The sequence below is a fragment of the Podarcis vaucheri genome (assembly GCF_965113315.1).
Source record: "Podarcis vaucheri genome assembly, chromosome: Z".
Taxonomy (NCBI): domain Eukaryota; kingdom Metazoa; phylum Chordata; class Lepidosauria; order Squamata; family Lacertidae; genus Podarcis; species Podarcis vaucheri.
This window is the reverse complement of record NC_138758.1, coordinates 18,694,614-18,946,447: the sequence shown is the minus strand read 5'-3', so window position 1 is coordinate 18,946,447 and position 251,834 is coordinate 18,694,614. Positions and strand designations below refer to the sequence as shown.

Genomic DNA, 251,834 nt, shown 5'->3' with positions numbered 1-251,834 from the left:
ACATTGCAGGGAAGGGAGGGAATAAAAATAGCCTTATAATGCAGGTTTCTTCTATACGTTTTGATTTTATAGCTTGTTAGCCTGGGCCATGAATAAAGTTAGAAATTGGGGACTTGGAGTTAAACCCCCCCCCCATGTGTGTATTATCCAGTTCTCTTGTCTCTGGAGAGTGTGCTATATTGATGTTACTGTCTGTATAATATCCCCAGTAAAGTGGCTGCACGAAGGTAGCAGGTAGCCGTGCTCTGTCTTGATCCATATTAGCTGTTTTGTAGTATTAGCACTGGAAAGGTCAACCAGCTTCAGGTTCCTTCCCCTTCATTAGTCAGATGGAGTTACATCCTGACTTCTGTGCACCAGTTTTTTCTGGGCAGTATTCAGGATGACACCTGTGAACTGTGTGTCACAGATGGCACCTTTGCTACATTTGCTGTGCTCCATCATAATAGCAAATATTTACTTTTTCAGGGTTCTCTTCAGTGTCATTCACTTAATTCGTGTGCTTGGGAGGTTTTTTGTGTGTGTTTTTTAAGTGCAAACACAAGACATGATAAAACAGAGCATAAAGGAAATGCCTTGCAGCTTCTGTGTTTGCTTACGTTACTCTAATTTTTAATATTTATTAAGCACCAACAAGGTTTTGATAAGGATGGGGCCAGCTTGCTCACTAGAGTAAAGTGGTTTGAGCATATAACACCACTCCTGGCTTGACTGCACTGACTGCCCATTAGTGTCCAGGCCCAATTCAAAGTGCTGGTAAATAAGGCAGAAGAACAAACTTATCAAACAAAAGAATGCAAACTCAGTGATTCAAAATATCGTAAATGGCTGCTAAGCACCAACCTTGTGCCAGCTGCCATACTCTCTCTGGGATGTGGCTTCTTCACCCAGCACAGTAGTGCACACAGGAAGCAAGATCTATAGTTCTCAGCTTACACTTCTTCACCCTCAAAGAAATAAGTCAATCACTTCTATGTTTTGTTTTGTTTTTTAAGGAGCTGAGGATGATGCACTAAGTCTGTCCTATAGCAACCCTGGGAGGTATGTTGGATTGGGAGACTAGGGCCAAAGTCATCCAAGGAGCTGTAAGCCAGAGTAGAAATCGACCAGGATCTCCCCCAGCCTCTTATAATACACTGCAAAATTGACCAAGGCCTATGCCTATACAGCTTGTATGCAGATAAATTCTGTTCAAATTTTAGTACAGTGGTGCCTCGCAAGACGAAAATAATTCGTTCCACGAGTCTTTTCATCTTGCGATGTTTTTCGTCTTGCGAAGCACGGTCCGTTGCAACTGCGCCTCTTCAAGCGGCTTTTAAAAAAAGCGCAAGACGTTTTCGTCTTGCGAAGCAAGCCCATAGGGAAATTCGTCTAGCGAAGCAACGCAAAGCCGAAAAACCCTTTCGTCTTGCAAGGCATTCGTCTTGTGGGGCACCACTGTATTGACATGCAGAGGAAGCGGTATGGGATTAGTGTGTGAAATCCTTGTTCTACATGCTTTCCTCATGTGTTTTGTATTTTGCATGAACGGGCTTAACCCGCGTCTCTGCTTCCCTTGATAGGAAAGGCAAGGGACTTCTTGGTACCTTTTTTTTAGTAGCCTACAATCACCTGTTTTTCACAAGGTTCCAGCTATGGGAACCCAAGCAATCAAGACATTATCAGTGTAAAAGCACGTTCCACATCATCAAATGTGATTCTTCACTTAATACAAAACATCTGAAATGGTATTTCTCGTAATTTCAAATTAATAGACCGATACCTAGTGCAAACTGAATACACTTTTTTCTCCTCCATCACAACTTTGATGACAAAGCTGTGGAGATAAAATTCATATCTATATTAAGGGTTCAGTTCCTTCAGCCCCTCTGTTTCCCAACTCCATTGTTGTTCCATAATGTACAAAAATGATCATAGAATCATAGAGTTGGAATAGACCACAAGGGCCATCGAGTCCAACCCTCTGCCAAGCAGGAAGAGCACTCCTCACATATGGTTGTCTTTTTTTTTTTAAAAAAAATAATATTTATTACTTTTCCAACAGTTTAAACAATACAAAAAAGAACAATACAATACAATACAAAAACACTACAAAACACTAACACATTAGACTAACAAAACAGAACAAAAAACACATCAAACAACATCAAATCAACATCAAACAATTTCGATATCTTTCACTTATTTCGACGACCTCCTCGCACCTCCCTTTTTGTGTTCCACTTCTGTTAATTGTTTCAGCAATTCCTTTCCATCTTCCTCTGTTTTCTATCCTATAATTATCTTAACACATTCTAACCTTATTTTTTCCTTTAATACTCTATTAATCTATTTATACTTGGTTCCTTATAACATTTCAACTAAAGCCATATAACTCCATTCCAACATTTTTCTAACATTCATTAATTTTACAGTATTTCTGTAAATAGTCTTTAAACTTTTTCCAGTCTTCTTCCACCGACTCTTCTCCCTGGTCTCGGATTCTGCCAGTCATTTCCGCCAATTCCATGTAGTCCATCAACTTCATCTGTCATTCTTCCCGGGTGGGTAAATCTTGTGTCTTCCAATACTTCGCAATAAGTATTCTTGCTGCTGTTGTTGCATACATAAAAAAAGTTCTATCCTTCTTTAGCACCATTTGGCCGACCATGCCCAGGAGAAAGGCCTCTGGTTTCTTCAGAAAGGTATATTTGAATATCTTTTTCATTTCGTTATAAATCATCTCCCAGAATGTCTTAATCCTTGGGCATGTCCACCAAAGGTGAAAGAATGTACCTTCAGTCTCATTACATTTCCAACATTTATTGTCGGGCAAATGGTAAATTTTTTCAAGCTTGACTGGTGTCATGTACCACCTATAAATCATTTTCATTAAATTTTCTCTTAGGGAATTACATGCCGTGAATTTCATGCCTGTGGTCCATAACTGTTCCCAGTCAGCCATCATTATGTTATGTCCAACATCTTGTGCCCATTTTGACATATGGTTGTCAAGCCTCTGCTTAAAGACCTCCAAAGAAGGAGACTCCACCACACTTCTTGACAGCAAATTCCACTGTCGAACAACTCTTACTGTCAGGAAGTTCTTCCTAATGTTTAGGTGGAATCTTCTTTCTTGTAATTTGGATCCATTGCTCCGTGTCCGCTTCTCTGGAGCAGCAGAAAACAACCTTTCTCCCTCCTCTATATGACATCCTTTTATATATTTGAACATGGCTATCATATCACCCCTTAACCTCCTCTTCTCCAGGCTAAACATGCCCAGCTCCCTTAGCTGTTCCTCATAAGGCATCATTTCCAGGCCTTTGACCATTTTGGTTGCCCTCCTCTGGACACGTTCCAGTTTGTCAGTGTCCTTCTTGAACTGTGGTGTCCAGAACTGGACACAGTACTCCAGGTGAGGTCTGACCAGAGCAGAATACAGTGGCACTATTACTTCCCTTGATCTAGATGCTATACTCCTATTGATGCAGCCCAGAATTGCATTGGCTTTTTTAGCTGCCGCGTCACACTGTTGGCTCATGTCAAGTTTGTGGTCAACCAAGACTCCTAGATCCTTTTCACATGTACTGCTCTCAAGCCAGGTGTCACCCATCTTGTATTTATGCTTCTCATTTTTTTTGCCCAAGTGCAATACTTTACATTTCTCCCTGTTAAAGTTCATCTTGTTTGTTTTGGCCCAGTTCTCTAATCTGTCAAGGTCGTTTTGAAGTGTGATCCTGTCCTCTGGGGTGTTAGCCACCCCTCCCAGGGGTGTCTCCTAAAAACATCAGTACATGGTCCCACTTTTCCTAGATGAAGTCAGGGTGCAACTGTAGCATTCACTGACAGTGGTTGGTGTATGGTGTCACAGCTAATCATTTGCCTTTTAAGTTCTTGTGAAAACCTATAAGACATTGTATCCTGCATATAAAACCAGCTGCATTTTCAATACAGTGGTACCTCGGATTACATACGCTTCAGGTTACATATGCTTCAGGTTACAGACTCTGCTAACCCAGAAATAGTACCTCAGGTTAAGAACTTTGCTTCAAGATGAGAACAGAAATCATGCTCCAGCGGTGCAGCAGCAGCAGGAGGCCCCATTAGCTAAAGTGGTCTTCAGGTTAAGAACAGTTTCAGGTTAAGAACGGACCTCCGGAACGAATTAAGTACTTAAGCCGAGGTACCACAGTAATACATTTTTGTGCCATTTGCATACTATGTTTCACATAAAACTTTTCTTGGATTTGCTCAGCGTAGAAGTAAGTTTGCTGGTCACTCGGGTTGTGATTTTTTTCATTCCTCATAATACTGACACAATGACTTTCTAGTATCCAAAGGTTTCTTAATAGTCTGTACTGATGAGACATTCAATACCTCTGGGTGTCTTTTCAAATAAAACGAAGAAGCCCAAAATGCTTGTGATCCATGTCATTCATCTATCTTCTAAGGGTGATACTCTTCCCCAGTGGCAGTACAAAGTGGGCAGCCACAAATTCACCAAATAGTAATTGTGGGGAGTAACTCAAATTGTCCCCACTCTGAATTGGAGAGACAGTTGAGCAGGAGTCCTGAGGATGACTCCTAGTTCTGTCCTGGGGCATCTCTTCTCTTCCTACCAGTGCAAGAAATCCACTCAGTACTGCAATAAGAAAGCAGCAAAGTATAGTTAGCTCTCACACATTGCAGTGTACATGTGGAGAACCTCCAGATGTTGTTGGCCTCCCAACTGGCTGTGCTGGCTGGGACTGATGAGAGTTGGTGTCTGACAACATCTGGAGGGCCCTAGCTTCTCCATCCCTGTTTTACTGCAAATGCAGGCTATGTTGGACATTTGCTTTTTGTAAAGTAAAAAGAATCTGAACAGATTGGGGGGTGGGTAATAGTAGCTCCGTATTAGGTAATATAATCTGTGCCTTTTATCAAGTTCCAGCTTCATATTTTTTATAATAATATTTATTAGTTTTCCAACAAATTGAACACAACATTAAAAAAGCTACAAAAGAAAAAACATACAATAATACAATACAATACAATACAAAAACCCCCCTGCAAAACACTAACATACAGCTAACAAAACACAACAAAAACCATTTAAAACACAGTCCAATTTCAATATCTTATCTTTCTTTCACTAATTTCCACGATCTCCTCACACCTCCCTTTTTGTATTCCACTTCTATTGATTGTTTCAGCAATTCCTTTCCATCTTCCTCTGTTTTCTATCCTGTAATTGTCTTAACACATTCTAACCTTATTTTTCCCTTTAATACTCTAATAATCTATTTATACTTAATTCCTTATAACATTTCTACTAAAGCCATATAACTTCATTCCAACATCTTTCTAACATTCTTTAATTTTACAGTATTTCTGTAAATAGTCTTTAAACTTTTTCCAGTCTTCTTCCATCGACTCTTCTCCCAGGTCTCGGATTCTGCCAGTTATCAAGTTCCAGCTTCAGCAGCTGGCATCTGCATTTAAAAAGGTCTCAGGTAGCAGAGCTCTTCCTAAGACCTTGGAGAGTAACTTCATAGACTACTAGTGGACCAACATTCTTAGGGCAAGGGAAGGAAAATGATCATCCCAAGGGCCATATTCCCTTCTGGCAACCTTCTGGGGGCCACATGGCAGTGGTGAGTGGGGCCAGAGGCAAAAGTGAACAAAGTAACATGTATAAAATTTACCTTTGTACAAATGCAGTAGGATAGTTTATACACAGACACCTGTATTCTCCATTCAGAAAAGCAATAGGTCTTACCTGAGTTCCAACCAGGCAAAAACACTCTGGATGTGAAGCAGAGACAGTGGGAAGGTAACTTGAGATGGGATGATGTTGCTTGGGGAGATAGGCCTGGAGCATGATATTCAGCCCCCAGGTCTCTTTTACCCAACCCCTGACTAAGGGTGAAGGGCTATACTTCAGCATTGGAGCATCTGCTTTGCATGAAGGTCTTGGGTTCAATCTCTGGAATATCTAGATAAGGCTGGGAGATACTCCTGTCTGAAATACTGCTGCCAATCAGTATAGACCATTGGTAGATTGGGACCTACTACAGTGTTGTGGTCTGATCTAAGGTGGGTCACAAGAGCAGTGCTACCGCATTCAAATATATGGTGGTAAATTAATAAATGGGTCCTCAGATACATGTTTGGATTACAGATGAGTCCTGTGTCTAAAAGGGTTGAAGGCTACTGCTGTGGACAAAATTAATCCAATGGTTTGACTAATATGCTCCTATGTTCTGTATCTAATTTTTATACATCACAGTTCCTTCTTTCCAAATGTACATTGCAATCCATTTTCACCTTTGAGCTGAATAAGAAAGCGGAGTTCCTTTCTGCTCTGACACCAAGAGCTGCTTTTTACACCAGCTTGGAAGCTTTTAAGCACTCCTTCAGTTCTCCTCTTGGCTATTAAAAGAATTAAGGGATGCAGTTCCAAGTCAAAATCGTTTAACTCTATAGAGCAAACTGCACAATGTCCTGGAGATCAATAACATAGCCACGCTCAATAAGTCAGTGCCATGGAACTGGAAGAGGAACAGCGATATAGCGGTTCAGTTGACCTTTCTTTACATAGTCTGTGGTGTTTTATTTGTTGGATTGGATCTAGACTTATTTATACTTGGGGCGGATTCAAATCAGTGGAAATAGGGTTACTTCTATCCTTCTTCTTGTTGTTATAGGCTGACAGTGTTTTTGCATGAATGCTCTCAAACACAGGTCTTGCTTACTACATTTCTAAGACACCTAAAGGCAAGTCTTAGATCACCACACTGTGCCTTCATCATGTGTTTGTGCCTCAGAAAAGCACCTTAGTTGCCCTTCTTTGATGCTGACACAGAGGGTTGTGGCTCTTGCCTCAGCTGCAGCAGGGATGACTATCCTGAGATTTGGAGGGAATGCTGAAATCTTGCCTAAAAGTCTGCAAAGTAGCTTGTGCCTTCTGGCATTCTGCCCCAAGAGCAGCTGATGGGGTCATCATGATTCGTTTATGATTGCAGAGGAAGCGATACACAACACCCAGAAACTTGATCCTTTGTCCTGGGTATTGAGGCCGGACTGTTCCCTCCTCAGTCCCATAGTCTCATGGCATCTGGCAGATATGATAAGGCCTGTAAATAGCTTTATCCCCCCGTACGAAACGTGCTACCAATGGTTCCTAACCAAGAAGGCTATGTTCTATCTCCATTGCCAGAGGCAGTGTTCCTCTGAATACCAGCTGCGTTGCTGGGAATTACAAGTGGGGTGAGTGCTGTTGTGGCTCAGGTCTTGCCTGTGAGCATCTCATAGGCATCTGGTTGGCCACTGCAAAAACAGGTTTTGGACGGGATGGTACTCTGGCCTGATCCAGTACAGTTGTTCTTCTGGTAATGGAGAATCTTAGAATTTTAGAGTTGGAAGGGATCCCGAGAGTCATCTAGTCTAACCCCCTGCAATGCAAGAATCTCAAATGAAACATCCACAACAGATGGCCATCCAACCTCTGCTTAAAAACCTCCAAGAAAGGAGGGACCACCACCTCCCAAGGGAGACTGTTCCACTGTCTAAGCAGCTCTTACTGTCAGAAAGTTCTTCCTGGTGTTGATTCAGAATCTCCTTTCTTCTAACTTGAAGCCATTGATTCGACTACCACCCTCCAGAGCAGGAGAAAACAAGCTTGCTCCATCTTCCATGTGACAGCCCTTGGGATGTTTGATACAGATATATTCCAATGGCATATGTTCACAGTCTCATAGGAATCTGCCTTAAACATAGTCAGACCACTGTCCATCTAGGTCAGTGTTGGCTACACTGAGTGGCAGCAGCTCTCCAGAGTTTCAGTCAGAGAACATTTCCAACCCAACCAGGAAGTGTCAGAAATTGAACCTTGGGACTTTCTGCATGCAAAGTAGATGCTATCCTACTCAACAATGGCCCTTAGGGTGTTTGTCACCTGCATCCCAAGATGCCTGGAACAGCAAATTCCCAGTACTGTCTGTTATCCCCTATCTATAAGCACATTTTCCCAGACACTGCCCCTGCAAGCAACAGCAGAGTGGAAATACAGTGTTGTTTGGAAGCATTGAAGCATAAGGCTTTCTATTTCATACCCAGCCTGTTTATAACGGAGGGAGGAAGTCTGAAATAAATCAACCACTTTGCTTTGACGCAAGTGGCAATTGGGGGAGATAAGATACATTAGTGAAGGCTGTCCACTCCTAACATGACCACACATCCTGAATGACACGTAGGACAAAGTGCAGGATATCTGAGAAAGGTGCTAAAGATGCACATCCTGGGCAAGAGGAGGTCTCTTGCTTTCTTTGTTTGCCTTTGCACCCTGCCTTTGCCTGCTGGCAGAAGGTCACCAAAAATTGACACAACCACATAATACATTTAAAGCACATGGCTCCCCGCCCCCTCCAAATATTGGGAGCTATTTTGTTAAGGGTGCTGAGGATTGTAGTTCTGTGGGGGGCAAACTACAGTTCTCAGGTTTCTTAAGGGGAAGCCACGATTGTGAAAGTACTGTACTATAAATGTGCTATAAATGTGTGGGTGTGACCTTAGATCAGTGTTTCCCACACTTGGGTCTCCAGCTGTTTTGGTGTGACAAATCCTTTCATCCCTAGCTAGCAGGACCAGTGGTCCGGGATGATGGGAATTGAAGTTCAAAAGCAACTAGAGACCCAAGTATCTATGGGCTGAGGACAGGCAATTTGAAATTAAAGGCTAGTACTGGCATCACTTTTTTGTAATTTTTTTAAAAATTAATTTTCACAGATAGTAAACAATAAAAGAAGGATACAAAAATCAAACCACAATCTAATATTTGAACTTCTAATAAGTAATCCTGCTATTTTGCAAGTCTTCTTTTGAGGTTATTTAAACTTCAAGGCTTCCTCCCACCCCCTTCTACTGGTTCTTTGCATCTTACATCATTCTCTGCATTTTGTTATCATTTTTATCCAATTGTTACTCCTTATCATTTTCTAGTTCCTTACTGCTTACAAGTGCTTAATCGAACCCTGTCAATGTACCAACTTGTTTACAATATTTCTGCAAATACACAATACTTTTCCCCCATTCTTTTTTAAACTTCTAATTGTCAGAGTCTCTGAGTTTTGCTGTCAGCTTTGCCATTTCTGCATATTCCATAAGTTTTATTTGTCATTCTTCTATTGTTGGCAACTGTTCTTCTTTCCATCTTTGGGCTAACAGGATCCGGGCTGCTGTTGTGGCGTACGTAAATACTTTCTTCTGTTCTTTGGGAATTTCTGTTCCTGTTACACCTAATAAAAAAGCTTCTGTTTTTCTTTTTTAAGTTAGCTTAAATATACTCTTCAATTCATTATATATCATTTCCCAGCGGCTTTTAATAACCTTACATTCCCATCACATACGACAGGATGTACCCTCTTTTTTTCTGCATTTCCAACACTTATTAGAACTTGTTTTATACAGCTTAGCAAGTTTTACCGGTGTTATATACCACCAATACATCCTTTTCGTATACTTCTCTTTAACTCTGCTACATCCAGTAAATTTGAGATCCACCTTCCAAAGTTTTCCCCAGTCATTCATTTGTACATTATGTCCCAGATCCTTTGTCCATTTTATCATTACACACTTAACCTCTTCATCTTTAGTTTCCCATTCCAACAACAAATTAAACATTTTTGACAGTAATTTTATATTATCCTCCACTGTTTCTCTTTGAAATCTTGATATGGTGCAACTAAATCCTTTCTTTTTATCATTTTTAAAAGTTTCATTTAGTTGAAAGTATTGTAACCAATCTGTTACTTTCTCCCAGATTTCCTCAAAATCTTTCAACTTTAATTGATTATCCACTTCTATCAACAGCTCTCTGTACATTGGCCATTTAGTCCTCATGTTAACCTTTTTTTACTGATATTACTTCTATGGGTGAGATCCACCATGGTGCCTTTTGTTCTAATAAATCCTTATATCTCTGCACTTTGGCTTTATTATACCATAAATACGCCTGCCAACCAAATCTATTGTCATGTCCTTCCAAATCTAAAAGATCTGTGTTTTCTAATTTAATCCAGTCCTGAATCCAACAGATATAGGATGATTCATAATATATCTTTAAATCTGGTAGGGAGAAATCTCCGCTATCTTTAAGATCTGTAAGAAGTTTATATTTTATTCTCAGTCTCTTCCCTTTCCAGATAAATCTCATAATATCTTTCTGCCATTTTTTGAAGCATCTCATATTGCTTATCACGAGGACCGACTGAAACAGAAATAACATTTTTGGCAATAAGTTCATTTTAATCACCGATATTCTTCCCAAAAGTGACAAATTCATCCGTCCCCAAATCTCTAAATTATTTTTTATTTCTTTCCATACCTTTTCATAGTTGTCTTTAAATACATTAATATTGTTAGCTGTTGACCATATTCCCAGATATTTAACCTTTTTGTAAATTTCTATTTCTAAGTCCTGTTGAATCTCTTTTTTATCTTTTCCTGATACATTTTTCACTATCAACTTAGTTTTATTTTTGTTCAACTTAAAGCCTGCCACCTGTCCAAATTCATGAATTTTCTTTAGGACTTTCAGAAGAGAATTTTTTGGATCCTCCACTGTTATTACAATATCCTCAGCATACGCCTTCAGTTTATATGCTTTATTTCCAACTGTTAAACCTCTGATAGTTTCATCTGCCCTAATATTTCTCACAAGGACCTCTAATGTCAAACAAACAAACAAACAAACAAACAAACAAACGTGACAAGGGACAGCCTTGTCTTGTCCCTTTCTGTATCTTACATTTCTCTGTTATCACATTGTTTACAATTAATCTGGCATTTTGTTCTGAATATATTGCTTCTATTCCTTTCCTAAATTTCTCTCCAAAATTCATTTCCTCAAGTTCTTTTTCCTCATCAATAAACATCAATGCTGCTTGCTTTTCATTTCTTACTTCCAGGTATTCTATTACATCAATAATATTCCTAATATTGTCCTTCAACTGTCTACCTGGAAGGAATCCTGCCTGGTCCTAGTGTACTATTTCTAATAGTATTGCTTTAATTCTGTTTACCGTTATATTTGCAAACAGTTTATAATCATTATTCAATAATGAAATTGGTCTATAATGTGTAACCAGTGTCAAGTCTGTCTCTTGTTTAGGCACTAAAGTTATGTAGGCCTCTTTCCACATTTCTGGTCCCTTCCCCTTTTCCAGAATTCCATTCATTACATTCAGTAATGGGTTAATTACCAGCTTCTGTAACTTCTTATAATATTTGGCCTAAGGATGTCCAGTCCTGGTGATTTCCCTATTTTAGCATTATTAATTGCTTCAGAGACCTCAGAGAAATTTACTGGTGCATTTAATGTAATTAATTTTCCTGTTTGAATTTTTGGTAATTTACTTTGTCTTATATAACTTTCAATTTCTTCTCTTTTCTCTTGTCCGATCCAATATAGGTCTGTAATCAATTGCCTTTTCCTTAATCTTTAATTTATTATCAGTGTTTTTAATGCCATCTTTGCTTAATTGCCATGCCAATAGCTTTCCTGGCTTATTGGCATATTCAATAAATATCAGTGTGTGCTTGCTTCTGCACTTTGCACTGTCTGCTCAACCTGTACATCTTCCAAAGCAACAGATTCCACAGAGACACTATAAATTGATTCTTACGCTCTCATCTCCAAAGTTAACTTGCCCAGTAAAAGTTGTCCTGGAGGTGGGGAGTGTGAAATTACATTTTTGCTAGCAGTCTCACACAATGCAAGAGTTTCTCCCAGAGAGAGCTGTAGCTACATGGGAGCTAGCTGGGATTTTTGCCCTGGGTGAAGCCTCCAGAGGGGCTCCATTGAGGCTGCCAGCCTCTGTGTGTGTGTGTGTGTGTGTGTGTGTGTGTGTGCGCGCGCGCGCATGCACGCACGCGCAAATATGCATGGGTGTGTGTCCCAAACTGGGTCTTTGACCCAGGTGAATAAAGCCTAGTTTTGCCCCTGCTTCTCCAGGTGAAAGGCACCATGTGTGTCAAAGAACACACCCAAGAAACAACAGGACCTTTTCTTACCAATCACTCCTCAAGCTGAGCTAGCGAGATGGCAGGCACTGAAACCACAACCCTGCTGGGAATAGGAGGACGGCTGTCAGCACGAAACAAGGGAAAGACCTTGCTTCGCATGCACAAGCACATTTGATAGATTTGAAGGCGCACTTCCTTCTGCCAATAGGCATAGACCAAGGGGTTGGCCAAAGAGTTGCACAAGCCCATCACCCAGAGGTACTTCTCTAGGAGGCGCTGCAGGGAACAGTGCTGACATGCAACCTGCACGATGCTCCCGACAAAGAAGGGTGACCAGGAGAGCACGAAACACCCCACTAGGATGGTGATGGTGCGCAAAGCCTTTGTGTCGCTGGAGGGCTGAGGGACTCGGCAGGCTGCCTCCAGTCCAATGTGTTCCCGTTCTCGAATCTGCTGGGCGTGGAGGGAGGCGATCTTCAGCAGGTGGCAGTGGAAGTAGATGAAAACAAAGAAAGCTGGGAAGAAAGCCACGCAGAGGAAAGTGAGCATGTAGGTGGGCTGGAAGACTCTGAAGAAGGTGCAGAGCCCTGTGTAGCCGTCCGCCTGGAAGCTGTGAGCCATCACAGGAAGGAAGCCAACCAAGCAGGCTAAGAGCCAGAGCCCTGTGATGCAAGCCCCAACAACTGGGCTCTGCATGATTTTAAAGTATTGGAAAGGGTGCTTAACAGCCAAGTACCTGTCAAAGGTGATCAGAATAACAGTGAAGATGGAGGCAGCTGAGGGGCAGGTGATGCAGGCCATTCTCAGGAGGCAGTGCTTTCGGGGCGTCTGGTACTCAGAGCCGGACAGCTCCTCTGTGATCAGACTTGTGATGGTAAATCCAACCAAGAAGTCAGCAACAGCCAGATTTAAAACAAAGCATAGCCCAAGGCAGCCCCCTTTTGAGATCAGCCGTACCAGTGCAACAACCACCAGAGCATTCATCACTAGGATGAGGGAGGCCAGGATCGCAAGTAATACCCCAAACCCAACATTTCCCATGGCAGTTTTTTTCTTTACCAGAAGAAAGGAGCTCTGCTGTCAGTACAAGCAACCCGAGCTGCTTCTTAGGGAAACCACCTTGCTTGCGGAACTTATTTGGAAAAAAATTCAAAACCAGGATATGATGCGTTGAATGAGTGTCTTGCTGTTTCCTGAGAGCCTAGCGCCTTCTGCCACCTTCAGCTCACTAGCCTTGCAAAGTTCATACTGGCAATACCTGTCCAGGTGCTAGGTCTAGTCCCTCCCCCAGTTTCCAGACAACCTGAGAGAGGAGAGGGGAAATGCTTCCTGCAACTTTGCTGTACAAGCAAAGGCCACATTCTCTATTTACCTCTGATAGTGTGTCTCTAGGTTCCACAGTACTCTCAAAATGGCATGCCTTTGTGATGAAGCCATCAGTTTGTGTTTGTACTGTATTGTATTCCTTACATTCCTAAGTTTTCTTGACAGAAAACTCTTTTTCTACTTGTACATTTCCTTGAGTAGCCATGCATGGTAAGCTAATCATGGCAATATCATACCACTTTAAACAGTTGTGACTTTTATTTTTTCCATTTCTGAAAATACTTGTAACAACCACTTTGTACCCCACACTAATAAACATTTCATGTACAGACAACGTAAATGATACAGTCAAACATTAAGCAGGTTTGTATAACGCTTGAAGCTGATTTGTATTAGTTAAGAGTCTTCTCATTTCTATTTGGTGGTGAGACAACTAAAATGTTGCAAAATATGAGAAGGAAGCCATTAACCTTAGAGTAAAAGTCCCCTGTGAATTTTGATGAGGACATTAGAATTTTACAGCAACTGTCGGGTGGGGGGCATGAAGATATTCCCCATTGACTTTCTTTCCACTTGGGACATCTTATAGGACCCACTAACCCCTTGCAGAAACAAAAGAATTCTAAAAGGAAATGGCCACATCTTCAAGGAAGCAGAAATGAAGTTATTTTGAGAGTCTGAAATCAAATAAGATTCTTGGAACTAACCCTATATAGGAAGCCAGAGATGGGTATTGGGGTTAAGTTAAAAAGAATAGGGAGAAAAACCGTGAGCATGTATTCTTGTTTAACTGTTTCCGACCACTTAGTTCAATAACATGACGGACTAGGCCTACTCCTGTCTGTATGGTACTCTCCAGATCATCTCTGAGAATGTTGTGGGATGGAGATGTTAACTGATGGACCCTAAATTTCTGCAGTATCTTTAGTTCTTTGTTGTTATTGGAACAACCTTCAGTGTGCTGTCTGTGAGGAAGAAAGAGTGGCAAGTTTTATATACCGTACTTTCTGAGGATCCTACTATTTAAGCAGGCTTTCCTTTGCTCTTTAAGATTCATGATGCTGCTGTTTTATTATTTATATTTAATTGAATGTTTTATCGATGGATTGTGTTTTTACTGATGTATTTATCTGCATTTTTGGTTACAACGTTTGGTTCTCAATAATTATATTGTTTCTATGCAGAGCACTTAGGGATTTTGTATATTAAGCGCTAACAGAAATATTTGTTAGGATAATAATAAATAAGTAAATAAATATTGCACGAACTTTTGAGTTCTCCAGAACTCTTCCGTGCTCCCTTAAGCAGCACTGAAATCATTTACAGTGGTGCCTCGCAAGACGAAATTAATTCGTTCCGCGAGTTTTTCCGTCTAGCGAATTTTTCGTCTTGCGAAGCACGGTGTCGGAAAAGTTTTGGAAAAGCTTCAAAAATCACCAAAGTCTTCAAAAACCTCAAAAAAGGCTACCACACCACGTTCTATGAGTTGCTCCTTGAAGTCAAGTCGCAACTGTATTAATGATGTTAAGAAAACGGAAACAAATTTGCAAGACGTTTTCGTCTTGCGAAGCAAGCCCATAGGGAAATTCGTCTTGCGAAGCAGCTCAAAAACCGCAAAACCCTTTCGTCTAGCAAGTTTTTTGTCTTGCGAGGCATTCGTCTTGCGGGGCACCACTGTATTGTGCTTCCTCCGTTGTTATGTACTGAGTTGAATAGGATCCAAAATGCAGCAGCCTGATTGGTCCTAGAACAATAGGATTCAGAATGCAGCAGTCTGATTGGTCCTAGAACAATGCAGCAGTATGATTGGTCTGCTGGAGCCACCCAATCAAGCTCTAGATGGAAGTGAATCCACAAGCTGATTGGCCTACAGGAGAATCCCGGAATTAGCCAATCACATGCAGCCCATTTTTTAAATAATATATATTGTTACGGTAAAATCTGGGTGCGGGGCTACTCTGCCACCCAGCTCGTCGGACTAGGTCCGCGGGTCCCTGCGGAAGAAAATGAGCTCAGCCGGAGACAGGAGCAAACTGCAGAAGATCCAAGTTTATTGCGCAACAGGTTCAAGACGAGATTGAACAGCGAGAAAGGGGTCACATGAACTTTTGAAATTTCCCTCCATGTCCCAGAATACAGTGCAAAATACATCCCAGATTACATCATGAATACATTAAGAAGAGGTTGGGTTACACAGATTTCATCATGAATACATTAAGAAGAGGTTGGGTCACACAGGATTAACATATGGAGGAGGGAGGGGGGAATATGCAGAGCTGGAGATATGCGCAGATAAGCACATCCTGAGTACCTGAGAGCCAGTGTGGTGTAGTGGTTAAGAGCGGTAGTCACGTAATCTGGGAAACCGGGTTCGTGTCTCCGCTCCTCCACATGCAGCTGCTGGGTGACCTTGGGCCAGTCACACTTCTGTGAAGTCTCTCAGCCCCACTCACCTCACAGAGTGTTTGTTGTGGGGGAGGAAGGGAAAGGAGAATGTTAGCCGCTTTGAGACTCCTGAAGGGGAGTGAAAGGCGGGATATCAAATCCAAACTCTTCTTCTTCTTCTTCTTCTTCTTCTTCTTCTTCTTCTTCTTCTTCTTCTTCTTACCTGATGAGAAGACAATGGTCCATGTATGCATGGTCTGCCACCTGGCCTTGCCCGGAGGAAAGGCTTGGCAGAGTGATTTGACAGGATTAGGGTATTGACACCTTGCTTGAGGGATTATGGAGGACAGGGGAGGTGTCATGGAGTCCTAGAGAAATTGAGCAAATTGGCACATTGATTTTCTATGAATTTTATAGATTTTAGTCCCTTTTGACATTGAAAATAAATGGATATATTGTAGCGAAGAAGGAGGTGAAGAAGACATGCCCCCCCTTCCGTATCAATATAAATAAAGCAGCTATTGTGGGGGAATTTCCATTCCTTCTCACCACTATGAGCTGAATAAAGAGCAGGAAATCCACTCTCGACTCCCGAGTATATTTCATCCATACTTTGGATGTCAGTATGAGAATAGCATTCCCATGAATGAAAATCAAAGATGCATTGCACACACTCCAAGCTTCCTTTACAGTGTTAACCGCATTGTTTATTTCAGAAACTTTATACACTGTTTGTTTGTTTAAAAAAAACCTCAAAGCGGTTTACAAAGCGATAAAACAATAAAACCGATTTTTTTAAAAATTGCAGCCGTACTTGAATTGAGTGCTGGGGATAAGGAGGGGTATATAAAGCTGAAGCAAAGATAGGCACAAACCTCGTCTGATCTGTGCCACTTTCTGCCCCATACTCACTCATGCACACATGCTACCAGAGCAGCCTTATCTCTTCTGAACCCTGCGGAGTCCCTGAGACTACATTACCCAGAAGCCTTCACAGCACGGTGAACTCGAGCAGCCAATCGGAGCAGGCGGAAGCGATCTCCCTCTTTAACCCCCCACACTTCCCCTTTTTAAAATCCGGCAAATCCCGCCCCCCGGTCCCCCCCCCACTCCAGCCTTCTGCGCGGCGCACACGAATCTACGGTTGCTCATCATGCTCTCGGGTATTCAAGCCACGCCCCTAGAGACCGCCAATCAACAAGACGGCGTGCAAGGCAGCTCGCAGGCGGGGTTTGCGAAGCGATCGCAACGGCGGGGCCCTCCTGGTGAAAGGATGTTTCGGGAATATCGGCGTCGGAGGACTGCGGGACCAGCAGGTGGGCGTTGCTGGGCAACGGGGCGGGGCAGGGCGCTGCTTCCTGTCCTGCCGGGATCGGATGGGAGGGTGGATGGAGCGGGGTTGCCTCACCACCGTTGTCATGGGAACCGGCAGCGGCCTGCGCTCTCGAAGAGGGCAGCTCCCCGGTTTTTGCTCATTGGCCCTATTTACCAGGTGCACCAGCCACGATCTGCTCCTCTCAATCGCTGCCCCCTGTTTGGACCCGATTTTGCCTTTTTAATCACCTGGGTGCGGTGGTGTAGTGGTTAGAGTTCTGAATCTAGAACCTCATCTCAGATCCCCGGACCCACTCATGAAGAGCCAGCCGCGCTTTCTTAGCCTAGCCCACCTCACAGGGTGGTTGTGAGTATGAATGATTTGGTTGGTTGGATCGATCCAGTTAAGCCCGCCTCTGAATAGACTAACGGAACTAAGTTAGCCCATGCCTCTTTATCTCAATGGGTCTTCTCTGTGTAGGGCTAAGGTTGGCTGTGACCTGCCATTCGCATCCTGCACCTTCAACATAAATAGTATTTTTCCTCAGGGTGGCTAGTAGAGAAGTGAGAAACAAAAAAAGTGAAATGTAATGATAATAATAAATATTTATAATAATTATAATTTATTATTTAAGCGAATCGTAATAACAATACAGTGATTTAAAGCAACAGCTAAATCAGCAACTGCTTATTCAGGCAGCGGGTGAAATCAAACTGCTCTAAGTAGAAAATGCTAACCTCAGCAGCTCTGTGAATATAGAAATAGAAATGGGTTTTTTGCCTGTAATGCTGGCATTAGCAGTTTTGTGAACATAATTATTTTTGCCTGCCCTCAAATAATAGAACAGTACAGTAATGAGATTTCCAGGTCATCTGTCTTTGGGAGGGCATTCAAAAGGCAAGGAACCGACACAGAAAAGACTTTCTTATAGAGCCATTTTTGCTACCTCGAGCTTCTTGAATAAGCTGTATATAAAGGTTTATAATAATTCCCAATGATTTGCCCAGAATTGTATTTGTATTGTGTAAGTATTTTATTTTTTTTGCAATATTAACAAACAAACAAAATGTATAATGCTGTTGTAAGTTTGGGGGTTAGTCTTCATGATGCCTGAGTACGTTCTAATTCCTGGGTTCCTGGATCCAGCAGGGGTTAAAATCTAATGGAGGATCCCATTGCTCAACTAACCAGGCAAGCTTATTGGTGAATTAATGGCTGTTTGTACTGTCTTTAGTATAACAAAGGAAATACCTGGCTAGTAGTCAGAAAGCCCCAAACCACAGAGTTGTGTGAGCTGAGAGTTGCACTCGATGCAGGCAGAAGCTTGATTTCTATTTGAATCCAAGGTTGTGACTATGGGAGAAGTAAGATTGGGGTGTTAATGCTGTGAGCCCCTCCATCTTAGGATCAGGTCGTGTATACAGGTAATTCTCATCCCACACTGCTTTAACTTGTGTGTTGCATCTTTGATGGGGGTAGGGAGAAAATATAAATGGAGAACAGGGAAAATCCACTATTCCCTGCTGTCTATTTATTTTTCCCCACTCTACCTATGCACCCAGCAGGTATTCCTTGCTTCCTGGGCTTTGGGAAGAAGGCACAAGGGCTCTGGGAGCATCTTACAACCCCCATGGCTCCTTCCCAAAGCCTGGCGCCTCTGTTATCCTGCTTTGAGAAGGCAGCTTGAGGGTTCTGGGATATTGCCAGAGCCTTAGTGCCACATACCCAAAGCTTGACACCTTGCTTACTCGGCTTTGGGGAAACAGCATGAGGGCTCTGGCAGCTTCATTTGCACCTCCTACACAAAGCCCAGTAACTGAGGCATCTGAATTACTGGCCTCTCAGAAGATTGAAGGAGTTCCAACAAACTTCTCAGAGCCCAGTAAGCAGCCCTCCAACTTGTGTGAGAAGCAGTTTCAGGGGTTCCTGGCAATTTTGTGTTCACAAGTGGACCCCTGACATCTAACCCTTGCATAAGATGCAAGTTTCCTGTATGTGCAAATAAACCGTATATCATAAATACACTAGACTCTGCTGTCCCTCTGAACATGTCGGATTGTTACTAGGTGGGTGATCTTTGCTGTCTATTTTGTTGTTTCTTCAGCTTGTAAACCACCATGTGTATAGTAATATAGAAAGGCGGTATGCAAATTAAAAGGAAAGGAAACCAAAACATGGGTAAGTTCTTGGAACCCCTGGAATCTTGCACTGCTCAGAGATTGGGATGGCATGCAACAATATGTTAATTAGATATATATGTTATGTTTTGGGGTACTCTGTATAAACCACATATTCAGTATTCTGCCCAGCATAAAAAGTGGGCAAAATCTTTTGTGTAACGTTCAGTGTGCTTGTTTATTTTTTAAATCAGAAAAAGAGGTGCTTATTTTCCAATAGGTGATTACTTGGTTACTCACCCCCCCCCCGCCATATTAATCTATGGAGACTTAACATGCATACCAAGGTTGTGTGTAGCCAAAAGCTGAAGTGAATGTTTATCGCACGTGAGCCTCTACATTAAATTGCTTCTCATGTAGAAATTTGATACCATAGTAACTGCCCTGTTGCCTTGTCCACACTGGTTTCTTTCATTGGCAGATGAAAGAAATGTCATGTGATAGCTTCCACAGTTGGAGGCAGCAATACTTCTGAAACTGCTTGCTGGTTTCCCACAGGCAACTGTTAAGCCCAGGATGCCAGACTAGATGGACCATTGGCCTGATCCAGCAGGTTCTTCTTATGTTCTTATGAGGCATTGCAGATCATCCTATGGAACAACAGACATTCTTTTCTGTGACTATAAGGGTTTCCCCCTCAGATTTATATATACCTGTGCCACTTATCAATAAAACATTTTTAGGATGATCTGAAACGGAATAATCAGACAGTCTATGATTTCATTGTGGATGAGGGTGCTGATCTGGTTTGTATTACTGAGACCTGGGCGGGCAGGCTGGGAGGAGTTGAATTGGCACAGCTGTGCCCACCTGGATACTTGGTGCAGCATAAGCACAAGCTGCAGGCATGGGGGGGGGGAATTGCTGTGGTCCACATGACTTCCATTTCCAGGAAACCACTCTGGCTTAGGGTGTGAGGGTGTGTGCACTTGGTGTCAGGCCAAGAAGACAGTAAACTAGGGTTTCTACTACAGTGGTACCTCGAGTTACATACGCTTCAGGGTTACATACGCTTCAGGTTACAGACTCCGCTAACCCAGAAATAGTGCTTCAGGTTAAGAACTTTGCTTCAGGATGAGAACAGAAATTGCGCGGCAGTGGCGCGGCAGCAGCAGGAGGCCCCATTAGCTAAAGTGGTGATTCAGGTTAAGAGCAGTTTCGGGTTAAGAACGGACCTCCGGAACGAATTAAGTACATAACCAGAGGTACCACTGTACTACAAAATGCACCCTACTGCCCAGTTGCTTCTCTGACCAAACTGGCAGGAGTCATCTTGGGTGTGTGGTTGTGGGATCCCAGAATGTTAGTTCTGGGTGATTTCAGCACTCATGCTGAGACTGCCTTTAGATTCAGTTCTCCTTGGTAACTGTAGGGCAGTCTTTAGTGGTCATCTGTCTGATACACAGGGCAGGACGTACCTAGCGAGGTATATATTGGTGTACTGCAGGGTCTCCAAAGTTGTTTAACATCTGCATTAAGTTATTGGCATTATTAGGAGATTTGGGCCAAGGTGTCATCAGTATGCTGAATATGCCCTGCTCTATTTCTCTATAATATATGAATCAGGAGAGGCTGTGAAAGCTCTATATTGGTGGCAAGCTGAATGAGGGCTAACCAGCTGTGCCTGAATCCTGGCAAAGACAGAGTTCCTGTGGATGTACGGTTCCTGAGTCCAGATAATTGGACAATTGCCTGCTTTGGATGGGGTTGTACTACTTCTGAAAGAGCAGGCTTGTAGTTTAGATCAATCTCTGTTGCTAGAGTCCCAGATGACCTCAGTGGCCAGGAGTGCCTTTTACCAGCTTCAGCTGGCAAGACAGCTAGGGTAGTTTCTGGACTGGGATAGGTTGATTACTGTTGGCAATGCACTGGTCACCTCCAGATTGGATTATTGCAATATACTCTATGTGGGGACTGCTCCAAAATGATGTGACTCAGCTGCTCACTGGGGCAAACTATTGTCATTGTTCTTAGGCCATTGGTGAAAGAATTGCACTGGCTGCCAGTTAGCTACTGGGCCAAGTTCAAAATCCTGGAACTGGGATAGAAAGCGTAAGGATTGTGTGACTCCTTATACAGTGGTACCTCAGGTTACATATGCTTCGGGTTACACACGCTTCAGGTTGCAGACTCTGCTAACCCTGAAATAGTTCTTCAGGTTAAGAACTTTGCTTCAGGATGAGAACAGAAATTGTGCTCCGGCGGTGCGGCGGCAGTAGGAGGCCCCATTAGTTAGTGGTGCTTCAGGTTAAGAACAGTTTTAGGTTAAGTACGGACCTCCGGAACGAATTAAGTACTTAACCCGAGGTAGCACTGTATACCCAACTGCTCACAGAATATGCCATCTTATCAGGAGGCCCATTTCATACTTTGTAGGAACTGGGCCTTGGGGGTTATGGCAGATTCCATTTGGATCTTTCTTCCACTGCAAATCAGACAGGTGCAATTTTTGTTGTCTTTTTGGCACCTAAGGGAAAACCTTAAAGCAATTTTTTTATGTGAAGATTTTTTTATCTTAGTCTATATGTGCATTGGACTTGATTTTATATACCGGTATATACCGTATTTTTCGTCCCATAGGACGCTCTGTCCCATAGGACGCACCTAGTTTTTTGGGGGGGAAATAAAGGAAAATTTTCCCCCTTTATTTCCCCCCCAAAAGCAGGTTGGGGAAACCGAACCAGGTCGAGGAACAGCGGGATGGTGGCGCTGCGCCTCCCTGCTGTCCCCCGAGCTTGTGGGGCTGGCCCATGTCTGCCCGGCGCAAGGGGCGCTCTGCATCAGGGCGCCCTGCCCGCCGGGTGGCAGGCTGCTATCCGCAGTGTGGGGAGCCTTGTGGGGAACTCCTGCAAGGCTCCCCACGCTGCGGATGTCTTCCTGAAGCCTGGAGAGCGAGAGGGGTGGGTGCGCACCGACCCCCCTCTCTTTCCATGCTTCAGCAAAAGCCTGCATTCGCCCCATAGGACGCACCCAGATTTCCCCTTCATTTTTGGAGGGGAAAAAGTGCGTCCTATAGGGCGAAAAATACGGTGTGTGTGTGTGTGTGTATATATATATATATATATGGGAAATAAATGCTACTTGACACACATACAATAATTCTGTTTGGTTTTTTTTATCTTGCATGGCCAAATAACAGGTAATGCGTGAATATCTTTTGTAGGAAGGACCCCTTGTAGCAGTTACCATAGAATTTCCTACCACCCAGAGTGTAGCTTTGCAGCAATATTTATTCTCTGGAATATTCGCCATAATATATGGATGTTTAGCCTTGTAAATAAGCCTACAAAAATTAACAGCCTGCTAAGAAAATAGTGGATGCGGGTGGCGCTGTGGGTAAAAGCCTCAGCGCCTAGGGCTTGCCAATCGAAAGGTCGGCGGTTCGAATCCCCGCGGCGGGGTGCGCTCCCGCTGCTCGGTCCCAGCGCCTGCCAATCTAGCAGTTCGAAAGCACCCCCGGGTGCAAGTAGATAAATAGGTACCGCTTACCAGCGGGAAGGTAAACGGCGTTCCGTGTGCTGCGCTGGCTCGCCAGATGCAGCTTTGTCACGCTGGCCACGTGACCCGGAAGTGTCTCTGGACAGCGCTGGCCCCCGGCCTCTTGAGTGAGATGGGCGCACAAACCCCAGAGTCTGTCAAGACTAGTCCGTTCGGGCAGGGGTACCTTTACCTTTACCTTTAAGAAAATAGTACTGGGACGTAGGTTGGTGGTTCGAATCCCTGTGACGGGATGAGCTCCTGTTGCTCAGTCCCTGCTCCTGCCCACCTAGCAGTTCGAAAGCACGTCAAAGTGCAAGTAGATAAATAGGTACTGCTCCAGCGGGAGGGTAAACGTCATTTCCGTGCACTGCTCTGGTTCGCCAGAAGCGGCTTAGTCATGCTGGCCACATGATCCAGAAGCTGTACGCCGGCTCCCTTGACCAAAAAAGCAAGATGAGCGCCACAACCCCAGAGTCATCCGCTACTGGACTTAATGGTCAGGGGTCCCTTTACCTTTACCTAAGATGGGGGTTGGCAACCTGCGGCTCCAGAGCCGCATGCGACTCTTTAAAGCCTTTGCTGTGGCTCCGGGGCGGTGGCGAGGGGAGGAGGCGAGGGGCGGAGGTGAGCAGCCTGCCGCCCGGCGGGCGGGGCGCCCTAAAGCAGAGCGCCCCCCTCGCCAGGCAGACATCCGCAGCGTGGGGAGCGTTGCCGGGCTTCCCGGCAAGGCTCCCCACGCTGCAGATAGCAGCCTGCTGCCCCGCAGGGGGGGCGCCCTGATGCAGAGCGCCCCTCGCGCGGGGCAGACATCGGCCAGCCCCACAAGCTCGGGGGACAGCAGGGAGGCGCAGCGCCGCCATCCCGCTGTTCCTCGACCTGGTTCGGTTTCCCCGACCTGCTTTTGGGGGGGAAATAAAGGGAAATTTTTTTCCCTTTATTTCCCCCCCAAAAAACTAGGTGCGTCCTATGGGATGGAGCGTCCTATGGGGCGAAAAATACGGTATTTTTATAATGACGAATGCCTCATTATTAATTATTATTTACATCAGGCACTGATTATGATTTATGGTACACTGGGGCCCTGATTAATTTTCTATGGCATTTTGGGGCATTGATTATTGGGCATAGCAAGTCGCGGTCGCGTGGAATTTGTGCTTTGTGACCGTTTGAAGTGGGGATTTTTTCTTGGGAGGCTGGGTGGCACGAAGAGAGGGATTATTTTTATAATGACGAGAATGACATTGGGCCCTCATTATTAATTATTATTTACATCAGGCACTGATTATGATTTATGGTTCACTGGGGCCCTGGTTAATTTTCTTTGGCATTTTGTGGCATTGATTATGCAGTCGCGGTCACGTGGAATTCCACGTGGAGTTAGTTGCCTGAAGCCCCTTTTTAGTTGCTTGAAGCCCCTTTTTAAACTTAAGCAGGTGAAAGTTTGGTGAATTGCTGCCAAGGAGTGTGGTGTAGTCTCCTTCTTTGGAGGTCTTTAATCAGACGCTTGACAACCATATGTCAGGAGTGCTCTGATGGTGTTTCCTGCTTGGCAGGGGGTTGGACTCGATGGCCTTGTGGTCTCTTCCACATATGTATGTGAGCAGGTCTTCTCCAACATGAACTGTATTAAAAACAAACACCGATCACGCCTCACAGATGACAGCTTGCAAGCCTGTGTGAAAATGAAGGTGACGTCTTACAGCCCTGATGTGCAGACACTGAGCACTGAGGTTCAGGAGCAAAAGTCCCATTAACCTGGTTACCTGGTTGTAAATTAAATATTTTAATTAGCTATTAATTTGTCCTTTTTTCTTGAGATTGACAGCTGACTGCACGATCCTGTATATATAGCATTAAGGCCAGAAACAATATATGCAGTGTTATATTTGTTTTAAATGTTGCAATGTTTTTGCGGCTCCCAGTTGTTGTTGTTTTTTCGGAAACGGGTCCAAGTGGCTCTTTTTGTCTTAAAGGTTGCAGACCCCTGACCTAAGAGAATAGTAGCCTGTGTCTCTATGCTGGTTGAAAATGAAGGGAAGGCTCCTCCTCCTCCACAGCCAGGTAGAAATGCAAGCTACTAGCTTCTTTGTAGGATAGTAAAAAAATGTGCCTTCTATCAACAGCATTGTGGGAGAAGGGGCAGAGTAACGCTTCCTTCCTCTGCCATCCTATTCACTCACCTTCATGGAACTCCTGATTACTTAGGGCTACTAGGCGAGTTTTTAAAATGCAAGGCTGTATGAATATCTGCTGATCTTGGTTCCTCCTCACCTCTTTTCTGTTTCAAAGTTATGGTTACAACATAAGCATGTTGGGAAGTTAAAAAGGTTGTTTTTTAGTGTGAATTCTTAAGAAGAAGTACTAGTTTCTCTTGAGGGTTAAGTTATGGCAAAGATAACCACTCACAGGGCAGCCAGCCAGCAAGATTGGGACTTGCCAATTGCATGCCGCTTCTCAGTGATCCTAGTACTGAAATCCTTTGCAGATTCACAGATGAGCATGTTGTTAATTACTTCGCCACCTGCTCTCTGGCCATCTCCCCATAATGTTCAGGATTTAGTCTCTTACAGAGTCACTGATTGGTAACTGATGGGGACAGATGCAGCAGTGGGCAGCAATTCATTTTAAAAAAAGAGTTCCATGCCTTTCCTCTTTAGCATCCCAGCGTTTCCAATTGCCTGCTGTGTAGCTTTATTGACGTTAAGCTCTCCTCTTGTTACGCTGGCTGCTGGCACTTGGTTTGTTTGCAGGGTCCAGCACAGCACATGCGTCACACACAGGCTGAACTGTGTTACTAGTTTGTGTTTATATGATGGTGCGGTAGTGTGGGTAGCAAGATAAAACACGCTGAGACTGAAGAGCACTCTTTGCGAAGCACCATCATGTTTTTTGTGCATTTCACAGGTACGGTTTGCATTCTGGTGTAATGAGATTCACCTCGGGATGTTTTCGACTCCAATATGTTTGCCATGAGCAGTCTTAGTTTGCGATGGGGAGGTGGAGAGTAAAGTCTACAGACACCAACAGTCAAGTGAGACTGGTGCTCTAGCCAGAGTGCCTGCAGCCAAGTATAACACTGAATCTGAGCTCCCGGATCTCTTGGATTATATGGATTCAGCAAGAGCACAGTTTAAATATGGAATAGCTGGAGTTAAATCCACAGTGTATCTGGTCAAACTGGTGCTCTTGATAGTCTTTTAATGCGGTTTCCCCGGCTTTTAGCCTTCCCAATCTGCCTTGGAGTCATCAAAGGCTCTCTGTTTGGGAGTGGAGGTTCAGAAGAGCTTTCAGGATTTTAATTTTTTTATCTCAATTTCCCCCCCTAGACTTTCATTTTCTAAATCTGTTTCTGTGCGGCTTGAAATGTGTTATGGGAGGATTTGGAATAATGTCTTTGAATATGTTTTTTATAATAAATGTTGAAACAGACAGTATTTAACCAGATGGGCAGCAGCTTCTTCATGTCTAGCTGTGGCTTGAAACAGAAGCAAGCCACTCCTAGGTGCAAGGGGACTGTAGGAAAATAGGTCATCTCTGAATCTCAAGTTTCAGTGTAATGGGAAAAATTAATAACATTTATATCCAAAACGTAATTGAGATTACCTCAAACCGGAAATCAAGCTCTGTTCTTTATGCAGATTGCTGCCACTGTTGATAGGTAAGCACTTTGTGACTGGTGAATATTAAAGATTAAAATTAGCTTATCTTGGCCAAAAGTATGAAAGCTGGTGTGCTGACTCCATTCTTTCCCCCTTTTTGCAGCTTCTTATACTTCCAAAGCATGCTTTATGAGTTTCATTGTGTAGTTATCATAGTCAGTCTCTTCTGTATGTTCAGCATGCATCTGACAAAGGAAGCCTGTGGCACAGCATTCCTGCGGTGTTTTTAGATTTTATAGGTCAAGGTGTCTCCCTGCTACATGAACATTTTGGAAGACAAAGTTGACTTAGCTAGTAGCCTTTACAATAGTCATCTTCATCGTACAGTGGTAGAGGTCAGTGAAGCAGGTCATTAGTAGCAGTAGGAGGTGCAGATAGAAGCAGTAGCATAATACGTTTATTTAGACCACTTGAAAGTTGCAGAAAGTGAGCTATCTGTCAGGTTTCACAGCTCTTGATCAGGCAAGATGTGTTGTTGTTGTTTTAAAAAAAGAGAAAAATGTTGCTGATAGAAGGCATGGTGAGAGCCAAATTCTACATGACTGGAATTGCAGAGTTTGCCTTTGAGTGCAGTTCCACCCCATCACCCACATAAATTGGAGTTGCGGAACCCCCCACCCCCAATTCAGATCCGATTTGCAATGGGGGACTTGGGTTAAAACCTACAACTATACTAGGCTTAAAGGCTACATTACACTAGAGTTCCAGTATGGTTCGGGTCTTTGGTGTTCACAGTTGGGGGGGTGTGCACCAGCATTTAAGGGCAGAACTATGTAGCTGAGGTCACAAATAGTTGGGCCCTTAAAATACTGTACTAATTAAGGAAGCTCTTAAGATTGTGCCAAGAGCAAAATATATTAAATTGCATCAAAGTATACTGGGAGGGAGAAACAACAATTGCTTCCTACTGAAAATGTTAAAGAACAACAGATATTTGAAACTGATTCTATTGCTGATCAGGGCACCTTTGTATTCTTTGAGGAATACCAAATTTATTGTCAAGCAATTATAGAAAAGGAGGAAGTCTACCTTTTACCACCTAATGCTGTCACTTTTTCTATGTGTGAAACAAAATGTCTCAAATAGAAGCCAGAGTGGAAAGTAATACAGTGTGGTTGTACATACTTGTCAGGGTTACTTCCAGATCCTAGCTCACAGAGGATCACGCTAGCCAGCGATCGTTAAATAAAAGTCTTTATTGAGTTACAGTCTCCATTCTCGAGCTGCTGCGTGCAACCCTACGTCTTATGCTTAGATCGGCGAAGCTCCGTCTGAGTCTCCGCCCCTTGCGCACCAACTTAATATCCTAGCCCTGCTCCACCTTTTCCGCCTGACAGTTCTCCTCTGGGTCCCTCTGCCCCCCTGGGTCTCTTCCTTCCGGGATTCTTCTGACGCTGACCCCCCTGACTCTCCTGTCTCCTTGCGCCGGGCTTTAGGACCTGGCTCCCTTTCCGGGCTGCCTACTGCGCCACCTTCCTGTGCATTTGAACTTGGCGCGCGCGCCCAACCTTCCACTTTCCGTCTAACCGTCACTTCGCTCCCCGATGAAGGTGTGGCCACTCCTGACTCGTGCCCTCCCTCCTGTTGCGAGCTGCCAGCGCTTGATCCCTGGCGCTCTTCCTCTTTCCTACTTTCTGGCGGTGACGCTGGTCCCGATTTCCAACTGCTCCCCTCTGAGTCCCCTCTGGCTCTATCTTCCTGGGGTGTCCCCCTAGTCTCCCCCCTTGCCCTGGCCACTGGTGCTCCTTTTTGTGAATCTTCTGATTCACTGGAAAGACTCGGAGATCTCGGGTCGTCGTCATCACTCATCCTTTCTTCTGCCTCCTCCCCCTCGCTCTCTGTTTCCTCCCTTGCCCTCGCCTCTGCTCCTGAACCCCTGACATCCATCCCCCCCTCGAAGCCCCCTCTTCCCCCCTCCCCTCCTTCCGGTGCGGGAGCTGGGTGCTGCAGTGTCAAGGGGACGAATGTCGGGTACAGTTCGCTTCCCGTGGCGGGCCTCCATCCGAAGTCTTCCGGTTCTTCCTCCCTGCTCTCGTCGACGACGGTCACCTCTGCTTCCATCTCTGTGCCGCCGTGCTCGAAACCCTGGTCGTCCCCGAAAACTTCCATGTCCGTCTCTCCCTCGCTTCCTTCTGGAGGCGTTGCTCGTCCTGGACCCTCCAGCCACTTTCTGCGCCACTGCTCCTCTGGTCGATCATCCCACCAATACGAGGGTTCTGAAGCAGATCCCGAGGGTGACCCCTCCGGGGAACGGGCGTCTCGTGTCGGTTCCTCATCCGAGTCGAACCCCCGGAACGTGCTGGCTGAAAGCGTGGGCGTGAAAAGCCAGTCGTCGAAAAAGTCCGCTGGCATTGGCCTATGGGGGAAGAGGGCATGAAACTCTTCCTTGAGCAGGGGTTCATCTAAAGCGTAGCCCGGCACCCAGCTGTTGGCACTGGCCGGGGTGCCCTCCTTAGCGAGAAGGTATTCTACCCCCTCTTCCCCCCATCTGGAGTCCAAAATCTCCGTGACTTCGTTGAGGCGCACCTCCTGTGCCACTCCCCGTTGCCTGGTTCCCTCTCGGAGCGGACTCGGCGCCGTTCCGGGTTCCTGAAACCTGTGCGGTGCCTTGTAGGGAGTGAGCACCGATCTGTGGAACACCGGATGCATTCTGGAACCCTCCGGAAGCGCCAGCCTGAAAGCCACCGGGTTGACCTGCTCTTCGACTTGGTAGGGCCCCAGTTGCTTATGCCCTAATTTCTTCTTGGCCAATGACCTGGCCGGCACTGCGTGGGCTGCTAACCAGACCCAGTCTCCCACATGGATCTCTTCGCCAACCCTTCTGTGTTTGTCTGCCTGCACCTTGTATGCGTGTTTGGCCAGCTCCAGGTGCCGCCGCAGCTGATCGTGGACCTCCTGCAACTCCGACGCGAACGCATCTGCTGTCTGCGGCTCCCCCTCCACCAGTCTTTCCAGTCCCGGGAAGGTTCTGGGGTGCCTCCCGTTGTTGGCGAAGAACGGCGTGACCCCCGTGGACACGTGCTTCGTGTTGTTGTAGGCGAACTCGGCGAGCGGCAGGTAATCCACCCACGTCGCCGGCTGTTGATTCGCATAGCATCTCAGGTACTGCTGCATGATGGCATTGACCCGCTCCGCTTGCCCGTTGGTCTGCGGGTGTCTCGCCGACGCCAGGTTGATCTTGACGTTCAGGAAGCCCATCAGCTTCTGCCAGAAATTCGAGATGAACTGCCGCCCGCGGTCGGACAGAATAGACCGTGGCAGCCCGTGAACCTTGAACACGTGGTCTATGAACAGTTTGGCGGTTTGTTCCGCCGTGGCCACCTTCGCACACGGGATGAAATGTGCCATCTTGGAGAACAAGTCCACCACCACCAGCACGGCCGTCTTGCCCCTCGAGCTGGGCAGATCCGTGACGAAGTCCAGGGCGACTCTCTCCCATGGCTCGACCGGAGTTTGCAGCGGTTCCAACAGTCCGGCCGGCGGTCTGTGCACTGGTTTGGCCCTCTGGCAGGTGTCGCACCTCGCCACGTAGTCCGCGACCTCCCCTCTCATTCCGGGCCACCAGAAATCCCTGGCGACTAATTCCACCGTCTTCTCCTTGCCAAAGTGCCCGGCAGTGGGCGCGTCGTGCAGCTGATGCAGTACCTTGGCGCGAAGTTCGTCTCCTGGCACGTAGATGGCCCCTTTGCGGATGAGCAATCCATCTCTCAGCTGGAACCCGTCGGTCGCTGCCGTGCCCCTTTGCATCTCTGCCATCTTTGCTTGCGCGAAGGAGTCATTCTGCAACGCTCGTCGCACCGCCTCCAGGTCCACTGTCGCCGCAGCGCACGCCCACACTGTTGGTGCGAAGATGTGCATGGCGGCCGCTGGCGTGGCGTCCTCCAGATACTGTGGCTTACGGGAGAGCGCGTCCGCCATGATGTTGGTGTCCCCCGGGACATACTCTATTCGGAAATCGAAGTTCGCAAAGAACTCAGCCCAACGTATCTGCCTCTGGTTCAGGAACTGTGCCGTGCGCCAGTGCTCCAGATTCTTGTGGTCCGTGCAGACCTGCACCGTGTGCTTGGCTCCAATCAGGAAGTGCCTCCATGCTTTGAACGCTGCATGAATAGCCAGCAACTCCCTGTCCCAGATGGTGTAGTTCTGTTCGGACTTGCTGAGCTTCCTGGAGTAAAACGCTCCTGGCCTCCAAACCCCCTGCGGGTCCTTCTGCAGCAGGACTGCTCCGACGGCCCTGTCCGAGGCGTCTGTTTCAACTCTCATCGGCCTGCTGGGGTCGACATGAAGTAGCTGTTCTTCCGACGCGAAAAGACGCTTGAGTGCCTGAAAGGACTGCTCCGCCTGTGCTGTCCAGATGAACTTCTTTTTCTTGGAACTGAGCGTGTCCGTGATGGCCGCTGTCTGCATAGCGAAGCCTTTGATGAACTTGCGATAGAAGTTCGCGAAGCCGACAAACCGTTGGACCTCCTTCCGGTTGCGTGGGCTTTTCCAATCCAACACCGCTCGAACCTTGGCGCTGTCCATGGCGAGCCCCTTGTCAGACAACTTGTAGCCCAGGAAATCCACCTCCGTCACGTCGAATTGGCACTTCTCCAGCTTGGCGTAAAGCCTATGTTGCTGTAGCCTGCTCAGCACTTCCCTGACGTGTCTGTCATGCTCCTGCTGCGATTCCGAAAAGATCAGGATGTCATCCAAGAAACAGACGCACGTTTTGTAGAGGAGCCCCGCCAGCACGTGATGCATGAAAGCTTGAAAAACGTGGGAGCCATTTTGCAATCCAAAAGGCATAACCCTATATTCGTAGGTGCCCAGGGGCGTGAACATGGCTGTCTTCCACTCATCTCCTTCCCGCATGCGAATGAGGTTGTACGCCCCTCGCAGGTCCAACTTGGTGAACACGCTGCCTTTGCGTACTTTTGCGAGGAGGTCGTCGATTCGGGGCATGGGGAAGTCCGATGGCTTGGTCACACTGTTCAAAATGCGGTAGTCCACTACGAGTCTTTTTTGGGGCGTGTCTCGCTTCTTCACAAAGAATACAGGACTGCCCCCCGCTGCCTGGGACTCTCGGATGAAACCGCGCTCCAAATTATGATCTATGAACTCTTTGAGTTCCTGCAGTTCGTCTTCAGACATGGAATACAGCTTCCCTTTGGGCAGCGCCGCCCCCGGCAGCAGGTCAATTTTGCAGTCATATGGTCTGTGGGGGGGTAGCTTGTCTGCCTCCTTCTCGCAGAAAACCTCCAAAAATTCTGCGTACTTGTGGGGAATCGCTTGCAGCGTGCCTAGCAACAGCTGTGACTCCTCTTGCTCCCCTTCCTGCTGGGGCATGATGCAGTGTTCAGCACAAAAGGAAGAGCCGAAGATCAGCTGCCTCTGGTACCAAGCCAGCGTCGGGCTGTGCTTGTCCAGCCAACTCATGCCCAATACAATAGGCGTGTCCGACAGTTGAGTGACGTTGAAGCTGATGATTTCCCTGTGATTTCCAAGCCGCAGCACCATAGGTGGCGTCTGCTTCACCACTTGCCCCCCTAACAGCTCCCTGCCATCCACCGTGACAACCTGCAGGGGCAGCGTGGCAGGCAGCAACTGTATAGCGTGCCGGTCGACAAAGTCCTGCCCTATGAAGTCTGCATTGCTTCCCGAGTCGACGGTGATTGGCACGTCCATGGTGATTCCATTGGGTAGCTGGAGCGATGCGGTGAGCCTCACTACTGGCTTGGGCGGGAGGGGGTCCATGGGCGGTAAAATCTCTGGGGACTGCTTCACTGACACGTCTGGCTGGGCCCCAGTGCCTCTTCCTCCAGCCAGACATCGTCGTTTCCCTGCTGTGGTTCTCTGTGCTGCGTTGCTGCAGTCACCATTGCTGAGGCTGCAGTGTGCTTGTGGAGCCTCCGGGGACACTCTTTCGCCATATGCCCTGGATCCTCGCAGATATAACACTTCCTGTTCCCTCTAGGAGGCTTCGCTTTCACTGCTGCCGGTGCTAGGGCTCTGGCTGCTGACTGAGCCCTTGCACTCCCAACCTCCATCGGTTCCACCCCTCCCCGTGTTGGAGGCGTGGATTGCGCACGCGCTGCTTCTCTGGGAAGGAAGGAGGAGCCCCTGGCTGGTTCGCGCCCGCTGCGCCCTTCGTCCCTGCTCCACGGACGTTCTTCCAGCCGCACCCCCACCGCCAGCGCCCTCTGAACGATCTCCTGCGTGGTCCGGGATCTCTCCCCCCTCGCAATCTCATCTTTAACCGAGTTGTGCAAGCCCTCCCAAAAAAGGTCTCTGACAGGAGCCGAATCTCTGTCCCATTCCAGGGCACTGACCAAAGCGAAAAAGCGGGCATGATACTGCCTTACGCTGGCCCTCCCTTGCCTTAGTCCATGCACCTCCTTTCGGGCAAGATCCACGTCAATGCTTGATAAAAAACAGCCATCCATCGCTTTAATAAAGGCGTCCGCATTTTGGAGCGCAGGATCCTTATCTCTCCACAAATTGCGCAGCCATGCTTTTGCGTCTCCATGCAAATGGGACATGATGAACCCCACTTTCTCTTGTTCATCTCTAAAGTCTTTGTGCAGTAGTTGCAGTGCACACATTACGTCTGCTCTAAAGTTGGGGTACTGTTGCAAATTCCCATCGAAGTGAGAGACCAGACCGCCTGTGCGTCTCCCCAACCCAATCCCCTCTGATTTGGGTGTCTGTTGCCCTTGCTTCGTAAGCATGTCCAACCTGACCTGGAGATCCCTGTAGGCGGCAGCTGCTTCCTCCTCTCTCTTCCTGGACGCCAGCGCCTCGGCATTCAGTCGTGAAACTGCTTCTCTGAGTTCCGTTATTTGCTGTTCGGCCGTCATATTGTCTGCCGTTCGTGAGCTCTCTTGTAGGCACCCGCTTTCTCTCCTCTCCGCGAGGCCGTGGATGCCCACAATTTGAAGAGACGGAGCTTACTGTCAGGGTTACTTCCAGATCCTAGCTCACAGAGGATCACACTAGCCAGCGATCGTTAAATAAAAGTCTTTATTGAGTTACAGTCTCCATTCTCGAGCTGCTGCGTGCAACCCTACGTCTTATGCTTAGATCGGCGAAGCTCCGTCTGAGTCTCCGCCCCTTGCGCACCAACTTAATATCCTAGCCCTGCTCCACCTTTTCCGCCTGACAGTTCTCCTCTGGGTCCCTCTGCCCCCCTGGGTCTCTTCCTTCCGGGATTCTTCTGACGCTGACCCCCCTGACTCTCCTGTCTCCTTGCGCCGGGCTTTAGGACCTGGCTCCCTTTCCGGGCTGCCTACTGCGCCACCTTCCTGTGCATTTGAACTTGGCGCGCGCGCCCAACCTTCCACTTTCCGTCTAACCGTCACTTCGCTCCCCGATGAAGGTGTGGCCACTCCTGACTCGTGTCCTCCCTCCTGTTGCGAGCTGCCAGCGCTTGATCCCTGGCGCTCTTCCTCTTTCCTACTTTCTGGCGGTGACGCTGGTCCCGATTTCCAACTGCTCCCCTCTGAGTCCCCTCTGGCTCTATCTTCCTGGGGTGTCCCCCTAGTCTCCCCCCTTGCCCTGGCCACTGGTGCTCCTTTTTGTGAATCTTCTGATTCACTGGAAAGACTCGGAGATCTCGGGTCGTCGTCATCACTCATCCTTTCTTCTGCCTCCTCCCCCTCGCTCTCTGTTTCCTCCCTTGCCCTCGCCTCTGCTCCTGAACCCCTGACAATACTGCTTTCCACTTCGGTCTCTGTTGACTTTGCTTTTAGTAGATACACAAGTTATAATCTCCAATTTCATTAATCTCCCTCCCCCCTTTTTATTTTACACCCTGCTTGATGGAGAATTCCATGAAACTCACAAGGTATCTATTTATTTTTCCTTTCACCTGGTCCGAAAAAGATCATATGCTGCTGTTCTAATTAATTTCTAAATCAAATGTGGCCAACTGCATTTTGGGGGTCTGTTTTAGCTTCCCTAAACAGGTTATCTATAACTAGATAAATATGGAATAATGTTTTTAAATGTTTTTAGACAATGTATGCATTTTGTTCCCTTTGTTTCCCCCCCCCCATATTTTTCCTTTGAAATATGTGGGACTACGGGTGGCACAGTGTGTAATTGTATTACTGTTGTAAGCCTTTAGATTTAGCTGAATTTGCAACTAAGAAGTTGGCAATTGTTTTTTGCAGACAAAAACTGCAAAACTGTTTTTTGCAGACAAACTGTAGCTTTTAAAACATGGGTAGGCAAACTAAGGGCCGCAGGCTGATCAGGCCCAATTGCCTTCTGGATCTGGCCCGCGAATGGTCTGGGAATCACCACATGGATCGCCAGCGCGCACGTTCTTTCCCTCTCTCTCACATGGTGGCGCCTCCTCCTCCTCCGCCCTCCTGGCTTCTTCTCCCTGCCCTGTCTAGAGGAGGAAGAGGGCTGGGTTTTGTTGGTGCCAGCAGCAGCAGCAGCAGCGCTCAAGCGGCCGCCATTTTAAGCAACCCCTCACCAGAGCCCTTTCGTGCGCCACTCATCATCCCCCCGCTACCACCGCCAGCCCCTGCCTCTCGCAAGACACAGGTAAGCAGCCACCGGGGCTCATGGTGCTCTTGCATCATCCCCCCACCCCCAAAAAATATAGTCTCCCCCCCACAAACTCTGAGGGACAGTGGACTGGCCCCCTGCTGAAAAAGTTTGCTGACTCCTGTTTTAAAACAGTGTGAGTGAGGAAGCTAGAGTAGCAGCATAGATATTTCCTGCCCTATTTATGATGTGGGCCATATTTAGCGGTTTGGCAAGTTATTCCTTATGAATTTGAGCTGTCACCATCCTAACAGCACAATTGAAATCAAGTGTCTCCTGGGCTGAGTGTGTTTGCAGTAGGTAGATCTTGGGTTGTGCCAGTGCAACCCCCTCATCTCTGGTGAGCAGTTTAGATGCAGTTTATTTTATTTTAATTTGCTTTCCAAATAACCAGTCACACTTTTTTGTCAATATGTTTTAAATAAATGGAGGCTGAAAATCCTATGCATGCTTACTTGGGAGCAGGTTGGAACATCAGAGAATTTTAGTGGAAGTGGAAATTGCCACTATTTCTATCCAAGGTCCAGAACAGAAATCAATCCAGCAAGTACAATCTTTATTGTCCTGCAAATTGCTTGTTTCAACCAATACATAGTATTTTTTAACATTGTTTATACATTTCTTTTATATTGAATTGATTGGTGTGGAAATAATTTTGTCATTGATTATGTAAGTTACGTGAAATAGCAGACCGTGAGTCAAACAGCGCAGTATTTTGTGGAAACTGAACTGCGACAGAATGGAAACTGCATTGATTGTGATGAAAACAAGGTGGAATGGAAACTGTAGCCTTAACACTTAGAGGAACAAGCCCCATTAAACTCAGTGAGACTTAATACCAAGTAAACATCCAGGGGAATAAGTGATGCAGCCCTGTTTTGAATTGAAACTTGCAAGACTGTTTTGCAGACTATGTACATCTTTATACCATAGAATTAAAGTGGTTTAATAGGCATTCTATGTAACTAAGGAACGCTGGGAGTTGTACTTCCTTAGGTGTTCGAGATCTCTAAGAGAGAGTACTTAACACCCTCATAAACTAGTTCCAGGAATTCTTTTGAGAAAAACCAGGACACTTGAGGTGGTATAAAATCAATGTAAGTTAGTGGTGTATCTATGTACAGTGGTGCCTCTGGTTCAGTGGCATAGCGTGGGTTGTCAGCACCCGGGGCAAGGCAAGTAATTTGCGCCCCCTAACCTGTGGATTTGCGCCCCCTAACCCGTGGATTTGCGCCCCCTAACCCTAACCCCCAGATGTTGCGCCTGGTGCGGCCGGCCCCCCCTGCACCCCCCACGCTACGCCACTGCTCTGGTTGCATACTTAATTCGTTCCGGAGGTCCGTTCTTAACCTGAAACTGTTCTTAACCTGAAGCACCACTTTAGCTAATGGGGCCGTCCTCTGCTGCTGCGCCGCCACCACGCGATTTCTGTTCTCTTCCTGAAGCAAAGTTCTTAACCCGAGGTACTATTTCTGGGTTAGCAGAGTCTGTAACCTGAAGCGTATGTAACCTGAAGTGTATGTAACCCGAGGTACCACTGTATAGGGTAAACTTTGTATTGATCAGCTGCATAAGCCCCTTGGTGCTATTTTCTTTGTGCATTTCTGCAGACCACACCCTTGGGCACATGGCAATAACAACATTGTAACCAAGCAGCTTGCGGATGGTATTCACAATTGCTGGTGCTTTCACAGTTCCTTTAAAATTAGCTGCAGTGTTTCAAGAATGCACTTGTGTCTTGGATTAGGGGTTCCAAGTCCTTCAGTCATATTCCAGGCGCTTTGCATTCTTTTCATTTGCTGCTTGGAAAGTGTGGACTACTAAATAATTTGGAACAGATGGTTCCCAAGGCTTCGGCTTTGCTGTGAACTCCTCCAACTACAAACGTATCCTTATGAGCCATGCCAGAGTTCCCAAAATCAGGTTATGGTGATTAAGGCGAACTGTACTGAATCTGGCTATTCTTTCATTTCACTTGCTATTTTGTCCTACGACAGTCACAGGCACGTGCTTCAATGTTTGGTTTTGGTTTGTTGATGTTGTAATAGCAGCCCAAAGATTCTCTGTCACCACATCAACTTGCAAGGGATTTCCTATTGCTGTTTTTGGATGCTTAATTAACTCTTTAATCCCTACCCCAACTGAAATTAAACTTTTGTGTGTGTAACTCAGATGAGCACACACTTATCCCCTCTTTTTAATAATATTTTAAATTAATTTTTAGCATACAATTTTTTTAAAGATATACCACACAAATTAATACATATGTCCTTGTTTGGACTTCCTTCAGCATCTCTGATAGCCTTCCGTCTTGATTATTTCTCCTGCAATTCTTAACTTAATATTGCCTTTACCTTTTCTAACAAATCATTTCTCCCTTTCCATTTTTACAATATTTCTTAAATTACTCCTCACAGAACTTCTTGTAGTCCTACAAACGTAATCTGATCATCACAAATACTTTTCAAATACTCAGTAAATTTAGTCCAGTCCTCGGTAAACCTCTGGTCCTGCCGGTCTCGGATCCTTCCTGTTAGCTTGTCTAATTCTGCGTAGTCCACTTATCCCCTCTTTAAACCCCACCTTCCTCACTTTATTTCCCGTGTTAAGTTATAGATCGTAAACTCTGCTGGGCCTGTCATTATCCTCTGCAAAGTGGCAGGCAGGTAGATGGTGCTATATAAATAATTAATTTACAAAAGGACCATATTGGGACCATCTCTGTAAGGGAGCTATAGGATTGGGCAGATTTGACTGTTTTGGTTCCCTGTCACTTTTGTATCTGTTCATTCATATGTCTGGTCTGGCCCATTTAAAAGCAGTGCTAGGGGAAGGAGGATCACTTTTCTGAATATATGTATCTCAAAGCAATGCAATTTAAAACATGTTTTGATAAAGTTTCTGCTTTAAAAATACCTTGCAAAATGTAAATATGTGCAAATCCCAAAGGATAGTTATATTCTGGTTTGCAGCTTTGAGAAGTACAGATCAAGTTAGTTCATAGCAAAGAAATAATAATTTTCTCAAACATCTCTAGAAAGGTGGCTGAAAAAGAGGATCTTTGTTTAGCTCCTCTTGCTCCTCATGGAGCTAGGCTGTGGGAAGTATTCTCAAGCTCTTAGAAGATTGCTTTGGCTTAGATATGTCTGTTTCAGCAGTGATATCATAAAAGCCCGTTTTTGTAAGGTCGCGAATTTAAGCCGCGCTTTAACTTTTCACGGTCGGAATTTGGGGGGAAAGTCAGGCTTATATTCAGGCCAGTACAGTAAATGAAATAAATGAAATAAAATTGAGAGGTGTTGTAACAGCATGTCTGTGTGCAATGAGTCTGCGTTTGGTAGGTTGCAAATTGTGTGGCCCTGGTGTATGCAGAACTGAAGTCTATACATTTTCTTTAAACATCTCCGTTCAGAGTTTTCCGACATGTCTGTCCCAGCATTCTGGCAAGAGAGAAGACTGTCACTATTGCAGCCTTGGTTCCAGGTGCAGGAAATGTAAATCTGACTATGTAGGGAATGCTCTAGCAGTAAATGTTTATCACTCTGAAGTGCCCCAAGACTCTCCAACCATCCCAGTGATGGCTGAGACTTGTTGCCGCTACTCTCACCAGGGCTTTGGGATTAGCATAGGGTTTAACACCTAGCATCATCAAATAAAGTTCTGTCCTCAAGAGGCAAGTCTGCTTGATACGCAACATGCCAGGATAATTCCTTCACAACAGCTCATTCCCTCTTTGCTACAAAAGGACCCTTTCACTTCTCCAGGTTCTTCTTATGTGATAAACCATATTGGTGAGAATTTAGTCAAGATATTCTGTTCAGTTAAGCTTTCCTCTTGCTTTTGAGGTGTTGCAATGCTAGACAGTCTTACCACTTGTATCCTGTATTTGTTGTCATAACCAATTGTGCTAGGTTCCAGGGTTAATTGCAAACAAATTTCTGAAGCTTGTCTCTCTCTCGTTTCCTCCCCTCCCCCCATTTACTAGTACCACAACACAAAGCTGGACTTCAGATTTCTATGGAAGGTATTCAGCACCAGCAGCATCAGTGGCCATCAATTATTAAGTTCCTGTTTGTTTGTTTGTTTGTTTGTTTGTTTTTAAAAATTTATTCATTTTTTAAACTACTAGTCCCTGTACAGCGGAGAATAATCTAAGTACTGTAAAAATAGTCATCCTTTTATCAAATGCCTTTCAAATTATAAAAATACCTGCAGCTCTTGCCCTCAATGGTATATAGAAATACTTGACTAAAAAGTAGCTAGAATGGCTTTTATTGTTATGGGACTACAGTGGTGCCTCGCAAGACGAAATTAATCCGTTCGTCTTGCGGTTTTTTCGTCTTGCGAAGCGCGGCTATTAGCGGCTTAGCGGCTATTAACGGCTTAGCGGCTTTAAGAAAAAGGAAACAAACTTGAAAGATGTTTCGTCTTGCGAAGCAAGCCCATAGGGAAATTCGTCTTGCGGAACGACTCAAAAAACGGAAAACTCTTTCGTCTTGCGCGTTTTTCGTCTTGCGAGGGATTCGTCTTGCGAGGTACCACTGTAGTTTAGATCCATAAAGAAATATGCAAATTGTCTGCTTCCCCTAAGCAGTTAGAAGAGGGTTGGCAGCTGTGTGGGGAGGGCCTGCATCCCCTTTGGACAGTGCTTGTTCCGTGGGCTGCCAATTGCCAACCTCTTTTCATAGCAGTGCATCAGTAGGTGAATAGTGCAGTGTTTTATTGCATTACTTCAGGCTTTTCTCTCTCAGAGACTGTGTTGTGAAAACATTTGGTTTGCACTTGAGTACTGAGGATTTGTTTGGAAATCTGCTCCACTTCCCAGTGGGGAGGAGTTGCGGTGGACCGCGTGGCCACCCACTCCCCACCGGGGGCAGGGGACTATGTCCCCCATTGCCTGGTGGATCCCGGCCACATCAGAGCCCAACCAGCCAATCCACTGGCCGTGGGGGCGTGGTCAGGGCCATTTAAACTGAGGAGCGAGCCAGAGGACTTCCTCTTTGGCTCGCTTCCTCAATCGCCCTCCCTCCCTCCCTATTTTGCAGGTTAGGCAATGGCCTTGCTATGGACTTCGGCTGGTCGCCTTGGTTGTCCGAGGGACCTGGTAGGAATTTTTTCACTTGGCAAATTGGCACTGGCCACTTGGTTTTCGCCTACCTTGTAGCAATCGTCAGGACTTTGTTAGGGTTGCGGTTAGGCATTGTTTGACCTTGTGTGGAGGAGGGGTGGTGTGGCCATCACCTGCCCCTCCATGCTTAAGGGTATTCCAAAGGAATCTGGGGGTGTTGATCTAGTCTGAAGCCCGGCTGGGGGCTAGGGCCTTGACATGACCCCGACGGGAACACCAGGTGGAGCTTGAGTTGGTTCGCATCAACAGGGCTCCCCCTACCGGTGGCTTACCCTAACTGGACTTCTGGCACAATGGGCAGGAGTCAGATATAGTCAGGTTCAATCAATGCCTAAGCCAATACCGCTCACATTCTGTAATTCAATAAAGTTGTGGCCAAAATTTGCCCAATAACATAAACCTAATATCTGTGTCCTTGTGTGAGTCATTTCCAATGAGGGGGTGGCTGTGGGGTCTCGACACGCAAATTAGAAGGGATCAAATGCTATTCTTAACAAATTCTTCCCTTTTCCGTCTCTCTCAGGACTAAACCACCTGCCCTTTGACCCTGGCAATAGCAAACCTCTGCCATTCAATAGCAGCCCTGCTGAAAATGGAGGCGAGGCAAGCCAGAAACGGAAGAGGATAAATTTGCCTACAGGTAGGCCATGTGTGCATGTGGTGTAGCAAGCTGTGTTTGTGCCTGGGGGATGTCTTAACTATGAATGGGGGAAAATTCCTTCCAGTAGCACCTTAAAGACCAACTAAGTTAGTTCTTGGTATGAGCTTTCGTGTGCATGCACACTTCTTCAGATACACACGAAAGCTCATACCAAGAACTAACTTAGTTGGTCTTTAAGGTGCTACTGGAAGGAATTTTTTTTTTATTTTGACTATGGCAGACCAACACGGCTACCTATCTACTACTATGAATGGGGGATACAAGAACACAACAGGACAGACCCAGAAGATGGTACTGGGAAAGTTCCAAGCTTAATCTGGATAAGACAGAGGCACTGCGGGTAGGAAACATGGTGCCCTGGACCATAGTGTGTGCCCAGAGTTTGAGGAGGTTGCACTGCACCTGAAGGACCAGGCACACAGTCTGAGGGATTCTCCTGGACTTGCTGTTTTCTAGGAAGTTGCTGATGGAACCTGTTCCCATAAATAACTGATACATAAGATGTTACTCTATCTGGAGAAAGTGGAGCTGACCACAGTAGTCCATGCCCTGATTGCATCCCAATTATGCTACTTTAACATGCTGTATGTGGGGCTGTCCTCAAACACTGTTCAAAAGTTTCAGCTGGTACAGAATGCATTCCCCAGTTGCTTGGGGGGGGGGGCAGATGACTAGAGCACATAACACCAATTCTACACTTCCCACTTTCAATACCAGTGAGTTTTCAGGCCCAGATATAGTGTTGGCGGTTACTTTTTAAAACCTAAATGGTTTGGGACCAGGATATCTGAAGGGCTACCTATATTTTACATGAACCTGCCCAACCCTGATATTGGCCATAGAAGTCCTGTTTGTAGGTCTGCCTTTAAGAGTCATCAGGTTGGAAGTGGGGGGAAACGGGGCCTTTTTACTGGTGGCCCCATCACTGTGGAACTTACTCCCCCAGGATGTTTGTCTTATACTCAGTCTGTTTGTATATAAGCAGGCCTTAAAACACACAATTGTTTTTTGCAGCTTTTAACTGAATAAGATTGTTGGTCTGTAATTTTAATGGTTGCTGTTTTTATCTACCGCATTGTGTTGGATGATTTAATTGGCTTTTAAAATCTAATGTTTTAAATTGTGTTTATAATTTTAGTTGTGGGGCTGCATGAGAGAACCTAAGCGAACGGAGGCTCACTTTTAGAATGGAAAAATGTCCTGTTATTCTAGCTCATTCCATGCCAGGGATCCTGAGTTCTGGGATTTCTGTTACTTGTCACTTGATAGCCAGAAGTCAGCGAGTCACAGCTGTGTACGTGCTTGAGTCAGGATGAATCTGAATTGGGGGTTTATGTTTGTTGGTCTGGTTGATATGCAGTAGCAAAAACAAAGTACTTCTTATCCTTCCTTAGAAGACACCCTCACTGCCATAAAAAATTGGAATGAAACATGGGCATTGCCATGATGATCCCAAAATATGTGAAACACAAGCTAAGGAAAAGTATATATTTAATTGAGCCAATGCAGGTTGATATAGAAATACGACTTGAATTTCACAAAATTTCACAAGCTAGGTAACTCCTTGTGTTGGATGAACAGCTCTGTGAAACTCAATAGCTTATATGTTCCTTTACCAATTTTCATTAGCCCAATATAGATACAGTTGCACACACCCCTAACTTCCAAGTGGTGTGAGATTCCAGGGGTTCCAGGCACTTACCCAGGGTTCATGTTTCCTTTTGGGAATGAGGCACAGCTGAGTCTTTAGGATATATGGTTTATTTACACATATGTACAACCTGAGCCTGCTATGCAGGGGTTCACACTATTAACACCCCGAATGGGCATTGTTTCTTCCATAGCTGCAGCACTGGATTCAAGCAGAGATCCATCATGGCTCTCGGTCACTCTGCTTGCTATTTTGCTTCTCGGACACATCACTGCTCACTCTCAACTCTAACTTTTGTCCTTCTCACTATCTGTGAGTGGAGGGAGGGGCTCATTTGCCATCTCCCACAGAGTCCTTAATCCCTCTTAATGGCTCATCACCCAGGCTATCAACTCACAGAAAGCTAGCTTGGATTGATTAGCTTTTAACATTTGCTGAATCCAGGGATTAGAGAGGCCTGGCACCCACAAACTCATAGCAATACCATTTAACCTGCATCAGTTGCATGCAAAAATGTGGGATTGTTCTTATTTTGGGGATTTGTGATATGGAACCTGCTGAAAATAGCAAAGCCATCCAAAAGGAAATTAGAGCCCCAGACTACACATCAGGGTTGATGATTGTGCTAAAATGATACTGCATGAAGCAGAAAACTTCCTTACTCTTGATGAGTGCCCACCCCAACAGAGCACTGGATGGGGAACCAGTGGCCCTCCAGATATTGTTGGATTCTAACTCTCATCTGCCACAGCCAGTATGGCCAGTGGCCAGGAAAGATAGGAGTTAATTGAATTACAAGTTCTTCAGGCAATTAAAGGAATGGGTCAGAGGATGTAAAGTACACCTGTTGCAGTGGAAATTGATCTGATGCGATGTGCAAGGGCCTGTTGGCTCATTCTAAGCATTCCATCCCCAGTGCTTTCCCTTCACTGTTGAGCTGGAATAGAGTAATCGCAGGTACAAGGGGAGGAGCTGAATAATTATTTCAGACAGAGAAGGACAGATGAACTGTCATTAGTATGCGAGATGAGATTCCCTAGAAGCAGTTTTTGCCAGTCAGTGTTTTTCCTATTGTCCTGCTCAAACTTCAAGATGGGCTGGGGAGGTCCTCCTGGTAATTCCATTACTTGTGTATTGCCCTGTTGTTTAGGGTTGCCATAAGACCGTAATTTCCCAGACATTCCCAGGATTCAGCCATTGGAAACAGTATCCAGGTGGAAATTGCTGAAATGTACGGGCATCAACAACTTTGGCCAAAACAACAGCTTTTGTGTCTGGATTTTCAGTTTTTGAAATATGGCAACCCTGCTGCTGTTACTTGCCTTGAGATGAAGGGCTTCGTGATGAAGGGTGGGATATAAGTAAAAGAATAAACAAATTTAAACTACTGGTACTCGGTATGAGATCTAAGATGGCATTGCGATGTACTAAGTTTTGTGTGTGACTTTGCTACTTGAAGCTGCTCTTATGCCAAATCTCTCCACTGTTTTTTAAGCTTGGGGCAGATGGGAGAGAATTTGAAAATGTATTCAGGAGTTTGACAGTGGGATTTGGCCTTTGGACATGCAGATAACACATGGACTTTGCCCTGGATTATGGCCTAGTGTTGTTTTTTTTAGGGGTTATACTCTGCCATCAGAGGATCATTCTGGGGCCCATGATAAGTGCTGGCTCAGATCTATTTTAAGACTTGTGCCTTTACAACTAGAGCTCTTATTTTGGAAAGAACAAGACGTTGGTACATGGGGGATGGGATGATACTCGGGAGGGGAGCACAGGCAAATGTGGTTTGCATCAAATAGTTTGTGCCTAAAGCGAGTATTTGTTGCATCCTACTCTCCCCTTAGAATTTATCCCATCATTTGCCAAGATATGCAGGGTATCATTTTATAGGGGAGATTTATTTGGTTTCTATCACTTTCTCTTCCAGTTTGGGGTAAGTAATGCTGATAATTTTTTTTAAAGTACATTTGTTAATATGTTTGTCAATCATAATCCTTTCTGCAGACAGCACCCCAAATCTGAGTCTAGAGTCTCCTCCAATGGATTTGGTCATGTCAGATCCAACAGCCTGGACCACTGCAATGAATAACTTGGGGATGGCACCAATGGGAATAACAGGAGATCCTCTTTTGCCTGGTAGGTTGTGCTCTTGGTTTGGTATCACCGCTGCAAGCACGCAATGCTTAATTTTTCCAGTGGAGTGTTAAGGGGAGTAAATGTTCAGAGAACACACAAGATCCATAGCCTAAAATGGGTGGGAAACCTCTGGCCTGTGTCTGATTAGGCCTGTTAGGCCTCCTTATTTAGCCAACAAGGCCATTTTCAGGGAAGCCATGCCCATCTGTCCTACATCTATTGGAAGTCATATATGATGTCAGTTATGGGGTAGGTCAAAACTTGGATTATCTGAAAGGGTGTTTGCAGGTTTCACTAATCAGGTGATTGGCAGCACCTGCAAAACACCCTGCAAAATAGCACTTTGAAAGGGTCTTTGCAAGACTAGACAATCAGCTGAGCGCTCTGTCTACTTGGCCCTTAGGAGTGGCTGCAATAATAAACAAAAAACAGCTCTGCAACTTTAAAGCAGAATCTGGCTGTGATTGGCCTGATGGGCCGACCCTCTTGTATGTTACCAAAAAACACCTCCACTCCATCTATGGGAGCCGTTAAGCACTTTTTAAAAAGTTTCCTTTAAAAAAAAAAGTAATTGACTGAATGAATGGATTTATGCATAAGCACTCATTCAGCACTTCTAAAATTAAAAGAAGGCAAGGCAGCCTGCAGTGGAAGAGGCAAAACAGATGCCTGAGCCAGCTTTCAGTGTGGTGGTGTGCATGGCTGTCATTTCAGTTACAAAACCAGGAGGAAGTGAGGCTAATCTCCCAGTGTTGGGATATACTGTGGGCTCTCTTTTTCTTCAATCCTGCCTGCCCGCATCTTTGTCCTCCCATGCATGAGAACTGGCTTTTGTGGGATAATGTGGGCTGCCAAATGGCTCTGCTTCTCCAGACTCATTGCTTTATGTATCTCTCTTGATTTTATTGATGGAAAAAATCTGCTTTCCTAGTGAGAATTATTGTGCAGTTGCAGCCGAAACACTCTAGCTTGATATCCTCTCTGTTTCAGACTTCGACCCTGCCCTTGGAATGATGACTGGGATCCCACCAATCAGTCCCTTGATGTCTGGCTTGGAAATAGTGCCACCACCAGTGATTAAGGAGATCATTCATTGCAAAAGTTGCACACTCTTCCCACCTAACTCAAGTAATCCTTGCCATAATTCTTGAAGTTGCACTGGGATCAATTGGGAAATATTGAAAGTAAAGAGGGACATCTAATGGTGTCCCTCTTTACATCTGGTGGATGTACAGATCATGGAGGGAAGAAGAAGCTCTTTTCCCAACAGGATATTTTTTATAGTTTGGCCAAGCCAGAATAGCTTTTAGATTGTAGAGATGGCCAGGACCACCTCAAAGGGGGTGCTGGGAGCCTCAAGCATCTTCGTGTCCTCAAAGAGTGAGGCCATCTCTGTACTACCCTGCTGTGCTGCTTGCTGATTCTGTCCACTTAATGAGAGGCAAAATGGAAAAGCAAACATTACTGATTAAAACAGCAGTCTAGAGGTGGTTGTGGGGGAATCAGTGGCAGGGAGAACCAGTGGCAGTCAAGGATCACAAGGGTTGGTGTCCAGTGACTTCTGGAGAGTTGCATGATACCCATCCCTGGTCTAGAATGCCACTTGATGAAGGGAAGGGAGGTAAGTGCGTAACTTCCCAGAACTCAGCTCTAGTCTGCTTGGCAATACATCTCTAACACTTTCTAGTTGAACCCTCTCTGTTTTAGAATATTTTCAAGGTCAGGGAGTAATTGGAAGAGGAAGCTATAGACATGAGGTTGCAAATCTTTTTTTTAAAAAATAAGATTTTCGACATCATGAAGGGCTGATTGTGCAGTATGCTGGGCTATAGATTGGAACATGAAAATGCATAGGACATTTTCCAAATGGAAGCCTAGTTTTGCACAGCTGTTGCTGCAGGCTGCTAAACAGCAAGCAGTAATAAAAAGAAAACCCAAGTAAATTTTATAGACCCTCATTTCCCCCTTTTTATAAAGCTGGTGGTATTGTGTCCAATAGTATAAGAGTGTTTGTATTTGGCTGTGCACTGTTCTTGCAGTTTATTTTTAGTATGAATCTAGCAGTGAGCTGTTGCCAAAAAGAGAGGATATTTTCTTCTTTGGGAAGCATGCTGTCCTTGGAAAGATATTGATTTTTGATATTTTAAGGCTGGCAGGATATAACTTTGCCTGGCAAGGTTGAAGGCTCATCCACACTTCCATTTGCCCTGCCACATTCCCCTGGGAAAACCTGCAGGGCAAAGGCAAAACCGCATGGGGCAAGTGGAACACCACTTAGATCTGTGCTTTCTAGGCACAGGACAAGTGCAAGTGTGGAAGAGGCCAGGGCTGGCCAAGCCTTCTGACACTTAAACACAAATGCGCAGCAGTTGTTGTCGGATTGTAGTTGAATACCAGATGTCTTTTGCTTGTGGCAAGATTATGTATCATATTTCTTGTTGTCCTTAGATCTCCCTCCTCCCACCACAAGGGAAAGACCTCCTGGATGCAAGACGGTATTTGTTGGAGGACTGCCGGAAAATGCAACAGAAGAGACTGTTGTGGAGATTTTTGAGCAGTGTGGAGAGATCTTAGCGCTTCGGAAGAGCAAAAAGCACTTCTGCCACATCCGTTTTTCTGAGGAATACATGGTGGACAAGGCTATTTATTTGTCTGGTAGATATTGTTTGTCTTTGCTTTTGACTCAGAGATAATTTCTTCTGTAGAGTTGCAAAAGCCACATGCAGTCATGTCTGTTGTGTCCCCTTTCATTTTCCCAGTTGTACAGTCATCTCTCAACAGTTTCAGTTATTTGGCTAAGGAATCTTTTAACTTCACTATAACATGCAATGGTGACACAGACCATTGTGAATAGCTTTCATAAATTTGTCTAATAAAAACAGAAAAATGCCCAATTCCAAAATTCCAACAAGCTAAAAAATGTCAGCATGAAACAACAGTAAGGAACTCTTGTGAGCTGCACAGCTCATGAAGAGAGGGAATAATTCTAGTGCAACAAGCAGTGAGTCTCTATGATTAATGATGATGATGATAGTTGTTGTTGTTGTTGTTGTTGTTTGTACCCTGCCCATCTGACTGGGTTTCCCCACCCACTTTTGGCAGCTTCCAGCATATACAGAAACATAATAAAACATTAAACATTCAGATGTCTCCTAAAGGTAAACCTTGTATACAGTAGTTACTTATCTCCTTGACATCTGATAGGAGAGCATTCCACAGGGTGGGCACCACTACCAAAAAAGGTCCTCTGCTTGGGCTCTGAGCTAGATCTCAGTGGCTGGGCTTAATGACAAGGGTGGAGGCGCTCCTTCAGGGCCTGAAATCTTTATAATACCTGCTGATTATTGAAAACTACCACCTTTTCAAACTATCCAGAACCAACATGGCTTCTTTGGAGAACTTTGGAGGTTAGCCTCCCTTCTGGAATAACATGTGTTGTCCAATCAGTGTCACTGTACCCTATGAGAACCACCCTCCAGAGTTGTAAGAGGGATCTGGCAAGGCTTCAGCAACTTAACAGAAACCGCAGCAACCTTTCACCTGATGCTCACCCTTCCCCTGTAGCTTACTTTGTGATGTTTACAACTTAGCAAATATTGCAGTTACAATTTCAAACAGAATTTACCTGAAGTGTTTTTGAGCTGTGTAGCTGGTCTGCACCATAGATGTGATACAATCATTGATAAATCAAACATATTGATATGTGTGGATGAGCATGCGTAGCAGTTGATGTTCATTTCTTTATCCAGTTTGAACATGGATGTTATTAAACCTGAGTTGTAGCTGTTCACATTTCCTCTGATAGGTGTCTCTGGAGACAAAGCAGGCAGACCCCCATGTTGCAGATGGGGGAAACAGAGGAACAGTCGTATAATAATAATAATAATAATAATAATAATAATAATTTTATTACTTATACCCTATCCATCTGGCCGGGTCTCCCCAGCCACTCTGGGTGGCTTCCAACAGGATATTAAAAACACAATAAAACATCAAACATTAAAAACTTCCCTATCACAGGGAAACTGCTGATGTTTGTTTCTGTAACTATCATTGCCAGGTTATCGCATCAGGCTGGGCTCCAGCACTGATAAAAAGGACACAGGGCGCCTGCACGTGGATTTTGCTCAAGCCCGGGATGATTTCTATGAGTGGGAATGCAAGCAGCGGATGCTTGCCCGGGAAGAGCGTCATCGCAGAAGGATGGCAGAAAAACAGTTCCACCCTCCCTCCCCACCTCCTGTTGTCCACTATTCGTATTATGAGTGCAGTATTGTTGCCGAGAAGCTAAAAGGTACATAGGGCTGTAGTATAATGTCCCAAACTGGCAGGCTGTTGGATGAGGATTGTGGCAGGTGGTTAGGAACATAGGAAGCTGTCCTGTACCCTATCAGATGAGTTATCTGTTTCTTACCCAGTACTGTATACTCTGACTGGCTGTGGTTCTCCAGGGTCTTGGAAGAAGAAGGCTCTTTCTCATCACTTCCTACCTGATCCTTTTAACCGGGGACTCTAAGGATTGCACCCAAGACATTTTGCATTCAAAGCAGATGCTCTTCCACTGAGATGTGATCCATCCCATGTAGATGTACAACAGATGAGTACATCGCAACTGTCTGTGGAGTTAATCTCATCCACCACAGCCTTTCAGAGTTTTGCCTTGCTTGGGTGGATCATTTCATGCAAATCTATGCAAAACAGTAGTATTAATTAGACTGTTGCTTGTTACCTGAACATCTCCAAGTGACTTAAAAGGTAAAGGGACCCCTGACCATTATGTCCAGTTGTGACCGACTCGGGGGTTGCGGCTCTCATCTCGCTTTATTGGCCGAGGGAGCCGGCGTTTGTCCACAGACAGCTTCTGGGTCATGTGGCCAGCATGACTAAGCCGCTTCTGGCGAACCAGAGCAGCGCACAGAAACGGCATTTACCTTCCTGCCGGAGTGGTACCTATTTATCTACTTGCACTTTGACGTGCTTTCAAACTGCTAGGTTGGCAGGAGCAGGGACCGAGCAACGGGAGCTCACCCCATCACGGGGTTTCGAACCGCCAACCTGATCAGCAAGTCCTAGGCTCTGTGGTTTAACCCACAGCGCCACCCACGTCCCCCAAGTGACTTAATTAATGTTTAATATATAAATGTAAATACATTATGCCATAAAAACATAACAAAACAACCCCTATAGCAGCCACAGGAAGCTTTGGCAGAGCACTAGTAACAAAACAATATCATTTTAGCCTATCAAACATCTTACTATGTTTTTGTGTTTTAAACTCTCACACAGGGAGCGATGATTTAAACAGTATTACTTGCAAAATTCACCAGTGCTTTGTACCTGAGCAGTGTTTCTCTCTTGGGTCAGATGATTCCAAGTTTTTGGAAGCGGTGCAGACACTGCTGGCCTGGATAGAGCGTGGGGAAGTGAACAGACGGACTGCAAACAACTTCTACTCAATGATCCAGTCGGTCAACAGCCACATCCGCCGGCTTACAAATGAGAAAGCAGGCCATGAAAAGGAAATGGAAGAAGCAAAGGAGAAGTTCAAGCTTGCACTCTCAGGAATTCTTGCTCAGTGTAAGTGTTTGGGGCTTGCAACCAGGATTTCAAAGTTTCACTTGATGGAAATGTACCATTTTTTGTTTTCTTTTTTTCCAGTTGAAGGTTGAACAAGAGAGAGAGATACAGATCCGGAACATACATTCCCTTTATTAGGAAACAGGTTTATTTCTTACAAATTTCTAAACCACCATGCTGCATTCGTACAAATGTCAGAGAAAACCAGCAAACATTTTAAAAAAGGAAAAACATAACAAACCATTTAACAGATAAAATGCTGGATATTAAAATTAATTTTAAATGAATGAAAGGTCACCAGGCTATTAATGCTCAGTGGAAACAAGAAAATCTTACAAAGCTTCTGGAAAACTATCAAAATCTTATTCTGATAGATTTCTGGGGGGGAAATGGTCCCCAGACACAACAAATAAAAAAGCCCACAAAACTCCTACTGTGCACATTTTCTTTGGTAAACTAATGGTACAGTCTGGAGAGCATTCTTGGGTGATTAATGGGATGGGACACAGGAAAGAACATGATAGTGAGCCTTAGTAGATGTCATGTACTTGCAGCATACATACTGCATCAGGAGACAGACCACCTATTTCTGCACCAGCTGAAGCTTCTGAATCTTCTTTGAAGTGTCTTCTTAATTTCTGTTCACACTCGGGATGTGCAGGTATTTTCTGCCTTAGTGATGTTCCTACCCGCAGGCTGCTCCTATGTTAACCACAGCCTTGTACCTTTGGTGGTTGCTGAGAGGCTTAGGCAACAAAGGTAGGTGTATAGCCAAATCCCTTATCTTCCTGTTCCTTTGAGGAGCTACAGATCATCTTACTAAATGGGAGATTTAAACCTTCAAGGTAATGTAATACTGCTTCATTTTTCCTTTTTTGCGTCACTTTAAACGTTATGTACAAAACATTTGATGCTCTTCTGAGCCCTGGGAGTGTTCTGCAGTTTTCATTGCCCTGTTATTAACCAAGATCCATTTCCAACCAGGAGATTCTGTTCCTATTGAATGTCCTGCAGAGCTTTCTCTCCTTCATTCTCTGGAACTGAGTAACTAGCCAACCAAGTCCCTGGCAGGCAGCAACTGCCTCACAGCTGGGGAAGCCGACACCTTAGCAGCCTCCTGGCCTTGATAGTCTGATTTTAAGGTCATCTTGTTATGTATCACAGCACAGTGTGACCATTCGTCTCCTGAGTGTACCAAGAGGATTCTGCAGTCCCTTACAGTTTGCTTAGTGTTTGTTTTGAATTGTTTTATTCTGTTAACCTTAAAAAAATATATTGGTCCCGGATTCCAGAAGGAGTTACAGTAAGTACAATTGGGGGGAACCTCAGACCTGAATCCTGCCATGTTGTCGGTATTGGTCAATTTTTAGCCAGGGTAAGAGCAATTCAGTAGCCTCTCCAGTGTTCAAGCCAATCACCTGTGGCTATGGGATGGATTTTTAGCTCCTTTCAGGGAAGATAATATTTCACAACTAAACCTTTTGGCTAGAAATTTGCAGGAATATGTTTTGGGAAAGGACCTGTATTACTTTACTGAATGTGGGGCAGCATATCATACTTCCCACACCACCAGCAGGGCCCTACTCTGGTGTTTAAAATAACATTCCATCCCGAGGAAAACTATGCATTGTAACTTCTCATATAAGCTGTGCAAATATGTACATGTGGTGATTTTTAAAAATAATCTAGTCATAAAACTGGTTCTCATGTAATGCTAAGCCAAATGCTCAGCACAAATGCATGAGTGTGAGGCTTTTCAGAGAGGATATCGCTGCTGCTACACACCTTCCCTGGTTCTGCTGCTTTACTGCTCTGAGCTAAGCCATGGTTTGGCTCAGTGTGTTGACTGAACTGAGGTTCAGCGCTGAGGGCCTTCTGGCGGTTCCCTCGCTGCGAGAAGTCAAGTTATAGGGAACCAGGCAGAGGGCCTTCTCGGTAGTGGCGCCCACCCTGTGGAACACCCTCCCATCAGATGTCAAGGAAATAAACAACTATCTGACTTTTAGAAGACATCTGAAAACAGCCCTGTTTAGGGAAGCTTTTAATGTTTAATAGATTATCATACTTTAATATTCTGTTGGAAGCCGCCCAGAGTGGGTGGGTATAAATAAATTATTGTTATTTTTATTATTATTATTATTATTAGTCTCTATCAAGACAAACCATAAGTTGTAAACCCAAGAACAGACCTTGCTGTTGTTTGTCTGGAGTGAGACAAGCTACAATCCTGGGTTCATCACATGCTGAGCTAAAATGATGGCTTAGCTCAGAGCAGTGCAGCAGCAGCAGAACAAGAGGAAAAGTAAAGTGGCTGTGATTTCCTCTCTGGGAGCCCATGCTAAACCATACAAGCAAACCAACCCATTGGGAATATTAAAGCTCCACTGGAAGTCACACTCCATTTCTTTTTGGCTTCTGAGATTTTTCCAAGTCTATCACTGTGGTAGTAAGGACTAGAAACGGAATTAAAAACCAAGGTAAGATTCAGTGTGCAGGATTTTGGGTCCAGTACTTATTTGCAGTTACAGATTTATGGAATACACCCAGAGCCCTATTTATGACACAGTGTTTGTGAAGTGGGGGGGGAAATTGTCTCTCTGTCTCTCTCTCTCTGGCCAAGCATCTATTTCTTTTTACATGAGTGCTTTTCTTCCTCTTGAGTTTTTTTAAGAAACTCCTTTTTTGAGTGTTTAGTGTCACCCTCCTCATCAAGACAGCTTACTCTGTTAACTTGGCTTCTGCCTGATTGGACATACAAACATATCTTGCCTGTTGTGCTGCTTTGATCTCCAAGTTCTGTGGCTCTGGCTTCTTCCTGAGCACCATCTTTCTCAGCTATGGTTCCACCCAGCAAAGCGTCATAAGAAAAAGATTCAGTGGACTACCTGCCTGATCCCGCTCTCTTACTCCTTTCTCTTGCCCTCTCTGGATGATATTGTGGCCTGATTTTGCCTGCTGATTTTGAAACTGAAGTCGAGCAGATAGTGGCCGTGTACCATTCTGCATCCAAACAAAAGGCTTGGGACCATTTCACGAAAGCGCAACGTAAGAACATCAGCGTATGGTGCAAGCAAGCTGAGGTTGGTACTTCCTTTTACTTTTTGTTAGCTCCTTTTGGCCTATAGGCTTGCTTATGAAAGGATGGATTTTTCCAACCTTGCTCTGGAAGGTAAGTAGCAACACAATGGAGCTAAGTTCATAGCAAAACACAGCACGAGGAAGTTCAGGAGAGGAAGAGAACAGCCATTGGTGAACACTATTAAGAAGAAGCTCAGAATTATAGTGGGATATGAATGAAGCTCTTTAGAAATAGTTGTACTTGCATTTTTGGGCAGCATTATGCCCATTACCTAAAGATAGTTGCTCTGCTCTCTTCAGTTCTGAGGGCAGCCCTGTATAGGGAAACTTTTTAATGTTTAACATTTTATTATGTTTTATATATGTTGAAAGCCACCCAGAGAGACTAGGGTGACCCATTCAGATGGGTGAGGTATAATAATAATAATTACTATTATACTAGGGTGGATTCAGGTGCTTTAAGACACACACATAGTCATATAAAAACTTAGGTAGCTAGAACCATGGCAAGGAGGTCATCATCTGTAGTCTCTAATCATCTGAATGTTAGCTGTTTGGGAACATGGAGTGGGGGTGTCTTGCTGGTGGGCCTTCAATCTAGGTGGGTCTTCAATCTGATCTGCCAGGGCTCTTCTTAGGTTAAATGGCTGGAAAGATGTGGCAGTGCTAGCATTAGCCATGAGGCTGTAACAAGACTACAAATCTCCCACGTGGGACAGACACTATGGAGACAAGAGCAGCTGCGCTGGGTTCAAGTTGCAGATGAGCTTGGGTTCATGTGAATAAGTATTCTTAGCTGTAATAGTTGAACAAAGGAGTATGGATTCTCTCCACACATTTGATGAAACCAGATGAACTACTGTCAGGTATGATTTAAAGAAGTTCTGCTATTGCAAGGATTTGACTCTTTGACCTATTCTGACTCTAAATTCTGGGCAACCATGCAGTCTGTCTGCTACTGAAGCCCACAGCAGAAATGGTGAATGTGCCAGGCATAATTTGAAGGAAGCTCCTAAGTGGTGGTGCAGTATAGAATTATGAGTATTCTATATGATTTAGAAAGGGCTGGGGATTGACAGGCTTGTTTAAGAAGATCCAAAGAAGCTTTAAAAATGTTCAGTCATGCATTCAGTTGTCAGGCATGCAGAACTGAGAACATAGGAAATGAAGACAGTCCAAGTTCTTCCCCAGAAACTTCTGGTGTTGGACTCAAACTCCTATCAGCACCAGCCAGCATGGCCAATGTTCAGAAATGATAGGAGTTTTCATCCAACAACAACTGGAGGGCCATAACTTTGCCATACTGCCTTACAGTAAGACATACTTGCAAATGATGTAAGGATTCACATGAAACCGTGGTATAGCTTAGTACTCAAACACGCCATAACTAACATTGATATAGAAGGGCAATTTTTAAGCAAAGGTGCCTTTATATCTGGCATTGTTCAAGAGTGGTGCCTGTGCTACTCTGTGTGATTTCATAGTTTGCTCATGATTATTCTGGATCGCAGTGATAAATAGTTGGGGTGAGAAGCAACTGGGCATGTGTTAAACTGGTTTAAAATACAAATATACAATGAGGTTCCTTGCAGTTTGTGGCAGCTTCAGGTAAGTAATTGTGATCTGGAACATATGGCAAGTATTCTGCACGATTTTATTGGTAGTTTCGTAACTGGAGTAGAATAACACAGGATATAAATAAATGAAATTTAGATCCTGTCCTGCTGTGCCTGCGGAGTAATTGGCACGCTTATTCCAAAACCATTTTCATTTATGTTTATTTATAAAAACGCTGCTATCCTGCCTCTCTGTCTTAACGAATCCCAGCAAAGCATAAAAAGCAACTATAAATGCAACAAAGAGAATTGGCCCAAACAGTAGTATTGCTTATGATCTTGCTGTCTGTCTGCCAAGTGCTCTGTTTTTGGGCCATGTTTTTGCAGAGTGGAAGGAAGCTGCCTTTGATGGGGCCAGTTTGGCCTCTGTCTGGAGAGCAATTCCACACCTTTGGTACTGTAAGATAAAACACCCTGTCATGCATAGTCCACCTACTTTTAGTGGTTGGGTAGGGACATATTAATAGAGAGTTCTTAAGGACCCATGTCTTGATGGCTTTGATTACCTGACATTAGCAAACCTTTCAGCACTTTCCAGTATTGATCTGTCTTCATCCCCCCCCCCAAAAAAAAAGGAGATAGTGTGAGATGGAAGCCATAATATGGAGTTTTGGGAACTTGGGAAGAATGCTGCCTACTTTTTATTTTATTAAAGATTTGTATTGTGTAACAAAAGTACATATAGTGTCTCTGTTTTCAATTCATAGGGTCCTTTTCACAGTTCAGTTACATTCAGTGTCGCGAAAAAGAAAGGGGTGAGGGGAGAAGGAAGGGGGGTATAATGATATTTCGTTCTACTGCATGGTATTTGTGCAAGTTTTTTTGTGTAAGCGTCACATAAGTAGGTCATTCATTCATTCCTTTATTTTTGTTGGTGCTTTTAATGTGGAAGGTTGCAGGTTCAGTCCCTGGTATCTCCAGTTGGAAGGATTGGGTAGCAGTAATGGGAAAGACCAGGGCATTCTGGCACCTCTGTAGTGTTGCTGTTCCCTGGCACAACTTTGCTGCCTCTAAAAAAGCTCAACAAGTTCCGGCGCCTCTTTTTCTAGGGGAAAAAAACCCTGGGAAAGCCTCTTCTCTGCCTGAGATTCTGAACAGCTGATGTTAGTCAGTGTAAGCAATACTAGGCTGGGTAACATAAATCTAGCATAAAAGTCCCCAATGCCCTCAAGGAGCAAATCATTCCATCTCTTTAACCATCACACTTTTGTCTGGTTGTTCATTTCTGTTTAGCTGCCATGTGGCTTTTCTGTGTATTCTGGAACTGCTATTCACTTACCCCCTTGCTACAATAGGACCCTCCATAGTTTGCATCTGTGGAAGGGGCTGGGAGTTGGTGGGATTTCTCTCCCTAATATCCAGGCAATAGCCAAAGGATAAGCCTCTTAGGTTTTCCCCACCATTTCCTTCAAAATAACCTTTTTTAAGACAGACTGCACTTCTACCTTAGAACCTGACTGTTGCTAAGATCTGGTGTCCCAGAAGCTCAAGAGTTGAACTGGGGTGGCTTTGGTTTACATCATTCCCCAGCCATGTGTATAAAGAATGAAATGATCATGAGGCTTGTTTGAGTAATTAAAATTACTCAATCCTCAATTACTTGAGGATTAAAAAATGGACAAACATAAAGCATTTTGTTCTCTGAACGTGCTGTGCAAGTTACAATATTTATCACCAAGGGAGAGTTGCTTTGAATTCCATGCTAATCTTCCCCACCCCAAAATTCTGTGAATGAATTTTATCAAATTGCACAAATTAGGAACTTGATAGGTCTAAGTGTCCAAAGCTTGCCATTACCAAACACAAAGTCGCTACACTTCTCCCCCTATTCCTTTTCTCCTGGTGCTTCCTGCAGGTTCTTAACTGTGAACCAGCATGCAGAGCAATCAGTAGCATTTCTTTTTTCTTTTATATATATAAAAAATGCTCTTTAAATCATAGGAAATCCGCAACATTCAGAATGATGAGCTGATGGGCATCCGACGAGAAGAGGAAATGGAAATGTCTGACGACGAGACCGAGCCATCAGATGCCAAGGAGATGGAAGAGTCAGGTATGACTGGCACTGTGCTGAAAGGAAGCCAGAGTATTCAAGTTCAGGGGTGAGCAGTATTCAAGCATGTGTGTTCTACTTACCTACCGTAGATTCCTGCGTATTAGGCGACTGGGCGTATAAGACGACCCCCCCAAATTGGCAGCTGCCAATTTGGGGGGTTGACTTATACGCCCAGTCTTATACACAGCAGCTTCGCTGGGCAGCAGCGGTGGGCGGTGGGCTCTGCGCTGGGAGGAAACTGCCTGGCAAAGCTGCTCAGCGATGCTAAGCCGGCTTTGCTGGGCAGCTTCCTGCTGGCGCAGAGCCCGCTACCCACTGCTGCTGCCCAGCGAAGCTGCCAAAGCTGCCACCACAGCAGCAGTGGGCGGTGGGCTCTGCTCCACGCCGAGAGGAAGCTGCCCAGTGAAGCCGGCTTAGCATCGCTGGGCAGCTTCGCCGGGCAGCTTCCTCCCGGTGTGGAGCCCGCCGCCCACTGCCGCTGCCCAGCGAACCCATACCCGGCGTATAAGACGACCCCCGACTTTTTTTTTGTATATATTTTTTATTAATTTTCCAATAAAAACAAATTTATAACACAATTAAACATTAGGAATTCATCACACGTCTTTTTTCTTTTAGACTTCCATCAACATGTCTGATAATTTTCCGTAGTTATTACATATCTTCACATTTCTTCATTTATATTGCACTATGTATATCTTATCTTACCATGTTATTTAAACAATATTTCTACCAAACCTTCTTACAGAGCTTCTTGGAAACTTACAAACGTTATATCATTATCACAAATATTTTTAATATATTCTGTAAATTAATTCCCATCCTCAGTGAATCTTTGGTCCCGTCGGTTGCAAATCCTCCCTGTTAATCTGTCCAGTTCTGCATAATCCATTAATTTCGTTCTCCATTCTTCAATCGTGGGCATTTCTTCTTGTTTCCATTTCTGGGCCACAAGAGTTCTAGCTGCTGTTACTGCATACAAAAATACTTTCTGATCCTTCCTTTTTATCTCACCACCTAAAATTCCTAATAGGAATGCTTCTGGTTTTTTAACAAATGTATATTTCAATATTTTCTTTATCTCATTATATATCATTTCCCAGAAGCGACGACCCCCGACTTTTTAGAGGATTTTCCGGGGTTAAAAAGTCGTTTTATACGCCAGAATCTACGGTATTATTTTTAATCAGGGCCCCAGGTTTTTCAAGCTAGAGTCAGTTACAAAACAGTAGCTGATTGGAAATGGCAGACCTAGTCGCAGTTATTTCCTGCACTGGGGATCTCATATTTCTAGATGACCTACCTATATACATTGTTTGAGTTCCTGCAGATCTGGATTCTCCCATAAAATCTGAAATTGTAGTTCCACAAAGAGCTATCTGAGGCACCACTTAATACAGGGGATGGGACCTGTAGAAAATGATTTGTTCCTGTGATGTATAGCCATTGCATTTGCTTACTGTCCCCTGCTGCAAAGCATGCATGGTATCATGCAAACTACAGATCAATCTGACGCAGTCCATACTACAGCTGTGTCATGGGTGCCTACAGAGCAAATTACCAAAACAGGTGAGACCAGACGCTGATGTGTTATAACACATGTATAACACAAGCATCTCCAATACATTTATTAAGTAATTAAGCATATATTTAGAAGGTGTTCTAGAAAATAAAAAACCAAATGGGGAACAATGAATGTCAAACTAATTCCAAGGACAATAGGTGTATCTACCTTCCCATTTTTTCTCTTCCCAACCCCCAGCTTTAATATCTCAAGCAGAAGCTCTGAAGGAAGAAAATGACAGCTTAAAATGTCAGCTTGATGCCTACAGGAATGAGGTGGATCTCTTAAAGCAAGAGCAGGGCAAAGTGGACAGAGATGAAGACATAAGCAAAGACCAGAAATTAAAGATTCTCCAGCAGGCTTTGCAAGGCATGCAGCAGGTAGGACTCTTTCCTGCAAAAGGAAACCACCTCCAATGAATATTTGTAGTAATTGCCTTGTGCCATAGAAGATCTCTCTTCCCCAACAGGGTGCCCTCCAGACATTTTGGATTCCAACTCCCATAATTCCTGACCACTGTCTATGATGGATGGTGCTGACAGGGTTGTAGTCCTAAACCTCTGGGGAAGGCTGTTCTACTGATGCCTTTTATTGGAGTGAAAATAAATGCCCTTGTGAAGCTTGCAACATGTCCACATGTCCAAATCTCTTTCCAAGGTTGCAACATGAGAATGATCCCTCACTAAGAAGTAGACTTGACTCCAGAGCACTACTGTTTAGGCTTTACAGTGCCAGAGCCTTCCCTGAATGCATTTCTGAAGTGTGATTTCTGTTGTAGTTGTAAAACTGCTTCTGTGCGGCTGGGGAAAGAGTTAATCAGTGTGGTTCCATGTGACTGGTAGAAGAATTAATGGATCTAATCACATGGACTAATGCGGGTCTTCTTCACAGAGTTGGCACCACGAAAGGGCACCTAAATTGTTTGTTCCAAGCAGCTGTTTCAGGAATATCTTTTATGCTCCTAAATGCTATGATAGTCAGAGAGACTACAAAGGCTCACTCATCCCCAGAAAGAACAACAGCAAGTGTTTTGGATAATAAAAAAGAGAGGTCCTCTAAAAATGAACAGCTCAGGTAGCTTTAACTTTTGTATGCAAAAGTTGTACCATGAGCAATTGGCCCTATATGTAAAATGGGCTGGAGGTTATATAATGTTTCTCAATGCCTTGAAGTTAGGTTCTGCCAGAAAAGGAGCTCCACTGGGAGAGAGGTTGGCATATAATAGGGGATAAGACAGTGGAAAAGTAGATAGAGCAGAGGACTTTATCTAAGAACAGCCCTGCTGGGTCAGACCAGGGGCCCATGTTTTCCAGCATCCTGTTCTCACAGTGGCCAACCAGGTGCCAATTTATTTAATGAATAAATAAATAAATCCTAGTTTGTCTAATATTAGTTTCGGTTTTGTTCGTACTTTACTCAGTGTTTGGGATTGGGTGGCTAAAAATACAGTAGATGAAACTATTCTCTTCCTCTTTCCAAGCATCTCCTGAAACTCCAAGATGAATGTGAAAGAAGAAATGCAGAACTGGAAAAAGTCAATGAAGAAAAGGCACAACTCGACAAATTGCTTGAAAGCCTAAATGAAAAGGTAAGATTTGCTCCCAGGTGCTGGTCTTGCTGGCTCTCCATCCTAACTTGGACACTCCCTTTGTAACTGGGAGCCCATATTTCTCTCTTACAGCCTAAATCCACCTCACAGGGTAGTTGTGAAGATAAAAAGAATGGAATAGGGAGAACCATGTATGTTGCCCACTATCCTTGGAGGAAGGGTGGGATAAAAATGTACATACATACATAAGGTAAAGGTAAAGGGACCCCTGACCATTAGGTCCAGTCGTGGCCAACTCTGGGGTTGCGGCACTTACCTTGTTTATTGGCCGAGGGAGCCGGCGTACAGCTTCTGGGCCATGTGGCCAGCATGACTAAGCCGCCTCTGGCGAACCAGAGCAGCGCACAGAAACGCCGTTTACCTTCCCGCTGGAGCGGTACCTATTTATCTACTTGCACGTTAACATGCTTTCGAACTGCTAGGTTGGCAGGAGCAGGGACCGAGCAACAGGAGCTCACCCCGTCACGGGGATTCGAACCGCCGACCTGATCGGCAAGTCCTAGGCTCTGTGGTTTAACCCACAGCGCCACCCACATCCCATACATACATACATACATAATTTAGGCCTTGCCAAAATAGTCTTGAATTATGTAGTAACCTATTTACTGGCATTGCTATGAACAGAGCAAAGGTGTATGAAGTTGGGTAACTTGCATCACATCTGTAGAGACTTTAAATCTTTTATATGTCAAAAGTCTTGTAGTCTCAAGCCAGTGTTGCATTTCATATTGCCTGCCTGTATGACTTTTCCCCACATAATGAGTTTTTATGATATTGCTGTTGTTTTTAATTACTAGACACTTATTTGGGGACTTGCAAAAAACTTGCTCATCTTAAAATAATAATATTGGGCTAGTGGCTGCACATGATTCCGTTCTTGATTGTTAACTCAGCCTTAGTTTGAAAAGGTGATGCTTATCACTGAGAGGGGAAAGTGCTGAGTGATTCAACTAACAAGAATAACATGCTACTGGGACTATGACTTTTTGTTTCTCCAACTGAATATAGCAAGAGCTGGCTGCTGGACCAGAATGGGGGAAAGACTCCAATGATCAAGATCACGCGAGTTTCGTAAGTTTCTTTCTGAATACTTTGACATAGTCTTATTTTTATATTTCCTTGTGAATTCAAGTTCAAATATGGCTGCTTTTTTATTAACCCAGTTCTACTATGCAGGGTAGCAGGCAGTATTTTCCTTTGCTTGCCACAAATCCTAGAATGAGCCTCAACCAACCTGTTGAGGTAATATAGATAATGGTGACAATGGTGACTTTGAGGCATAAAACCATTCTTTTGCCCCTTTCTATTTCCGCACTGGAACATGCCATCCCTATGACATGTGATGCTTAATTCTAGTCATGGTGATTACATGGTTTGTAACAGTTACTGTTCTCAAACTTTATGGAATTGCACTCTTTGTCTGATTTACTAGATCTTCCATGATGATGAAAATATTGCAACCTACTTTGGGTTAGATTTCTTTGGGCTAATTTAGTTTTAGCTGGCCCTCACCATTTTGTTCCCTGATGGATTATCCCCACTGTGTAAGCTTCCCACTTTCTTAAGATCCATAAATAGCAACACCCTAGAGGTCCTGGGCCTTAAGGAAGTTAGATTAGCTTCAACCAGAGCCAGGGCCTTTTCAACTCTGGCTCCGGCCTGGTGGAACGCTCTGCCTCATGAGACCAGGGCCCTGCGGGATCTGATTTCTTTCCACAGGGCCTGTAAGACAGAGTTGTTCCGCCTGGCCTTTGGCTTAGAATCAGTTTGATTCCCTCCCCCTCTTTCTTTTTCCTTTCTCCTCCTGTGAAGAGGCTGCATCCTAATGTTTTAATGTTGTATTTTAACCTTTTTAAAATTGTATTTTAATCAACTTGTTTTTATTATTTGTTGTTGGCCACCCTGAGCGGGGTATAAATATAAATTTATTATTATTATTATTATTATTATTATTATTATTATTATTATGATGATGAACTCTTGCTGTGTTAGACAGAGGTCTGCTCAATCTGTCATTTTTGTTTTCAAAGGCAGCCATCAGTTGCTTCCAGGGCAGGCTTCCTCATGCCCAGCCCTCCAGATGTTTTGAGACTACAGTTCCCATCATCCCTGACCACTGGTCCTGCTAGCTAGGGATCATGGGAGTTGTAGGCCAAAAACATCTGGAGGGCTGAGTTTGAGGAAGCCTGTTCTAGGGGCTTTCAAGCTAGGCAAGGAAGTGATGCTCTTCCCCAGCGCCTGGTATTCAGAGAGAGATACTGCCTCTGTGCATGGAAGTTCTGTTCAGCAATGCTAGCCACTGATAGACCTCTTCTCCATGCATTAGTCTAATCCCTTTTAAAAGCCATCTTGAGGCTAACTACCTGTGATGTAAAGGTTTTACCTTCAGTGCAAGATTTTTTCTTTCTTTTACAAACAGCCAGTGTGCCAGGGGAAGGGGGGAACCGGATCAAGCCCATAGTGGGGAGGGCAAGGTGCATTCCCCTGCTGCAGCCTAGATCCCCACACCTGCTGTTTCCATTTGCAGAGAGAAGCTCACATTTGTTGGCTGACAACAAATTTGGCTGACTCTGATTTGCAGTTGTGTGTTTTCCTGAAGAATATTACACTAATTGTGAGCATGCAAAATAAAAATAAAAATCCATTGTAGGTGAAGAAGTCAGTGCCCATTCAGGGGTGGGTGGGTGTGCATGCGTGCATTTGGGAATAATTTCTAATATGTTTTCTCCAGTCCTTTATCCTATACCCATTCTATAATATTTTTACTGTTTGTAAAGTATGCTTACTGTGCAACATGCAGGATGCAGCTGGTGCCTTAATTGATAGATTGCTAGGATACAAATCAGTGCTAGAAAGTAATTATCTGTAATTGCCTTTAGGCCAACGACTTTTCACCAGCTTGCTCAGTGTGCCAGGAAAAGGAGAGCACACTTGAGAGAGGACTCAACGGCAGCCCTATCAAATCAGAAAGGGAAGCTTTGCTAGTGGGTAAGGATCACATTGGCCACGGTATTGTTGAGGCCGGGATACATTCCACACAGAAACATAGGAGGCTGCTGGGCACCATTGGAACATTGGTCCATCTACCTAAGTATCAACTGGCAGCAACCTTTCGAGGTTTCAGGCTGGGACCTTGAACTTGGAACCTTTTGCTTCCAAAATATGCCAGCTCTATAAGCTCAGGTGTAAAGGATCATTATCTTTTGCAGTATGCACAACCTAAATTCATTATGCACTCCAAGCATCTTTATTGTACAACCAATTGGCCTTTCCCCATAAAAGTAAAAACTTTTCCAATGGGTGGGACGGATGATGCAGTCCTGAAGCAAACACAAGTTTATGTGTCAGTATTTTTTTTAATCAACAGGCAGACCTTCTCTTGGTTAATTCCCAAAACACACCAAGCTGTGAATAATTTTGCCAACCAGGCAAAATTGGTTCTGAGAGCTTATTAACAAAGGTGCATCTGCTCAGAAGTACTACTGGATTTGATCCACCCACCAGAAGTGCAGCCCAGCCTGATAACCATTAATGCAGCCTGGTCTGAGTCAGGCCCACATACATAACACCTGATGTTACAACAAATAAGTTGGAGCCCGCAGTGTGAATCTCTCTGCTCTAGAAGTGGAGAACCTGTGGATCTCCAGATGTTGTTGGACTACTGCTGATGGGAGCAGGAGGCTAAAAACATATGGAGGGTGACATTCTCCTTCACTAATGACCTGCTGCTTGGGCATTCCCACGACATTTTGAAAAGCCAAAAGGCAGCTTCTGCTCTTCCCCAAAGATACAGAAATGCTCACAGTAGAGACAAATGTGTTCACTGCAAGCGTCTGAGTCCCGGATGTAACTCTATTAATTTTGTTTCTCTAGGAATAATCTCAACCTTCTTGCACGTTCACCCTTTTGGAGCGAGCATTGAATACATCTGTTCCTACCTCCAGCGCCTTGATAGCAAGGTATGTGCCTGCACCTCTTGTCTGATGAGCAAAGTAAAGTTTGTGCCACTGGGGGACATCTTGTGACACAATTAAAAGCCTCCCTAGGCTCCACTGGGAGGAAAGGTGGGATATATAAATTTGATAAATAAAAGCCCAAGCTGTTGCCAGCCAAGGAGTCGTGCCATGGATTTTGGAGTCCCTGCAGATGATGATTATCATTTGATTTCTTGCTCACCTTTCACCTTGAGGTCCCAGGGCAGGCTGCAGCAATTTAAAAATTCAATATTAAATATTCAGTTAAAAGAAATTACAGCCAGAAGGTGGGTTCTAAAACATAAAGTATGTATCTAGTTTCAAAAGGTAAAGAAGTGTTTCTTCAGCATTTGATAAAAACTACTTAAGGTGCCAGAAGCTGCTCCATGGGCAGGGAATTCCACAGCTTAGGTGCTACCACTGAGAAGGCCCTGTTTTAGGCCCTCCACCCCAGATCTCTGAGGATGTAGGAACTACCAAGTGCCCCACCCCCCTCTGCCAGTCTTGATACCCAAGAGAATCTGTAGAGAAGGAGGCAATCTTTCAGTTATTTGGGCCTAAGCCATGTAAGGACTTCAAATACTAAATGTGAGCACCTTGAATTTGGTCTGGAAACAAACTGGCAACTAGTTCTGGGGTGTATGTGAATTCTTAATGGAACCGCAGCCAGTAAACTGGCTATTGCATTTTGGACCAATTCAATTTTGCAAGTCTTCCTTCAAAGACAGAACCACATAGAGCACATTGCAATAGGCAGGAGTCCGTTCTGGAAGTTACCAGAGCACATCTCTGTCCAAAAGGGAGCATGGCTCTAAATCAGCTGGAAATGGAAATAGGAACTCTCTACTCACCAAGGCCACCTGAAGCTCCAGTGACAATGCTGAAACCGGGATAACCCCTAGGGGAGGGCAACCCCATGCAGAACAGGCTGTCTTCCCTACCTCCCAGGCTTAATGCCACCCACGTGTAGCTGCAACATAAGCCATTACTTAGCACAGGGACAGGGAACCCGTGACCCTCCCGATAATGTTGGACTCCACCCCCCCCCATGATTTCCGACCATTGGCCATATTAACTGGCATTGTCTTTGGCAGACATTGATTATTATTATTATAATACTATTCAGGAATTATTTTCTTCTTTTTCAAATTTCCAGTTCAGCAACAAACTTTTAAATAAGTATAACTGGTTTGATAAAGAATGTATCAACCATAAGCAAGAACTTAGAACTTGTCTAAGATAAGCCTTTATCACTAACTCCTAAGGTCTCTGGAAGACCTATTTTGAAATGAAAAACGCTTTTAAGAACATGCTCCTGGAAAAAAAATACGTGTTTTCACAAGCCAAGTGGTTCAAAATTGTTACTGCATTAGAAATTAAAGATACCAAAACCTTTTGGTCACTCCTTTTAAGAAAAGCTACCACTGATTTCCCTAATATAAGTGATGAAGCTTGGATTACGCATTTCATCACTGTTTTTTATGACTCCCAAGTTTTTAAGATGGAAAATTTTAAATCTTCTTCGGCAATAACCACACAATTTCAAATTACTGTTGAGGAGATGAAAAGGATAATTCTTTCGTTTAAGCAAGGAAAATCCCCTCGTATGGAAGGCATCTCAGTAGACCTATTGAGATTAAATGTGGAATGGTGGGCCATTAATCTTGTCCCACTCTTTAACTCTATCAGTCACTTAGGCCTTGTACCTAAATTGTGGAATAACTCAATAGTGGTGCTGATTTTTTTAAAAAAGGTGATAGGAATTGCCAAGAGAATTACAGGCCTATTAGTTTGTTACTAATGGAAGAATGGATGCTTACAAAAGGTCTACCTGGTAAGGAACAAGCTGGTTTCAAGGCAGGACCTTCAACTCTTGACCAGTGTCTAGTGTTAAGTCATCTTGTGGACAAATATGTCTTGAGAAACAAACGAAGACTCTTTATGGCATTTGTAGATTTAAAAAGTGTCTTTGATTTGGTCAATCGTAATAAATTGTGGACCAATTGGAATACCTCGGTATTGATCCATACCTGCTTACACTCCAGTAACCAAATATATGTTAAAGTTTCAAAAGATGGTAGACTTGTAGGTCCAATTCTGAATAACTGAGGAGTTAGGCAAGGCTGCATCTTGGCCCCTACCCTATTTAATCTCTTTTTATCTGACCTCCCATTATTTCTTCAAAATGTAACCACTCATATTCCTTATTTAAACAATATCCCAGGTTTTTTATTACTATATGCAGATGATGCGATAATTATCTCACTTTCCTCTTTGGGTTTAAAACAAATATTTAAGTTTCTCAAACTTTTGCCCTCTTAATAACTTCAAAATTAACTATGATAAGACAAAAATTATGCAATTTACAAAGAGGGAACCCAAAAAAATGGATAATCAATGGACATCTAATACAAGAAGTGAAGCATTTCAATTATCTGGGAATTGTATTTAAAAATAACATGAATTGGAACACACATATCTGTGCTGCAATAGCTAAGGCTAAAGTGACAGCTCACCATATTAAATCTTTTGCAAATTCTGTAAAATATGAATCAATATGTTGTGAATTGGGAATACTTCCTTTATCAGTAAGAGTATAGTTGAGAACCTTGAAATATTGGACCTTCCTGCATCATAGAGCCCTATCGCCTAATTTTCTCCTTTACGACCTCTTAAGTAATAATGTAATTTACAATTTATCATTGGTTTGTAGGAGAAAATTGAACTCGATAGGGCTTAATCTACCTGACTTTGAAAATTCTGACCCCAAAGATATTTGGGAAATTATCAGGAAGAATCTTACAGAAAAAAGTGTTATCTCTCTTGTGGTTGCAAAGCACAGCACTTGCTCTCCTCTCTATTTAAATCTCCCTTTGTGTAGAGATTTTCAAAAGGGATATATGACAAATTTGAAGAAACATGAATTGTGCAGGCTGTTTATGTTAGCCAGATTTAATATCTGGAGGGCCGAGTTTGCCTATGCCTGTTCTAGCCAGTGAATTGCAAACCAAAGAGCAGGGGGGGGAAAGGTGGGAGGGGAGAGATAAACCCCTGGAAAGATCGGGGACTCTTTGATTCTCACTTATCTTTTAAACTGGTCTGTGCAGTTCATCAGTAGCAGGTGTGGTGTTTCTGGTTCCTGGAGTCAAGATCTCCCTAGAGAAACAGTGGACAGTGAGTGACCCAAGTTCATTAGCAGGATTGTGAGTCTGGCATATCTGTTCAGGATACCCTGAAATGTCATCTCACCCAAGGTGTTAAATGTTAACCCTTCATGGTGAACTGAGAGGATCGTCCATTTTTTTTTGTCTGGAACTGTTTTCAGTTACATGCTGTTTTTCTTTTCTAGATTTGTGCTAGTGAAGTGGAAGCCCTCATGATGCGACTCCAGCACACTTTCAAGCAGGAGATGAGTGGTGTTGGAGCAAGCCTTGAAAAAAGGTGGAAATTCTGTGGCTTTGATGGACTGAAAACAGCCACATGAACTTGAAGCTAATAGGACTTTGGACCATGGATTTTTTTTTCTGATTTCTATCATTGATAATAAAGAGAAAGATTGCAAGCAGAAATAGTTGCCATTTTGCAACAGAAATGGTTTGTTGGGTGAGTTTACAGCTGCCAGAGACACCTAACATTTCTGTTAGAAACTAACCATCTAATATTTCATTTCAGTGCTGTGATTACTCTGTTTCATGACTTTTATTTGGACAGAATCAGCCATTTTGGACCTATCTGTTCTCAAACGGTTATGAAAATTGTGGAAAGACCAAAGCAGTGCTTTTTTTCAGCTGGTTCCAGTTCTGGGGTTTCTCAAGACACTTGCGTTACCTCCATTGTTGGTGTGTATGCAGAGGTCTCCCAGTGGTGGCTATTGGGTGTGGTAGAGCAGAAGACTGGGAGGCCAAGGGTTGGTCAAGCCAAGTCCAACAACAGTTGGAGCCAACTAATTTTGTCCACATCCTCCTCCCTGCTGAGTTCTAAAAGGGCAACACTTAGACTAAGGGGAAGGAAGCTGACAGCCAGTGTCACCCTCTAGATGCAAGTAAGAAGGTAGGCAGGTGGTAGCTACTTGAGAGCAGGCTGGGCCTTGTGGGGCAGTTCTCGATTTGCCCTAATGGACCACCCTCCCCTGGGTGCTTACATTTGCTGCTTTGAGCACATTCCATGTGTTTAAACTTGGGAACGGTTGTCCTAGCAAAGGTTTGTAAGGGCCAGGCTAGATGACACATTGGTGGTCCATGATCAGACCAGCTGTCTCTTTAAATTTTATTTTAATAGCCATTGTGGAAGAAAGGAGATTGGAATGTGACTGCAGTGCTACAGTAGACGGGGGTGGTCTATTAAAAATTCATTCCATTGTGCTGCTTTCCTGATTGAAATCTTCCCTTTCTCCCCTGGAAGCTGCTATTTGTCATGGTGAGAAAATGACAGCTCCTGAGTGAGTGGAGGTTATATTGTTTGTTTATTAAATTCACATCCTACCCTTTCTCCCAAAGTTGCCCTGGGGCAGGGGCAAACATCAAGTGGCAAATGAATAAAATTTTCTTAAAAACAATTCCTATGCAGATTTAAAAACAACAACTAATTAAATACAAATTAAAGATGCCAATGCAGATTTAAAAAATAGCATGGAAGAAAAGTTCAGTCTCTTCTCTCTCCTGGCTCTGTGATCCCAGTTCAATTTTGACCCCCCCACAGTTGCTTTTAACAACTATTTAGAAGAAATGGGGGCGGGGTGTTTCTGATCACGGATCTCTGACTTTTCATCAAGCTGATTCTGCAACACTGAATTCTTTTGCAAAATTGCTAAGGGTTTTTAACATGAGTGGTGGCTCTCCTCCATGTGTGGTATCTTTGCTACAATCTGCTGGGTGCTATTATTATTGTTGCATGCCACCTCCAATCTCCAAGTGGTGCAAGATTCCAAGGGGTTCCAGGCACTTTACCCAGGGTTTGTGTTTCCTTTTGGAAATGAGGCACAGCGGAGACTGTGGTGTCTTTAGGCTATCGGGTTTATTTACAAATACATATAACCTAAGCCTATGGTGGACGGGTTTACAGCATCAACACCCCCCAAAATGTCTTGCTTCTTCCATAACTACAGTCTTGGATCTAAGACTGTTTAACCATGCTCTCTATGCATCTAGCTCACATTGCTTCTAACTTTTAAAACTCTGGCTTTATCTGTTGATGGAGGGGCCACACCCATTTTCTGTCTCGTTCTCTGTTCTGGTCTGATCACTTATCACCTTAGACAGTCGCAACAACACAGCAGACTAGTCTAACTTAATTAGCTTTTGACACTTTGCTGATTCCAGGGATTAAAAGTGTCTTAGCACCCCAAGATTGAATTATATTCTAACACTCACTGGATCCATGGATTTTAGAAGTCTAGCACCTAACTTAAAACACATGAGTCTGGCACCCAGTTTTAACACCCTAAGCATGAATTAAATTCTGCTACTACTGGACCCAGGAATTTAGGGGAGTCTGGCACCCACACACTTATAACATTTCTTTATTAAATTTCTATACCACCCTTCACCTGAAGATCACAGGGTGGTTTGCAGGTAGCCTGTACCATGGGTCAACCTATGTTTCCTGTGCCCTGATGATTAAAGTGTACACTGAGAAAGATGGCAGTTAGATTGGCCATAGAAACTCCTGCTAGGCCATGTGAAATTTATTTTCATATTTTACCATGTGTTTTCTGCATTAAGATTTTTCTGTTTAAAGTGACTACTGGAGTCCAACTGATACAACATAAAACAAGCTGTTTAAAATATTAAAATGATCACTGTTAAACAAGAAGCATTATCAGAAGTGGCAACAGTTCATTAACACTGTATGCACAGCAGTCAGTAAAAACACAAAATCCCTCTTCAAATAAATAAGCTGCTCTGCCAAAGGCAGGAAAGTATGGCAGGCACTAGAGACTGTATTAAAAAATGCCCCGTTCTGCATCCGATGGCAACAATGGCAAAGAGAAACAGGGCCTCTGATGGGGATCATATTTGTTCTGGCAACATTGGATGGCCGCTTATAGATTGCCAGAATATCTACATCACCATAAAAGCAAAACCAAGGACACGTGTGCATATGTTAATTTATATACATACATACAAATTCAAAAATGTAAAAATAAATTCATCTTAGTATTTGAGGAAGACAGTGACCAGGTAACCTGTACACCTGGTTGGTCTGCTGTCCAGATGCTGAAGGGCCCTGCTTTTTTCTCAGTTATTTATGTTTAAAGCGGACTTGAATGTACTGCCCTCTGTAATGTTAGATTACGCTAGGTGGAAGATTGTTTTTAAGGGTCCGGGTAACATAGTAAAGGTAAAGGGACCCCCTGACCATTAGGTCCAGTCGTGACCGACTCTGGGGTTGCGGCGCTCATCTCGCTTTACTGGCCGAGGGAGCCGGCATACAGCTTCCGGGTCAAGTGGCCAGCATGACTAAGCCGCTTCTGGTGAACCAGAGCAGTGCACGGAAACACCATTTACCTTCCCACTGGAGTGGTACCTATTTATCTACTTGCACTTTGACGTGCTTTCGAACTGCTAGGTTGGCAGGAGCTGGGACCAAACAACAGGAGCTCACCCCGTCACGGGGATTCGAACTGCCGACCTTCTGATCAGCAAGCCCTAGGCTCTGTGGTTTAACCCACAGCGCCACCCACGTCCCTGTCCAGGTAACATAGGCAAGCATATAATAACACAATCTTCCTTATCTGATATTTTGGTTTGGCATTGCCATTAGGCTGGGCAAGTATCCAGCACTCTAAAGTCTGAAACTCTTTGTGGCCAAACCAAAATATCAGATAATGAAGATTGTACCTAGTGGTGTCATGGGACTACTAGGTTCTTAAAATACTTTCTGATACTGAAACAGGGCTCAGAGCTGTAGCCCAATGGTAAAGGGTTGGAATTAAAGATGTGAAGGCCCAGGAAAATGGAACATAGAGAAGGGGAAAGTATTGGTTCTCTTCATAGTGGGAGGGATCAAGTCTTTCCACTGGATGAAAATGGAAGTTTAGGGAAACATACATAGTATTTTCTCTTTCCAAATTGCTGGGTTTGTTTAGTATTTTAAAATAATACTATGTAATACTATAGTCAAGTGGTTTTATCCAACTAACGTCTCACAATAGACGCATTCAAATTAATGGATCTAAGTTAGTCAAGTCCATAAATTTCAATGGATCTGCTCTTAGTAAGACTAAGACTGGAAGCAAGCAACCCAAGGTAAAGAGACAGTAACATGAGACCAGCTTATGACTCTGAGACTTAAACTTGAGATGCTCAAACTGGACCCCAAAATCTATGTCTTGGGGCGTCCTGAGGTGGTGGAGATGGAAGAAAGAGCAGTAACTCCTCCTTTATTTCCTACTTTAATGTTTTCAAAGTATTTTTGTCTCTCATCTGTGATCTTTGGACTTGTATTGAAACCCCCAGCTGAGCCCTAGGTGCACTTTCAATGCCAATCTGAAGAGTCCACTCAAGAGGTGAGTAAATATTGAAAATATTAGCACACAGTATTCGTACCCTACAATAATTACAGCAATGCAGCCTTATTTATCTGCCTCGGTGCACCACAGTGCATACCAATACGGTGTAAGTAAAGAATGTTGGGGAAGACCTGGTAGAGACCAGGGTTCAAATTCCCACTCTGAGAGAGCTCATTGGGGAACCAAGGGCCAGCCACCGTCTCTCAACCCAACTTTTTGTGGATATAACATGGGAGAAGAGGGAACCACGTATGCCACCTTCAGCTCTCTTGCATGTAGGCGACTGCGGGGGCTAGCAAAGGAGGACTGTCCACACGGTCTCCCGTTTGCCAGTAAACACGCTTCTCTGGGTTTATCGACAAGCCTGTGATCAGGGTTTTGCTGAAATGGTGAAACCCGACTTGACAGAACGTTAGCGATGCCGGGAAGGGGCTGCCTCGCAGAAATCCTCCGCGCGCCCCGCTCTGTCACTGCGCTTGACAGATGCTGTGAAGCCCCGCCCCGCAGGCATCTAATTAGTCCGCTTTCGCAAAGGGGAAGGGGCGCCCGGTCGGTTGAGTCGCGGGACATTACGTCAGAGGAGAGCGACGCCGCAGCACTTCAGAGAGGGCGGAAGAAGCCGTGGAGATGCCTCCGAAAGGGAAAAGCGGCGGCAAAGGGGGAAAGGGTAAGGGATGGGGGCCGCTGACTGGGGGTGGGGTGGGGTGAATGGGATGAATTCCAGCTGCAACCAGAGAACCCAGGAGTCCTAGTTTCCTTCTCCCCAGCCAGGTGCTGATAACAGGGACACCAGGAATCCTGATTTGTCTTCTCTGCCTTACTCTCCCAGAAGGGACAGTACAGCCTAAGAGTCTCTGCTTGCCCCCTCCCCCCTGCTCATCTTAAACCGGTCTGAAGCAAATTTAAGCACCAAGATGACGTGCAGAGATCTCCGAGACATGTGGGTTTCCACACGTGCCTGGGATGCCCTAATAGGTTTCCAGCCCCTTGACTCACAAAGAGACCGGTTTGTGGTACAGCATATCCCAGATCAAGGATATATAATCCTGTGGCCCTCTAGATGCTCCCAACTCCCATCGGCCCCAGTCAGCCAGCAGGGTCAGTAATGGTGTCCATTGTACCGCGTTTGGAGAGGCATGAGCCCTCCTCCCCAGCTGCAGATGGTACAGAACAGCGGTTCGGATGCACATAAGTCACGACAAAGTGAGGGGATACTTTTTATCAGGATCAACCAGTGTTACAAAACAAGGAGCAATTTTTCATATTCTCTCTGGTACAGTATGCTTCTTCAGGCAGAATGTCAAGTAAACCAGGAATGGGGAAAGAAAAAAGCTGTCATTGTGATTAAGTTCCCAGTGCTGTGATTGTGGGGTTTCTGTGCACTTTCACATCCTGCCTGGGTTCAAGCAGGGTGAGCAGCCTTTGCCTTATAGCAGCTTAAGTCTAGCTTGCTTCTGTGCATTGCTGTGAGACTGGCAACCTGGAGTTTGGCTGCACAGGGTACACACACAGCTGAGCAGAGTGTGGGCTTGGCGCTATGGAAGGAAGGAGTCATAGCGCACCCAGGGTGTCTCACCGTTGCCTCTGACCTTGTGTGTTATCATAGGTGGAGCATCCTCTGGCAGTGATGCTGCAGATAAGAAAGCCCAGGGCCCTAAAGGAGGTGGCAGCAGTGTGAAGGTGGGTGTTTTGTTTCATTTCACCTTGGATGGTGTCCCAGGGGTGCAATTTTAGACACAAAAGAGACAAGAATGTATGTACAGTGTAATTCAGCTAAAGCGGGGAGGGTGACTTGCTTCCTGATCTCTAGCCGCTCAACACAGCTAGCTTGACATCAGTCTACACAAGGAGGGTGGGGGTTCTGTGCCCCTCCAGATGTTGCTGGACTACTGCTGGCTGATGGGAGTTGGAGTTCAACACCTCTCCCCTACACTAATTACTCAATGCTATGGGATGCACAGCTATGTTTCTGAGCACAATTCAAAGTGTTGGTGTTGACCTTTAAAGCCCTAAACAGCCTCGGCCCAGTATACCTGAAGGAGCGTCTCCACCCCCATCGTTCTGCCCGGACGCTGAGATCCAGCACCGAGGGCCTTCTGGCGGTTCCCTCATTCCGAGAAGCAAAGCTACAGGGAACCAGGCAGAGGGCCTTCTTGGTAGTGGCACCCGCCCTGTGGAACGCCCTCCCATCAGATGTCAAAGAGAGAAACAACTACCTGATATTCAGAAGACATCTGAAGGCAGCCCTGTTCAGGGAAGTTTTTAATGTGTGACATCTTAGTGTAGTTTTGTCTTTGTGGAAGCACCCAAAGTGGCTGGGGAGACCCAGCCAGATGGGCGGGGTACAAATAATAAATTATTATTATAAATTATTATAGTGAGATGGGGTACTGTAAACCACATTAAATTACAGTCAAATGCCAGAGTTGTCGTTGGTTGCATTACCTCTTGAGGAATAATAATAATAATACATCATTCATAATAATTTATTATTTATATTCCACCCATCTGACTGGGTTGCCTCTTCAGCCAGAGTGGTGTATGCTTGTCTAATCTGTATTCTGCTTTTTTTTAGGTGAGGCATATTCTATGTGAGAAGCATAGCAGATGCCTGGAGGCATTGGAAAAACTCAAGGCTGGGGTGCGCTTCAGTGAAGTAGCCTCTCAGTACAGCGAGGACAAAGCCAGACAAGGGGTATGTGCCTCTTTCTGTTTTGTGCTGACAGACCACCTTGTTGCTGTGGTTGCCACCTTTCCTTTGTTGCCCTGAGGACTTGAGAGAAAGAGACAGCCAAGGTGCCATAGTCTTGCTTTTGCTACTTCACTGCCTGTTCTTCTGTACGATTTAGAAACACTGAGCTAACTGAGATCTAGATTTAAAAGACTAGAGTGAAGCTTAGCTGCAGCAGAAACACAGAGGCAGAGCCAAATGAAATCTGTGAGTACAGCACTTTGCAGAAGTAAAATGAGTTTTTAAAAAGACAGGTCTCTGGCCTCAAGAACTTTCAGTGGAAATCCTAACAGAAGAGGACACAGGAGGTGAGGAAGCTTGGAAAGGTGAGAGTGAAAGGGAACGAAGAACAAACTTGAGCAAAATGATGACGATATCTTAGCAACCTGACCTACAGGAAAAGCTAATTAGGCTTGTCAGGAGCATGTGCGGAAAGCAAGCAAGGTATAGCATATTGGAGAGGGAACTGAGGTCCAGCTGTAAGGGCTTGTGCCTTTTAGAGTAAGGAAGGGCAGAAGAGAGGTTGGATCTCCTGGTTGATCACAGGAGACTGGTGAGGGCTTCTCACTCTCACTTTGTTATAGCAGCCACTTCAGCAACTTCCCTCCTCCCTTTCTAAATTAGACTGTTAGAATCTCTGATGTGTAGTAACTCACATGTGGATTTATATGTGTACAAAAAGGTCAGCACAATGTGGGGGCTCATGGGGAACAATAGCCCCATCCCCACAGCTACCCTGGCTATGGTTGGTGGCCCTGAAGTTCTGCTAAGAACTAAACATACTGAAATCTGGCCAACAGCCCTGCTATAGGGCTTTAACAGTCTCCCGTTGTTCTTCTTTTCCAGGGAGATCTGGGCTGGATGAGCAGAGGCTCTATGGTGGGGCCCTTCCAAGATGCAGCCTTCGCCTTGCCTGTCAGCAGTATGGACAAGCCCGTGTACACAGACCCCCCTGTGAAAACAAAGTTTGGCTATCACATCATAATGGTTGAAGGGCGTAAATAAAAAAAAAATGTTTCTCTGTGATGCTAGGAATTTCTTCCCTTTCATTTAAACCCTTGGTATGGTTGCGTGAGAAATTGGAGGTTGATTTCCACACACCCTCCCTAGGTGTGTCAAGGCTGGTGTGTGTACACCATGGTGGGGTGAGAAACCGTGTGTGTATTGGGAATCAAAACTGAAACATTGAGGGTGGGTAGTGTAGAAAGGAGACATGCAAGGAAGGACATGATAGACCTTAATGAAATTATGCATGGTATAGAGAAAGTGCATCATTCCCTCCTTCTTGATTTAGCCTTTAGTTTGGCCTTTAGTTTAGACAGCTTTAAAATTCATGGCCAATAAGGTTGTAAGTGCAATTAGCCACTGAGGCTAGGCTCTGTATGTACCAGACATTTAAAGCACCCTCCTACCCCAAATAATCTAGGTAACTGCAGTTTGTGAAGTGCACTGGAAGTTGTAGCCCTGCAGTGGTTAAACTACAGTTCCCAGGATTCTTTGGGGGGATTCAAGTGCTTTAAATGTAGGGTGTGTATGTAGTCTTGATACAGTGGTGCCCCGCAAGACGAATGCTTCGCCAGACGGAAAACCCGCTAGACGAAAGGGTTTTCCGTTTTTCAATGCGCTTCGCAGGACGAATTTCCCTATGGGCTTGCTTCGCAAGACGAAAATGTCTTGCGAGTCTTGAGATTTTTTTCCGCTTCCCCCACTTTTTCTAAGCCGCTAAGCCTTTAATAGTCTTTTAGCAGCTAAGCCGCTAAGCCTTTAATAGCCGCTAAACCGCTAATAGCGCTAAGCCGCTAATAGGGTTGCTTCGCAAGACGAAAAAACCGCTAGACGAAGATATTCATGGAATGGATTAATTTCGTCTTGCGAGGCACCACTGTATTCAGTTCCTTCAGAATCAGAAGCAGCATGGCTCTGAATATCTCTGTTTGTGGGGAGCACCAGCAGGAGAGGGCTGTTACCTTCATGCCTTGCTTGTGGACTTCTGAAGAAACTTCTGACTGGTCACAATGGGAAAAAGGAGCTTGGCTAGATATGGACCATTAGTCTGATCCAGCAGGGCTCTTCTACGTGGTTTGTTCTTCCTGGGTAGGTGGCAGCAACAACAGTAATTCTTTAAAGCTGGCCCACGTGACTGGTAAAAAAGGGCTAGGTTTTATTTTTATTGTTTTGCAGCAAACATGACAAGCAGCCTTCAGGGCACCTCAGGAGGGGTCCCAGATGGGATAAATGGGGCGTAAGGGGCTAGCCCCCTGTAACTCTTTGAGGGTATTGAAGGGGAATGACCTGCAGTAATCCATTAATGATTCAATATCAAGTCCAAAATCTTTTAAGTTAGGGAGTAAAACCTAGGATCTCAAGCATGCAAAGAAAGCCTTCACTCTAGCACTGTGGGTGTCACTTACTTCCCCCCAAACCCCACCCTTCCAAAATGCTAAAGGCATGGTTTCCAGGCATGCAGTTTATATGGCTAAAATTGCTTAGCTTCAGCAACAAAACTGCATCATATGCCCTTAGACTAGGGTTGAGGAACCTTTTACAGCCCAAGGACCACATTCTCTTCTGGGGGCCAGATGTCAGTGGTAGGCAGGGCCAGAAGGAAATGTGGGTAGAATAATGGATTATAATTTTACCTTTGTTCAGTAGGCCAGTTACTGCACACAGGCAAGCCCCTTTCTATCCATGCTGGCTAGCAAAAAGAATGATCAGAGTTTATAGCCAGGCACAACACCCTATCTTTTCCTTTGTGTTGTTAGATTTAAACAAATGTCAAACATAACTTGAGAGTGCAGAGCAGAGCCAGGGAAGTGTTTGACACAGGTGTGCTGTGGTCTGGGAACAGTCCAGAGGGCTGGGGCATCATTTGGTCCCCAGGCTTGAGAAATCCCTCCCTGCTTTAGACCATTGTCCGAACTTTATTTTAGCGGCCACAACAACTCTTACAAGCCTTGCTATAAGAGCTCTTACAAACTAGGTTTCCATTCAGTTCCATTATCTCTCCACACTGACAATCGCCTCTCCTCTTCCTTCCAAACATAAAACCCAAAATGGGTTAATTACACCACAACGGCCAGGTTTATCTCCAGAGAGGGGTCCACTTTTCAGCATCTTTATTTGAAAGCTCATCCCATGTAGTTCTAAGAGATGCACCGTACTTCTAAGTAAGAGGTCTAAGTCTTGGGCAGTCTTAGATACATAGCCAAGGAAGGAAATACTTTATAGCTTACATGCTGAAACTGGATGTCCGGACTAGTTTTCCAAAACGCGAAGAAGTACATTGCAGGCATTTCCCCAGGGTTGTGCAAGGCTTCACATATATGCATGGTGGTGAACCCAGCACCTTCGTGAAGAACCTGGGAAGAAGGGCCAGGGCAGGCCTAATTAATAGATACAAATGGTTCTGTAGGACAAAAGCACATCAGTGTGCACCAACAGATCTCTGCAGGTGCCAGTTGCAAAAATTAGTTTCTCGGTTCAGGGTTGAATGCCTGAGTGTGCCTCTGTTATGCAGACATCTGAGAACCACAGGAACTGTCCTAAGTGATTCTCAAATTGAGGAAGGAGCTCTCCCTCCTTCTGATAGATAGATTCTGAATTTGTGGCTTATACACAGACAAGCAAAAACAATGCTTTTAAAACAGATTTGATGCTGCACATGCACTAAAGGAAGGCAAATACTTCCAGTTAGAACATACTAGAAATGTGCATTGCAAAAGATCATGTCCTTTTACAGTGGTTGCATATAGGAGTTCACCAATGGATAGGCCCCACAACCACTGCATTCTTGTAAAAATCGCTCAGTTGTGCTTGTCCAAGTGACCTTCCTGATCAGTTGTGTTTCATTGTTTTAGTGGGTTATAGAGAGAATCTTGGCGTCTGTAAAGTGTGTCTGTATAGTTTTGGTATGGAAAAATAACGACATATTAAAATTAAGTATATCTACGTATATGTATGTCCACAAAACACCCAAACTCCTGTGTGTAACTACAGGCAATGCAATAGGAACCCTTCTGTAAATAGCAAGTGCAATACAGTAGTACCTCGGGTTAAGTACTTAATTTGTTCCGGAGGTCTGTTCTTAACCTGAAACCGTTCTTAACCTGAAGCACCACTTTAGCGAATGGGGCCTCCTGCTGCCGCCGCACCACCGGAGCACGATTTCTGTTCTTATCCTGAAGCAAAGTTCTTAACCTGAAGCACTATTTCTGGGTTAGCGGAGTCTGTAACCTAAAGCGTATGTAACCTGAAGGGTATGTAACCCGAGGTATCACTGTATAACTCTGTCAAAATGGTAACAAAGTATCCAGATGTGCCTTTTTAAAGAGGGTGCTTTCACTTCACCTTGTTTTCTCAATGAATCCACCAATTTATTGATGAAATATCTCATTTACCAGTAAAACCTGAGCTGAAATGCTACGGATGGCAAGAAGTTGCTGGTAAAACATTTCCCAATAGACTGGCGATAAACTTCTTGCCACCTCTCTGTAAAACCAGTCTGGCAAGTATCTGTTAAAAGCAGACCTGTCAAAAGAGCATATTCTGTGTATGAATAAAGGCAGGGGTGACAATGGATTCAAGAACCAAGGCATTTGCCGTGCCTAAAGAATGGCCCAGGCTGGCCAGGAAAAGACAATCAGCAAGCAACATCAGGTATCTTGGCCAGACAAGACAGTCATTATACTATCAAATCCCTGTTTCAGGCCACCTCTTTCTGTGACGTTTGTATTATGATTTGGGATGGTTTGACTAAGGAGCTGGGCAATTTCTAAAGATTTTAAAAGTTGATACACACCTTTGTTCTGGGTCCCCTCAGCACCTAGCAAAGGGGTGGGGTGGGGACTCTGTTGCAACAGAAAAATAAAGATCTGCCTTGCTTTCCTTTAACTGGTTTCTGCCTCTACCCTTTCTTCTGTGGCCGACAACGGACTTAAGGGATATGAGCTCCCTTGGTGATACGTTGGGTTGTAAAAGCTAGCCTCCCTCCCCCCCCCCCATTTTAAATGCTACTTAGACTAATAGAGCTGGAAGGGATCCTGAGGCTCATCTAGACTAACTCTCTGCAATGAAGGAATCCCTATGGCAGATGGTTGGGCTGTACCTAGAAATCGGTGTGGGAAGGGAAGCCAGAAAGAAATGGCGAGGTATTGGAATAACACTTGTACTGTAGTTTAATAGTGAATTTTGGGACACAACGGAACAGTAAAAGATTTGGATTATTATAAAAAGATGCAGGAGGAAATGATTAACAATAGGACCCACAAAGGAGAGGAGGGAAGCCCAGGAGATTCTTTGGAATTTTGTTTCTATGTTGTATGTTGGGTATGTGACTGTAAAATTTCAATCTGAAAATCAAACCAAGAAAGAAAGGGAAAAAGAAAGAGGGGAAAAAGAAAAAGAAATGGCGATGTATAAATCAACAACAACAACGTGCGTTGCTAATAATAACTGTGCGACAAACAACGGCGATGTTGTTATTATCAATAGTAATAATAACGCAAATAGAAAAATCCGATGCTGCTATTCTAATCGCGGCAGGGTTGCACCAACGAAAGGGTTAATTCCCCTCCCCTCTCCGGTCTGCCGCGTGACCCAACCTGGGTCCTCCGTTCGTTCCTCTTTCTGCAAGATTCCCCCACCCACCAGGATTCCTAAGGAGCGGATTGGTGGATATTTCACGCTGGCCGCCGAAGAGCCCTTTGGTTGGCCGAGCGGCCAGAGCGAAGCGCTGCGATTGGCTGGATTGCCGTGTTCCTCGGTTCAGCTTGAACTCTGAGTTTTGCGGCGCGGCTGGTCCCAAAGTTCGGGAGCGGCGCTGCAAGAGGGAGTCGGGAATGGACCGGAGCTGTGGAATGGGGCTGCCGGTGCTGCTGCTGGTGCCGGTGCTGCTGCTGCTGGCGCTGTCCCGCCCGGCGGGCGCACTAGAAAACGGGTTGGCACGGACGCCGCCCATGGGCTGGCTGCACTGGGAGCGCTTCCTCTGCCAGGTCGACTGCGACGAAGAGCCCCGCCGATGCATCAGGTGAGCGCCTGGGATCTTGGGCCAAGAGGGCTGCCTGCTCGAACGTAGCGTTTTCATTCTTCAAAAACAAAAGCACGATCTCAGCTAGGTCATCCATCCATCTATCTATCCAATCTCTGTTAGAAAAAGGAAAACCTGCGAAGAGTCTGCCACCTCCCATTCTACTGTCAAACTTCCTCCTGAGGTTGAGTCAGAATCTCCTTTCTAGTAACTTGAAGCCTTTGGTTCAAGTCCTACCCTCCAGAGCAGTAGAAAACAAGCTCGCTCCACCCTCGACGTGACAGCCCTTCAGATACTTGAAGATGGCTATCATATCTTCTCTCAGTTGCCTCTTTTCCAGGCTAAATGTAACCAGTTTCCTCAGCCTTTCCTCATTAGGCTTGGTTTCCAGACCCTTGATCATACTGGGACCCTCCTCTGACCACATTCCTGCTTGTCAATGTCGTTGGACACAGTACTTCAGGTGTGGTCTGACCAAAGCAGGATAGAGTGATACTATGACTTCCCTTGATCTCTGGACACTGTATTTCTGTTGATGTAGCCTATAATAGCATTAGAATATTTTTATTTGGTTTTTTTGCTGCTGCATCAGGGTGCTCTTGGACCTTAGGACATCATTGCTTGCATTTGGGTTCACAATTTGTTAAATTATACCTTGTGGGTTCAGGCAACGTCATCTTATCACCTGCTACAAGTTTTTAAACTGGCTTAGCAGAGCTAGAAAGATTGTGCCACAAGTGGTGTGCTTGTATACATGCTGAGACTTGCATGAAAGCATCATAACTGTGCCATTTGCATTTAGTGGCCTTTCAAAGTGAATGCTTGTATAAACAAAGGTAAAATGCTTATATATACATACAGTGTCTCTCTCTCACACACACACACCCACACACCCACAGAGCACTTTATACCTGTGTGCACACACGAGAGAGAAAACTCTCTGTTAAATCCATCAGGTTCATGAAAGGTTTGCCAATATAAAGGTGTACCACATATATCTGTTGCCATTAATGTGGGCTAAGACTGTCCGTGGCTGGGGAACCTGTGGCCCCATGTAATATTGGACTACAACTTCCATCTTTCCTAGCCATTGTCCATGCTGGCCGTGAGTCCAACATGTGAAGGATTGCAGATTCCTCATCCCTGTTCATTTTAATGAAAGGTTGTCACCTTTCATTGCATGGTTCCTTTGCTTTTTAAGAGACACTTTAACCAGCAGATGAAGTTTTATCATCCATAGAGGATCTGGGGCAGGGGAAGGTTCCATCTGTTGACTTCCTGTTTGCAACTGTTAAAGGAACAAAAGCCTTTGACCTTGAAAAGCTTACAAGATAAGTCCAAGTGCATTAATTATGTGACACTTTGAAACTCCAAAATCAGAAAATGTGTCCACAATTGCCAGCGTGTAGTGGCAAACTCTGACTTATCTGCTATCAATAACTCACAATTTGCCAAGCGCAGTCAGAAACTGGCATATGCTGGTGTAGAAGTATTTAGCCAGGAGCCCCAAAAATACATTGAAACTCCTGTGTACTACAGCAAGCCTTGAAGCTGAGGGAGACAACTCTCTTTGCAGGAGAGGGAAAATATGTTGCATTTCTTCAGCATATGCATTACATTTCTGGGAGCCTGAGCAACAGACTGGCTTGGATTTTTGTAGCCCTGGTTTTACTGGCATGTCGAAAGCACGTCAAAGTGCAAGTAGCTAAATAGGTACCACTCTGGCAGGAAGGTAAACGGCGTTTCCGTGCGCTGCTCTGGTTCACCAGAAGCGGCTTAGTCATGCTGGCCACATGACCTGGAAGCTGTACACCGGCTCCCTCGGCCAATAAAGCGAGATGAGCACCGCAACCCCAGAGTCGTCCGCGACTGGACCTAATGGTCAGGGGTCCCTTTACCTTTATGATATTCTGGAACCATCTGGGACCTGGCCTGTGCTTGCAAACAGAATGGTAGAATGGTCTCTCTGTGTGTATCAGTTCAGATTGCAGATTGTTTCCTCACTAGATAAACAACAGCAAATTCTCTGTGAAGAGAAAAGTAGAACAGCAGAGCTGAACCTGGTGTCCTAAGTTTCATTTGTTTTGTTTGCAATTCTTTATGTAGGAGCACAGTCTGCAGTCTGAAGTTCATTGTGCCACCTCATTCTGCTAAATATGTCAACACAGGTTGAAGAAGCAAGCTGTGCAGTTTGCACATATCCTATGACTGGCCTGGCCGATATTGTAGTTTCCTCTTTAATAGTCTACGTAGCCTAAACATAAGCTGTTCCTCATTCCATGGAATATTCTGTGATTCAAACAGTTGGCTAAACTTTCCATGTATGTAAATCATCATGATTTATTTTTATATAGTGCCATGACTTGTACATGGACACTTTATAGAATAAGAGGTCCTCATCTCAAAGAACTTACAGTTTTGCCTGCTGGGAAGAGGAAACTTTGTGCAACAGATAATATGAGTAAAATGAGTAAAAACTTTTTCAGCTGGGGGACAACAGTAAGGGGCTGAGCCAATAACTTCACAGAGGTGATGAGTTTTGCAGGCAGTTAAAGGCTGTTGCTGCAAGGCTCAGAATGCATAGAAGTATTGTTTCATTAGCCACATAGGTGGGGCTGTAGGCACTTCTCAGTCATAATTATTGTAATTTGTTGTTTAGTCGTTTAGTCATGTCCGACTCTTCGTGACCCCATGGACCAGAGCACGCCAGGCACTCCTGTCTTCCACTGCCTCCCACAGTTTGGTCAGACTCATGTTTGTGGCTTCGAGAACACTGTCCAACCAAATTATTGTGGTTGGAGCAGGAACCGGCAAGCCACTCCAGTATCCCTGCCAAGAAAACTCCATGGACAAAGACAACAGGCATATAATTATTGTAATAGCAATATTTAAACATGAATGGTTGGGAGTCTGCAAACACTAAATACTATCTTGTATTAAATACCTTCCAGGTGTGGGTTTGTTTTTGGGCGGGGAGCAGGATTGCCAGTGGAAGCAGAAAATAGTTCTATTTTCAGTACAGACAAATATAAAATAGATGAAACCTAGGGTGATGACAGAGACCCTCTATTGCACAAGTTTCTGCAGAGCCTCTGCCAATCAGACAATGACATTGGGCTATATGACCTGGAGGAAGGCAACTTCTTATGACTTTCCTTTTTTGCCCTCTTCAGCGAGCAGCTGTTCATGCAGATGGCAGACCTTATGGTGTCAGATGGATGGAGGGACGTTGGGTACCAGTACTTGTGTATCGATGACTGCTGGATGGCTCCAACTCGTGATAAGCAAGGCAGGCTCCAACCAGATCCAAACCGTTTTCCTAGTGGGATTCGTAAACTAGCTGACTATGTAAGTGGGTTCTTGCTGACCTTTTCCCCAAAGCTTCTTCCACCTTGAGGTCAATGAGAACATATAAATGAGGAGCTGGAAAGGATGATGGGAATGGGAGGACTTCCTGTGCCTGCTCCCCTTTCACAGTGTGTCCCTAGCGCTGTATAACTGCAGGGCTGAACGTGACAAAGAAAAGCATTCCCCATCTCTAGATTTAACCATCCATAGGAATTGCTAAGAATTGACCTGAGCATGTCAATTTAGACCAGCATCCTCTTTCCAACAGCAGCCAGCCTGCTGCCCAATACATCACACGCAGAACATGAAGGCAGCAGCTCCCTGCAGTTGTTTGTCTCCAGATTCTGGTATTTAAAGACAGACAGCCCACTGGACATGGAGACTCTACTGTGCTCTCCTGGCTAGTGGTCATTGATAGGATAGCCCCTCCCATGTCCTGTCTCATTTTCTTGTGTCAACCCCTTTGGAGAGTAGCATCATACCTTCCATTGTTGAAAAACTAGTGCACCTTTTCTTAGCCTATTTTCTCCCCACCCCATTAACTAAAAGCAGGCCGAATTATTTTGATTTCTGCTTATAAAACATAATCTTTCCACTCCAGAAACCTTGCTGTGTTTCCCCCCTCAATTACCTGCAATCCAGGTCCACTCCAAGAGGCTGAAGCTGGGCATTTACGCAGATGTCGGGAACAAGACATGTGCTGGTTTTCCTGGCAGCCGCGATTACTACGATTTGGACGCTGACACCTTTGCTGGCTGGGGGGTGGACCTGCTGAAGTTTGATGGCTGTAACTTTGGCACCCTGGAACTGTTGGCAGAAGGTATGTCCCAGAGCAGTATTTGCCAGGAGGTCAGAGCGAACCTTTTAGCCTGCGTGGAATTTACTATTTACCTCGACCTTGGATAGGGTCACCCAGTTCACGTCCCTGGAAGCAGGAGAGAGGGCTTTAAGGAGGACTATGTGACTCGCTTCGTCCCCTCCCAAAACAGCTCACAGTAAATTTTCTGAACTGTCTATACTTGGAAGAAGCCACCAGCACCTTTGCCACTTTTACTCTCCCCTCTCTCTCCCCACCTAGCTCCTGATCCAAACGCTCTCTCCTGTTTCGGGCTTAAGGCACTGTTCAGGGTGCTTCATTTTAAGAAGATAATGACACACTTAAGAGCGTTCAGAGGAGGTGACCAGGATTTGGAGGGTGGGTGTCTGTAATTACTATGACAGGGATGAGGAACCTCAAGCCCTCCAGAGGTTACGAGACTCCCAAATCCTGTCAGCCCTAGGTAGCTAGGTCAAAGGTCATGGATGCTGGGAGTTGCGTGCAACGTCTGAAAGGCCAAAGATTCCCCGTCCTTGACCCAGAGCCAGAATTCAAGGAAATGAGCCTCATTGGCTTTAACTTACATTTTTCACTTCTTTATTGAAGACCTTTGAAAGAAAAAGTAAATGTAAAGGGACCCCTGGGTTGCGGTGCTCATTTTGCTTTACTGGCCAAGGGAGCTGGTGTACAGCTTCCGGGTCATGTGGCCAGCATGACTAAGCCCCTTCTGGTGAACCAGAGCAGCGCACGGAAACACCGTTTACCTTCCCGCCGGAGCAGTACCTATTGATCTACTTGCACTCTGATGTCCTTTCAAACTGCTAGGTTGGCAGGAGCAGGGACTGAGCAACGGGAGCTCACCCCATTGTGGGAATTCAAACTGCCAACCTTCTGATCAGCAAGCCCTAGGCTCTGTGGTTTAGACCACAGCGCCAGAAAGGCTTTGGTTATTTGGTTATTTGTTTTAATTCTTGGGGGGGGGTGTCTCTGCTCTTTGCCACCAGGTTATAAGAACATGTCTCATGCTTTGAACAAAACAGGCAGAGACATTGTGTTCTCGTGCGAGTGGCCGCTGTATGAGAGACCCTTTCGGAAGGTAAGGAGAGGCCGCTTTGCAACCTTGCTATTTCCCTGGGGCATATTGCTGGACTACAACACTCATCAGCTCTGACAGCTGGCCATGCTTGCAGGGCTGCTGAGGGCTGTAATAATAATTCAGCACCAGCTGGAGGGCCAAAGGTTTCCCACACCTGTCCTAGGGCAAGGGCTAGTAACCAAATGTTGATGGACTACAACTCCCATCACCCCTGACAATAAGTCATGCTGGGCTGGTTGAGGTCTGATGTGAGTTGGAATCCAGCAATGTCTGGAGGGTCTTCACAGGTTCCCCATTCCTACACAGTAACCTCTGCTTGTGATCTGCATATGAGTACATAAAACAATCAGGAAAGGTGACTGTCATTGACACACCAGTCATATTTGGTGTGCTGGGAACCTGTTTGGCTATGTAATAGTGAAACCCATTGATTGTGATGTTAGGCTGCACCTTGGGAAAAGCATCTTCCTGCATTGCAACAGGAATGACTATAATCCTCCACACCCAACTCACCAGATTAATTATCTGAAGAGATGGGAGGGTATGATAACACTTCCCTCCTTAGCTGATTTGCAGGGGTCAGCCAAGAGAAGGGGGGCTTTGTCCCGGTGTACATGTATGCTTGCTGTATGCAGGAGAGTGTGGGGTGACCACGCAAGCTGTCAGGTTCTTGGAGAGAATAAAGGTTCCCCACTCTTGCTGCAGCGGCTCCTCCTGTGTTATGTTTAGTCTCTTAGGGATATATAGATGGCAAGAAGTTATGGGGAAGGGCCGTGGCTCAGAGGTACAGCATCTGGTTTGCATGAAGAAGGTCCCAGGTTCAATCCCCAGCTTCTCCAGGGAAAGACACTCTGCCTGGAACCCTGGAAAGGCACTGCCAAGCAATGCAGACACTGCTGAGCAACATGGACCAGTGGTTTGACTTTGTGTAAGGCAGCTTCCTAGGGAAAGTTTCATGGGGCAAATGACTTCAGGAGAACTTGTAAAAAGAGAGGGAGCACCGTACCCTACCCGGGTCCTTCCCACACATTATTTAAAGCCAAGTTGAGTCAGTGCTGCAAAACCCTGTTTTGGGAACGGCCCTGCACAGTCTCTTGTAGAAGACCCAAATAGCCAGCCACGTCCCCTGCTGAAACAGTCCATTCCATTCTGATGCAGTGCTCAGTGGGACTGAAACATGACACATATCTTAAATAAAACAAATAAATCGTTGCCACCTCTTTTCTCTCTCTGCCTTTACTCCTCTGGCAGCCCAACTACACAGAGATCAGACAGTACTGCAATTACTGGAGGAATTATGCTGATGTCTATGATGCCTGGGGCAGCGTCAAGAACATCTTGGACTGGACTTCTTATAACCAGGACAGCATTGTGGATGCCGCTGGGCCAGGGGGCTGGAATGACCCGGATATGGTAAGAAAACCTTTTTCTGGGTCACTTATTCCAGATTCCACTCTGTTGCTCAAACATCCAAACCCTCACAGCCTTCCTGAGCCCAGGAGAGGGGCCTGTAGCTCACTGGGAGCGGAGAACCTGCCCACATTCAAACTCTAGCAATCCCAGATAGGGCTGGAAGAGGCTTCAGTCTGAAACCCTGGAGAACTGCTGCCAGTCATTGTGGGCTGGGGGAATGGTAGCTCAAAATGTACAGAGGATATCAGGCTGGGGTAGGGGGCTGTAGACCCGCCTTTAACCCAAATACGCATTTGGGGACCCAAATATTATTACTATTAATTCTGTTTTTGCCCTTATTATTTGTATGGCGGTGGCGTTGCAGTTGCAACCCACCTTATAGGTTTGTGGTGGGTCCTGACACACTAACTTGAAGACCAGTGGGTCTCAATTAGCTATGCACCATGGACCCCTTGTTTTTCAAAAGACAAGCCATGGGACCCCCTACTTTTCTGTTGCCCACCAATTGAGAAACCACTGCTGTAGAGAATATTGAACTCGATGAACCAGTTCTCTGATTTTGGCATAAAATAGCTTGTTGTATTCCAAAGTCATTGCTAAAGCACATCCAGTCCCCGCTGCTGAAGAGGGTGAGTCCCTTGCTCATCAGTCTGCCTTGAGTGTTCCCCAGGTGCCTGCCTTTTATTTATTCTCTCTCAATCTTCCTGCAAGCCCAGACATCTGCTTTGCATGGCTTTAGCTTCAGTTCTGGGTTGTATATTAATTTGCATGTTTTCTTCATGTTTATAAAATGACAGTAAGCTGCTTGTGTTCCTTTCAAACGCAAATACGTTTTTACATGTGGCCCACATGTAAACTCAGTGTGGTATACAGTGCACTTTATGGCCAAAGTGTCTCTGCACCATAAAATTTCTGCCTATTGGCTACAGCCATTTGGGATGCCCTCAGGCTATTTCAGCTATTAATTAAACAGGCATTAAAAATGGAATATGTGAGAAAATATCATGGCATCCCTGTGCAGGGCCTTCCTAAGAAAAATACAGAGCAGCAGAGTATAAAGAGTTTGATTCCTAATTCAGGCCCCAATCACAATATACATTTAAATCAGTATCATACCACTTTAAACAGTCATGGCTTCCCCAAAGAATTTTGGGTACTGTAGTTTGTTAAGGACTCTGGGAGTTCTTAGAATACCCTTATTCTCCTCATGGATCTATAACTTCTTATTTTTTTATATCATTTTTATTAAGTCTCCAACAATATTTAAAAACATTTATCCTTTTTTTTTTAGCATACAAATTTCTTCTTGACTTCCCACCCTTCCTTTCCTGATTTTTTTTTTTACTCTTTTTTATTAGCTGTTTATAGATCTATAACTTCTAAAATGGTCTAAGAGCTGGTCCTTCTTCTCAGGGACCCCTCGGAATGTCACTCTGTGAAAAGAGGGATTTCATAACAACTCCCGGCATCATACCAAACTACAGTTCCCAGCATTCTTCAGGGAAAACCATGGCTCTGTATTTATTATAGTGGTGCCATATTGCTTTAAAAATGTAAACTGCAGATGGAGCCACACATTTTAAGCGCACTGATATCAGGCTATAAAAGTTAGCCTAAGCTGTTCTGCTGGATTCACTTTTGGTGACAATCTCCACTTGAAAGGCTTGTTGGAAAAGGTCTTCGTTAGGAGTCAAGGAAACAGTAGAGATTGTGCCTCCCTTTGCAATGGGCGTTGCAAAGAGTAGGTGCTACCAAAACAGTGGTACCTCGGGTTAAGAACTAAATTCGTTCTGGAGGTCTGTTTTTAACCTGAAACATTCTTAACCTGAGGTACCACTTTAGCTAATGGGGCCTCCCGCTGCCGCCGCGCCACCCGCCGCGTGATTTCTGTTCTCATCCTGAGGTAAAGTTCTTAACCCACGGTACTACTTCCAAGCTAGTGGCGCCTGTAACCTGAAGTGTTTGTAACCCGAGGTACCACTGTAAAGGCCTTATTTCTACACTGTGTGGAGCAGACCTTCTGATGAGGTAGTATTTGCCAGAGACACTGAGTCAGGCTGTTTGCTCATCTAACCCAGAATTGTCTACACAGATGGGCAGCATCTCTTCAGGGCTTCAGGCAGACACAGGCTTTTCATAAAACCTTTCCTCTCGTAAACCTTTCCTCTCGTCTTCTTAACTCCGAATGCCTGGGATTGAACCTTTTCAGCGCAAAGAACATGCGCTCCCACTCTGTGGGAGTGGACGTATCTGGTGATAATTAAGGGCTGGATTTGGCCCAGGGGCCTCCAGCAGCTAATCACCAGCCTAGTTCCCTTCCTTAAGTGTAGCATCCCGATACCTAAGAGTTGTAACCCCCTTCAATATGGTAATTCTCCTCTACCACCCTCCTATGCCAGCTGGTGATTGGAAATTTTGGACTGAGCTGGGATCAGCAAGTAACTCAACTGGCACTCTGGGCCATCATGGCGGCTCCACTTCTCATGTCCAATGACCTGCGTCAGATTAGCCCACAAGCCAAGGCTCTTCTCCAAAACAAAGAAGTGATAGCCATCAACCAGGATCCACTGGGCAAGCAAGGATATCGAATTACCAAGGTAAGACTGCCATGGGGAAAAGGTGAGCGGAGCGGAGGAGGAGGAAAGTTTTGAAAGCCAAAACAAGGTGGGTTTAATAATAATAATAATAATAATAATAATAATAATAATAATAATAATTTATTTATACCCCACCCTTCCCAGTTCAGAAAACTAGGCTCAGGGCGGCTAACAACAAATTTTAAAACACTTAATTGATGCAACCAAAAACAGCATAAAATACAGTATAAAACGTGAATAACAATAAATTCAGAATTCAAAAATCAATTTAGGGGGGGAAATCCATCCAATAAACATTAGATGATCACCAAGGCTAGCTGGCTAAGTTGCTAAGTTAGTCCTATTTGGGCCAGCGAGGAAACCAGGGGAAAATTAGCTGTGGGATCCCAGAGTGGGTAATCTTCATAAAAAGGGGAGGGGGAGGGAAGGAAAGGAAGGAAGAGGAATAAAAGAACAGGCTGAGTTCAAATTGAAAGCCAGGCGGAATAGCTCTGGCTTACAGGCCCTGCAGAAGGAAGTTAAATCCTGCAGGGCCCTGGTCTCATGGGACAGAGCATTCCACCAGGTTGGACTCTCCTGTTCTCAGTCTTGATGTCTTTAGCCTTGTTTTCCAAACTTCCCAAACTTGAGCCGCCAGCCTTGTTTTGGACTACAGTTCCCATCATCCCTGACCACTGGTCCTGCTAGCTAGGGATGATGGGAGTTGTAGTCCAAAAACAGCCGGCGACCCAAAGTTTGGGAAATTGCTTTAGATGAAGTTGAAAGGCTGTACTCATCCAGATCTTGTTCCAAATACAAATGGGACGCAGCCCCACCAACCTCAGTTAGGCCTCACCTGCCTGCCTACTTACCTACAGCAATACCTGGTGGCCCTGCTGTCAGCTTCCTTCTCTGTAGCCTCAGTACTGCTATTGTAAAATTCATTACTTTTTAAGATTTCCTCCCCTACATTCAAGCAGTATACACATTCTACGAATGATTTGGTTAGCTCTCCCTGTCATTTGGCTTTGGCTCCAGATCCTGTTTGTAGGGCTTTCTGCTTTCCCTCCCTGCCCACTTCGAACAGGCAGCAGCAGCAGGTGATATTGTTAATTCATTGAGCCTAGTATTGTCTCCTCTGGACTGGAAGTAGAGGAACTTGGGCAGAGGTCTTTCACACCACCTGCTTCCTCATCCTTTTAATAGGCAGTTCTTTTAAGGAAGTGCATTTTAAGTTTCTTAAGAGCCGGTGTTTTGCAGCATTAAGAGTGTGAGCTGGGAAGACTCCTTTCAAATTGCCCCTGATGTGAACTTATAGGGCGGCTGCTTTTAAGCAAGCCATCTTTCTCCCTTCCTTAGATGATCCATTTAAATAAGAGGTGAGGGGTCCTTTTCAGCTTGAGGGCCACATTCTGTTAGGGGAAACCTGAAGGCTGCATTCCGTGCAAAATTCCCAGGTTTATTCACACATACACCCACCCACACCCTTTCCATCCAGGCAAGCGAAAGGCAGCATCACAGTTCCAAGGTGGTTACAGCTGGACAGTACCACTCAATGAAAGCATGGAACAGGACTGGAGAGACACAGATAAAGAGGCCTGGAGGTTTTCATTTGGCCCCTAAATCCAAAATTCCCTGCTCCCAATTTAAACGAAGTTTCCCATTTTGAATAGATAGATAAATATCCTGAGTGCAGTCCAGAAACATCTGGAGAGCAAGAGGTTCCTAGCTCTGCTTTAGAGCAATAAATAACATTGGATCAGGGTTATCACAGGATTGCTTCCTCCAGTATGAACCTGCTGAAATCTTAAGATCTCCATCGGAGGCCTTCTGGTGCTCCTGCTAGAGGAATATAGAGACAGCCTTGTCGGTGGTGGCCCCTTGTTTATGGAACACCCCTCCCTGAAGGGCAAGGGAGTCCCCAACACAATCTTTTACCGTTCTGTCCTTGAAGCCCTTTTAGTAGTTTTTAAAGGGTTCACCATATAGTTTCGTAAACTTTACTTGTCGTCTTTGTTGTTTTGTTTGTAAGCAGTTTTGTACGTTAACAGAAAAAGCAGTCTACAGAGCAGAGATGGGGAGCCTGTGTCCTTCCAGATGCTGATGGACTACAGCTCCCATCACCCCTGCCTATTGGGCTGGTTGGCTGTGGCCAATGGGAGTTGGCAGCCCAATATCTGGAGGGCCACAGCTTCCCCATCCCCGGTGATTGTTACTGCAGCTGGTAATGGATGTTGTGTCTTTCCAGGAAAACCACTTTGAGCTGTGGGAGCGGCCCCTGTCAGGTGGAGCCTTTGCCATTGCTGTGCTGAACCGTCAGGAGATTGGTGGACCACAGGCTTTTGTCTTCTCTACTGCCTTCCTTGGCAGTGGCTTAGCTTGTAACCCTGCCTGCTCCATCCAGCAGATCCTTCCCACCAGTGAGGATTTGGGGCTGCACAACTGGGTTTCACCCTTGAAGGTTGTGGTGAACCCAACTGGCACAGTGCTGCTGAAGACGGTGGTGACTGAGGAAAAACTGTTTGATAATGGAAACAAGCGCTTTCCAGAGTTCTTGTAACATAGCATATTCTTTCCCCCCTCATTTTTTTCTCCCAAGGAGGACTTTTAGGCAGAAGCAGGTAACCTTCCTACATGTCTGGGAAAGGTTGCTACAACATCAACTCCTTAGTTCAGTGCCACATTCCTAATCCTGCAGTGACTTCTAAATTTCCTTTAAAGTGTAAGAATCTGCATTTCTGGAGAAGTAAACTGGAGATAGCAGTCTATGCCTTATTGCGCTTTGCCAAACACGGTATCAACACCATGTTTTCTTCTTCTACCTCTGGGGGATGCCGAGCATGATGAATGTAGTTGTGTTGTTAAGAAAAAGGCTGTGGTTATACACCAGTAACTCCTGTGGGCACCTATTCGTCCAGCTTACTCAAACCACAATATACACAACTTTGTTACTTTTAGCCCTCTCCCCCCACTACCTAAAGATAATTAAAGCACAGCTGAGATTACAACATGCACACCCCGTTGTACCTCAGGCACTTTTCTGATAACCTGTTTCAGCAGGACACCTTTGAATAAATTGTACTATGCCTATTTATTGAACTTCTGTTATTGCCTGTGGGTTTTGTTTGTTGTGTAAGCCACGTTGTATGGGGGGGGGGGGGCAAAGCAGTCTTACCAATAAATCTAGGGGAAATCTCAGCTGTGTTGCTAAACCAGTAAGTTTGAAGTCATCATGGACTTTGCATACCACCAAGCCTCACTGCTTCACTAAAGTGATCCATAAAATGTGATTGTACAAGAGATACTGGCAAAATGTTTTCAATGAATCTTTGCTGTCTTTCTGCCATGAACTAAATCCCCATTGCTGGGATAATGGAAGTGAATTAAAAGTCCACATGATCAAGCTATTGGGGTTTTCGTGTTCTATTCCATTTGCTGCTTATTGGTTAAAGGAACACCACAATGGGAAAAATCAGGTCAGTTGTTTTAGCCAAATACAATGAAGCAAGAAACTAAAATTTACTTATGATTTCTTGAAACTTAAATGTTTGTTTCTAGATTTTTAACAAATAAAGGTGCAAAAATCTCAAAATTTAAGCATTCTAAAGAAAAAAGACTGAGAATATAGTTAGAAGTGATTATGGGAGTTTGGTGAAGGCATATCCTGCATATGCCTTTGAACTCTTGGGGGTTTACAGGGTTGGACTACAACTCCCACAATCCCCTAACTATTGCTCCTTCTGGCTTGGGGTGATGGGAGTTATAGTCCAACATCTGGGGACCAGAAGCTGAGAAAGGCTGCCCTAATCACTGCACAAATTACGAAGTCTCTGCTAGAGATTGAAGAGGGACACGCATGGAAAACAGCTTTCGTCCCTGTACTGTACATTACTTTCCATATTCCCAATTGCTTCAACACCTGAAAAAGCAACCTATCTGCTTATCTTCCAATAGTCTCCCAGCAATGAAAGTAGTCCCAGAGAAATATGTCATGTCAATGAATTGGCTTACAATGAATGTTTTCCCCAAAAGGAATGTGCAAGTGGGGAAAAAGTGGGGGGAAAGGCTAGACAATATTGAATGAGTGGGAAAGGGAAACAGAGAAAGCAGGGTTTGGTCCTAGGCTCCCTGTATAAAATGTTGCAGAGAAAACAGAATGACAAAAAGGAATGAAATAAATAAAAGATAAATGCCAAGAGGAAAAGGCAGCCATGTCCTACACATAGCAGCACAATATAATGAAAACACGACCCCGCTTTCTTCAGCCTCACAGTTGGGCACGAGAGCTGAAAAATATCCACATCTGTATACTCAATTCTGAGTAAACTCGGCCTCCTAAAGCAAAATATACCCCAGGGGGCTGAGTTTGGTCAGAATCAAGTATATACTTCCAGAGTTAACACTAAATACATTTCTTCTGGTAAATGAGCCACCATAGCTGCTAGAGGGCTGTGAAAACTGGTGTCCTGGGCTTTTGACTTACCTACCCACGTATTCTCTGAAACCAAGAGAGCACATTGGTTGCCAGATGTGAAAGATACTGGCATTTTTTCCAGCTCTCCTACCCCACTATCATGTTCTTCATCTACTGGAGATGTTCGAACAATCTGGTATTTTTGTATGCTTGACCCAAGCCTTTGTTCTGATGTCAGTGTTTTGTTTTGTGGGAATTGTGAACAGCCAAATTGACCATATCTCCTGCCAAGCCCCTTCACGTGTAAAAATGGTACTTAAGGGGGCCTTATCTGAGGAGGTGAGATACCTGACCAAAAAGAGCCTTTTAAAAGCTACGGTAATCTGCTTTTGCAGCCTTGTCCCCTTCACAACATCAAGATCTTCTATGAAGTGGAGCAGTCATACTGATTCTTTGTGAGTAAATCTTAACCAAGTGCAGTGAATAGGGTTTGATTAGATCAGAAGGTCAGTGGTTCGAATCCCCGCAACAGGGTGAGCTCCTGTTGCTCGGTCCCAGCTCCTGCCAACCTAGCAGTTTGAAAGCATTCCAAAAAGTGCAAGTAGATACCACTTGTACCACTCTGGTGGGAAGGTAAATGGCGTTTTCAGTGTGCCAGAAGTGGCTTAGTCATGCTGGCCACATGACCCGGAAAATCTGTCTGCAGACAAACACCGGCTCCCTTGGCCTGTAACGCAAGATGAGCGCTGCAATCCCAGAGTCATTGTCAGGCGTCCTTTACTTCAGTCTGAGAGTCACAGTACTCTATTTTTTTGGTATTCTGTTTTAACCTACCTGCTTTCCCCCTCTTTATTCCTAATAGTTTCTTAATTTGGCTGCTTAAATATCATTTGCCAGTCTCAGGGTTTTATAATCTCCATGTGCGTAGACCCTTGGTATTTAGTCTACTGGGAGTTTAGGACTGATGCTGTAAGTGCCCAGCACACTCTTCTCTGGTGTGTATGCTTGAAGAGAGAATGGGCTGATGCTACATTCTGAGTAAATCACAAAGCTGTAGGTTGAACAGAGTAGTGCTGGGGCACTGGCTCAGAATCCTTTTAAAAGCAATTGCTTTTGTATACCCTAGGTTCCCTCCCATCAGGGGCTGGAGTGGTGGTGGCAGCAAATACCGAAGAGTAAGATCCACTGGTAAACTGGCATGGTTAGTGTGTTGCAGCTGGGCAACCAAGGGGGTCAAGGAAAGCTATCTTGGACCACACACCCGCTTTGTCACAGGGATAAAATCAGATAAGCTCACACTAGTACACAAAAATGGCTATGACACATATTAGGGTGATCTAAGACTTTTATTACATTTCACACACCAACCAACAATGGGTTCCATAGCAGCCTAGAACTGGATAACCTGGCCCTGTAAGGGGGAGGAAAAAAAAGAGACTGAGAATACAGCCAACAGCACCCGAAAGCATTTTTTATTTTGTAGATTCCCCACTACCCATTTGCAAAAGAGGCTCATCACTTGCTATCAGCTGACCAGGACCACTCCCAAAGACTAAAGATAAACCTAGAAAATGATTTCAAACCTGTATGATTATGGGTCCCATATAATGCACCCTGAAAAGTATAGTTTTTCATACTATTTGAATCCACTGCACTCCTACAAAAATTAAGGCTCCCGAGGAAAGCCCTAAAACAAGATAGGTGCATGAGAAAGGTGTACATATCCTGATTTGTTTTCACTTATTTATTCCTCCAAGTCTTTTCTGTCATGACACTATATCAAACCCACTTTTACAATCAATCTAATGGTCCAAAGGACAGCTATTATCTCTCAGTGTCACAACAAACACCCACAATTAGCAAGACAGGCAGCATCACTTTGGACACTAAAGGATGGGGCCAGCATTGCACAGAACATGACTTAGCAAAGGTTTGTACCTTTCTCTTCTTGTCTCCTCCCAACTCGAAGTGCTTGCACCTCTTAATGGCCAGCATCCTCTTTGACCTGCAATTGGGCTCCACACATTCCAGTCTCAGCACGATCTTTTTTGTGGTCTTTGCCTGAAATAGAAAATAAAGTCTATTCAGGCCCTGACAAAGGCCTATCTCAACATTTGCCCTCTACCTTCCCTACACCTACTTACAAGGAAAGGCAGAAAGGGAAGCAGAAAAGTGGAAAGGTGAGGCAATCAGTCAGATTATATTCCGTGAAAATGAAAAGTGACCACAATTAAGCTGAGATCCTAAAAAGGAAGATCCAGTCCCAGAAGTCCTGATTTCCCATTCATTCATTCATTCATTCATTCATTCATTCATATTAATTCCTGAAATAAACCCACAACAGGAATCCTCCAGTTCCACACCAGCATACTCAGCTTCAAGCTGCACCATACAAGTTTCCATAGCCTTCCAGTCAGGCTCACCTTTTTGCGGAAGATGGGCTTTGTTTGGCCACCATAGCCACTCTGCTTGCGATCATATCGCCGCTTTCCTAATGGGAAGAAATTGAATCCTTCAGATAACAGTGAAGTCTACTTGAAACTCAACCCCCCTAAACACTACAAGGACACGTAAATGCAGGCAGAATCTTTATTTTTAAATGTTAAGGGAACCTCTGTATCCCCTTATCCCCCCCCTCCCTCCACATTTTGTATGGGTTGTGCACACAAACGCCAACACTGCGAAGTAAAAGCAAAATCCACTTAATGAAGTAGAACACTTCACGGCATGAGCTGATTCTGTATTTCCCACATGGCACAATGCTCTGTACTCCTCCTGCATTTTCTTAAATTAATGAAAGATATGCTTAAATAACGCTTTACAGATGGCAATCCAAGTTTCAAAAAAATGTACCATTTCTACAATATTGCAGGCATGCTCTTTGTGATTCCAAGAAATCGGGAGTAAAACATACAGTTCTGCAACTTACCCTGAGCATACAAAGACTCCTTGCCCTTCTTGTACTGGGTTACTTTGTGGGGCTGGTGCTTCCCACACTTTTTGCAGTAAGTCCTGCGGGTTTTGGGGACGTTCACCTGGAAAAGTTAGGTTTTACAGCAATAAGTGTGTCTCCTTAGCTTTGCATGCAACCATGTGATTATATCCTGGTAACTAGATCATTAGCATACCATGTGGTCAGGCAGAGTAAGATGCCCCTTAATAGGAAAACCCACCTAGCGAAAATGCATACAAGGGGGCCAATGGAACATAGTTCACAGCAGTGTTCTTTTCAAGTGTAAATAAATAAAATAAATAAAAAACAGGACTTGAGCACAACAGCATTCTCACATTCCAAAGCAACTGCTCTTCTGAGGCACACATGGCCATCGACAGGTTTACACGACGGAATTAGAAATAATCAAATCCCCGCCAGCAGAAAATCAGCACGAGAAGGCTGGTTTGGAAACCTTTCCACAGACGAGCTAGTTTTCTATACGCAGGAATGTTAATGCCTTTATATGCCGCGTGCCCTCCGCCAAAACCCCCCGCAACCTGAACCACAGCGCAGCCTACAATAGCCTAAGAGCGACCTGCACTACCGTCATGGCCTCGCTCGCTGGACAGGCACAATCAGAGTCTACCATTCTGGCCTTGCCAACCTCGGGTCTTTTCCACCTCCCTTCTCTCCACAACCCGGCGATTCCCCCAACCAAATCCCCCCAGCCCTGTCGGCCGTCTGTCGCCGCTTCTCTGAGACCCACGTCCGAACCGCTGCCCTTAGCCCCCGAAGCGGATGGCTTTGGATCCAAGAATCTCACCATCTTGCCAACGTCAACGTTGCCTCCACAGAGAAAGAAAGAACTTCTTCCCGGAAGCGGAAGTCAAAGATACGCGAGAGCAGAAAAAGAAAGGGAAGCCGGAAGGCTAGAGCGTCACTCGCAGGCTCATCATAGAGTCGTCGAGGAGGAAGAACGACCGAGCCGTGACCGCCACCGTCAGGAATGGAGAAGAAATTGCGGGCACATGTGCTTGCATGGCTTGTTCGCGTTGCACACTTACTTGAGAGTAACAAGCCCCATTGCACTCGACGGGACTTACCTTAACATGGGTTAAGGTTCGTGATGCATGAGTTTGTATAACAAGGAGATTTTTTTCCAAGTGCAGCTTTTCCCAATTGGGACGTTGCGGCGACTGCGACGGATAAGGAGCAGCTGGCATAACATTTCCTTTTTACGCAGCTCATAGAAAGGTACAGACCTCTGGCAATGATACTGAAATCATAGCCATCGTAGACATCTTCATAAAATAGTAATAATAACAGTAAATGTTACAAGTAGACAAAGTCACAAAAAAGGTTGTGTGGTGTGTTTTATTTAACCATTTTATCAGGAAGAGAGTTGCTCACATAGTGGATTACTTGGAAAGAGGAAGCTTTTGTGGCTGTGCAAACTCCGGAGATTCTCCCTATGTTCAACGGGCCTCACACTGGCGAGGGCTGCCTCTGGCCCTGACCTTCCCTATACACACGCACCCGGTACTTTATTTAGCTTTCCACTGACAAACACACTCCTCTCCGATTTGGCCAAATGGCAGTTTTTGCAAACTCGGGGGGGGGGGGGGAGAGAGAAGTTTCCTGACCTGGAGTTAACCTCAGCTCTGAGTTGCAAGGCTGGGGTTAAACGAGAGGCCTTGGTGCACATTAGGGCAACCCAAATGTTATGAAAGGCAGCGGCGATGTTCAGGCTTTTGAGTTGCCAAACTCTTAGGCAGACAAATTGGTAAGCAAAACAGAAAGGGAGGCGGAAGAGGGAAATGGTTAATGTGGGCCATGGACAAAGATTGGGCATCGCTGTACATGTCACATCACCACTATAGATTTAAAACAATGTTACACTCAGTGCTTTTTTCTTGGGGGTATGTAGGGGTACACATACCCCTAAACATTTTTTGAATCTTAAGTTTGGCCTCATTGAGGGGCCGTATTTCAATGTGAGTAGGAAAATGAGAGTACCCCTAAACATTTTTTTTAGAAAAAAAGCACTGGTTATACTACATTACCAGCTGCCACTTTTACCAAATAATCCCGGGACTTGTAGTTTACCTCCACAAAGAGCTACAGTTCCCAGCATTCATGGCAAGCTATAGTTCCCAGGATTCTTTAGGGAAAGCCATGACTGTGAATGAGTTGTACGAGTGCTTTAAGTGTACAGCATGGTATCAATGTGACCACAGTTTTCCTGTGCCTGGCATCACTCTTCATATTTTATGAAGTTCTCAAAACCAGCTCTAAAGTTAAGCCCCAGTTCAAATTGCACCCTGCTCAAGCCTTATTTGCTTGTAATGGCAGGATCCATCTTGAATATGACCCCTCTTCAGCTTGTTCTTTCTTATACAGTACAGGGAACATCTTCCTTTGCCTCTTTTGCAGTTTGCTGTGCAATAATTATTCCAACCCCCTCCCCCATCCTCCAGAATTGGGCCAAATGGATTGGCGTGAAAGCTTTTGAGTTTCGCAGGATGTTTCAACAGGCTGACCCTACTTGATGAAGAATTCTGGAAAACAGAAAAAAATAAATCTGAAATTAGCGCAGTAAAAGATAGTTAACCGATTCTGTATCTTCCTTTCATTGTCTTCCCCTCTGCTTCTATGGCTGTGTACCCACTATAATTTTATAGCACATTCCCAGCACATTCTTTCCCTCAAATAATTCTGAGCATAGTAGTTTACCCCTCACTAAGTTATAATTCCCATCAACCGTTAACAAACTAGTGTCCAGAATTCTTTGAAAGAAATACAGTGGTACCTTGGGTTAAGTACTTAATTCGTTCCGGAGGTCCGTTCTTAACCTGAAACTGTTCTTAACCTGAGACACCACTTTAGCTAATGTGGCCTCCTGCTGCCGCCACACTGCCGGAGCACGATTTCTGTTCTCATCCTGAAGCAAAGTTCTTAACCCGAGGTAATATTTTCTGGGTTAGCGGAGTCTGTAACCTGAAGCATATGTAACCTGAAGCGTATGTAACCCGAAGTACCACTGTAATGTACTTCAAATGTACTTCAAGGTCTGGTATGCATGGAACCATCTGCTTGCAGTTAGTCCTGGAGCCAATTCTGTTTCTCCTTCCCTCTCCTTGCCTCTCTGCAGACAGACCTATTGCCTCTTACCAGGCAAGGCCTGGCCCCCCTACTGAGCTAGGACTTCCTTTTCTTGCAGGAAGACTGAAAGCTCCTCCAGGGGTTTATTGAGCTCATTTGCTTGCACAGAGCTTTCACAGTGGTTAGACTATGTCTGTTGCTTATTGAGTACTTGTTCTTATTTGTTTATGGGGTAGCTATACAACAAGCATTCACCCACGTTTTCCTGCAGGGTGTTTACACATCTTCCCATTAACAATTCGTTCATCTCACACTTTTCAATACATTTCCCAGTCACTTTCCTAGCAGCAAAAAAACCAAACACTTATGGCATTGTTTTTCTTAAAAAGCAGATTTGTTGCGCTAGGGTGACAGAGTGCTTTAATCCATTTTCATTGTGCAAGCGTAAACTTACAGTGTGTGCTTGAAACCCACCCACAAATTAGTGACAGCCTGGGCTGGAGGCCCCTAGAGTATGCCTCCGGATAGGCATTTACTGTGGGATCAGTATTCCCCATATAAACAAGTCATTTGCAGCAGCCACACAACATCCTTCACATCAAAATGCCAGCCCATTTTAACCCCCCCCCATTTAATCAAGATTAACTCTTTTCAGGGGAAATAGGATAATAGGAAAGGGGGGCACCTGTTGCCAATGACCTGTTCGCAAATTAACCCCCTTGTGTCTGGAGACACCCTGAGGGTGGCATCATGGTTGAAAGGAAATAAAGACAGTTTGGTCAGAAACTAAGAAAAGGGGAACTGAAAGGGTGGGGTTAGCTCCAGATGACAGTCTTCCCTGCAGTGCAACACAGCTCTTTGACTGAGTCTCCTGCTGCTGCCATTCCTTTTGCCAGCCGTTCAAAGATTTTAAAACCATCCACCTATGTGCCGGCTGTTCCAGAGTCCAGAGGCGTCTCAAGGAACCTGCTGCTTTTGAGAGGAACCCGTTGCAGCACCGTGTGTGGAACAGCAAGGGCAAGAGTCAACCAGTGAGTCTTTAATCCTTTGCGCTAGCTCAGAATCAACAGTGCCTTTGAAAAAGAGAGAGAGGAGAGCAAACTAAGAAGTGGGGAGGGGGAAATGAAAGCTATGAAGGCAGGTTGATTTGTAGCCTCATTCAGGAATCAAGTGGAAAATTTCAGAGTGATGATCTTGGGCCTGAGAACACCAGTAGCAATCAGAGCAACAGCAGATTTGATGAGCCTTGTGCAACTAAACTGTGGGCCACACAGACACTCTAGTTTTCTGTTCTCAGGTGTATTTCCCAGCCCACGCACCTCTGGCTGCTGGTATTCAAATCCTGCACGCCATGTCTTCTTAACTGTGTACCTTGCAGATATACATGTGCGTATGCAGAAATGTAGGAAGCTGCCTTATACTGTCAGACTAATGGTCCATCTAACTCAGTATTATCCACACTGAGGTGCCAGAGATCAAATCTAGGACCTTCATGTGGAGCATGTGCACTACTGCTGAAGTGCAGCTCCTGGTTACGCTGTGTTTGTACTCTTCCAAGGAACACCACTCTTCCAAGGAACACGGCATCTGTGGCCATCACAAGCCATCTGTGCACAGAGACAGTGATGTACTTGCTTTTTGAAGCCATTCACATAGGGAATTAAAAGTACTGTATTGCGATGGCTTCTTTTCTTACATGCTATGTTTTCTATTACTATTTATATAAAGGAAGAGTAAGTAAATAAATATGGAACATTTGTGATTATGGACAAAATTAGAGCCATGGTAGATAGCAGAGCAAGCGATGCGGGTGGCGCTGTGGGTTACACCACAGAACCTAGGGCTTGCCGATCAGAAGGTCGGTGGTTTGAATCCCCGCGACAGGGTGAGCTCCCATTGCTTGGTCCCTGCTCCTGCCCACCTAGCAGTTCGGAAGCACGTCAGAGTGCAAGTAGATAAATAGGTACCACTCCAGTGGGAAGGTAAATGGTGTTTCTGTGCGCTGCTCTGGTTTGCCAGAAGCGGCTTAGTCATGCTGGCCACATGACCTGGAAGCTGTACGCCGGCTCCCTTGGCCTATAGAGCGAGATGAGCGCCGCAACCCCAGAGTCGTCCGCGACTGGACCTAATGGTCAGGGGTCCCTTTACCTTTAGATAGCAGAGCCAGGAATTTTTAGACAATTAATAAATTAATGGGCAACTGGTTCCCCCCTCCTTCTGTATTGGAACTGTTTGTTTGTTAGGCTTATGTATCACCCTTCATCTTAAGATCTTGGGGCGATTCACAAGATAAAAACACAAGGTTAAAACACAAATAAATAGTTAAAACAAAAGCAGCAAAACTATAACCTCCCCACACAAATATATAAAACATTATAATACTTAGCATTCAACCAGTGCTTTCCAGTGTTCAAAGTAGTACAGATGCATTATCTAATTGTAATCCCATATGGATTGCAATTGCAGATGAGAGTGGCAGGAGGTGTAGCTCAAAAGTCTGTCTTAGCTTTTTTGAACATTGCTTGGCTCTGTCTAATTAATGCCTTCTTTTTCTGATGCTGTGGAAGTTGTGCTAGGGAGAAACCTACTTCTAATACAAAAAGCAAAGGTTGGCCCAGAAGAGAAAAAAATCCAAAAAGTAATACTTTTATTAGGTTGAACAAAATGCTACAAAATAGTGTGCAAGTTTTTGAGTCCTCCGTAACTCATCATCAGGCTTTGTGGTAAACAAAACAAGATTGGGGGAAGAGGAAGGGGAAAAATTGGCTGATGTTGGATGAAATCTGAATTTAGTCACAGTCTTAATGTGGGAGGAGAAGGTACCACACATTCCAACGAGGACCTATTTCAAATGTCGAAAACATTTGGCCCTTCCAATGTTAATGAACTACAACTCCCATCAACCTCTGCAAGCATGGCTAATGACCAGGCATGATGGGATTTGTAGTTTAGCAACACCCAGCGCGCCAAATTTTCTCTGCACTTGGTATATTTTGCTATTTTGTAGGTTTCAGTGGGACTGTTTCCCAAGACAGACATACAATGGTTCATCATCCTTGTGAAAATATCAAGCTGTTACACTCAGATCTCCATCCTTAGGTGAAACACAAAGGTTCCTTTAATGGGGAAAACAAACAAGAATACAGAGCAGAATACAGAATACAGATGGGGCCTCATCTTATCTGAAAGCCCCACAATCTGTGCAGATGAGAAGGCTTATCAAGACGTTAGATGCATAAGATAGATACTGCTTCTGTTGAATAGTGGGTAGACATGGCAGACGACACAGCGATTTCTCCAAAGCAGCTCATTATTTTGTAAGCTGGAACAGAACTGAACAGCAAACAGCTCAGCCGGCCTGCTTTTATAGGCAGCCGGCTGTCAACATTGTAGCAACAACAACCCAGGGTTTCCCGCCTAAAATAACTGACGTGGACCTGAGTGAAAACTATCTACAGTATTCCCCTGCTGGGGCATGCTTGACACCCCTCCCCACCGAGATAAGGCGTTAGTTACAATCGTAATGGTTTCCTTATATACAGCACTACACGTAATGGTTCAATTAGGCACAAAAGCATATCGGTTACATTTCCCATACTTAGACCAACAGTGATACATGTCCAACAACATAGTCCTTTAAATAGGTTGGGCGCTTGGAAACTCTGCCAGACCACCGGGGACTGGTAGCCAAGTCCGGGGGGGGCCACACAATTCTTGCTGAGGCTGTGGTGCGACCCTAGGTGTCGTTGAAACCAAATCCCCTGGATCTGCTGCTGTGGGTGGAGCCTCTGCAAGTGGAGTGGTCTGAGTCTGTGGTAAGTTTGGCAGACTCTCTGAAGCGGCCTGGTTCGGCTCCACGCTGGCAGTTTGCGAGGGAGGTGTAGGTGGAGCCTCGCCATCTGTAAGTGTGTCTTCTGGAGCCACAAGCGCAGTTGGGGGCACCACGGTAGTGTCCAAGTCCCCAACCCTGCGCCTAAGCTGGTCTATGTGCCGGCGCCACAAGCGTCCATCTTCGAGTGCCACCTGGTACGAGTGAGGTCCAGTGACTCCCACTACTGTGGCTGGCACCCAAGGAATGTCCCCCACATAGTTCCAGGCAAAGACCTGGTTTCCTGGAACAAATGACCGTGGCGCGTTGGCACAGCCTGGGGGTTCGGCCACGGCAAAGTCCGGGTGCAGCCGGTCGAGCGGTGACCTGAGGCGGCGGCCCATAAGCAGTTCATCAGGACTCCACCCTGTGGCCGCATGAGGGGTGATGTGTTGCACGAACTAGTATTTGGCGACCCGCTCGTGCCAGTCTCCCCGGTCCAGGTGCACCAGTGCCTCTTTTGCTGAGCGCACCATTCTCTCCGCTTGCCCGTTGCTGGATGGATGAAAAGGGTGCCGTTACGGCATGGCGGATGCCCAGTCCCAAAAGATACCGCTCAAAAGTGCCAGACGTGAACTGCGGTCCGTTGTCAGAGACAAGGACATCAGGACACCCATGCGTCACAAACAGGCCTCACAGCACCCGGATGACGGCCTCGGTAGTGGTGGAGGGCATCAGGGCCACCTCCAGCCATTTGGAATAGGCGTCCACCACTACCATAAAGGTCCGGCCGTGAAAGGGGCCAGCCAGATTGATGTGCACCCTCGACCAGGATGTCTTTGGCGTCTCCCAGGTGTGTCCCTTAGCTGCCGGTGGTGCAGGCCTCGATTCTTGGCACGCTTGACAGGCGGACACCCAGGCAGTGATTGCATTGTCCATGTTAGGCCACCAGACGTAACACCGAGCCAACGCCTTCATTTTGGCAATTCCCGGGTGGCCAACGTGCAGAGCCTCCAGGACGCGTTGACGGAGTCTTTGGGGAATCACGATGCAGTCTCCCCACAGCAGACAGCCGCGATGAGCCGAGAGTTCATGTTGTCTGGTTGCGAAAGGCTGGAACTCCGATGCAAAAGACCCTTGTGGCCACCCCCTCCACACCCAGTTGAGCACACGGCTGATGGTGCGATCCTGGGCAGATGCGGAGGCCACAGTGGCAGCCGATACAGGCGCTGCCGGAAGATCCTCAATCAGGAGGAGCGATGAAGCTGGAGCCGGGTCTTCCATAAACGCTGGAAGAGGGCAACGGCTGAGGGCGTCAGCATGGCCCATCGATTTCCCCGGGCGATGGACAAGCCGGTAGTGGTAGGCAGCCAGGAAAACAGTCCATCGCAGCATGCGTGGTGAGAGGACCGGTGGAGTTGGATGATCACCGGCGAGGAGGCCCAGGAGTGGCTTGTGGTCAGTGATGAGGTCAAAAGTCCTGCCATAGAGGTATTCATGGAACCTCTTCACTCCAGCCACAAGTGCCAGTGCCTCCTTGTCGAGCTGGCTGTAATTCCGTTCCGCCGGAGATAGCGTCCTGGAAAAGTAGGCGCGTGGTGCTTCTCTTCCGTCTGGAAAACGGTGACTAAGGACAGCGCCGATGCCAAAAGGTGAGGCGTCGCAGGCAAGGACCAGAGGCCTGGATTCACTGTACTGTACCAGCACACGGTCCGATGAAAGGAGAGCCTTGACTGCGTTGAATGCCGCCGTCTCCCGATGACCACAGGACCAAGGCGTCTTTGTGCTGAGGAGTCGGTGAAGAGGCTCAGCCACTGTGGCTTTGTGGGGCAGGAACATGTTATAAAAGTTCAGCAGCCCCAGGAACGCCTGCAACTACGTCTTGTTCTTTGGGATGGGGGCCTGCTGGATACCGCGGATCTTGGATGTGGTCGGGTGAAGGCCGGAGGCGTCGATAAGATAGCCCAGGAACTCTGCCTGTGGAATGGCGATCTGGCACTTCACCCTCTTTACCTTGAGCCCGGCCTCTTGGAACCTGGTCAGCACGGCACGGAGGCGCTCGAACAGCTGCTGGTGTGAGTCTGCAGACACGAAGAGGTCATCAAAATATGGTACCACGCCCGGAAGCCCTTGCAGGAGACGCTCCATAAGGCTTTGGAAGATGCCAGGAGCCACACTCACCCCGAACTGCAACCGGCGGCAACAGAATGCCCCTCGGTGGGTGACGATCGTCTGGGCTTCAGCAGTGGCATCATTGACGGGCAGTTGTTGATAGGCTTGGGCAAGGTCCAGCTTAGCGAAGACCTTACCCTCACCCAGGGAATGCAGCAGGTGTTGGACAACAGGAACCGGATAAGCGTGCTGCTGAAGTGCCTTGTTGATTGTGCACTTGTAGTCAGCGCAGATTCTCACTGGCCCCTCTGGCTTGACAGGCGTAATGATGGGGGTTTCTCACTTGGCGTGGTCAACCGGCTCCAAAACTCCTTGGGCGATCAGCTTGTCCAGTTGTTCATCCACCTTAGCCTTGAGAGCAAAGGGAACCCGGCGTGGCTTTAGCTTGATGGGGGCGACTTGTGGATCAAGGCTAAAGGAGATGGGCGTACCTGTATATTGCCCCAAAGTGCCGTCAAAAACCTCGGCAAAGTCTTTGACCAGACCCTCAGTCTCTGCGTTAGAGATGCAGTTGATGCCGGTGACTTCCAGGCCGAGGGCATCAAACCAGTCTAGCCCTAGGAGGCTTTGCCGCTGACCTTCGACCACCACCAACTGGAGCAGGCCCGAAAAATCCTTGAAGGCGATCCGGAACCGGCCAACGCCTACCACGGGAATGTCGTTTGCCTGGTAGTCTCTCAGGTGTACGCGGTGAGAGTCGAGTTGCCTTTTGGACACTCTGGGTACCAGTCTTTTGATGGTGCTCCAAGACACGATGGACAGGGCAGACCCGGTGTCGATCTCCATGTCACATGGAGCTCCTTCAATGAGCACCGTAACGTTTAGCTTGTGCCGCGTAGGTTTGGCCAATCGTGGTTCCAGACGGGCAGCAGCAGTTGGTGAGAGCGAAACAGCTTTCCTTGGCAGACTGGAGTGAAGACTTGGACTTGTGAGTTGGTGAAGGGGGGGGTGTCAGACGGAGCCGATCGGCAGACCTTAGCGATGTGGCCCCTACTGGAACACTTCCTACAGATGGCGTCTCTGAATCGACACTTGGCACGGGAATGGTTGCCTCTGCAGCCGGCACATTCCAGTTGGCCCTTGGACTTCTTTTGGAACTTCCTGCGCTCCCGCTTTGTCTGGTGCACGTCATCGTCTTCACTGGAGGATGCCTCATCACTGCTGGCCTCTTCATGATGCACTGGAACTGGCTTCCTAGCAAGACGCGGGCTGCTAGACTTGCGGATCTCCTGGGCTTCAGGAGCTTCTGAGGCCACAGCCTCCTCAATGGCTTTCTGTAGTGTGAGGTCTGGCTTGGCGAGGAGACGCCATTGCAGATGAATGTCCCGGACCCCGCAGACGATTCGATCCATCAGGGCATCGTCTAAGTCTCGGAACTCGCAGTGCATTGCAGCCTGTCTGAGGGCAGTGGTGTAGTTGCTGATTGACTCCCCGTCTGCCTAGTTCCGGTGGTAGAACGCATGGCGGGCAGCAATCTTGGACAGCTTTGGCGCGTAGTGGTTGCGGAGCTTCTCTTGGATCGTGTCCCATGGTGTTGCCTGGACTGCTTCAGGCGCAACCAATGCTCGGGCCGTCTCAAACACCTCAGGCCCACAGAGGCTGAGGAATAGGCCCCGCTTCCGTTCATTTGATACTGCTGTCAGCTTGTTGGCTTGGAGGTAGCAATTGAACCGAGCGAGGTAGGAGTCCCATGATTCAGAGGCTGGCGCAAACGGCGGTAGAGGCACAAGTGAAGCCATGATGCGTGAAGGGCTACTTCCAAGCAGCTGGTGTCCTCTGTTGCATGGAATTGGATCCATCTCCAACTGCACATGGGAGTAGCTCCCATGGCAACTTTGGCCAGGCATATTTTTAGGAACACCAGAACATGACAGAACTTTTCATAATCTTACAGAGAATGTCAGAACCCAAAGTCAGCTCTCAGCATCGATTGCACACATGGCAAAAGAGATCATGGAAGTCATTAACACCTATTATTTTGAATAGCAAAATTCTGCATCATGGAAAAATTGAACCCTGTGGCATATATTGGGGGAGAGGATCCTTTTTGGATGCAAAAGACACCCCTGTTCAGCCCTTGGCATCTTCCGTTAAAAGAGACCCTGTCAAGCTGCTGTCCATCAAAGCTGACCTTGCCCGGCAGAGAAACCGTGCGCCTTGCACCCCTCCTAGGCAGCGGCCGCCCACCCGCAACTTCCAAGCCTCCCCCATCAATCAAAACAAAGTCGGAAGGGAGCAGGAGATCTGTACTGCCGGACGTCCCCGGTTCCCCTTTGGCAGTGGTGGCGGCAGCGGCAATCAACAGCCCGCAGCCAGCCAGAGCCAACTGCGCTACCAGGCTGGCTCTGGGCTGCTGAGGCTGCCGCTGCCACATTTCCCGGGGACAGATTTGCAAACCTGGGGACATTCCAGGGACAGATTTGCAAATCCGGGGACTGTCCCCAGGAACCGGGGACGTCTGGTAACCCTAGTATAGACAATACAGAGCTAGGTGGACCAATGGCGTGTCTTGGTATAAGGCCACTTCCTAAGTTCCTTTGTTTACATGGCACTGAAATGATCCCCAAAAGGTACCCAGCAACCTTGTAGAGAGAACATTCCACCGTCAGGGGGCTACCACTGAAAAAGCCCTTTCCCTAGTATCTCACTTGGCTGGGGCAACCAGAGAAGGACTTCTGAAGATGGTCTGGGTTTGTGCATCTTGAATACATTTTGTGCACCCTGAATGTATTTTGATTTAATAAGAAAGAGAATTAGTTAGCTTTGGGTCATTAATAGTGCAATATAAGCATGTTTACACAGAAGTCTGTTAATCAGGGCTTCCTTCCTAGTCTGTATTATGATGATGATTGCAGCTGTCCCTTTTTGTTGATTAGCGGAAGTCCAGCAAATCCACCGTGGAAGGGGAGGAGGAGGAGGAGGAGGAGGAGAAGGCGACGTGAGCCATGTCGAATGTTATCCTGGAGGGCATCTTTCTAAAACGCTCTCAGCAGAAGAAGAAGACATCCCCTCTCAACTTCAAGAAACGGCTCTTCCTGCTGACTGAGAGCAAGCTTTCCTACTATGAGTACGACTTTGAGCGTGGGGTGAGTGACAGAGAAGAGACAGCTGGCTGTGATAGAAGTGAGGTAGCGAGGTGCAAAAGAGTACATGGCTTTTGCGCCTTTAATAGTTGCATTTAGAGGGACTTCCAGCAGGAAGTTGTCACTAAAGATGCAGCAACCTAGCCACCCTAAAGCTGCTGATTGTAGATGCCATGAAAGGGCAGCAAGTGTTTAGTTATTTAATTTATTGTTACTGTATTTTTACTGACAGGGACAGGGAAATGTATGTGTAGGATTTTCTGTCTTAGGTGCCTTGGGTAATGTGCATCAGTTATGCTGAGGGATGGTGAATGGCCCAGGATCACCTAGTGAACTTTGTGGCTGAGTGGGGATTTGAAGCTGGAGTTCTACTGTCCCAGTCTGACATGCTCAACTAGGTATGGGGAGCCTGTTGTTGGACTCTGATTTCTCTCAGTCCCAGATAACGATCAGGGATGTTAAGAATTCAAGAACAATGTGGTGGGGCGCCCACACTAACTCTCTGAAGACACACAAAACACACAAAATCTTGCAAAGGAGATCTACATCAGGAAGGCGGTTTTTGTCTGTGCAGCAAACACAGCTGTGGGGTTTACATTGTGATCTAAGGCCCGTTGAACTGGGTGAGTAGTGTCACATCCACACGGTTACATGCAAAGTGCTCTTAAACCATTTTGACAGCCCTGGGAACCTTGGCTTGTTAAGGATCCCCGGGATTGTAGCTTGATTGGGGGGGGGGGTAAGGTCTCTTAACAACCCTCAGTGTCTTTAGCAGACTACAGTCCCCAGGATCCTTTGGGGGAAGCCATGTCTTGTTAAAGTGGCATAATAGTGCTTTAATGTATGGTATGTGGGTGTGATTCTTTTGATGGATACAGAAGGACTCATGTTTTGATCCTAGGGACTCAGCTACATTAGTAAAAAAAAAACATTTTAAATGTGTTATAACACTGTGACACCACATGGTGCTGTGGAGTTCAATCCTCGGCAATGTGATTTCTCATTATTATTATTATTATTAAATGTATTTTTATTAAAGATTTTCTTGATTTACAGAAGTATGTGTAATGTGTCTCTCTCGTATTTTTTCCATGTAACATTTTTACAAATCAGTTTCATTTGTTGAGACATTAGGAAGAAAAGGGGGAGAGGGGTGGAAGATGGGTGGGGTCGGGTGGCAATGTTTCTATATTACTTTCTATATGTAGGGTTTGGTGTCAGCGTTGCTTGTGCAGGTTCTCTGCTGTTCCCTTGTGTTCTTTTGGTGGTGAGAGAGGTTGGGGTTGGCCTAGGGTGTGGTTATTCATTTGTGGTTGGCTGTGGTGGTCTTTGTTTCCATGTGTGAGTGGGGTGGGTGGGTGTTTTGGATCAGGTTAGCCATATTGATTTGTATGCTGTTGGTGGATTATTGACATTGTCTTGTTGGGCTGTGTATGTGATAAAGGGGAGCCATACAGGGGTAAAGGCGTCTTCTATTTGTCCCCGTGTCAGTTTCAGTTTATTGGTTAATTTTTCTGGTAAGGCTCTTTCCCATACTATTTGGTACCATTGGTCCATGCTTACTCCTGACAGGTCTCTCCAGTGTATGGTTATGGTGTTTCTGGCTGCTGAAAGTAGGTGGGTTATGAGTTCTTTGTGGTGTAAATGGGCATTATTGTCTTGGAAGATGTATAGTAGGGCCAATTCTGGGGTGATTTCTAATACTTGCTTAGTTATTTTACATATTTCTCGTATGGCTGTTGTCCAGAATAGTTGGATTTTGGGGCACTCCCACCAGATGTGGAGGTATGTGCCTGTGGAGGTGCACCCTCTCCAGCATTTTGGTGAGGTTCCTGGATGTATTAGCGCTAGTTTCCTTGGTGTTAGGTACCACCTGTATGTGATTTCTCATTAGGAGCTTTACAATGCATTTTCCTGAAACTTTTTTTTATGTGTGTCTAGACCCAGCCTAAGCCACTAGCTGTGCAAGTAGTGGTGGCTCAGAGCTGGACTGTCTTAAAGCATTCCTGTTTTCTCCTTTGCAGCGCCGAGGAAGTAAGAAAGGCTCTGTGGACATTGAGAAGATCACCTGTGTGGAGACTGTGGCTCCAGAGAACAATCCTCCACCAGAACGGCGAATCCCGGTAATGAAACACTAATGTGCCTTCATTTCAGACAGGATGTTCCTGCTCTCAGCAGCCACAAGATTCTCCTGCTAAACATATACATGCATTCCCTTTGGGGGGGGGGAATGCCACATTGTTTTTCAGTGCTCCACAGTTACATCAAATTGCCATCCAGGGACAGTGCCCTAAACCAGCTGTGACATGTCTCCTTGTGGTCAGTGGAGGGTCCAGATCCATACCCACAAGGGAGGCCACAGAATAATGGACCAACACAGATACCTGCATTTTGGGATTCCCCTTGAAGGAGTCTTTCATGGGTCTGGGGGCTGTCAGGGCGAAGTCCTGGAGTTCCAAATGTATCAGTGGTACTAGCTGCTTGTGAGGTTCAGTGTAGGAGCATAGCTGAGTGAGCAGAGCATTTGCTTTCCATGCAGAAGGTCCCAGGTTTGACTCCTGGAGTCTCCAGGTAGGGCTGGGAAAGATCCTTCTCACAGCCCTTCAGTGTTAGACCTGCATGAGGAACCTCAGGTATAGGGGCCAAAACTCCCCTGATTCCCTCCCTGGCCCTGGACGGAATGCATCCTTGGACTCTGATAATTCCTCTTGATTGTGTGAATGGAGGGCAGAGATTGGAAGGTGTGTGGAGAAGCTAGCTTACTTTACAAAGGTAAAATAGATATTTGTTGCTTTGCCCCCTGTTATAAGAAAAAAATACCTGCTCCTTTTCCTTTATGGGGTATTCCAGAGCCCATATAGAGTCCTTAAGTGGGTTCCCTATCGGTAGGAAAAATAACAGAGGCCAACCAGAGTATATTGAGAAGCAAAGCAGCTAGAAAACCTGATCTTTAGTCAAGGAACTGTTGCAACAGGGTCCCCACTCACCACACGCAGACCACCCCCCTAAAACATCAGGTGTACATCACAGAAGGAGGTAGTCTACAGCAGTGTTTCCCAACCACTGTTCCGCGGCACACTAGTGTGCCGCGAGATGTTGCCTGGTGTGCCACGGGAAAAATTAAAAAATTCGAAAGATTTTTTTTTTAAGTCAAATTTTCGATTGGGGCGCCCCGGGGTTCCCTCCCTCCCGCTCTGCGCCTCCCTCCTCCTCCGGGGAGGCCCTTCCTGGCTCTCGGCCAAGGCTTGGTGGCTGCCACTCACTCACTCGCTCGCCCACCCGTCCCTCCATCCTGGGACCCGGCCTCTCCCCCTCCGTCCCCGGCGTGGGGGCTGCCGGGATCCGTAGTCCCCTCGCCCTTGGGTTCCGCGCCCGCGCGGGGTACGCGGACTACGTTTCCTGGCGGGCCGGGCGTTTTGTTTGAAGCGCTCTTCTCCCGGCCATGGAATGAGCGCAGCGGCGGCGGCCGGGCGGGCAGGGGCTCTTCCACGCAGACCCTGCACAGCCTGCCTGCGCCCCCGCGGAGATCGGGCGGCAGGATGGAGCCCGGGGATCCCCGCGGAGGCGGAGCGGCGGAGGCGGAGGCTGCCCCCCAGGTAGGGCTGCGTCGGGGGGGTTATTTTTGCAATGCTGCATCCGCGCCGGAGGGGACACATCGGACCTCGGGGAGACCCCTTGGCGGGCGTGCAAGGCAATGCATGCGTGCAGGCGTTGCATGGAGTGCAGTGCAATGCAATGACAACGCGGCGCCCCGCATGCATGCATGCAACTTCCACCGGCGCTCCGGACTTGGCAGGTGAGGGGGGTCCCCAGTGGGCGGCAGAGAGAGCCGGGAGGGCGAAGGGGAGCCGGGGGGGAGCAGCGCTGCTCCCCGAGCCGAGCCCGGGGGGAAACTTCGGCGTCGTTGCGCCGGGTGTTGGAAGCGGAGGCTGGCGGGGGCCCCTCACCTGCAAAACCTGGTCGCCTCTCATATATTTCGTGCATTGCATTCATCGCCCGCTTTCTCCTCCAAGGAGCTCCCGGGGGCGCGCGTGGTTCTCCCCGTGTTATCCTCGCAACAACAGCCCTGCGAGGTGGGTCAGGCGAGTGGCCCAAGGGAGCACCCAGGGATTGTCCTGGCCAGGTGGGGTGATTTGAACCTTGCTCTCTGCCCGGTCTTCGTCCTCATTTAGCCCCCACATGTGCATGACTGTGCATGACTGAGGTTTTCCCCCCTCGTCTTGGCTATGGTGTGAGTCTGTGCTGTTAATTAATGGGGTTCTGCCTTCGGAGAAGATGAGCCAGCCCTCAAGGAGGTGATTATGTAATTTGCTAGCAATTCATGTCCCTCCCGGCGTGACGCTGCGCGCTGACGTCACGGGGCTGTAATGGTGGTGTGCCTCGAGATTTTTTTCATGAAACAAGTGTGCCTTTGCCCAAAAAAGGTTGGGAAACACTCGTCTACAGCAGCTGAGGCGGTCTACAGCAGAACTCCTGTTTGCTAGGATACCTGATAATGGTCACTGACTGCATTACCTGGGCAGCCTGGCCATTCTTTTGTGATGGTTGATACTTTAGTTCCTGAATCCAGGCCACAGGCCAGTGGCGTAGCGTGGGGGGTGCCAGGGGTGCCGGCCGCACCGGGCGCAACATCTGGGGGGCGCAAGTCCAGAGGGAAGGGACAAGTTCCTTCCTCCGCCGGGCTCCCCGCCGCCACCGCCAGCCTTGCGCCCTAGCGCGTGCGTGCCCCCCGCCGCCGCTGCTGCGCTCCACTCACTGCTCGCAGGAGGAGCAGCCGCTGCAGCAGCGCCGATGCTGCCACCGACGCCTGGCCGGGCACGGGCAGCCTCCGCACCCCGCCACCGCCATCCCCTCGGCCCAGCCACAGGCGGCGGCTGCTTCTGCCGACTGGGAGGGAGGAGAGCTCCGAGGGGCCTCGCCGCGCCCTACGCTCCCCAAAACCCTCCGAGAGGAAGCCGGCGGACGGGTGAGGGTCTCCCGGCAGAAGGGGGCACCGCTGGCTCCGGCTCTCAGCCGCGGGGGGGGGGGGGCGAGGACGGAGCACGGCTGGAAGCCCCCGGACCCAGCCGGGAAGAGGAGAGGCGCTCGCCAAGCCCAGATCTGGAGCTCCACCTACAGCCCAAGGAGAGGAGGGGGCGGGGAGGCACCCAAGGGGAGGGGGCTTCGGCTGCCTCGGCCCGCAGGGGCTCCGCAAATAATAAATTTAATAAATTCCTGCTGAGCCTTGGGGCGGGGGTCCTTGGCTCCTTCGCTCGCCCCCAGCCCCAGTGGTGTAGCGTGGGGGGTGCAGGGGGGCCGGGCGCAACATCTGGGGGGCGCTCGCTCGCACTTGAGTACTAAAATCCACGGGTTAGGGGGCGCAAATTACTTGCCTTGCCCCGGGTGCTGACAACCCACGCTACGCCACTGCCACAGGCTCACCCTATTCATACAGAAATGTGCCCTTAAGACAGGATTTGCAAGCAAAAAGACAATGGGAAGGCTTTCCCCATTTGCCTCCCTTGCTGCAGAGGAGTATTTGAGGTCATTGGGAGAGTCAAAATGGCTTTAGGATTGTTCTCCTGTACTATTTAAGACACATGGTTCATATATTTAGATATGTGTGCATTTATGAATATTTATTTTCTATATTTGAGACCTTAAAATTTAAGCTACACCCACTTTCACCTGCCCACAGTTTCCTGGACGTGAGTTTTGGTGTGTAGGGGAAACATTTCTAATGTACTAATCTCCCATCTATTTCACATGCACACAGAGAAAAGGAGAAGATCTAAGCGAGACAGACATCATAGAGAGGTTCCCCTATCCTTTCCAGGTGAGCTGCTTTTCCTGCTAGCCACCCCATCATAGACAGTTGGGTCACATGTTCTAGACTCAAGAGAATGTGTCTGTACCTGTCTTGTCTCTTACTTTATTGCCCTTAATGACTCCTAGAATCTGTTGCTTTAGTCCTCCACCATTCTGCCCCATGGTCAAGCCACAGGTACAGCTAAAACATTATCAGGTACATTTATACCAAAAAAAAAAGTGAAAGAATTTGTTGGCAGGATGGTTTCAGCTCAAAATGCCTTTAAACAGGGCTACTCTGGACTTAAGGGATGCGGGTGGCGCTGTGGGTTAAACCACTGAGCCTAGGACTTGCCAATCAGAAGGTTGGCGGTTCGAATCCCCGCGACGAGGTGAGCTCCCGTTGCTCGGTCCCTGCTCCTGCCAACCTAGTAGTTCGAAAGCACATCAAAGTACAAGTAGATAAATAGGTACCGCTCCGGCGGGAAGGTAAACGGCATTTCCGTGCGCTGCTCTGGTTCACCAGAAGCAGCTTTGTCATGCTGGCCACATGACCCGGAAACTGTATGCCGGGTCCCTCGGCCAATAAAGCGAGATGAGCGCCGCAACCCCAGAGTCAGCCACGACTGGACCTAATGGTCAGGGGTCCCTTTACTTTTACCTTACTCTGGACTTAATAGTCTTACAGTGATGGACCTACATTTCTGGGGCCCTGAATGTTGAACTGTCGCAAGGCGCTCCTTCACAACCAGCATCGAGGTCTGGATAACTGCTGTTATCTTCTTCAATGGGGTTGTTCCATGACAGATCACCACACCTGTACAACATCTGTGCTACTGATGGTCAAGCTTAGGAATGTTGAAATATATACAGTGGTACCTCTAGATACAAACGGGATCCATTCTGGAGCCCCATTTGCATCTAGAGGTAAACGTAACTAGCGATGGCGTGTCTGCACACGCACACGTCACTTTTTGCCACTTCTGCGCATGCGCGTGACATCATTTTGAGCGTCTGCGCATGCGCAGACGACGAAACCTGGAAGTAACGCGCTCCGTTACTTCTGGGTTGCCGAGGAGCGCAACTCGAACGTGCTCAACTCGAAGCATATTTAACCCAAGGTATGACTGTACAACAAAAAATGAATAGGTTGAGTCATGCCGCTCAAATTGGGTCTAGTGGACCAAAAAATTTTAAGCAATGTGGACCAAAGTCACTTCTGGGGCCCCTCCAGGAATTGGGACCCTGAAGCTTAAACATCATCGTCTTATGCTCCTCTTTCCCTGGCTAAAACTGCACACACACCATATATTTAAAGAACACAGCCCAAGAGTCCTGGGAACTATAGTTTGCCAAGGGTTTGGGGAACTAGTTCTGTAAGGGGTAAACCACAATCCTTAGGATTTTTTTTGTGTGTGGGGGGGGGGGGAGTCAAATGCTTTAAATGTGTGGTGTGTGCATACAGACTTTCAGACCATTGGTCTTTGTAGTCCAGTACTGTCCGTTTCGGTTTCTCTGTTTCTCATTTACCTGGTTTAAAATCCAATTCTCCATGTTGCCACAGCAATTTGCATTTTAAAAAATCCTTTCGATTATTTTCAGTGAGAATTCCTCCTAAGATACGTTTTTGACTGAAATTTTGATTAAAATACTTTTGTGTGCGCGCGCGCAAAAATGCATTTTTGTATCTTATTTTCATGAAAGTATGGATTTTGTGTGTACTTTCCCCTTATGAATGCTTTTTTTGTATGCATTGTTTGGTTGGATAACTCCATCAAAAATTTCGGAAGGATGCAACTTTCAAAGGACAATTGCGTTTCAGTTATCCTATTGGTTTACCAAGCATGAATCACATCATTTCTCTTTACGTTCACATAAAATCCTATTTCTTTCTCCCATCCCTTCTTTCAATAAGCAGTAAACCAGCCATGGTACATTTAAGAATCTCCTGCCCTTATTGGTCTCTTGGACATCTGCTTCAGACCCCCATCTTGATATGACACTATTGTCTGTGTACAATGTGTTTGTGGCTCTCATCTGTGCTGCTCTGACTCTGTCCCACTAGGTGGTGTATGATGAAGGACCCCTCTATGTCTTCTCTCCAACAGAGGAGTTGAGGAGCCGCTGGATTCACCAGTTGAAAAATGGTAAGTCTCTCTCTCTCTAGTAGTTAAAAGCTAGATATTTTAAATAGGAACAATATTTTGCAGGAAGGATTCAGGTGGAAAATTAGATTTGCACACTTGAAATGAATTAAAGCAATCCGCTGCCCTTTTGCAACAAAGCTACTTAAAAGCAGACACACACAGCTGACTTTTTGCTCTTAGGAAAGTGATGGTGAAGCACCCTGAAAAGTGTGAGAAGAATGAATATTAACTAGAAGGCATATAAATGCCCTGTAAGCAAATCAGGATGAATTCCAGATGAATGCTTACTGTGGTATAACTTCCCTGCAGACAAATCAGAATGAGTGGCCTGTAACAGGGTTTCAAGCTGTTTCTGGACTACAGTTCCCATCATCCCTGACCACTGGTCCTGCTAGCTAGGGATGATGGAAGTTGTAGTCCGAAAACAGCTGGAGACACAAGTTTGGGAAACCCTTCGCTATATAGACCAGACATAGTCTAACCTCTGTATATGCTATGCGGAAGCAAATCTGGATGAATGTTTAATAAACAGGTCATCTAGAGCAGTGTTCCCCAACCTTGGGCCTCCAGCTGTTTTTGGACTACAATTCCCATCATCCTCGACCACTGGTCTTGCTAGCGAGGGATGATGGGAGTTGTAGTCCAAAAACAGCTGGAGGCCCAAGGTTGGGGAACACTGATCTAGAGGAGCAGTAGCCTGGGGAGAAATTGCTTTTTGCATGGATGACAACCTGATTACAAGTAAAGTCATTACATGCTTCCTTCCAATAATCTTATTTAACTAAGGTTCACACAGGTTCCTTGTTCTGGAGTGCCCTTATAACGCAAAAAAACAATAGATTCCTTTCTCCAACAACCCTGGCAGTCTTACCTTTTAAAAATTTGTCTCACCTGATATATATCAACATGTCAAGCTTTTTTTTTTTAAAAAAAAGATATTTATTAAAGTTTCAACATATTACAAAAATAAGCAAAAAAAGAAAGAAGAAATAAAGAAAAAAGATAAAAATGAAAATACAAGATAAAAACAATTAAAAAACAGATTAGTCTTTCCATGTCTTATCTTTCATTTGCTTGTTTCCCTTCACCTAAGCTGGCAAACAAGCCAGGAAGTTTTCGTTGACAGTTGTTTCCTGTTTCATCCGAATTGGGAAACTATGGCTAGCAGCTCTGGAGAAAGCCAAGATATTGAACCAACTTTAAACTGAGTTTCAATATCCAGGTTTTTTGTTTTGTTTTTGTTTTGTTTTCTGAAACTGTTTACCATCACTCAAACAAGATCAGAAACTATAGTAACCCTTCCTTCCTGCTGCAGTGATCTGCTACAACGCCAACCTGGTGCAGAAATATCATCCCTGCTTCTGGACTGACGGACAATACCTCTGCTGCTCCCAGACAGCTAAAATGGCCATGGGCTGCCAGATTCTGGGAGGCAAGAGTAGAAGTAAGAATTCACTTCGGCTTTTTTTAAAGCTTATCTTTCCTTGTGGTTTGTATATGTTAGTACACTTCATCTTTGCTTAAAGCCAGGAGGAGGAACCTGTCGCACTCCAGATATTTGTACTACAACCCCCCTCATTCCTGACCACTAACCATTCTTGCTGGGGCTGATGGGAGCTGGAGTCACAACCTTGTTTTTTTTTTGGGGGGGGAGGGCAGGCACAGGTTCTCCAGTCCTGATTGAAATGATAGAAACCTCCACCTCACCTCTGCTTTATTTGTGACTGGGGCAGTGTTATGTACTGAGTTGAATAGGATCCAAAATGCAGCAGTCTGATTGGTCCTAGAACAATGGGATCCAAAATGCAGCAGTCTGATTGGTCCTAGAACAATGCAGCAGTATGAATGGTCTGCAGGAGCCACCCAATCCGGCTCCAGATGGAAGTGAATCCACAACCTGATTGGCCTACAGGAGAGTTCCAGAATTAGCCAATCACGTGCAGCCCATTGTGTAAATAATGTATATAAAGCAGATACTTTGAGGGGACTTTTATTCCTCCTCATCACTATGAGCTGAATAAAGAGCATGAAATCCACTCTCGACTCTAAGTATATTTCAGGCAGACACATATTTAAGATACATATGCCTGTTTTGTCATGTCTAGTTTGGCATATTTGGCCTAGTTTCAGGGCGTAGAACCAGAAAGCTGGCTAGAAATGCATGTGCTCCTAATCATCTGGTGGGGGTCTAAAGCATTCCTGAAAACAGATAATCAAATGTAATAACAGAAGAGTTCTGGGTCATTTGACCAAAGATCCACCTAGCCTCCAACAGATCCTGAGTGGAGTAAATGGTAGCATAGGAAGTTGCCTCTTGCTCCATCTACCTCAGTGCAGTCCATACTGACTGGCAGCAGCTGACAGGGTTTCGGCAGTAGTCTTTCCCAGCCCTACTTGATGGGCTGCTGTGAGAGTGGAGTGCTGGACTAGGTAGACCTTTGGCCTGATTCACCAAGGCTCTCCTGAGGTCTAAATCTTAAAGCAGCCACCAGCCTGAGGGTTGAACTTGAGTTCTTCTGCAGGCAGATGCTTCACTGCTGAGCTAGCAGGAAGTTGTTGCCGCCCATCATGCCTTGCTTGTGGCATGACGTTGGCGACGACGGTGATGATGAACAACAATGATAGTAACAACATAGTCTCTAGTAATCAGAGGTGTGTTACCTCTGAATCACCTCTGGTATGTGATATGAGCATAGAAAACTTCCTTCCTTGTCCACTTTGCCTGATTAGCCTCTAAACCTATTCCAGCCTTCTCCTTCCAGATGTTTGGGCCACAACTCCCATAAGCCCCAGCTGGTTGCTTCAGAACATTTGGAGACCAGAAAGGCTGTTCAGCTCAGGCTGGTGGAAGTTGTCAGTAGAGGACTTTTCTCACTTGCTCTCAAGAGCAACCTCCCTAACAAAACAAGGCCTTGTAACCCTTTCAGCTTGAGTGCTCTCCCCTGCCCTGCTATAGTAGTTCACTACTTTCAAAGAGTGCCGTGTGCGAGTCTGAGGAAGGCACTCTTCACTTGTGAATAGGGATTTGCCAGGGGTTGAGGACCTCCAGCCTGCAGTTCAGTCTCAGCCCACCAGGGGGTGCAATTTAGACTGTGAAGCCTTTTCTCCTAAACCACGCCACATGTCAATCAGCTGATTGGACTGCCCACCTACCAGTCTCCAAGCACCAGATGATTGAGTTGGTTCATGGGGTGGGGAAATAAATATATGGCCTGCCAGACTGAAAAGATTCCCCATCTTTGGGACAGACAGAACTTCCTCAGTCTGTCCTGTCTTATTTTCGCCGGCACTCTTTTATAGTTCCATTCCATCCTATTTCATGCTGATTTTTGGAAATAGTGCATGGAAAATTATTATTTAAATTGTGATCTTTTTATAAGCATTATTGTCTGCATCCCCCCTCCCACAAATGCTATTTTTCAGGGCTTTTTCAGTGCACTTTCATCATCATCATCATCATCAATTTATAATTTATACTCTGCCCATCTGACTGGGTTTCCCTAGCCACTCTGGGTGGCTCTCATCAGAATTAACGATAATAGTAATAATAATAATAGCAATAAAACATCAGACATTAAAAACTTCCCTGAACTTCCCTTCAGATGTCTTCTAAAAGTCAGATAGTTGTTTATTTCCTTGACATCTGATGGGAGGGCGTTCCACAGGGCAGACGCCACTACCGAGAAGGCCCTCTGCCTGGTTCCCTGTAACTTCACTTCTCGCAATGAGGGAACCGCCAGAAGGCCCTCGGAGCTGGACTTCAGCGTCCGGGCAGACTGATGGGGGTGGAGACGCTCCTTCAGGTATACAGGACCAAGGCCATTTAGGGCTTTAAAGGTCAGCACCAACACTTTGAATTGTGCTCGGAAACGTACTGGGAGCCAATGTAGGTCTTTCAGGACCAGTGTTATATGGTTTCGGCAGCCACTAGCTGCCAGAGATCATTGACCAGTGCAACCAAGGCAGTTTCACATAAAATACACATTTTATACGCATTTTAACTGTAAAAAGATGTGGTTTTGGGGTGCCTGATGAAGAATTTTTCTCTCTATTCCTACTGGAGATGCACTTAAAATGCCCTGCTTTCCTCTAATTGAAGGTTTCAGAAGCGGCCGTTGTCTTCTCAAGCCTGACAAGCCTCTACCACCAACTCCAGAGGAGAACAAGGTATGAGCAGCCAGGATTTGCAGTTTTTGTGGTGGGTGGGTTGCACCTTGGGGCAGAGACAGGATTAGGGAAGGGGTGAGGAACCTTCAGCCCATGGACCAATCCTAGCCTTCCAACTGGCCTATTTTGGCCCATGAAGCCATTTCCCTCAAACCACACTAACTTTTTATCACTTGTGACATCATCTGATGGGCAGGAGGGTGGGATTCATTTCTGCCTTGGTTGCACATACCTGTTTGCACATACCCAAAGCAGCAGGATTTCGCTTTTCCTTCAGCCACTCATCAGCTGACCAGTACGGCAAGGTGGGGGGGGGAGTTAAATCCTACTGAGAACAGACATACTCAGCCAAAGCAAAGGACCAGGTAGCGGGGCCTTCTTGGTAGTGGCACCCACCCTGTGGAATTCCCTCCCATCTGATTTCAAGGAGATAAGTAACTATACAACCTTTAGAAGACATCTGAAAGCAGCCCAGGACAGGGAAGTTTCTAATGTTTAATGTTTTATTGTGTTTTTGTAGTATTATTATTTTGTTATTAATGTTTTTGTATGTATTGGAAGTCACCCAGAGTGGCTGGGACAACCTAACCAGATGGGTGGGGTACATTTATTATTATTGTTGTTGTTGTTGTTGTTATCATCATCATTACTACAGTGGTGACCCGCAAGACGAATGCCTCGCAAGACGGAAAACTCACTAGACGAAAGAGTTTTCTGTTTTGGAGGTGCTTCGCAAAACGAATTTCCTATGGGCTTGCTTCGCAAGACGACAATGTCTTGCGAGTTCCTGCTGGTTTTTTCCCCTCCCCCCTTTTTCTAAGCCGCTAAGCCGCTTATCAGCTGATCCGATCAGCAGATAAGCCGCTAAAAGCCGCTAATAGCGCTCATAGTGCTAATCTGCTAATCCTTCAATGGGCTTGCTTCGCAAGACGAAAAAACCGCTAGACGAAGAGAATCACAGAACGGATTGTTTTTGTCTTGCGAGGCACCACTGTATTAAAGCAAGCAGCTCTCTTTTTTTTGCAGGCAAGAGGGTCTCCTCCTGCTTGCAGCCATGCTTACACATTGCAGGCTTTTTTTCTTCCTCCCCACCACCTGATAGGGAGCGGAAAAACAAGGCTTTGCCAATCCTCTACTTGGTTGTTGTGCCCACCTGTCAGAGTTGGCCCGCCAGAAAGGTTCTCCACCGCTGTATTAGGGGTAGGCAGCGTAGTGCTGTTGAACTCCCAACTCCCATCAACCACAGGCAGAACGGCCAACAGCCAAGGGTGATGGGAGTTGTAGTCCAGCAACATCTCTCTCTCTCTCTGTGTTTCACACATTCCTTCCACCTGTTGTTGTTTTTTAAAAAAAGTTTATTTATTTTCATTTGTAACAATTAAACATTTCAACAAAGAAAATGAAACAATTCTTACATATCAGTCTTCTACTTCCCACTTCCCTCCTCCTTTTTCTGCAGTTCCATGAGTTTATTTTCTTTCTTTTCCCCTGCATATTCTTTTTTCTCATCTAATTCATTTATGTTTTAGAAGTTTTTACAACAATCCTGCTCATGTCTTGTTTGCAACATATCTGTAAATATTCAATAAACCATTTCCATTCCTTACTAAAAAAAAAGTTTATTGTCTTGATTTCTTATTCTTCTGGTAAGTTTTGCAGTTTCTGCATAGTCCATTCGTTTCCGTAGCCATTTTTCTCTCGTCTGGACTTCTTTCCATCAAGTTCCCTCCACCTGTGATAGGTGCTGAAAGAGGTATCCTGAAAGTCTCATTCTTTTCTTGTTTCCTCTCTGAACACTGGCAAAGATGATGAAGAAGCAGTTGCCCCCTGAACCAGTGCCTGGTGGCCAGTCTAGGACGAGGAAAGTCGTGGCTCTCTATGACTATCTTCCAATGACTGAACAGGACCTGGAGCTGCAAAAGGGCAAAGAGTACATTGTCCTGGAAGAGAGCAATGAGTCCTGGTGGAGAGCACAAGACCAGAACGGGTAAGAGACCCAACACAGACAGTAGGGGGGGGGAGAGAACAGTGCAAGGCCACTGCCAGGAGCCCACCCTCCACTGCACACCCCCTGTCCCACAGGTGGAGATGAGGGGGACAGTAGATTTAATTATCATTTAAAGGTGAACCAAACTACCGTATTTTTCGCTCTGTAAGACACAGCAGACCACAAGACGCACCTAGTTTTTGGAGGGGTAAAACAATAAAAAAAAATATTCTGAATCCCAGAAGCCAGAACAGCAAGAGGGATCGCTGCGCAGTGAAAGCAGCGATCCCTCTTGCTGTTCTGGCTTCTGGGATGGTTGCACAGCCTGCATTCGCTCCATAAGACGCACACACATGTCCCCTTACTTTTTAGGAGGGGAAAAGTGAGTCTTATAGAGCAAAAATATGGTAATTCACATTTTCCGGGGTGGGGTGGGAATATATGAGAACGGAGTTGGCTGTCCTTCGAAATATGCACTTTCATAATTTTGCTGTGTAGATTTGCAGCCAAGTAATATGTTCAAGAATGCCCCTACTGGGATAAAGTGTGCATAAACATGCATTTATTAGTGAGGACAACATACAAGGATGCATTATTCTGGGAGAAATTGCTTTGCAAAAAATGTACCTCTTAGAGAAAATTCAGTACAAAACATGTGTATGTTAGGAGAAAATGTATGGCGCTTATCATGGACTGGTTGGGTGCAGAGGAATGTCCTGGGAGGAAACAGCTGAGGAACCCCCAAGGGAAGACAACTCAGAGCCCGGAAAATGGTGGTAGGACAACCATGACTGGTCAGAGGGTGAAACCTGAGAGGAGGTGGTGTCAGAAGCTGAAGAGGTAACAGGGCTTAGTGAGCAGGGAGAGTCTGTGGCAGAGAGAAGTCCAGAATCAGAAGCTGGAGCAGGAGGATGGGAAGAGGGAGATCAAGAAGCAGAGATTAGTCAGGCTGGTGAAGAGTCACAGGTGTTTCTCTCTCCTGATGTGACAAGCTCCCCTCTCTCCTGGTCTCCTAGAACTAGGCGAGGCATGAAGAGAGGAGAGGAGAGGTTGGCTGCCATAGGTGCAGTCTCTGGTTGTTTGGGGAAAGCCCTGGAGAGGAGGGGACAGGCGGCTGTGACTCTCGGCAACTGATTGTCATGGAAGAAGACCACCAGGAATGAGCTGCTCTGCTCATTAGGCCTGACACTCAACCATAATAATAATTGTAATAATTTATTATTTCTAGCCCGCCCATCTGGCTGGGTTTCCCCAGCCACTCTGGGTGGCTTTCAACAGAACATTAAAAACAGAATAAAACTTGAAACGTTAAAAACTTCCCTAAACAGCGCTGCCTTCAGATGTCTTCTAAAAATCAGATAGTTGTTTATTTCCTTGACATCTGATGGGAGGGCATCCCACAGGGCGGGCACCACTACCGAGAAGGCCCTCTGCCTGGTTCCCTGTAGCTTTGCTTCTCGCAGTGAGGGAACTGCCAGAAGGCCCTCAGCGCTAGCCCTCAGAGTTCGGGCAGAACGATGGGGGTGGAGACGCTCCTTCAGGTATACTGGGCCGAGTCTGTGGAGATGTGTTTTTGCTAAAAAAGAGCTGGACTTTCAGCTGAGCCAAAGCATGTGAGCCTGGGACCTTCTGCATGCAAAGCCAGCACCCTTCCACTGAGCTACAGCCCTTTCCTCTTGGGTTTTTGTCTGTTGCATAGGGAGTGGCTCATGGTGTTGTTGTTTTCTTTCACCCTACAGGAAAGAAGGCTACATTCCCAGCAACTATGTCACAGAAACAAAAGATTCTCTGGAGATGTATGAGTGAGTTTCCTTGGAACTGTGGGCCTGAGGGCAGAAGTTAAATGTTATGAGAAAAACATAAGAATATCTGTCCCTTTGTATTTGTAATAAGATACATTCTGGAGTCTGGAATGGGGGTAGTGATGAGGGGGGAAATGAGTAGGTAGGTGAACCTACCAAATCTACAAATCGAGAACCAAGCAACAGCAAATTTTATTATGCCATTGTTCAACCAAAGAATGCATACTAAAATTGCATATAATCATGAAAAGCTCATGTAGACTGTTATATACTTAAGTTCTCACCCTGGGCCAGCAAGGGGATACATTGAAGGAGCTCCATGTGACATGGAGATCGACACCAGGTTTGCCCTGTCCATCGTGTCTTGGAGCACCATCAAAAGACTGGTACCCAGAGTGTCCAAAAGGCAACTCGACTCTCACCGCATACACCTGAGAGACTACTACAGTATCCCCCTGCTGGCCCAGGGTGAGAACTTCAGTACATAACAAAGAGTGGATAATACACAAAAATGCATTCTATTGGGGGGTGGGAACGACTTGCAAAATGTTTATCCTAGGCAGAATTGCACATAGTAGGAGATAAGCACCCAAACATACATGGGAATTTTCTTGCAGAGTTGTTGGGTTTTTTTAATCACAAATAAATGCAGAAATGGGGCAAACCAAATTTCTGATTAGAAAAAATAGAACAGGAGAAACCAAAATTGACAATGTTGTCTATTTCTCTGTAGTGTTTCATATTTGTAGTAGAGAGCCAGTGGCTGGGAAAAGCAGGGCCCTGTCATTACTGCCTTCTGAGGCTTTTTTGCAAATGCCTCGCATGACAACCCATTTTTCATCACACCCCTGCTAGCTGGCCGGGGAAAGCAGAAATATGGCAAAGGGGGAACTGGCGTCAAGGGAGAATTGATTTCATGGGGGAGAACCAATGGGTGCAGGAGTGGTTAAGCATCCGTCTCATTTTCCTGGCAGCTCATCCGTTACAAAATACTTCCATTGCCCCCAGATTTGCAGCCTTGGAGAACACACATTTGCCAAGGTACCTAGTAATCTGCCCTGATTGGGTGGGAAATGTTTGACCTTTATGTTAACATTTCACCCCAAATGTAGAGGTTCACCACCTCCCACCTCCCAGCCCTCTTCTTTGCATTTCCTCCCTGGCAAATATTATGTCATGTTTCAGGTGGTATTTGAAAAACATAACTAGAAGGCAAGCAGAGGAACTGCTGAAGCAAGAGGTGAGTGTATAAGTACTTCCTTTCTTCTTTCCTTCCTCTTTCACTGTGAGAGTCAGCAGATAATATTAAAAATGCCCAAACATGTATATCTGCCTATATACATAAAAATGTAAGGCAGTCATCTTGCTGCAGTTCCATGGGCACGCCAACTTCCAGTGCAACAACAGAATGTCTGCCTGGCAGGTGAGCAAACAATGTGGATGGCAGGCGGCCCAGGGGAGCTATTTTACTGAGTGAGGGAAGCACTTCAGAGAGTGACGTCCTCTTCTCCATTAAACATGGCTGTTGAGAGCAGGCAAGGCACTCAGAGAGTGGTTTGGCAATCAGCTCTCTGCAGTGCCTCTGTTAAACAGTTCACCTGGGTTGCCTGCCATCTAGACTACTTGTTGCTCACCTGCTTGCCATTCTGTTGTCATGCTGGCTGTAGACCAGATCCCATGGTGAGTGTATGCAAAGTATGAGAAAGGGGAAAAAAACAACTACTAATACCCACTTCCTCCAAAAAAGTAAAAGAAGAAGAAAACCCCGGGGCGGGGGAGAATTGTTACGCCTTTTATATCAATCAGTAATGGGTCCAGGGGGTTGGACCTTTCCATTCTAATTTTCCATGTGGGCATGTGGGGGTGGGGGGAAATGAGCAACAGGGATCTTTCCAAAATATGTGGTTCCACACTCAGGGGCTTTTGAACACACTTCAGTTTCTTTTTGCCAAAACATGTTAAGCCCTCACTTTTGTTTAGGTAAAAGGTAAAGGTAAGGGGACCCCTAACCATTAGGTCCAGTCGTGGCCGACTCTGGGGTTGCGGTGCTCATCTCGCTTTACTGGCTGAGGGAGCCGGCGTACAGCTTCCAGGTCATGTGGCCAGCATGACTAAGCCGCTTCTGGCGAACCAGAGCAGCGCACGGAAACGCCGTTTACCTTCCCGCCGGAGCGGTACCTATTTATCTACTTGCACTTTGACATGCTTTCAAACTGCTAGGTTGGCAGGAGCAGGGACTGAGCAATGGGAGCTCACCCCGTTGTGGGGATTTGAACTGCAACCTTCTGATCGGCAAGCCCTGGGCTCTGTGGTTTAACCCACAGCACCACTCGCTTCCCTTGTTTAGGTTACATAGCTGCTTTTCTACCAACCTAATCAAAATGGCAAGGTGTATGTGAGTCTTCATCAAAAGCAGCAAAAACTGTACAGTACACAAATGTTTAAGCAGATTCTGCAGGAGAGACTGCTCTGCTGCCTTTATAAAACATACCCTAGCATATGGAAGTGATGCATATATAGGTCTAGCAAGACTCAGATTAACCCCCTCTTCCATTACCTATGGCTTCAGTGATGGGGGAGGCACTTTACAGAGTATTTTGTCAAATTGCTATTGAAGTGTTTCTTCTGACCCTCTTTTAAAAGGGGTTGGGGCAAGCTGGGGGGGGGGGCTGGGATTTGCAAACGGGAATTTTGGCCAAGCTGTGAGGGGATAGATGAGGAGGTGGGAGAGTTGTAAAGGAAGGGAGGGCAAAGATTGAGGGTGCATTGGTAGGGTCAAAACACTAGATATCACTTCTTCAGAGTCAAGGACATGCAGGTCCCTGAACCCGCTGCAGTTCTCACTAGGCACATGGTGCTTCTTGCAGCTTACTTCAAAGATCACTCCTCATTCTCCACCCCCACCCTGCGCATGAAATGTTAATGATGTCACCTGCTTCCAAATTTCAGGGTAAAGATGGTGGCTTCATTGTCCGAGACTCCATCAGCAATACAGGAAAATATACAGTCTCTGTGTTTGGCAAGTCATCTGGGTAAGTGTGGCCTGCTGATGTGGGAACAAGATGACCACACATGACACTAGTCCTCAGTAAAAACCTCAACAGTAGGACAGATATGAGGATGAGCCCCAGATGAAGGATAGCATCTGTTCTAGCCTGCTCCTGCTGCAACCTGCTAGTTGCTTGCGGCCCTCCTCTTCCCTCTGCCTGGCCCCTGATACCCCCCTGTACCTTCACAACAATAGATGAAGAGGAGAGAGATAATGAATGGAAGATGGGTGAATGGGGTGTATGCTTGTGTCTATGAGTACTGCTGGAGGTATGTGTGTAATTATATTGGGGATGTGGGGTTTGTGTGCATGAGGAAGATGGAATGGATGGATGGATGATGAAAGGGAGAAAAAGGGGTGTCCCTACGCACTTTGGGCTTTGGCCCTGCCTAGTACTTGACTCCTGAGGGAATGTGCCCTTTGACTCAGTGGATGCTGGTTCATTAGCACACTTGAGAATACTGCCCTACCCACCTCAGTCTCATGTTTTGCAACTTTCCTCAGAAAATAGGGACATTCTGTTCGAGTCTGTACCTGACCTGCTCTCATCTGCCTACCTTATTACTTACAACCAGTCAACGTGTGGCTTTGCTTGTCATTGGCTCTGGCTCCACGTAGAGCTGCCACTGCTTTGGCTTCAGAAAAGGCTGCTCAGCCCTGTGCTGCCTTGCTTGTCCCTTCCATCCTTCTCATGTTATTGCTCTTAACTTGTTGTGCAGCAGTGGTTGAAATCCATCAATGGCATTCCCTGGAATTATCGGTTTTCCTTTAGTCACACCTTAGGAGTCATGAACTCCAGAATTCATCATTACCCTACTGGCCACCAATCCACAATTGATTTCACAGGGACCCCCAGGGGATGATCCGCCATTATGTTGTGTGCTCCACACCCCAGAACCAGTATTTCCTGGCAGAGAAGCACCTCTTCAGCACCATCCCAGAGCTGATCAACTACCACCAACACAATGCAGCAGGTGAGGAATGAAATGGTTGAGGCACAAATATACTTGCCGACTTTTACGATGGAGGTGGGGGTGGGGGAAGGGGAGAAATAAATGCCAACAGCTTGATAAAGGCAAAGAAGGTCAACAACGTATTTTAATTTATTACCTGTCCTTTGCCCTGAGATCCCAGGGCAGGTCAAAACAATTTAAAATGCAGTTTAAAACTGTTTAAAAACTTATAATTAAAAAATGCAAACACAAAAAAGAGTGTGGCTTTTGAAAATAAATGTTTACAGAGTATAAAGAGGTAGAAAGAGCTCCTACCCCTCAGAGGTTTCTCCCAACATTTGACTGAAATCTGTCCCACTGCAATTTGCACCTGTTGTGTTTTCTCCTGTCCTCTCAAACAACAAGTTTCTTCCATCATCAGTTATTTGAAGACAGTTATGTATTCCCCTCATCTTCTATTCTCCAAATGAAACATGCACAACTCTTTCAACCATTCCCCTTTGGGTTTGGTTTCTAGATATCACCTCACCCAAGTCACTGACCTCTGGATATACTCTATTCTGTCAATGCCTGCATACACACCATACATTTAAAGCACATGACTTCTCTCAAAGAATCCTGAGAACTGTAGTTTGTTAAGGGGACTAAGAAGTGTGGCTGCATACAGACAATACCTTCAAAGCACATTCATAGGACATGCTTTCCCTCAGATACCTCTTGACAAGGTAGTTTACCCCTCACAGATATATAATTCCCAGGAACCTTTAGCAAATCACAGCGCCTAGAACTCTTTGGTGGGAGGGTTGTGCTTTAAAGGTAATGTATGTGCATAACTTGTAGCTGCACAAGGAGTAAACTATAGTTCTCATGATTCTTTGAGGGAAGCAATGTGTTTTAAATGTATGGGGGTGTGCACAGCCAGTGTCCTTAAAATGTGGTACTCAGATCTTGACACTGTATTCCTGATGTGGCCTGTTCAGCACAGGATAGAACCAAGCTATTACTTCTCATGTATTGCACACTATGCTTCTGTTTACACAGCCTAAGATTGCATTAGCATAACTTACACAAGCTGCGCAATTTGGGCTTGTCATCTTGATGCTGAATTTGGATATCTTTAGCATAGAATATATACAGCTCTGTTTATAATATACATGGTAATACAATTTATATTGCTTTGCATCTATATTATTATGAATGCACTACTTCAAAATATAATTGTTTTGATGCACCCTAGGGCTTATTTCCAGACTGAAGTACCCTGTGTCATCGCAACAGAGAACTGCTCCTTCCACGGCAGGACTTGGATATGGTAATATTTGAATGCTCTTCATTTGGGATTTATCTGTATGTTGCACCTTCACCTTTACTGTCTTTCTCTTGCTCCCCTGCAGTGAAAGTGGGCTTGGGATAGGTGAACCAAACAGCTGTTCTTGCTGCTTTCCCCTCTGTATCAGAGGTGGGAAATGTGTTTCCCTCTGCATGTTGTTTGACTACATTTCCCAGCATCCCTGATCTTTAGCCATGCTGACTAGGACCGATGGGAGCTGGAGTCCACAAGTTGCCCAGCCCAGTTCTAATAATCCTTCTTCCCACAATGATTCACACCTCACACTGTGCTTTGTGTTGATTCTAGGGGCATGGGAGATTGATCCAAAGGACCTAACATTCCTCAAGGAGCTGGGGACAGGGCAATTTGGGGTGGTGAAGCACGGGAAATGGAGAGGCCAGCATGATGTGGCAGTGAAGATGATCAAGGAAGGCTCCATGTCAGAGGATGCATTCATTGAAGAAGCCAAAGTCATGATGTGAGTAGCAAATAACTTTATATTCGTCTCTTTGTCTGTCTCTCTTTTTCTGGGTAGATTCTTATTTCTTCTGTGATAGGGATGGGGGTACATTGAAAACACTGGACTACAAGTCCCTGGGGTGGTGGAAGTTAGAGCCCAGTAACATCTGCACAAGGCCACAGTTTTCCCATCCCTGCTTAACTGATGATCCCAAGAATTAAGAGCACGTCTATTTATTGAGCAGTCTTTGTGGTTTGCTACCACAGAGATTGTGCAGAGGTTTGGATATATATGGTAAATTGAGCATCAAGTCTGGTTTGTTTGTGGGGTAGTTATAAGTCAATAATCATTCATCCTGATTTCCCTGTGCAGTGGTTTTGCATCTTCCCTGTCATTCCACACATTTGGGTACATTTCACTGTCACTTTCTTAAACTGCAAAATGTCTTTCTTTTAGTAAGGAGGATTTGCTGCTTCAGGATGAAAGAGGACTTTTATGCATTTTTAACTTTGCAAACTGAAACGTCCTTGTACTGTATGTGCTTGAAGCCCTCCCACAGAATACTGACAGTCTGAAGGTACCCTAAATCTGCTGCATGAAAAGCATGTGCTGAGAGACTGAAAGGGAAGCAAAGGAGCCTTTAGCCCACCCCCTCCTGTCAAATCTCCCATTTATTGGTTCCTCCACAGGCACAGCTACTACAGCCAGAGTCATCACCCCAAATGACTCAAATCAAAACACACAAAGATATCCAGTCTTTTTGAAAACCACAAGAATACAGAACCTGTGCTCCTCTAGATGTCACTGGACTTCAGCTCCCATCAGCCCAAGCCAGCATGGCCAGTGGCCAAGGATAATGGGAACTATAGTCTGCCAACATCTGGAGGGCAACAGGTTCCCCATCCTGGAAATAGGAGAACATGGTTGTTGTTTTGTTTAGCATTGACTTGTGCTCTTGTGGAGAATAATAATAATAATGGAAAATGGGAAGGTCCATAGCCCAGTGACAGAATATTTGCTTTCATGGCAGAATACCCCCATGGTAACTCCCAAGTAGAGCTAACAGAGACACCTGTCTCAAATTATCTAGAGCCACTGCCAGTCTTCGTGGAGAATTCTGAGGTATAAATGGACCAATAATGTTTTTTCCCCCTAGAGTACTGTGGAGAATCTCAAGAGGCAGCTTTCCATTCTGCCGCCAAGTCACTGGGAATCACAAGTGGGAAGAGTGCTGTTGTACTCACATCCTACTTTTAGGGCTTCCCAGAGACATCCTGTTGGTCAGGATGCTGGACTAGATGAGCCTTTGGCCCAATCCAGCAAGCCTCTTCTTATGTTCTTATGATGTTTTCTCACTCCAGGAACCTCTCACACGAGAAGCTAGTGCAGCTATTTGGAGTCTGCACGAAGGAGAGGCCAATACTGATCGTCACCGAGTACCTCTCAAAAGGTTGCCTCTTGACTTACCTGCGGGACACTCGGCGGTCCCTCCAGGGCACGGAGCTTCTAGAGATGTGCAAGGATGTCTGCGAGGCCATGGGGTACCTGGAATCCAAGCAGTTCCTGCACAGAGACCTGGTAGGCGATTGCTTTTCAACTGCTCCATATACCCCTGCCATCTGAAGTAAATTGGGGGTGTGTGTGTGTGTGCCTAATAGGGAGAGGGCCTCCTTGTTAGTAGCACCCTGGCTATGGAATAACTTCCCCAGAGAAGAGCACCTGCTTGTTGCTTGAGCTCTTTTCCTCACATTTTGAACAGAATGTATTTTTTTTAAAGAAAAATCTGGCCTCTCAGTGCTGTGAACCGAGTTATTTTATTATCTCTGCTGCTGATTGCAAAAGTGGAACATAGGAAACTTCATTTTACCCACTCAGACCACTGGCCCATGCAGCTCTATGTTATCTACACTGATTGGCAGCCGCTCTCCAGGGTTTCAGGTGGGGGACACGCCCTGCCCTACCTGGAGATGCTGGGGACTGATCCTGAGACCATCAGCATACAAAGCAGATGCTCTACCACTGAGCAATGGCCCTGGGTTTTGTGCTTTTTCTCTGCTAGAAAGGAAGTCTTCCTGCTGCATTTTGTTTTCTTATTGCATTTGTAAGAACTGTATTTTGTAAGTTACTGTTGTTGTGTTTTATTCCTGCTTTGGTAGCCACCCAGCTAAAGTATGTTGAGACCATATTCTCTTATATCTCTGCCACAGGCTGCTCGCAACTGTTTGATCAGTGAACAAGGTGTTGTCAAAGTCTCGGATTTTGGCCTTTCCAGGTCAGTTTGTGTGCATATGCGTGTGTAGGGAGCTGAGGTTGCTTAGCTTTTTCTCTGTTTAACTTTGTATATGCCTTTTTTCTTATTCCCTTTCTCATTATGACTGTCATTCCTCCTCAGCCTCTTTGTTTGCATCCTTCACTGCAGCTACCATTTCGGACTACCTCTTTTTATTTTAGGTTTGTTACCTGATTAAACAACTCTTAGTCGGTTATTATTATTTAAGACATAAAGTGCTTAACGTTTCCTAAGCATGGCACAGAAGGTAAAGGTAAAGGGACCCCTGACCATTAGGTCCAGTTGTGGCGCTCATCTCGCTTTATTGGCCGAGGGAGCTGGCGTACCGCTTCCGGGTCATGTGGCCAGCATGACTAAGCCGCTTCTGGCGAACCAGAGCAGCGCACGGAAACGCTGTTTACCTTCCCGCCAGAGCGGTACCTGTTTATCTACTTGCACTTTGACGTGCTTTCGAACTGCTAGGTTGGCAGAAGCAGGGACCGAGCAACGGGAGCTCACCCCGTTGCGGGGATTCGAACCGCCGACCTTCTGATCGGCAAGTCCTAGGCTCCGTGGTTTAACCCACAGTGCCACCCGCATCCCTAAGCATGGCACATACTGTACATTAAAACAGAAGACAGCCCTGTCCAGAGGCCCACAATCTGATAGACATGATACAAAGGAAAAATAAATGAGGAGGGAAGAGGAAAGCTAACACTGGAGCTGCTGCTCCTTCTCTGGACAATGGTGGGAGGGAAGGCAGGCTGGTCCCTCGCCAGCCATGATGTTCTTACTGAGAGGCAGGAGGTGCCCACCTAGCTCATAAGAGCCTTAGTTGTTTAAGTGCACAAACTTGCATATGAGAAGACACAACAATTCTAATGGTTTTGACAGAAAGCACAGAGATGTCTTTTCAAGGAAGCATTTGGCGTGGTTTGCAGTGCAATCCTATTAAGTCAGAAGCTGCATTTGAGTTTAGTAGAGCTTACTCCTAGGCAAGTGTATAGCAGGGAAGGGCAATCCTCTTCAACCCAAAGGTCACATTTCCTACTGGCCGGCCTTCTTGGAGTCTCCTAGCCACAGAAGTCAGTTTCTTTTTTTTCAAAGTGGATGTGTTGTACCAGAGAGCACTTCTGTTATGCAAACTTAAATTTCCTCTATGTGAGTGAATGTCTCCAACAACATACTGATAATCTGAAGGCAACCTTTTCTGCTTAAGAGAGTCTTGGGGGAAGGCGCTTTAAAAGGATAGGATAATGATCGACTGATGGGAACACATATAATTTCCATGCAAACAAATCAGGATGAATGCATGTTCTTGTATAACCTTCCTGCAAACAAGTAAGAATGGATGTGCATTGCTCAGTAAAGAGCAAACATTGTTTACCGGTAATCTCCACAGTAGCTTTGTGCACACAATTTGGAATGAATGTTCATCTTGGGGAGCTTTTAGGCTTTCAGGAAGCACAAGATCCTGTAAGGCAACATATAAACTAGCACAACCAAAATCTGTCTACACAGGTACGTCTTGGATGATGACTACATTAGCTCCATGGGATCCAAATTTCCAGTCCGGTGGTCCCCTCCAGAGGTTCTTTTGTACAGCAAGTTCAGCAGCAAATCGGACATTTGGGCTTTTGGTGAGCTGAAATTGTGTGCCACTGATGTAGAACATGGAATAGCCAGAGGATGAACTTTCTATGGCAGTAGATTTAAGGACAGGCAAATGAACGGAACCCTACCTGCAATAGGGAAGGCATTAAGAACACTGTGTTGCTGATGTGATTTGCAGGCCCCAGAATAGATGTGAGGGCTAGGCCTTTAAGAACTCACAGTAAATCCTAGGGATAGGGAACAGTGTTCATAGGGCTTTGGGGTATATTTAATATACATACATTGCCATATCTGACTATAAATACAAAACAAGGAGACACTGGAGCTTAAACAGTAGAGACTTAAGAGATGCTAAAGGACTGTAATCAATGCTCCATTTTTTCACCATGGCCCATTAGGAGGCAGCTTTCATGTAGAACACAGAGGTCACCCTAAGATAAGGGGTTGAGCCAGTGATTCCAAGTTCCATTATGGTGCTTTCCTGACTGACAGGTGTCCTGATGTGGGAGATTTACACCTTGGGGAAGATGCCCTACGAGAGGTTTAGCAACAGCGAGACCACTGAGCATGTGACCAAAGGGCTGCGTCTCTATCGCCCCCAGCTGGCCTCTGAGAGAGTCTACGCCATCATGTACAGCTGTTGGCAAGAGGTAAGGCTTCCCGTAAACTGCCCCGGTTGCTTGCTTATTTATTAGCAACACTTGCATGTCACCCAGTAATGAAGTTCTCTCTTTTTGCCACAAATCAGGAACTGTAAATGGTAAAATGCAATAACTCCAGCTATCACCATACCCTGGGACCGCTGGAGGATTGGTGGCTCCTCTTGGCAATCCGCGTGGTGCGTGCTGAGTCACAAGTCCCTCCTCATCCCCAGGATCCGGGCAACTGAGCCTCTTGCCTGGCTTGCCAAACTGTTATAAGAAAAACTGCTCCCTTTCCCTTATGAGGTATTCTGGAGCCCATATAGAGTCCTTAAGTCGGTTCCTTATTGGTAGGAGAAAATAACAGAGGCTAACCAGAGTATATTGAGAACCAAAGCGGCTAGAAAGCCTGATCTTTATTTAAGGAACTGTTGCAACAGCGTCCCCACTCACCACATGCAGGAGGGAGGGAGAACCCTGAACAATGGTGCGCAAGCCCAAGACCACCACCCCTAAAACATCATACATACATTGCAGAAGGAGGCAGCCTACAGCAGAAATCCTGTTTGCCAGGATTCAGTGACCTGATAATGGTCACTGATTGCATTACCTGGGCAGTCTGGCCTTTCTTTTGTGATGGTTAATACTTTAGTTCCTGAATCCAGGTCACAGGCTCACCCTATTCATATACAAACGCGCCCTTAAGACAGGATTTGCAAGCAAAAAGACAATGGCAAGGCTTTCTCTCTTTGGCTCCCTTACTGCAGAGGAATATTTGAAGTAATTTGGGAGAGTCAAAATGGCTTCAGGATTGCTCTCCCGTACTATTTCAGACACATGGTTCATATATTTAGATATGTGTGCATTTATGAATATTTATTCTATATTAAAGTTCTTATTACACAGGGGTGGCGTTTTGTTGCTTGAAATAGAGCAGGATTCATTGTTTTTGCTGTTGTTAGATGAGCGTCCTTATAAATTTTGGTTTTATTGTATTTTTCTTCTATTTGTTTTTAAATAACTGACAAGCTTTTGGTATTTTATATGAATTGCTTGGATACATTTTTGTAGAAAGCAATGGATAAATGTAATAAATAATAGTACATTAATGTCTATTAAGTAAACAACCTTATTGGTATAAGCTTTCCCCTCTTTTCTGTTCTTTTGCTCCAGAAAGCAGATGAGCGTCCCACCTTTCAAGTCCTTCTGAGCCTCATTTTGGATTTAGCAAATGAAGACCCCTGAACTGCCATCATCCAATCGCTCCTTTACTACTGCTTATTTTTGTATGTTCGCTCCAGAATTTCTAGATGGACAATGAATGGATGGATCTACATCATGACAAAAGTAACTGGATCTATCAGACAATACCAGATTCTTTTCGTCTGCCTCACCTGTAATAACTGGCTTGTATCTGAATTCACTGAAGTGCTAAAGAAGATCTAACTTATGACAGCAAGTGCTGGCTTGGTACTATTTTCCTCTTCAGCAGAGTTAATCCCTTTTAATGCAGTATCATGGCTCTCTACCTGTAACTTGAAATGGCATTATGGGATTCAAATAATTTTTCAAGGATGATGTAATTGTTTGGAAACTTGTTTTGCTACGATGAAATAACAATTACAAGAAATAATATGAAAATGAAATATATAAAAGGGAAATATACGCAATTGTTTATCATATTTCCTAGATACTTCTATCTTGCTACCCTTTCCAGTCACCCAGTCCTCTGCCATGTGCTTTCAATGGCCCAAGATGCAAATTTATTTATTTTGTTAAAAAGGTTGAATTTACAGTTACACTCATGCACTCACACATTCTCCATCCCGTAAATTAGATTTGGTATGCTGATAAATATTCCACCGTGGCCCTTCTGCTGCAAAAGGAAGGGGGAAATCTCAACAAGGGGATGTGAATAAACTGAGGCTCCACCAGGATAATAAAGGAACTGGGTTTTTAGAAACAAAATAAAAAAATTCTTTGCAGTAGCACCTTAGAAACCAACTAAGTTTGTTATTGGTATGAGCTTTTGTGTGCATGCACATTTCTTCAGACACTTCAGTAGCTTAAAGCATCAATGTAATGTAGCTCACTTCTCCCCATATTGCACGGAGAAGAGATGAGGTTGAGAGAGAGAGGCTTACATCTCCCACATTGCAGGATGCCAGGTGTGTGTTGAGGGTCAGAGCCAGAATTAATGGGTGCCCTGAGGACCGTTACCTCTGCATTGCAGTGCAGTGAAGTGGGGGCAGAGGTGTTTTGTGACATCTCTGCTGCAAACAGCTGCAGACAATACATCTTGGGTTTTGAATTCACTCCATTCGCAGAGATCTCCAATAATGCATTTTAGGACATAAATAAAAAAAATAAAAAAATGTCCAGTAGCACCTTAGAGACCAACAAAGTTTGTTCTGGGTATAAGCTTTCGAGTGCATGCACACTTCTTCAGATACACTAAAAGAGAAGTCACCAGACCCTTATATATAGTGGGAGGGTGAGGTGCGGTTTTTCTCAGATCAGCGGCACAGCAATGGGCACACGCATGGCCCCACAGTATGCCAACATCTTCATGGCAGATTTGGAACAATGCTTCCTAAACTCCTACCCTTTGAAACCTCTCTTGTACCTGCTATACATTGACGGTATTTTTATTATCTGGACACATGGTCAGCAGACCCTGGACACCTTCCACCAGACATTCAGTGACTTTCACCCCACCATCAACCTAACAATGAACCAATCTATGCAAGAAATACATTTTCTGGACACTACTATAAAAATACAGGATGGGCACATAGGCACGAAAGCTTACACTCAGAACAAACTTAGTTGGTCTCTAAGCTGCTACTGGACAATTTTTTAAATTTATTTCGACTGCGTCAGACCAACACGGCTACCTACCTGAATTCAGGACATTGGTGAGGGGAGGTGCGTGGCCCTCCAGATGTTCTAATTAAATTATTAATGCTAATTGTAATAACTCTATACGCATTTTCCTGGGAGCTGCATCATGTCGCTTCCTTCTGAGTAGGCGCGCGCGTGAAGCCGAACTGCAGAACCCACCGTATTCTTACCCGATGACAACTCTACACGCCCCCCCATACGCCGTAGCTCTATGGCCTCGCGCGCGCGCAGCTCCGCCCACCGCCGGAAAGAGGAAGCGCTCGGATTGAAGCCTTACTCGCGCGGTGCACTCTGGAAGCGGAAGCTTGCCGCGCGCGCGCGGAGGGGACGGCCGGGGGCGGGGGCTAGCTGCACGTGAAGGTCGCCTGCCAGATCGCCATCCTCTCTTCCTCGCTTCCTCCGATCGGTCGCTGTCGGCTCACAGGTCGGGCCCGGCATGGACCCTTCGTCCGCCGCGGGAGACTTGGGGGCGGCCGTCAACGACCCGCAGCTGCAGCACTTCATTGAGGTGGAGACGCAGAAGCAGCGCTTCCAGCAGCTCGTGCACCAGATGACGGAGCTCTGCTGGGTAGGGAGGAGCTGATAGCCCGGGGCGCAGGCGGAGGCCTCCTTCGCGCTGCTCGCGGTTGACCTTTGGAACTCTCTGCCGCAAGATTCGCTGGACCAGGGTTAGAGGATCGGGCCATGCCATAGCTGCCAACGTTTCCCTTTTTTAAAGGAAAATTCTGAATAGGATTCCTCGCAAGAAAAGGGGGAAAGTTGACAGCTATGCATCGGGAAGAGGCGGTGGAGGTGGGGAATCAGATGGAAATCATGATGGAGGAAGCAGAGGGCCGAGGGCTACGGGACCAAAGGCCCCCCCCCCACTCTTTCATGCTACGTGCAGTTAACTTGCGGCACGTGCTGCCGCAAGATGGGGAGCAGATCCGCACGGTACATTTAAAACATTTTATTTCCAAACCCAAGAATCATGGGCAATATAGTTTCCCCTTCAGAGGCACAGTTCTCGGACCCTTTAGATTACGGAGCCCAATATTCTTTGGGGGCAGCCATGTTCTTTAAATGTACGTTGAATGTGGATTTGCCTGTGGTGGTGAGACCAGAAATCTGCTTTAGAAGGTGGTCTAGCAAAATCAAGGTGGAGGACTTGTACCTCTGGGGTGAAGTTTGGTTGTGATGTGGTTGCTCAATTTAAATTAATTTCCCTCCCTCTGCAAGGTGATCCTCAGGGCCCCTGCCAACTCTATGATTCTGTCTCTGTCTATGTGGCGATGGACAGACGCTTTAAAAGTAGGTCATGCAAAGGACTGGTGTCCCTATAGGGGTTAATTCTTTTTTTGTGGTACATACTGACTTGTGAAACTTACTGCTACAAGCTGCAGGGATGGTCCTTGTCTTGGGTGGCTTTAACAGGAGATCAGACAAAGTCACAGTGAGCAAGGAGGACTGAAGGCCCTGGGAGTGAAGTCTTTCAGCCTACGCATTCTTAACTGCTTTGAGGGTGTCGTTCCCCCCCCCCCCACAAGCAGTGCATAATTTTTTTGAAATAATACAGAAATTGTGGATACTGATGGCCCCTGGTTTGTTGTTTAGTTGTTTAGTCGTGTCTGACTCTTCGTGACCCCATGGACCAGAGCACGCCAGGCACTCCTGTCTTCTACTGCCTCCAAACTACGGTTTGGTCAAACTCATGCTGGTAGCTTCGAGAACACTGTCCAACCATCTCGTCCCCTGTCGTCCCCTTCTCCTTGTGCCCTCCATCTTTCCCAACATCAGGGTCTTTTCCAGGGAGTCTTCTCCTCTCATGAGGTGACCAAAGTATTGGAGCCTCAGCTTCACTCCTTCCAGTGAGCACTCAGGGCTGATTTCCTTAAGAATGGAGAGGTTTGATCTTGCAGTCCATGGGACTCTCCAGAGTCTCCTCCAACACCATAATTCAAAAGCATCAATTCTTCGGTGATCAGCCTTCTTTATGGTCCAGCTCTCACTTCCATACATCACTACTGGGAAAACCATAGCTTTAACTATACGGACCTTTGTTGGCAAGATGATGTCTCTGCTTTTTTAGATGCTGGAGCAGGAACCGGCAAGCCACTCCAGTATCCCTGCCAAGAAAACTCCATGGTCAAAGACAACGGGCCCCTGGTTTAGGTGGCTTTAAAAGACAATTGGATGAAGTCCTGGAGGAGGAGAGGTCTATTGATTGGCTAAATAAAAGTTCTAGATTATGAGGCTTTTGAATTCCCTGTGTTAAGGAAACAACCAGTGGCTGTGTGCGTGGCTACCGGGAATTCAGTTCCTGGAAAGAAGCCACTGTGAGAAACTCGATGGTGGACTTGATGGACTATGGATCTGATCCAGCCATGGCTCTCTTTATGTTTGTATTGGTGGCCTGTGGTGAGTGGGTGCAAATTCACTGCTGCTTACACTCACCATCATAGCAGGGCTCCAACATCTTTAATAGCTGCAGTGTAGTAAGTGGTGTTGGCATGGAGATATACTGGTGAGGACGTATATACCTATTAAAATTGCTGGTACTGCTGCTGATAATGCATGCAAGCAAAGAATGACAGATGGTGAGTGATGACTGGAATAATAGACCAACAACATTGGGCATGGGGAGGGCATAGATTCCTCAGTCCTGTTTTACCTAGGCATGCAAAGAGATTGAACGTGAACCCTTCTTCATGAAAGAGTGTGCTGTACCACTAAGATATAGCTCCCAGGTGGAGACAGGTCCTGAATCAGGAAACTGCAGGGGATATTGCAGTTTATTTTTTTATGTTAGCCTTCTCATCATTGAAACAGCTGTGGCAGCGGCACAGTGGAAGGCAATGAGGATGGAGAGGCCACCTGGGTGTTTGTGTTCTGAGCCAACTGTTCTGTTTAGAGTTACAGGACAGGAAATCCAGGCATGTCCCTCTTGTACATTGCAAAAAGAGTGTGGGCGTGTTTTGGGACTGATTCTGTGGTTCAAAATTCTGAACAGCTGGTGTCTCTTGAATGCCCCTAAGTCCTATATACTAGGAAGAGAAGGGGTATAACTCAGTTGTATAACTTGTGTGTGCAAAACTTCAATTTCTGGCATCTCCAGGTCGGGCTGGGACTGTTCCTCATCAGAAATCACTGTCAGTCAGTAGTCCGAGTCAATATAAGGCAGCTTCCTGTGTTCCTAAACAATGCTTACTCTTCCATATCTTTAATAGGAGAAATGCATGGACAAGCCTGGCCCCAAGTTGGACAGCCGCGCGGAGACCTGCTTTGTGAACTGTGTGGAGCGCTTCATTGACACCAGTCAGTTCATTCTCAACCGGCTGGAGCAGACACAGAAATCCAAGTCGCCCTTCTCTGAAAACCTCTCTGACTGATTTGGGTGCTGCAATGCCTCAGTTTCCTTCCTTAATGAGAAACCAACCTACTGAATTGAGAGAAGAGGAGGAGCTGGAGAACAAGGAGAACAAGCAGAAGAAAGGATCAAAAGTTGTGAAGGACGTTGGCCTCCACATTCAGGACAGACTTCTGGGTTTCCTGGCCAGTGTGAGCAGTTCTGGTTTTAAATTCCCATCTTGTGAACATTTAGCAGTCAGGCAAGTGAAGCCTTGCTGATTCGCATGGGCTTGTGCTGCCCAGGTTTTTATTAATTTTGCTGTTGGGTAACAAGAGCTTCACAGCAGAACTGTAGCATCAAACAACTTGCTTTCCCAGTGGTGTGGCCAGGGAAGCACACCTATCAATATTCAATAATTTCTTCTGTTTTGAAATGAAGGGGACTGGGAGGTTTCAGACATGAATGTTGATCCTGGGAAAAGCAAAGGTGCCTTTTTAAAATGGTACTGTGTTTTAGCACAACTCTTTTAAGTGATATAAATTGCTCACCTGCAGCTTGAACATGTGGCTGAGTTGACCCTTTTGTAAACTGCAACTAGTGTTGCAGTTGAACAGAGGGAGGCTGACTTTGCTTGCTGTCATGTGCCATTTAAGGTGCATATTCAAGCCCTCCTTTACATAGCTAGGAAGAAGTAACCCCAGAGGACATGGGAACTGAATACCACTCATCTGGTCATGTAAATGTTTCACTTACCAAGTACAAAAGTCAATTTTAACTTTCTCCATTAATTCCTTTCCTGCTGATCAGTGGAATAAACATCAGTAACATGCATTTTAAACTGCCTGTTGAGTCGGTGGTGATTCCTTCTGCTTTGATTGCTAGGGATTTAGAAATAGGAATAAAAATAGGAATAAGGGGAGCTCTGGAAAAATTTCTCTTTGCCATTTTTGTTGTTGGGATTTAAGCAGTTTTAAAGACTAAGGAAGCTGCTCCTGATCTGGCTGTAGTGGGTTTGGTGGAGGGAAACTGTTTTTCTCCATTGTTGTGCTAGACTGTGTGACTGACCTTGACATTCTTTAGCTATAAGTTCAGAAAGATAAAAGCTCAGACGTGGCTCTAAAGCAGCAACACAATTTGAGGAGTCGGTAATGTCAGCGTTAAATGATATTAAAGAAGGATTAGATCGTAAAACAGCATCCGTTAATAAGTTGGAAAAAAGGATTGAACATTTAAGTACCGACTTGAAAGATGTGAAAGATGAGATACCCACACATACGCAGGTTAAGTACTTAACTGGTTCCGGAAGTCCGTTCTTAACCTGAAGCGGACTTTCCCATTGAAAGTAATGGAAAGTGGATTGATCCGTTCCAGACGATGAAAAACACCTCCTAAAACAGCAATTTAACACGCATTTTACTGTCTAACGAGACCATTGATCCATAAAATGAAGGCAATAATCAATGTACTGTACTATAAAATAAATAAGAAAGACAGTATTTTAGAAGAAAAAAATTAACATTTCCCCCCCTTACGTGCACTGATGATAAATCAGTTTGGATGGTGGGCTTTTATCCATTTCTGAAGTCACACAATCAACCAGTAGCTGAACTGGGTTCTACACATTCACAAAAACAAGTCACAAAAGTGAAGTCACAAGTCAGTCCTGTAAAATGAAGAACAAGTCACAGTCAAAAAAACGAAAAAGCCACACAAACCAAAACGCAAAAAAGGAAACAGATGATGAAAAGTGACCCCTAAAACAGCAATTTTACATGAATTTTACTATCTGAGGCCATTGATCCATAAAATGAAGTACAAAATGAAAATGTGATTTCCCCCCCCTTACCTGCGCTGATGATAGTCATTGTTTGGATGGGGGCTCAGGGTCCTCTTCCACAATCACAATTGGCTTGGCTCCCGGGATTCACGGAGGTCTCAGAGAGCTCCCGTGGCTGGAGAGCCTAGTTGCGGAGCCGCTGGAGACCCCGTGGGTGTCGAGGCTTGGCTCCAGGCAGCGGTGAGGCCTCTTGAGAGCTTGGACAACTTACTTTTGGGTTACAATAGTCGTAACCCGAAAAAACGTAAGTTGAAGCGTTTGTAACCTGAGGCACCACTGTACTAAGAGATACATCAATTGCTGGTAAGTCTACACAAGTTATTAGTCCTCACCTCAAACAGTTTTTATAACTAGCTATCCACTCATATGTATATTACAAATGTGTGTTTCTCCTCACAAAAAAACCTATGTTAGGATAGCTTCCCTTCTGTCTGGTCTAAATAGATCTTTACTTGCCACAAGTGACCAATTCAGTAGTTGCATAGATGCTGGCTAAGCCATTAATCAATTAATGCATAGGAGAGTATTGACCACACTGACTGGCAGCAGGGTTTCCAATAGGGGTGTCTCCCAGCCTTACCCAGAGATGCTGGGGATTGAGCTTGAGGCCTTCTGTGGGCAGCACAGGCTGTTCCAATGAGCTACAGTCCTTTATGTTGCATATGTATGCTGGCAAAGAGAGGAGGGACAGCCCACTTAGTTTCTATGTTAAGCACACACAGAGTACTCCATGCCTCCTCACTCAGCTTAATGACTATAAGGTGCCTTGAATTCCTTGTTGTTTAAGGTTACCAGGCTGCAGCTTAAATATGCTGTAAATGCATAAGGAAACAGGTGGCCTGTCTTTGAAAGATTGCTTAATATCGAAAGGCAAAGGCAACCTACTAACAAAGTTTGCTGGTTTAAAAGTTCCTTATGAGCGCAACACCATGATAGATGAAGCCAAACTCAGCGACTTGTCTCTCAGAGGTATCTGCTGTGTAATGTTTCAGATCAGGAGGATAACACTACACATACCAGACCTGTTTTATTAGCCTACCACATATTGCAGAAATTGCGCAAATGCAGAACCTCTTGAGTCTTCCAAACACTGGTTTGTTGTCCTGCCCAGAAGTGAGAGTGAGAAATCAAAGCTTCCGTTTCTGCATTGGGTGAAGTTTTAAGGGTTTGGCGGATGCCTGAGCTGCAAGTAATATTGCAGGGGTGGGAAACCTGTGACTCTCCAGGTATTGTTGTTAGACTACAACTTCTACAATTGTTCTTGATCACTGGGCAATGCTAGCTAGGGCTGGTAAGAGCCGGAGTCCTCAGATGTCCTATACTGTATCTGCTTCAGCTATGGTGTGTGGATGTGCAGCAGATGTTGGTTTTTGGCTGTATTTCCCCCCCCCCCATTACTGTCCTAATATATTTCAGCTGGTCTGATTTCTTTCCAGTCCACATCTTGTTCATACCAATAATATTCCTGTAAGATGGATTGCTTTACTCATATTTAGATGGGAGAATCAAGGCCAAGAAGGCAGCTAGTCTGAGGTTGATTCTTCGCTACCTACAGAGTCATAAGGATCAGTAGAAGGAAATTAATTCCTTAGTGTTTTTCAAAGAACTATAATTTTTCATAGGGCTTAAACCTTCATTTACAAGGGGGGTACAGTATATTTGTTCTTCAAAAAACCGAGGACACCTTCAGATCAATTCCTGGTTCTTCACCATTGTATTTGACAATGGAGGGGTCTGTTACTATTTTTACATTTTTAGCCTGCCTGCCTTCTAATGTAGAACTGAAGACTACATACATGGGGTTCCCAGATAGTCATCCATCCAGGCACTGGTCAGACCCAGACCTGCTTAGCTTTTGCAATACGGTAGCCTCACATGCTGCAGACCATGTCCTGGGACCCATAGTAGTTTACTTAAAGGTCACCGCCAGAGTTCTTGTGAATTCTCAGCCCCAAACTCTTAGAATTCTGCAGAATTCTGTAGGTATATAGAAATTATGAGCCCAGGCAACATTTGAGTGAAAGGGCTGTAACTTTTGCCAGGGTGATTGGGAGGACTTGCAGTGGAACTACAGGGCTCAACTAACTGTTAAGGATAAAGGGGGCACGCCATTATTTTTAAAAGAAAATGGAAAGTAGGCAATGCATAAGCTGCTGCCTTCAGCTGTTAGAAACCAAGGGGATATCCAGTGTTAAGACATGCTCCAAGTAAACCTACTGAAATAAACAGGCTTAAACTACAGGTGGGGACCATTTTGCATAGGGGTTCCATCCCTGGTTCCCTTGCGCATTGGTGCCTAAGCACACCCTACCCCCCCCCCCCCCCCGTTCTGACCTCTGGGTTCCAAAGGACCTGTGTGTCAGTGATTGCACTTTAATTGGGCACACCTAAAATGATCACTGCATTAAACCACAGAGCTTAGGACTTGCCGCTCAGAAGGTTGGCGGTTCGAATCCCCTCAACGGGGTGAGCTCCCGTTGCTCGGTCCCTGCTCCTGCCAACCTAGCAGTTTGAAAGCAGGTCAAAGTACAAGTAGATAAATAGGTACTGTTCCGGCGGGAAGGTAAACGGTGTTTCCATGAGCTGCTCTGGTTCGCCAGAAGCGGCTTAGTCATGCTGGCCACATGACCCAGAAGCTGTACGTCGGCTCCCTCGGCCAATAAAGCGAGATGAACGCCGCAACTCCAGAGTCGGTCACGACTGGACCTAATTGTCAGGGGTCCCTTTACTTTTTAAAATGATCACTGCTTTTACTTAAATCTACTGTTTTGATGGATTTATTTTGTGAGCATGACTATGCTGGATATCACCTTGAGGTTTGTAGGCAGCCTGTTTGTGTGACTGCCTTTATGGGTCCTGTGATCCTCCTCACAGCGTGAAGGAATTAAAATATATCTGGGCCCATTCTGTTGTGCAGCAGCAACATCAAAGATTGTAGTGAGCCATCAGAAACAACGTATTGGGTAGGAAAACTGATTTAAAAACAAATGGCTCCAAATGATTCAGGTTTATAAGCATGGGTGAAGGGCCAGAGTGTGATTTGGAAATTCACTCAGTTTTTCACCAAGAGAACTGCTTGCTTGAAAAGCCACCATGGGTGAAGGCTGGAAATGGCTAAAAGGTTGAATTGAACTGAATTGGTATAATTCAGCTATCAAGAAGTTCAAATAAGTTTTGTTTTTTTAAAAGAGAAAGTTTAGGGTTGTTGTTTTTTAAAAATGTTATTAACTCTGCAACACTGTTAATGGCTGTACAAAGAAAAGTAACATTTATTTGAAATAAATTAACTGTCAACCTTAATACATCATCAACATTAAGTGATCATCAACACAGCCCCTGTGGCACTGGGCTTCCCTGACAACCAGTGCCCTCTTGTTCTCCTCTTCCCCCACTGAAATGAGAAATAAGCATTCTATCGTAGCCAACAGAATATGTGCTTGTGTGTGTCTTACAACAGGTTCTCTGGTTTGCAAAGGTACCCAAGAGACGTAGAACCCCCGATAATACTTTAAAGAGAAGTTAATTTTTAAGTCACTTAAAATGCACTGTCCTTACATTCAGAAAGTGGTAGAGCACTGTTATTAAGATCAGGCATGTAAACAGAGTAGCAGCTGCATTCTCATAAGAGAGTTGCATACTGAGTTAAAACAGTTACGTTTTACAGAACTTCTGTGCATTCTGATTCTGAAGTACAGCAATGTAGAGCTCATTCAAGAGCTGAACTCATTGCTTATATCCTTGTTTTATCAGTGGGGCACTTTACATGATAGAGCCAAGCTTTTCCATAACCCAAGTGGTCTGCTGTCCATGCCAGCTTGTCCTTGTGTTCTCATGTGTCTTCCCTTAATCTGTGTTCTTTAAAATGACCCAGAGGAAGAAAACACAGGGAGAAACTCTCCTCTCTTGCACACGCTTGTTTGTCCACATACTAGTCCTCTGGGTCATACACATATTTTTCTACTTTTCCCATTCCCCGAGATTTGAGTTACCTTCAGCAGATTACAAGAGAAAGAGAAATTCTGCTGTGCATTCCTACCTCTAACTAGAAGACTGAAGTATTTTGCTTCTGCTTACTCTGCAACACCCCCTGAGCAATTCACACCCTCCTTACCAATGCCACATCACCCATTACTTTTGAAACTCGTTTTTTGTGTTGGGGCTGGTCCAAAACCCCCCAGGTGCACATATTTTTGTCCCTGGTTTTCTTTCTTGTCCTCCACATCACTTCTGGATGCACGGGAAGGAATGCAGGCGACAGCAAGTTCAGCTCTAGGGCTGCCACTTGCTGAGCTCTAGCTTGACCTGATTGGGTCTCTAATTTGGTTCAAGTATGTTACCAGTGAAAGGACTCGCACATAAAAGCATTTCAAATAGTTCAGTGTTGCTTATTAGAATCTGATTCAACTTTTCTGGTGGAAAACAGCAGCAGTCTTAAGAAGCTCTTTGGAACATGGAAAATGGATTGGGATATATCTTTTTTTAAGCCAAAAGGCTATGTATAATGTGCTAGCTTTCATAAACTTTGGCCATATTGCTCCTCTGCTTTCTCTGTCCCCTCTTTGTGGGTGTCCTCAGAGTCCAAAAGGGGCTGGTGAAGACAGGACTGATGCTTGCCCCCCTTTCTCCAAGAAGCGGCTCGCACATTTGTTTGGTTATCCTTCAGGAAAAGAGGCAGCAGGTCTGCAGTGAAGGGGATGTCTCTGAAAGAATGCAGTAGGAAGATGCCAAGGACAATGGTGAGGAAGCCACTGATGGTGCCAATGATGTGCATCAGAACCAGATGCTGCCACTCCTTGAAGAGAATGGCAGAGCAAGTCATAACTGATGTGGTGAAGAGGACGTAATAGATGGGGGTGACTACAGATGTGTTGAAGATATCCAAGGCCTTGTTCAGGTAGTTGATCTGGATGGTGATGGAGATCACAAGGCAAATAAAAAGCAAATAGCTCAACGGTTCCTTCCAGACAGGCTTCCCAGCAAACAGTTCTTTCAGGGCAATACCCAAGCCTTTCGCAGACGAGACAGAGAGCGAACCAATGGCAGAGCAGATCAAAACATACACTAAGACGTTGCTATGTCCATAGCGAGGCCCAGCCACGAAGATGAGAAGAGCTGAACTCACCAGCATGCACACAGCAAACACTATAAATCCTGTGGAGGAGGAGAGAGGAGAAATTGTTAAGGACAACATGAATCTTTTAGGTGTAGCTTACTTCTGCAGGATGTAGACGGTTTTGTTCAGATCAATGAGTGCACAAGCTAGATTCAATTAGTAGAATCTGGTGAGTAAAATACATAGAGGAAAAAGTATAAGCAGCAGAGATTAGATAGTGGCTCAAAGGATAAGACACATAGCCCCCAGCTTATCAATTTTTTTGCACTGGGTTTGACTAGAACCCAGTTGCTTCCTCCTTCAGTTGCTTGTACAGTTTTTCAGCGCACAGTGTGCTTTAGAATTCTTATGACACTGTTATGGTTCAAAGCCAACTAAATGTCATTGGTGGGGGAATAAAGAATAAAATAGGTCCTATAAAAATTATTCACTCACAGGTTACTGATTATCAACATGAGTTTTCATTCAATGAAATTAAGGAAAGCACTCAATTTCTGTCAAGTCCCCCTCACCCAAAATGGTATTCTGTTGGTATACATACAATAGGTAAATGAAGAGGGGCAGTTAATACCTGGATCCTTTAGTTTCTCTGCCATTGACTCCAGGCTGGAGACCTCTTCCTCCTGTGGGGCATGGATGACCATCACAGTGGAGCCTAAAATGCTAAGGATACAGCCGATCTTCCCATGGATGTTTAGGTGCTCGTTCAGGAAGTAGGAGGCTAAAACTGCACTATTGGAAGATACAACTGTGTTGAGAAAGGACCTGAGACTGGCATGTTTATTTCCAGAAAAGGGCTTAGGGATTGGGAAACATCTGATCATGTTGTACTTACCTGAATAAAACACTTAGCGCTCCTAGAGGAGTGACCAGTGTTGCAGGGGCAAAAGCATATGCAGCAAAGTTGGCAGCTTCTCCAATTCCCACTGCAAGAGAAGCAGTTTGCCATTGGCAAAAAAAAAAAAAAAAAAGGTTAGCAAAGAGCAAATTTCAGCTTCCTTTCTTACCCTCATGGTGGGTGAGAAAATCAGGTGACCAGCAAGAGAAGTCTTCTTAATTCAACATTATTCCCTCCACTTCCTGTCAGTAATCTACAAATGACTAGGTTATTAGGCAGGCTAGTAATGATTTTAAATAATAGTGATGATGATGATGATGATGTACCCCATCCATCTGTAGATGCCCCAGCCACTCTGGTGGTTTAATTTGCAAGGCTGCTTTATTATAAAGCTCCTTATACCAAGGAACTCATTGGGAGCTATTGGAGGTCATGTAAGAAGGCAAAGGGAATAATTCAAGTTGTTGAAATGTAGGTGAAGATGGTAAAATCTTGCATGGAAGTACTTACTAGTTAGTAGCCCTGCCCACCACATCCATTCCTTCAGATATGCATGACCCCCTAGACCTGTGAAGAGAGAAAAGAAACCAAAGGTGAAGTTTAAATGAAAACATAAGCTGGCCTGGAAAACTTTTTCAAACTCTTAAGAAGCACGGACAGCCTGGTTTCTGGGATTTTCCCCATCCACAACAGATGTCATGGTAACTCTGTGAGCTCCTATTCAATATCATTACCTGCTCTGACAGCACCTCTGCTACTTAGCTTGAGAAGTCCCTTCTTCTTTAGGATAAAACTTCCTCCAATGAACAGGCTAGAGCTGAGAGCCAGGCCCAGTCCAATGTAGAAGTCGTAACGTCCCACTGAGTCCTCCATTTCAATCACCTCAAGTTTTGAGAGAGAAAGATCAGAGTGTAAATGTCTGTTCCAGAAGAACAGCCATGTTGAATCTGCAATAGCAGGAAGCCAAAAATACAGTGATGCAACACTGGCAGGTTACATCCTATGAAAAGTTCACTAAATAAGTATTCTGTCATACAAGCAACTCATGTTCTACCTACATGCTTCCAATGGACACAATGTCCTTTGAGTAGAAGTGATTTTTCTGTGAAGTGGTCCAATGTTCACTAATAGGGTAAGCATAACTAGCCTCCCTTTGCTACTTTTGACAGAAGGAAAAAGGGATTGTTTTTCTCCAGGCCTCAAATACTCTTGGGGTATACTGGTATAATCATAATCTTATGGGGGTGGGGGGAGAAAGAAGATGGTGCCTGAAGCAAGTCTCCTGTGAGCACCAGCAGAGTGAGTAGGAGCTTTTAAAAACACGGGGGAAAAGACACACTCCCAGAAAACAAGCTTACAGTGGTACCTCGGGTTAAGTACTTAATTAATTCCGGAGGTCTGTACTTAACCTGAAACTGTTCTTAACCTGAAACACCACTTTAGCTAATGGGGCCTCCCGCTGCTGCCACGCTGCTGGAGCACGATTTCTGTTCTCATCCTGAAGCAAAGTTCTTAACCTGAAGCACTATTTCTGTGTTAGCGGAGTCTGTAACCTGAAGCGTATGTAACCTGAGGTACCACTGTATATCCCAGCCAGATAAGGACTCCAGGAGTCACCAGACAGCATTTTAAACACCCTCCCTTCCTTTGAGGCTCTTCTAAAGCCCCTCTGAAATCCTGCTGAAGCCATCCAAAACTCCTTGAAGTTATCTAAAACTATTTGAGGCTACAGTGGTACCTCGCAAGATGAATGCCTCGCAAGACAAAAAACTCGCTAGACGAAAGGTTTTTTCATTTTCGATTTGCCTCGCAAGACGAATTCCCCTATGGGCTTGCTTCGCAAGACGAAAACGTCTCTCGACTTTGTTAAACCGTTAAAACCGTGCTTCGCAAGACGAAAAATTCGCTAGACGGCAAAACTTGCGGAACGAATTAATTTCGTCTTGCGAGGCACCACTGTAATTACAACGCTCCGGGTTTCTTTCAAACAAAGCCCTCAAATATACTGACGGGACAAAGTAACCCAAATCTAGTCCGGGGATGGTACTCACAAGACAGAGTTATAAGGAACTGGGAATTTCTCTTACACAAGCTGCAGAAACGCCCCCCAAGGAAAAAGCAGGCCAAAATCTTAAAGTATTTCAAACAAAAAGCAGACGATACAAGAAACATGGAGAGCTTGCACTCTCACAAATTGTCTGTCGACCGTACCTGTCACGGGAAGGATATGGAACCTTATAGGGACTATTTACCTCTCTTGTACTACAGGTGATGTTGGAACTACTTGTTAATGATCTTCCATAAGTCTTTTGAATGGCAAGTGAATACAGTCATAACTCAGGTTGAAGTAGCTTTAGGTTAAGTATTTTCGGGTTGCACTCTGCAGTGACCTGGAAGTAACGGAGTGTGTTACTTCCGGGTTTCACCGCTCACGCATGTGCAGACGCTCAAAATGACGTCATGCGCAAGCACAGAAGCGGTAAAACGCGACTCGCGCAATCTCATGTTATGTTCTTCTCAGGATGCGAACGGGACTCCAGAATGGATCCCGTTGGCATCCAGAGGTACCACTGTACCTGAAAAAGGGCCTATATTTATCCCCCTCTCCCTTCGAGGTGATGTTGTAATACTTAGGTGTCTGTGTTTGAGACCAAGACTCAGCTAACTTTTGGGCGTTTGTAAGCTAGCAGAATTTTGGGTGTTGGCTGTGACTCTCTGGAGATCTGGAGTTGCGTCAAACACATATTAAAAAATTTGAGTTGCACAATTAAAAGTTGGTTTGGCACCCACTTAAAACAAAAAGCCCCAAGCCCGGAACTTTTGGGATATAAATTCACTGGAAACTTGGGAGGGGGGCGGTGGAAATAGCTGGACATTAAACAACATCTCCACAAACCAACCAGGATGAATGTTCAATAAACAGGTTGCCTGGAGCAGCAAACTCAACCTGCGTTTTTGCATTTAAACACAAATAATACAAAATGCCAGTAAGTATCCATATACCCATATACTCTTAGCTGTTTCGTAGGCTGCCTTGAAAGCTCCGGAGTAAATAGGCGGCAAATTTTACTTTAGATACACGCGCACCCCCGCCAACCACAAACCACCAAGGTAACATAGAACATTAAACAAACAATTACTTTGGGCGGAAAAGCAGTCACTCCCCTTCTGTTTCCCCAGCCAAGTAACACCCGTCCCTAATTTTTTTTTTTTTTTGGGGGGGAATTACAGGTAAAGTAAGATTAAAAGGAACCAAGGCCACTCCGGAATTATTAATCCGGATTTTTGAAAGGAAGCTTTCCGCGGTTCCCCTGAGAGCGAGGGCCCCCCCTAGGCGAGCGGGGAGGTCGAGGCCTGTCTAAGGGCGGCGGGCGGGGTGGGGTGGGGCGCGCCGGTACCTGTTGCTGCCGTCGGTCTCTTCCCTGTCAGGAGCAGCTGCCGGCAGGCCTCCCGCGGGGTCCCTTCCTCTCTCCGCCTCCTCCTCCGCCCCGTGGCCGCCTGTTCCGCTTCCGTAGCTTCCGGGGCGGGGCAGGGCTGGCCACCTTTGGCATACTGGGCTGCCGGCTGCCGGTGAGTGACTGGTGACTGGGGAAGAGGGGGTGGGCGAGGCGCCCCCCCCGGGGGGGGGACAGGCCTCACCTGAGCACTGCTGCTCCCAAGCCCAGCTCACCGAGGCCTCTGCCGGCCCCCGATCCCTCCCTAGACCCTTCCTTTCATTTCTCGGGACTTTTCCACTTTCTCTCTCTCCGCGCTGTCTCACCCCACCCCCACCCCCAAAGGGGGGGAAAAACCACCTTCAGGGCTCCCCATACCTTCGGAACACCTCCGATGAAAATAGGAGCGCCCCCTATCCCATAATGATGATATGGGATATTCTGGGCTCAGATCCAGAAACCAGGGTGGGGGGTGGGGTGGGGGAGGCGCCCCCCGGGAGGACAGTCAGAAGGCTGTCCTTTGAAAATAGGGACACACGGTGAGTCTGGGAGCCTGCACCCTAAACAGCACCCCAAGACTCGTTCCTTACTCTTCTCCACAGGCCCACTGCTATCCCCTGTCTGCTTCAACGCCCCCCCCCCATAACCCTAATGAGCACCATCAAGAGCATATGGAAAGAGATATCCCAGCACTAAAGCAGCCCCCACAACCCAGGTCCCCCCCTTTCCTTCCTGCAGCTCGGAATTCTTCCTTCCCCCACTTTGCAGTGGCCCCGAGCCCCAGGCAGCCTCCTACCAAGGAGGTGTAGGAGAGAACCGCCCCCAAGAGTTGCTCTTTTTCTCCAAACCCACAGTTATTCTCTGCCGCACCACCTTAGTTTCGTCGATGCCCCCAACCCTAAATGGCACCCCCAAGAAAGCATTGGAAAGAGATTCCCCAACCCTGCAACAGTTCTCCTTCCTTTCTATCTCTTCCCCAACTCAGAACTCTTCCTTGATTATCCACACCTGTTGCCTCCACATTGGAGAGCTCCCCCCCCCAGCAGAACCAGTGTGGTGTAGTGGTTAAGAGCAGTAGACTTGTAATCTGGTGAACCGGGTTCACTTCCCCGCTCCTCCACCTGCAGCTGCTGGATGACCTTGGGCCAGTCACACTTCTTTGAGGTCTCTCAGTCCCACTCACCTCACAGGGCGTTTGTTGTGGGGGAGGAAGGGAAAGGAGAATGTTAGCCGCTTTGAGACTCCTTCGGGTACTGACAAAGCGGGATATCAAATCCAAACTCTTCTTCTTCTTCAGAACGTGGGGTGCATGGTTAAGCCATGGTACTCACTTCTACAGGAGGCTGAAATGGCCACCAAACTGGATGGCTTTAAAAGAGGATTAGACAAATTCATGGAGGGCATGACTATTCATGGATGCTAGCCATGATGATCTCCAAAACCAGAGGCGGTATTGCTTCAGAATGCCAATTGCTGGAAACTGCAGGAGGGGAGATGTGCTCTCATGCTTGGGTCCTGCTTGCGGGTTTCACACAATATAAATTGAAGCAGAGTTTGTGTACTAATTAAAAAAAATAAAACGAAGAACTTAAAAGAGACTTTCTGCAACAGACCAAAAGTCCATCTAATCCTCCATCCTGTTCTCAGTAGTAGATGCCTGTGGGTAAATCTGCAAGCAGGATCTGAATGCAACAGCACTCCCCTCACTTGTGATTTCATGCAGTTGGTATTTAGAGGCCTGTTGGCTCTGACAGTGGAGGAAGAATGTAAACATTGTGACTAGTTGCCACTGATAAGATAAATTCATGCAAAATGGGACCAATTCTTTCTTAAAGCCATTCCAAGTTGGTAGCTTTTAGTATCATTTAAATGCCCTGTTGTATGTGTAAGTAAGGTGGTTAAATGATACATTTTAATACACTTAAACTGGGCGCAATTTTAAATCAGCTTTGATGGTGAAAGCTCCATGCTTTGTATGGAGAAGGTCCCCAGTCCAGCCTCTGGCACTTCCTGTATCAGCATGGAAAACTAACACTTAGGGTAGCAGCTTTGGTCTAGATCAAGTATCTTCAGCCTTTTCAGATCCAGGGCCCACCTTCAATCCAAATTTGCATCTGTGGACCCATTTCTTATTTTTTACCATATATTTGCATGGTGGTAATGCTCCTGTTGTGACCCACCTTGGAAAATGCAGCAATTCACTAGTGGGTCCCAACCCACCAGTTGAAGACCAATGATCTAGATGGTTTGATCATCTGACTTTGTATAAGACATTATTCAACCAGATCCATGCACAATGCAAGGATTTGGTCTTGTACCTGTAGTACTCAATGATGTTTTCATTCAAGTAAAGTCTGTTTCCCCTCCCCAGTTTAAAATAATATGGTTTCCAGCTATCCTGATTTAATTCATCTCTGATACAGCCATTGGATAGTCTTGCAAAGCATTCTTTCCACACAAAAAAGCAGTTATTGTGTAATGGCTCAGAGATTGAACTACAATCCAGATTCTTAATCAGCCTCAGCCTCTTCGCTCACCTGATGTGTAAGGAGAATGACTGACTTTGCAGATTTGTTGCAGTAAGATACTGCATACTAAGTGCTTTGAATGTTCCAATTATTTTTCAAAATACTAATACTAACTATTATTCAACATACATGTCATTATTTCTTTGGTTGTGCCCTATCTATGGTCCTTAAAAAATGCTTCGTTTTGGAGTCAACGTATGAAAGTTTCATACTGGTAACCACTAAAAAAGCTGAGGATAATCTGATTTCTGAACTTTTTTGCCTTTTTGCCAGTATGGTGTAGTGGTTAAGAGCGGTAGTCTCATTATCTGGGGAACTGGGTCTCTGCTCCTCCACATGCAGCTGCTGGGTGACCTTGGGCCAGTCAGTCAGTTTTATTGCACATAGCCAAAGGCTGCCACAATGTACACAGAATTATTTGACAATTAAAAGAAAATATACTACCTTGGGCCAGTCACACTTCTTTGAAGTCTCTCAGCCCCATGCACCTCACAGAGTGTTTGTTGTGGGGGAGGAAGGGAAAGGAGAATGTTAGCCGCTTTGAGACTCCTTAAAGGGAGTGAAAGGCGGGATATCAAATCCAAACTCTTCTTCTCCAAACTCTTCTATGGTAAGTATGGCAACCATAGTGCCATCCAGATATTTTAAGATAACAACTTCATCACCCTTGCCCATTATCATGCTGTCTGGGAATTTGAAGTCCATAACATCTGGATTCATAACATTCAATTCTAATCCAACCTAGACAGATGCCAATGGTCAGGGATGCTGGGAGTTGTAGTCTTCAATACCTGGAAAGAACCATGTTGGGCTACCCTTGCTATAGGTAAACAAATTATTGCCTGCAGATTAGCTGATCCTCAGCTATAGAGAGAGAGGTTATGTGGGATGGGGAAGAGTTCAGGGGAAGAGTTCAAGGGAATTATTATTATTATTGTTGTTGTTGTTGTTGTTATAGAATCTCATTCATGGGGACAGAGAAACAGCAATTTGATGTATTTAATCTCACTTTAGTAGCAGGCATTGTTTGATCTACAGACATTTTTCTTTTCTTTTTTTTAACTGTTGTTTTCTGCATTTATGTTTAGTTTTTTTGAATGGTACAAGTTTTTATAAACGTTTGCGTGAAGCAAGAAGAGGAAAGATGGCATCTACAAGTAATGCATTTGTTTATTTTATGATACTCTGGTGTTGACTCTGTAGTTCTTTCTAGAAGAAGGCTCTAAATGCAAATATTACTTCTGCCTTTCTGAAATTATCCGAAAGAGGACTGCAAGCCTTTGGAGTGTGATTAGGGGAATGCAGGGGGCGGACTGGAGCAAAAATGTTGATGAACTGCTGTGTTTTGAGACAGTGAAATGTGTAGCCTTTTACACATGTGGCATCCATTGCCAACTTTATATAAGGTTTTACTGTCACTAGTTCAGTGGCAGGGAATCTCCACTTTTACTTGCCATCCGGCCAGCACCCAGTGCTTCATAAATGGCAGGATCTTTACTCCCAACGGCTGCATTCTCCTTATGCTTCAAACAGTAATCTTATACTGTACTGTATGATTCCTGCATTCCTTTGATCTTGTGTGTATTGTCAAATCTGATTTTCTACACTGCTGATCACACCTTATTTGAAAGAGCTAAGAATGACTTTTTCAGAGTATGGGGTGGGGAAGAAGAGAGAAGCTTTGCTAGCTTGATTCTGCTCTTTATCTTAAAGCTGTTGAGTTTTGCCCTGTCGTATGACTGAAACTGCGGCTCAGAGTAAATTATGGAGACCATAGTGGCTATGTGGGCAAACCCTTCTGCTTTTACCATCTTGCCTTTTATTTCTTAAGCTGCCAGTTGCATCTGTGGCTTTATTGTCCAGAATATGCTTTTCATGTGTGGTGCAAGTTCTCTAGTTCCTTCAAATAAGGTGCTTCTGAGCAGAATGCACTTGGGTGTACTGCTACTTTGAGGCTATTAGCAACACAGGTGGTTGGATAACAAAGGTTGAGAGAAGCTACTTTTAGGCCAACAGGTAACCATGCTTTCTCTTTTCTTGTTCCCTGAAACACAAGAACAAAAGATGAGCAAGAACAAAGATGATGCTCCCCATGAATTGGAGAGCCAGTTTGTACTGAGACTTCCTCCGGTAAGAGACCCTTTGCAATAAATAGCCTCAAAGTGCTCTGTGCTTGCTTCCTGATTCTATTGCTGGAGGCATGAATATGGGTTGGTACAGTGGTACCTTTCTGTACACCCATGTACAGCCCACGTCTTCAGTGCCTGCATGGGGTGGGTGTCGGGAGCACCTTCTCTGACCTTCCAATCACAGGAACGTAGGAACATCAACACAGCATTCCCGAGGAATAGGTCCTGGTGCAGTGGACTCGCATTTGCTCATGTGAGCACCTGAAATGCAGCAGAGTAACGGGAGCAAAGCTGTGGAGGTTTTGTTGCATATCTAATATATTTCTTCTAATTAAACAAATAAAAGAACAAACATGTATGAGAGAAACAGCTCTCTCGTACTGCCATCTTGTCTCTAGACAGGTGAAAGAAAAAGACACATAGTGCTAGGGATGGAAGTCTGGAAGAGTAGCTTCCTCCCCCTCCTTTAGACAGAAAGTAAAACAAACATGATCTGGTGATCCTTGCAAAGGGAGGGATGAAAATGCTGACAGTACCTCTACTTACAGACCCGATCCGTTCCAGGGTGCCATTCGCACCCTGAAAAGTCTGTTAGAGTGTCACTTCTGTGCCTGCATGTGACGCAATAGAGCGCTCCTGCGCATGCGTGAAGCGCACAGATTGCTCCTGCACATGCGTGAAGCGGCAAACCCGGAAGTAAACATGTCCGGGTTTGCCGCATTCGTAACCTGAAAAAACGCAACGTGAAGCAAACGCAACTTGAGGTATGACTCTATTGTAAACTCTGCCTTTTCAGGAACATGCTTCTACTGTGCGGAGGGCAGTCCAGTCTGGAAGTGTCAACTTGAAGGACAGGCTCACCATAGAATTGCATGGTAAGAGGACCAGGTCAATGAGTTCTTACTTCTTGGGAGTTGTATCCAGTGCTAGTCCTGCTCAGAGTAGACCCACTGAAATGAATAGACGTGGCTAACTTTGGCCTATTAATTTCAGTGAGTCTAGTCTGAGTAAAACTTAATCATCTAGAACACTTGACTTTTGTTGTTACACATTTATTACCCTAAGCTATTCATCAGGTCCTGCAGTTTGGAACGCCCAATCATTAGGAAGCTATTGGGTGGGGCTACATGAAATTGCTGGGGAGGGAGAGGGATTGTTCTGCCACTGATGCCTCCACACTCTCTAAAAACAGTGGAAAAGTTGAATTAGTTTTTTGTAAATGGGGGTAGTACAACTGGTCTTTTCTCCTATCTATACTTCAGGAAGATAATATATCTAATCCACGTTCCCACGTCCCCATGTTGGTTTCCACATGCATGAATATCACTTGATTTGATTGGCTGTTCAGTATTCAGTAGGTGACTTATGTGCTTAAGGTTACATGAGCATTATTTTAATGATAACCCATTCACATTTGCAAGTTATCACTGTATGTTGCAGTAATCAAAGTTCTGCACAGTATGCCAGTATTATTATTATTTTTTTGTTATAAAGGAAAACATGATTGAGATGTATAGGTGTCCTCCAACTTATGTGTGATCGACTCATGCGTGACTGGGAAATAATTAAATAATTCAATCCAAACCCAGAAATGGCAGGAGGGAGCTGGCTCACGAGGAAAGCCTCTATGGAGCCTGAAGACGATGCCAGTGAGGGCAGAGGAAGCCCCGAAGAGACCGGAAGCACAGTGGGGCTTTGTTCTGGCTGCTTAGCCTCCTTGTCTAACAGCCGACATGTGGGGTAGCTCAGGAGCAGCAGCCTCTTTCCCACACAACCTCCAGCTGACCCCAGAATGTCAATTCTAGTTGTGCATATTTTTTGATACAGTATTTTTGGTATGAGAGGGAGTTTAGAGGGTGCGCCACGCTTTATACGATTTCACTTATGTGTGCAGGGGGCTGGAAGCAACCCCCTTGTTAGTGTGAGGATGCCTGTATAAAATGATGCGGACACAGAGAAGTTTTTCTCACTCTCTCATAGAATTTGGCATCCAGTGGAGCCAAATGTTGAGAGGACAGGCAAAAGGAACAACTTCTTCACATAATTTGTAGTTAATAGTTTATAGTTACTGTGTAATTTGCTACCGCAAGATGTAGTGATGGCCAGCAGCTAGGATGACTTTAAAAGGGAATTGGACAAATTCATGGCTACTGGTGGCTGCTAGTTCTGATGGGTACATTGCCTCCAATATCAGAAGCAGTATGCTTCTGAATACCGGTTGATGAGGAACACAAGCAGGAGATTATTGCTCTCATGTCCTCTGGGCGACCATTGAGGCAAATAGGAAACTGAGCTAGATATGCCTTTGGTCTGATTCAGCAGGGTTCTTATGAAGTAGCGCACATGCATACATGTTAAACATGCCAGAACTGTGTTTTGAATTGCTAATAAGATACCACGAATCTTCAAGTGCAAGCCTACTTTCCTCTCTGCAGCAGATGGCCGCCATGGGATTGTGCGAGTAGACCGGGCCCCATTAGCCGCCAAGCTGGTGGACTTGCCTTGTATCACAGAGAGTTTAAAAACAATCGATAAGAAGACTTTCTATAAGACAGCAGATATTTGCCAAGTAAGTATTGTTTCATGGTCTGGATATCAGACTTTCTCTGTCCTCCCTGTGTCTTGTACACAGTCTCAATTTTGCCCCACTCTCATTTCCATGCTAGAAGCTCTTTATGGATGTTCCACGATGTAAAACATCTACACCCAATTTTGAGTGTGAGAAATTCCTTACAGTTGGCTGTTCTCCCAAAGCAAGAAAATTGAACTGTCTTGGAGAGGCTTGTGCCAAATACTGTTGGTGGCAAAATGGTTGGTTGTCTCCTCTTCTCCCCAGTGCTTTCATATCCAACCAGTGCTGGCTTCAGATTTTGGTCAGCCTTCAGGCACAATGATCTCGATGGGGCCCTTATCTCCATGAGTTCAATAATTCAAATACCAAAATAATAGGAATGTACAAATATTAAACAAACCTATACCATACTGAAACTTCAGATGGCTACATCCATAGCCATAAAGAAGAATAATGTGCAAAAATGTGTGATAATAAAGTTTAATATTACCAGCATAATAGTAATATGAATGTTATTAGAGCCTTCAGGTATCCAACAGTGCGAATCCCTGACATTGACCTTGCATATAACAGTTGCCTCTCTTTGTGGGGATTTAGATGCTTGTGTGCACTGTGGATGGTGAACTATACCCTACTCAGGAAGAGCCAGCTCCAGCGACTACTGATGCTAAAACTCCTTCAAGTGCTGATGTCAAGGCCAATAAGAAGAAAGACAAAGACAGAGAGAAGAAGTTCCTCTGGAATCATGGCAGTGAGTAGAATAACTATATTTCATTTCACCTTCCTTACTCGACTTTGTGCCCGCTTCCCACTCTACCTCCAGAAAAGTCCCTTCCATTGATCCTCAAGGAGTTGGAGTATTGTTTGCCAATACAATATGACCAAGATTCACCCTCACCCTCTTGGTTTCTTCCAAATCGATTTGGTTTCTTCCAAATCGATTTGGTTTCTTCCAAATCGATTTGGTTTCTTCCAAATCAGGGAGCTGCCATTGGCTCTTCTCATCTTGGCTACCTAGCTCACTGCTCAAGGAGAGATCCATTTTCCCTTAGTAAGTCACAATGCCCTTCAGCTCTCCCTTTTGCCCCATGTAATTAATTTGCTGTGATGTTCCAGTTACTCTCCCACTGAAGAATGTGAGGAAGAGGCGGTTCAGGAAGACAGCTAAGAAGAAGGTGAGTTGCATCTCCTTGTTTGGTGTTAGCTTTGAATTGTTGCTCATACATGCTGTGGCAGAAGGCCAACCACAGTGCAAACTGAAGCAGGCTAAAAGTTCCACCAAATCAGATAAATGTTCACCAGTCTGGCATGATTTCATTGCTACATTTACAAGAAAGACAACAACAGAGCACAGCACAGCAACAGCACAGTTGTGTCTCCATCTAGAACTTTCAATGAATGTATATTTGACAGCTAGCCATAGTTAATTAAACCCATAAGGAGGACCTGAGCTCAATAGCCTGCTTTTATTTATGATTCCTAGCAACTGGTATTCAGAAGCAGGTGTGTGTCTGATACTGGAGGTAATATACAGCCTTCATGAGTAGCAGCCACAGTTTCTAAAGATGCACATTGCTTCAAACATTCTTTCTTATAGGAAAAATCCCACTATAAGTGATTCTGGTTTCTTAAAAAACAAACAAAACAAAAACAAACAAAGAGAAATCACATGTCCTTGACTGACAAAATGTAGTAATCCAGTCAGCAGGAACAGATTGACCGGTCTTGTGTGGTCTGTTTTGTTGTTGCTGTTTTTCAAGTGGAATTCCCATGATTCACTGATTTATGTTTTTCAGTGTATAAAATAAGAGAGCAGCATAGAGTATTTTAAGGCAGCTTCCCCCAACCCAGTGCCCTCCAGATGTTTTGAACTTGTACTCCCATCCTTGCCAGCCCAGGTTACCAATGGTCAGGGATGATGGGAGTTGCGAGGGGGGGGGGCACTGTGATGGGGAAGGCTATGTGCTAAAGTGTGCCAAATGATCCTGAATATGCAGATCTAAAAACCATAAGAAGTTCCTTTGCTGAAACAGACCAAGGCCTGACTTATCCAGCATTGTTTGTGAGAATCTGAGCGATCAGGAAGCACTAAGTGATGTGCCATAAATTGTCCTCCCTGGTCTGCTGGTAGACCAGTCTCCTTTCCGCCCATCTCCATTTGAAGGCCTCCGGAGAAGAAGTTGTGACTTGCTTGGAATAATAGCAGGAATCTTACATGATGGCTCAGGAATGCCTTTGAAAATGGAGGTAGAAAGGTTGCAGGCGTGTCTGTGGCATCCAGTAGGAATGACGCTTTGGGCTGAGGCACAACCAACTTGTGGGTGCGTAATATTGTTTTTCTTTCTTTCTTCCTCTCTGGCCCAGTACATTGAGTCTCCAGATGTGGAAAAGGAAGTGAAGCGCCTGCTGAGCACAGATGCTGAAGCTGTTGGAGTCCGTATCCTTTCTTTATAGTGTTTGCTCTTTATGTAGACCAGTTTGCCATCCTTGCCTGAATACACAAGTGCTGAATGTATGTTTGGGGGCAGAGGTATCCCACAATCTTGCATGCTTGCCCTCGCATGCATTGTGTGTCTCCTCTCATCCCCCACACTTGTGACTTTCTGCATGTTGCTCTGGTTAGGCCAGCTGGTGGTGGCTGTTGTTCTTTTTTGCATTTGTACAGATCAAGTAGAATTCTGAGTATGGCAAAGACCCAGAGTGGAAGAGTCTGCTTGCATCTGGCTGAATGTGAGCAGACATATCCTGGCGGCATCTTTCTTGGGATTCATGGCACTTACAGAGGCTAGTCCATTAGGGCACCTTGGGCACTGCCTCGCTAACTGTCCTCAGTCTGCCCTCAGCTGGCCACATCTGCTTGCCTTGCTATTTTCCTCCAGTCTGAAAAGTGGAATTGCTTGTCAGCTTCCTCTTTCTCAGTCTCAGTATTGCCCTTGTAAAACTCAGCAAGGAGGAGGGTGGGAACAGAACCAGAGTTATTGGCTCCACCTATCCTTGTCTCTGGTTGTACCTACTGTTCGTCTCCCTACCTTCTGCCCGACTAGTTCCAGTGGGTACCAGCCACCACTGCGTTGTACCATACCTGTTCAGGAAAGCAGTGTGTGCAAAAAGGAACAGGTGTAGACATCAATTAATGTGCTTCAGTGGAAAGCTGGAGAGTGTTTTCTAATCATCTGAAGAATATTGCTGTAGCATCAATTTAGCAGCGCAGATTCCATTTTTCTAGAGGATGCCTCCCTATTGAACTGGTTTTTCCTTGACTCTTCTGTACCTGTTCTGAGGCTGGGAGGTCATTGCCGAAGATGAAACAAAAGACCCTGACAACCATGGTTCACTCACAAGCTTGGATATTTCTTCTCCTGGGATGTCTGGACACAAACCAAGCCATGGTACTGCAGGTATTGTCAAACTTCAGTAGCTCCCTAACTTAAAGGAAGAGCTGTAGATCATCTTATCTTATATGCCAGAGTTTGAAGTTTCAGTCCCTGATACCTTAATAGGTATTTTGTGGTTTTATATCTTGGTTTTATTCTGTGATCTGCCCTGAGACCCCTGGGTGTAGGTAAAGGTAAAGGACCCCTGACAGTTAAATCCAGTTGCGAACGACTCTGGGGCTGCGGCGCTCATCTTGCTTTACTGGCCGAGGGAGCCACCGTTTGTCGGCAAACAGGGTCATGTGGCCAGCATGACTAAGCTGCTTCTGGCGAAACCAGAGCAGCGCACGGAAACACCATTTACCTTTCCGTCGGAGCTGTACGTATTTATCTACTTGCACTTTGATGTGCTTTCGAACTGCTAGGTTGGCAGGAGCTGGGACTGAGAAACGGGAGCTCACCCCATCACGGGGATTCGAACTGCTGACCTTCTGATCGGCAAGTCCTAGGCTCAGTGGTTTAGACCACAGCACCACCCGTGTCAGTATATAAATTCAATAAATAATAATAATAACCTCCAGTTAAAATTATTGGGAACCAAGTGATGAGAAAGACCCCTTTCTGCTTGAGTTCCTAGAGAGACACTGCCTTTCAAAGTGGACAGTCCTGAGCTAATTGAGCAAATAATAACTCTAGTATAATGTAGTTGCCTGTATTCATATTCCAACTTGCTGATGCTTACATTTCTAGATGCTTTCATGCAGATGGCTAAGTACAAAATATATTGACAGAAGCTTTTGGGTACAGATTTCTGACCCAGTGGGGTAGAGAAGAATTTCACCTGGCCTGGCAAGGAAGCTGGAGGTCTTTAAATTAAAACAGCGTCAAGGAGGCTATTTGTTATCATGCTAACCAAAAGGTTAGCAATACTTTTCTAGGATAATTTTTACTGTGCATATTGTAAACTATACTCTTCCCTTTTTCCTTGTTGCTTCAAAGCGATTGAACATGCTGAGCTCCGGGAGATGTTTAAGGATGTCAGCAGTACCAGCAGTGATGAGGAGGAGAGGGATGACCTGAACATCATGGACACAGAAGAAGACTTAGCGAGGAGACTGCAGTGCAAGCTGAATGAATCAGATGGGCAACAGCAAGAAAATGAAGGGTCCAACCAGATAGGTATGATGCCTGAGACCCCCAGGGAGGGAGGCTGTACAGTAGATGGGGTGGTCAACTTGAATCAGGACCTTACTCGGCTTGTGCCAGAATATGCAGAGGATTGTTTGACTTGTTTCTGGAAGTGCTAAGTTATCTGCTCTGTCTTCCAGCCATGGGAATCCAGAAGCAGATCGACAACCTGAAAGACAAGTTGCAGGAGACCCAGGACCGCAGAAAGCGCCAAGAAGATCTCATCATGAAAGTTGAGAACCTAGCCCTCAAGGTGAATTCAGCATCACCACCCCTTCTCTAGAGAGAGTCTAATAGAAGCCTGCTCAGCTCAGCTGAGTTTGGCAGGTGTTTATAGCTAGTAGGCATCTCGTTCAGCAGAGACAATAGTCCCTATGGTGGTAGAGTATATGATTTGCAGAAAGTCCCAGGCTCGTTCCCTGAATATCCAGTTAAAAAATAAATTAGGTTGCAGTTGGTGAGTCTCTGCCTGAGACTCTGGAGAACCACTTCCAGTTGGGGTAGACAAGAGATGGGCAAACTTTTCACACCACGTGTCACATTCCCAGATGGGCAGCTTTCTGGGGATGAGTAGCACAATAAATGTCAGATTTACTTTTGTGCAGTATACGTCCATCACTGTCTTCCATGCAAGCAACTAGGGGGCAGTGGCAGAGTTCAAGGATGCATTCCAGCCAGACAGTAGCATGCAAGGGAGGTTGTGAAGTAGGGCTCCTTAGGGGTGTGGCTTGGGGAGATTCCCGTGGGCCAAATAGAGCAGCCTGGAGAGTGACATTTGACCCCCTGGCATGATATTTACACACTCCTGTAGTAGACAGTACTGAACTAGAATGTCAGCATTCTTCAGCCTTGAGTCTCCAGGTATTGTTTGACTACAGTTCCCATAATCCCCACTTAAGTAATTGTTGGGGATGATAGACGTTGTAGTCCATCAACATGGAGATCCATGGCTAAAGGAACACAGGATGGTCAACAAACTGACCTCATAGAAAGCAGATTCATCTTGGGGAGCAGGTAGATAACCCTAGTATATCAGGGCTCACTTCCTAGACAATAATTTGAGAAAGAACCTGAATAGGTAACCAAGTTTTAAGGAGAGTAATACAGCCCTGTGCTGTTTTCATCTTAACCTGTGGCTTGAGAAAATCCACACCCTTGGGTTATGCAGCAGCACAACCTGCGATTTTGCCACAGTTGCCTTTTTTGTGGTTGGTCTGTGTGGGAGGTCAGTGCAGGCTGAAGACCCAGCTGTGCGCATGAAACTGCCCTTTGCAAAAGAAAACCTATATGTGTTGTGTTCTTTTGTTAGAAAAGTACAGGAGCAACAGCCACATTTCCCGCCCATCTTGTTTTCCAGACCCGCCTCCAAGCTGTGCTGGATGAATTCAAACAGCAGGAAGAGCTAGAGAAGCAGCAGGTAAGGTGGTCTGTAAGGCTGACAAATGGGGAAAGGGCAGTACAGTTAATCAAGCTGCATTGTGAATCCACAAGCAATGCTAAAGTCTTTCCCCCATGTGATAATGAACCATATTTTCCCAACTGTGAACTTGAAAAGCTTTTCATCATTTGAGAAAAATTATGCTGTGCTCTCTGGTACAATACAGTGTGAAATGCTTGCCAGTAGCTGAACTGTCCGCAAGTGCTTTGTAGTGTGGCTTAAGAGCTCTTAACCATATTTTGTCTCTCTACATTCTGTTTCTCTTCAGCTGGCCTCTCTTCAAGAGCAGCTAGAAGCCCTTATGGAAAAATGAGTCCGGCTTTGACACACCAAGCCAGTACAGATGTGATGCCAACCGAAAAGCTCCAGAGACTGCCTGCCTTTTTTTGGGGGGGGGCTTTTTAATTCACCAGTGTTAGATGGATTTGGTTCTATGGCTGGGAAGCAGATCCCTATCAGTTTTTGATGTTTTATTTGCACAAGGGACTGGCGTTTTGCAGGTAATGGACCAGACATGTGGACAGAAAGTACCATCACTTGAGGGGAAGATACTGGTTCCCTCGAGCACACACACATGGTCGGTCTCCTGATGAAGATAGAAAAGTCTTAATTACAGTCTTGGTCCTTAAAATTTATTACAATTTTGCTAGAAGCTACCCAGAGTGGCTGGGGCAACCCAGCCAGACAGGCTGCATAGAAATAATGATTTTTTAATATAATTAATAATAATAATAATATAATTATTTTACTTTATGCTGAGCCAGCATGCAACATTCTTGTTTTTATTTTTTATTTTAAAAAAGAAGCGTATGCTCCTAAGAGTATTTCTTTCCTGGAAGAGAGTTATTAGGGCACAGTGCAGAAGCGACTTGTGAGAAGGAAAACACCACTGTTCCCATTCTTCATATACTGGCATGTGTTGTCTGTAAGAGGTTTACCTACAAAATAACAGCAAATAAAAATGTATGTTTATTGATCTCATATTTTTTGTAATGTGGACAGTTTCCTCAAGATGGTTGGATACACACAAGCTAATCCCAGCTTTTTCCCTCCAGAGGAATAGCTTTTTAATTCTTGTGGCTAAACAATTTCAACACACAATAGGTTCAGAAGGTAATGGGTATCATCATCATCAAGTATTCTGCCCATTCCTGCTCATGCTCTGTCCCTTCACAACTTCGCACTGCATCATTCCATTTGTAGTCACAATCTAATCACTGTCTGTTATTTTAAAGAGAGAGAGTGAGAGTGAGTGTAATATTATGCCCCTTGACCTCAGTGTGGGTTGTGTCTTTTAAAAACAAAATGAACATGTGATTCTCCAGATGTTCAGCTCAGCTCCCCTCAGCCAGTATGGTCAGTGGTCAGAGATAATGGGAATTGTATTCCAGTAACATCCGGAGGTCCACAGGTCATTCCACCTCTGTTGTATAGATGCCATATAAAACAAATGAGAAAACTACTGCTAAACTTGAAAGCTAGCTATCTCAATCTGTTAATTTTGTATACCGTATTTTGCGCCCTATAGGACTCTCCGGCCCATAGGACGCACCTAATTTTTTTGGGGGGAAATAAAGAAAATCCCCCCCCCCAGGTGCGGGGCTGGAAGAACCAGGTCTGCCTTCCCGCTGTCCCCCGAGCTTGTGGGGCTGACGATGGGGAGAAGTGCGCTGATCCCGGGACTGCAGGCAGCTCTGCACCACCATCCGGAGCGGAGCGGGACTTAGCGCCCAGCTCCCAATGGCCGCGCAGAGCTGCGCTGATCCCGGGACTGCAGGCAGCTCTGCGCGGCCATCCGGAGTGGGGCGGGACTTAGCGTCCCGCTCCCGATGGCCACGCAGAGCTGCGCTGATCCCAGGACTGCAGGCAGCTCTGCGCAGCCATCGGGAGCGGGGCGGGGCTTCGCCCCCAGGCTCCTGGTGGCCGCGCAGAGCTGTGCTGATCCCGGGATGGCAGGCAGCTCTGCGCCGCCATCCGGAGCGGGGCGGGACTTAGCGCCTGCTGCCGATGGCCGTGCAGAGTTGAGCTGATCCCGGGACTGCAGGCAGCTCTGTGCCGCCATCCGGAGCGGGGCGGGACTTAGCGCCCCGCTCCCGATGGCCGCGCAGATCTGTGCTGATCCCAGGACTGCAGGCAGCTCTGCGCGGCCATCGGGAGCGGGGCAGGGCTTCGCCCCCGGCTCCCGGTGGCCGCGCAGGTCTGCGCTGATTCCAGGACTGCAGGCAGCTCTGCGCGGCCATCGGGAGCGGGGCGGGGCTTCGCCCCTGGCTCCCAGTGGCCGCACAGAGCTGCGCTGATCCCGGGACTGCAGGCAGCTCTGTGCCGCCATCCGGAGCGGGGCGGGACTTAGCGCCCCGCTCCCGATGGCCGCGCAGATCTGTGCTGATCCCAGGACTGCAGGCAGCTCTGCGCGGCCATCGGGAGCGGGGTGGGGCTTCGCCCCGGCTCCCGGTGGCCGCGCAGATCTGCGCTGATCCCAGGACTGCAGGCAGCTCTGCGCGGCCATCGGGAGCGGGGCGGGGCTTCGCCCCTGGCTCCCAGTGGCCGCACAGAGCTGCGCTGATCCCGGGACTGCAGGCAGCTCTGCGCCGCCATCCGGAGCGGGGCAGGACTTCGTGCCCGGCTCCCGGTGGCCGCGCAGAGCTGCGCTGATCCAGGGACTGCAGGCAGCTCTACGCAACCCTTGGAGCCGGTCTCTCGAGGGTTGCACAGAGCTTCCTGAAGCCTGGAGAGCGAGAGGGGTCGGTGCGCACCGACCCCTCTCGCTCTCCAGGCTTCAGCGAAAGCCTGCATTCGCCCCATAGGATGCACACACATTTCCCCTTCATTTTTGGAGGGGAAAAAGTGCGTCCTATAGGGCGAAAAATACGTTAATTCCATTTGGATCAACCTGACTTCCTCCCACTGGAAGTTTGAACTCTGGTTTTGAAGTAAATTAATGTCTTTGAGTTAGGATGTCCTCTGGGTGGTACAACTTAGAGGATCAACTGAACAACCTGTGTCATCCCTGCCACTTGCAGCATGGTGAACATAATGTATGTTTTATGTACTTTTTATGGGTTGTACTTATAAGTATGGGTTGTACTTTGACCAAACTGCGGGAGGCAGTGGAAGACAGAAGTGCCTGGCGTGCTCTGGTCCATGGGGTCACAAAGAGTCGGACACGATTAAATGACTAAACAACAACAACATGAGTTGTACTTAGATTGCATTGAAATCAGATAAGTTGTGACTTTCAAGTTTCATTGATTTCAGTGGTAGCTAAGTGGGACTAACATGGAAACAACCCTGGGTATTGATGCAAAGTATGCATTAAATCATGACATGGGCTGCAACTAAAAGGCATCAAACAAGTGTAAAAAGAAGGTTTCCCAAATGTACCAAAAACATTCCTTACCTGGGGCACCATTTGATCTCTGGTTAACCCTTGGATGGAGGTTTATGGCCCAGAATTCTTTTGTAGAGGAAGCATTTTTCTATGGAGGGGCATTCACACTGTCTCAACTAGCCCTAGGAAATTGCTAGCATCTTCTAGAAGGATGCTGGGGGATTTCTCTGTTTACTAGACTAGCCTAATCTAATTTCATACCTACTAAGAAGGCAAATCCTGGATTAACCTGGCCTGGCAAGGAGGGGATCAGGAAGGCAGCTTCAGCGTGTTGTTTTCCCAGCACATTGGAGAAGGTGACAAGGACCGGGACAATATCTCTGCCTCCCAAAGGGGTCTGGGCAGAGAAGAATTTCTGCTCAATTTTCTAGAGTCAGTTGGACATTAGTACCATCAAAATAGATTGGGAGTAGAAGTGGGTCTGTTGCAGCAAGGCATTGTAAAACCATCTAAAGAGTTCTCCGGAAAAGAAAGCCGCTAGCAGCTCTGCCATGGAGGAAACGTATCTACTTAACGTGGAAGGAGTCAAGAAAAAGATTTTACATGGTGGTTACGGTCCGTTGCCAGATTTCAAAGATGGGAGCAAGGTAAATGGTTGCAAGCATAGAAACCATTAAAAATAGGTAAATAGGATCATAGGAAGATGTCTTACACCATGCCAACTTGTCTCATCTAGGTCATGGTTGCCGATATACTGAGTTGCAATGGCTCTCCCAAGGTTTTGGACAGGAGACTTTCAATCCCAGCTGGGGGTGCTGGGTACTTAAATAGGGACCTTTTGCATGCTAAGCATGTGCTCTGCCCCTGAGCTAGAGCTCTTCAGCAGTTATTAGCAATTATGGCTAAATTGGAGACAGTATACGCTGAATTTGAGTGGCTGGGGTCGGCAGCATGGAAGAGCAATTGCTTTCATGTTCTGCTTATGGGTTTCCTGGATGCATGTTGCTGGCCACTGTTGGAAATGGGTGCTGGACTAGGTGGGTCTTTGATCTGATTCAGCAGGCAATTGATTCTTAGGTAATTAGGTAAAAAGATGGGCAGCAGAAGGGTTGACCTGGAACACTCCTCTTTATTCCTCTGCCTTCTGTCTCTTCTGACCACTGGCTTTAGAAAGCTGTTTTTCGGTTACAGAAGTAAAGCACACAGTAATAAGGCAGTGAATCATTTTCAGTTGTATAATGTGCCTAACTTCTATAGAGCTACAGATAGGTAGCCGTGTTGGTCTGCCATAGTCAAAATAAAAAAATTCCTTCCAGTAGCACCTTAAGGACCAACTAAGTTAGTTCTTGGTATGAGCTTTCGTGTGCATGCACACTTCTTCAGATACACTGATACAAGTGTGCATGCACACGAAAGCTCATACCAAGAACTAACTTAGTTGGTCTTTAAGGTGCTACTGGAAGGAATTTTTTTCTTTTTTCTATAGAGCTGTGGAGGCTAAGCGTTCTATCAGGTGCTAGCCCTATTCCGAGTAGACCCATTGTAATTAAATGACCTACTCTCAGTAGGACTAGCAGCCCTACATATTTAAGTTCCTGTCCTATCTTTCAGTTATGTGCTTTTGGAATTATGACACTCATTTGCTATTGGTTAGCAGTTCGAAAGCACGTCAAAGTGCAAGTAGATAAATAGGTACCGCTCTGGCGGGAAGATAAACGGCGTTTCTGTATGCTTCTCTGGTTTCACCAGAAGCGGCCTAGTCATGCTGGCCACATGACCTGCAAAAACTCTGCGGACAAATGTTGGCTCCCTCGGCCAGTAAAGCGAGGTGAGTGCCGCAACCCCAGAGTCGTTTGTGACTGGACTTAACTGTCAGGGGTCCTTTACCTTTAAAGGACAAAAATTCCCACATAGGAAGAGGAAACTGAGCAGAGTCCCATTCAATCGGGGGAGGCAATAAATAATTGCCCCAGAACACTGTGGAAGGCAAAGCAAAGGTGGTTCTGAACTTCCAGAGGTTTAGATTTGAGCTGACTACAGTCCTAACCATTATTAACTTTAGTTTGCCTTTGATCCAGATCACATTCCACTTCCAGACGCTAAAAGACAACTTTGAGAGAACGGTGATAGATGACAGCCGGGGCCCTGGCATCCCCATGGAGATTATTGTGGGGAAGATGTTCAAAATCGAGGTGTGGGAGACCCTTCTAACTTCCATGCGGATCGGCGAGGTGGCAGAGTTCTGGTGTGATGCTATTGTGAGTGTGCAATCGTGTCAGGCATACCCTGAACGCATGAAATTGTCAAGTTCATGCCTACCCTAATTAGCAGAAAGTTATTTGCAATTGACTATCAAGCACCTGGTACCCTTCAGATGTTGTTGAACTCCAACTCCCATCTTCCCCAGCTAGCATGGCCAGTGGCCAAGGAAAATGGGAGTTGTAGTCCGTCAACATCTGGAGAACACCACAGTGGCTATCCTAAAATATGCTCACAACCTCCCATCATTTGACCTAGCTATCCAGATTCATTAAAATAATTCCCCAGGCTCCACCTTTTCAAAGTCTCTGGAACGTAGGAAGCTCCCTTATACCATGCCAAATTATTGGTCCCTCTGACCCAATACAGTCTACGTTTAACTGGCTACGTATCTCCAGGGTCTTGGGAACAAAATGGTCTTCTCCATCACCAGCTACTTTATTATCTTAATTTGAAATCTAACCCTACCCTAAGCATGTAATGCAGGAACTCTACCACTGAACTACATGCCTCATCAATCAATTTCCTTTTATCAAGTGCCTCTTGCGATAGATTCTGGAGTAAAGCAGGGATGGAAAATTGCAAAGGGTTTTGGACTCGAGGAGGCGGGGCGGGCTGTGGGTTCAAATACCTATTAACTTGCCTCTTCTCTTCAGGCCTTGGGCAAATTTCTGTTTCTTATTGTGAGTTGACTATGGGCTATTTCCAGGCCACCTGTATACTGAACATCCATCCTGATTTGTTTCCATGGAGATTAAATAGCCAACATTGTCTAATGAACTTTTGTTCTGACTTGTTTGTGGGGAGGTTAGATGCTGCTGCATCAAAGCGAGTGTTATCCAGCACTTCCCAGTGCATCTTACCCTCATTTCCTGATCACAAAAATTCTTTTTTTTTGGGGGGGGGGAGTGGCCTTGTTGTGCAAGACTGCTCTCCCCCACTCCCCAATCCATTATAGTTGCACAATCTGAATTTGCCAGTGACTTGATCCTGTCCCAAAATAGCAATAGTCTGGAAGTGTCCTAAGAGAATGCCAATGACCTAGCCTGACGCTTGGGAGCATGATAGGCTACGTTGTGCCTTTTTATGCTAAGATAATGCAGATCCTAAGGGACATGGGTGGCGCTATGGGCTAAACCACTGAGCCTAGGACTTGCCGATCAGAAGGTTGGCAGTTTGAATCCCCGCGATGGGGTGAGTTCCCATTGCTCAGCCCCAGCTCCTGCCAACCTAGCAGTTCGAAAGCGCGTCAAAGTGCAAGCAGATAAATAGGTACCGCTCTGGCGGGAAGTTAAATGGAGTTTCTGTGCACTGCTCTGGTTTCACCAGAGGTGGCTTAGTCATGCTGGCCACATGACCCAGAAGTTGTACGCCGGCTCCCTCGGCCAATAAAGCGAGATGAGTGCTGCAACCCCAGAGTCGTCTGCAACTGGACCTAATGGTCAGGGGTTCCTTTACCTTTAATGCAGATCCTACATTAAGGAAAAAATACCATCTTCCCTCTTGGACATCTGATTGTAGCACATCACATTTCCCATGCAAGGCCCTGTATGCTCTCTGCCCCAGTCTTATGGTTGCCTTCTTTGCAATTTCAGCACACGGGAATGTACGCCTTGGTCTCCAAGGGCATGAGGAAAATTGCCGAGGGCAAGGACCCTCTGGAGGGCCAGAAACATCGCTGTGGGATGGGCAACATGTTTGATTACTACACCACAGGCCATGCAGACCTGGATGAACTGCAGCAGACGCCACAGCCCCTTATTTTCATTATGGAGCTGTTCAAAGTGAGTGGGAGAATCAGAAGGAAACTACAGTAACGTTGCGTAACGTGCCTTTGCCACCATCTATCTCATCAATGGATGATTATTTATGAACTTTATATTCCCCTTTCCTCCAAAGGAGGTCGATTGGTTTATCACACCCTCCCCCCCTTTTTACCCTCACAACACCCCTGTGAAGTAGCCTGGGAGACAGCAGCTGGCCATGGACACTCTGTGAACACCACGGCTGCGTGGGGATTTGAGCCTCCCAGCCCACTGTTTCCCAGGCCTAATCCAGCATCATTCTGGCTACTACATGCCACTGACATGGCAGTCAGTGCCAATGAGTACCAGTTTGTGCCCAGCTGTGTCAGGTGCAAAAGCTTTTTGTGGATTCTACCACCGCAGTTGGAGGGAAGAAGCATTCCTGCCCAAATCACCCTCTCACCCACCCCAAGGTCCTTGCACTTTGAAAACTGGCTCCTCAGAGAAAAGGGTTCAACTTACCTCATCCCTGATGTGCTGTTTTCCTATTGTCAGCCTGCCTATGCACAGCATACGTTTTCAGAAAGCCTTGCCCAGGTGCTTCCACCATCTGCTGTGAACTGGGTGATGACTTAGTAAGCGGACCTTCTCTGCTGCAGCTCCCTCAGAAATCTTTGTACTGGGAGGTCCAGGGACAGATATTAGAGCTGTCCACATGCACTGGGTGCTGAGTCAATGGGGGTGCTATCTCAAAGCTAGCCCTGGTGATCATCCAATGTTTATTGGATGGATTTTCCTCCTAAATTGATTTTTGAATTCTGAATTTATTGTTATTCGTGTTTTATATTGTATTTTATACTGTTTTTTGTTGCATCAATTAAGGGTTTTAAATCTGTTGTTAGCTGCCCTGAGCCCGGTTTTTTGAACCGGGAAGGGCGGGGTAAAAATAAAATTTTATTATTACGATTATTATTATTAAAGCTGGGTAAGCAAGGCACTGGGCTTTTGGGGAGGAGGTGTGAAGCTCTGGTAGGATCCTAGAGTCTTCTCACCTCGTTCCCAAAGCCTAGCTAGCACTTCCCCAGTTTTCAGCACCAAAAAGGAGATGGCGCAGAATGTGGGAATCCCCCTCTTGCAGGTGTACTAGTATGGAACCCCTGTGTAAGTGGGGGTTCCCCTGTAATAACTGTGGTTTTCTATCCTATCTAGGTAGAGGATCCCTCTTCCTACAAGCGGGATACGTGGGCCATGAACAACGAGGAGAAGCTGCTGGCTGTGCCAAAGCTGCACACGGAGGGTAACCGACTGGTCCTTTCCAGGAAATTCAAGGAAGCGGCAGAGAAATACCAGGAAGCTATCATCTGCTTGCGCAATATCCAGGCCAAGGTAAGAGTTGGGTGGAGATATAATAAAAAAGTAATTGATTTAAAATATGTTGGCTATAAACAGGCTGCCTGTCTCCATATTTGACTGCCTGTAGAGTAGGACTTTCTATTGTTACCATCTAAGGCAAGCGGGGTAGTTGCCCAGGACAGGGTCTTCTCAGTGGTGTCCCCTTCAATTATGAAATGCTCTCTCCAGAGAGGTCTGCTTGGTGTGTTTTTTGTCGTTTTCTTGGCACCATGTAAAGACCATTGCAGCAGCAACAACAACAAAATATCCCAGGCCTTTTAGGCAAAATGTTAGTTCCATTGATTGTTTCACATGGCTTTTAAGATCTTGCCGCCATTCCAATGTTTGGGTTTATTTAGATATTTTTTATTTGCATTGTTCTTTTCTAAAAACTGTTTTGCATTTCCTTCTCATATGAATTGTTTCTATGATTTTTTATTTTAAAATCAAAAGGTGGTATAAATATGTATAATCAGAACCATGAAGCAAGGAGAAGAACCCACCTCAGGCAGCAGAAGTGCAGGAGGCGGTGCTCTACCTGATCTACTACTTCTGCCACTGCCGGAGAGAGGGAAGCTTTGTAGCACATGGCGCTGCTCACCTTCCCTGCCCCTGGATAGAGGAGCTGAGTGTTGACACTTTGAGGAGCAACCCAGCTCCCGCCTAATTTGGTGAGAGCTGGGGCACGAAGGCGGCAGATGTTGTTGGACTCCAACTCCCATCAGCTCATGTCAGAATAGCCCTGCAGTGCAAGATGGTGGTGGAATTTGTAGTGCAACAGCCCCTGGAGGGCCAAAGGTTCTCCCATCCCTACAATATGGACCATAATGAAGGTTTTGAACATGGGTAGGCGAACTAAGGCCCAGGGGCCGGATCCAGCCCAATCGCTTTCTAAATCTGGACCACGGACAGTCCAGGAATCAGTGTGTTTTTACATGAGTAGAATGTGTGCTTTTATTTTTAAAAATGTGTGCTTTTATTTAACATGCATCTCTGTGTTATTTGTGGGGCATAGGAATTCGTGTCCCCCCGCCCTTCAAAATATAGTCTGGCCCTCCACAAGGTCTGAGGGACAGTGGACCGGCCCTCTGCTGAAAAAGTTTGCTGACCCCTGGTTTTGAATGTCCAGTGTTGGACTATATTCTTGGACCACTCATTCCTCATGAAGGACTTAGCATGTCTGCTGTCTTGCCACCCCTAAAGTTAAGCTGTATTTCACCTGGCCGCTGTCTAGATCACCTGGGGATCCATTTTTAAGCTATTCTGAGCTCTCTGTGAGAAAGAGGTGGATGCAAATAAACCATTTTGTTAATTAGCTAGGTGTTCTCTTTTGCCATGAACGAGCTTGTTGGCCCCCATGTCTCTGGTGTAGGCTGCTGTGCCCCACCCTGAACACTGGCTGCAATGCAGGGAGTCTCTGTCTCTTAGTGCACTATTCCAAACCTTACCTGGAGATGCTGGTGATGGAACCTGGGACCAGCATGCAAAACCTGCAAAGCGGGTGCCTTTACCACTAAGCTACAACTCTTCTCCAAACCCACCATCTTGTTCTTTGCTGGGTTTCTCCACAGGAGAAGCCGTGGGATGAAGACTGGATGAAGCTGGAGAATCTCATTACACCTCTTGTGCTGAACTACTGTCAGTGCCAGCTGGAGTTGGGGGAGTATTATGAGGTGCTGGAGCACACAACCGACCTCCTGCAGAAGAACAATGGTGAGTGGTTCCTTCAGCTCGCTACTTGCAGAACCCTCCTCTATCCTTTTCTGCATGTGCCAGGGCCCTACATTGCATGAGCATAGAGATGTGCTCCAGCATTCCTCCTGTTGCCCCGAGACTACACATCTCACATCACATACAATTTTATTGGCCACCCTGAAAACATCAGTGACCAATGCAATTACTTGGGCAGTTTGTTAAGACTGGGTGAGCTCACACGCTTTGTTCCTTTGAGTTATTTATGCTTCCAAAAAGAGCAAAGCAAACATTCGATACTAGTTTAGATGCATCCAACTGACATGCAATCACTGACGCACAAGTCCTTTTGGAAGAAGGCAGAAGGGGGTGGAATAAGGGTGGAGCGGGGTGCACTTATGCACGCCCTGCCAATGTGTGCAGGGGCCGGGAACAGAAGCCCTGTGCAAAATAGTCACTGTCTGTATCAATAGCCTGCTTTTGCAGTCTTGAGGTCTAGATCATCAATATTATTATTAATTAAAGTTGGGGTTTTGAGAACACAGTGTTCTACGCTACTTACCAAATTATTCATGCATCGTGATTGTGAAACCACAAGGTTCAGCACTGGTTCCAGGTTTTGGGGTGCTGTTGGGCAAGATGCTTTGGTGGGGTCTCCTCCCTCCATGAGTCCATCTCTTCCTTCCCACGATCACAAGTGTCACATGATCAGCACAGCAACAAGGCTCCCTAGCAGGACTGGGGAAGCGCAGGCCTAGGGGCCAGATACAGCTGGATTCTTTGAAACGGAATGTAAACTCAGCTGAAGTCTTTCTCCCAATGTGCAGGAGGAGGAGAGTGGGAGCATGTGAGCCCAGTGCTGGATTCCAACTCCAATCGGCACATTTAATGGCCAGGGAAGATGGGAGTTGTGGGCAGCAGCATTTGGAGCACCACAAGTTATTTAGCTTTAGTTTCAGCATTATGTGTGATCCTACCCCATTGTGTCTCAGTGAATAACTGAGGAGGAAACATCAACAGTTGAGTTTGGTTTTATTGACCCATCGCCATCTGGCAATTTTACACAAGGCTACTGGTACCTCTGAGAGAGAGAGAGAGATTTAGGCTGTTTACACACCATACATTTAAAGCACACACCCCTGCAAATAATTATTGTTAAGGGTGCTGTTAATTTTAGCTCTGTGTTATAATAATTTTAAGGTCCCAAATATGGAATATTCATAAATGTACACATATCTAAATATATGAACCGTGTGTCTGAAATAGTATGGGAGAGCAATCCTGAAGCCATTTTGACTCTCCCAAATTACTTCAAATATTCCTCTGCAGTAAGGGAGGCAAAGAGAGAAAGACTTGTCATTGTCTTTTTGCTTGCAAATCCTGTCTTAAGGGCACATTTGTGTATAAATAGGGTGAGCCTGTGGCCTAAAGTATTAACCATCACAAAAGAAAGGCCAGGCTGCCCAGGTAATACAATCAGTGACCATTATCAGGTAGGTAGGATTTCTGCTGTAGACCGCCTCTTTCTGTGATGTATGTATGGTGTTTAGGGGTGGTGGTCTTGGGGTACAGCGTGGGCAATTTCAAAAGGCCTTGTGAACTATTGTTCAGGGTTGTCCTCCCTCCTGCGCGTGGTGGGTTGCAATGGTTCGTGAATAAAGATCAGGCTTACTAGCCGCTTTATTTCTCAATGTACTCTGATATTTTCTCCTACCGATAGGGCTCTGTATCGGCTCCGGAATGCCCCATAAGGGAAAGGGAGCAGTTTTTCTTAAAACATCTGTAAGGGGTGAGCAACAATTCCCAGTATTCTTTGGTGGGAGGAACTGCGCTTTAAATGTATGTTGTGTACACAGTCATTGTGTAACCCAAGTGGCCTGACTTCAGTCTCATGTGGTCCACTCAGATGACAACGTAAGAAACACCCTACCCTTACATGGCTCAGGAAAGCAGAATATTGAGAGCGGTGGCTTTTAACTCTGTAATTTATTAGATTTGTATATGAGAGCTAGCAAACCAACTGACTTTGTTCTTTTGCTAGAAAATGTCAAGGCTTATTTCAAACGGGCTAAAGCCCACGCTGCTGTCTGGAATGAAAAGGAGGCCCGAACAGACTTTTTGAGGGTGGCCCACTTAGATCCATCGCTGACTGCTGCTGTGAGGAAAGAATTGAAGCTCTTGGGGGAGAGGATGAGGAAGAAGCACGTAGAAGACCGCAAGAAGTACAAAGATCTCTTCCAGCAGCCTCCTCCTAAAGGAGAAACTGAGGGGAGAGCAATGGAGGAGACAGAAAAGCTGTCAGATTCTAGCCTCGGCCCACAAACAGAGGAAAAGAATCAAGAAACCCTGAGGCCTGAGAGAGGAAGAGAAGAAGGGAGATGGATGGGTGCAACAGAAGCAACAGAAGAAACAGAGCAAGGGAACTTAGCAGAGAAAGAGGATGGACTCCTAATGAAGACAGGCGAAATGGACAAAGAGGACATCACCCCTCAGAAAGTGAGGGAAGAGGAAATGGGAAATAAAGATAAAGGAATGATGGAGAGTCATTCTGGAGATGACCTGACAGGCTGTGAAACCTCTGGCAGCAAGGAACAATTAGAGTTCGGGCAGTGGAATCTTGAAGAACAGAGGGGGAAAGTGGAAGAGATTAATTCTGGGGCTTGGGATCAAAACAGAGAAGTGGATTTTCCAGTGCTGGAGGAAAAGGACGCAGAAAGAAGAGCCGTCCCTGGGAGCTCTGGGAAGGAATTAGGGGGAGTTGCAGGAAACCATGTGAACAGCAACGTACGGGAAGGGTTCATTAAAGGAGCTTGTGAGACTGGAGTGGGCATTGGAACAGAGAACTTCCCAAGAGAGATGGAAGGATATGAAGAAAGTTGTGGGAAACGGGAAGCCCAAACTGTTGAATTGCCAGGGGTACAGGGTGATAAAGGCTTTGGAGCAAAGGATCCCAAGGATGGGGTTATAGTGGAGAGCCCTCAGGAAAGTAGTGAAAAAGATGACTTCCAAATCTTTCAGGAAGCATCAAAGACAGAAACAAGTGTGTCAACAGAACCGAGAGAAAAGGTCAGTTCTGACTTGGAAACTTGTGGTGGGCCAAGAAAGGAGAATTCTGCTAGAGAGGAGGAGGAGGAACCTAAAGAAGAAACAAAATTGGAAGAGAAAAGAAGAGACGATAATCGTCATTCTATTCCAGAAGAGGAGACACGTTGCTGTGAAGCAGGCCCAGAGCATTGTGAGGGAGAGGCAGACCCAGAAGACTTTAAAAGAGTGGCAACTGGTGATTATGTGAAAATAACATTAGATGTTAGGGCCAAGGAAGTGATAAGCCTCGAATCACAGCATGCCAGAGAAGAGGGGGGTGGCCACAGAGAGGTGGCTGGATGTAGGGAGGGAGGAAGTGAAGTTGGTGACAGATCTAGGCCGTGCAAAGATGCACAAGGAGATGAAGTAGACCAAGAATGGTTCAAGGCAGAAATAAGCTTCAAAGCTGATGATCTGGAGATGGGAATGAGAGGGGAGGATTCCAAGACAGAGCAAGCAGATCTGCAAGTTAGGGGGGAAGAGCCAGTAGCGAAAACAGGCAGGGAAGCAGAACTGATTGTGGGGCAAGACTCTCTATGGGGCAACAGTGAGGTGTCAAGAAAGGAGGATGGAGATACAGAAGATATTTCATTGGCCACCCACTGCAGAGGAGACAAAAGCGAAGTGCTGGAGTTGACTGGATCTGGAGCAATGGGTGAGCTGAACATTTCTACCCTGAGACAACGCAACCTGATGAAAGAGGAAACCCAGTGAGGAGACAGAGAGTCAGGTATGAAAAATAGTGGGTTGTAGAATCAGTTGCTAAGGTCTAGAGCAGAGCTTTCCAAACTGTGTGTCACGACATGTTAGTGTGTTGGCTGCAGTGTGCTCCTCCCAGGGCTGGAGAGGGGGTAATTTAACCTCCAGTTTGCTAATAAAACTGAATTACTGTTGCAAAATGATGTGTTTCTTTAAAAAAGTGTGTCACCAACATAAAAAGTTTGGAAAGCTCTGGTCTGTGGTGATATTGGGGAGCAGGGTCAGAGTGAAAATGTGCTAGCTAATGATCTTTGACGTGGCCAGCTCATCTTGTTGAGAACAGGCAAGTCAGGGTCTGGTGTAGTAATCAAAGGCTCAAGGAGGGAGCAGCCATTGCATCTACACCTAAGAAAATAAGCATGCTTGCTCCTTCTTGGGTCTGCTGGTATTCTCTTCAGTTTCCTTCCTCAACTGAAGAATTGTCTGCAAAAAAGTGCTATACAGAGTCATCGTCTCATCCTCATTCAGCCACTGCACGTGTACTCAGAAAATAAACCTCCTCTTTGCCACCACAGGCAAAGTCTAAAATCTCAGATGGAAGCTAGAGATGGGTTATGATTTCCATCTCCCTGCCCCAAAGATTCTTTGCAGATTTTTAAAAAAATTGTATTGTGCTATAGCTGTACAGTGCTAGAGAACTCATTTATGAGGCATCCAATGAATAGAAATAAAGTTGAAGGTGTTTGGAGAAAGGGATTGGTGCTTTTGGTGGTGTTGATTATTCTTGCTGTTGCCCTGGCAAACAGGTTTTGCATTTGGTCAGAGAAGACAGGGAGGGTATTTAAAAATGCACGAATGCAAGGTTAACGGGATCCTCAGCATCGGCAGGACACTGCTCCTCAGTGTCATCTGCTTATCCTCATCCCGTAAGTACAGTATATGGCATCTCCTAAAAGGTAAAGGGGTAAAGGGACCCTGACTGTTAGGTCCAGTCGCAGATGACTCTGGGGTTGCGGCACTCATCTCGCTTTACAGGCCAAGGGAGTTGGCGTTTGTCCGCTCCACAGACAGTTTTTCCAGGTCATGTGGCCAGCATGACTAAGCCGCTTCTGGCGCAACGGAACAGTGACACCAGAGCAGCGCACGGAAATGCCGTTTACCTTCCCACCTATTTATCTACTTGCACTTTTGGGCATGCTTTTGATCTGCTAGGTTGGCAGGAGCTAGACCAAGCAACGGGAGCTCACCCCATTGCAGGGATTTGAACCGCCAACCTTTTGATCGGCAAGGCCAAGGCTCAGTGGTTTATACCACAGCGCAACCTGCGTCCCTGAATGGCATCTCCTAGATATAGCTTAAAATCTGCCATTTTAACTTTTCCACGGTGCCTTCTAGTGTAGCTAAGGCATTGAGGGAAATATTGAAATGTTGATATCCCAGACAAAACTTTTGGTGGTATTAATCTGCAGTGCAACAAGTGGAAGAAAACAAGGACAAATGGAAGTGTGGATATAGGCCCTAATTTTTTTTTTTTTGGGGGGGAATCTTTTTAAAGCATTTTTTTTCAGGCCACATGCAAAGAAGGAACATAAAAAAAGAACCTTGTGCTTTTCTCAAGAAAGGGGAAATTCCTCCAAAACAAAAAAAATGAAGCAACACAGCACTTCAGATACAAATTTATTCTTTTTTCCCAAAGCAGAAATGGAAAAGACTTGAGTGAAGACAGCACATTGTAACCAGTCATTATTAGTTCTGCTCCCTTTAGAAAAAAACCCCTCATTGCTCATTGTGTCCCTTTCAATTGCTTCGACAGAGATGAACACCCACCCACACCCCAGTGACCAAGCTGCAGTCCTTCTATGTTAAGAGCTAGGAAAGTGATGAGCAAAATTCCTGGGAGTAGGCAGCAGAGAGGAAATCTCTTGTTATTTGCAGTGGGAAGTTGCAACACTAATGAACAGGGTTCTGGGTTCCCAATGTTATTCAGAAAGTGGGATGGGGTGGCGGGGAGAACTAATAATGAAAGTATAAGATTGAGGGATCCACCACATGCTACAGAGCAATTGTCCTTTTCAGGACAATTTTCAGGCCTCTCACCATATTTGTTTCTGTCTCTTATTGGTACACTGGAAAATAAATTATATATACTTCAAATGCAACACAAATTCTGCCAAGCGCAATAGGCGACTGCAATTCCTCCAATGCTAGGGGCAGAGGCACAGGACTTAAGGTTTTACTTTCTGATAAGTAAATTGGTTGGCTTAACGTGTAAATTAGCTTGGGTGATGGTTCATAAAATTTAAGAATAATGCTGCAATACTATAAATACCAACAAAAGAATCAAGAACCTACACATCCTAGCACTGTGGAAAGCGATCAGATTAAACAACAAAAGTTTCTTAATATGGCCTACTAACAATATTGTCCGCACTCTGTCTTCGGCCACTGCAGACGAGATGAAGGAAGAGCACCGAGGGGTAGATAAGACCAGTTGGATGAATGAGTGGGCTTCTCTGCCTTGTAAGAACTGGGTGGAAGATGGGACTTGGGTATGTGTTGCTCTCTCCACGCTTCTGACTGAAAAACTGCCCCACCACAAATTACCTGTTCTATACAAGAGTTAAAGGTTAAAAGTAGGGAAAAGAAAGAAAGTACAAGGCAGTCACGTCTTGCGTGGGGGTACATTCCAGGGATGGCATGTATATGCAAAAATGTATATACACAAACCACCCCCTTGGAACCACCCACCCACAATTTTATGTTCCAGAGCCTGCATGCTAAATGGACCGACAACCCCCCCCCCAAGCTTGGTAAGCAAGTCTGAGAGCTTAAAAGCCCTTTCCGCATCAGGAAAACCCTGTGCAAAAAGAACATTTAAGCTCTCTGCCTCCCATGCATTTAATTTGTTTGATTTCAACCAGCTGGCCTTCAATCGTGTAAAGTTGAAATCACACATGTTAAACACACATAAGCTGTGAGTTACCTGTACTTATTTTACATAACAAGGCGATTCTACCTAATTCACACTTTCCAAACCCACATGAGAACCGAAACACAGCTGCCCTTCAGAAGTTGCACTTCCTCAAATGCATTCCTCAAGCCATGTAACGTGTACAAAAAAATGCACTATATCACGGTAAAATGTCCATTAATAATGCATATATAAAAATTCAAGAATATAACATATCCCAAAACGCATTATATTAGGGCAAATTGCTTTGCAAAAATGTGTATATTACACAAAATGTACTCAAATATATTAGAGAACCTTTGGACATCATATGCTGATGAGTTTTCACATGGAGTTATTTAAAAAAGAAATTACAAGCTGATGTGGGAAAACGAGAAACTGAAGAAGATTTGTTGATTTCCTAGTTGAAAGCCCCATTCTTCCTTTGCATCTGACTACCCATGAGTGTGGATTTGCCATTTGTCAATATCCTGGTTTTGTGGGCTAACGTGGGTACCAAGCCCCTGATCATATACAATATCAGCACTTAACTCACATACAGTAGTTCCATAATGACAGGACTTTGGGACCTAAGCCCAGGGTTTGATTCATCAGAAAGAAACAGGAGGGCTGGGTTTACCATATTTTAAAGTAAAACAATATACCGTACATTCCCCAAGCCCACCCTGTTCTCTTTGAATGCCATGATCATTACGTCCAAGACTTAAAATTGCTTAGCTTGCACTGCAGCTCATGTGCCACTTTAGGAAAAGGAAACATGCTTCTCACCTCAAGAAAGGAACACTATGTGTTCCTTCAAAAACATGAAAAGAGGAAACACAGGACACAGATTTCCTCCTCTCAGCAGATCATGTAAGCCAAGGCAGGGATAGGGAATCTGTGGGTCTCCAAATATTGGATTCCAGCTCTCATCAGTCTCAGCCAGCTTGGCCAGTGATCAAGGGTGATGAGAGCAAATCACTGACGGTGCACAGGTTCTCAATCTCTGTCCTAACCTCTCCTTCTTGCTAGTTTGAGTAACTACATGACCCCTGGGGATCTCCACCTAAGGCCCAATTCCAATGTGGAGTTTCAGTTTCTTTCAAAACTAAGATGGCATGTGGTGTTTGTTTTATTTTAAAATACAATTCAGAAACAACTACAGTGGTACCTCGGGTTACAGATGCTTCAGGTTACAGACGCTTCAAGTTACAGACTCCGCTAACCCAGAAATAGTACCTCGGGTTAAGAACTTTGCTTCAGGATGAAAACAAAAATCACACAGCGACAGTGCAGGGGAAGGTCCCATTAGCTAAAGTGCTACCTCAGGTTAAGAACAGTTTCGGGTTAAGAACAGAACTCCAGAATGAATTAAGTTCTTAACCAGAGGTACCACTGTACAATGGTGATTTCTGTCAGGCTTTTTAGAGGTTCAACCATCAAACCAGAGTATTTCCTTGGGAGGAAGAATTGGCATATGCCTGCTAAGAACATTCTTGGCCTAGACTTAAAGGTCCACCATTACAGAATATTTAACAGAATGCTCTTTGTCATGCTTTAAATCATGCTCATACAGTATAACTGGCAGTGCCTACAATGCCGATGGCCTAAAAAACCCACTTCCTTCTACAGCTACTGTGTGACACAAATCAGCCCACTTTGTTTAGTATTTTCCTCATCTTCTTGGGAGCCTACAAGATTCTCAACAGCCAACATGCTGTAGCAGTCCACTAACATAAACCCCACACAAATTTATGACAACGTGCTACAACAACCCTCACAACCTACAATGCTTTCAGCACATGTGACATTCCTTACAATCCATAAATGCTGGTAAATTACATTGTGACCCATAGCACCACCAGCCTTGGAGTTCGCAAAACCCATTCTATAACTTGCATTTTTAAGGGATTGCGTTCAGCCATTTAGCAATACTGCTACTTGAAAGTTGAGGCAGACCTCAAACGTATAACTATCTTTTTTAGTTTTTGAGGTAGCAGCTTTGACTGTGTATATACTCTGCAAGCAACACCCACAAAGAACCAGCCACGGACATGATATACAACACCGAATGCAGCAAAAGGCAAAGGCTTAAATCTAAACTAGATTCCACACACTGTCTTTGCTTACAATTTACTGCCCACTGTTAATCGCCTTTTACCATAGATTAGCACCTTTAACCAACAAACATAGGTTTAGGGCATAGTTCCCTACACTAGAACACTTCCATTAGTTGTCAGAGCTGCCTTTCCCCTTGTAAATTTGTCACCTGCATCCCCAAAACACAGCCTATCATGGACACCAGCTTCAGGGGATCCTGCAATGCCAGTTGATTCTACTGGATCCCCAGTGCCCAACTAGGGGATAAATCCTGAGTGAATAGGCCATGACTGTGATGTTTATATGCCCCTCCCTAAAGAGGAGAGGTGATAAATTTTCAAGTTTAAACGGGAAACTTGTGGTGTACAACAACCTTGTGCCAAGACTGCTCTTGGAATGGCCCAGGTCTGTCAACACAGCACCCAAGTGGTTTCTGCAGCATCAGAAGATTTGGGCTACATGAAAGGCATAGTATGCTTTGTGCTAATCCGGTGTGTTTGGGATTAGAATGGGAACTGCACAAATCAAGGCCATATCACTGAGAGCTGACCTTAATGGCAGTGGTTTCCAATGATTTTTTTTTTGGCCATGCCTCTCTGTTTCTTTTCTTTTGTCTTGTAGCCTATGGGAAATGCAGAACATCTGGTGCCGTTGCTATCTCAGTCCGGGAAATGAGCCACATTCCATAACTTTCTCTCAGTTGGAGATATGGAGGCAGCAGTTCCAATGTAGCAATTGCTAACCAAGGAAAGAGCCTTGAGCTGCCTGATCAACAACAGCCCAGATTTAAAAATTCCCCCAATGTTAAAATGATTATGGGATCACACTAGCTTAAATCTAAGCGACCCAGCCTAACTAGAGGCCTAACTATTCAGACGCCAGTCCTTCTGAATAGTTGCAATCTACCTGAAAGGAAATGGGGACACCTGTTTATTTTCCAACATAACTAGCTGTGCTGCTGAGCGCAGTTCAAAAGAAGTCCTTTTTTGGTCACTCAGAAACGCAGACATACTATGCTTTCAAGTGCTCCTGCAACTGAATATTTTGTACTGCATTTGACCTGTGTGACTTGGTTAAGACCACTATGCATAGGAAGCTCAAGGTAGCAGCTATCCATATGCTTCTTAAGTTTGCCACACACAAATTGATCTAAAGAGGGAGGGACTGGACCCCATAGCACAATGCGTAAATAAACTCTATAGGTGCCAACAGATTCTGACTCCCAACCACCTTTGTTTGCAGGAGGTCACTCAGGTGGAGATTATTCCAACTCCAAAAGGAAGCAGGCAGGCCTAGGCACTTTGGAAGCAGCTGCTGGGGCAGACAAAGAGAAGAGAGGGAGCTGCCTCCCATCACATAAAAAAGCAGATTTCGGAACAGAGCAGAACTGCAAATCCAAAGTAAACACATAACAAGGAATTAGAATTTAATGCATGAGGAAGTCCATTACAGTGCTTAAATACAATATATATAATATGTATTTATATATTATGTATATATATAAATATGTAAATTAAAACAATAAGGCTCTCTGTTATAAAGCTTCTCTCACATAAGGCTGCTGTTACTGCCATTGGAACAATAAGTTTTAAAGCCTGCTCCTCTCCCTCATTTTCCCATGAGATTTCATCTGGGCCTTGTCTCCTCCTCCCACTGACCTTGGAAGATATGAAGTTACCCGGGCGCTTGCAAATTCCTTTTGCAACATACCAATTCTTCTGATTTTTTTTTTTAATTATTATAAAGGTTTTGGATTTCTTCCCAGCTTAAAGGTTCTTCATGGTTTATTGGTCACCGTGAGACAATTCCAGTCCCCATAAAACCACCATCCTGTGAAGGCCACAGATCATTTCACTTGGCCAAAATCCACCATAGGCCACTTCCTGACTCAACCCCAAAATTGGCCCAGAAAAAGCGACAGTCCACAACACAAACTGTAGAGGGTGGGGGGAAGCTATTAATGTCAGTTTGTAGTTTGCACAGAAAGGCACCACCATGTGCCCTTGTTTCCTTCCTTTCAGAGTTCCTTGAATCTAGACATGTGTCAACATCCAGTTTTGACCTCATCTGGATTTGGGGTACGTAACCCTGGATTGCCCTTCCAAAGGAAATGCTCTGTAGATACACCAAGGAGTGCTCTCCTGGAAGCCAAACCCTGCAAGGATTCTGGTGAGCTTCTGCTGAGGGTTGTCCCCTTAAGGATCCGAGTGAAGTCTGTCACACAGAGGGGAGGAGAGAGGAAGGGAGAGTAGCAGCTGCTGAGGAACTGGTTAGGCAAAGCCTCTCACTTGCAGGAGGTGTTAGATAAGGGAAGTCGGACCTGAAAGAGAAAACAAAACAGGGTCGCATCCAGTGGAATATGTGCCTGCTGGATTCATGTTATAAAGGTTGTCTCCAGATTGTCTTTTTTTTTTTACCAGAAATCTGGGTTTGTGCAATTCATGAATTAAAGCCCTCTGGGGTAACAAAACCGTTATCACACACACAAACACCCTCAAAATTGGACTGCTTGCAGCTAGGAAAGAGATGGGTAAATGAACTAAAAAATATGGGACAACGATCAATTGGCAGGAAGATGTATAACCTCCATGCAAACAAATAAAGATGAATGCACATTGTTGAAAAACTCCCCACAAACAGATCAGGATGAATGTTCAATAAACAGGTTGCCTGGAGAAGCCCAATGATATTCAGAGTTCTACCCGGAGGCAGTTTGGAGAGTGGAGGTGTTAAGGGCTTGTTTATATGTGTATACATGTACAGACAATTTGGGTTTGATAATAGTGCTAGTAAGTTGTGTTGATCCCCCACCCTGTAATGTTTTGCACCCTTCTTCGTTTTTAGCACAGAAATTAGTATCTCAAGACAACAGGCGTAAAAACTTTTCACAAAATGCTACTTGGTAAGTCTATAAGGCTTATAGACAAACATTAAAGGAAAAAGCAGGCATGCACACAATCTGATTATATTCACAGTGGAGCTTAGTTAAATCACCCATCCCACCCACAATTTACACCCATCCATATAGTTTTCTGTGTCGCATAAAGATGGCTGCAACCTTAGAGGCCATGAGGCTATATTGGTTCTCCTTCTCTAGTACTGGATCATCCCTCCCCACCATTTTTGAGAACTCTGGCCTGGCCCAAATGATGTCACAGCTCTGAGCTTGGTAGGGGTCAGGGTTTGTGTTGGGGTGGTTGGGAGTTATACCAGAGTGGGGAGAGGGCTGGGAAATGTATTGGTTCTAAATGATCCTGAGTTTTTCTTAGCGGCCGAAATTCCCCCAAACCAGGCAAGTTTTTAGATCTCAAAGGGAGGAAATAGTGGCGTTCCTCCCCCCCCCCCCCGCAAAATGACAGGAGGACCGCAAGAGCCTTTCTTCACCCTCCCCGGCAGCAACACATCGTTAGGGCATTGGATGAGGCAGTTGAAGTGCCTTCAGTCCCCTCGGCCTCCAAACCATTTAAACTTGGCACCAATCCTTCTGGATTAGTTCTACACCAGAGCTCAGCTGATTGTTTCCCACATCTTTTTCGGTGGGCATTTTCCTTTGAATTTAAGCCTGGCTGCATTGGAAGAAAAGAAACAATTCTGTCCTTTGAACTTGGGCCACCTGACATCTGGCAATGTCAGGCAATTCGGCAGCTCTGCCCACCTGTCAAAGTGATGGGGAGCAGAGTTTCCACTCTGGTCTTTACATTTGCAACAACTCTACAGGGTTTCAGAGGCTGGGGAAAAAGCCATACTGAGCAAATACTAAATCTTTACACTCAAACTGTGGCTGCATACACACCATGTATTTAAAGCACACCATATATAGAATCCTAGGGACTGTAGTTTGATAAGGGTGCTGGAAATTGTAGTTCTGTGAAGGGTGAACTACAGTTCCCGGGGGTGGTGGTGGTAGGGGAGAATGTGCTTTGAATGTACAGTATGTATGCAGCCAATGTCTTGGAGCCTACCTCAGGGCTTATCCACACTTACTTTTCCTCTGCTCTTTCCAGGCCCGGTCCGTGATTTAAAGCTCCGTGGTTTTTTTGCTACAGAGCTGCCTCCGTGAAAACTCTTTAAAGTTCAGTCAGAGCAAATGTCAATCTGCGGGAAACCCGAACTTGACATTTTCTCTGCTTCAGCTTTAAAGAGCCGGTTCTTAAAGGAGAAATCTCAGAGCAAAACAACAACAAAAAACCCCACTTGGATGCAGAGTGTTTAATTGCGCACCTCTGCCTGGAAATAATGCATGGGCTTTATTCATTCCTGGAATAAGTTTGTCAATGACAAACACGTTGAGCCTCGAAATCTTTCTGTCCCTTTTCATCAGCGATTTTCCTGAGATATATTTTGTCTTCTGCATATAAGAGGTGAAGAAAGCCTTAGGCCTATTATGCCACTGTGGGGCGGGGGGGGGGGGGAGGGAGGCCAATGGTTATGCCCATCAAATAAAAACGGACACACTGGCAAAAGCAGTAAGGCTAGGTTATACAGGTTTGGTATGCCAGACATCAATGCCGTAAGCAGCCAGACCAGGAGCAATACAATAGCTAATACCAGCTGATGCCCACGGTCAGTTTTGAACAAGTCATCTAGGAGAACTTGAGAGACTTCTTCAGGAAGGCCAGGGGGTGTGGTCTTTGCCCTGTCAGGGAAAAAAGGGACTGTGACTCCAGGGGCCTACAACCATTCTGGTCAGCCTTCCATTTGTACAGGAAGACTGAAGTGGGAAGTCTCCTATACTCATGGAGACTCCCCTCATATTTCAGGTTTCTAAAACATGTGGGGAACTTCCACAAACTCAGGTAAAAAAGGCTGCAGTGAAGATGGCACGCTTCAAGGGTTACAGTGCAACTTGTGCAACTTTTTGGACCTCTGCATCGCATTTGAGCCCACTGCTGGTGCCTTGGGCTCTCCAGTAGGACCCACTGCTTTCAGTAGGGGCCGCCATTTTAATTTACCTCAGTAATCCAGAGATGGGGAATCTATGGCCCTCCAGATGTTGCTGGGCCTACAATTCCCATCATCCCTTGACATTGAGCCACACTGGCTGGAGCTGATGGGAATCCGGGTCCATAAGCACCTGAAGGGACACAAGATATCCCATCCCTGATGATGTAGGCCCAGATGATTTAATGCACTGTACCTCCAGTGTTGGGAAAAGCATTCCGAAGCTTCTCCATGATATCCTCCAGACACAGACTGACGTCCTGAGTACTCACCTCCACCTCATCTATGAGAAAGAAAAATGAGTAAAATGGGGGTAGGGAGGATATCATGTTAATATTGTTGTATCAGGGGACGCGGGTGGCGCTGTGAGTAAAACCTCAGTGCCTAGGACTTGCCGATCGTATGGTCGGCGGTTTGAATCCCCGCAGCGGGGTGAGCTCCCGTCGTTCGGTCCCAGCTCCTGCCCACCTAGCAGTTCGAAAGCACTCTTAAGTGCAAGTAGATAAATAGGTACCGCTCTATAGCGGGAAGGTAAACGGCGTTTCCGTGTGCTGCGCTGGTGCTGGCTCGCCAGAGCAGCTTCGTCACGCTGGCCACGTGACCCGGAAGTGTCTCCGGACAGCGCTGGCCCCCGGCCTCTTAAGTGAGATGGGCGCACAACCCTAGAGTCAGACACGACTGGCCCGTACGGGCAGGGGTACCTTTATTGTTGTATCTGGGATTTTCAATGAAGAGTCAGTTAAAAGTGGTCTATTAATCAGTCACCATCTTGCTGAAAGGTTGGGGATAACACTACAAGACAGATTTGGGACTCTTAGAGGACAAAGCCCTCACACCCACACCATACATATGAAGCAGATTTAAAGTACATGGCTTCTCTCAAAGAATCCCAGGAACTGTGGTTGGTTAAGGGTCCTGGGAATTGTATATCTGTGAGGTATAAATTACAGCTCCTAGGATTTCTTGGAGGAAGCCATGGTCTGGATGAGACTGAAGACTACTAGACTAGGAAGCAGAGAGGCCAAAGGCTATGTAATGGTCCAGCTCAAATGCATGTTTATAATGCCAAGATGCGTTCTCAAATAGATGATAAAAGACCTGTGACCCAAATTGGGTTCTCTTCCTGTTTCAAGGAGGGGGACATGACCAATGACCACCCTAGGGTTACTTGGGAGGAAAGACAGGGTATTAAAGAAAGGAATACAGTAGAATAAATAGAGCAGGAAGGCAGGATCTGTTCCTCAAGGCACAAATTCATGCACCACATAGTTAAACTATGGAACTCACTCCCACAGGAGAACCAATCTGGATGGCATTAAATGAGAATTAGAGAAATTCAAGGAGGGTAAGTCTGTCCATGGCTACCAGCTATGCTCTGCCTCCATGGTCAGAGGAAGTATGCGTCTGAATACTGGTTGCTGGCATCTGCAGGAGGAGACGTGTGCTCAGGTCCTGCTTACAGGTTTCCCAGAAGCACTGGGCTTGCCACTGGAAGAGCAGGGTTTTGGGCCAGCAGGCTCTTCTTATGCTCTTTAATTGCTTCGGCAGAAGTAGGAATGAGGACACTCAGGAAAGAAACCCAGCAGCCTGCAGGGCAGGCTTCATAGCACCATAGAGCCTCACCTGCAGTTTCCGTGTTTGGAGTGCCAGGGCCTTTTTCTCTGGTCTGACTCTCCTCTGATGGATGAGGAGAGGAAGCCAAGGATGAGGCTGTAGAGCCGTCCCCTTTGGAATCTGCTCCAGGCTGGGAAGAGAAGGGAGATGTTAAGGATGCTCATGACCACCAACTTCTCACCTGGTGCTCCCCCATCTGTCCTGCATGACACATGGCCACTGGCTCTGACATCCTCACAAATCCAACTACACCTTCAGGGCTGGGCTGCCCACTAAATCACAGGTCTTCAGCTGATGGGTCATGCCCCACAAAACCTGGCCTAGTTTCAGTTCATACCATTTCTTTTGAGTGTGTAATATTGGGAAGGGCCATAGCTCAGTAGCAGAGCACCTGCTTTGCAATCAGAAGGTCCCAGGTCCTACCTGCAGCATCTCTAGGTAGGACAGGGAACATCTTCCACCTGAAACCCTGGAGAGCCACTGTCAAGTTTGCACAGACAATACTGAGCTAGATGATCAATGGTTTCGCTAAGTGTAAGGCATATTCCTGTGCTCCTAATGATGTCACCTGAGGATGAATGCAATGTATGCAAAGAAGGCCAAAGAACTTTGTTTTTGAGATATAGCCCACAGACAATACCTGCAGAAGCAGCTCTCTCAGGCGCTGAAGCTGAGATTCTAATTGTTTGTTGTGGTCCTCCAAGATCTGCATCCGCGTCTCCAGGCGGCTTTTGTGCTGTCGAAGGATCCGGGCCTCTGCCAGCAGCTCTTCGTTGTGTGGATCCTGTGCTGATTCTGGAGTTCCTTCTGCCGACTCCGCTGCCTCCTCGTGCTGCCATTTCAGACGCTTCAGCTCCCCCTGGAGAACCCTGCAAGGAGAAATACAAGGATGCAGCAAGAGTATGCTGGCATTAGAGGCTTAAGGTGCTCAAGAGCCAGAACAGTGGCTCCCAAACTTTCCAACCCCTGGACCTTTGAAAATTGCTGAAGGTCTTGGAGGACTACTTAATCAATGGGGATTTTTTTTTGCCAATATCATGAATGAAAGCAAATATCGTTAAGAAGCTCTGTTCCTTTCTTCCCAGAAATATTTGCACACATCTTACAGATCTGTAATAAAAGGAATGATTACAAGAACTCTGCTAGCCGTGCCCACTTACCTGTTTTCATCCTCCAGGTGCGCCAAGATTCTCTCCAGTTCCCCTTTGTCGTCTGTATTGGTGCTGTCCTGGGGCTGCTGACTGCTGACCGGTTCTCTGTCTGTAATAGGGCTGGAGTGGCGCAAAAGGTACTGGTCCTCATCCCTGTTGTGGACAGAGCTGTGATGAGGTTAATGCAAGGAAGCTAGAAGTCTCAGTAGGGGTGGTTTGTTGCACTACACTACACCTTGCATCAGGCCTGCTGAACTAATCTAAACAACTGGCATGCTAAGCTTCTGCCTCTCCCCCTTCACAGCAAGTTCAATGCCTTACACTGAATCAGACCCTTGGTCCATCTAGCTCAGTGCTGTCTACTTTGACTGGCAGCAGCTCTCCATGATTTCAGGCAGAAGCCTCTCCTGTCCTACCTGCTGATGCTGGAGACTGAACCATGCGACGCAGATGCTTTACCACTGAGTTACAACCCTTCACCTTATTCTGCTACTTGCGATGGCTTTAGCCTTGCCTTCCTGTTTCCTGATAGCATTGCACATGCTCACCCTTGGCTCTGCATCCCTTTTCCCTTTCTGTGATGCATCTTTTAGATTGTCAGCCTGTGGGCAAGGGGTGTGTTGGGTCTTGGTTGTCACTGCTAGTGTGTAAGCTGTTCTGGGAGGCATTTTGCCTGAAGAGGATAAAATTGCCTGAAATAAATAAATGTGCATGGCTTAGGTGCTGGTCACCTGGGAAACAGCAGACCAGCTGGCCTACTGCACATTCTACCTGAAGAACATATGCACTGATGGGACAGGAAGAAGATGGCATTGGGAGGTAGAGCAGGAGAGAATTTGAATGCGTAAATATTTCTCGCTACGTGTAGGAAATCTCAAGGTACCTGTAAAAAGCATGGGGAGCATGCTAACTTTTGTTTGCCATGCTGTTTGCTCCTTTCCAAGAAATGTAGGCCAGGTTTGACTCTGGATGAGTCCACAAGCAATTGCAAGTGGGAGAAGCAAGACATATGATAGAAGTGAGGTTATGCGCTGTATTAATGCTCATTTTCCCCACCCAAGGGAAGTGGGGGAATGTCCACATGGAATCCTTCTCTGCCCAAATGAAGGAGTGGAGGATAAAGGGTTGGGGACATCTGCCAAGAGATCACAGCCTAAACGTGAAGCCCTATACACAGTCACGTGGCAGTTAGTCCCATTGAACTCAATAAAACTCCTATGCCCAAATATAAATGCAGGTGGCTGCAGTGTGAAGTCGCCTAATTAAATATGACCTCTGGTTTGACCCAATATTCCCCACCCCCTAGCTTTGCAACTGACACAAAGCACACAGATTTCAGTAGAATTTGCAAGGAGGACAGTAGCAACTCACAGGCTGTCATCCGGAGAAAGGCTGTCATTGTAAAAGGAGGAATTCTGGCTTTCCATCTCTGCAAGCCTACAGGAAAACAGAAGAGGGGCAGTGAACTGCAGGGAAGTAGCAAGGAAAGACAGGAGATCTTCCAGAAGACCCCAAAAGGTACCAGGTGGGTGGCCATAGCAGGAGAGAAATTGCAGCTCTCACGAGGGTAGAAAATTCTGGGTATAAAACAAGCTCCTCCAAATTGGCAGTTTAAATATTGCCTTGCCTCTCACATTCCACTCTAAAGCATAGTTGCCTAGTGCTGGTTGCACTCCTCTATATTCACCTCTGCAATAAGGAGGTCCAAGCTGGATGTTCCAAGCTTAGACTACATGGCTTACGCAAGCCATCTTTGTGTTTCTATACAAATAACTTAGAAACATTTACCATTTTGGAATCTAAGGTGTCTTTTCTTGCTGCTGTATGGAAAAGCACACGAGTTTGATGTTTGAAGAGTTTGTAAGTAAAACATTTTTAACTTACCAAATGTCTGGTCTCTTTCTATGCTATGGGAAATGGGGCTATTTAAAAGGGGATATTTTAAACATATTCTAGCCTACATTTCCATGCTTTACTTTGTTGCATGTTTTGCAGTTTTAAATCTCTGCTGGAGCTCTCTCTCCAAAGGGTACCTGCCCCAAACCTGGATCTAGGCATCTAGAGAATTCTCCATTTATTAAAATACCCCTGCCCAAAGAAAAAAAACAACCACTCATCAGAAAGCAGGATCACTGATAACCACCCTTGATACCACCATGAACAAAAATAACTATGAATACACAATTAAAAGGACATCTGAAGAAGCCCACAGCTGGAAGCCATCAATATTCTGGGAATTTTAAGTTTCATCCTTAAATGGAACTCTGTCTTCTTAGCAGTGCTATTGTAGTCAGGCCCGTATAGAACTCGTCCAAGGCCTGGGGCAAAAGAATTGTTAGGATAAAGTTATAAACCCAAACAAAAAAGAAGTCAGTCCCTTGCAGGGTCCCCTGGCCAGCTTAGCCTTCCAAGGCCCAGAGCAAGTGTACCCGGCTGCCCCCCACCCTGCAAAGGCCTGATTGCAGTGTTTGGAGCGTTGGAGACAGTCACCTTCTGCCTTTGCTACAGAGGGCTTTTCTGATGTACCAGGTTTTCTTACTGTATCTGTCATACTGGCTGTGCCACCCCATTCCCCATACCACCCAACATTTTGGCCCTTTCTTAGGGGTGTCAAGTGGTACCTGCTGGCGAAGTGTTCGATCCGAGAGTGAGTATCTGCATGAGGTAACATTGGAGAGGAGGCTGGCCTGAAAGGAACAAGCAGAAGTCACGAAGGACTGAGGTATGACATTGTCAGCAGCTGCCTAGCAGGGGTCTAATGAAAGTGTTACCTGCACCGGTTGTCCATCTAGGCAGGTAATACAAGGTCCTTGCATTAATTTACAAAGCCCTGAACAACTTAGGTCCAGGCTACTTAAGGGACTGCTTGAACTCTTCTATCCCAGTTCAGTCACTGATATAATCTGCAGGCGTGTCATTGGTCACCTCCTGAGTTTATGAGGCTCGTTTGACATTGACAGAAAACTGAGGCTTCAAGTGTCAACAGCATAGTCTTGTGGAAGGCTCTTCCAGTAGAGATGATGATGATGATGATGGTGATGATGATGATAATAATAATAATATTTATACCCTGCCCATCTGGCTGGGTTTCCCCAGCAACTCCGGGCAGCTTCCAGCACATATAAAAACATAATAAAACATCAAACATCAACAACTTCCCAATACAGGGCTGCCTTCAGATGTCTTCCAAAAGTTGTGTAGTGCTTTATCTCAGTGGCATCTGATGGATTCAGTAGGTGTCTTCTATATTACCCTTTAAGCATCTCTTGAAAACTTACCAATGCTGTCAGGTTTATGCAGACTATTAAGAAAACATTTTCTGTAATAGTTAGCTGATAATCTGTGATAGTACTCTTTTTACATGGTGGTGTGTGTAACACTGTTGTAAGCAACTTAGATTTTTTTAAAAAAATGAAATTGTGGTATATAAGCATTTTTATAAACAAATGAACAACAAGTCTGTGGGGAGACCTTTTGACCTTTGGGAAGGGGGTGTTATCTGCTGCAACAGGGGTGGGGAACCAGTGGCCACCCATATGCTGTTGAGCTCCTGCCAAATCTCCCACTAATTGATACCTTCACAAGCCCAGCTATTACACCAGAGTAATCACTGCCAATGACTCAAGACTTTTCAAACACACACACACACACACACACACACACACACACACACACTCACACACACAAAATGGCACAGGGATTCTGCCCTTTTGATGCTGTTGGATTCCAGCTCCCATCAGCCCCGAGTCACTTTGACTAATGTCCCAGAAGGATGGGAGTATTATTCCCATAACACCTGGAAAATCACAGGTTCCCCATCCCTGATTTACACTATGCAACTGTGACTTCTGAAGACTGACAGCAAAGGATCACAGAAAGCTGCCTTATACCAGGCCTGGGTATTCACCCATCTAGCTCAGTACTGTCTTCTCTGACTGGCAGAGGTTGCTAGGGTCTTGGGCCGAGCGGGGTCTTCCCCATCTTCTGCATTTGCTCTGCTCCTAACCTACAGTCTCTTCTCCAATCCATGCACCAGTTGTGCATGAGCATCCCTAGAAGGAATGGAATGCTGGACTTAGTGGGGACATTGCTTCTCATCCCTACTGAGCTGATGGCAACCTGGTGTGGATTCCTTCACCTTCAGCAGTGATGGCAGATGAAGTTTGTGCAAAACTAGCTTTGGAATCTTATTATCCTATTAGTAGGAGTAGCTGGTACTAGAAGATGGAACTGGAACTTTTTACAAGCACCACACAATATCCAATTCTGCAGTTGTAAGGAAACAATGGTAGAACTCCTTGCACATTGATACTAGGTAGGCCTCTTAATTGTATTGTTTAAAGTGCCTACTAAAAACTTCTTTGTTTATAATAATAATAATAATAATAATTTATTATTTGTACCCCGCCCATCTGGCTGGGTTTCCCCAGCCACTCTGGGCGGCTTCCACAGAAACCCAAAAAACACTAAAATATCATACATTAAAAGCTTCCCTGAATAGGGCCGCCTTAAGATGTCTTCTGAATGTCAGGTAGTTGTCCATCACCTTGACATCCGATGGGAGGGCATTCCACAGACAAGTTGAACCAGATATGGAAAGCTGACGTACATTTCAATAGGTAGTTTTCTTTTTTTTTAATAATGTAAATTTTTAACGACTGATTTTATTTATTTTGGAATTGTTTAAAGTCAACTTGTCTTTAACCTCTGATTTCTATAGTTAACCTTAATGTATATTTTATGTAAATCATGTAAAGAGATTTCAATGATTACACATTTTATTACATAAACTTGCCACCTTCTGGTGACCCACTCCAGACCACCCATCCACCAATGATGGGGAATTCTTTGCTCCCCAAATTTCTAGGTTTGGTCTAAATTCTGTTGGGGCCAGAGATGGGGAACCTGCAGCTACCCAGATGTTGCTGGACTCTAGTTACCGAAATCCCTGAGCAATGGCCATGCAGATAGGATTTGGGAGTTCAACACCTGAGCACTGCATGTTCTCCATCTCCCGTTTCTTCTCACCCAGCAAGCATCATGAAGATGTCCACCGATCAAGGAAGAGGGTGGGGTATTTGCAGCCAGGACTAGGACTTACGTTTCAATGAAATCTGCCTCCAGGACGGACTGGACAGGCAGGTACCCTCTTTGGGGATGCTTGCTGAAATACTGCTTTGACCGGAACTTGTTTTTCAGGGTGGTGGCAAAGTCCCTCATGTTCTCACTAGAGGTGGTCTGTAGAGAGGAACAGAGGAGACTGTTTACTGCACAATCAGGATAGTGATTCATACACTATATATAGTAAACTTAAGATAAAAAATAGATTAACCTTATAGAAAATATACAGAATACTACTGATCCTAACTTGAAAATCATTTTCATGCATTTGTTAAGAGTGTTTTTCAAAGTTATTTGGATTGCATCCAGAGTTCGTCATACTCTGGTCCCCTGAAAATAATTGACATTAATTTCTTAGGTCCCTTAATTTAAATGGGTCTACTCTGAGTAGAACTTAGTTGAAGACAACCCTTCATATTAATTTTTCTAAAAAGCATAGTTGTGGATCCAGCATTAAATTCAGTTTGCAAAAACAGGTGCCCAGTTCTCCAGAAACTCATTTCCTCTTTGATAATTCTCATTTGTTCTTAGAAAAGATGTCAAGGTGGACATTACTGTCCTGGCCCCCAACCTAAATAATAATAATAATAATTTATAATTTCCACCCCACCCATCTGGCTGGGTTTCCCCAGCCACTCTGGGCGGCTTTCAACAGAAGATTAAAAGCAGAATAAAACTTCAAACATTAAAAACTTCCCTAAATGTTACGATAAAAGCTCTTACCTATGAGTAAGAAAGAAAGCTTTATTCAAGACTTGCAACAGTACAGGTCAGGCTAAAATTACTGTCAAATCCCACATATTTTAATCTCCATTATTCTATATTTGGTGTTGTAGTTATTTTTTCATATTTAGCATATTCTGGTCTAGAAGCTAGAAGTCAGTCCTCTATGTTCTTTCTGTATTTTTGTGTGCAGGCTGAATAAAAGAACATTGTGTCAAGTGTGGTATGATGTTGTTGTTGTTTAGTCGTTTAGTCGTGTCCGACTCTTCGTGACCCCATGGACCAGAGCACACCAGGCACTTCTGTCCTCCACTGCCTCCCGCAGTTTGATCAAACTCATGCTAGTAGCTTCAAGAACACCATCCAACCATCTCATTCTCTGTCGTCCCCTTCTCCTTGTGCCCTCCATCTTTCCCAACATCAGGGTCTTTTCCAGGGAGTCCTCTCTTCTCATGAGGTGGCCAAAGTATTGGAGCCTCAGCTTCACGATCTGTCCTTCCAGTGAGCACTCAGGGCTGATTTCCTTCAGAATGGAGAGGTTTGATCTTCTTGCAGTCCATGGGACTCTCAAGAGTCTCCTCCAGCACCATAATTCAAAAGCATCAATTCTTCGGCGATCAGCCTTCTTTATGGTCCAGCTCTCACTTCCATACATCACTACTGGGAAAACCATGGCTTTTACTATACGGACCTTTGTTGGCAAGGTGATGTCTCTGCTTTTTAAGATGTTGTCTAGGTTTGCCATCGCCTTTCTCCCAAGGAGCAGGCGTCTTTTAATTTCGTGACTGCTGTCACCATCTGCACTGATCATGGAGCCCAAGAAAGTAAAATCTCTCACTGCCTCCATTTCTTCCCCATCTATTTGCCAGGAGTTGATGGGCCCAGTGGCCATGATCTTCGTTTTTTTGATGTTGAGCTTCAGACCATATTTTGCGCTCTCCTCTTTCACCCTCATTAAAAGGTTCTTTAATTCCTCTTCACTTTCTGCCATCAAGGTTGTGTCATCTGCATATCTGAGGTTGTTGATATTTCTTCCGGCAATCTTAATTCCGGCTTGGGATTCATCCAGCCCAGCCTTTCGCATGATGAATTCTGCATATAAGTTAAATAAGCAGGGAGACAATATACAGCCTTGCCGTACTCCTTTCCCAATTTGGAACCAATCAGTTGTTCCATATCCAGTTCTAACTGTAGCTTCTTGTCCCACATAGAGATTTCGCAGGAGACAGATGAGGTGATCAGGCACTCCCATTTCTTTAAGAACTTGCCATAGTTTGCTGTGGTCAACACAGTCAAAGGCTTTTGCATAGTCAATGAAGCAGAAGTAGATGTCTTTCTGGAACTCTCTGGCTTTCTCCATAATCCAGCGCATGTTTGCAATTTGGTCTCTGGTTCCTCTGCCTCTTCTAAATCCAGCTTGCACTTCTGGGAGTTCTCGGTCCACATACTGCTTGAGCTTTCCTTGTAGAATTTTAAGCATAACCTTGCTAGCATGTGAAATGAGTGAAATTGTGCGGTAGTTGGAGCATTCTTTGGCACTGCCTTTCTTTGGGATTGGAATGTAGACTGATCTTCTCCAATCCTCTGGCCACTGCTGAGTTTTCCAAACTTGCTGGCATATTGAGTGTAGCACCTTAACAGCATCATCTTTTAAAATTTTAAACAGTTCAGCTGGAATACCATCACTTCCACTGGCCTTGTTATTTGCAGTGCTTTCTAAGGCCCATTTGACTTCACTCTCCAGGATGTCTGGCTCAAGGTCAGCAACCACACTACCTGGGGTGTATGAGACATCCATATCTTTCTGGTATAATTCCTCTGTGTATTCTTGCCACCTCTTCTTGATGTCTTCTGCTTCAGTTAGATCTTTACCACTTTTGTCCTTTATTATGGTAATCTTTGTACAAAATGTTCCTTTCATATTTCCGATTTTCTTGAACAGATCTCTGGTTCTTCCCATTCTGTTGCTTTCCTCTATTTCTTTGCATTGCTCGTTTAAGAAGGCCTTCTTGTCTCTCCTTGCTGTTCTTTGGAAATCTGCATTCAATTTCCTGTATCTTTCACTATCTCCCTCGCATTTTGCTTGCCTTCTCTCCTCCGCTATTTGTAAGGCCTCGTTGGACAGCCACTTTGCTTTCTTGCATTTCTTTTTCATTGGGATGGTTTTAGTTGCTGCCTCCTGTATAATGTTGCGAGCCTCCATCCATAGTTCTTCAGGCACTCTGTCCAGCAAATCTAAATCCTTAAACCTGTTCCTCACTTCCACTGTGTATTCATAAGGGATTTGGTTTAGATTGTATGGTATGGTATGATTGTGTGGTATGATAGCCTATTTTTATTCTATTGAAAAGTGTATTTTCTTCCCATACCTTTTAAAAAATAGGATAGGCTTTTGTAATGCTGGTAACTTGTTATGCAGCCAAGCTGGGGAACGTATGCCCTACCCCAAGTGTTGCTGGACTACAATTCCCATCATCCCTGACAACTGGCCATGCTGGCTGGAGCTGATGGGAACTAGAGTTCAACATCTGGAGGCCCAGAAGTTCCCCACCCTTGGCCTAGGCCTAAGTAATGGGTGCACAGCTTGCTCCATGACAGCTTATTGGTCAAACATGAACATTGTTGTTGGTCAAATACCAGTGTCCCCCAAACAGTTTTCTCCAGACAACTTCTTGCCTACATTACCATTGTGTAGTATTCCATAATGGGATAATGCAGCTTGTTGCCTTTGCTGGCTCTCCCAGTCAAGAAGCAAGTCTGGCAGATGTCCACATTGAATTGCTTCAGGCTTCGGTACCTGGAACAAAGAGCAATCAGGGATGGGTCATAAAACCAGCAGCATCAAAATAATAAAGCATCTCCTAGACTCCACCCATGTCAGGATGCAAGTAGGGTTTGTATGTTTGGAGAGGACCATTGATCTGGGGTAGACCATTTGCCTTGCACACTTCAGTTCCCAGATTCAATCCCAGGTAGGACTGGGAATGCCCCCATGACTCAAACTCTGGAGAGCACCTGCCAATCAGAGTAAACAGTTCTGAGCTAGATGGATGAATGGTCTGACTCAGAGAGGCTCACTTGGCGCCATCATTACATGTCTTTAGGTGCTAGGCAAAACATTCCTCTTTGGCCATTTAATAATCTATGGCCTGTTAAAGCCGTGTTTTGGGGAGAGCAGGGTTGCTATTATGATTATTTTATGATTATGCTTTTTATTATGTTTTTATTTTTGTGCTCCATAAAATGTGCTCTAAATGTTATGCACTGCCCTGGGATCTTTTGACAAAGGGTGGTATCTAGATTGAATAAATAAATAATAATACAAAATAATAAGGCAGCTCCCGAAGTTCTTCTTAATGCCCACCTCCACTTTTTTTTAAGGCTTCAACATAGAAAATAAGTACATAGAAAGAAGTGTTTCAATGTGCAAGGATGTTTTTGCTGTAGGATAGCATTTGAATATAGGAACATATGATGAGCTATGGAGGAAAAGATCTATCAGCAGCTATTACTTATAATAGCTAGATAGTACCTCTATGTACAGAGGGAATGGACCTGTGGACATCAAATGTCATGCGCCTAGACGAAGAACTCTGCTGGATCAGACCACTGGCCCAACTAATCCAGACCCTGTTATCACAGTGCATATGGGAAGCTGTATACTGTAGCACACCCCGTACCTGAATCCTTTGATAGGGCATTGTCGGCAGACAGAGCACTTGGTCTGGTGTTTAACTTGCTCAGCTATAGTCACTCGATGCAGGACTGCCAGCCACACCATTGACTGTGGCTCCAGGTTAGCCCATTCCAGGAACTGGATAGCCTCAATTGCTGGTTTCCCATTACCCTAAGAGGAAGAGAAGTGAGGCAGGTGCTGATTGCTAGTCATATGAATGGATTGCAGGGCTGCACATTTGGCACATATATCCTCTTTCCCTTTCAAAAGGGCACTGATCTTGCTGACTTCCCTGCTCCTACAAATCATTTAATTTGCTTAAAACGATATAGTGCATAAAAATTCCTTGAAATTCTACACTGTGATCTTTAAAGACTTTTTTTTTATATCACCCTTCCGATTCCCAGTGTACTTTCTGTTTAAGAAGTATTACACAGCAAAGCAATCAACGTTTCCAATACCAATAAAATGTAAAAACTAAGAAGGCGGCAGATCTCAAAGCAGCATTGAAACAACCAGAATCAAAACGTAAGGGGAAAAGCTTGGTTCAAAACAAAAAAGCAAAACACCTTTGACTAGTGGCAAAAAGATAACATTGTAGGCACCATGAGAACCTTGCTGGCGAGAACATTCCACAATCGGGGTACTACCAACCAAGAAGGACATCTTCCTGATATCCACTCACTTCACCACAGATTGCAGAGTGTCCCATTGAAAACTCTCTACTGAAGATCTTAAAGACCTATGAAGAAAGGTGGTCCTAAGCCTAAGTCACATCACAATACTTGATGCTAAGTGGACTTTCATCTGAAGACAGTCTTTCCTGTAGTAGCTTTCTGTCTATGGAATCCTCTTCCCTAGGGAATCTTGCTTGGCACCAACTCTGCCATTGTTTTGGTGCCAGAAAAAGAAGTTTGGGTGTTTTTTTCTGGGTGTTTGGGCAGCACCAAAGACTGGGTGTCTTTACTCCGACTATGCTTTCTATAAGCTTATGTGTTTTGATTACTGCATTTTATGCATGTCTTAAATTTCTTCAGGACTTTTTGGTTGTGGGAAGTGATTCATAAATTTGACAAACCTAAAACAAAGGGATAAGACTGTCAAGAGGTGACAAAGGCAGTTGAGTAGCTTCTTATTAAAAGACTAAGGTACTTTTCATGGTAGAAACATAATGAGCAAGTTACACATGCCTTCAACTCTGCACCGTTGCTGGAACGTGAAAGGCCTAGTGCAAGGTGGGTGGAACCATGAGGCCTCCTCCCCCCCACTTGTCCATTCGTTTTGGCTGACTGTTGGGGTCTCTTTTTTTGGGGGGGGGGAGAGCTGAGCAACTGGGCCCACCCATGTGGCAACAGGCCTTGAAATGTGACTTGCAGCTGTGAGGGAAGGAACCACAGAAAAGCCACTCCCAAGCCACTGAGAGACACCCAAGAAACATGACCCACTGGCTCCCTCAACAACTCTTGTGGCAAAAGGAATCTCTTCTCGTAGCGTCAATGTGGATAAAGCACCACCTGTGTCACGTACAAATCGGAAGCAGCTGCGAACGCTGGGCTCCACGTTGCTCCCTCCAAAGGCTGCCACCTCCCCGAGCTGCCGTGGGACCTGGATGGCCTCGTGAAGAAGGATGCCAAGGTGCCGCTGGTCGCAGAGTCCGCTGGCATTGGCCACCTGGCTGAAGAGATCTGAAAGGTGCGGGGGGAAGAGCATGGGGCCCCCACAAAGGGTGGGATGAGGGAGGGAGGACGAGACAGAGAGAGAAAGAAAGGAGAGAGACTCAAACTGCAGCTTTTCCCAGAGCTATGAAAACATGGGGAAAGACAAGCATCAGTGGTGAAAGTCAAGCTTTGAAAGAGAGAAGGTATCACTCTTAACCATGGCCCATCTGCGCTATAAATTTAAAGCAGTATCATACCACTTTAAACAGTCAAGGCATCCCCCAAAGAATCATAGGAGCTGCAGTTTGTTAAGGGTACTACAATTACCAGGATCCTTTGAGAGAAGTCATGATGATTACAATAATCTGCAATTAAGGATGGAGGAATCTGTCAGTTTCGATTTCTCTCAGTTTCTCCTTTTTATAAAACAATTTGCAGGGTTGTTTCCTGCCGCCGCCCCCCAAAAAACCCCTCATGAAAATTCATCAGCAATTTAGTGCAGATTTCTCTTAATAAACATATTTTTGCTCACAGTTTTGGTGCGCGCACACACACACACACACACACACACACACACACATTCTCCATTGTAATGCATCTTTGTACATATATTTTCACTAATATTTTGCATTTTATTCACCATTTCCCCCAATACATTCTTCTTTTCATCCAGATTGTTTGGTTGGAGAAATGTACCACAAAATTCAGGGAAGTGCAAATTCTGAAGGACAGCTTTGTTTTGGTTTGCATATTGGTTTGAGAAGTGTGTGTTAGTTAGTTTCACATTAAAATGCCAACAAAATTGCATTTCTACAACTATACCTGTAGTAAAGATATGCCCTAAGGCAGTGGTTTGCAAAACTTTCTGTCTGCGAGTAACCTTTTCAAACCAACCCCCCCAAGCTGGCTTTGCCATTAGGCAAACTGAGGCAAACTGAAATCGCACCCGAAATCGCACAAGATCTTGCACGAAAGCAAGATATTGCATAATTTTGGCAATATCTCGCCCAAATCAGGCAATATATTGCCCAAAAATGGCACTGATGGCAGCTTTGCTCCTGCACCTGTGGCAAAGGCAGCAGGGCAGGCAGAGAGGTGGCGCCAATGGCAACAAGTATGGCAGCAGCAGTGGGAGCAGTAGGGCCGGGCAAGGTGGCACTTCCTGTTTTGCCTCAGGTGGCAAAACGGGATGGGCAGCCCCTGTAAACTAGTATGCCACAGAACCTTTGCATGTTGCCAATTGCCTTCCGCCCTGCAGGGGCAGATTCAGGGAATGGCTGGAAGCTGAGGAGTCATGGCTTGATTTTGATGAGTGGGCACCAGGAAAAGGGGTGGGGGGTTGGATGCTGGCTTGGAAGAAGGGATCAGTGATCTGGGGGAGCCTGTAACAGCCAGGAGACGAGAGTCAGAGGCAGGAGGAGCTGCAGGATTGGAGAGGGGAGAACAGGTGCAGGAGGAGGGAGAGATAGGTCAGGCTGGTGTAGAGTCAAGGGCTTCCACATCTCCTCGTCCTGCTCCTAGCTCTCCTGCTCCGCTGTCTCCCAGGACCAGAAGAGGACTGAAGTGGGAGGCGCAGAAGCTTACACGCAGGCAGAGTCTCCAGCTGCTTGTGTGCCGCTTGGGTGGGGGAGGTACATAAGCTGAGGTCAGGGGCAGGTCCTCTCTGTCGCAGCAACTGCACAGCTAGGAGTGGCTGAGAGACATAGGACTGATGCTCCTGCCTTTTCCTAATTTGCAAGTGTACTTTAGACAATGAAAAGCTAATTCATCTCTCTGGACATTCCTCACCTGTCAGCACTGTGATAGGCAGGAGGGAAATAGCTGGTCTGCTTTAAAACTCAGTGGAGCACTGTGGAAGCCCTGTGCCTTGGAGCAAGGCAGGACTGGAACTGAGAGGGTGTTTTTCTGTCATGCAGGATGGCATGTGCAGGACTGATTTGTGTGCAGGCCTATTCATGCAAGTGGGATGAGGAACCCATGAAAGAATGCTCTCTCCTCCGCTGCAGGAAACAGGAGCTTTGTGAGCAATATAAAAGGCTTCCTGCCATATTTCCATCTGTGCAATACTGGAAGGGATGCAGGCAGGTGAGTTGTGATGCAGCTGTGACTCCTCCTGCACTTGCCTCTCTCCACCTTTCCAAACCTGAAAGCCTCCCACACTCTGGTTTCATCAACCATCTCCCCCGGATGACTCACATTGAAATTTTTCCTTCACCTCCGTGCCACACAGACATGCTATGCCTGTCTTGAAGGAGAGAGCCCGCATCTTCCCGCTGCGTCCACTGGAAGACAAAAGGCGCAGGGTGAGTGGGGTGGGGGGAAACCTGGAAACCCCCTTTTTTGGTTTGGTTTACAAGTGCCCAATTTCTGCACAGCAGAGGAGACTCTGTAGTGGTTTGCACCAAACAGTGCTGGCAGAACCAGGCCTCCCAGAACAGGTCTGCAAAGGCATGATGGCCCACTAGGAACTCAATAAAAAACATGCATTTCCAGCCTGTGATTGCAAAAGCAGGGTGCGTGCATAGCACCTTGCAGGCAACAGGGCATGGCTGGTGGTCTGTGTCTTGCTTGGCAAACCCAACCTATAAAAAGCAGGCTTTTCCTTGCAATGCCACATCATAGCCATCCAGACCACAGGCCAGTCTCCACTGACAGAAGCCTCAGTGGAGAGACCAACCAATCCAATCCACCTTTGCCCCTGAAGACACAGACTTTATGAAACTTCATATTTAGAGGCAGTCTGCCTGCTTTTATCAGGTGCTTGGAACGCAGAACAACCATCTCTACAATGCACTGCTTGTGGATTTCCTATCGTAATCATCATTGTGTTGCTTTTTTCAGAAAGGTGAACTCAAAGCAACTTATGAAAACAAACATTTAAGTAGGAAAACAAGAGGCATAGAACAATTGAAAATGCCCACAATAAATTGTATAAAAGAACAACCCCATCCCACGAAGACAGGATTTCCCAAACCTGTATCTCCAGCTGTTTTTGGACTACAACTCCCATCATCCCTAACTAGCAGGACCAGTGGTCAGGCATGATGGGAACTGTAGTCCAAAAACAGCTAGACACCCCCGTTTGGGAAACCCTGCACTAAAAGAGAAAAGCAGGAGATTAAAGTCAAAGGCCGGGGAGGATAACAATCTTCAGATGCCTAAAAACAGATAGTCATGGTGCTTGGCATGACAGCATTCCACAAATGGGGAGGACCCACTGGTGAAGCCCATTTTCACACTGCCACATTCTGCACCTTCCTAATGAATTTTTATACCCCGAAACCAGTTTCTAAGCAGTTTACAAAGTATAAAAACTAGTTTACGCAAGCATTAAAACACAAGCCTCTATCATTAAAATACACAATAAAACAATCACATTAAAACATTACTAGTCTGCTGAGGCATCTCTTATTGGTATGGATGCCTTTATGGGTACCTATCGAAAACATTGAGCAGCCAGTTCAAGGTCATGTCGACGCAGAGGGGGACGTTCACCAGGATGCCTCTTTCCTCCTCGAGCCGCTCGTAAAGGGCAGTCAGGCAGTGGATCACCTCCACCACATCCATCACGTGGTCGCTGGGCTGCAGCTCATGTTCGCTGAAGACCTCCAAGGCTGTTGGTAGCGTCACCAAGTCCACTGTGGCGCCCAGAGAAAAGGTGGTCAGAAATGGAAGTGGGAGATGAAAAAACAAAAAACAAACCTGTTATAGATTTGTCACAGGAAGCAAGAAAGAACCCCCCCCCCAGTGACAAAGATAATGAGGGCTACAATTAAAAAGATACAAAGTCTTTGAGTTTGAAAACAACTCAAGGCACAGCAAAATGGCTTCACCCATGCTACCAACTAATAAAAAAAAAGGCACCCTTTGCAATTGACAGTTGTTGTTGTTAATTTCATTTCTGTACTGCCTTATATTTTTAAGGCGGGGGGCGGGGACCTTCCGGCTTCCTACTATAAAATATTTCGAGATGTGTTAACATCCCCACTGAAAGATTTAATGAATGGAATCCTCCCAAGAAAGCAAATACCAACATCATGGAAAAATGCATATATTACACTAATCTCTAAAAAAAAGAGCAGGATGTACTCCAGCTTAAAATCTATAGGCCGATTTCCTTATTAAACAATGATTACAAGATATATGCAGCTAGTATAATGACAAAAGGAATGAGAGCAATTCTAAGAAATTTCATACATGAAGATCAAACAGGTTTCCTGCCATCGAGGCAGCTAAGAAATTACACTAGGCATATATTGAATATAACTGAACGCTTAGAGAAGAAAAATGAAAAAGAAACAACTTTAATGTTCCTTGACGCAGAAAAAGCATTTGACAATGTTTCTTGATGAGAGTTATAGAAGTTATGGAGTTTGGGACTGCCTTCACCAAAGGGCTAAAAGCCATATATATAGAACAATGGGCAAATATAATAATATATGGTAACCTAAGTGAGAGGTACAATATGAAAAATGGTACTAGACAAGGATGTCCTTTATTGCCACTGCTTTTCATTCTAGCATTAGAGGTCCTGGCAATAAAAATATGAGAAGACACAGAAATAAGTGGGACAACAAATACTGCATGTTTGTGCGTTGCTCCTTCATGCATATCGTAGCTCCAGTTTACAGAATGTGAAAATTGTCCCTAATTAGGCAACACGGCTGGTACAAGAGGAAGAACAGGAGGGAATTCTGGGGCTTACATCGCAAGGCCTTCTGTACACGGCGCAGTTTCATGGCTGTGCGATACGCAGAAAACTTGATGTTGTTCAGGTCAGCTGTAGATAAGGACAGAAAGAAAAATGAAACCACAGGCTGCCCTTTGCCAACTTGGTGTCCTCCACTAAGGTTGGCACTATTTCCTTGTCATTCTTGCTTTGCCAACTTCATGCACAGCAAGTGCTTTGAACCACAACTCCCATCAGCTGCAGGTGACATACATAGTTCTCTTCCTCCACATTTTATCCTCATAACTACCTTGTAGGTAAGGCTGAGAGACTGTGACTGGCTCAAGGTCACCCAATGAGTTTCATAGCTGAGCAGGGAGTTGAACTCTGGTCATCCAGGTCTTAGTCCTACACTCTGACCACCACACCACAACTCTTGCAGTTCTTGTTACAAAATTGGACCGAGAAACATCACCCTGTCCTTCACTTTATCCCAAAATGAGGGTGCTTCCAGCCTGTTGCTATTATTGAGTGGCATTTAACCACACAGGGGCAAATTCATGTTATGCACAAATAACATGCACAAATAAACTCTCCAAAAGACCTGACTTTTTACAATAAGGAAATTGAAGAGGGAAATGCATTGGAAAGTGGGTGGATGACACTTGCTCCGGCACAATGTCAACTAACTCCACTGTCCAAGCAATGCCACTTCCGCCCTTCGGAGGAGGTGGAGCTGCGGGCTTCACGGCCCCACCACATGCGCGGCAGCTGGAACCCAGCCCCCGCGCGATTGGGGGGATTCCCGGCTGCGTCACCTCCTGGCCAGCCAATTGGCTGGCTCTGGGGGTGTGGCCTGCCGCCTGCCAGCTGTTTGTGGCCCTGTCCGAAGCTTGGGGAGGGCCTAAGGCACCTATTGGCGACTCCGGGGGAGTTCCTAGTTGATGTGCATCAGCAGGACTCCCCCTACTGATGGTTAACCCTTCCCGGACTTCAGGTGGACGGGCTGAAGTGGGATATAGTCGCTTAGGACCAATGCCTAAGCCAATACCGCTCATCACCTGTAACCAATAAAGCCAATACTGCTCATCACCTGTGGCCTTATTTAGCCCATTAAGCTTAATAATTGTGTCATGTGTCATTATTTCCACTGGGGGGCGGGAACTCGCCACGCAAATCAGAATAAATAGCCAACATTATCTGATCTCCCTGCAAATAAATCTGGATGAACGCTCAGATAATAGGAAGCACTCCGAGAAAGACATCACATCCAGTGCAGAAGCTTCTCCCCCTCCTCCCACTGGCAGATTGTCTAGTAGTCCATAACAATAGTTGTGATGCAGACCTTGCAGACTTTAAAGTCCTTCTTACCCAGTGTCTGGTATAACTCAGTCATCTTGGGATGGTCCCAGCATGTTGTCTGAGCCTGGTGGCTGAAAAGATAAAGAGGTTGAGAGGAATTCAGTAACAGGAAGTTACTTATTATTATTATTATTATTATTATTATTATTATTACCCCGCCCTCCCCAGCCAAGACTGGGCTCAGGGCAGCCAACACCAAGTATAAAAACAATTGATTAAAATACAACTTAAAACAAGATTACAACTTAATAAAATACAACTTAAAACAAGATTATACAACATTAAAATGCAGCCTCATTTCAGTAGAAACTCAAATCAAAAACTTTTTGGGTATGAAAACGTCAAAATTTCACCAAGGCCAACTATCCAGACTGGTCCTACATGGGCCAGAAAAAAGCCAGGGAAGTCCTCAAATAGGAGGTCCATCACAGAAGGAAAAAGGGGAAAGAAAAGAGGGGGAGGGAATCCAGTTGCTTCCAAGCCAAAGGCCAGGCGGAACAATTCTGTCTCACAGGCCCTGCGGAAAGAAATCAGATCCCGCAGGGCCCTGGTCTCATGAGGCAGAGCGTTGCACCAGGTCGGAGCCAGAGTTGAAAAGGCCCTGGCTCTGGTTGAAGCCAATATAACTTCCTTAGGGCCCGGGACCTCTAGGGTGTTGCTATTTATGGACCTTGAGGCTCTCCGTGGGGCATACCAGGAGAGGTGGTCCCATAAGTACGATGGTCCTAGGCCGTGTGTGTTTACATGTGTGTTCCACATATAAATATATATTTTTTCAAGAGTTGTGTACCGGTATGACTGTAGACATTTTGTCATGGACCAATGGTACCAAATAGTATGGGAAATAGTATATAGAAAGAGACCCCGCACAAATGACGCTGAAACAAAACCCCACACATGCACTAAGTAGAAAAATAGAAGCATTGCCCCCCCCATGCCACCTCCCCCCCTTATCTTCCAAACCTAACACTGCATGCAACAGTAATGTCTCACAACAAATGAACTGATCAGTAGCAGACACATATTGAAAAAACAGACAATGTACGTATTTCTTGTAAACTAAGAAATCTTTAATAAAAATAATATTTAAAACAAAACTGTAGACACCTTGTGTGATTTGGGATTGGGAGAAGGAATGCCCTGGAAAATCCCAGAGGATGCAGGTACGAATAAATAATTGTTTATGCTGATGTGCTAATCAGAGCAATGCCAATCATGAAATAAAGACATATGGCGGTTCAAACACGTGGATGTCTTGGGGACCCACAGAGAACTTACAAATCTTATTGACTGCAATGTGGGGGTAGGTTGTGTGTAAGATGCCTGAATATGTGGCAAGAAAAACTGAATACTGCGCTCAGTCACAAGGGATAGGACAAGACCAGAAACTCATTCAGATGCTGTTGCACACTCACTTGATGTAGTATGGGACCTTATTGGGAGAAATTGCTCGTTCCCAGGGGACTTGGACTGAGGCTGCAAGAAAAAAATAGAAAGAGGAGATAGACAGAAAAGGCTGAAAAGCATTTTGCATGTGATTTGAATGCCCCAATTATTTACCTGCACCTACTTCTATTTTCTAATCCTCATACCTGGAAAAACACAGTTATGCAACAAAGTTTTACTCAGAATACAGTGGTACCTCGGGTTAAGTACTTAATTCATTCTGGAGGTCCTTTCTTAACCTGAAACTGTTCTTAACCTGAAGCACCACTTTAGCTAATGGGGCCTCCTTATGCTGCCGCACCGCCGGAGCATGATTTCTGTTCTCCTCCTGAAGCAAAGTTCTTAACCTGAAGCACTATTTCTGGGTTAGCGGAGTCTGTAACCTGAAGCGTATGTAACCCGAGGTACCACTGTAGACCCATTGAAATGAATGGATCTAAGTTAATCATGTTCATTAATTGCAACGGATCTACTTTTACTAGGATTTGCAAAGGATACAACCCAATATCCCTTCTTTTGGTTCCCATTTTTGCCTGTCTGGGCAAATACCTTACTAAAATATTGTTAGTGTGTGTCGTCGTTCTTCAGGGTTCAGCTCCTTTCCCAGGGTCACTAGAACAGGGACAGGGAAATATGTGGCCCTGATGATGTTGCTGGACTCCAACTCCCATCATCCTTGACCATTGGCCATAAGTTTGAGAAAGCAATAGATGGTGCAGCTATTGCAAAGGAAATGAATGCATCACATATATCACAGGCAGAATAGCTTTTAATTATGGGCAACAAACAATGGGAAACAGTGGACTGAGTGGTGCTGACAACATAGATAGACAGATAATTTATTACGGTCGGAGACCAGCTTATATGCTGACAACATCATCTTCAGCATGAGGACATTCCAGCTGATTAGTTGTGCTTTCTCTCCAGATGGTCCATTCCATTCCACTTTCCCATTCAAAATAAGCAAATATATCATTGCCAGAAGAAAACTAGCACATCAGGAAGTGGGGGCTAAACATTTTCCCCTGATGAGCTAGGGTTTTTTTTGTCTGTTTTTGTTTTTACTACTGGAGAGACCGTTTAAACATTAAAAATTGTTATCCTCAAGGCTGGCCAACGGTAAATATTTTAAAGCAATTAATTAATTATAATAACTGTATCAAGCATAAAATGTTGTCCCCACATCAGATTATTTTAGTCCCTTTGTCAAAGCTAAGGAAAGCTTTATTCAGGACTGTGGGAATGATAACTAGAAATGACAGCTACAACAGTCATAAAGGAAGTCCACAGGCAAGTTGTTGTTGTTTCTTTAAGAAAAGAAAATCTGGGCCCACTTCAAGTTTTGAAAATAAACCAAGCACATTTTAAAATCATTTAGGGGGTGAGAATTGTTTAACAAGCTTAGCAGTCTCAGAGCAAGTGAACAGGCAGCATACACATCACATGACATCAAGTTTCAGTATTCACCCAGGCTATGAAACACATGTAGTAGCACAAGCCTAGCAATGAGTCAGTCTTGGGGCAATATCCAAACCCAGCTCAAGGATCTGTGGTAGGACCACCTCAAGGACAACCTTTGTGAGCAGAGCCCTTGAAATGCAGAAATGGCAAGAATGCTTGGGTGGCAAAAGACATCAATTAGCATTAAAGATGAATAGTAGTAGTAGTAGTAGTAGTAGTAGTAGTAGTAGTAGTAGTAATGGTATCCTGACCACATGTTCTCATAATTCTATTGTCCTTTATTAATGCCTAATTACCAACTGTGTACACGTGGCCGTTGACCACAAATTTGTACCAAGTTGTCCTGTTTTTGTTGTATAGGTTTACTTTTATGAATAATAATAATAATAATAATAAAAACTGTTACAGAAATGGCACCCTGCAGTTGCAGCCTGAAATGGCACTATATATATTCTACCTCCTCAAGATTCTATCATCTCATTCAGCTGCACATGTGAAACATGCTAAAGAGAAGGGAGAACATCTCTTCCCCTCCAAAGTGACAATGCCTTCAGCTGTAGACTTTGTCTACGTACTTGAAAGGAAGTGCTGTGATCCTGGCCCAAAGTCTCGGTGGGCGTCCTGAAGGTGCTTCAGCCGGTCATTAATGGAGACCTATGCAGAGGTTGGAAATATTAAAGAAAATTGGGAGGGGGGAACATGTAGCATTTCAGCCTGTCCAGCACAGAACCCAGATGTGCCTCCTATCTTTACAGAGTAGGCTATATTCCATCCACACAAACGTCATGAGGTTTCTACACAAACACTACCCTCCACCCAGGCAAGCAAGTATAAAGTTCTACACAAATATAAAATAGGGGACATGGATTGCCACTGCTGCATGTGGAAATGACCCAGGGTTTTTAGTAGAGCATAAAGCTAATCCTGAGTCAAGAGCATGATGCAACAGCAAAAAAATGCTAATGCTATTCTAGGCTTCATCAACAAAAATATAGTGCCCTGAGCAAGGGAAGTAATAGTCCCATTCTATTCTACCTTGATCAGAGTACTGCACATGGAGTACTGCATACAGTTCTAGGCTACACAGTTTACAAATGATGGAGACAAGCCATTCACCTGCAGAACTTATAGCCAGGGCTGCTGCAATAAACAGCTGTGTAAGCCTTGGGGAGGCAGAGATGCAGGAAGGCATCAGAGGAGGGAGGGAAAGAGGCCAGTGTTGTCCACAGTATCCCTGACCATCATTCAAGGCACCCTAGGGTGCCACAGCACACTGGTTGAAAACCACTGTCTCAAAGGATGACACATGAAGGATGGAACAAGTTTTGTTTTCTCCAGAGGGTAGAATCCGAACCAATGGATTCAAATTAAATGAAAGGAGATTCTGACTAAACATCAGGGGTATCTTTCTTACAGTAAGAGCTGTTCAACAGAGGAACAGACTCCCATAAGAAGTGATGGACTTTCCTTTGGACATTCTTAAGCAGAGGCTGGATGGCCTTCTGTCATGTATGATTCCTGCATTGCAGGGGATTAGACTGGATGACCCTCAGGGCCCCTTCCAACTCTACAAGGTTCTTGTGTCCCCTCCCTCACCTGCAGCTGTTTCCAACGTGTGTTGATCTGTTCCAGGGCACGAGAGTTCTCCATGGACAGATGCACATCGGAGATAGCCAACTGATGTGCAAGGTCATTCACAAGCTTCACTGCATCTTTCATGGGGGACAGCTCCTCTTTGAACAACTGGAGATCCATCCCATCCCAAAGGAAAAAGAAGTTGGAAAGAGTCAGAAAGAAGGAGAGAGAGAAGAAGAAGAAGACAAAGAAGAAGAAAGCCAGCAACCAATGATCTTCGATTGTTTACAAATGGGTTTTAATGCTCTCAACAACACATGATGACCCAACTCATGTTGGAAGTGGTGGAAGAAAGCAATCACAGACCTCTTAAGATAGCTAGGAAGGTTGTTCCACTCACAAGTCCCTTGTGGAGCACTTTTTAAGTGCCCAACAGCTCACTGGTTGTCAGATGTTGGGAACCACAGTTCAAGGGCCTTGCTGAAGGACTGCACTTCATGGAACTGATAAAGTGGACTTTAACCCACAAAATCTTATGCCACAAATAAATTAGTTATGGTCTTAAAGTGCCACAAAATTCCTTGATTGTTTTTGGCAACCTCAGTGTCTGCCCACTCCCTCCCTCCAGGCAGCGGCGAAGCTGCATGCTCCGGCACCGGGGGAGGAGAGCAGGCAGGGGTGTAGCTGGAGCGCGTCCCGGGGGCGTGGCATGCCGCCCACGGGGACGTGGTGTGCATCCTGGGGGCGTGGCGCCCGGCGCAGTGGGGAGATGCACAGCGCGTGTCTGGGGGGCGGCCACAATGGTACCCCCCTCCCTGACGGTGCCAGGGCGGTGTGCTCCCCCACCCACCCCCATTCCTCCACCAGTGCCTCCAGGTCATACCTTGGTGGCCTGGATGTGTTCTGGCAAAGAGTCGATGAAGAGATCTCCAATGGGCTCCCATGTCTCCCTCACACTTTCAGCTTGGTTGAGGGTTGTGCTGAGCTCCTCCATGGTGCCCTTGATCTCCAGCAGTTGCTCCAAGGTCCGCTCAATGTGGCGGTGCTGGTCGACGCAGCGGGCAGTGAGCTTCTCCCACAGCTCACTAGCCACAGTGGCCTGTTTCCACACAAAACGACTGATGTTCTGGATCCGGTGTCTTGGGGAAACATCTAGAAACAGAGCAGGAAGAAGACTGAGGGCAAATGACCTGGACGTCAAGCATGAGGGTGGCAGCCCTGAGGAACTCAGAGAAGGGTAGAAGCAGAAAGGCAAACAGGTATAGGCACTTTGTATTGCAGTTAAATGTTATTAGCACAACATCACCCTGGTGTTTTGTGAGAGGGTGGTATATAAATACTTTTATGAATAAATTATAAATTGTGAAAGGGTGGGCTGGGGGCCTGCCTAAAGTTCCCTGTGCCTCTTACCTACACCCAGTGTTTCCCAAATGTGGGTCTCCAGCTGTTTTTTGGACTACAACTCCCACTATCCCTACCTATCAGGACCAGTGGTCCTGCATACTGGGAAATAAAACACTTGCAGGCATGAGCGATTCCACAACAACACACCTCTTTAACCCGGTTTTTGATACTTGAGATGTATATTTTTAGGACCCAGCTTGCTTCTGTAATTTTATGCTGTTTTAAACTGTTTTTAACATTGCATTTTAATTATCGTAGCCCACCCTGGAACCTGGGGTGAACAGCAGGTAATGAATTGTAATACCAATAGCAATACTAATACAGTGGTACCTCAGGTTACATACGCTTCAGGTTACAGACTCCGCTAACCCAGAAATAGTACCTCAGGTAAAGAACTTTGCTTCAGGATGAGAGCAGGAGGCCCCATTAGCTAAAGTGGCGCCTCAGGTTAAGAACAGTTTCAGGTTAAGAACGGACATCCAGAACAAATTAAGTACTTAACCCGAGGTACCACTGTAGTAACATCGACTCCAGTCTGGTACACCCCCCCCGCTCCAATTCTGAGCACCTGACTTCCTTAACTGCTTTCAGATGTCCCTGTCCATCCTATGTAGCTCATCACCACCATTTTAAAAGGGAATCTGTCCTTCCTGCAGCCTTCAAGACACCCATCTAGGAATGAGATTAACTTCTATTGTATCCTTCTGGAGGTCAGGAGTATATTATCCTCCAAATGCGCTCATGGAAAATTCAGGACAGGGAAGGATTATGGGATCTCTCCATGGTGACAAAGAAGGTCAGCCGGTCAGCCTGGAAGCCTAAAAGCCATGTGCCAGTGAGCTAGCATTGCCTTTTGGCTTTGGCCCAGCAGAACGAGAAGGGTCTGTTTGAAGGTGCAGCGTAAGCGGACTGAGGGGAGACAGCTAAAGTTATGTAGGACCGTAAACCTTTGCTGTCAGAATTGGAGTCCTCCACTTCTTCAAATGGATGTTGAGTGAGGAAGGCCTGAGCAGACTCCAGGACAGAGTAAATGTAGGGGCCCCGGGACTTCACCTCTTCCATAAATGCCTGTGCCAAGGAGAGAGAAGCAGGAAAGATTAAGTGAGCTGCAATGTTGTTTCCCGGGCACATAACACCACCCTCTTCCAGAACCAGGATTTAGGGTACCCTCAGGAATGTCACCCTCAGTGGGCTTCCCTCAGCCTGAAAGAGGTGGGAGTTCAAAGTGGGGTGAACTAACAATTCTCTTAGGCTGCCTTGGTTTTTTTTTTGGTACTCTGTGCAAGGTGGCAATGGTAGCATAGTTCAGAGAGGGAGGCCTCCTCCGCTGGTCTCGGGGGCCCTGGCAAATGCCCAGTGTTGCTAACCTTGCAGCACACTCAGCTGACACATGGCGTAGGACAGGGGAGCTTATGTTTCCAAAGCTCTGCCACAGATAAGGTGTCTGCTTCACCATTGCCAAAAAGAGAGGACAAAATGGATTTACATACTATAATTTACATGTACAGATGCATATTTAGAGAGGAATATTATAAAAGAGAACTAAAGTGCACCTCACCATATCAGGCAAGGCCCTTGCAATTGAAGCCCCCTGCTCTCACTTCTTGGGGTTATCTATCTTTTAATTAGACTTGGAGGAGACAGCCTTTCAATATAGAGCACTCCTTCAAATAAAATTAGGTAGATGGTGCATGGAAAGAGGGTCTTTTCCATGGTGTGCCCCTGGTTCTGGAGGGTGATTTTTTTGCAGGTCGGTTTAATTTGCAGAAGGCGACTTGAGGGCCTGTTAAGGTATAGGGCCCTCACTGCAGCCGCCCCAGCCAGCATGGCTACCAGGTGTCTGGGATGATGGGCTGTAGCCCAGCAGCATATTAAGAGTCCCACTGGATCAGACCAAAGGCCCATCTAGTCCTGCAGCCCAACAGATGCTCATGGGACGCCCACTTCAGAGGCATATTATGCCCTCTTATCCTGGTAGAGGTAGTTCGCAGACATTGTGCCTAATAACCATTAGTAGCTTTATTCTCACCCCCCCTTTAATGCCATGCTATGCCCTCTGCGGCTCCTGCCAACCTAGCAGTTCGAAAGCACGTCAAAGTGCAAGTAGATAAATAGGGACCGCTCCGGCGGGAGGGTAAACAGTGTTTCCGTGCGCTGCTCTGGTTCGCCAGAAGCGGCTTAGTCATGCTGGCCACATGACCCGGAAGCTGTACGCCGGCTCCCTCGGCCTACAAAGCGAGATGAGCGCTGCAAACCCAGAGTCGGCCACGACTGGACCTAATGGTCAGGGGTCCCTTTACCTTTACCTTATGCCCTCTGGGACACTTACCGCATGCCTCTCCTTCTCCTGCTGAACCAAGAGGACGTCCCCACGGAGTGGCAGCTGGGCGGAGAGCTCCTCATCTTTTTGGCCGAGCCAGTCTATGATCTCCTGCAAGGGAATCTGCAGCTTGCTGCTGTGGTCTGAGAAGGCTTCCAAGCGAGCCCTGAGGAAATGAAGGTGGGAAGCAGGCAAAGAAGAATGAGACCACAGAGATGGGAAGCGAAGTATTTGAAGCAGAATGCTGAGAGGGTGACAAATGAAACCATCTCGGAAGTATGTGTTTTGGATACTCAGAATTAAATCCTTCCCTTGTCCATTGGCTGATGTCACAAGTGATGTCAACGGACATCACTATGGCTATGGCTTGAGAAAAATGGCTTTCTGACCTCCCTCTTCTCCCCTCGCCCCGCATTGGCTGTGAGAGATAATTCTCCCTCACACAGCCAATGCTTGCAAAATGCAGGCTTCTTCCTTCCTCTCCCCTTCAGCTAATGTGGGATATGGAGAAAAAAACCTGCCTTTTGCAAGCACCAAGCATAGGGCTAGCAACACCCCTTGCACAGCGGTTCCTAAGCGTCCAACAGATTTTTGACAGGTGGGCAGGACAACCTGTCTGCCAGTTGTATGACATCAAAGCGACACTGTGTGATTGACAGGTAGGGTGCCCCATCTGCTTGCCAAAGTTGATTTGCAGGGTCCAGACCAGAGCCCCAACGGTTTCCCATTCTTGCACTGTCTATCCTCACCCATGGAGATTTCAACTTTGGCTTCAGTATCTGTCAGACTGGCTTCTGTAAGCCAAAGGAAAACAAGGCCCTTTGCCACGCATCTCCCAGCATCTCACCGAAGGCTGTGCGATTTCTTTTTAATCTCATTCCAGCAGAGATTCATCTCAAGAGGCATCTGTGGCCCAATGGCACCATTCAGAGGCTTTTGGCTCACACAGGCTGCTGCAGCGCCATCTTGGGCTGTTTTAACCTGAGCATAAACACAGAAAGCAGGAAACTCTATTATCAAATGAGGAGAAAAAGCACTTGGTACCTACACGGCAAGGGAGCGCAGTAAATTTTTATCCTATTGCTCCTCTTCTTTCCTTGTTGGGGAACAATTGTGTGGGAAGGGATGCACAGGAAGTGTTCTAAAAATCTATGATTAATACTGGGTGCTGCTTTATAAGAGACATTTTAGTTTATTAACCACCTGATTTTTTAGTTACCCAACCGCTTTTCTTTTGTATGTACAGGATCATGAAAAACAAGAGAAAAAAAGGGGGGAAATCATCTTTGTTTTGTTTTTGCCTCATTAACCAATTTTATTAAGCAATTTTTAAAAGCTCACAACCAAAATAAATAAATAAATAGTGTGACAGCACTTGCTGTCGTGAGTATTCATGGATGTTTGATTCTTCTTTATCAGCGGTAGTTGGGATTTTTCAATCAGTACATATTAGGGAAGGAGAATATGGTAACAGTAAACATGCACCAAATCCAATCACTATGATACAACTTGAAATAGTCATAGCTTCCCCCAAAGAATCCTGGGAGCTGTAGTTTGTTAAGTGTGCTGAGAATTGTTAGGTGACTACCTATCCTCCTGACAGAGCTACAATGCTCAGAGTAATTTAACTATCCACCCCTTTTTTCAAGGAACATGTAGTTTTCTGAATTAGGGGAATAGGGGGTTGCTTAACAACTCCCAATACCTGTAACAAACTACACTTCCCAGGATTCTTTGGGGGAAGCCATGACGCTTTAAAGTGGTGCAATACTGAATAGTGCAGATGGGGGGGGATTAGTGATGGGAAAGACACAAGACCTTGTAGAGCTACTGTCAGTCATAGAATCAAAGGACAGTAGAGTTGGAAAGGACCATGAGGGTCATCTAGTCCAACCCCCTGCAATGGAGGAGTTTCCCCTCCCCCAGGGTAATTGTATCTGCCTGGTATCAAACTGGGAACCTTTCATGTGTTGGGCGAATGTGATAACTATTACACTGTGGACATCAGAAGTGAGAAACCTTCAAAGGAGTCCGTGCCCATTCCTAGTGCAGACCCCAGCTGCATCTTCCTCTGCCTCACACCTGATGTCAGGTGTGGTGCAAGTGGGTGTTATTTTGAGGAAAAACTTTGCAGGTCTAGTTAGGTTCCCTACTCTTGGAGTAAATGGACAAAAATAATCTGGACTAGTAGGAGGACACTTTCTATGTATGTAAGTGGGATCTGCAACAGAAAGTTACAGTGTGGAGTGTTGTTATTGAGAGCCTTCCTGCACAATGCCTCCTTCTATTTGCCTTTCCCCACTAGAGCAGTTAGCATTTCAAGCCCATTGTGCCTGCTGGAGTCTCCCTCCATAACTTCCTCTCTCCACTCCTTTAAATGTTTTTTTTTAAATAGTTACAGGTAGGTAGCCGTGTTGGTCTGCTGTAGTTGAAACAAAATAAAAAATTTCCTTCCAGTAGCACCTTAGAGACCAGCTAAGTTTGTTACTGGTATGAGCTTTCGTGCGCATGCACACTTCTTCAGATACAGTGGTACTTTGGGTTAAGAACTTAATTCGTTCTGGAGGTCCATTCTTAACCTGAAACTGTTCTTAACCTGAGGCACCACTTTAGCTAATGGGGCCTCTTGCTGCCGCTGCTGCTGCGCAATTTCTGTTCTCACCCTGAAGCAAAGTTCTTAACCCGAGGTACTATTTCTGGGTTAGCGGAGTCTGTAACCTGAAGCGTCTGTGACCCAAGGTACCACTGTACACTGAAACAGATAGGTGTGGTAAACCTGCCAGTCTGATAGGTGTGGCTGATAAACCTGCCAATCACCCATTCCCACCACCCTTCTGAGTAATACCCCTCCCCACACTCCCACTATATATAAGGGTCTGGTGACTTCTGCTTCAGTGTGTCTGAAGAAGTGTGCATGCACACAAAAGCTCATACAAATAACAAACTTAGTTGGCCTCTAAGGCGCTACTGGAAGGGATTTTTTAGTGTGTGTGTGTGTGTGTGTGTGTGTGTGTGTGTGTGTAATTCTGTAAACTCTGGAGTTCCCTCTCTAGCCTCCTGATACCTCCCTCTTGGCACGAGTGGTGCCATTTTGGCTACATAGCAATCAGCACTCACACTTGACCATTGCAAATACAAGGAAATATAGTGGGGGCGAAAGGGTAAAATCACAGCTGGCTTCCTAATAAGGAACCACTAGAGGGCAGACCTTGGCTGGGCTGGTCACTCCGCTTTTGCTCTCTTCCTCCTTCTGCATCACAAGGATGGTTTTTGACTTGTCTTGTGAGGTCTACCTTTTTTTTTTTTTAAATGGACTAGAATCTTGGTTGCATACCAATAGTCTTTTCATGGCAGGAAAGCATAGCCTAGATCTCTTAATACCTAAGGCATAGCTATTGGGCTTAAGTGATTCCAAGCATACAAATTTATTTAGGATGCAAGAAATACTTTACTAGATTGACCAAGCTCTGCACAATACAACATTCCTTGCAAGAATCCAAGCAACCACAGATAGAGAACATCCCTACATTAGCAGTGCAATGACAGTCCACAATCTAACAGAAAATTTTCCCTACTCTTTTAAACTTCCGAGGGTTAAATCCCCTCCTCCAACCAACTATGCCAAAGTTGGAGAACCTCTGGTTTGCTGGTCAAACTTGAACCGTCAGGGGTTCAAATTTGGCCCACAAACCATGGCCACCTGGCTCCTCACACAATAGCATATCAGGAGCATTAAAGTGTACCCCTAATTGTGTATTGGGGCAAGGGAAAGCAGGCTTCTGCTGATTGCAAGGAGAGCCAAAGCCTGCTTGGGAACCACTGTACAGTGGTACCTCTGGTTACGTACTTAATTTGTTCCGGAGGTCTGTTCTTAACCTGAAACTGTTCTTAACCTGAGGTACCACTTTAGCTCATGGGGCCTCCTGCTGCCGCCGCACCACTGGAGCACGATTTCTATTCTCATCCTGAAGCAAAGTTCTTAACCTGATGTACTATTTCTGGGTTAGTGGAGTCTGTAACCTGAAACGTATATAACCTGAAGCGTATGTAACCCCAGGTACCACTATACAAGGGATTTGGGCTGGTAGACAGGATATCACAGCATCATGTGGCTGGTGATATCCAATCTGATATCCAATCAGTTTCCTGCTTGGCAGGGGGTTGGACTCGATGGCCCTTGTGGTCTCTTCCAACTCTATGATTCTATGATTCTATGATTCTATGGTGATGTCCATCTGATCCTGTTGACCTGCAGGGATGGAGCCAGATAAGGATCTGGTCCATAGAGTCAAAAAGGTTCCCCACACCTGAACTGGGCAATGGGATAACATGTGCTATCTCCCAATGTCATCAGTGAGAGCTTTCCATTTATTCTGAACAAGAGGCATCAGGCGGGTGCATTTCAACTGGCAGGGACAAGGGTGAAAACTCACTCCTCTGAGTCCTGGTCCTGTTTCCAAACAACAGCAGCAGCAGCAGTTACACTGCACTCAATTACATTATAAAAGCCACTTAAGAGTCTAGCCCTGTGCCATCTTAAAAGACTAACATAGTGCAGGACTTTGAGGCTCAGACATCATGGCCAGACGACTTTTCTCTTCCTCTCCCCACCCCCACCCCCATTTTGATTAACTTCCAGCCTGAAGAAGAGTTAAGAAAACTCAGAAGTTGCTTTCTGTTTGGTGGCATTTTAATCAATACTGTACGTAGGACCAGTGCTTTTTCTTTTCTTTCTAAAAAAATGTTTAGGGGTACTCTCATTTCCCTACTCATATTGAAATACTTCTCCTCAATGAGGCCAAACTTAGATTTACAAAATGTTTGGGGGTATGCATACCCCTGTGTCCCCCCAGAAAAGCACTGCATAGGACCCCTCCAGACAGCACATTTAATCAGCTTTCATCCTGATTTGCTTGCACGAAGCTTATGCAGAAGTTAGTTTATATCTGGTCTTTATTGAGCATTCATCCTGATCTGGTTGTGGGTTGTTGACTCTGCTCCCTGTTAATTAGGGTTGCACTGTTGTTTCAGTGGATGTTTTCCTGTACAAAGTGCACACTGCTTACATATTTTTTAAAAAATACTGAGGGCTTTAGAAATGACTTTAACAAAGTAAGTAAATGAATAAGACTACTGAAGCATCTGAAACTGAGGCAAAGGAAAAAATGGAACATACTTCTGACATTTAAAAAGAGAACAGATACGCTTGTTCTATTTTAAGAGAGCAAGGATTCTGGATAGCAATAACAAATACAAAATAATGAATCACTCCCACAAGTGGCATGACTCTTCCATCCTTCTTCAAATGAAACTATAAAAAGACTTCATATGTTTCCTTAAAAATACCCCCAAAATATGTTTTCTTAATTAGATGTCTTTGCGACATATGAATTATTTTTGATACCCAAAATATGTATTTCATGACTAAGCAAAATGGTATGATCAAGGTCTCAAGCAGATATAAAAGCATTTTGTTTCTTTTGGTATGTGCCCAATGCAAACTGGAACTGCAGAGATGTACAGGTACAACAACACATTGGTGTTGTTTTTCTTTGCAATGATTCAAAAATCCAAAAGTGTTATAATAAATAAAACTTACAGCAGTGAATTAATAGTCATCATGCATAACCAATCTGCTATTGGTTGCATGAGCATCCAAATGATGTTGGTGACTTTGGTGATGAAGACCTGCCAGAGTCCCTCTTCTCTTTCTAAATGGTCACCAGTTAACATTTAATGTGTGACACATAAAAGCAGCAACAAAATGTTGCAGCGTGAATTGCTCCTGTTCAGGATACTCCAAGCCACCCCCTCATTCCAAACAACCCATTAGGATTCTGTAACCACTCTCAATCCTCACTGAGCTGTTTTTTAGGTTCCACCCTTGGGTTCCTCCCATTTTTTTGTACTTCTGTAAAACTTGGTGATCCCCAAGTCCAAGCCTGCTAAGATGTTCTGTGTGTGTTTGTGTATGCATGGATGTATTTATGCCTGCATGTGCACACACCATTTTAGCTATACAAACAGACACATGGAAAGCCTGAATATCAGAAATAGTAATACCCGAGTGGGATCTGCAACAAAATGCTGCAGTGTAGAGTGCTCCTTGTTTAGCGTTCCATTTACTCCACAAAATCCTATACCCCTCCAGTTTTCATTCCCACCCTTAACGGTCAGCCTTCCAAGCCACTGGGCATTCTCAGTTTTTCTTGGACTTGGGATGTTTGGCGGATCTCCCTCTTAGGATTTTATTTGCTAAATATTTTTTGTGCACTTACAAACCCAAACCTGCTGATGTTCTGTACATGGGGTGATGCTGTTTTGGCTATTTAAGGACTGGAAATAGCTAATGCTATATATATCTGCTATTTAAAACAACGACAACTGTGGGTGCCATCTGTTTGAGTTTCCTAGATTTGTACAACTGCTATTAGTATTTTGAGTGCAGTTATCAATTTGCTGTTCAATCTTTTCCCTCCATTGCACTTTCCTTTCCGCCCCTCACCCCATAAACCACTTAAGATTAATTTCCTTCTCCGTGGGAAAGCTAAATAGAATCAAGCCACTAATCTGGCCTCCCAGGTAAAAGACATTGTGCTACCAACACAAAATGTACATTTCCAGTAGTAAAATCAAGTCCAGGACAAAATCCTGCACAAACAACACACACAGTTGCTCAGGATCAATACGTGCTTAAAGGTGGGCCGATGAAGCTGCACACAAGCTGAGATTTGAGTCAGCAAGTGTCAGGACTGGGAGACTCACATTCAAACCCAGCGTGCATGGGCCTGGTACCAAAATGGGGGATTTTTTTGGGTACTCGGGCACCCAGGGTACCAGGAAGTTGTCACCTATGTCTCTTGGCTTAACACACTTCACAGGGGTTGTTGCGGTGAAGAATTAAGGGCTTTATTTGGGAACAGAGTATACCACCTTGATCTCCTGGGAGTATAGGAAATTAAGGTAAAAGGTAAAGGTACCCCTGCCCGTACGGGCCAGTCGTGACCGACTCTGGGGTTGCGCGCCCATCTCACTTAAGAGGCCGGGGGCCAGCGCTGTCCGGAGACACTTCCGGGTCATGTGGCCAGCGTGACGAAGCTGCTCTGGCGAGCCGGCACCAGCGCAGCACACGGAAACGCCGTTTACCTTCCCACTATAAAGCGGTACCTATTTATCTATTTGCACTTAATTGTGCTTTCAAACTGCTAGGTGGGCAGGAGCTGGGACTGAACGGCGGGAGCTCACCCCGCCGCGGGGATTCGAACCGCCGACCATATGATCGGCAAGTCCTAGGCACTGAGGTTTTACCCACAGCGCCACCCGCGTCCCAGGTGGGAGTATAGGAAATTGCCTTATGCCAAATCAGACTCATTGATCCATGTATCTCAGTATTGCCCAAACTGACTGGCAGTGGCTGTCCAGGGTTTCAGATAAGTGTCTCTTCCAGCCTTACATCTGTACATGCCAGGGATTGAACCTGTGACCTTCTGTATACAAAGCAGATGCCCTTCTACTGAGTTATGGCCCTTCCTTGCAAAAACCAGTATAAATCTGCAACTAAAAAAACAACCAGCATCCTCTGTGACATTGCATGGAGCAGCTTCTTGGATAATTCCTGGACATGTGCAATGAGAATTGCAGTCCATGAGCCCTTGCAGAGGTGCTCAAGGTGGCTTAAAAAAAGCAAGAATGACTCAACCATTAAAATATAAACCATCAAACTTAACATCAGGAAGAAAAAACACACACCAAGAAAACACAAAACAAAACACAAAGTGAAGCATCCATCATCAATACACTAAGGCAGTGACAGAATCAAGGGTCTCCCCATTGATGATGGGGCTGCTGTTTGTAATGATTTTGGATTATAGGTTCCCAGGACTCATCCCATGAATTGGGAGTCTTGGGTGCAGCCCTGAAAAATACAAAGCAATTCTGAAGGCAGAAGTGTTTCTGAATTTGTATAGAATGCATTACTCTTGATGCCGAATAACCACAGCCGGATCTCAGTACAGCTGGAGTGACATGATTAATTGATCATAGTCATAGATTAATAAAAATTGATAAACACAAAGTAATTAGCATAATAAGGGTATGGAAAGATTCACATAAAAGCAATTCTTACTTCACCGTCTTGTGTTCAAATTTGTATTGAGGATAGACTTCAACTACTTTTTTAAAGTAACTTAGGAAAAGTTACTTAAATTGTTAGATATTACAGTTCCCAGAGGGTGTTCCAGGTTCCCCTCTCTGAGCAATTTATACAAAATGTGTTATATATAACATCACAAACCACAGATTCCATCTCTCCAATTCAACAGGGACAAATAAAATCATTAAATGGAATTTTCTTAAACCAGCCAATTAGCAAGGCAAGGGGCAGAGTATTAAAAATGGAGAAGCATAAATTTGTGTATTAAAATGAACGAGCATGCATTTGTAAACAGTTAACGTTTGCAAGTGCAAAACTCTGGTAATCCCATAATTTTGGATATCGCTTAAGAAGAGTAGAGAGCAAAATTTAGCCTCTGCAGTTTTCAGATGGTGCAAAATCTAAGTCCGTTAGCCTCTAGGTAACAGGGAGAAGGGTTATAATTACCCAAAGAGATACATCAGGTGGGTTTTCCTAGGTACAGACAGAGTAGAAACTGGCAACTCAGAGGTAGCTTTTGTTAGAACAGACATGGATTCCAGTAGTGCCTAGTGTAAGGTTACCAGATTTTTTTCAATGAATCCAGGGACACTTTTCAACTTCAATGGATTTTGTATGGGGAGTGATTTGTAAATCTGGGGACTGTCCCCGGGAAATGGGGACATCTGGTAACCTTAGCCTAGTGGGGTAGGAGGTTGCAGTAATTGCTCGGGGGGGGGCAGACTCTCATCATACTGGACAGGTATGGGGTAGAGCTTGATGGGCAAAGGAGATGAAGCCAAACTCAACAGGACTGCACATAAACATGCCTCTCCTAGCAATTTAACCAAATAGTAAGTTTTATTAGATTACAGATTTTAGTGTGGCAAGAGTTCGGGGGGGGGGGCAGACTGTCCCTTTGCTTCTGGCTCCTCATTACTTCCATCTGTCTAGTGTCCCTGAGAAGGAAGCTATAATCAGCGGAGTAGCATGGGTTGCCAGAGCCCGGGGCAAGGAAAGTATGCTTGGCACCGCCCTCTGATAGGCTGGAACAAAGGGGCAATAGCTCGGTGACCTACCCAAGTGGCAGCAGTGGCACCCCGTGAGTGTCAATAACAGCAGTGAGCAGTATATGGGGGGAGGTTGTTGTTGTTGTTGTTGAGGAGCGGGTATCTTTCTAAAGCTCATGCAGAGGGCACCTAAGCAACAGGCCGTCACTCCAATTCACTCCTCAGTCCTTCCTTCATGATAATTGGAAGATATTCTGTGTGAGCGGGGGGGGGGGGAGGTGCACGCTATTTTTTTAAAAAAATTATTATCTTATTTTTTCTTTTTGGAATGTTGTGCCCCTAAGAATTTTGCGCCCAGGCAATTGCCCCTATGGCTCACCCATAAAAAGGTTAAAAAAAGGGTAAAGGACCCCAGGACTGTTGTCCAGCCAAAAGCAACTATGAGGTTGTGGTGCTCATCTAGCTTTCAGGCCGAGGGAGCCAGAGTTTGTCCACAACAGCTTTCCAAGTCATGGGACCAGTCTGACTAAACTGCTTCTGGTGCAACAGGACACTGTGAAAGAAAGCAGAGCACATGGAAACACCGTTTACCTTCCCACTGTAGCGGTACCTATTTGTCTACTAGCACTGGTATGCTTTCGAACTGCTAGGTTGGCAAGAACTGGGATCAGATGCCTCAACAGAGCAATGGGAGTTCACCTCATCACAGGGATTCGAGCCGCTAACCTTCTGACTGAGAAGCCCAAGAGGCTCAATGGTTTAGACCACAGCACCACCTACCCATGCTACACCACTGGCTATAATCCAGGAATTGTATATCAAACCTTGAAACCTGGCTATCTTAGCTTCTCATTTGAAAAGTAAATGCCCAATAAATGCACAGCCTGCTGTGGGCTATTTTGGCCAACTATTTATCTGCAGCATTTATCGGGGGATGTATTGAGCAGTTAGCTTAAAGGCCAGGAATCACTGGGTCAGGCTTGGGGAAACACTGGCCCGAGGGTGAGATGCAAGCCCTACAGCATCTTTCCATCTGCTCATGATGCCAGCTAGAGAGGGAGGAAAGATTCATTTCTGTTCGCATTAAAATGGGAATATTGCACTTTCTGAAACAATACTGCCCTCTGGGAGGAATATAAATGTAATGATAATAATGATAAGTGGACTGGAATGCAGCCATCCTTTGAAATCTGCATTTCTCCAAACTTTGTGATACAGTTCTGCAAGCCAAGTTATGTGTACAAATGAAGTAAGAGAAAATAACATGAAAAATGTGTCTGAAGACAAAAGTGCACACAGAAATGTGTGTATTCTTATGTTGAAAGGGACTTTAAAAGAAAAAAGTCATACTGATGTAGAAATGTGGGGAGCTAAAGACTGGAAAAATGAAGAATTGAAAAAACACACACAAAATGGCCAGATTTGCCCATCCCTATTCTTCTCCATCCCCTTCACGGATCACTGCCTTGCCGTGGCGAAGGGGCTTGAATAACTCAGAGAAGCTATGAACTACGCCGAGCAGGGCACCCAAGATGAACAGGTCATAGTGGAGAGTTTTGCACCCAAGATGGACAGGTCATAGTGGAGAGTTTTGACCAAACGTGATCCACCTGGAGCAGGAACCGCCAAGCCATTCCAGTATCCCTGCCAAGAAAACTCCATGGACAAAGACTAAGCAACAACAACATTGTTGTTCCATGGTTCCATGGACTCTCCTCGAGTCTGCATCACACCCTCCTCCAAAGTCTTGTCACGATGTTTGCCTCTTATGCCACTGAATCAACACCACAAGCCTTCCCATCACGGCTTGGAACACCTGGAGATCTGGTTTCAAATCCCTCCTCAGCCACACAGTAGGGTGACCTTGGTGCAGTCTCTGTTTCTCAACTTTAACCAACCTTGCATATTTGTCATTAGGATGAAAAGGAGAGAACATACGTTCACCACCCAAAGTTCCTTGGAGGAGAGGCAGGATGCAGACATCAATTGACTAGATTTATTAAATAACTAGAAGCCTCAGATCTGTTGCTATTGGGAATTCTAAAAAACCAAACATGAGGTGCAGTTTGGAAATTCAGTTGCATCCAAACATAGATGAAAACCTGCTACTTGATCTCAGGAACCGTCATGCAAAATTTGAATGTGTTATCTTAAGAGGTGTCCAAATGCATACCGGACAAACAATTTTCCAAATGTTATAGTGGAACAGTAATACTTCTACTGTTGTTGCTGCTGCTACTATTGCTACTACCTCCCTCCAATATACCACCTGCAGAGGAACTGTCTTATGCATGCAAGCCCTTAAGCCTGGTTTTGCAAAATGGTATTGTGAATTGACATGTGTTGCTGATGGGTTATCTTTTTCCTTCTTTGAGCTTTTATTAAAAGCCAATAAACTTTGCATAAAAAGTTCAAAGCAAGGTCACAAGAAAGTCCCACCAAGTCCAACAGAGTTTACTCCCAGGAAGGTATGTACAGTGGTGCCCCGCAAGACGAATGCCTCGCAAGACGGAAAACTCACTAGACGAAAGAGTTTTCCGTTTTGGAGGTGCTTCGCAAAACGAATCTCCTATGGGCTTGCTTCGCAAGACGAAAAGGTCTTGCGAGTTCCTGCAGTTTTTTTCCCCTCCCCCCTTTTTCTAAGCCGCTAAGCCGCTTATCAGCTGATCCGATCAGCAGATAAGCCGCTAAAAGCCGCTAATAGCGCTAATCCTTCAATGGGCTTGCTTTGCAAGACGAAAAAACCGCTAGACGAAGAGAATCACAGAACGGATTCTTTTCGTCTTGTGAGGCACCACTGTACAGGTCTGCAGTCTCACTATGGAATAATGTTTACAGTGACACCTCAGGTTAAGTACTTAATTCGTTCCGGAGGTCCATTCTTAACCTGAAATTGTTCTTAACCTGAAGCACCACTTTAGCTAATGGGGCCTCTCGCTGCTGCCGCGCCGCCGGAGCACAATTTCTGTTCTCATCCTGAAGCAATGTTCTTAACCCGAGGTACTATTTCTGGGTTAGCAGAGTCTGTAACCTGAAGTGTATGTAACCTGAAGTGTATGTAACCTGAGGTACTACTGTACTTAGATAGAAGTCCCACTGTGTTACTCCCCAGAAAATGGTGAACTGGATTGCAGGTGGCATTATCTGTTAAGCTCACTGCTGCGGAACAAATTTCCTTGATGGAGAAACCCACATGCTTTGAGACTGACTTATTTAAATTAGAATTTCATCTTAGTGGTCCTGCCTCTTTCCTATTGTTGGTGTCCTTCCCCCTGATTACTTAATACCAGAGGTGGGAACCATTTTCAGCCCGAGGGTCACATGTCCTAGAGGGGAAGATTCTAGAGGCGAAAGTGGGCAGAGTATTGAAACTCTTATCTATGTGCACAAGGCTATATATTCCAAGTCGTGAAAAAATCAGAAGTTTCTATAAACACACATACGTAACACTCCATCCAGGGAAACAAAAGGCTTAAGCACACTGTGCTGGCTGGGGGACGACAGAAGCTATAGTCCGAAACATCTGTAAGGTGCAAGACAGTGGACCTAGGACCTTCTGCATGGAATGCAAAAGTGCTCTACCACCTAGATATGTCACTTCCCTGCACATAGAAAACTAGCATGTCAAGGAGAAGGTTAGGGTTCAGCCCATATAGGGGCAGGCTGTTGCCTTCATGTTCTGATGATGGGCCTCAATAAAGCATCTGGCTGGTTGGCTGGCCACCATGGACTCTGGAAGAAAACAAGGACCCCTTGGCCTTGCTCTTCTTCATTTCCATAACAAAATGGAGCCTCCAAGTATATATACTGCATACCTTAAAGACAGATAATGGAGACGTGGATTTCAGGGACATGGTTTTTCCGCCCCATCAAGAGCTGCATGTGAGCTTCCCAGTGGCACTTGGCCAAGTTTTGCTGGAAGGAGGGAGCTGTGAGGCTACCAACAGGTTCTCCAGCCCTGGTCTAGATGGATCTTGGCATTCAACAACTAACTCTCATACACACACAGAGCAGCTTCCACTTTTTGCAACCCGCTGCTGACATTTTCACTAAAAAAAAAACACCACTGTGACTTTATTTGTGCTGGCCATAGTTTCTCTCTCTGACTAATTAGCCATTAGTCCTCCAAAGCGATGTAGCATTTACTGCCTTCCATTAGAAGGCATCAACCCCAAGGGCTCCAGGAATAGCATACTCAAGCATCATAATGCTCTCAGCAGAAGGGCACCCTAAGGGAGCATTGTTGTTGGGGAGGGCAAAGACTACTCAGCAGCAATATTCCATGGTCTGTTAGAGAAGGAACGGAAAAAAACCTGGTGTGTGGCTGGGTGAATTCCCCAGGAAAATCTCTTTTAACACAGATTTGCTTGTAAAAAATCCATGCATAATTACAGTGTCCCCTTGTTTTAATAAATCCACAGGATGGCTTAGGAATTATATGGAAGAAATTCAAGTGTTAAGCATCGCATCTGGCAAACTAATTCTTAATATTTTGAGTCTTAAAAGATTTTACTGAAGAAACCCTTTAATATTTTGATTGCTTTACTTAAAAAAAGAAGAAGAGCTGTGCTAAACAGAATCTCATTTCAACTGGAAAACTTTGCAAATCTGCAATACCCAGTTAAACATTCTGGGAAGCACCAATTCTGAAAGAGTGCAAAATTACGCACCTGTGCTAGGGAGCACATTGCAAGTACAGCAGGAGCACATGCACACACACACACACACACACACACACACCCAAAACAGTGCAAAGGAAACTTAAAAAGATGAGCATTATAAATCATTCATGCCACAGCTGCTGCATCTCACGATGCCTTCACACTGGGAAGATGGTGCCTTTTCATGCGCCGATTCTCACAGTGCTAAAGTAGGTTAGCCTTGCTCTGTCAGCCAGGAAGAACGCTTCAAGTTGGAAACCCTAAGTCCAGGAGGGGAAACCCCAGGGGAATCTGGGGTTCTTTTAGAGCAGCAGCTTGCAATAGAGTCACAACAGAAGACAACTCCACAGGGTGCTGCCACGTGGAGCCGAAAGACAGCCCAAGCGTGCAAAGCTTGCAAGAGAAGTTCACAACACACCAAGTGCCAAAATGTGAAATACACCTGCCCATACACAGACACAGAGTTAGACATCCCGAACCTGAAACAAAATCTTCTGGGATGGGGGAATCAGTTGTCTCCAGCTCAGCATCAAAACTCCAGCTGCTCTCTACTGCAGGGATGTCAGACTGGCTAATTCACTCCCACTCTGCCCAGATGCATGTGAACTGCTTTATTTTTAGATCCATGCCTGCACTCTGCCTTTGCAGACAGCTCTCCCTTACCTGGGCAGACGCGAGGATCCCCAGAGGGTCTCCTTGGTAGCTCCATGGGAGAGCATGTGTTGTCGACTGCCAGCCCTACCAAAGCCATCCAAAAGGGAGATAAAGGAGGGAACAGGGAAAGCAGGCAGGAAAGGGAGGGAGGTGCAGGAAGGAGTGGTTTGCTACCATCTCTTTGCTGACCCCCTAGGAATCTTGCAGGGGGGTGGCAGCAACAGCCACTGTTCAGGCTGTGAATTGCAGCTTTGTCCATATGGAATTCCAACACCCTCCAAACCACTTGATTCTCTGGCTGGGGTGGAAGCAGCTGCCTGCGTGAGAGGGAGGCTGAATGTCACGGGCAACGTCCTGCCCTCCCAGAGTGGACTTGACTTGTGACAGTCACACTCAACTGCAGTAAAAGGGTCGAAAGAGAATAGTCACCTTGCTATATGGATGACCCGGTGTTGGCCATGGCTGTCAGATTCTTTCTCCTTGCCCTCAATGCTTACCCTTGTAGAACTCAGTAGGGAGCAAAATTAAGACTCGTAGGTTCTGCCTGTCACTGTCTCTTGTCTCTACCTATTGTTGGTATCCTTGCCTTCTGCCCCACCAGTTCAAAGGGGCACCACCCACCAATGCCATGGAGTCTGTTGTCTGATGGGAACTGCTGTGAAAACCGGTGTGGAGGAAAGATCCCTCTTTGGAGATTGAAGGGATGGGACCAGGCCTTCCCTGTCTGCCAGTCTTCCTTACAGACCAAACATGCTTCCTGACTGTCCCTATTTCCAGGTGGGATTCAATCACATACCAGCAAATCCAGGCTTCACAATCAACATTGTTTCACACTTGCATAATAATTTCACATAACCCACCACAGCAAACCTTTATCCTTTTTGCAATAAAGGAATTGGCAGGAAAATGTGTAGGATAATCAGGATGGGGTGGGGAGGGGGAAGGGGAAGGAAGATGTCCTTTTTATTATGCATTAATGATGTCGTTCTCATAATGTTATTGGGGCAGTTGTAGATGGCTGCGCTTTCTAAACTGTTTGTGTCTGCAACAGTTCCTGTACGAACATATTGCTTTGTTTCCAATCAGTGCATGTTCTGTAGCTTCCTGATGAAATCCTGCAATTTTTCATATCACAAGGGTTCCTCTGGACTGTCAGGATTTTGCAGGAGGAATTTGATCATCTACCAGCAGTAGCGGAGCTTCATGCTCCGGCCCTGGGCGACAGAGAGCAGGCGGGGGTGGGGCTGGCGTGGGTCCTGGGGGTGTGGCGCACCACCTGCGGGGGCGGGGTGCCTAGCATTGGGGGGGGGGGAGCTGTGATGGCACCCTGGGGATCACGCTGCCAGGGGTGGTGCACTCCCCCCACACTCCTCTTCCTCCGCCAGTGTCTACCAGAACTTTAGGTGTGTGTGTTTTAAGTGGATTAAAGAGCTGTTGCCCTAGCACAACAAATCCACTTTTCAAAAAGAGAGAAAGTGCTGGACTTTTTCTGGTTTGGAACATAATGGGGAAATGCACTGAAAAGTGGCATGAACAAATGACTAACAGGAAGATGTATAGATGTATATGCAAGCAAGTCAGGATGAGTGCTCATTGCCATAAAAAGGTAGAGGTAAAGGATCCCTGGACAGTTAAGTCCGGTCAAAGGCGACTATGGGGTTGTGGTGCTCATCTCGCTTTCAGGCCGAGAGAGCCAGCGTTTGTCCACAGACAGCTTTCCAGGTCATGTAGCCAGCATGACTAAACCACTTCTGATGCAATGGAACACCGTGATGGAAACTAGAGCAGCGCATGGAAACGCCGTTTAACTTCCCGCCACAGTGGTACCTATTTATCTACTTGCACTGGTGCGCTTTTGAACTGGTAGGTTGGCAGGCACTGGGAAAGAGCAATGGGAGCTCACCCTGTCACAGGGATTCGAACCACCGGCCTTCTGATTGGCAAGCCCAAGAGGCTCAGTTGTTTAGACCACAGCACCACCCGTGTCATATAACCACTCTGCAAACAAATCAAATACTCAATTAAAACTGATCAGAACCTATCCCCCACATAAACTGTCTGCAAGCAAATCATAGTGTACGTTGAATAAATCTTCTAGGTTTGTTTGGTTTTTGTCCCACTTCTGTTGTGCTATAGCATAAGCGTGCCCTTCCAGTAGCATTGAGAAGCAATCATAGGGCAATTAATGAAGCAGAGTGATGTATGGATAATCCAGTATAAATACTCCATTAATGCACTATCAATGTGTCAAAGACATGTTTTAGGATACATGTTTCGCAAGGAGGAGGACACCCGTCTGGAGAAACTCTGACTGCTTGATGCCATGTCATGTAACCCCTGACACAAACAAATCAGAACGAATGCTCAGTAAACAGGGGACTGTTGTCAAACCTGCCTGCAAACTCTGTGGAAACAAATAACAAAGAATGCTCAATAAACAGGTTGTCTGGAAGCAGCCCAGGTTCCCCGCAGGGAATACTGAAAATTCCTGGGATTCACCACCCCCTTCAGCACCAAAGCAAGAGGAAGAATGTCTTTGTTTTGGCCAAGAGGATTCCGTTCCTGCCACTAATGGTCTCCCACAGACTTTCCCCCTATAAGCTAATGTTTCCATGCTCGGTCCCACCTACGGGCACATGATAAAAAGCTCCCTCTTTCTTTTTGTCTCTGCCCTCTGCTTCTTTCCACCAGATGACCTCCTGCACTCTTGCATGCCTGTCCACCACCTCTGCCTTTCCCTCTCTCCCCCGCCCCACCTCACAGCTTTTAAAATTTCTACAGTGAGATATTTGCAGGGCTGAAGCTTGCCTTGAAGCCATTGCAGAAGCCATGTTCTTTGTTGGTATCAGGAACCTCCGGCCCTGCAGATGTTGTGGAACTACAACTCCCATCATAATGATCATCAACAACAACAACATCATTTAATTTGTATGCTGCCTTTCCATGGTGAAAACCATGCTCAAGGTGGCTTACAACATGAAAAGATTTACATAATTGCAAATGTAACTTAAATAGAAATAAACAATAAATAATACTTATCAAAATACCATAACTGAACAATTTCCACATAAATCGTAAGATCTAAATATGAAGGTACGGAAATTTTATGTCGATAACAACAACGAAAACCCCCAAGAAAAATCTCTAAATAGCCCAAGAGTCTGTTCAGCAGTCTCAGTTTTTACAGCTGGAGTCAGGGCCCCACCCTCCCAGGCCAGGTGGGAAAAGGCCAGCCAGGCAGGGAGTGTTGGTTGCAAGAAAAAAATAAACATAGAGAAGAGAATTTCCTGGATGCCAAGATACAGGTTTTGGGCAAGTACTTTTTGGTGACAGAACCCCAGCAGAGATTTGAAATCACAAAACATGCTGCAAATTAAAGTGTGGAAATATAGGCTGTTAGGCCTGTAAAATAGATCCACCCAAAGTTTTCCTCTTCCCCCAACATAGAAAAAGACCACACATTCGGTAAGTTTAAAAGAATTTACCTACAACTCTCCAAAGATCCGATTCATGTGCTTTTCCATATAGCATTCATATAAAGTTACACAGGCAGTAAAACCTGGCAGTGGTAAAAGTTCCTAAATTATTGTGATAGGAACTCAAGAGTGGCTTGTAGGAGCCATGCAGTCTGAGCTTCAGCAACCAGCTAAGACATGGGTTGAGGAGGAACAAAGTCTTGATTACATAGTCCCTCCCAAGGTGAGCTAAGCTTAGTGGTACAGCTTATTCTATGGTATTAACACCTTCATGCATTAAATAGACTTGGTTATATGAGGCTGGTTATCTCACAGGGAGCAGGTCTTCCAGGATTCATGGCCATCATCCCTGGTCATTTGAGGGCTAAACGTTCCCCACACCTGGTTTCTATGGTTGCAAAACAGGGACAGACAACATTTTTGTTTGAGGGCTGCATTCCTTGGGTGGAAAGTGGCTGGGAGCTACAAGACAGAAGTGGGTGGGGCTAAAGCTGGAAATAGGTGAGGCCAAAGGTGAGTGTGGCCAAAGCAAAAAGTGCCCCTCTCTTTGCCCCTAATTCATTTATCATTTATCCATTCTTACTCTCACACACAAGCCCCACAGTTTTTGTTCCTTGGGATGGAAATGCCCTTCTCACATGCCAGAACCGCAACACATAACTAATATTTAATTAACGTGTCCAACTTGCTGCCATAGGAGATAGGGAAGACTACTAGAATAGATCACTTTAAAAAGGAGGATCAGGCGAATTCATGGAGGAAGAGTCATCTGCAATGAGACAACAGGTAGGACAGAAGTGGGGAATTTAACACCTGAGCCCTCCAAATGCCCCTATTTGGCCCTTGGGACTCCCTGCAGGCCACGCCCCCTCATTAGCCACCTGCTTCTCCCTATAATAGTAATAATATTAATATATTTATATGCCGCCCATCTGACTGGGTTTCCACAGCTGCTCAAATATGCTGAGCTGTTGTTTTCTTTCACTGTATTTTTTCTTTCACTTTTGTTTTTTTTTTACAAAAGCAGTTTATAAAAAATATCACATATAAACAAAGACATCCCCCCCCCTAAAGAGCACAGGAACCAATAAATAGCGGGAGTTCTTACCTGAGACTGTGCATGGGAGGTGCTGTTGCGACGAGATTGGCCTGTGGCATGCCACTCATGACATCTGGGGAGGGTGAAAGAGCATCCCTGCATGACCATTGGCTGCATTAGAACAGACGCTCATGAGGGCATATCTGCTTTGGAACACTAGAAATGGAAAAGGGAGTGAGCAGGAATTACTTGATCACTTCATGGACTCTTGATGAGCCACTGACCTGATCCAGCAAGACTCTTCTTAGATTCTTATGGGCTTTTAGAGAGTTGGAAGGGCACTCAGATGCAATCAGGTCCAACCCCTCTGCTAAATGCAGAATCTGCAATGTTGGATTATCATCATCACCACTATTACCATAACTGATTTACTGATCTCTTTCTAAATTGTTCCATGGGGTATTTTAGGCTGGGAAATAGTGACAGACCTCAGGCTACCAAGTGAACTATGTGTCCGGGGGGTGGGGGTGGGATTTGAACCCAGGTCTCCCAGATCTTAGTCCGACACTTTAACCCAGTGCTTCTGAAACTTTTGTCCACACCTGCCACACTTTCAGAATAAAATTTTGCTCATGCCACACCACAATTTTTAATTAATAATAATAAATATTTTGATACTACACTGAAATGTCTAAATGTTTTTTTTAAAAAAATATTTATTAATAGTTTCAGAGTAATAGGAAAAAAATAGAAAATACAAAAAAACAACACTACAATACATAAAAAAGAAGAAAAAGCGCAAAACATAAAAACCAATACAGCAATACAACAACAAAAAAGAAAAAAAAGACACAAATCCCAAATTTCATATCTTTAACTTCCATTTGCTTGTTTCATTGACCTCCTCACACCTCCCTTTTTGTATTCTAGTTTAATTAGTTATTTCAGCAAATTCTTTCCATCTTTCTCAATTTTTGTTAAATAATTTATCTTAACAATTTAACCTAATAATTAGCTCAACAAATCCTTTCCATCTTTCCCCATATTCTGTTATACAAATTACCTTAATTTATTTAACCTTATCGTACCATAAAGTATCTTAAAGCTCGAATCTTAATACTCAAATATACATAACCCCTAATATCATTTCTGCTAGAGTCATATAGTTTCATTCCAACATTTTCCTTAATATTCATTGATTTTACGCTAATTCCCCAAATAAAAAATTTTCTTTATAATTTTTCTTCCAATCTTCATCCAACGTCTCTTCTTCCTGGTCTCGGGTCGTGTCAGTCGTTACTGTCCATTCCATCTAGTCCATCAACCTGGAAGTCTTATGTCAGAGGCCCGTAAGTCTCTTCCATGTCCCTTCTGCAGATCTTCTTCTTCTTGTTTATACTTGCCCTTTTCCTTGTCATTTGTTGGTCTCTTTCTTAATTTCTTTCCTTTCTCATTGAGGAGTAGGTCTCTGGGGGGTTCCAACCCAAAATTGTCTCCATCTCCCTTCACCAAACCCGCCCATTCCCCACAGCCCCACTCCCCACAGTCATCAATGTAATCCAAAAAATATTTAAAAACATATTTCAAGGTCTCTCCAAAGTTAGGACCCTCCTCAGCTCCAGACTCCCCCTGGCCCACTCCAACTTCAATCTTCAATGACAGCGGCTTATACTCCTGTAGGGCTTTGGGTTTCTCCATTTGTATTATTTGAGGTGCAACTGCATCCTCCTCCATTATCTTCTACACTTGCTCAGTCAGTACAGGTTCATGAGTTGGTCCCTGAATGGTTTCTGTATCAATATTCCCTGTTTGTCCACAGTTGTCAACAGTTGACAACAGTCATCAAGTCCATTTTCTCATTCATCAAATCCATCTTCTCGTGCATCTGTTTCAGCAAGGCACTTGTCTTGCATAAAGCAAGCACCCAATCTTCCTCCCAGCTCATCTTTAGTCAAGGTCAGAAAACACTGGTCCCACGATCTTAATCTCACAGCTGTTGAGTCCTCAAGTAAACTGCAGCAACAATTTAACAAGCTCCCTCTAGAGGAGACAATTTCTATTTGTATCCATTTTTTTAAGGCAAATGCAACAAAGGAAAATTACTTTCATTTTTCAGATATTTTTCAGATATTTTGTTTCTTTAGAATGCAAAAGGCAACATTGGAATCAGTCTATTTCTCTTCTTTAGCTATCTGTCAAAGTATTCCATTCACAGCCAATGAACCTCTCCAACTATTTCTGTCTCTGACACCCCGTTCCCAGGTTAGAGATGGTGGAAGTTTATCCTTCTTCACTCCCTCTCCTGCAGGGGTTAAACAAAGTTCTCCCCCCATTTCTCCTACTTCCAAGGGGGTTTCAGTAATTATAAATGAAGGAAATTAGACTTTTTTCACGGCTTTCCAGGCTTTAGTTTACAAAGTTTTTGCTTTAGTCTATATACAAAAAGCGGAAGGCGGACTTCCTGTTTTGAACCTTCCTGCTTCAATGCCAAATTAAGATATTTCTTGATCCAATTTTCCGTTTCTACTCACGGGTACTTGTTTTGAATCCAATTGTCCACAGGAAAAAGTCAGCGCTCTCCGGTAATGGCTGTGCGGCTTCACTCCGTAAAAATAGCAATCAGTTCGCAGCACCGCGCCACTCACCCCACTTCACTACGGCGCCCCAAAAAGGGGTTCCCGGTGAGTAGGGGGGGCGCTCCTGGTGCCCTGCTGAACCCCACGTTCCCAGGCTTCCTCCGCCTGGGATTTCTAGTGGGTCCCCACCTTCGCCGCGGTGGGAAGACCCAGTTTCTACGGAGCCCGTTCCTCCGATCGGAGGAACTCCACCATTCACCGATGGCGCTGACCCAGAAGTCCCCTGAAATGTCTAAATGTTTTGATTTTCGTTATCTTCCAGCTACAATTGCTATTCTCTCCTGCCGCACCAGTGTGGGGCACCACACCCTTTGAGAACAATGCTCTAACCACTACACCACCATTGGTTCTATAACTAACTCCCCACTGCTATCACTATCCAGTGATGCTTTTGCCATTTCTGCTTATTTTTTTTGTACGGCTGTGCACTTGTCATCTCCAAGTGCAGAGCTGCAAAACAACCGCCCATGAATGGATGTATAAAAAGAACCCTTGTCAATCACAGTGCCCTGATTTTGCTCAGTGAAGAGCAGGGCATTTTCTTAGCCCTATATGGGACCTGCTAGAAGTTCTCCTAATAGTTCTGCACCATTTTAAGAGACTTGCGTACAGAACTCCATCCCAATGTCACACTCACGGGTTTGTCATTGAGTAAGCTCTGGAGTTACGGGGCTTCCTTTCCTGAAATGTGGAACTTTGTTCAAAAAACCCTTGTTCTCACGGCTTTGAAAACCTGAATGCTTCTTTAACTCAGGTTTTTGTTCCTCACCATTCAAGCTATGCCTATTGCTATAAAAGGAGCCACTAGCCTATTATGGAGGCAGAGAAGACATCTGACATACTTCTGCTCTGGGCTTTTATTATGGAGTTGCCTTGGGTATCTCGCTGCAATAACTGAATTTAGGTTGGGAATATATAGATAATGGAACATCAAAAAATCTAAGTCCCCTCTTCATGCAGGGATTGAGTTTGGGTTGCTTTTACCCTCACGGCCCATTAGTGATGCCAAGGGATTTCTCTTCCACAGTCAGATGGAAGCAGAACTAAATCATTCAAGGTTTGTCCTCATAGGCAAAGTCCTAGAATATGTTTACTCAGAAGTCCCATTCAGTAGTAGTTCCACTTCTCCCAGCTACTGGTCCTTTAGTTAATCATTTCCTGGTAGCTCTCAGCTAAAGAAGCTTTTAGTTAGCTGTTTCCTACTAACAGCCCTAACCATCAAAACATTTTCTTATTAAATATTAATTCATTCCACATTAGGAAACAATTAATTAAAAGGGCCTGGTTGTGTGTGGGAAGACTAATTATGTCTTGCAGGACCAGGCATCGGACTTCCCATACCCCAACTTGTATAATAAGCGACCAATGAGACTGGTTTTTGGTCAAAACAGGCCACAACTTCACTGAATACAGATGAAAGAGGTTTGGCTTGGACGTGGGGCAATCTAAATACTTCTGGCCCACCCGCCAAAACGGATGTGTGGTCAATCCAGGAGAGGGTTCCTAAGATTTACATGGCCACTCCTCCCTGATCTCTTTAACAGGATACCCAGAGTTTGGAGGTGCAAGCAGAGACTACAACCTCCCCTCTGTCCAGAACAAAGGATTGCCCCAATGCCCAACCAGTCGTGATGATTGCTATGAGGTAGGCAAAACCACCAGGTCAGTGCCAATTAACCTGGTAGGCAAATTCCTACCCGGCCCCTTGAAGGAGGGCGAACACCATAGCCACAGCAAAGTCATTGACTATCAGCTTAAACCGAGGGTGGGTGTGCGGGAAAACCTGGAGCAGGAACAAACAGGCTGTGCCCCAGGTGTAGGCTGCTTAAATGGGCACGGGGTGGATCCGAGGGAAGCCCACCCACAGTTCCATTGGCTCCGCTCCTGGCACAGCCCAAGTCCTGGCCTGCATCCTCATTTGCCAAAGCAGGGTGCAGGCTAAGATCCAGTTCCTGATAGGAAGAGGGCTTACGCCCCCTTCACCTATCAGGAAGGGCACAGCCAGTTTGAACTGGGGCGCCAGTGAAGCCTCCTCTGTCCTGCAATGCCACTGTACGAAAAGGGTGAGCAGGCTTGTAATTATGCCTGTTGTTCAAGGGCAACAAATGGACTTTAAAAACAAGCAAAACAATTGATCTTTCTACTATTTTGTAGATTTATTTGGGTTGCTTTTTGTTCAAACAACAAATAATAAGTGCAATAGTAATAACAATAATGATATTACTATTGTTTTTGTTATCATTAGGCCCGAAGCAGAGACAAGCCTCCATAAGGCTTTGCAAGGCTTTCCTGGATAGGTTGGACTTGTTACTAAACCTCCATCAGATGTCAGAAAAGTGACTGCAAACTGGATATTAAAACAGATGGGAGGGCCATGCCCCCCACCACAGACATGCAATGGTTTGGCAGCGATATCATCTGGTTTCCTCTGCAATAACTGCATAAAATTAATAATGTTATTTGCAGAAAAAACGCTTCATGTGGAACTAACCTTGTTCAAATGAACCAGTTTTCCCTTTGTGTACTGTTTGGAGGCTCTAACCACGAGGTCACATGATGACCCAGCTGTCCTTACTTCACTCTTGAATACAAGATTTTCAGTCGGGTTCACCCCAGATAAACCTTCGGTTGCACAGCCCAGAGCAAATCCAAATGGAAATAAGACCTCCCAAAACTGCAACCCTTTAGAGGTCATTTGCTCTGACCTGCCTACCTAGCATACCCAAGGCAGTGTTCACACCACATACATTTAAAGCAGAAGACCTGCCCCAGAGAATTCTAGACAGGTTTCTAGCCCTTAGTGGTAAGGGTAACCTTTGAAGGGTGTGGACAATATCTGGTCAAAATTCGTAGCAGTGGATGGGAGGAGAAAGATCTCCAGCTGTCATAAGATAGGCCAAGTATAATGCAAGGGGCAGGGACTGTGACAGCAAAGTGTTGCTGAACTACAACTCCTATCATCCCTGAACATTGGTCATGCTGGCTGGGCTGATGGAACTTTGAGTCCAGCACATTTCCCATCCAATGAAGTGGGCTTGCTGCTATGTGGTGCCGCAATACATTTGCACTCGTTTTGTTAGATCCCTAAAACTCGCAGCCAGACTTATCTGACAAATTCTTCTCTTCCATTTTTTAAAAATCCGTTGTACTCCACCCACCCTTTCTGTCAAAAAGTTTCTATTTCCTGCTTGAAGTTCTGCCACTCCTGACATCTTGAACAATAGAGTCCTCCCTATCTATCAGCTCTTATGCACACCCCCACCTGATCTCTGGTCAGTTTTACCTGTTCTATGCACTGTTACAAAACAATTAAATATGCTTCCCTAATACTAAGGATGTATGTCAAACTCACAAATCCCTTTGCATAAAAATAAATAAATGATGACTGCTTCATGTGTACATGTTATGGGGGAATTAAAAAGGAATAATGCAGTCATAGAACTGTAGAGTTTGAAGGGACCCCAAGAGTCATCTAGTCTAACCCCTGCAGTGCAGGAATCTCAGCTTAAAGCATCCATGACAGAATCACAACAAACTTAACATCCACTGATTATTCCCCCCCCCATTTTTTAATTGCAGTGAACAAAAGTAATGGCTATTAAAAAAAGGAACAACGAACGCTTTGAAAGCCCCATAATTGCTGAACATTAATGCAGGTCAGATGGTCATGTTTGACTGTTAAACACGGGGATCTGCCAGTTTGATGGGTGCACTTATTAGTACTTAGACCAATTTCATTGTTTTAACTGGCAAAGTATGAATGGGGCTTTAAACCTTGCATTGACTACCTTTCTCCAATTCTTTGCCTTAATTTAATTAGCAATGTTCCTCTGCTTTGGGTCAAAGGGTCCACTCCTGACTTTCCCCATAACTTCTCTTATTTGATTGCCAACTTTGGGTAGGTAACTGATGGCCACATAAAGCTCAGAAGCTGTTAGGCACACCATTAGGTTCCAGAGGCTCTCAAGTGTATCTGTTATCATAGAGGTGGGGAAACACGGATTATCCAGGGTGTTGCCTGCCATAACTTCCCACAATCTCTTTGTTTTATCTCAAGATGTTAAGCAAAGTTAAGGCCTTCATTCTAGCACCAGAATCATCATCAACCTTCCACCTCTCCTTACCAAGACAATGATTTTGTTATTATAGCTTCTCTCTCTTGGGAGATTTGCAAGGAGAGGGGGAAGATGAGAGAGGGATGGATACTGTTCAACAGCATCTGCGGGCAGAAAACAAAGAAGGGAGTCTTCAAAAGACAGAACAGGTCTCATTTTCCTATGTAACAGAATCATTCGGCTAGTCCTCTGGAATGTGTCAGAATCGGGAAAGGAAAGAATCAGCGTAAAGCTGCCGCTCATCTAGGAGGAAATTCTTAAGAGAGGGATAAATGGAAATGGAAAGGGTTCTTCGGACGCCGGGGGGGGGGCCGGGGGACGGACGAGGCGAATTCCAAGGTGAGAGGCCCCTCCCCTCCTCAATTGCTGAGGACACAGCGCGATAAAGAGAGAGCAATTATGGGGATGGTGTGTGTGTGTGTCGCGGGGAGGGGGTGCATTTGTAAGGCTGACTCAACCTTGATCATTTTTTATTGCCTTCTGCAAATAATCGGTGGTAGGCCTACCTTGTTTTTCTTCTGGGGTGGTCAGTGGGGAGATGGAGCTGCCGGTGACTGGCTCAGCAAATGAGGTGTCGGTTCCCCCCGTGCCGAAGAAGCATGCTAAGGTTTGGGAGGCGATCCCATCTCCAATGGAGCGGCGGGGGGGGGGCGGAGGAGGAGGAGAGACTTAGGCTTGCTGTTGGCGGCGGCGGCGGCAACAGCAGCAGCAGCTGTGAAAGCGAAAACGCTGTTGCTGGACCAGGAGAGGGAAAAAAGGATGGGGAAGAGAGAAGGGGGTGGGCAGCAAGCGAGAAAACCCCGGCAAGGAGGAGGGACCGATCCCCAGCGTCGGGATCGGCCCCCTGCGTGACTCTGGAGGTTCTCCGCTCCCTCGGCTGGGAGACTGGCTGGGCTCCCTTTGCGTTATTAGGAAACGAGGCGCTCCATTGCCACTAATGCACACGTTAGCTGCTGGTTCGTAGAGGTCGCCTGTGTCTTTAACATACGGAGACGGTGAAATCCAACAGGTGATGATCTCTCGATCTCTCCCTGCCTCTAAATCGCCGTTGTCACTTGAGCCTGGGGACTAGGAAAAGCTTCAGCACCTGGCAGCTGTGCACAGGAGCCCCGGCAGCGGGAAGAAGTTGGCAACTTTCGGGTACCTCGACAGAAACGTTGTGGTGAAAGGAGCTAAGGCATGGGGAGGACAGCCCGTGGCCCTTTCTAGCCATATGCTAGACTCCCAGACTCTTTGCACTCATTGGCTAGAATACAGAAAATGCACCATAGAGTTTGCTTCCTAGAGATCAGCCAGAAAGATACTCACACTTGATCTGGCAACCTCTGATGATTTTTAATCTTCAATTCTTATGAAAAAGAAGGCAGGCATCCTATGAGAAGAGGCATTCTGTCTTCTCTTGCACTTATACAAGGAATGCCTCTAAGATATTGCTTGCAATGGCACAAACACACCTCTTAAATAAAAATAGATTTCCCTCTGCTCCAAATGTTTATTTATCTCTAAGTGTATACAAAAATTGATCCAAACAAGACTCAGGTTAATAGTATAAATTTTAGCATGTAGATGGCTTACACACCAGGATAAAAAAACACCTAATTGCTGTATGTAAAATGAGTAACATGCAAACAGCTGCTTGCCCTCTTCCCTGAAAGCGCTGCTTTTAATTCCATGACAGCTCCTGCTCACCTAGCAGTTCGAAAGCACGTCAAAGTGCAAGTAGATAAATAGGTACTGCTCCGGCGGGAAGGTAAAGGGTGTTTCTGTGTGCTGCTCTGGTTCGCCAGAAGCAGCTTAGTCATGCTGGCCACATGACCCGGAAGCTGTACGCTGGCTTCCTCAGCCAATAAAGCGAGATGAGCGCCGCAACCCCAGAGTCGGTCACGACTGGACCTAATGGTCAGGGGTCCCTTTACCTTTACCAACTATGCCACAACTGGAACAGTATCCTTCAGTCCCCAACAATTTATAATCCCCCACCCCCGAGGTTGAAAGAATGGCATAAATAATAAGAACAAGAATAAGAATTCAATTTATCTGAAGATCCCAGGGCGGTGTACAATATTAAGAACATAATTTATGTAGCATAATAATAAAAGCAATAGAACAGACACAGAAAAAAAATCATAGTAACAGTCCTCTCGCTTTTAAAAGGTCATAGATTGCCTAATGGCTGAAGGACTAGGTAAAGACAGTGCTTTTTTCTAGGAAAAAAAGTGTCAGAACTCACCACCTGCGGCCAACCCAGACACCATCTTGAAAGAAATGAATTTGTCTGGTATGATTTGTTTTTGAGAAACCTGGTTGGTAGTTAGTTACCTGGGTCTTCTTTTCCCCCTTGTTGCAGATGGGGACATTTGCCCTTCTCCAGTTGGCAGTAACTTCACTTGCTCTCCAAGGATTCTCAAAGATCATAGACAAGGGCTCTGAGATTACATCTGCAAGCTCCTTTAGTACCCCTGGATGCAGCTCATCAGGTGTTGGAGATTTGAATTCATTTAATGTAGCTAGGTGTTCCCTTACTACCTCTTTTCCTATCTTGGGCTGCATCTCCCTCCTTACATCATCCTTATATAACATCTGTTATCACCAGTAGAGTATCTTTCGTTTTGGGTGAAGACAAAGGCAAAGTAGGTGTTGAGTTCAGTGGACCCTCTGGATATGGATTTAATTCATTCCGGGGGTCCATGTACACCCCGAAAAATTCGTAACCAGAGGTGCTGTTTCTGCGCACGCACACAGTATGATAGAACACTTGTGCGAGTGTCTGAGCAGTGAAACCCAGAAAAATACTTCCAGGTTTGCTGCTTTTGCAACCCAAAGATTACTTATCCAGAGAGGTATGTAATCCAAGGCTCCACTGTAGTTCCACCCTCTCTCCGTCACTCAATAGCATTTCTTTGTCTTCACTGCACAGAGGATCTACCATTTACCGTACAGACATAGCCAAATAAATGTTTTATTTTTTACCTCTCTTGCAAGCCTGAGCTCATTCTGAATTTTTGCCTGCCTGACCTTCTCTCTGCAACTGTCAACTACTTGTATATACTCCTCCTTTGTGATTTCCCCTTTCTTCCATTTCTTATGTCCTTCTTAAATCTCAGTTCATCTGTAAGCTTCTTATGCAACCCACACCAGTTTCCTTAGATGCCTCTCACTTTTCTTTCTTGTTGGAACTGTCTGCATTTTGCCCTTCAATATTTCACCTTTAAAAAACTCTCATCCATTTAGGATTCCCTTCTCTTTGTGTATTTGTGACCAGTAGCTACTTAAGCTTTATGAAATCAATCTTCTTGAAGTCCAGACCACACTTTGACTACATGCCTGACTACACTCATCTGTGCCTTGCCTCTGTATCATGAAATCTAGGAGGATACGAACACTTCTTTTCAAGTTTCCAAGTACTTTCATTTTGTCCATCAGTTCTTCCCTGTTGGTGAGGACCAGGTCCAACATAGATGATCCCCTTGTTGCTTCTTCCACCTTCTGCAAATGCGATTGCTGAGTGCTTTTGCCAGGCTGGAACGTGTCCCTGAACTGCAATAATGCCTCTTGCTTTCCCGGAGAAGCTGTGTGTGCAGAAACCTTTGAATTTTGTGTGGCTGGAATGTAGCCTACAGTACAAAAGTAAGAGCCACATCCATTGCTCTGCCCACTTCTGTCTCAGGCTTTATACACTACTCACCCCTGAAACAGGGACCCCAGCTCCTGGGGGCCAAGCCCTTTTGGCCCCCCCTATATTTTTTGGGTAGGGTGCCACCACCACCCCAATGTCCAAAGAGCAGAGTCGACTACAGAGCATCATCAGTGGCTGGCTCCTTCTCCTGCTGTGGAGGCGAAGGAGGGTTGGAGCAGCCTCCGGTGGCACTGCTGCCAAGAGCAGGTGAAGGAGGAGCCACCAACGTCACCCCCCCCTGCAAGTAAGTTGAGAGCTAGGCACAAAGACAAGTATCATAAGGGGGAGTGTGAGATGTGGAGTGCTTAACTTAGGCAAAAGTGATTTTTACATTTTGGTATGTTTGCTTTGCTTTTGTTGTTGTTCAGTTTTAAATTAATTATTTGTATTCTCTGCACTGTTAACAACTGTGATAGCTTCTAGCAATAAAGATTCAATCAATCAATCAATCAATCAATCAATCAATCAAGAATTGTCTTTGAATGCTGAACAGAGGCTGTGCTGTACAAGAAATGCTTACAGAGCAAATAGTTCAGTGACTTGTGAAAATAAGGTGCAAAATGTTAAAAGTCAAGACAAAAATAAACACAGTTTTTATCAATGATTGTGGAATTATTGGAATGTATTGAAACTGAAAATCATAAATTTCCTTCTTTAGCAGGGATGAGACTTCAGGAAGCCTTGATAATATATCCTGGAGCTATATGGAAATATATATATAGAAATTATGGGTTTTGGGAAGAATTTCAGTAGAGGCATTGAGACACTATATCAAAATCAGAGAGCGAAACTGATTATAAATAATGAAAAAATAGAAAGTTTTAAAATAATGAAAGGGACTAGGCAAGGTTGCCCACTGTCACTGCTACTGTTTATTGTGGTGTTAGAATCACTGGCAATTGCAATAAGACCCAGAAATAAAAGGAATAGTAGTAGGAAATAAGTCATACAAAATAAAGGCCTTTGCAGATGATTTGATAATAACTACCGAAAACCAGGCAGAGAGTTTACCAAAAATACCAGAAAGAATTTTTGAATGTGGGAAGGTGGCAGGATTTAAAATACCTTAAATATAAATAAAACCAAACTGTTGGCAAAAAAATTGCAAGCACAAGAGAAAGAAGAATTGCAAATAATTTCGGGTCTGACAATGGTTAACATGGTCAAATACTTGGGAATTTCGTTTACAATTAAAAACAACAATCTATTCAACGACAATTATACAAAGACATGGAAGGAAATTAAAAAGGATTTAGAAATATGGAATAGGCTGAACCTGTCGCTCTGGTGGAGAGTATCCACAGTAAAAATGTGCTCCCTAAGATAATGTTCAAGTTTCAGATGATCCCAGTGATAGGGGGGATGGGATGTTTTAAGACATGGCAGAATGACTTATCAAGGTTTATCTGGTAGTGAAAATAACCTAGAATTAAAAACGAATTATTAATAGACAGTAAGAACAGAGGGGGATTCGCACTGCCAGACCTGAAACTTGCTTAAGTTGGTTAAAAGATTGGAAGACATTGCAGAACTCAGATTTACTAGATTTGGAAGGCTTTGATAACCGTTTTGGGTGGCACCCAAACCTGGGATATGAAAAAGTTATAATTCATAAGAGGCTTTCTGAATCATGTTATAAGGAAGCCACTATATAAGGTATGGGGAAAATACAAAGATTTATTGGAACCAAAAGCTCCCTGGTGGCTATCCCCTCTGGAGGCCATTGTAGTGAAAAGAAAAAAAAAAAATGGAAACAAACTGGGCCACATATAAAGACCTATTAGAAGAGGAAGATAATCAATTGAAAGGCCCTTACAGCACTACTGTCAGACGACAGCAAGTTTGGCTTTATTGTAATAGATGGTAGTGGTGCACTCTTCAGAACTCTTCAAGGAAACACCAGAGAGGTGCTGCACAAGTTCACAGTCGATCTCCCAAAGAAGCATGGAAGAGGAGGTCAGTCTGCCTTGCGTTTTGCTCGTTTGAGAATGGAGAAGCGGCACAACTATGTAAGGAAAGTAGCAGAAACGGCTGTACAGCTGTTCATTTCTGGCGACAAGGTGAACGTGGCTGGTCTCGTTTTAGCTGGGTCAGCTGACTTCAAAACTGAACTAAGTCAGTCAGACATGTTTGATCAGCGATTGCAGTCCAAAGTACTAAAGCTAGTTGACATCTCATATGGTGGTGAAAATGGATTCAATCAAGCAATTGAATTGTCCACTGAGGTCCTATCTAATGTGAAATTCATTCAAGAAAAGAAACTAATAGGCCGATACTTTGATGAGATCAGTCAGGACACAGGAAAATACTGTTTTGGTGTTGAAGACACTCTAAAAGCCTTAGAAATGGGAGCAGTAGAGATCCTGATAGTTTATGAGAACCTGGATATAATGAGATATGTTCTCCATTGCCAAGGCACAGAAGAGGAGAAGATTCTCTATCTGACACCAGAACAAGAAAAAGATAAATCTCACTTCACAGATAAAGAGACTGGACAGGAACACGAGCTGATAGAAAGCATGCCTCTGCTTGAGTGGTTTGCGAACAACTACAAGAAGTTTGGAGCCACGTTGGAGATCGTGACAGATAAGTCACAGGAAGGATCCCAGTTTGTGAAAGGATTTGGAGGAATTGGAGGTATCTTGCGGTACCGAGTGGACTTCCAGGGAATGGAATACCAAGGAGGAGACGATGAATTTTTTGACCTTGATGACTACTAGGTAGTCGACCTGGGTCTGGCAAAACGTGCCTCACCCCTCCATCATCCAACCCAAGGAGAAAGCTTGCGATGGAATACAAAACAGATCCCTGCCTTAGAATTGGAGTTTTTCCAGAACTTTATCCAGAACACCGGGTTTAAAAGAAGAAGAAAGAAGCAAACCCTACTGATTTGTCATAGTGTCAGTACAGCAGCAATCTACTAAGTTTCTATAATGCCATTTTGGACTAATTAAAAAAAAAAATCCCAGTTTTTACTTTTACTTAATGGTGAAATTGGTTGCTCTTGTATTTTATGAAAATGATTTTTTTAACCTTCATGCTACATTAACTGCTGTAAAACCTTCATTTGAAAAATTAATAGATTATACTGGTTTGTTTCTTAAATTGATTGGAGGCAATTAAGTCGCTGCGTTTTGCAGTGAGATGACCCATTTACATGGCGTTCTTGGCTTAGACTGCGGAAGAAGAACCTTAGGAGGTGCACTCATTGCTCTAGGTCTACAGGGGTGGAAGTAAAAGAAAGTGCAAAAATTCAGAGAAATAAGACATCACCTAACAGGCTGGCTACAATATTATCAATTAAACAAGGTTTTTAAGACAGACAGGAAAAAGGGTTTTGCAATGGAAGAATCAAAAGTTGACAAAGAATTAATACAAAACAAGAAAATAATAATATCCAGAATGTACAAACTTCTTTTAGAGTGGGAGGTGAAAGATGAAGAGGTGAAAGAAGGAATGATTAAGTGGGTGAAAGATTTTGGTAAAAATATCCAGCTGTCGGCAGGGGAAAGATTATGGAATAAAGAATGGAAATTTACGGCTTGTTATACACTAAAGGAAATTTTCCCAAAGATGCTCTGTAAGTGGTATATAACTCCCAGCAAACTGGCCAAAATGTATAAAACAAGATCTAACATTTGCTGGAGGTGCAAACAGGCAGAAGAGACACTGTTTCATATGTGGTGGGGCTGAAAAAAATAAAAATCAAGAATTTCTGAAATTTATTTAAGAGGAAATGAAGAAAAATGTTAAAGCAAACCTTCATAAAAAACCAGACGCCTTCCTCTTGGGCATTTTAGACTCAGATATTTCAAATGAAAAGAATGAGAATATTCTTATATGCTATAACAGCAGCAAGAATATTAATTGCAAGAAAATGGAAAGGAGAATTAGTACCAACAAAAGAGGAATTGCAGGATAAATTATTTGAATATCTCCAACTAGCAAAAAAGACAATTAGGAGAGAGCCAAATGTTCAAGAAGGAGTGGGAAATTTATAAAGAATATTTTAAAAAACAGTGTCCTCAAGTCAAAACCTGGACATGCTTTGATTAATTTTCTCAAATTACAAGATTATAAGTATAGAATTCAGATAACGGAAGAAATGGGGAAATGATCAAAGAAGCACTTTAACAAATAGATAAGACAGACCCACTTTGAGGAAGACGGAAGTCTACTGGATAGGATAAGTAATTGGGAATTAAGAACACGGTAGCATAAGTTTT

General features: G+C 45.3%; 11 protein-coding genes, 1 long non-coding RNA gene and 1 pseudogene across 33 annotated transcripts; 8 read left to right on the top strand and 5 right to left on the bottom strand.

The window, feature by feature from the left end:
- Positions 1-8,827: 8,827 nt before the first annotated feature.
- On the bottom strand, positions 8,828-14,566 carry GPR119 (G protein-coupled receptor 119). Its single transcript, XM_082208011.1, has 2 exons — positions 12,037-14,566; positions 8,828-9,251 (listed from the first exon to the last, which is right to left on the bottom strand). Exon 1 carries the CDS (start codon positions 13,027-13,029, stop codon positions 12,040-12,042), a length of 990 nt encoding a protein of 329 aa, XP_082064137.1. The 5' UTR covers positions 13,030-14,566; the 3' UTR covers positions 8,828-9,251; positions 12,037-12,039.
- A 2,235-nt stretch (positions 14,567-16,801) lies between these two features.
- On the top strand, positions 16,802-67,490 carry ENOX2 (ecto-NOX disulfide-thiol exchanger 2). 4 transcript variants are annotated; one of them, XM_082208355.1, is made up of 15 exons: positions 16,802-17,015; positions 40,520-40,636; positions 44,316-44,447; positions 45,438-45,575; positions 46,896-47,102; positions 48,508-48,741; positions 49,812-50,024; positions 52,998-53,104; positions 56,660-56,771; positions 58,537-58,718; positions 59,819-59,926; positions 60,956-61,018; positions 62,827-62,935; positions 63,821-63,906; positions 67,271-67,490. In XM_082208355.1, the coding sequence occupies exons 1-15, from the start codon at positions 16,853-16,855 to the stop codon at positions 67,403-67,405; spliced, it is 2,106 nt and encodes a 701-aa protein (XP_082064481.1). In that variant the 5' UTR covers positions 16,802-16,852; the 3' UTR covers positions 67,406-67,490. The 4 variants fall into 4 exon arrangements, with proteins under 4 accessions (XP_082064481.1, XP_082064484.1, XP_082064482.1 ...); XM_082208358.1 differs by lacking the exon at positions 16,802-17,015 and adding an exon at positions 17,096-17,191; XM_082208356.1 differs by lacking the exon at positions 16,802-17,015 and adding an exon at positions 25,424-25,575.
- A 4,462-nt stretch (positions 67,491-71,952) lies between these two features.
- Positions 71,953-75,188, top strand: PIN4 (peptidylprolyl cis/trans isomerase, NIMA-interacting 4). Its single transcript, XM_082208378.1, has 4 exons — positions 71,953-72,098; positions 73,038-73,111; positions 74,007-74,126; positions 75,009-75,188. The coding sequence occupies exons 1-4, from the start codon at positions 72,059-72,061 to the stop codon at positions 75,165-75,167; spliced, it is 393 nt and encodes a 130-aa protein (XP_082064504.1). The 5' UTR covers positions 71,953-72,058; the 3' UTR covers positions 75,168-75,188.
- Positions 75,189-79,846: 4,658 nt separating this feature from the next.
- GLA (galactosidase alpha) lies at positions 79,847-92,844 on the top strand. The gene is made up of 7 exons (XM_082207642.1): positions 79,847-80,187; positions 83,361-83,535; positions 84,178-84,355; positions 85,357-85,448; positions 86,700-86,861; positions 89,261-89,458; positions 91,686-92,844. Exons 1-7 carry the CDS (start codon positions 80,000-80,002, stop codon positions 91,995-91,997), a joined length of 1,305 nt encoding a protein of 434 aa, XP_082063768.1. The 5' UTR covers positions 79,847-79,999; the 3' UTR covers positions 91,998-92,844.
- A 2,334-nt stretch (positions 92,845-95,178) lies between these two features.
- On the bottom strand, positions 95,179-97,732 carry RPL36A (ribosomal protein L36a). Its single transcript, XM_082208379.1, has 5 exons — positions 97,610-97,732; positions 96,781-96,886; positions 96,275-96,342; positions 95,790-95,912; positions 95,179-95,262 (listed from the first exon to the last, which is right to left on the bottom strand). The coding sequence occupies exons 1-5, from the start codon at positions 97,610-97,612 to the stop codon at positions 95,242-95,244; spliced, it is 321 nt and encodes a 106-aa protein (XP_082064505.1). The 5' UTR covers positions 97,613-97,732; the 3' UTR covers positions 95,179-95,241.
- Positions 97,733-97,848: 116 nt separating this feature from the next.
- On the top strand, positions 97,849-136,832 carry BTK (Bruton tyrosine kinase). Of its 2 annotated transcripts, XM_082208359.1 has the most exons (20): positions 97,849-98,040; positions 100,785-100,919; positions 108,745-108,954; positions 110,976-111,074; positions 114,707-114,766; positions 116,804-116,885; positions 118,201-118,329; positions 120,985-121,052; positions 122,858-123,039; positions 124,779-124,841; positions 126,027-126,081; positions 127,791-127,873; positions 128,737-128,864; positions 130,081-130,155; positions 130,480-130,651; positions 131,995-132,211; positions 132,841-132,905; positions 134,424-134,542; positions 135,009-135,166; positions 136,331-136,832. In XM_082208359.1, the coding sequence occupies exons 3-20, from the start codon at positions 108,814-108,816 to the stop codon at positions 136,400-136,402; spliced, it is 1,968 nt and encodes a 655-aa protein (XP_082064485.1). In that variant the 5' UTR covers positions 97,849-98,040; positions 100,785-100,919; positions 108,745-108,813; the 3' UTR covers positions 136,403-136,832. The 2 variants fall into 2 exon arrangements, with proteins under 2 accessions (XP_082064485.1, XP_082064486.1); XM_082208360.1 differs by lacking the exon at positions 100,785-100,919.
- Positions 136,833-138,373: 1,541 nt separating this feature from the next.
- TIMM8A (translocase of inner mitochondrial membrane 8A) lies at positions 138,374-142,227 on the top strand. Its single transcript, XM_082208380.1, has 2 exons — positions 138,374-138,629; positions 141,268-142,227. Exons 1-2 carry the CDS (start codon positions 138,498-138,500, stop codon positions 141,427-141,429), a joined length of 294 nt encoding a protein of 97 aa, XP_082064506.1. The 5' UTR covers positions 138,374-138,497; the 3' UTR covers positions 141,430-142,227.
- A 4,244-nt stretch (positions 142,228-146,471) lies between these two features.
- Positions 146,472-152,716, bottom strand: LOC309524037 (magnesium transporter NIPA2-like). 2 transcript variants are annotated; one of them, XM_082208376.1, is made up of 6 exons: positions 152,576-152,716; positions 149,912-150,059; positions 149,688-149,744; positions 149,175-149,265; positions 148,911-149,071; positions 146,472-148,377 (listed from the first exon to the last, which is right to left on the bottom strand). In XM_082208376.1, the coding sequence occupies exons 2-6, from the start codon at positions 150,048-150,050 to the stop codon at positions 147,740-147,742; spliced, it is 1,086 nt and encodes a 361-aa protein (XP_082064502.1). In that variant the 5' UTR covers positions 150,051-150,059; positions 152,576-152,716; the 3' UTR covers positions 146,472-147,739. The 2 variants fall into 2 exon arrangements, with proteins under 2 accessions (XP_082064502.1, XP_082064503.1); XM_082208377.1 differs by lacking the exon at positions 152,576-152,716 and adding an exon at positions 152,318-152,551.
- Positions 152,612-166,821, top strand: TAF7L (TATA-box binding protein associated factor 7 like). 7 transcript variants are annotated; one of them, XM_082208374.1, is made up of 12 exons: positions 152,612-152,747; positions 156,228-156,296; positions 158,065-158,143; positions 159,707-159,837; positions 160,438-160,591; positions 160,957-161,016; positions 162,200-162,277; positions 163,122-163,238; positions 164,214-164,393; positions 164,543-164,655; positions 165,712-165,819; positions 166,109-166,821. In XM_082208374.1, the coding sequence occupies exons 2-12, from the start codon at positions 156,237-156,239 to the stop codon at positions 166,151-166,153; spliced, it is 1,125 nt and encodes a 374-aa protein (XP_082064500.1). In that variant the 5' UTR covers positions 152,612-152,747; positions 156,228-156,236; the 3' UTR covers positions 166,154-166,821. The 7 variants fall into 7 exon arrangements, with proteins under 7 accessions (XP_082064500.1, XP_082064499.1, XP_082064495.1 ...); XM_082208373.1 differs by having other exon boundaries at positions 159,704-159,837; XM_082208369.1 differs by lacking the exon at positions 152,612-152,747 and adding an exon at positions 157,196-157,269.
- Positions 166,822-168,595: 1,774 nt separating this feature from the next.
- Positions 168,596-186,399, top strand: LOC309524030 (uncharacterized protein). 3 transcript variants are annotated; one of them, XM_082208353.1, is made up of 7 exons: positions 168,596-169,815; positions 171,247-171,426; positions 173,023-173,211; positions 174,382-174,558; positions 176,136-176,277; positions 178,298-180,070; positions 186,332-186,399. In XM_082208353.1, the coding sequence occupies exons 1-6, from the start codon at positions 169,720-169,722 to the stop codon at positions 180,052-180,054; spliced, it is 2,541 nt and encodes an 846-aa protein (XP_082064479.1). In that variant the 5' UTR covers positions 168,596-169,719; the 3' UTR covers positions 180,055-180,070; positions 186,332-186,399. The 3 variants fall into 3 exon arrangements, with proteins under 3 accessions (XP_082064479.1, XP_082064478.1, XP_082064480.1); XM_082208352.1 differs by lacking the exon at positions 186,332-186,399 and having other exon boundaries at positions 178,298-180,795; XM_082208354.1 differs by lacking the exon at positions 186,332-186,399 and having other exon boundaries at positions 173,023-173,215; positions 174,386-174,558; positions 178,298-180,795.
- On the bottom strand, positions 181,704-186,335 carry LOC309524042. The gene is made up of 2 exons (XR_014215766.1): positions 186,032-186,335; positions 181,704-185,976 (listed from the first exon to the last, which is right to left on the bottom strand). It is a non-coding gene; the product is annotated as an uncharacterized lncRNA (long non-coding RNA).
- A 91-nt stretch (positions 186,400-186,490) lies between the features above and the next one.
- On the bottom strand, positions 186,491-244,595 carry DRP2 (dystrophin related protein 2). Of its 8 annotated transcripts, XM_082208343.1 has the most exons (26): positions 244,439-244,595; positions 243,942-244,036; positions 237,251-237,397; positions 219,058-219,191; positions 218,220-218,376; positions 216,838-216,958; positions 215,370-215,638; positions 214,508-214,654; positions 213,487-213,565; positions 211,420-211,480; positions 210,014-210,075; positions 208,679-208,753; positions 207,410-207,611; positions 206,170-206,255; positions 203,843-204,000; positions 202,320-202,486; positions 201,325-201,436; positions 197,897-198,033; positions 195,417-195,482; positions 194,167-194,232; positions 192,805-192,963; positions 192,285-192,513; positions 191,654-191,774; positions 190,227-190,313; positions 189,638-189,725; positions 186,491-187,409 (listed from the first exon to the last, which is right to left on the bottom strand). In XM_082208343.1, the coding sequence occupies exons 3-25, from the start codon at positions 237,356-237,358 to the stop codon at positions 189,673-189,675; spliced, it is 2,856 nt and encodes a 951-aa protein (XP_082064469.1). In that variant the 5' UTR covers positions 237,359-237,397; positions 243,942-244,036; positions 244,439-244,595; the 3' UTR covers positions 186,491-187,409; positions 189,638-189,672. The 8 variants fall into 8 exon arrangements, with proteins under 8 accessions (XP_082064469.1, XP_082064468.1, XP_082064470.1 ...); XM_082208342.1 differs by lacking the exon at positions 243,942-244,036; XM_082208344.1 differs by lacking the exon at positions 243,942-244,036 and having other exon boundaries at positions 192,805-192,948.
- A 4,814-nt stretch (positions 244,596-249,409) lies between these two features.
- On the top strand, positions 249,410-250,683 carry LOC309524026 (eukaryotic peptide chain release factor subunit 1 pseudogene; annotated as a pseudogene). Its single transcript has one exon. The product of its transcript is annotated as a eukaryotic peptide chain release factor subunit 1 pseudogene (transcript).
- The last annotated feature ends 1,151 nt before the right edge of the window (positions 250,684-251,834 follow it).

Excerpts from the sequence above, each read along its gene's own strand:
- DRP2 (XM_082208343.1), bottom strand. The coding sequence starts at position 237,358 with ATGCAGCCAATGGTCATGCAGGGATGCTCTTTCACCCTCCCCAGATGT. Across the intron at positions 214,655-215,369 it reads AACACATCCAGGCCACCAAG|TTGTTCAAAGAGGAGCTGTC; the intron begins GTATGACCTGGA and ends ATGGATCTCCAG. Across the intron at positions 192,964-194,166 it reads CTTTCTCCGGATGACAGCCT|CTCTGTCCACAACAGGGATG; the intron begins GTGAGTTGCTAC and ends ACCTCATCACAG.
- LOC309524037 (XM_082208376.1), bottom strand. The coding sequence starts at position 150,050 with ATGGAGGACTCAGTGGGACGTTACGACTTCTACATTGGACTGGGCCTG. Across the intron at positions 149,266-149,687 it reads GTGGGCAGGGCTACTAACTA|TGGGAATTGGAGAAGCTGCC; the intron begins GTAAGTACTTCC and ends CTTCTCTTGCAG. Across the intron at positions 148,378-148,910 it reads AGAGAAACTAAAGGATCCAG|GATTTATAGTGTTTGCTGTG; the intron begins GTATTAACTGCC and ends CCTCCTCCACAG.
- PIN4 (XM_082208378.1), top strand. The coding sequence starts at position 72,059 with ATGCCTCCGAAAGGGAAAAGCGGCGGCAAAGGGGGAAAGG. Across the intron at positions 72,099-73,037 it reads CGGCGGCAAAGGGGGAAAGG|GTGGAGCATCCTCTGGCAGT; the intron begins GTAAGGGATGGG and ends GTGTTATCATAG. Across the intron at positions 74,127-75,008 it reads AGGACAAAGCCAGACAAGGG|GGAGATCTGGGCTGGATGAG; the intron begins GTATGTGCCTCT and ends CTTCTTTTCCAG.
- LOC309524030 (XM_082208353.1), top strand. The coding sequence starts at position 169,720 with ATGGAGGAAACGTATCTACTTAACGTGGAAGGAGTCAAGAAAAAGATT. Across the intron at positions 173,212-174,381 it reads TCATTATGGAGCTGTTCAAA|GTAGAGGATCCCTCTTCCTA; the intron begins GTGAGTGGGAGA and ends TATCCTATCTAG. Across the intron at positions 174,559-176,135 it reads TGCGCAATATCCAGGCCAAG|GAGAAGCCGTGGGATGAAGA; the intron begins GTAAGAGTTGGG and ends GTTTCTCCACAG.
- ENOX2 (XM_082208355.1), top strand. The coding sequence starts at position 16,853 with ATGCTCTCGGGTATTCAAGCCACGCCCCTAGAGACCGCCAATCAACAA. Across the intron at positions 48,742-49,811 it reads TGTTGCCGAGAAGCTAAAAG|ATGATTCCAAGTTTTTGGAA; the intron begins GTACATAGGGCT and ends CTCTTGGGTCAG. Across the intron at positions 63,907-67,270 it reads TCCAGCGCCTTGATAGCAAG|ATTTGTGCTAGTGAAGTGGA; the intron begins GTATGTGCCTGC and ends TTTCTTTTCTAG.
- GPR119 (XM_082208011.1), bottom strand. The coding sequence starts at position 13,029 with ATGGGAAATGTTGGGTTTGGGGTATTACTTGCGATCCTGGCCTCCCTC.
- RPL36A (XM_082208379.1), bottom strand. Across the intron at positions 95,913-96,274 it reads AGCCCATCTTCCGCAAAAAG|GCAAAGACCACAAAAAAGAT; the intron begins GTGAGCCTGACT and ends TTTCTATTTCAG. Across the intron at positions 95,263-95,789 it reads GAGGAGACAAGAAGAGAAAG|GGCCAGGTTATCCAGTTCTA; the intron begins GTACAAACCTTT and ends TCCCCCTTACAG.
- TIMM8A (XM_082208380.1), top strand. The coding sequence starts at position 138,498 with ATGGACCCTTCGTCCGCCGCGGGAGACTTGGGGGCGGCCGTCAACGAC. Across the intron at positions 138,630-141,267 it reads AGATGACGGAGCTCTGCTGG|GAGAAATGCATGGACAAGCC; the intron begins GTAGGGAGGAGC and ends TATCTTTAATAG.
- BTK (XM_082208360.1), top strand. The coding sequence starts at position 108,814 with ATGTCGAATGTTATCCTGGAGGGCATCTTTCTAAAACGCTCTCAGCAG. Across the intron at positions 111,075-114,706 it reads CACCAGAACGGCGAATCCCG|AGAAAAGGAGAAGATCTAAG; the intron begins GTAATGAAACAC and ends ACATGCACACAG. Across the intron at positions 126,082-127,790 it reads AGGAACTGCTGAAGCAAGAG|GGTAAAGATGGTGGCTTCAT; the intron begins GTGAGTGTATAA and ends TCCAAATTTCAG.
- GLA (XM_082207642.1), top strand. The coding sequence starts at position 80,000 with ATGGACCGGAGCTGTGGAATGGGGCTGCCGGTGCTGCTGCTGGTGCCG. Across the intron at positions 84,356-85,356 it reads CCTGGAACTGTTGGCAGAAG|GTTATAAGAACATGTCTCAT; the intron begins GTATGTCCCAGA and ends CTTTGCCACCAG. Across the intron at positions 86,862-89,260 it reads GCTGGAATGACCCGGATATG|CTGGTGATTGGAAATTTTGG; the intron begins GTAAGAAAACCT and ends CTCCTATGCCAG.
- TAF7L (XM_082208368.1), top strand. Across the intron at positions 163,239-164,213 it reads ACCAAGCCATGGTACTGCAG|CGATTGAACATGCTGAGCTC; the intron begins GTATTGTCAAAC and ends GTTGCTTCAAAG. Across the intron at positions 164,394-164,542 it reads TGAAGGGTCCAACCAGATAG|CCATGGGAATCCAGAAGCAG; the intron begins GTATGATGCCTG and ends TCTGTCTTCCAG.